The 288,358-nt window shown below is 46.0% G+C and overlaps 1 protein-coding gene across 1 annotated transcript; it reads right to left on the minus strand.

Moving 5' to 3' along the window:
* Positions 1 to 229: 229 nt before the first annotated feature.
* Positions 230 to 206,516, minus strand: LOC138246872 (protein-glutamine gamma-glutamyltransferase E-like). Its single transcript, XM_069201623.1, has 4 exons — positions 206,463 to 206,516; positions 205,688 to 205,765; positions 5,674 to 5,807; positions 230 to 2,629 (listed from the first exon to the last, which is right to left on the minus strand). Exons 1-4 carry the CDS (start codon positions 206,514 to 206,516, stop codon positions 2,476 to 2,478), a joined length of 420 nt encoding a protein of 139 aa, XP_069057724.1. The 3' UTR covers positions 230 to 2,475.
* Positions 206,517 to 288,358: the final 81,842 nt, after the last annotated feature.

The raw sequence follows: 288,358 nt of genomic DNA on the forward strand, positions 1-288,358 counted from the left end.
ACTTCTCAGGGAAGTCGTGGTTACTCAGGGCTCATCCGGTTCTCTCATTTACAATTCAGTCTCATATATAAATGACATACAGAGGCAGTATATGTTTCAATAATGGGTTTAATAAAACAACTGCATTTTAGATAGCAAAGCATGAGCTGCAATAACCAGGACGACACAACATGACAGTATTACCATTGTGACGAGAAGAGTGAAGCATAAAAACAATGCTATCATGGACTAATCCCTACCTAGGTTATGATCGAGCACAGCATGTTAAGCTCTAAATCTGCCCTTCAGGTTCCCCTGGGAAGACATCAACCCTCATACCTGATAAAAGGCCTGCGGTCTGCATTAGCATCTGTAGCGAAGCATTCAGCAATCAGCATACAGTTGTGGTTCCCTGGCTGGAATACCCCTCTAACGTGTGAGGGACAATGAAGTGTTTTTATAACAACACAGCTGATATTCTGAGAAAATGTCCCTACATAAGGATGTGTATTTTCTATGAATGTTGGAGACTAAACTTCTATCACGTTCACTGGCAATGTACCGTGCTGTAGCCTTGGAAGAAGCACAAAGTGATCAAGAATGTCTTGTTTGAGAACAGAGTGCTGGCCTAGGCAAAAACAGTTAGATAAACGGAAAATAAAACAAGACCATAAAAATGGTTATTGTAACAATAATAAAACAACACGGAATAAAATATAGCTAGGTTAAAGTGCACAGCGGACTAGGGTGTTAAAATAATGTGCATGGAGCTATAACTAAAATGATTACACCACAATATGGCCTGGCGGTGGTTTCTGGTGGATGCTGCTGCTGGCAGCAGCACCGGGTCCTGTCTCCTGCTGGATGACCCCCTGCAAGAAGGTAATTCGGGTTCTCCGACAGGAGAGGGGGGTGGGGGGTGTTGAATGCATGCGTGAATGTCTGATTGTGAGTGTACGTGTATGTTGTATGTTGTGAATGCGTGTGTGTGACAATGGGTGTTGGTGTGTGTTGCGGTGAGTGGGTATGTATGTGTGCATGCGTGGGTGGATGTGGGTATGCATGTGTGTATGATTGTGTATGTGTGCACGTGTGGGTGTGTAAATGCGCAGGGGCGGGAGAGGGAGGGGGAGGGTGGGGGATGGCTCTGGGGAGGGAGGAGGTGCAAGGGAGACCCCTATAAGTGTCAGGGAAGGAATTCCCTGGCACTGATAGTGCCTACCGCCATGGTTTTCGTGGCAGTACGCTTTCCACAAAAAACATGGCGGTAGGCAGGGTCATAATCCCAAGGGTGGGATTGTGACGGCCGCCTGGCTGGAGACCGAAGTCTCCAGCCGAGCGGCCGTTACCACCCTGGCGGACGGAGTGGTACATTGGCAGTTTGGCTTGAGGCAAACCACCAATGTCATAATTTGGGAAAAGGTACCGCCAGCCTGTTGGCAGTACCTTTCCCCAAATTACCGCCGTCTGCCAGGGTTGTAATGAAGGCCTATGTTTCCTGTTTTTGTTGAATTACATTTTTGACTGAAAGGTCACAGATGAAGATCTACAGCTACAGAAGAGTAAGCTTTATCTAAGCTATTTGTTTGGTAAGGAAATGGTTTGGATATGGCATATTTTATTATATTATATATTTGTATCTGATGTGATTGGTAGTTGTTATATTATATTTTATGCATTGGGTTTATTTTTTTCAATTCGATTTTATTTGTAATTTTGAGCTCTGTGGTTAGTGACGTCTTTTTTTTATAACCAATTAATGTACATATCAACTGTATTCCTCATTCTTATTTGCTATTTTAGTTGTACATCGTTTTAGGTAATGTATAAAAATACTTTTTTAAATAGTTTGCTAAAATAGGTATGCTGGTTTGGATTTTGCCTTATGTGTATTGATTACTGTGTAAATAGTTTTTTTAAATAATGGGGTTTTGGTAGGTGATTCTAAATATCATATTATTTTGTTGTTATTAGAGAGTTTTCCATTGTATCATGTTATACATTCTATTGGTTTGCTTGATACGTTTAGATTTTATATGGGTGACTGATTGCTCCATTCATAGATGTTAGAGGCCTTGTCCTTTTTGGATGGCTTCTATGAATTTGCAAAGTGTAGGTTGGGTGCTGCCTAGTATAGATTTGAGGCATTTTGCATTACAAACGTTTTTTTAAGGATGCACGTGGCCCAGGTCCCAGTCTAAACACCCGCCTCTACAGTTCTTCTTTGGTTACATTTTATAAAGGAAATACAAATAATCTGAGCATATAACATTCTTAAAAAGTACATAAAAAGTTAAAACAAGCCACAAATATTCTGATATTGCACGTTATCCATGCTGCCCTGAACAAACTGCAACCTACCTTTGCTTAAACTATGCATCATAGAGAGAGTAAACTGAAGATGACCTGGTGATACCATGTTCACCATTGGTTGAGAAGGGCAGGTAAATACGTTTACATTTTTTCAAATTAAACCGATTCCATTTGCTGCAGTTCTTAGGAAGCCACAAAAACATCGATGGTCTGGATTCCTTTGACATCTTTAAACTTGTCACAAGTCAGGTTGGCTGACAATTCGTGTTTCCCGCTCTTGTAGGGAGTGATTACAAAATGGATTATCGCTTTCTGCTCAGGTTGCATGGATGGAACTCTGCAAGAGAGGAAGCGTTGCATGATGAAGATAATAAAGCATTCTCTGTATGTGTTTATTACGTCTTTTGTTAATTATTCTTTTGATGCTTAAAGAGAGCAAGGCACCAGTCATGGCTAGCGGTGATTCAAAGGGACGGGGTGGGGCGGCACATGGCAGCATGTGGCGGGGATAGTATAAAAATAAAAAAATTAAATAGTAACAAAACGTACCTGCCACGCCGCGCTGTGCCGCTCCTCCATGCCCTCAGCACCGTTCAGATCAGCTGCAGAACCCTGACTGGGCGCTCCGAGGCAGAGTGTAATTCACTGCCTGCTCTCTCCAACCCGGCAAAACCTTGTTGGGTTGGAGAGAGCCCTGTGCGCACGTTTGTTTGGCCGGCCCGAGTCTGCCAGCCAACCATACATGCGCACTGAGGGGGAGTGTCCCCATCATCTCCCACGGCCCTGCCCCTTTTACAACAATACCATAATAAACTTGGTTTATTATGGTATTATTGTAAAAGGTTTGCAGCTTCTGCTGCTGACTGGGGGTGACGCTCCTCTGCCATAGCGGAGGAGCTGCCGCTGAAGAACAGGACTAGATGGATTGGACGCTGACCAATCAAAGGTGTCTTTGAAAGCTAAGTTGCTCCATTTCAAAGTATATATATATTTGCTGCATTTGTTTTATGACAGTCAACACTGCATTAGGCAGCAAACATTTTGGCCTAACTAACAAAACACAAACATAGATTTTTGATGCCCCAACACATTCTGAGGTCCGCAAAACAAATACACCAAAATAGCACACCCTTAAGATATGTTATAAGAGTGTACGTTTGTCAAAATTAGCACTGCTCTGTCAGTTATATAAGCAAGTCCAAGGTGACTAGCTAACAGCCTTTATCTCGTCCTCTTTGTAAACCTTTAGCACTTAGCAGTACATTAATTTCAAGTGAAATTATTCATTGATTTATTACATGCATTGATATACAAATACAAGTGCAAAATAGTGTATTCATCAAGTTCCTTTTCATACTGAGGGCCTCATTTACAAGGCCCTTGGCGCAGGGCGGCTCAGCAAGTGCCTTTCAGCACTGCCCAGCGCCACTGGTAAATGCACTGTAACTACAAGATACAGTGTATTTCTGTACTCTCCCCCTGCGTTGGCACAGAAATTGCCACCAAGCGCTAATGCAAGCACTCTTGTACCATGGTAAAATGGTGCCTACGTTGTGGGGATGTTTGTTTTTGTGTGGGAACAACTTCCTACACAAAAACAAGTACAAGAGGTGTTTTCCTCTTTCTATGTGTGCTGGAGAATGCAGCACATAAATAGAAAGAGGAAACAACGGGGAGAAACAGAGACATTTTTCTCCATATTTACAAAGCCATGAAAAGCCACACAAGGCAGTTTTTCGTTACCTTGTAAGAATGGGCCCGCACACTGCACCACTGGAGTGTAAAAAACAAAATGCCTTGGTGGTGCATTGTGCCACTAGGACCTCGAAAATTGGGCCCTGAGGTCCCATTGGAAATTGCACAAGGCCATCTGCATGATATACTTTGAGACACTGGGCTGGGGAGTCACTTAGAAGACCATAGCAAGGCCCTGCATTATTCCCTCTTCATACATCTGTCCCAGAGTTCCTTGGGGCTCCACACTGTCACCCCATATTTTCAATCTCTTTGTGGAGACACTTGTCTGACTTATCAGTCCCACCATAGTGCAAGGGCGTCTGTGTTGAGGGAATTGATTGGTTATAAGGCACCCCTTCCTGCACATAAACAATCTACAATGGCACATAGGCATAATGCAGCACACAGAGAAATCGCAAATCCTCATTTTTGATTGAGTGTTTATGTGCAGGAAGGGTCAGCTTCCTGCACATAAACATTAGTTCATGACCTTTTGATCTTTCTATGTGTGCTGCAGATTGCAGCACAAATTGAAAAGCAAAAATGAGGGGCAATGAAAGTCTTCCTTCTCGTTGTGCCATGCTAATGCCACCCCTAGGGTGGCGTTTGTTTTTTATGCTGCCACAGATTTATGCCTTCTTGTAAATCTGGGGCAGAGTCAAAAGCAATGGTTGTTGTGGTGGAACACTCTGATGCAGAAAACTGAGTCGGAGAGGTGCATATTTACAAGGTGGGAGTAAGCCACAAAAAGTGGCTTAGCGCTGCCTTGTAAATGTGGCGCACCCCACAGCTCCATTGGAGCATAACAAAAAGTGATGATCCAGTGGTACTAGGGACTTGTAAATCTGGGCCTATATTTCTAAGAAGATCACTCAATGGCATTCACCCTGGTACTTAGATGAAATGCCTTCAAAACCTATTGAGTCACCTAGCGTAACCAGCCTTTTCATAGCAATATTAAGGCACTTGGGGGCAGAAATATGCCATATCTATGGCATACAGTGTATTCCTGTCCTTTCCCCCTGCACTGGTGCCATTTCGGCAGCCTAGCACCAATGCAGGCCCCCCTGAACCTGCAGGATTGATGTTGTGCTGGAAGGGACAACTCCCTGCACAAAAGCAATCCTGGGAGGCATTTTCCTCATTCTATGTGTGCTGCAGAATTTAGCACACATAAAATGAGGAAGAAATGAGGAAAAATAAAGATAGTTCTCCTTGTTGCGCCTCCCCTGGGTAGGTGTAAGGCTTTGACACATTCCCAGGATTACATGGTCTTGTAAACCTGGGAATGCGTCAAAATTCATGGGTGTTGCGTGGGAACACCCAATGTAATGCCCAAGGAAAGCCTCCCTAATGCAGGGTAAGGCACCGCAGTGATTTGCTCTGCCTTCCCTTACTTCATATCTATGACGCTATTCAAAGCCTTGAAAAGTGGTTTTGCGTGGCTTTAATAATAAGGTTTAAAGGTTTGTGCTTGTGTTGCATCAGAATAAGTGAGGTAATGGCGGTGCAAGGGGTTCCTACATTTGCTACTCGGTCTACAGCTCACATTGTTGTGGGACTGAAGAACTGGGTGATCATTATCTGTGTTAATTTGCAGCAGAAGTGTGTAGGTATGGTGAGAAGTGAGGTCTTTCCACTTACCTTTTCACAATTGGTTTCTTTGACAGTCCACTACCTTCCACAGTCACTACACAGTCCTTTATGAGCTCACTGAGGGGATTGAAAAATAAAACTTCAACAGGAAACTTCTTCCCTACAATGGCGTGTTCAGCAACCTGAAAGAGCACAGCAACAGAAAAATAAACACATATAAAAGTATATAAAGAAATCAAAAGCACAATATAAATAGGAAGATATAAGTGGCGTAAGGACCCTTGTATTTCTACAAGACTGCTGGACTAGGGGCAACAGCACTTCTGATTGCAGGTGACTGAGTCACTCCAACAACAGTTGGAAGCTGTCAGCCCAACCCTTCCGGCTTTCTTGCAGCACATCATCAAAACACAAACAGTAAAGGTGATTTCTGGCAGTCTAGCATATGGACTCTAAGATCATCTCAGGAAAATCAGTGTGAAACAAGTCTTACCCTCTTTTCTCATTAGAAATGAGTCCCTTACACACAGACTCTCAAGAAATAAGATGCAGGATGATTTTCAATATATTTCTTGAAAAGATTGAAATCTATGGTTAACTATATGTGCTGCAATGATTAGGATAATGGCAAGCAGTAAAAGCAGGGCTGTGCAAATGAATTATGCAAATAGGAACTATCCTAACATTTTGTAAACAATATGAATATCCAAATACCTCTCTAAAGTGTACTTCTACCCTAAAGAGAGAGCAATGCTTGCTAAATCTAATCTGAACAAGTCATGTTGATGAGAGGCACCCCAACCCCCGTTACCTTGGAACAAGGTCAGCCTCCAATAACCTGATCAGGCGATGTAGAGACACAATGGCTGAGGTCTGCTGCAAAACGACGTACAGTATGGATGGTGTTTCCAGGGTGGAACCCCCTCTAATGACCTTGGTCTTACAGGGTGTTTTTATAAAGCCCTTGTTATTGTTTGTGCAGACATTCTCGAGTCGGTATGTACCTAGGCATCACATTGTGTGTGTAAACTTGGATTGGCAGTATCATAACACTGCCCAACATGTACCCATTCTGATCCCATTTAGCGTGAAGCAGGGGGACATGATGACAATCCAGTACGCACAATACTGATAATGACACTTTCACAGATTGGCAACTGATTAAGAAATAAAAATGTTTCTCCTAAAATGCAAAACTGCAAATAAAGCTAAAATGAAAAAAATCTAATAATAAAAGCAGAGCATGGTTATCTAGGTAACAGGGCACATACCTGCAAGCCAAAGTTAAGCTAAACTCCTGTACATGAAAACTAAAATGGATCTACAGCACAAGAACATAGCTGCCAAGTTGTCAGATTGGCCATGTGTGACATTTCCATGGGTTCTGTGTCCATAAGGGACATTTTCTTGCCAAATGTGTGACACTTTGAGTGGCACATTAACATGAGTATATCAAGCTATAAAGTATCTGTAAACAAGTAAAATCACAAATCACCTCATTTTGGCCAATGTGAAGTTCTAGAAAAGACCTTGAACTGTGGCAACACTGATGAAAAGGAAGGTTGTTAACCTAATTCCCCTTTCTAGCATGGTTTTTCCTATAAATAATTATGGAACCATGATATGAAACATCTTGGCAGTAATGGTCTTGCCGTCACTTTTCCATCTGAAAACTCATTTGCTGCCGTGATGGTTCACCCACCCTGTTTAGATGTTAACAGGCGCATATCCTTGTGGCCAGCTCCTCAGGATAAAATGGCTGGCGGTGGGATGCCAGCCCCATTTACCACTGTGCCAATCACGATGTGCATTCCTGCCAATACATCTGTGGTGGGTAAACCGCCACACCAGAGTTGGTAGATTAAGAAGGATGAAAGGGTGAAAATCACATTTTTTACACTTTCCACATTTCCTGCCGTCATGAACTCTGTGATACCAGTCCTGCGGTTGCACCTGGGCCAGGTCCAAGATGGATATCAACCCAGTCATCATCGGAGCAGAAGTGAAGTCACAATCATTCCTGTTATTATCGGAACTGTTGTGAGAAAGTAGCCTCTTTCTAGTATGGTTATCCCCATTTTTGGCCTGTTTGTGAGTTTTTCTCAGTATGTTTTTACTGTCTCACTGGGATCCTGCTAGCCAGGACCCCAGTGCTCATAGTGTAAAACCTATTTGTCGGTGTGTTTTGTATGTCTCACTGGGATCCTGCTACCCAGGACCCCAGTGCTCATAGTTAATGGCCTATGTGTGTGTTGTCAGTAGTGCTTAACTGTGTCACTGAAGTTCTGCTAACCAGAACTCCAGTGCTTATGCTCTCTACTTACCAAATTTGTCACTATAGTTTAGTGACTCCATATTCCAGTTCTGATTTGCAAACTGGACCCCCCTTATAAGTCCCTAGTATATGGTACTTATCCAGGGCATTGGGGTTCCAGGAGATCCTTATGGGCTGCAGCATTTCTTTTGCCACCCATAAAGAGCTCATAAAAACCTTTTGTTAGGACTGCCACTGCAGCCTGAGTGAAATAGTGCATACACTATTTCACAGCCATTTTTCACTGCACTAAGTAACTTATAAATCACATATGTGTCTAACCTTCATTTACTGAAGGCTAGGTACAAAGGTACTGTGTGTGAGGGCACCCTTGCACTAGCAAAGGTGCCGCCACGTTGTCCAGGGTCAATTCCCCGGACTACGTGAGTGCGGGGACACCATTATGAGCGTGCACTACATATATGTCAATACACATGGTCATGTGAGGTGTCTAAGATCATGGAATTGACCCCCCAATCCACATTTGGTATTGGGGGACAATCCCATGCACTCTGGAGGCTCCACCATTGACCCCCAGTTCTGCCAAACCAGCTCTCTGAGGTTTCCACTGCAGCCCCAGCTGCTGCCACCTCACAGACAGGTTTCTGCCCTCCTGATGATTGAGCAGCTCAATCCCAGGAAGGCAGAACAATGCATTTCTTTTAGGAGAGGGGTGTTTCACCCTCTCCCATTGGAAATAGGTGTTACAGGCTTGGGAGGGGTATCCTCCCAGAGCCCCTGGAAATGCTTTGAAGGGCACAAACGGTGCCCTCCTTGCATAATCCAGTCTACACTGGTTCAGGGACCCCAAGTCCCTTTGCTCTGGCACGAAACTGGACAAAGGAAAGGGGAGTGACCACTCCCCTGTCCATCTCCACCCCAGGTTTGGTGCCCAGAGCTCCTCCAGAGTATCCCTGGTGTTAGCCATCTTGGATTCCAAGGTGTTGGGACCCTCTGGAGACCTCTGAGTGGCCTGTGCCAGCAGGTGACGTCAGAGGCCCCTCCTGATAGATTCACACCTGGGTAGGTAGCCAATCACCCTCTCAGGGCTATTTAGGGTCTCTCCTCTGGGTGTTTCCTGAGGTTCGGTTTGGAAGATTCCTCCAGGACTCCTCGCATCCTCTGCTTCAGCTTCTGACCATGGGATCAACCGCACACTGCTCCAGGAACCGATGTAACCACAGCAAAGTTTCCAGGCCGATTCCTGTGACTCAACTTCAGCACCAGCCAGCATTTGCAACAGTATCCAAGGTGTGCGTGCTCTGAGGACTCCCTGTCTTCACCCTGCACCAGAAGAACCAACGGAATCTCCTGTGGAGTGAATGAGTCACTTCCCTGCTTCAGCATGCACCTCTCTGCAATGACAACCGGTACTATAGGACTCCTCTCCTGACGACGAGCATGATCCCTGGAACACAGGTGTTGGACCAAAGTGACCCAGACTGTCCAAAGGTCCAGCTGTATAAATTTGGTGGCGGTAAGAGCTTGCCTCCCCATACTGCGACAGTACCCCTGTGCACCACGTCTTCTGCAGCTCCTTGGGCTTCTGTGCACTTTTTCCAAGAGTTCATTGCGCACAGCGTAGCCCAGGTCCCCAGCACTCCATCCTGCGATGCACAGCTCTCTGAGTTGTTCTCCTGCGGTGTGGGATCCTCCAGAGTAGTGCTGCAATGACTGCATTTTGCATCTCCTCTGTCCCGTGTTCTGGGACTCCGGTGGTTGCTGCCTGGTCTTCTGAGGGATCTCTGAAGTGCTGAGAGCCCCTCTGTCTCCTCAGTCAGAGTTGAGACCCCCAGGTCCCTCCTGGGTCCGGGCAGCTCCTCTTTGAAGTAAACAGTGTACTTGCTTGAACAAAGGCTTGCTGGCGGAATCCAACAACACAAACAGCGTGGATCCAAGAACTCAACATGGGACATCTCTTGCACCAAGCAGGAAACCACAGCTATCTTTTTTGGTGCATTTCTGTACTTTTCTTCTAACCGGAGAATCCACTTTTGCACCTTCTTCTAGGTTTGCAGGGGCTCCTGTCCTTCCTGGACTCTTCTTCGACTTCTGGACTTGGTCTCCTCTCTCCACAAGTCTTCAGGTTCAGGAATCCATCATTTGTTGCTTGCAGTCTTGCTTGGTTCTTGAATAATCCTTCACCACGACTTGTAGTGTGTCCTGAGGAAACCTGCTGTACTTTACTCCTGCTTTCTTGGGCTCTGGGGTGGGGTACTTTACTTACCTTTGGTGTTCTTTTACACTCCCAGAGCCCCTCTACACACTACACTTGTTTAAGGGGGAATTCAACATTCGCATTCCACTATTTTAATACATGGTTTGTGTTGCCCCTAGGTCCATTGCAATCTATTGTATTTTCTACTATTTGCACTATTCTATGACTGTTTACTCACCTGATTTTGGATACTAGTGTATATATTGTTTATTATACTTACCTCCAGAAGGAGTATTGCCTCTAATGCATTTTTGGCCTTGTGTCACAAAAATAAAGTACCTTTATGTTTGGTAACACTGAGAATTGTCTTTTATTGTGGATAAGTACTGTGTAACTATAGTGGTATTGCAGGACCTTTGCATGTCTCCTAGTTCAGCCTTGGCTGCTCTGCTACAGCTACCCCTAGATGGCCTAAGCTGCTAGAACACTGCCTACATTTCACTAATAAGGGATAACTGGACCTGTTATAAGGTGTAAGTACCTAGGGGACCCACTACAAACGAGGCCAGCCTCCTACAATTGTTGCTTCACAATAGCAGTGGACTAGTGCATATGTAAGTATTTTTGGCAAACAACACCATAAAGATGTGCAATGCTTATGTATGTAATGTTGTACTTAGAAAATATATCAGGAGAGACCTTGAGAAGAAGCACCCCCCCAATCTGGTACTAAGTGCCTTCATGGCAATGGATACATACACAAAAGTTAAAGCAATCATAAAGACAAATGTATCCACACAGGGGTGTGCAATGATTCCTCAAAAAAGTTTAAAGCATTAACTGAAACAGTATACCCAATAGAAACAAAACAATCCCATGATAATGTAGCAGTTCCTCTAAACATGCTGTAAGTGGGTGGACACAGAATGTACTACCAATATCTTGAGTTAGAGCTATTGGCATTGTAAATTCATAACTGAACTTTTTTCCCCACATGTATTGGTCAACCCTGCCTCATAATTTAATCTTTCTCTGCCATATAATTGCAGTGGCCCAGCATTTAATTGAAGCACTCCCATTTACCTTCTTCATCTATCTTAAAACATATACAATTATCATATACACCTTTATCAGAAATAAACGTTTGGCATTCGAGTGTAATGCTGAAAACACGATAACAAAAATATAATTTGGGATGGATTGGTGGGTGAAAGGAAAGAGGGAGTCGAGAGTAAAAATGGAGAGGACAAGTGGCATAGTAAAGGTGTCAAGGGCCCTGGAGTAAGAGAGGAACATGGTAAACTGGAATTTTGGTAGGAAAACAGAGCAGGAATTAGAGTCAAGTGAGGTCCGTAGGTCTCTGGGTCCCGGTGCCTGTTGCTCTATTGATAACTAGGCCTCAGGAAAGAAAGTAGATGGAGCATAAAAATTTAAGCAAAAGGCATACAACAGACAAAAGAAGAAAGAGAAGGGGTTGCAAAGAAATAAAAGAAAGAAGGGAAAGAAAGAACAAAAAAATGAAAGCACAACTAAGAGAAGAAAAAGCTCAAATGTGTGTGACAAAAGAAAAAAGGGGAGCAAGCTAGTGAACGAATGAGAAAGAGAAAAGAATAATGAAAGAAGTGTGAAAAGAAAGAGAAAAATGAACTTTAGAGAAAAAAGAGAGATGGTGAGAGAAACAAGCAGCAAAAGAACCAAGGCATGTATGTACTGACACAATTCCCACAGACACAGAACAGGAAAACCACTTTGACACTTTCGGTCCCGACAAGTAACTTGTGGCTTTCACATACAGAAGGGAAAAAGGGGGATTTATAGTAAAACATGAATTGACAGATAGAGGTGAGAAAAACACCAGAGAGGGTGTAGTGCTTTCCTCTTAGCTAGTTTTTTAAAGCACTAACATAACACACCAGAAATGCACTTCTGAGTTCAAAGAAGACTTTTATTGTTGTTAATTCTTCCCCAACCACAATTTTTATGTTGACGAATTAGTAACTTTCAAGCCCGCGTTAATCAAACAAAATATATCAGTTTGCAATATACACAGCAGGTTATATTTATAAGATATTGAATGCAAAGCAAAACAAATACTTCACCGTGTGGGAAACTATTTACAGCTTCATCTTTCTAAGGTCTGCAAGCTGATGACCCCTGTCAGCCGCGAGAAAGAGATTCATCTACCCACACGGGATTGCTGGCAGCTGGCGGCAAGCTCCAGCACGAGGTCCGGCAGATTTGAATCTGACTCTCTGCAGCCTGTTACATTTGTTACAACGGTGTGCCCCCTCCTCTCAGACCTGGAAACTGAGCAAGCCTTTTGGAGACTGGCCAGGTCTCCAAGACTACTCCTGTTTCCAAGCTCAAGCGAAGAAAAACAACACCCATGTACCCTCTCTTATCAGGTCTAGTCTACTGTGAGAAAAACATCTTGGTTCTCTTGTGCAAAAACACAGCTTGGAAAAATACAGCTTGGATTCTCAACTGCAATGTCTAACTCCACGTTAAAGGCAATAGGCAGCTAACCTAAATATCAAATGCAATGTCATGTTAAAGGCAATAGGCAGCTAACCTAAATATCAAATGCAATGTCTAGTGTCATGTCAAAGCCAATAGGCAGCTGAGCTCAATACAAAATGCAATGTATAATATCATGTCAAAGCCCATAGGCAGCTAAGCTGAATATAAAATGCAATGTATAATATCATGTGAAAGCCAATAGGCAGCTGAGCTGAATATAAAATGTAATATATGATATCATGTCAAAGCCAATAGGCAGCGGAACTGAATACAAAATGTAATATATGATATCATGTCAAAGCCAATAGGCAGCGGAGCTGAATACAAAATGTTATATAAGATATCATGTCAAAGCCAATAGGCAGAATATCTAATAGCATGTCAAAGTCAATAGGGAGCTAAACTGAATACATCATGTCAAAGTCAATAGGCATGCAATGTCAAAGCCAATAGGCGGCTAGACTGGATACAGCATGTCAAAGCCAATAGGCAGAATACAGAATGTAATGACTAATGCAATGTCAAAGCCCATAGGCGGCTAAACTGAATACAGAAAGTAATGGCTAATGCAATGTCAAAGCCCATAGGCGGCTAAACTGAACAAAACATACAATGTGAACATTGAGCAACTAATATGCGCAGAGGTGAAACACAAAGTCATTGGTCAAAACAAACTTTATCAAATGGCAGTACATTCCGCCCTTTGACCAATGAATTTTTGTTTCACATATCTCTTGTTTCAAACAAAAACAAAAAACAAAAAACATCAGCACAAAAAAAACATTATCAGCAAGTCAGATTTGAATGATCAAAGCAATCCCTGTAAAGCAATAGAAGTGGATGAACACATTGATCTCATAACTTTTCACATCAGATACGTCTCACAGAAAAGACTGGGCAATTTGTACTCTGAATGAGTCTCTAATTCAACAGTGTTAGCAATTTGATGTAGCATGAGTTCTACTCATGTAAAGGTGCACGGTCCACCTGAAAGGTATGCTGGAAGATAAGCAAAAGTCAGAGTTCCATACGAGAAGGGAAAAAAAAAAAAAACCCAGCTTAGTTCCAGTGGAAGAATGCCATCAAACAAGTTGAACTTGAACTGAAGGCGCAGTTTGCGCAAAATGGATCCATGGTGCTGGCACTTTACTCAGCCAGGTTCAGGTTGGGGGTTCGGTCCCTTCCCGACCCCACACGCACACACTGGAAAGGGGACCATACAGCACACTCAGGGACAGTGGCGAAACGTGGTAGGATCTGCAAAAGAAACAAGTATGACTTTTCTTGCAAATAACATTTTTCATTTAAACTGCACCCTTCCTCTTTCTTTCCCTGTTTAATAATCAGCAGGACGTTTTTGAGGCCCTCTGTTATATCTTCTGCAGGTTCTGGAGGATCACTTGGGGCTTCAGCCCACACATCAGCACAGATGTTTTTATCTGCTGCACCACAGCTTCCCTTTTCTTGCACTGTCAGAAGGGCTGGGGCAGACTCCTTCTTTACCAAACCTCCATTCACTGCATTTTTGCCAATTTGGGCCATTCTGTCTCCAATTTGTATGAATGAATCAGATTTTTTTCTAGGTATCAGCATAATTTCGATTTCTCCTTGGTAATTTGCAGCAATCACTCTCCCTAAAACCTGATCAATTTGCCATTTCTGTCCTGGTAACTTTCCTCTCCCCAACTGCTCTGTGACTGCTTGCATGACAGATTGCTTTGTGCGTGCTGCACAGTTTTTATCAAATCTAGGGGAATGTGCATCTCTCTCATCTCTGCCCACCGGTAAGTGGCTTTTTCTCTCTGCTGTTCACATTTCTGGGGCACCCACTTAGCCATCCCCACTAAGGCAGAATTCTGGGTGAACACTTCTCTCTCTGAATTTTTCTCATTAACATCTGCAAGGTAATTGAACCAGTTAGGTACAAGCCATGTGACGTAAAAATGACACATCTCACGTAGCTCTTGCTTAGCAATGAACCAAAAATCAGCATAAAAATGACACATCTCACGTAGCTCTTGCTTTAAAATCTGACACACATTATACAACGCTGTTCCTTCTACTGTGCCAGAAAACAACATTTCAGTCAATGAATCATTAGTAAAACAAACATGCTTTTTATCTTCAGTGGACACGAATTCAAATGGTGCACACAATTTGACCGGTAATTCTTTTATCTGTGGTACTCTAGCCCTGTCTTGCAAGTACCAGATCCAGTGTATGATTCTAGCTAGGGGCACTATTTTCTTTCCTTGTTCTTGAGTTACATGTACATAAGTATTTCCTTCTTGCACTGCGCAGAAACCTAAAGTCTGCATTATTTCATTTGCCAAATCACAAGCGCGCAACTGCATATAATTTTTCACAGTGACCATATACAAAAGTGTTAGGATTTCTCTCAAATGAGGGCTATTCTTTTTCCAAAAATCAAACAAGCTAATGAAACTCGGGGTGTCTTGCTCTAAAATCCTTCGTTTTACTTGTGCATTTTGCAACGGTAACTCGTAAATCACATTCTGGTCTCTCTCGTCCATCTTATCAGTTAAGGAATGCGCTTTCACTGCCAAAAACCCTGGCTCACACGAAAGCTCAGTGCAGCTCGGAGCTGTCTTAACCCCCTCATTACTGGAATGGGACAAGAAAGATTCTTCTACAACAGCATTTTTATAACTTTCAGTCTGGCTAATTTGCTCACGTAAATTCCTATTTTCATGTTCCAACTGCCTACATTTCTCCTGCATTTCTCTGTAAGCAGATAAAGGTATCCAGACCTTTCTGTCATCATTACTTCCAAAAGACACGTTTTCTACATATATACAACAGAAATTATTTCTCAAAGCAGTATCAGGCAGTTTAGCTACACATGCATTTTCAAACATGGTCTGCCGTGCTTCTGTAATTCTCCAAACAGAAAACAATTCACAGTTTTTCTTAGCACCATCGGGCAGTTTAACAACACATGCATTCTCAGACATGGTCTGCCGTGCTTCTGTGATTCTCCAAACAGAAAACAACTCACAGTTTTTCTTAGCACCATCGGGCAGTTTAACAACACATGCATTCCCTGACATGGTCTGCCGTGCTACTGTGATTCTCCAAACAAAAAAAAAAATTCTGTAATTCTCCAAACAACAGAAACAATTACACTTTTAAAGTGTGCACTTAGAAATCTACTAATTCGTCAATACCCCTTAATCAACTCTTAATGATCGACCCCTTAATCGACCCCACTCCTGGTACCAATTGTAGTGCTTTCCTCTTAGCTAGTTTTAAAGCACTAACATAACACACCAGAAATGCACTTCTGAGTTCAAAGAAGACTTTTATTGTTGTTAATTCTTCCCCAACCACAATTTTTATGTTGACGAATTAGTAGCTTTCAAGCCCGCGTTAATCAAACAAAATATATCAGTTTGCAATATACACAGCAGGTTATATTTATAAGATATTGAATGCAAAGCAAAACAAATACTTCACCGTGTGGAAAACTATTTACAGCTTCATCTTTCTAAGGTCTGCAAGCTGATGACCCCTGTCAGCCGCGAGAAAGAGATTCATCTACCCACACGGGATTGCTGGCAGCTGGCGGCAAGCTCCAGCACGAGGTCCGGCAGATTTGAATCTGACTCTCTGCAGCCTGTTACATTTGTTACAACGGTGTGCCCCCTCCTCTCAGACCTGGAAACTGAGCAAGCCTTTTGGAGACTGGCCAGGTCTCCAAGACTACTCCTGTTCCCAAGCTCAAGCGAAGAAAAACAACACCCATGTACCCTCTCTTATCAGGTCTAGTCTACTGTGAGAAAAACATCTTGGTTCTCTTGTGCAAAAACACAGGTTGGAAAAATACAGCTTGGATTCTCAACTGCAATGTCTAACTCCACGTTAAAGGCAATAGGCAGCTAACCTAAATATCAAATGCAATGTCATGTTAAAGGCAATAGGCAGCTAACCTAAATATCAAATGCAATGTCTAGGTCATGTCAAAGCCAATAGGCAGCTGAGCTGAATACAAAATGCAATGTATAATATCATGTCAAAGCCCATAGGCAGCTGAGCTGAATATAAAATGCAATGTATAATATCATGTCAAAGCCAATAGGCAGCTGAGCTGAATATAAAATGTAATATATGATATCATGTCAAAGCCAATAGGCAGCGGAACTGAATACAAAATGTAATATATAATATCATGTCAAAGCCAATAGGCAGCGGAGCTGAATACAAAATGTAATATATGATATCATGTCAAAGCCAATAGGCAGAATATCTAATAGCATGTCAAAGTCAATAGGCAGCTAAACTGAATACATCATGTCAAAGTCAATAGGCATGCAATGTCAAAGCCAATAGGCGGCTAGACTGGATACAGCATGTCAAAGCCAATAGGCAGAATACAGAATGTAATGACTAATGCAATGTCAAAGCCCATAGGCGGCTAAACTGAATACAGAAAGTAATGGCTAATGCAATGTCAAAGCCCATAGGCGGCTAAACTGAACAAAACATACAATGTGAACATTGAGCAACTAATATGCGCAGTGGTGAAACACAAAGTCATTGGTCAAAACAAACTTTATCAAATGGCAGTACAGAGGGGAAGTAAGAAAGATCTAAAAAAAAGTGAAAGGATGCATACCGAGTCAAAGGAAAGAGAAAATAAAAAAGACAAGGAAAGAACGAAGGGGAGACAAAAAATTGTGAAAGAATGAACACCAGATGAAGAAAAAAGAGAAGAACGAAACAAGGAAAGAAATAATCAAGTTTTTGCAAGTTTGAAAGAGGAGGTAGCAAGAGAAAGAGGGAAATTAAAAAAGGGAGAGGAGTAGAAATAAACAGTTGAAAAAAAGATCAAAACTGTTAACGTGTAGATTTTAAGAGTTGGAAAGAAAAAAGTGGGAGAGAAGGAAAACATTAAGAGTCAACAGAGTAAAGGAAAGCACGGAGTGAGATAGGTGAAACAGACCTCTCAAATAAAGATGGCAGCTAATAATAGATTTAATTGGCTTCCCCACGTCCTCAAACAGAAGTAAGAGTTTGGGACAGGAGGGGGCAGCGCAGAACAGCAGGTGGTGCATTGGCAGATTTGTATGTGAACCTCAATACAGCAATATTGGGCCACTTCAGATCAGGATTGGGGGAACAAGAATGATGGTACACAGTGTAATCTGAATGTAGCGCAGAACTGTAGAATAGTGGCCCACATGTTTGTGTTGACAGAAGCCTGTCAAATTTCAGAAACTGACTTTTCAAACTTTGTCATTTTTGACATTGTCATTGTAATAGGATTTATCTAGCACTTACTATCCCTGATGAGGCACTGAAGCACATTATGGTGAGTATCTCGCTTCTCTGGAACCCAATCATAGTGGTTAATTTGGTGGTATTGTTGATTATTGTGATTAGTCACTTGCTCTCAAGAAAAGATTGCGTGCATTTACTCCAGGTAATTTGTTATATTAGTACCAGTTAGATGTGATCATTATTGGGGCTATTTGGTTTCAGGTGAATGGTTGGCGATATAGATAGGCTTGGGAGATTAGGTAAATGTTAGATTATAGTGATACAGTTTTAAAGAGAGGTTCTAATCTATGAAATGTAGTATCAGCCAATTGCGCAATTACAACAAGAAGTATTGAGACAGGCATGAGACTAAGAGCAGGGTATATTAAGAAAAAGAAGGTATGCAGAAGATGGAAGGTAAGAAGAGGACCACTCAGAAGAAAGAAAGTGTGCCAATGTTAATTTTTCGTGCAGGGTTTTAGGAGTATAGTGGGAGAAGGCTTGCTGAGATAGTGCACAATCAGAGAATAGAATGTAAACTACAGAAAGAAACATTAAAAATAGTGCTCCATATCCGGGCAGACAGTGTAAACTTGTGATTCCAAGTGTACACATCATTTAAACATTAGGAGCCCTAGCCTGTTGTCTGCCAAGCCTAGGACTGCTCTTATAAGAATAGTGTAGTGCAGTGGTTCCCAACATGTGGTCCGGGGACACCAGAGGTTTGCAAAGCCTCTTCAGGGGGTCGACTGCTTAGACAATTAAATAATATTAACAGATTCATAAAGTGTATATAAATAAAGTGGCTAAATGTATAACTGAAAATTTTAAGACATACTGTAAATGTCAAGGAATATGAAATTGGGGGCTAAAAATTAAATTAGTATCTTCAGTTTGGTTTGTGGGAGCAGTCAGGGTGCATCAAACAGAATATGGTATGAAAGGTGTGTGGTGTCAGAATAATTTAGAAAAGCTTCAACCTTCCCATAAAAATTATTTTTTAATTTATATTTGTTTGCAAATTAAATATAAAGTGTTATTTGTGTATATTTGATGAATGCTTGTTTCTGTATTTTTTGTGTATTGTTTTGCGTTTCAAATCATTGATAATGTTTAGGCCGGGGTCCTTGGCTTCCAGTAATGATTCAGTGGTGGGACCCTGGATTCCGATAATGAGTTAGTGGGGGTCCCAGGTTCCAGTAATGATAAAGTGGGGGTGCACAGAAGTCAAAAGGTTGGGAACCACTGGTCTAGTGTATCCCAACCTTGGTACAGGGTATGTATGCTGCACACAAGGGGAGTTGGTACAGAAAAAGAAAAGATCTCATTTAAAGACCTTCCCTCACTAGTATTTAAATTAAAGGCTTTTCCACTCGCTCACTAAAAATGAGTTATTTGTTGCTGGCTGACAGTCTCTCTGACGGCAGTCAGATTTATACCCTGTCACCTAATCCCATCCAAGTATATGTTTTGCATGTTTGTGTATATGGCTATTTGTAGTATATGCATTGTATGTATGAGCGAAGCAGAGTGGTGGAGGCCAGCGGGTTCCATTATGAACGTCCCAGGCCTGTTCCTGTGCCAATTTGAGGGGGCAGGCTATTTTCCCAGACAGTGAAAGTGTGTCAGGATGCAGAAGGGAGGAGACCTAGAAACTGATGTGAGAACAAAAGAGAAAAGGTTCCTCTAAGAAACCTTCCTGTGGCACTGCCAGTTGGTGAATGACGGGGTGAAGGACTGTGCAGTATGTTCTTTCGAGCAGAGTGAGGAGGGTCTTTTGGGTAAAAACCAACCTTTTGTCATCTTCCTGCTTGCTATCTTTGTGGCTGTCTACAGTCAGGTGCAGATAGTTTGCACCTCTTTGTGCGGCTCTTGTAAGTCCTCCAGGATGGAAAATACCCTGCTGCGAGAAGCATCACACCACACAAAGATTGTATCTATAAAACTGCAAACAAGAGGTACCTGAAAAGGAAGCCAAACCAGTTCTCCTGCCTGCAGAATTTTGGAAATAAATTGCTTTCCTGAGTGACCCTACATGTAGCATTCTGAAGTTCTAAAGGGCAAAAACGTCCTTGTTACATTTTTAAAAAATCGCCTTTATAAACACTTTCTCATGCTGTTGATTTAGGATCGTGTTGAAGGACATCCTTGTGTGTGTGCCACCAGTGAGTAACCAATTTCGATACAACCCCTGAAAAAAAAAGACTTGAAAGCATGGAAATACGCCAAACAGTTGGAGGACAGGATAATGTATTTATCTAACTCCAGTACTTAAATATTTGGACAAAGAGTGTTTTCGTCAGTCTTCAATAGAGGTGGTTACGCTATCTACCGTTTACTTTTTAACTTCCCTAGACACCGGCCTCTAGACCATAAGGCAAGTGCAAAGCACAATTATAGAATGCATGTGTGCTGCAAAGAATACCAGGAGTAATGTCTCGGATCATTTTTGGCACAAAACCGTACTCATCACAGGATGCACACCAGCACAAATCACTGGATTTGATTTGTACTTGTGTAAGTGAAACATAAACAAAAAACAGGAATCGGTTGTCTTCACAGTTTTTGATGGTCGCTTATTTAACTTTAGAAGAGTGGAGTCATGTAGCATTTACCATTGTAGATCGTCTTTTTTGTAATGGAATCATTAATGAAGCCTGCTGAAAAATCTTTTAATGTTTCTAAGCTGATCTCTGCTAAACGTTTGTGCAAGGGTCACACTTTTAGGGACAGATGTATCAAAGGGTTTTACCCATTCTATGTCTATGGGAAAATGTGTTGGTACATATGTCCCTTAATCTTTGCCAAGCTCAAGAACGAAATAGGTAGCCCTTCAATAGTGCTGCAGCAGAAAGAAGAAACTACCACATCATGAAAACAAAGTGAACAAGGAAGATCAACACTGGCTCAGGAGAGGTGTGTAAAATTGCGTACCATAGCAGTGGTGATGCTATGGAACAAATAAGGGTTTCCGGCACCAATGTCAGGTGATGCTCTTCTCCAGAACAACAGTGACTGCACAACCCAGCCTGAGTGTGCCGTACAAAGCCACTGTATTCTGCAAAGAAATAGTTGTAAGTTACAGACAAAAATAATGAAGGAGCTACAATGTGCATGTGAAATGGGGTGACAGCTGAAGCAGGGCAAACACAATGCTGTAGAATTAATTTGTCTCCTTGCTGTATCCGTACGTCCTTCTTGAATACAGCCTGAACACTTTTTGGACACAAACTGGTGCAAAGACAGATATTTGTTTGGAGGACCAAAGCAACCCAGTTTCTACCTTGCCATCTAAATAAATGCTTTATTAACCTTACACAAATCTAAGGTTTTTAACATCATCCAGTTACTACTTGCTTGCGCCTCTAGGCCTTACACAAACATAATCGAAGCTCGTGCCGGAAAAAGTGTCTTGCTGCTTTTGTTTTTGTTAGGCTCCTAATCCTACTACCCCAGACCTGTAAACAAGGCATCTGAGTCACACTCCTGCAGTGCTGTAGGCTGCAAGTCACATTTGGCATGGTCGCAAGTTAAAAAAAACAATGCGGATACCTACAATTATTTGATCAGACTCCTCTAACATTAACCTAAAGTGCCAAATTGTTTTAAAAAGGTCCAAAAGCTCCATCCGGACTTTAAGTTTAGGAGTACAAGAATCATAATTAAGATGCGTGTTAAGAAAAGAGAAAAGTGTTATTATTTATATAAGTAAATGTGTTCATGTGTCTACACAACCTAAACGCACAAATGTGCATGAATATCTGTAGGAAGCTGGTCTGGCTTATAGTGGGTACCTGATGGTACGTACACCTTGTACCAGGTTCAGTTATCGCTTATTTATAGATTAGTATTGTTCTAGCAGTTTAGGATGATAGAGGTAGCTATAGCAGAGCAGCTTAGGCTGAACTAGGAGACATGCAAAGCTCCTACTATACCACTTATATCACGTAGCACTATATCACAAGAATCACAATACTCTGAGTTACTAAAAAATAAAGGTACAAAAATATCTCAGAGGATATAGTCCATTAGGAGTTAAGTAAAATACACAAAATATACACACAAACCAGAATCAGATAAGTAAACAGTTAGAAAAGTAGTGCAAACACTGTAGAATATAATAGGATGCAATAGGCCTAGGGGCAACACAAACCATATACTAAGAAAGTGGAATGTGAACCACTTAGGGACCCGTGGCCTAGTGTAGTGTGTAGGGGGTCGCTGGGACTGTTAGAAAACACTAAGGGTATCGAGGATACCCCACCCCAAGACCCTGAAAAGTAGGAGTAAAGTTACCCTACTTCCCCAGAAACACACTAAAGTCGTGATAGGAGATTATGCAAAGACCACAACAGACTACAAATTACTGAAGATGGGTACATGGACCTGAGGACCTTCAAAGGAAGGGGACCAAGTCCAAGAGTCACGAAAGTGTCCAGGGGGCGCAGGAGGCCACTAAATCCCAGATGAAGGTGCAAAATGGCTGCCTCTGGGTGGAAGAAGCGGAAGATTCTGCAACAAGGGAAGGTGCCAGGAAGTTTTCGTTGCACAGAAGATGTCCCACGGTGTGCTGGAGGATGCAGAGTTGTTTTCACGCAGAAAGACCACAAAAAAGCCTTGCTAGTCGCAAAGGTCACGGTTGAAGAAAATGGGTGCTGCCCGGGCCCAGGAAGGACCAGGAGGTCGCCCCTTGGAGGAGGAGACAGAGGGGACACCCAGCAGCAGAGCGAGCACATGCAGAAGCAGGCAGCAGCCATGGAAGCACTTGAACAGGCATTCAGGAAATCTGAGCACAGCACTCATCTCAACACTACAAAGGAGGGTCCCACAAAGTCGGTGGTCAACTCAGCAAGTTGAGCAATGCAGGACGGAGTGCTGGGGACCTGGGCTATGCTGTGCACAAAAGATTCCTTGCAAAAGTGCACAGAAGCCCTAGCAGCTGCAGTTCATGCAGTGCACAGGATTACTGTCTGGCGTGGGGAGTCAAGGACTTACCTCCACCAAATTTGGACAGAAGGACCACTGGACTGTTAGGGTCACTAGGATCCAGCTCCTGTGTTCCAGGGACCACACTCGTTGTGATGAGAGGGGACCCAGAGGACCAGTAATGCAGAAGTTTGGTACCTGTGTTAGCAGGAGTAAGGTTCCGTCGATCCACAGGAGATTTCTTCATGGCTTCCAGTGCAGGGTGAAGGCAGACAGCCCTCAGAGCATGTACCACCAGGAAACAGTCGAGAAAGCTGGCAGGATTAGGTGCTACAATGTTGCTGGTAGTAGTCTTGGTACTTTGTTGCGGTTTTGCAGGCATCCTGGAGCAGTCAGTGGTCGATCCTTGACAGAAGTCAAAGAGAGAGATGCAGAGGAACTCTGATGAGCTCTTTGCATTCGTTATCTGAAGAGAAACCCACAGGAGAGACCCTAAATAGCCCTCAGAGGAGGATTTGCCACCTAACCAGGTAAGCACATGTCTGGAGGGGTCTCTGACGTCACCTGTTGGCACTGGCCACTCAGATGCCTCCATTGTGCCCTCACACCTCTGAATTCAAGATGGCAGAGGTCTGGGACACACTGGAGGAGCTCTGGGCACCACCCCTGGGGTGGTGATGGGCAGAGGGGTGGTCATTCCCCTTTCCTTTGTCCAGTTGTGCACCAGAGCAGGGGCTGGAGAATCCATGAACCAGTGTAGACAGGTCTATGCAAGGAGGGCACCATCTGTGCCCTTCAAAGCATTCCCAGAGGCAAGGAGAGGCTACTCCTCTCAGGGCCTTAACAGCCATTTCCAAAGGGAGAGGGTGTAACACCATCTCTCAGAGGAAACCCTTTGTTCTGCCTTCCTGGGACTGGGCTAACGAGACCCCAGAAGGGCAGAAGCCTATCTGTGGATTGGCAGCAGCGGTAGCAGCAGTGAAAACCCCAGAGAGCTAGTTTGGCAGTACCCGAGGTCCATGCTGGAGCCCTGGGCATGCATGGGATTGGCACCCCAATACCAGATTTGGCATGGGGGGACAATTCCATGATCTTAGACATGTTACATGGGCATGTTTGGAGTTACCATTGTAAAGCTACATATAGGTATTGACCTATATGTAGTTCACGCATGTAATGGTGTCCCTGCACTCACAAAGTCCGTGGAAATTGCCCTGGACAATGTGGGGGTACCTTGGCTAGTGCCAGTGTGCCCTCATACTTAGTAACTTTGCACCTAGCCTTCACTGAGTGAGGGTTAGGCATATAGGTGGCTTATAAGTTACATAAGTGCAGTGTAAAATGGCTGTGAAATAACGTGGACGTATTTCACTCAGGCTGCAGTTGCAGTCCTGTGCAATATTGGTCTGAACTCCCTATGGGTGGCAAAAGAAATGCTGCAGCCCATAGGAATCTCCTGGAACCCAAATACCCTGGGTACCTAGGTACCATGTACTAGGGAATCATAAGGGTGTTCCAGTGTGCCAATCAGAATTGATAAAAATGGTCACTAGCCTGCAGTGCCAATTTTAAAAGCAGAGAGAACATAAGCACTGAGGTTCTGGTTAGCAGAGCCTCAGTGATACAGTTAGGCACCACACAGGGAACACATTTAGGCCACAAACTATGAGCACTGGGGTCCTGGCTAGCAGGATCCCAGTGAGACAGGCAAAAACAAACCGACACACAAGTAAAAATGGGGGTAACATGCCGGGCAAGACGGTACTTTCCTACATTATCTAAAAAGAAAGAAGTGACAGTTCCGTGCACATTTAAGCATATCAAAATGTGTTGCATATTTAGATTTAATGTAAATTGGCGGGGCTGAAAATATCCCATGCGGGCACTCCCTCACCTTTAATCCCCAAGACAGGTCTCAGAATTTTTCCTCTTTTAAATCGTAGAGAAAGCTCGGCATATTGCACGTATTACTTCAACAGACGCTCTGAGAAAACCCCGATCTTAAAGTAACATGCCAACAGTGACACACAAAAGTGCCATGGCACCGCTCAAAGAGCCTTGGGACCACCGGGACCTCCCCAGCCCCCCTTAACCTTCTCCCAGTCTTCAGGGTCATGTGAAACATGTTAAGAACAGCCACAAGATATAGTAGCAAAAAGATGATGAATTTTGCGTGTTGACAACGTTGGCACGAAGACCACCTCGGTAAAGATGCAAGAAACAAGAGCACTTAAAAATAATAATTCTGTATACATTTGGAGGCTTGTCCATTTTTAAAACGAGCAAGTTGGATGCAGAGGTCGACCTCAAACAGTTCCCCTACTTTTCAACACTGTTTTGTTTTCTTCATAGAAAAGACACTAAACAGACAAGCATTTACAATGCAACGGGTCTTGCATTTGCTTGAGTTAGACCTATTAGCATTGTAAACTCCTAACCGGACTTTTCTTGCCACACAAATTACAAGAAAAAAAACACAGCGCGATCGCGCTATGTAAAATGCAGCGAGATCGCGCTGAAATTGAAAATGGAAAAAACTAGCGCAATTGCGCTATGTAAACCCCAGCACGATCATGCTGCGTGGAAAATAAAAAGATAAAGTAGTCCAGAAACCATGCTGAAAACATCAAGCCTTGAATGGTTTCAGTAGTTTACGGGTGCTGTGTAGGTGGGCTAAACACTGGAAAAGGCATGACCTATGCATGCCTTTCACAAATGAAAGCAAGCCCATTTTAAAAGGCAAGCCCACGAACCAATGAAAGTGACTGACATGACATGGGCGTGGTTCGAAGCTTAAAGAGAGATTACAGCATGGGATGGAGCGCTTTGCGCTCACACATACAAAATTGACTACAGTCCACAAACTGTGCTGGTAACTGTCACAAATGAGACTAAGTGCATGGCGCACACATTAGCAAAAGTTACATTATCAGCAAACAATTAGTAACATTCATGAAATAAGGTCAGGACAAAAGTATTATCAAAATAAAAATGTATTATCAACATGAGATCATTCTCTCATAAATAATGCATTCAAATGTACATGAGAAAAACAAGGCACTAGGCCTGTATTCCACAGTGTGGGTGCATGCCCATAACTTGCCATCTATTGTCACTGCTAAAATAACCTCATCTGAAAGGGGCACTTCTGGGGTAAAGAGCAGACACCAAAAGTATGTCACTATGAGCGGGGCTCTTGTATTTGGGAGGGGTAGTTTGGGGTTTGGGAGGGGTGGTTTGAGTTTGGTACAAGTGGGTTGGGATTTGGAAAGGGTGCTTTGGGATGTGGAAGGGGTGGTTAGGGAGGTGGAAGGGCTGGAAAGATGTTTGTCAGGGGTAGTTTTAGATTTGGGAGGGGTCAGAACCAGGGCAAATAGTAGGTCCTCCTTTGAAAAATGGGTAGGGTGGTCTTTGGGGAGTTCAGGTTTGGGGGGTAGAAGGAGTAGCAGTGTCTGTTGTGCATATGGTTGTTGAAGATGGGGGTCTCGTGTATGTTCTTTATGTTTTTATTTGTGTTTTTTACTGATTACTTGGTGGTTCAGTGTGAGCATTTGTGTTCAGTATGTGTGTGTGTGGATGTGTCTGTTGTGGAGGGGTGTGTGCTGTTGTGGTGTCTGTGTTGCTGGTGTGTGGGTGTAGAAGTGTCTGCTGACTGTGGGTGTGTTAGTGGTGTGTGTGGGTGCTGATGTAGTGGTGGGTGTGCTGACTATGAGTGTGCTGATGGTGAGTGAGATGTCTGTGTAGTGGTGGGTGTAGTGTCTACAGGAATGGGTGTTTATGTCATGGTGGGTGTGCTGACTGTGGGTATTCTTGTGGTGGTTGTGGTGGTAGTATGTGTGGTATCTGCATGTGTGTGCCTGTGTTTTGTGCCATGTCGATGTGAGGATGTGCTGCTTGTGGTCGTTGTATTGGGTGCATGCACATGTTTGAGTGTGCTGTGCATAGGGCTGGGTGGAGGGATTTGGTATTAGGAAGGTGTGAGAGTCTCGGAACGAGGCTGGCATAGGTGGGAGGTCGTGCTCAAAGAGGAGGCCAGGCCCTGGAATGAATGCTGTAGGCCAGACAGGGCACCATTAATGCTATTCAGGTAAGCCAGCATCTGGGAATTCTGGCCAGCCAGCTCATGGATGGCATTCAGAAGTGTGGTCTGGCATACAGCAATCATCTTTAAAAGTTCAACAGCTGCCCCGCTGATGTGGCCACTGTCACCTTTGCCTTGCCTAGATTATTCTGAAAAGACACATACAACAGTTTGAAGGTATTTGCAAATGCCATCGGATATGAAATATGATCAAACAACATTTGCTAAAAATCCAGAAACTCTCCATGCTAGATGTCATGTATGCCTTAGTTTCTTATCCACTTGTAGTCCCCTCCATGTTAAAGGACTTTGACAGCATGAGACATTCCTAGCCCAACGCAGCTCAAATATATTCACATATCCAAAAGAGCCATGTGTTGGACTTGAAATTGTCTTCTCACAATGGGATCCACAACATCTATGTGATGTAACCTTCCATTTGCCAATGCCTCTTTGTTAGAAATGGGGCCTTTGGTTGGCAGTCAGGTTACCCCTGTCCAAGCAAGGACCCTCACTTTAGTCAGGGTAAGTCACACACAATCCACAGTAACCTGTGCCCACCATCTGGTAGCTTGGCACTGGGCAGTCAGGCTTAACTTAGAAGGCAATGTGTAAAGTATGTGTGCAATAAGTCATACAATAACACCATATAGCACCACAAAAATACACCACACAGTGTTTAGAAAAATATAAATTATTTATCTGGATAAATGCGGTCAAAACGATTAAAGATGCAATAAGTAAATGTTGAGATATCACTGAAAAGTGATATGAAGTGTCTTAAGTCTTTCAAAAGCGAACAAAGTCTCTTTCAAGCACAAAGTAACTGGTTCGCGTGAAAAATCTCTGCAAAGAACCGCAGAGGAGATGCGTGGAAACAAAGGGGTGTGCGTTGATTTCTCAGGCCGCACACAGTGATGTGTCGTTTAGTTTTCACACAGAGAGGGATATGCTTCGATTTCCGGCACTCGCTCGTGGATCCTCTTCGGATTGCAGGGTTTTCAGACGCCCAGGGGACAATGCATGGATTTCCTACGCTGGCAGGATGAAGTCACAGGAGCTGCGTCCATTCGGTGGGTGTTGTGTCGAACTTTCTACCGCACGGCAGGCGCTGCAGCGATTCCTCTCTGGAAGTCGGGCTGCGTCGTTCCGGTTCGACTGTGCGTCATTCCAGTGGGCCGTGCATCAAATTTCTGGTCGCTACGCTGGTGCTACGTCGATCTTCTCAATGCAAAGTTGGGCTGTGTCATTTGGGATCGGTGTGTGGTGAAATTTTCGCTGTGGTGCAGTTTGTGCATCTTTTCAGGCAGGCTGTGTGTCGCATTTCCCCGCACAAGGTGTTCTTCTTGTAGAGATGAAGTTTTTTTGCTCCTGAGACTTCGGGGAACAGGAGGCATGCTCTATCCAAGCCCTTTGAGAGCACTTCGTCACCATAGCCAGAGAGCAGCCAGGCAGCAGGGCAACAGCAAGGCAGCAGTCCTTCACAGAAAGCAGACAGGTGAGTCCTTTATGCAGCCAGGCAGTTCTTCTTGTCAGGATGCAGGTTCTGGTTCAAGTTTTTTTTCCAGGAAGTGTCTGAGTTGGTAAGGGCAAAGGCCCTGTTTATATACCCAAATTTGCCTTTGAAGTGGGGGAGACTTCAAAGAGTGGCTTAGAAGTGCACAAAGTCCCCTTTCAGTTCAATCCTGTCTGCCAGGGTCCTAGTAGGGGTGTGGTAGTCCTTTGTGTGAGGATAGGCTACTGTCCTTTGACATGCAAGTGTCAGGCCCTCCACCATCCCAGCCCAGGAAGGCCCATTCAAAATGCAGATGTATGCAAGTGAGACGGAGTATTCTGTGTTTGGGGTGCGTCTGACTAAATGCACAAGGAGCTGTCAATTAAACCCAGCCAGATGTGGATTATAAGGCACAGAAAAATTTAAGTGCAGAGAAGTGCTTGCTTTCTAAAAGTGGCATTTCTAAAATAGCAATATTAAATCCAACTTCACCAGTCAGCAGGATTTTGTATCTCCATTCTGGCCATACTAAATATGATCTTCTTACTCCTTTCAGATCAGCCGCTACCACTCAAACAATGTATAAGGGCAGCTCCAATGCTAGCCTATGGAGGGAGCAGGCCTCACAACAGTGTAAAAACGGATTTAGGAGTTTTACACTACCAGGACATGTAAACTACACAGGTACGTGTCCTGCCTTTTGCCTACACAGCACCCTGCCCTATGGGTTAGTTAAGGCATACCTTAGGGGTGTCTTATATGTAGAAAAAGGGGAGTTTTAGGCTTGGCAAGTACTTTTAAATGGCAAGTCGATTTTGCAGTGAAACTGCACACACAGGCATTGCAATGGCAGGCCTGAGACAAGGTTAAGTGGCTACTTAAGTGGGTGGCACAATCAGTACTGCAGGCCTAGTAGTAGCATTTAATCTACAGGCCCTGGGCACATATAGTGCACTTTACTAGGGACTTACAAAGAAAATTAAATAGTCCAATTGGGTATGATCCAATGTTACCATGTTTAAAGGGAGAGAGCATATGCACTTTAGCACTGGTTAGCAGTCCTAAAACCAGCAAAAACTGTTTCTAAAAAGTGGAGGGAGGCACGCAAAAAGTTAGGGGTGACCACCCGAAGGCTGTCAGGTCTAACACTCTTCAAGTATCACATTTTTCACAATCATTGATTTCTAACGTGAACAGAACTAAGGATGCCAAAATGTTGTTTGGGGGACATGTAACTCTCTCACCAATGTGGTCACATTCCTGTCTGTTGCAATCAATACAGTTTGGTATTCCATTTCACTTTGTTTCACACACACTGCCTTACATGCATATTTGTGAAAGACTAAGGCATCATGCCAACCTGTACTGTCCACTTTAGATGAATATAAATTGCCTGTACAAAGAGGTTGTAAAACATGTTCCAGAATAGGAATGAAGTTCCTATACACATTTCCAGTCCTTTTGGAGCAGATGCTCATTATCATTGTGTATAGCACTAACTTACCATTGCCAATTCTGATACATCAACTGCATCATAGGTGTGCAGCTTGCCATGCCCCTTGTAACAGGGACTACATGACCTACTCAATTTGGTGATGGAGCATCCCACCTGACCCAATCATTAAATGGTGCATGTTTGGTCAAACTGTCCCTCATGACATTGATAAAATGCAGGCACCCCGAATACAGCCATGTTTCTGCTCAAAACAGTACTTGGCCTGTGATGAGAAATCTAGTGGCAACTTTCAGCAAAAAGCAATACACCAGCCACAGCATCAGACACTGCCTGATTAACTTACACCTCCAGAAATCCTCATGTGCTTTGGATGTGTGTCAACCATAATGTTGATGCCATACAGCATTGCTGAAAATTAAAAAGGTTAAACAATAAAAAAATCAACACACTGACTTACCCCCTTAATGCTACTGCTGAGCCCTCAACTGGCCAGCAAAGTCTGGGTAGGCCACTACTAGGATGCGGGTCATTAGTCAGGGCCCACTTGGCTCGTTGGGAGGACTGCCGAGCTGGCCTTTTGCAGACTTTCTTTTCAAATGTTGAAGGTCCTCTCACATCTTCCAACAATGCAGGCTGCACCACTTATAGACCCCAGGATCCATACATTCTTGGCAATGGCCTACCATATTTCTAAGCCTGAGTGGCAAAAACACTCCACTGCGCTATGCAGAGTTCCGTTGATGGGTGGAGTTCCTTGTTGCACTTATTTGCATTGCGTTTTACATCAAATGCAATGCGAAGTATGCACCTGTGTTCAAACTTGTATGCGAATGCCACCACAGGCTTTGCATGGGCACAGCCATCTTGTTTTTTACTCTGATTATGGTGTTGGGCAAGTTGTTTTCATCCCATGATAATCTTTTCAATCCTCCCAGCCTAATTAATCTACCTCTCATTTTTGTTTATTGCATTAGTGTTTCTTTTTGTGTTTGTGTATTTTTAATTTTTTTTCATTTTCTTGAGCTTTTTGTTACTTTTTGTATTTTTGCTTATTTTTCCCTTTATGTATTTAGTTATTTCTTCCTTCCTCCACTTCCTGTTTCCTTTCTTCACTCCACCAACCAGCACCATGGCAGAGCAGTGCGGCGCTGACGAACAGGAGCAGCTACCAGACAGCCAGCAGCAGCAGCCTACTTTGTGGGCACATCCCCGGCCCATCTTTGGTAAGGTAGAGGTGGCAGGACTGATTTTTTATGTGCAGCCCCACCTCCCCTCCATGCTGGCAGCATGTGGCAGACCTGGCAATGGGTAACCCCTGTGGGACAATTGGAGGCTTTGGGGGAGGATGTGCAGGTATGTGCAACACACCACACAGGTCTATTGCCCCATCCAGCAGCTGACACACCACTGGGTGGCTATCCCAAACAGGAGCAGGACCTGCTGGACCTGCTAGGCATTGAGATTCCAGGGTTCGGAGAGAATAGGTTAGCTATATTATTTGCTGTGTTTGTTAGTTTACATTGAGAATATTATTATGTTATCCAGTTTGAGCTAGACAGGTGTAGGGTGCTACCTCATCGTACCATCATACTCGTCAGAGCTCGCTTTGGCTAATTATTTAAGAAGCCATTGCAATGCAGATTCTTCTGTTCTCGTGTCACCATAGTGAATTATTGACGTCAATGAGTTAGCATGGTTAGCATGGTTAATCTCTACACATTTTGAGACAAGAGAAAGGTCCTTCTCACTGTAACAACTACACCAGCTGCACTGAACACATATTCAGCAGACATGCTGGCTGGAGGACAAGCCAGAAACTCTTTTGTCAGCCTGCTGAGCTCTGGCTATTTGCGGATGTTCCAGAACCAATACACCAATACGTTTTGATCCACATACACCTCTTTAGGGTCATCCAGATACTCCTGGAACATCCTCTGAAGTGCCATTGTTGCTCCCACTTGCTCAACCTCTTTTGCTTTTACCTCAGCACTGGACTTAAGGCCTGCCACTTGAAACCAAGCTAATGCAGATGTCGGGTTTGATTCTTCTGGTGATGTTGTTGCCAGTATTCTTCTTGTTGACTGCTGTGAGACAAGACTACCCATTCTGGAAGTTGAAAGCAGCACCCCAGAGCTACAGAGTGGGACTCTAAGTTCCAGCCATTCTTTTTCCAGTTCTCTGGCTTGCTCAACAATCTAGCGCTTGTATTTTGAAACATCCCCTTCAGAAAAAGGAATGAAAGAGTAAAGATTTTTTTTAGGGTGGAACAGACATACTCTTTGGATGAGATAATGTAATTTTGCAGCTGTACATTACAAGTCAAGATATAGCTTAGGCTTTCAACCAAGGCATGCGCTTCTGGGTTTTCATTCATACCTATGAGTGCGAACCTTTCAGACACCTTCTTTAGCTGGTTCTGTAGCAGATGCAACAACAGGATAGCTTGTCCCATTGTACTGTCCTTCTTGCTAACTTCCCATGTGAAAACCTCAAAAGGGAGCAGTATCTGCGGCAGGCATTTGACTGGGCTCCATTTGTCAGCATCCCGTGGTCATAGCTTTCCCAATTACATCCCCTCCTCTAGGAATGACATAGTCATTGGTCTGACTGTACTCCTCAAACAGACGTTGCAACATGTTATAGGTTGAGTTCCAACATGTTGGCACCTCCTGTATCAGGGCATTATCTGGTACTCTGCTACCACACTGAATAATCCACAACTGTTTCAGAGCTTTAATAGAATGGCTGAAAAGAGTGCAGATTTGTCTGTAAGTGATCACTATGTTGTTGACTATGTCTTCTTTTTTTAAAAAGACTAACACAACTTGGTTGATGCAGTACAACAAACACAGGACTCTGAAATAGCCAACGCCTGCCATGGCCTTGACTATGTTACTTCCATTGTCTGTGCCAACACATCCAATTCAGAGAATTCTAGGTTGCAGCCATTCAGAGACCTTGCGTTTAAATTCATCCAAGATGTTTGCAGCTGTGCGTGATTTCTCAAGGGCAAACATGGCTACTGTTCCATGCTGCTGAATGCTGTTAAAACTTTCTTCAGGGACTAAATAGCTTTGCTTATCCCGACAAAAGAGATCCAGTGTGCAGTGATGCGCATGTAATCAGTCCCCTGACAACTGGTCCACATGTCTGTCATCAGGTGGATAGTGTGGACAACACTTTGCTGCAAAGCTTGTCCAACCAATCAGCATACCATGGTACAGAACTGGAACAGCAACTCTGGCAACATAGGTCCGACTTGGAACCTTCCATTTTGGGTACATGGTTGTCACATACTCTAAAAATCACACTCCTTCCACAAAAGAAAAAGGGAGGAGGTCCAGCACTAAAATTGTTGCCAGTTTCCCATTTTACAAAGGTGCCATTGGGTGGTTTCAGTCGTAGGGCCCTAGAGCTAGTTTGGCACTACTGGGGGTCCATGGCAGAGCCCCCAAGGATGCATGGAGTTGGCCCCCAATACCAGATTTGGAAAGGGTGGAAAATTCCATGATCTTAGACATCTCACATGGCCATATTCAGAGTTACCATTGTGAAGCTATATATATGTATTGACATATATGTAGTGCACGCATGTAATGGTATCCCCACACTCACAAAGTCCGGGGAATTGGCCCTGGACAACATGGGGGCACCTTTGCTAGAGCAAGGGTGCTTTCACACTTAGTAACTTTGCAACTAGCCTTCAGTAAATGAAGGTTAGACATATAGGTGACTTATACGTTACTTAAGTGCAGTGAAAATGGCTGTGAGATTGTGTGAAAACCCTAATGGCTGGGTACCTAGGTACCATATACTAGGGTCTTATAGGGGGGGTCCAGTGGGCCAGTTGGAATTTGAATATGAAGTCACTAAACTATAGTGACTAATTAGGTAAGTGGAGAGAGCACAAGCACTGGAGTTCTGGTTAGCAGAACTTCAGTGACACAGTTAAGCATACCGACAACACACACATTAGGCCTCAAACTATGGGCACTGGGGTCCTGGCTAGCAGGATCCCAGTGAGACAGGCAAAACATACGAACAAACAGGCAGAAATTGGGGTAACATGCCAAGAAAAATGGTACTTTCCTACACAACCCCCCCACCCCCAACGAGGGACAATAAGACTAACCTTGCCCAGATGAGTCTTCATTGTCTAAGTGAAATATCTGGAGAGTCCAACTGCATTGGAGTGGTTACTCCCAGGACTATGTTCAACTGTAAAGTCCACCCCCTGTAGGAAAAGGGACCACCTTAACAAATTAGGGTTTTATCCTTTCATCTGTTTTAACTATAAGATAGGTTTTTTGTCTGTCTGAATAATGAAGTGAGTCCCAAATAAGTATGGTCTCAACTTTTTCAGGGCCCACACCACAACAAAGGCATCCCTCTCTGTGGCTGATCAACACTTTTCTCTAGGGGCCAACCTCCTACTGATAAAAACAACAGGTGGATCCTGGCCGTCTGAGTTCAGTTGTAATAGCACTGCCCCAACCCCCAGGGCAGATGCATCTGTCTGGACAACTAATTCTTTGGAGTAATTTGGCTTTTTAGGACAGGTGCAGTACACATAGCCTGCTTAAGCTCCTCAAAAGCTCTTTGACAGCTGGCTGTCCACAATAGCTTTTTAGGCATCTTTTTAGAAGTGTGATCATTAAGAGGGGCAACAATGGAGCCATAGTTCTTTATGAACCTCCTGTAATACCCAGTGAGACAAAAAAAGGCTCTGATCTGGGTCTGAGTAGTAGGGGGATCTCAGTAGAAAATTGTCTGGATCTTTCCCTGTAGTGGTTTAATCCATTCTCCACCTACCAGGTGGCACAGATAAACCACTTTCCCCTGCCCTATCTGGCATTTTGAATCCTTGATAGTTAGGCCTGCCTTTTGCAGGGCCTCCAAAACCTTCCACAAGTGGCCCAGGTAATCATCCCAGGTGGAGCTAAATACAGCAATGTCATATACGTTTGCTGCATTAAAAGCTGCCAGACTTTGGAGGACTGTGTTCACCAACCACTGGAAAGAGGCAGGTGCATTTTGTAAACCAAATGGCATAACTGTAAATTGATAATGCCCTCCGATGGTTGATAATGCAGTCTTTGGTTTAGCATCCTCTGATAACTTGATCAGCCAATACCCTGCAGTCAAATCAAAGGTGCTTAGATACTTGTCAGATGCCAGTGTATCTATGAATTTGTGTGCCCTGGGTATAGGGTGAGCATCTGTTTTAGTTACAGTATTGAGTCCTCTATGGTCCACACAAAACCGCATTTCTCTCTTTCCTTCCTTGCTATGAGGTTTGGGGACAAGCACCACTGGGATAGCCCAGGGGCTATCAGACGGCTCCATAATACCTAGGTCCAAAATTTTCTGCACCTCAGACTTAATACAGTCTCTTACATGGTCAGGCCACCTATAAATCCTACTTTTGACAGGTAAACTGTCTCCAGTATCAATGGTATGCTCACACCAAGTAGTGGTACCAGTGAAAAGAGGTCAGAAAAGTGGCCTAGTAAGTTTTTGCAGTCCTTCCTCTGCTCTGCTGTGAGCCAGTCTGTAAGTACCACTCCTTCCACTAAGCCATCAGCTTCAGTGTTGGAGAAGAGGTCAGGAAGAGGATCACTCTCTTCCTCCTGCCCCTCATCCGTGGCCATGAGTAGGGTTAAATCTGCCCTGTCATAGTAAGGTTTAAGGCATTTGACATGAAGTACCCTGAGGGGACTTCTGGCAGTGCCAAGGTCTACCCAATAGGCGACCTCAGATTTTTTCTCCACAATGAGATGGGGTCCACTCCACTTGTTCTGGAGTGCTGTTGGGGCCACAGGCTCCAAAACCCGAACATTCTGTAAAGGGAGGAACATAGTTAGGATGACATCTGGTCATGCCACTGCTTTTGAAGCTCTTGGCTGGCCTGAAGGATTTTAGTGGCCTTTTTTCATATACTCAGCCATCCTTGATCTTAGGCCAAGTACATAGTCTTCAATGTCTTGCTTAGGGGGCTTCAATGGTTGCTCCCACCCCTCTTTCACAAGAGCATTGGGAGAACTAACAGGTTGACCAAAGGGGCGTTCAAAGGGGCTGTAGGCCACTTCTTTCTGGGGTACCTCCCTGTAGGCAAAAAGGAGGCATGGCAGGAGGACATCCCATCTCCTTCTGAGTTTTTCAGAGAGTCCCATAATCATGCTTTTGAGAGTTTTGTTAAATCTCTCAACCAGTCCATTAGTTTGTGGATGATAGGGTGTGGTGAATTTGTAGGTTACACCACACTCCTTCCACATAGCTTTTACGTATTCTGACATGAAGTTACTATGTCTGGCTGATACTACTTCCTTAGGAAAGCCCACCCTAGAAAATATTCCGAAGAGGGCCTTTGCCACTGCAGGTGCTGTAGTGTTCCTTAAGGGGATAGCTTCTGGGAATCTTGTGGCATGGTCCACCACCACAAGGATGAACCTATTACCTGAAGCAGTTGGAGGGTGAAGGGGGCCAACATGTCAACCCCTACCCTCTCAAAGGGCCCCCAAGCACTGGCAGTGGGATTAAGGGGGCCTTTGGGGTGCCACCAGTCTCCAGCGACAACACTCTTTGGTGTCCTCTGACATATGAGGCCAGTGAAAGTGAGGGACAAGTTTGTTCCAGGTCTTGCATCGCCCCAAATGTCCAGCCAAGGGAATATTATGTGCCGGAGTTAGGAGGAATTCCCTATGCTGCAAGGGAATGACCAGTCTCCTGGTAGCACCAGGTTAAGGGTCCCTTGCCTCAGTATAAAGGAGATAGTTCTCCCAGTAAACTCTGTGTGATTCACTGAAATCCCCATTTTCCTGTTTGACAGCTTGCTGTCTTAGACCCTCTAGTGTGGGACAGGTCTGTTGTGCCACACTCAGTTCCTCCCTGGCAGGCCCTCTTGCACCCAAGAGCTCAGCTGTGTCAGCTTGAAGCTCCTCTAGTGTAGGTTCTGCACAGGGAGTTGACTCCTCCTCATCAAAAGGGGAATCTTCTGGAGAGGGAGGAATAGCGGACAATGGTTTGCCCTTTCTACCCCTGGCTTTTGGGAGCACTTGCTCCATTGTTCCAGGATCCAAGAATCCCTGTCCTCTTTGCTTCTTAGCCTGAGCCCTGGTAAGAGCAAAGATATGCCCAGGAATGCCCAGCATGGCTGCATGGGACTCCAACTCTACTTCAGCCCAAGCTGAAGTTTCCAAATCATTGCCCAAGAGACTCTCTACAGGTACGTCAGTGGATACCACAACCTTTTTAGGACCAGTAGCCCCCCCAGTTGAGATTGACAACAGCCATGGGGTGGATAACATTGTTGTTATGGGCGTCAGTAACTTGGTACTGATGACCAGTAGGTATTGCTTAGGGGCAACACGTTTCTCCATTACCATAGTGACACTGGCACCTGTGTCCCTGTAGGCCTCAACCTGAACACCATTTATTAGGGGCAGATGCTTGTACTTATCCATATTAAGGGGACAAGCAACTAAGGTGGCAAGGTCAATGCCACCATCAGAGAATAAAAAAGCTTCAGCTGTCTCCCTAACTAGACCAACCACCAATACATTACCAAAAGTGAGCTTAGCTACACCCTTTGTTTGGCTATTAGTAGAGTTCTTCCCACCACCACTGCTATTATTGGCGGCACTAGTGGAAGCAGTGGGGGTTGTGGTGGTGGGAGGCTTGGTGTTTCTCTTGGGACAAGTGCGGTCACTTGTCCAATGGCCTTTGTTCTTACACAAATAACACCAAAGCTTTTTCTGATTACTTGAAGAGGATTTTGACCCACCAACCCCAGAGGATTTTTGTGGGCCTGATAAAGACACTGATGATTTTTTATCTCTGTCCTCACCCTTGTCATAAGACTTACTAGCCTTCTTCTTGCTCTCCTTGTCACCCCCTGTATGAGCTTTTCTGCTCACGCTTGTTCTGACCCATTTGTCTACCTTCTTTACCAATTCTTGGGGAGAGGTCAGATCTGAGTCCACAAGATATTTGTGTAACAAATCAGACACACAATTATTAAGAATATGCTCTCTCAGAATCAGATTGTATAAGCTTTCAAAGTCAGTCACTATACTGCCATTTAACCAACCTTCTAAGTCCTTCACTGAGCAGTCTACAAAGTCTACCCAAGCCTGTGAAGAACTGTTTCTGGTTTGTCTAAACCTGATTTGGTATTGTTCAGTGGTGAAGCCTAATCCATCCAAGAGTGCAGTTTTCAGAACATGGTAGTTGTCTGAGTCATCTTCTCTGACAATAAGGAGCCTGTCTCTCCCCTTGCCAGTGAAAGACAACCACAGGACAGCAGCCCACTGTGCTTGAGGGACCCTCTGAACTTTACAGGCCCTCTCAAGTGCAGCAAACCACATGTAAATGTCATCCCCATCCTTGTAAGAAGGGACAACCTTGTGCAGGTTTCTGGAATCAAATGTATGTTCTCTAACACAGGTGGTCGTGAAACTACTGCTGTTGCCACCATCAGGAATTAACCCCAACCCCTGTTTTTTTTCCTTTCCACAGCTAGGGATTCCCTGTCTAAGGCCAACTGCTGTAGCCTCAGTCGGCCTCCTCCAACCTCAGCTTTCTGAGCTCCCTATCTATGGCCTGATCCTCAGGGTTGGATGTGTGTGACACCTCTAGGACAGAAGTGACCTGGGAATTAGCAGAAAAAGACCTTTCCCTAACTTGAGTAACTCTAGTGACCTTGCCTCTTAGTGTGAAGTGTGCCCTACCTGTGTGGGATCCCTTCCCACTACCAGCTACACTAGGAGGTTTGTTCATGGAAGGATCTGTGGAAGGATCCTCCCCTGAATCTTCAGAATGGTCTTCTGAATCTACATGTGTGGAATCTCCCTCTACCTGACCAGTAGGATGTTCCTGGTCATCTTGCAGGCGGAGATTCAAGAGAAATTCCTTGTTGGGGTTCTTCCCAATCCCTAAACTTCTTTCTAAGTAGAGACCCCTCAAACTTTTGAAATTCAAGATTTCATAAGTGGTCTTTACAACCCTGGGGGTAGCCTCTACAACAGACATAGTGAAAGAAAGAGGTTAGGGGGCAGAGTAGAAAGTTAGCACACTATTTGGCCTAACTTTTTAGAGAAAAGAAAAATGTTTCAAAACGTTTGAAAACATTTAGAAAGTTTGAAAGAACTTTTTAGACATTGAAAAATGACTGCTAGGTACATTTGAATATAGCTCTAAGTAATGGAGTACACTTTTCATGTGAAAAGCACTAGTGACAAAGTGGTAAAGCAATTACAGGTACTAATCCCACCGCTGCACAACTAATGTACCAGGCTGGCCTAATTTGAAGTGGGTACCTAAGGTACTTACACCTTATACCAGGTCCAGTTGTCCCTTATTAGTGAAATATAGGCAGTGTTCTAGCAGCTTAGGCTGTCTAGAGGTAGCTGTAGCAGAGCAGCTTAGTCTGAACTAGGAGACATGCAAAGCTCCTGCAATACCACTAAAGTTACACAGAACTTAAACAGAATAAAAAACAATACTCAGTGTTACCAAAAATATAAAGTTACTTTATTTTAGTGACAATAATATTAGAGGCAATACTCATTCTGGAAGTAAGTATTATATACAATATATACACTATTAACAAAAATCAGGTAAGTACACAGTCAGAAAATAATGCAAACAATAGAAAATACAATAGATTGCAATGGGCCTAGGGGCAATACAAACCATATACTAAAATAGTGGAATGCGTATAACGAATTCGCCCCTAGGCAAGTGTAATGTATAGAGGGGTGATGGGAGTGTAAGAAAACACCAAAGGTAAGTAAAATACCCCACCCCAGAGCCCAGGAAAACAGGAGTAACGTACAGCAAGTTTCCTCAGGACACACTACAAGTCGTAAAAAAGAATTTTTCAAGGACCAAGCAAGACTGCAAGAAACCAACGAAGGATTGCTGGACCTGAAGACTTGTGAAGAGAGGACACCAAGCCCAGAATTTGCAGAAGAGTTCAGGAAGAACAGGAGCCCCTGCCAACTTGGAAGAAGGCGCAAAAGAGGTTTTGCCGGCTGGAAGAAGAGTGCAAAATTGCACCAAAGAACATAGCTGCGGGTTCCTGCATGGTGCAAGATATGTCCCACGTCGAGTCGTTGGATGCAGGCAGTTTTCAGTGCTGGATTCCTCCAACAAGCCTCGGTTCAAACAAGTTCATGGTTTGCAACAAAATGGTGCTGCCTGGGCCCAGGAGGGACCTGGGGGTCTCAACTCAGACTGAGGAGACAGAGAGGGCTCTGAGCACCTCAGAGAGCCCCCAGAAGACCGGGCAGCACCCACAGGAGTCCCAGGACATGGGGACAAAGACGATGCAAAGTGCAGTTGTCGCAGCACTACAATGGAAGGTCCCAAGCCGCTGAAGAACAACTCAGCGAGTTGTGTGTCACAGGATGGAGTGCTGGGGACCTGGGCTACACTGTGAACAAAGGATTCTTGGAAGAAGAGCACAGAAGCCCAAGGAGCTGGAGAAGAAGCCATGCACAGGGGTACTGCCGCAGCATGGGGAGGCAAGCTCTTACCTCCACCAAATTTGGACAGCTGGACCTTAGGACAGTTTGGGTCACATCTGTTCACCCCCTGTGCTCCAGGGAGCATGCTCATTGTCGGGAGAGGATTCCCAGAGTACCGGTCGTAGTCGCAGAAGGGTGCCTGCAGAAGGAGGGAAGTGACTCTGTCAGTCCATGGGAGATTCCTTTGGTTCTCCTGGTAAAGGATGAAGACAGGCAGTTCTCAGAGCATGCAAACTTTGGAAACTGTTGCAAATGCTGGCTGGGGCTGAAGTTGCAATTTACAATAGCCTTCCTGGATACTTTGTTGCAGTCACAGCGGTTCCTGGAGCAGTCTGCGGTTGATCCGACGGTTAGAAGCTGAAGCAGAGGATGCAGAGGATTCCTGGAGGAGTCTTGCAAGCTGAATCTGAGGAAACACCCAGAGGAGAGACCCTAAATAACCCTGAGAGGGGCATAGGCTCCCTACCCAGGAATACACCTATGAGGAGGGGTCTCTGAAGTCACCTGCTGGCACTTGTCACTCAAGGCCTCCAGAGTGTCCCCACACCTTCAAATTCAAGATGGCTACCGCCAGGGACACACTGGAGGAGCTCTGGGCACCACCCCTGGGGTGGTGATGGACAGGGGAGTGGTCACTCCCCTTTCCTTTGTCCAGTTTCACGCCAGAGCAGGGACTGGGGGACCCTGAACCGGTGTCGACTGGATTATGCAAGGAGGCCACAGTTTGTGCCCTTCAAAGCATTTCGAGAGGCTCTCCCAAGCCTGTAACACATATTTCCAGAGGGAGAGGGTGTAACACCCTCCTCCCAAAGCATTGTTCTGCCTTCCTGGGACTGAGCTGCTCAGTCCCCAGGAGAGCAGAAACCCGTCTGTGAGGTGGCAGCATCTGGGGCTGCAGTGGAAACCCCAGAGAGCTGGTTTGGCAGTACTGGGGGTCCATTGTGGAACCCCCAGGATGTATGGGAGTGCCCCCTTCAATACCAGATATGGAATGGGGGGATAATTCCATGATGTTAGACACCTCACATAGCCATATTTGGCATTACCGTTGTGAAGCTACATATATGTATTGACATATATGTAGTGCAAGTGTGTGATAGTATCCCCGCACTCACGAAGTCCGGGGAATTGACCCTGGACAACGTGGGGTACATTTGTTAGTGCAAGGGTGCCCGCACAGTTAGTAACTTTGCACCTAGCCTTCAGTAAACGAAGGTTAGACATATAGGTGACTTATAAGTTACTTACATGCAGTGAAAATGGTTGTGAAATATTGTGGGCACTATTTCACTCAAGCTGCAGTGGCAGTCCTGAAGAAAGGTATATCTGAGCTCCTTATGGGTGGCAAAAGAAATGCTGCAGCCCCCTTGGATCTCCTGGAACCCTAATGCCCTGGGTTTCTAGGCACCATATGTTAGGGACTTATAATGGGTGGTCCAGTGTGCCAATTGGAATTGGAATATGAAGTCACTAGACTATAGTGACTAATGTGATAAGTAGAGAGAGCATATGAACTGGAGGTCTGGTTAGCAGAGCTTCAGTGACACCGTTAAGCATACTGACAACACACACATTAGGCAACAAACTATGAGCACTGGGGTCCTGGCTAGCAGGATCCCAGTGAGACAGGCAAAGCATACTGACATACAGGTCAGTCCCTAGTGTATGGTACCTAGGTACCCAGGGTATTGGGTTCCAGGAGATCCTTATGGGCTGCAGCATTTCTTCTGCCACCCATAAGGAGCTCAGACAAACCCTTCCACAGGCCTGCCATTGCAGCCTGCGTGAAATAGTGCACACACTATTTCACAGCCATTTTCATTGCACTTAAGTAACTTATAAGTCACCTATATGTCTAACCTTCATTTACTAAAGGTTAGGTGAAAAATTGCTAAGTGTGAGGGCACTCTTGCACTAGCAAAGGTGCCCCCACATAGTTCAGGGACAATTACCGGAACTTTCTGAGTGGGGGGAACGCCATTTCACGTGTGCACTACATATTGGTCAACACCTATATGTAGCTTCACAATGGTAACTCTGAATATGGCCATGTAAGGTGTCTAAGATCATGGAATTCTCCCCCATTCTAAATCTGGTATTGGGGAGCCAACTCCATACATCCTGGGCACTTCATCATGAACCCCCAGTACTGCCAAACTAGCTCTCTGAGGCTTGCAATGCAGCTATAGCTGCTGCCACCTCACAGACATGGTTCTGGCCTCCTGGGGTCTGAGCAGCTCAGTCCCAGGAAGGTGGAACAAAACATTTAGGTGGTCATTACAACCCTGGGGGACGGTGTTAAAGCGGCAGTAAGGCTACCAACAGGCCGGTGGTAAAAAAATTGCAATTACGACCGTGGCGGAAACTGCCAACAAAGATAGTCACTTTAACACTCAGACCGCCACAGCGGTACAAACAAACAGCGCGGCGGTCACTGCCAACAGACAGGCGGCAGACAATGTACCGCCCACACTATTATGACAGGCCAATCCGCCACCTTTTCCGGGGCGGATTCACCGTGGATAAAAACAGGCAGAAACAGGAATTTTGATGGGAAAACCCTCACCTCTACACACTCCACGAGGAACGAGGACACCATGGAACCGGAACTCCAAATCCTACCTGCAATAGTCTTCCTGCTCCTCTACCAGGAGCACGTACGCCGGCGGCGAAGACCACAGTGAATACTGCACCTACGACATTGGGGAGGGGGGAGGGAAAAAACAGGCACACACACACGCAACACCCCCACCCTCACCCACTAAAAAACACACACTAATGCATATCAATACATCACAGTTACACCCCCATCCCCCCCAGAAGAATCCAAAGACCAAAGAAAATGAGTGTACCCTTCAGAATATATCACAAACAAGTAGGCAGAAACAGATATATATACACCATGTACAAAATAAATACCAGGCATAGTAGTCCAGGTACTGCACAAAGAAAGTCCGTGGAACACTGGGACCACACGGTATGGGCGAGGCCCACACAAGATCCCCGACCATGATGGAGAGAACACTGCAGGGGCATCAGATATCAAGAAAACAGGCACCTCAGGGGGAGGGAAAGGGGGTGCACCTCAGCCGCTTGAGTGCACGACGCCAAATCCACGAGGGGGCCACATGCCCACTGTTCCATCCTGGGGAGTGCAAAGACACAGTCTCTCAAGTCTCTACAGTGGGTTGGTTGCCCACTGTGCAATCCTGGGGAGTGCAAAGCCACAGTCTCTCAAGTCTCTACAGTGGGTGGCTTGCCCACTGTTCAATCCTGGGGAGTGCAAAGCCACAGTCTCTCAAGTCTCTACAGTGGGTGGTTTGCCCACTGTTCAATCCTGGGGAGTGCAAAGCCACAGTCTCTCAAGTCTCTACAGTGGGTGGTTTGCCCACTGTTCAATCCTGGGGAGTGCAAAGCCACAGTCTCTCAAGTGGATAACAGTCTCCTCTGGTTCTGGAGGGGGCATGGTGCCCAGAGTGCTTCATCCTGTGAAGGACAGAGGTAGTGGATGGATGTCTCCACTGGTTCTGGAGGGGGCATGGTGCCCAGAGTGCTTCATCCTGTGAAGGACAGAGGTAGTGGATGGATCTCTACACTGGTTCTGGAGGGGGACTGGTGCCCAGAGTGCTTTATCCTGTGAAGAACAGAGGTAGTGGATGGATCTCTCCACTGATTCTAGAGGGGGACTGGTGCTCTGAGTGCTTCATCCTGTGAAGGACAGAGGTAGTGGATGGATGTCTCCACTGGTTCTGGAGGGGGCATGGTGCCCAGAGTGCTTCATCCTGTGAAGGACAGAGGTAGTGGATGGATGTCTCCACTGGTCCTGGAGTGGGACTGGAGCCCAGAGTGCTTCATCCTGTGAAGGACAGAGGTAGTGGATGGATCTCTCTACTGGTTCTGGAGGGGGACTGGTGCCCAGAGTGCATCACTCACCCCGTGACGGACCCAGTTGCGTCAGTGCCCCTGCCGCTCATGGGCTAGCGGTGCTTGAGTTGGCGTTGCCCTGTTCAGCGGTGCTTGAGTTGGCTGTGCCCTATTCAGCGGGGCTTGAGTTGGCGGTGCCCTGTTCAGCGGGGCTTGAGTTGGCGGTGCCCTGTTCAGCGGTGCTTGAGTTGGCGGTGCCCTGTTCAGCAGTGCTTGAGTTGGTGGTCCTTCATGGCCCAGCGGGGCTTTTGCTGGCGGTCCTTCATGGCCCAGCAGGGCTTTTGCTGGCAGTCCTTCATGGCCCAGCAGGGCTTTTGCTGGTGGTCCTTCATGGCCCAGCGGGCTTTTGCTGGCGGTCCTTCGTGGCCCAGCGGGGCTGTTGCTGGCGGTGCCCTCCTGGGCAGCTGGGCTGGGGCTGGCGGTGGCCTCCTGGGCAGCTGGGCTGGGGCTGGCGGTGGCCTCCTGGGCAGCTCGGCTGGGGCTGTTGGTGGCCTCCTGGCCAGCGGGGATGATGGCGGTCTTCTCCGCCGTGCAGCTCTTCCCAGACTTGCCGTTTTTCTTGTGGCCCTTCCCCACCTTGGAAGGTGTCACAGCTGATGCTTCACAGGTGGGGGACTGTCTGTGCTGTGGCTCCCTGCCACACTGGCTGTCCTGGTGGCCGGTGCACTCCACATACCGGTGACTACAGGCACCACTGGTGCAGGAGATGTTCTGGTTGAGGTGCTACTTCGGGACCTATGAGTTGGACAGGGTGGGGGAGGTGTGGGAAAAAGGTCAAGGGTGGACAGGAAAAGTTTTTTGGACACACTGGGATGGGTAGCTGGAGGGGGTTTGGGAGTGGAGGAAGAGGTGGTGGTAGTAGGAGGTGTTCGTTTGGTGACTTTGGATGAAGGTGCATGCGCTGGAGGCTGTCGTGAGGTGGATGGCTGTTGGGTGGGTGTGTGCCTGCGTTTGTGTATCTTGGGATGGGGCGTCACAGACACACTGGGAGAGGACACAGGGGACGTGTGAATGGCAGTGGCGGTGGTGACTCCACATGAGCGGGGTGTGCTGGTGGGTGTGCTGGTGAGGGACGTAGTGGCTGTAGAGGTACTGCATGCAGGTGTGAGTGTAGACGAGACTGGGAGGGAGGAGGGAGACGAGGAGGAGGGGGACACAGTGGAGGTAGTGGATGTTGGTGTGTCTGCATGAGTGTGTTGCTTGCGTGAGTGCCTGTGGGATGTGTGGTGCTTATGTTTGCCTGAGCTTCCCTTTTGTGTTGAGGTGTGTGCAGGCTGGTCTGATGGTGTGCTTGGGATTGGCAGAGGTACAAGGGATTGGGTCTGGGTGGAGGAAGTTGGAGGGGGGAGGCCAGAGATGGGGACAATGGCTGCCATCAGTGCTGAGGCCAGAGTTTGAAAAGCTCGGTGAAGGGCTGCCTGACCAGAATGAATGCCCTCTAGGAATGCATTAGTTTGTTGCAACTGCCTTTCTACACCCTGGATGGCATTCAAAATGGTAGACTGCCCAACAGCGAGGGACCTGAGGAGGTCAATGGCCTCCTCACTGAGGGCAGCAGGGGTGACTGGGGCAGGGACTGAGGTGCCTGGGGCGAAGGTGATGCCCACCCTCCTGGGTGAGCGGGCACGGGGCGAAGGCTGAGGGGCTTCTGGGAGGGCGGTGCTGGTAGGGGGGTGGCAGCTGTGCCTGTAGATGCAGGGGGCATAGATGTTGCCGCCACCACAAGGGAGCTCCCATCAGAGGACGAGTCCATGTCGCTGGTGTCACCTCCTGTCCCCACTGTGGAGCTCCCCTCGCCCTCCGCCCCACTAGTGAATTCAGACTCCCTAGTCTCGCCCTCCAGGGCCATGTGGGTTGCAGCTCCCTCGTGCTCCGGTGCCACTGCTTCTCCGCCTGATGATGCTAATGCACACAAGAACAGGGAGACCACAAAAAGGGGGGGGACGACAGAAGAAAGACATGTTGAGTGTATGGATTACCGCTACCGTTGGCGGACACGACAGACACAGAAGCCCCCTGCACTACGCCGTGCTCTTGGGCTCCACTGTTCAATTCCTGGGAAATGGCCTACAAGGCTATGGATGACATATGCACACATAGATGACACAGGGGCATGACTAGGTGTACTTGGCACTCTACAGATGTGGGCTGGGGTGCCACATGGCCTGCCTTACGGAGGGGCCTTGCCTACGGAACTCGCCCTGGCCTAGGGAAACCCACAGCCCTCCTCCCCCACCCGGACAACTCCACTGCGCGCAAAGTCAGCAGAATGAGAGTGTACTCACCCCCTTGTGTCTGCTGTGATGCCCTCCAGCGCCCATCTAACTCCAGGTAGGCCACCGCCAGGATCCTGAACATCAGGGGGGTCATGGTGCGATGGACACCCCTCCCACGTTGGGAAGCCATCACCAGCTGAGCCTCCGCCATCTTCTTGCTCCAGCGGCGAATGTCCTCCCATCTTTTACGGCAGTGGTAGACCCCCAGGGTCTGGACATCCTTGGCGATGGCACGCCAAATATATTTCTTCTGGTGGGCGCTGACCTATATGAAATGTACAGGGGAAGAAGAGAAGTCATTACCAACTGCACCGTCAAAGTAATTGGGCCCCATCCCTACCCTTGCCATGTGGCACATGCATTCACTGTCTTTCATGCACACAGCACTCTGCCCCCTTCCTTCTTACATCCAGCCCTCTCCACACAGGCATAGCCCAATCAACATGCTCCCTGTGTACTTACCTGTTTGTCTGGAGGACAGTAGAGTAATGTGTACTGGGGGAGGACCCCATCCATGAGCTTCTCCAACTCCTCCGATGTGAAGGCAGGGGCCCTTTCCCCAGATGCACAAGCCGTTGTCTCTTCCAGACTGAGGTCACAGCAGCACTTGCAGTGTTGGTCCTCTCCTGTCGAAGATCAGGTATCGAGTGATTGAACAGATAGAAAATGGCGGTGACGTCCGCGGCGGTGCGTACCGTCACTGCCGGCGTACATCGTCATTGGCTCCTGGGACCCATTGGGTCCAATGTTAACCAATGCAGCATTCCGCCGCGGTCTTTGACCGCCTACCACGATGGTGTACAACGCCAGCGCAGTTACCCTCACATCCCATTGTCCCACTTTAGAGGTCAGGCAGCCGCCATTTCAGGGGCCCACATGGCTTCTTTTTCAACTGCATCACACATACCTTGGCCTAGACTCAACACACATACAGGCCACCTTTTGTGTATGATTAGTGTTCTGGGTAAACTGTGGGTACATACCTCTGAGTTGTTTGACTCTGTGCTCGCTGTTGTCCTTCATAGGCACCGTCCGCTGGGACATGTGAGGAGATGGCGGCATCCTCCGGTGTAACGACCGTTGGTGGACCTGTCGACAATGGAGGAAAGACATTTGATAATCACCTACAGGCTTGACCATGCTACAATCCAGGAACTGTGTACCCAGTTGGAGCCAGACCTGATGTCAGCAATCCGCCATCCCACAGGAATCCCCCCTCAAGTACAGGTGCTTGCAGTGCTCCATTTCCTTGCAAGTGGGTCATTTCAAGCAACTGTGGCCATGGCATCAGGGATGTCCCAGCCTATGTTTTCCAACGTATTGTCCAGAGTGTTGTCTGCCCTTCTGAAACACATGCAGAGCTACATTGTTTTCCCTCAGGTGGAGGATTTGCCTACAGTGAAAGGTGATTTCTATGCCCTGGGACTTATCCCCAACATCATAGGTGCCATTGATGGGACCCATGTGGCTTTGGTCCCCCCCCCATAGGAGTGAACAGGTGTACAGAAACCGGAAGAGTTATCATTCTATGAATGTACAGATGGTATGTTTGGCAGACCAGTACATCTCCCAGGTGAATGCCATGTTCCCTGGCTCAGTGCATGACGCCTACATCCTGCGGAATAGCAGCATCCCTTATGTGATGGGTCAACTCCAGAGGCACCGTGTGTGGCTATTAGGTGAGCACCTGGAAGCTAGTCAGTGGGAATGGTTGCCCGGGTCTGGGGTTATCCCTCCAGGTTAGTGCGTGTCTAACAGTTGCCCCTCGCCATTTGCAGGTGACTCTGGTTACCCCAACCTGTCATGGCTACTGACCCCAGTGAGGAATCCCAGGACAAGGGCAGTGGAACGTTACAATAAGGCCCATGGGCGAACTAGGAGGGTGATCGAGCGGACCTTCGGCCTCCTGAAGGCCAGGTTCAGATGCCTCCATATGACAGGTGGATCCCTGTTCTACTCACCAAAGAAGGTGTGCCAGATCATCGTGGCCTGCTGTATGCTTCACAACTTGGCTTTGCGACGCCAGATGCCTTTTCTGCAGGAGGATGGTCCAGGTGGCGGTGTTGTTGCAACTGTGGAGCCTGTGGACAGTGATGAGGAGGAAACAGAGGAAGAAGGCATGCAGAACAGGGACTCAGTGATCCTGCAATATTTCCAGTGAGACACAGGTAGGAATACAAACCTGCCTACTACATGTACTTTGACACTACCTCTCTCCTGTCTGTCGTTTTCACCCAGTGTATGGTCACTGAGTTGTCACTTTCCCTTACGATTTCACAGATGTGGGTCCCACTGTGTGACATCTGCTTAGATTCCTCATGGACTAGAGCTGTGTGACATAGGTATGTTGACAGTACTATTTAAAAAACATTTTGTCACTGTAATTGCTAATTCACTACTTTGAAATCACAGACAGACTCCAGATCATTTTGTGCTTTAGGTGTGTTTTTTTAAATGCTCAATATTGGTGGGTGCTGTTAAATGGTGAGGGGTGATGGTGGAGGAATGTCCATGGCAGAGTCCAGTCTATTAGTCTCACAGGTGCATTGCCCATATGGGCATAGGAAGTGGAGCTGGGGCAGTTTAATTATGGACAGGGTGACAAAGTGGGACAGTAGGATGACAATCAGGGTGGTCTAATTTCTTGGAGGGGGTCTTGCCATTGTGCTCTGTCTTTGTCCTGGATCTCAGGGACCGTTTGCGGGGTGGTTCTCCCTCTGCAGGGGGTGGGGTGCTGGTGTGGTGGTCCTGTGGCGGGGCGTCCTGTCCACTAGCGCCGGCGGAGGTGGTGGGCAGATCAACGTCCATGCTAGTGTCAGGGGCCCCTTGTAGTGCCACAGTGTCCCTCCTGGTGTTGAGTACTTCCTTCAGCACCCCTACGATGGTGCCCAGGATGGAGCTGATGGTTCTGAGTTCCTCCCTGAAGCCCATATACTGTTCCTCCTGCATGCGCTGGGTCTCCTGAAACTTGGCCAGTACCGTTGCCATCGTCTCCTGGGAGTGGTGGTAGGCTCCCATGATGGAGGAGAGGGCCTCGTGGAGAGTGGGTTCCCTTGGCCTGTCTGCCACCTGTCGCACAGCAGCCCTCCCAGTTCCCCTGTGTTCCTGGGCCTCCGTCCCCTAGACCGTGTGCCCACTACCACTGCCCCCAGGTCCCTGTTGTTGTTGGGGTGGTGGGTTATCCTGGGTTCCCTGTAATGGTGGACACACAGCTGATTGACGTGTCCTGGGGACGGCAGGTATGGGCCCACTGGGTGGGTGCTGGGCTGGTGTCTCCAGAGGGGGGAAGGTCTGTGGTGGCCTGTGCCTGTGTGAGGGGAACCGACTGTCCAGAAGTCCCCGATGGTCCAGGCTGGTCATCTAGATCCAGTTGGACAGAGGTGCTGTCATCGCTGTGGGCCTCTTCTGTTGGTGGTGTGCACATGTGTGTACCCTCCTGTCCGGTGATGTTGGGTAGGGGTCCTGCAGGGGTATAAAAGGATGTTTATTAAGTCTGTGTGTGTAATGGTGTGCAATGGGTGGGTGACCGTGTACGCCAGTGCCAGCATTCCTGAGTGGGAGCTCGTGTGATGATGGTTTAGGGGGGTGTATGGGTATGTGCAGTGGGCATGCTTTGGTGATGGGTGTCCATGCTTTTTTGCGGCATGCAGGGCTTGGTGTTGGGATGTGTGGTTTGTGATGTTGGGACATATGTGAGGATTTGGGGTGCTGGGGGTGAGGGTGAGAGTGGGGGGTATGAGATAGCATGCAGGTAGGGTGGGTGATGTAATAATTGAGATTTGACTTACCAGAGTCCATTCCTCCACCTACTCCTGCGAGGCCCTCAAGATGCAGAATCGCCAAGACCTGCTCCTCCCATGTTGTTAGTTGTGGGGGAGGAGGTGGGGGTCCGCCGCCAGTCCGCTGAACCACCTGGTGGTGTCTTGAGACCACGGAACGCACCTTCCCCCATAGGTCGTTCCACCTCTTCCTGATGTCCTCCCAATTTCTTGGGTGTTGTCCCACTGCGTTGACCCTGTCCACTATTCTTCGCCATAGCTCCATCTTCCTTGCAATTGAGGTGTGCTGCACCTGTGATCCGAATAGCTGTGTTTCTACCCGGACGATTTCCTCCACCATGACCCTGAGCTCCTCCTCCGAGAACCTGGGGTGTCTTTGCCGTGCCATGGGGTGGTGTAAGTGATGTGTGGGGTGGAGTGTGTGGTGATAAGTGTGCTGATATGTAGTGGTGTGTTGTGTGAGGTGCGTGGAAGTTGTGTGGGTGATGGTGTTGTGTGCCTGTGGATGCTGTTGTTCTTGCTGGTGCTGTCTCTCTCTGGCCTTCTTTCTGAATTTTTGGTCGTAGGGGTTTGTGGGTGCTGTGGATATGTGTTTTATAGTGTATTGGGTGTGTGGGAGTGGTGTGTGTATGGGTATCAGGTGTGTGTATTTTGAATTGTCCAATGTGGCTGTGTTTTGTAAAAGTGTGTGTATTTTGAGTGCGACGGTGTGTACCGCCAATGGAATACCGCAGTTGAAAGACCGTCGCGTGGATTCGTGTGTTGAGATAGTGTGGGCATATTTCTATTGCATGACGGTGTTGGTTTTGTTTTCGCCAGTTTATCACTGACCTTTGGTGTGGCGGACTTGTGTGGGTGTCTGACTTTTGGCGGATTCCGAGATGTGGGTCATAATAGCTGTGGCGGAATTACGCAGCCGTGGCGGGGTGTTGGCGGTCTTCTGTGCGGCGTTAAGCGCCTTTTACCGCCAATGTTGTACTGACCGTCTTAATCTGGGAGGAGGGTGTTACACCCTCTCCCTTTGGAAATAGGTGTTACAGGCTGGGGAGGGGTAGCATCCACCAGCATCTGGAAATGCTTGCTGTAATGACCGCCTTAATCTGGGAGGAGGGTGTTACACCCTCTCCCTTTGGAAATAGGTGTTACAGGCTGGGGAGGGGTAGCATCCACCAGCATCTGGAAATGCTTTGATGGGCACAGATGGTGCCCTCCTTGCAGAAGCCAGTCTACACCGGTTCAGGGACCCCCAGTCCCTGCTCTGGCGTGAAACTGGACAAAGGAAAGGGGAGTGGCCCCTCCCCTGTCCATAACCACCCCAGGGGTGGTGCCCAGAGCTCCTCCAGTGTGTCCCAAAGTTCAGCCATCTTATTTTCCAAGGTGTGGGGACATTCTGGAGGCCTCTGAGTGGCAAGTGCCAGCAGGTGACGTCAGAGACCCCATACCTGATAAGGTAGCCATTCCCCCATGGCTATTAGGGTCTTCCCTGAGGATGACAGTACCCCTCTACACTGCGTCTTCTTCACCTCCTGAGGCCTCTGTCCACTATTTGCAAAATTCCTTTGTGCACAGCCTGGCCCAGGTCCCCAGCTCTCTATCCTGCGATGCTCAACTCACTGAGTTGACCTCCGGCGGCATGGGACCTTACTTTGCAGTGCTGCACCAACCGCTTTTTGCACCTCCTTCCTCCCTGTGTCCTGGGACTCCCGTGGGTGCTGTCTGGTGTTATGAGGGCTCTCTAAAGTGCTGAGAGCCCCCTCTTCCTCCTCACACAGAGTTCAGGCCCCCAGGTCCCTCCTGGGTCCATCCAGAACCATTTTGACACAGTACACACTTTTGTCGTAACTAAGGCTTGTTGGTGACTTCCAACACAAAATCACATCTGAAACGATCATGCATCATGCAGGAACCCACTGGCATCTTCCTAGGTTGCATTTCTGCAGTCTTCAACTAACAGTGGACTCTTCTTTTGCACCCTCTTCTGGGTTGGCAGGGGCTCCTGTCCATCATGGAACTTCTTTCAACTTCTGGACTTGGTCCCCTTCCTTTGAAGGTCTTCAGGTCCAGGTATCCAGCAGTTGTTCTTTTCAGATTTTCTTGGCTGCAGCAAAATCCCAATCACGAGGTGTAGTGTGTCCTAAGGAAATTTACAGTACTTTAGTCCTGCTTTTCTGGAATCTGGTGTGGGGTAATTTACTTACCTTTAATGTATTCTTACTCTTCCAGCGATTCTGCACACACTACACTTGTCTAGGGGGGAATTCGTGATTCGCATTCCACTTTCTTAGTATATGGTTTGTGTTGCCCCTAGTCCCATTTTCTCCTATTGCTTTCTATAGCATTTCCTATTGTTTGCATTGTTCTATGGCTATTTACTTGTCTAATTTTGGTGTCTAGTGTGTATATTGTGCATGATACTTACCTCCAGAAGGAGTATTGTCTCTAAGGAAAATTTGGTCCTGTGCCACCCAGATAAATACCTTTATTTTTGGTGACACTGAGTATTGTATTTACTTGTGTATAGGTACTGTGTAACTATAAGTGGCATTGCAGGAGCTTTGCATGTCTCCTAGTTCAGCCTAAGCTGCTCTGCTATAGCTACCTCTATCAGCCTAAGCTGCTAGAACACTACTACATTTCACTAATAAGGGCTAACTGGACCTGGTATAAGGTGTAAGTACCCAAGGTACACACTACAAACCAGGCCAGCCTCCTACAGGTATGCCAAAAGTGAGAGGGTTACAGCCCCTTTAAAGTCCTTTTTGGTCACCCTGTTAGGGGTCCATTATCTCTTGTGAAAGAGGGGTGGGAGCAACCCTTGAAGCCCCCTAAACGAGATAGAGTGGATTATGTACTCGGCCTAAGATCTAGAATGGCTGAGTACATGAAAAAGGCCACTAAAAAACTTCAGGCAAGCCAGGAGTTACAGAAACGTTGGCATGACCAATAGGCTGTTGTGAGAAAGTAGCCTCTTTCAAGCATGGTTACCCACATTTTTGCCTGTTTGTCAGTGTGTTTTTACTGTGTCACTGGGATCCTGCTGGTTATGACCCCAGTGCTAATAGTTTTGTGGCCTACATGTCAGTATGTTTTCCTGTTTTGTCAGTATGCTTGACTGTGTCACTGGAGTTCTGCTAATCAGAACTCCAGTGCTTCTGTTCTTTCTGTTTCTAAGTTTGTCACTATAGTCTAGGGACTCCATATTTCACTCCAAATTGGCAAACTGTAACCCCCTTATAAGTTCCCAGTATTTGGTACCCACGTACCCAGGGCATTGGGGTCCAGGAGATCCTTATGGGCTGCAGCATTTCTTTTGCCACCCATGAGGAGCTCATACAAACACTTCTTCAGGACCACCACAGCCTGAATGAAATTGTGTAAGCACTATTTCACAGCCATTTTCACTGCAGCAGGTCACTTATGTCACCTATATCTCTCACCTTCAAACTCTGAAGGCTAGGTGCATAGTACCTGTGTATGAGGTCACCCCTGCAATAGCAGAGGCGCCCCCATGTCATCCAGGTCCATTTTTCTGGACTCCGTGAGTGTGGGGAAGCCATTATAAGTGTGCACTACATATAGGTCTATACATAAATGTAGTTTCACAATGGTAACCCCCAATATGGCCATGTGAGGTGTCTAACAACTGGGAAGTGTATACCAATACTGATTCCAGTACTGGTAACACAATCCCATGCACTACGAGGGCTCCACCATGCCCCCCAGTACTGCCATACCAGCTTTCTGAGGTTTTCACTGCAGCCCCACGTGCTGCCACCTCAAAGACAGGCTTCTGCCCTCCTGGGGCTTGAGCAGCTTAATCCCAGGAAGGCAGAACAACGCATTTCCTTTAGGAGAGGGGTGTTACACTCTCTCCCGTTGGATATAGGTGTTACAGGCATGGGAGGGGCAGCCTCTCAGAGCCTTTGAAAAAGCTTTGAAGTGCCCTCCTTGCATAATCCAGTCTACCCCGGGTCAGGGACCCCCAGTCCCTGCTTGGTGTGGAATTGGACAAAGAAAAAGGGAGTGACTACTCCCCTGTCTATCACCAACCCAGGGGTGGTGCCCAGAGCTCCTCCAGAGTGTCCCTGACGTTAGCCATCTTAGATTCCAAGGTGTGGGGACCCTCTGGGAACACCTGAGTGGCCATTGCCAGCAGGTGACATCAGAGACCCCTCCTGTTAGGTGTTTAGGTAGCCATTCCCCCTTTCAGGGCTATTTAGGGTCTCTGCTTTGGGTGTTTCCTCAGATTCGGTTTGCAAGACTCCACCAGGACTCCTCTGCATCCTCTGCTTCAGCTTATGACCGTCGGATCAACCGCAGACTGCTCCAGGAACACTGTAACTGAACAAAGTATCGAAGAAGGCTACTGCAACTCTGTAACTTCACCTCCTGCCAGCAACTGCAACAGTTTCCAGGTTGTGCATGCTCTGATGACTGTCTGCCTTTATTCTGCATCAGAAGGACCAAAGGAATCTCTTGTGGAGAGATGGAGTCACTACCCTGCTTTAGCAGGCACCCTTCTCCAGCGACAAATGGTACTCTGGGTCTCCTCTCATCTTGAAGAGCATGATCCATGGAACACAGGTGATAAACTGAAGTAACCCTGACCGTCCAAAGGTCCTGCTATCCAAATTTGGTGGATGTAAGAAAGTACCGTCTTGCCTGGCACGTTACCCCCATTTTTACTTGTATGACAGTTTGTTTTTGCCTGTCTCACTGGGATCCTGCTAGCCAGGACCCAAGTGCTCATAGTTTGTGGCCTGAATGTGCTTCTGCAGGTGCTGTCAGCTTCTGCGTGGGCTCTCTGTATTGCTGAGTGCCCCCTCTGTCTCCTCCTCCAATGGGCAACCTCCTGGTCCTTCCTGGGCCCAGACAGCACCCATTTTTATCAATCATGACCTTTGCAGCTAGCAAAGCTTGTTTTCGGTCTTTCTGCATGGAAAGAACTCTGCATCCTCCAGGACGCTGGGGGACATCTTCTGTGTAAAGGAGAAGTTCCTGGCATCTTCCGTTGTTGCGGAATCTTCAGCCTCTTTCACCCGGAAACTGCCATTTTGCACCTTCATCCAGGGTTTAGTGGGCTCCTACCCCCCCGGACACTTTTGTGACTCTTGGACTTGGTGTCCTTCTTTTGCAGGTCCTCAGGTCCAGGAATCCATCTTCAGTGCTTTGCAGCCAGTTGTGGTCTTTGCAGAATCTCCTATCATGACATTAGTGTGTTTCTGGGGAAGTAGGTTAACTTTACTCCTACTTTTCAGGGTCTTGGGGTAGGGTATCATGGACACCCTTAGTGTTTTCTTACACTCCCAGCGACCATCTACACACTACACTAGGCCTGGGGTCCCTAAGTGGTTCGCATTCCACTTTCTTAGTATATGGTTTGCGTTGCCCCTAGGTCTATTGCATCCTATTGTATTCTGCAGTGTTTGCACTACATTTCTAAGTGTTTACTTACCTGATTTTGGTTTGTGTCTATATTTTGTGTATTTTACTTACCTCCTAAGGGAGTATATCCTCTAAGATATTTCTGACACATTGTCACTAAAATAAAGTACCTTTATTTTTAGTAACTCTGAGTATTGTGATTCTTGTTATATAGTGCTACATGATATAAGTGGTATTGCATGAGCTTTGCATGTCTCCTAGTTCAGCCTAAGCTGCTCTGCTATAGCTACCTCTATCAGCCTAAGCTGCTAGAACACTACTATTCTTCTAATAAGGGATAACTGGACCTGGCACAAGGTGTAAGTACAATCAGGTGCCCACTATAAGCCAGGCCAGCCTCCTACAGTTACTTGCCTGATTTGTGTCTGGTGAATAGTGTATATATTGTGTATAATACTTACCTCCAAAGGGAGTATAGCCTCTAAGATATTTTTGGCCTTGTGTCACTAAAATAAAGTACCATAATTTTTGGTAACACTGAATATTGCCTTTCTTGTGTATGAGTACTATGTGCCTGTAATGCTGTTGCAAGAGCTTTGCATGTCTCCTATTTCAGCTTGGCTGCTCTGCCTACAGCTACCTGTAGACAGCCTGGCTTCGAGACACTGACTAAATTTCACTAATAAGGGATAACTGAACCTGGTATAAGGTGCAAGTACCTCTGGTACCCACTACAAACCAGGCCAGCTTCTCACATTGGTGGTGCAGCCGTGGGATAAGTATTTGCAATTGCCATATCACTTTGTCACTGGTGCTTTCCAAATGAAAGTGTGCTCTAATATTTAGAGCTGTATACAGTTGTACCTAGTCTCACTTTCACTCTAAAGAAATGTTTTCTTAAAAAATAAATTCTCTCTCTAAAAAGTTAGGTGGAATAGTTTTGCTTACTTCTTTCTCTTATACCTAACTTTTCTATCACTATGGCCCTCATTCTGACCCTGGCGGTCTTTGACCGCCAGGGCGGAGGACCGCGGGAGCACCGCCGACAAGCCGGCGGTGCTTCAATGGGGATTCCGACCGCGGCGGTAAAGCCGCGGTCGGACCGGCACCACTGGCGGGGTCCCGCCAGTGTACCGCGGCCCCATTGAATCCTCCGCGGCGGCGCAGCTTGCTGCACCGCCGCGGGGATTCTGACCCCCCCTACCGCCATCCAGATCCCGGCGGTCGGACCGCCGAGATCCGGATGGCGGTAGGGGGGGTCGCGGGGCCCCTGGGGGCCCCTGCAGTGCCCATGCCACTGGCATGGGCATTGCAGGGGCCCCCGTAAGAGGGCCCCTAAATGTATTTCACTGTCTGCTGCGCAGACAGTGAAATACGCGACGGGTGCAACTGCACCCGTCGCACAGCTTCCACTCCGCCGGCTCGATTCCGAGCCGGCTTCATCGTGGAAGCCTCTTTCCCGCTGGGCTGGCTGGCGGTCTGAAGGAGACCGCCCGCCAGCCCAGCGGGAAAGTCAGAATTACCGCCGCGGTCTTTCGACCGCGGAACGGTAACCTGACGGCGGGACTTTGGCGGGCGGCCTCCGCCGCCCGCCAAGGTCAGAATGAGGGCCTATGTCTTCTATTGAGGCTAACCCTAGGGTTATCAAGAAAACTTATAAGAACCTTAACCTTAAAAGTTTGAGGGGGCTCTGCCTAGAAAGGAGCTTAGGGATTGGGAAGAACCCCTATAAGGAATTCCTGTTAAAGTTCCTCTTAGAGGATGATCAAGAGCAATGTGATATTCATGTACAACCTGAGGGGGAGATAGAGGGGGGATCTGACCAGGTAGATTCAGGAGAGGTTCCTGAAGATGCAGGGCAGGGTCCTTCCACAGATCTTTCTCTTAACAAACCTCCTAGTAGAGCTGGTAGTGCGAAGAGGTCACACACAGGTAGGGTACCCTTCACACCTAGATACCAGGTCACTAGAGTTACACAAGTTAGGGAAAGATCAACCTCTGCAAACTCCCATGTCACTTCTGTGTCAGAAGTGTCCCACACATCCAACCCTGAGGACCAGTCCATAGATAGGGAACTCAGAAAGCTGAGGTAGGATGAGAGCAGACTGAGGCTACAGCAGCAACAGTTGGCCTTAGATAGGGAATTCCTATCTGTGGAAAGGGAAAGACAGGGGTTGGGGTTAGTTCCCCATGGTGGCAGCAGCGACAGCAGTTTTAGAAGTTATGATATCAAAGAAAACACATTTGATTCTAGAATCCTGCATAAAAGTGTTCCCCCTTACAAGGAGGGGGATGACATCTACAAGTGGTTTGCTGCACTTGAGAGGTCCTTTAAGATTCAAAGGGTCCATCAGATGCAGTGGGCTGCCATTCTGTGGTTGTCCTTCTCTGACAAGGGGAGAGATAGACTCCTTACTGTTAGAGAAGATGATGCAGAGAAGTACAATCTTTTGAAGAAAGCACTCTTTGATGGATTTGGCTTAACCACTGAGCAATATAGAATCAAGTTCAAAGAAATTAGAAAAGAGTCTTCACAAGATTGGACAGACTTTGTGGACTGTTCAGTGAAGGCCTTAGAAGGTTGGTTAAATAGCAGCAAGGTGACTGATTATGAACGTTTATACAATCTGATCTTAAGAGACCATGGGCAATATGTACCAACAAATGTTCCCATAGACACAGAATGGGTAAAACCCTTTGCTACATCTGGCCCCATATTCTTAACAGTTGTGTGTCTGACGTGTTACACCAGCATCTAGTAGACTCAGATCTGACCTCTCCCCAAGAATTGAGAAAGAAGGCAGACAAATGGGTCAGAACAGGAGTGAGCAGAAATCCTCATACAGGTCGTGACAAGGACATCAAGAAGAAAGATAGTAAGTCACATGACAAGGGTGGGGACAAAGATAGAAAGTCGGAGTCTTCATCACGCCCACAAAAATCCTCTGGGGGTGGTGGGTCCAAATCCTCTTCACACAATCAGAAAAAGCCATGGTGTTATCGCTGTAAAGTCAAAGGTCAGTGGGAATGTGACCCTACTTGTCCAAAAAGAAACACCAAACCTCCCACAACCAAAACCCCCACTGCTTCCCCTAGTGCCCCTAGTAATAGCAGTGGTGGTGGTTAAAACACTACAAATAGCCAGCCAAAGGGTGTAGCTGGGCTCACTTTTGGCAATGTAGTGGGGTTTGGTGTAGTTAGGGAGACCACTGAGGCTGTTTTAGTCTCTGATGGTGGCATTGACCTTGCCACCATAGTTGCTTGTCCTCTTAATTTGGGTACGGACAAGCAACTACCCCTAATAAAGGGTATTTAAGTTGAGGCCAACAGGGACACAGGTGCCAGTGTCACAATTGTGATGGAGGACCTGGTTGCCCCTGAACAACACCTACTTTGGTCATCAGTACAAAGTTACTGATGCCCATAACAATACTGTTCACCACCCCATGGCTGTTGTGAATCTCAACTGTGGGGGGTGGTGTAAAGATCCTAAAAACTTTGTGGTATCCACTGACATACCTGTAGAGTGTCTATTGGACAATGATTTGGAAACTTCAGCTTGGGCTGAAGTTGAGTTGGAGTCCCATGCAGCATGCTGGGCATCCCAGGGCATATCTTTTCTCTTACCAGGGCTCAGGCCAAGACGCAAAGAGGACAGGGAAACTTGGATCCTGGAAAAATGGCGCAAGTGCTTCCTAAAGCCAGGGGTAGAAAGGGCAAACCCTTGTCCACTATCCATAGCTCTCCAGAAGATTCCCCTTTGGGTGAGGAGGAGTCAACTCACTGTGCAGAACCTACACTAGAGGAGCTTCAAGCTGACACAGCTGAGCTCTTGGGTGCGGGGGGCCTGCCAGGGAGGAACTGAGTGTTGCACAGAAGACCAGTCCCACACTAGAGGGTCTAAGACAGCAAGCTGTCAAACAGCAAAATGGGGATATCCGTCAATCACACAGAGTTTACTGGGAGAACAATCTCCTTTATACTGAGGCAAGGGACCGTAAACCTGGTGCTACCAGGAGACTGGTCATTCCCTTGCAGCATAGGGAATTCCTCCTAACTCCGGCACATAATATTCCCTTGGGTGAACATTTGGGGCAAAGCAAGACCTGGGACAAACATGTCCCTCACTTTCACTGGCCTCATATGTCAGAGGACACCAAAGAGTTTTGTCACTCTTGTGTGACCTGCCAAGCCAGTGACAAGACTGGTGGCACCCAAAGGCCCCCTTATTCCCACTGCCAGTGGTTGGGGTGCCCTTTGAGAGGGTAGGGGTTGGCCCCCTTCACCCTCCAACTACTTCTGGTAGTAGGTACATCTTTGTGGTAATGGACCATGCCACAAGATACCCAGAAGCTATCCCCTTAAGGACCACTACAACATCTGCAGTGGCAAAGGACCCCCTAGGAATATTTTCCAGGGCAGGCTTCCCTAAGGAAGTAGTATCAGCCAGAGATAGTAACTTCATGTCTGCAAACTTAAAAGCTATGTGGAAGGAATGTGGTGTAACCTATACATTCACCACACCCTATCATCCAGAAACAAATGGACTGGCTGAGAGATTTAACAAAACTCTCAAAGGCATGATCATAGGACTCTCTGAAAAACTCAGAAGGAGATGGGATGTCCTCCTGCCATGCCTCCTTTTTGCCCACAGGGAAGTACCCCAGAAGGGAGTGGTCTACAGCCCTTTTGCAGCCCTTTAGAGCTCCTTTTTAGTCATCCTTTTAGGGGCCTACTTGCCCTTGTCAAAGAGGGGTGGGAGCAACTCTTGAAGCCCCCTAAACAAGACATCGTAGGTTATGTGCTTGGCCTAAGATCAAAAATGGCTGAGTACATGAAAAGGCCACTAAAAACCTTTAGGCCAGCCAAGAGGTCCAAAAGCAACGGCATGATCAGAAGGCCAGGGCAGAAGGTGTGGGGTTTGGAGCCTGTGGCACCAAGAGCACTCCAGGACAAATGGAGTGGACCACATCTTATTGTGGAACTGAAGGGTGATGTCACCTATCTGGTAGACCTTGGCACACCAAGAACTCCCCTCAGGGTACTTCATGTCAACAGCCTTAAACCCTACTATAACAGGGAAGATTTGATCCTACTCATGTCCATTGATGAGGGGCCGGAAGAATAGAGTGACCCTCTCCCTGACCTCTTCTCCAATAATTCAGCTGATTGCTCAGTGTAGGGGGTTGTCCTTGCATTCTGCCTTACAGCAGAGGAAAAGGAGGACTGCAAGAACCTCCTAGGCCAATTCTCTGAACGCTTTTCACTTACACCTGATCAGACTACTTGGTTTGAGCATGTTATTGATACTGGAGACAGTTTGCCTGTTAAAATGAAGATTTATAGGCAACCTGACCATGTCAGAGACTGTTAAATCTGAGGTTCGGAAGATGTTGGACCTAGGAGTAAGTGAGCACTCAGACAGCCCTGGGCCAGCCCAGTGGTGCTTGTTCCCAAACCTCATTGTCAAAATGAAAAAGGAGAAAAGAGGTTTTGCGTAGACTACAAAGGGCTTAATACAGTTACAAAAACAGATGCTCACCCTATACTCAGGGCAGAAGAGCTGATAGATAAACTGCCATCTGCCAAGTATCTGAACACTTTTTATTTGACTGCAGGGTATTGGCAGGACAAATTATCAGAAGATGCTAAACCAAAAACTGCATTTTCAACCATTGAAGGGCATTACTGATCTACAGTTATGCGCTTTGGTCTGAAAAATGCACCTGCCACTTTCCATAGGTTGGTGAATACAGTCCTTCAAGGTCTGGAAGCATTCAGAGCAGCATATCTAGATGATATTGTTGTATTTAGCTCCACCTGGGATGACCACCCAGTCCACCAATGGAAAGTTCTGGAGGTCCTGCAAAAGGCAGGCCTCACTATCAAGGCTTCAAAATGCCAGATAGGGCAGGAGAAAGTGGTTAATCTGGGACACCTAGTTAGTGGGGAACAGATTGAACCACTACAGGGGAAGAGCCAGACTATTTTAGACTGGGATCCCCCTACCACTCAGACCCAGGTCAGAGCCTTTCTTGGCCTCACTGGGTATCACAGGAGGTTCATTAAGAACTATGGCTCAATTGTTGCCCCTTTTAATGACCTCACCTCTAAGAAAATGCCCAAGAAAGTATTATGGAAAGCCAGCTGTCAAAAAGCTTTTGAGGAGCTTAAGCAGGCTATGTGTACTGCACCTGTCCTGAAGAGCCCAAATTACTCTAAAAAGTTCATTGTTCAGACAGATGCTTCTGAACTGGGGTTGGGGCAGTGCTTTCACAACTAAACCCAGAGGGCCAGGATCAACCTATTGCTTTTATCAGTAGGAGGTTGACCCCTAGATAAAAGCGTTGGTCAGCCATAGAGAGGGAGGCCTTTGCTGTGGTCTTGGCCCTGAAAAAGCTGAGACCCTACTTATTTGGGACTCACTTCATCGTTCAGACAGACCACAAACCTCTATTAAGGTTAAGACAGACGAAAGGAGAAAATCCTAAATTGTTGAGGTGGTCCATTTCCCTACAGGGGATGGACTTTACAATGGAACATAGACCTGGGAGTAACCACTCCAATGCAGATGACTCTCCAGATATTTCCACTTAGACAATGAAGACTCATCTGGGCATGGTTAGCCTTATCGTCCCTCATTTGGGGGGGATTGTGTAGGAAAGTATCATCTTTTATGGCATGTTACCCCCAATTTCTGCCTCTCTGTCATTGTGTTTTTACTGTCTTACTGGGATCCTGCTAGTCAGGACCCCAGTGCTCATAGTTTGTGACTGATATGTCAGTGTGTTTTACTGCTCTGTCAGTATGCTTGACTGTGTCGATGGAGTCCTGCTAATCAGAACTCCAGTGCTTATGCTCTCTCTGTTTCTAAATTTCTCACTATAGTGTAGTGACCCTATATTTCACTCCAAATTGGCATACTGGACCCCCTTGTAAGTCCCTAGTCTATGGTACCTAGGTACCCAGGGCATTGGGGTTCCACAAGATCTTTATCGGCTGCAGCATTTCTTTTGCCACCCATAAAGAGCTCATACAAACACTTCTTCAGGACTGCCATGGCAGCCTGAGTGAAATAGTGTAAACACTATTTCACAGCATTTCCACTGCAGCAGGTAACTTACAAGTCACCTATATGTCTAAATATCAGACCCTGAAGGCTAGGTGCAAAGTTACTGTGCGTGAGGTCACCCCTGCACTAGCAGTGGTGTCTCCACATTGTCCAGGACCAATTTCCCAGACTTCATGAGTGCGGGATGCCCTTATAAGTGTGCACTACATATAGGTCAATATATATATGTAGCTTCACAATGGTAACCCCAAATATGTCCATGTAAGGTGTCTAGGATTGTGTAATTGTACTCCCAATCTTATTCTGGTATTGGGGGGCAATTCCATGCACCCTGGGGGCTCCACCTTGGACCCCCAGTACTGCCAAACCAGCTCTCTGAGGTTTCATCTCTAGCCCCAGCTGCTGCCACCTCACAGACATGCTTCTGCCCTTCTGGGGGTTGAGCAGCTCAATCACAGGAAGGCAGAACGATCAATTTCCTTTAGGAGAGGGGTGTTACACCCTCTCCCTTTGGAAAATTGGTGTTACAGGCATGCGAGGGGTATCCGCCCAGAGCCTCTGGAAATGCTTTGAAGGGCACAGATGGTTCCCTCCTTGCATAATCCAGTCTACACCGGTACAGGAACCCCTAGTCCCAGCTCTGGCGTGAAACTAGACAAAGGAAAGGGAATTGACCACTCCCCTGTCCACCAAAACCCCAGGAGTGGTGACCAGAGCTCCTCCAGGGTGTCTCATGGTGCTGCCATCTTGTTTTCAGGATGGTCATGGAACTCTGGGATAATCTGGGTGGCCAGGTCCAGCAGGTGACATCAGAGACCCCTCCTGATAGGTGCTTACCTGGTTAGGTGCCCAACACCCCTCTCATGGCTATTTAGGGTTTCTCCTCTAGGTGTTTCCTCAGATTCTGTTTCAAAGACTCCAGCAGGACCCCTCTGCAACCTTTGCTTCACCTTCTTCTGTCTGATCAACTGCAGAACTGCTCCAGGAACTCTACAGCTTCAACAAATGATCCAAGAAGGCTCCTGCAACTCTGTAACTTCAGCTCCTGCCAGCAACTGCAACAGTTTCCAGGTTGTACATGCTCAGAGGACTGCCTGTCTTCATCCTGCACCAGAGGGACCGAAGGAGTCTCCCGTGGAGTAACGGAGTCACTTCCCTGCTTTAGCAGGCACCTCTCTGCAATGACGACCGGTACTCTGGGCCCCTCTCCTAACAACAAGCGTGGATCCAGGAACACAGGTGGTGGACCGGAGTGACCCTGACTGTCCAAAGGTCCAATTGTCCAAAATTGGCGGAGGTAAGAGCTTGCCTCCCTGAGCCAGACAGTACAACTGTGCACCATGTTTTTTGCAGCTCCTAGGGCTTCTGTGCACTTCTCCAAGGAATCTTTTGTGCACAGATTAGTCTATGTCCCCAGCACTCTATCCTGTTGTGAACAGCTCCCTGCGTGATTCTCTGGCAGCATGGGATCCCTTTGGGTAGTACTGCAATGACCGCGATTTGCAACTCTTTTGTCCTTGTGTCCTAGGACTCCTGTGGGTGCTGCCTCGTCTTCTGAGAGCTCTCTGAAGTGCTGAGAGCCCCCTCTGTCTCCTCAGTCCGAGTTGAGCCCTCCATGTCCCTCCTGTGCCCGGGTAGCGCCTTTTCCCGTCAAACACGTCTCTTGCATGAGCCAAGGTTTATACGCATAATCCAGCGACGAAAACCATCCTGCAATCGTCTCTTTGACGTGGGACATCTCTTGCACCAAGCAGAAACCCACGTCTGTCTTCTTTGGTGCACCTCTGACTTTTTCTTCCAACCAGAGGTTCCACTGTTGCACCTTCATCCGGGGTTAGCAGGGGCTCCTGTTACTCCTGGACTCTTCAGTTGTTCTTTTACTTGCTCTCCTCTCTCCGCAGGTCTTCAGGTACTGGAGACCATCATTGGTGTCTTGCAGTCTTGTTTGTTTTTTGCATAATTCTTTATAACGACTTCTAGTGTGCTCTGAGGAAACATTGCTGTACTTTACCCCTGCTTTCCTGTGCTCTGGGTTGGGGTTCTTTACTTACCTTTGGCGTTTTCTTACACTCCCAGCACCCCTCTACACACTACTCTTCCCTAGGTGGGAAACCGACATTCGTATTCCACTATTTTAGTATATGGTTTGTGTTCCCCCTGGCCATTGTAACCTATGGTGATTTTCACTATTTGCACTATTTTATGACTGTTTACTTACCTGATTTTGGTTACTAGTGTATATTTTGTGTATAATACTTACCTTCTAAGGGAGTATAGCCTCTAAGATATTTTTGGCATTGTGTCACTAAAATAAAGTACCTTTATTTTTGGTAACACTGAATATTGTCTTTCTTGTGTGTAAGTACTGTGTGATTACAGTGGTATTGCAAGAGCTTTGCATGTCTCATAGGTTAGCCTTGGCAGCTCTGCCTACAGATACCTCTAGGAAGGCTGGCTTCTAGACACTGCGTACATTTCACTAATATGGTATGACTGGACCTGGTATAAGGTGTAAGTACCTAAGGTACCCACTACAAACCAGGCCAATCTCTACATATACTACAAAACGTAACAACACCTGACATGCAATATACACAATCACACTGCCATACAAGTAAACATAAGTCATAACACGCTAACACAGCACACTACGCGTCTGACAGATCCATCATCACATGCACGAACACACACACAACAACCACACAAGGACACACAACATCACCATCACACATCCAAACACAAACAATACACAAATTATCAACACACATGCATGTATCAAACTCAACCATATCGTACACACAATAGAGTGCCATCACAGTGGGACAAAAGCCAGGGCCACACACACATGCAGGCCACACTCTACATCTAGCATAACCCCCACACACACATGTCATAAACAAACAGAGCAAAGGTGCCAAAAAAAAACAAAAAAACAAGGTAAGTATGTTGTCATTAAAGCAACAGGTTGGGCCAGATGTATTAAAATCCATAATTGTGTTCTCGTAAAAATAAATAACTATATACATATACAGCCCATTGGGCAGTATGAATTAGAAAGATTCAAAGGCACAAATGGCACCTCTGTGTGCCCCTACTTGACTCCTGACTGCCAAATGACCTCCACAGGGTAGGGGCATCATGGGGGCAGGCAGGCACTTCAGGGGTTAGGGTGGGGGAGAGGGTGGGTTTTGGGTTGGGTTTGGGAGGGGGTCACTGTACTTGAGCTTGGGCTTGGGAGTGGGGTCCTTAGGCTTGGGCTTCGACATGGGAGGGGTCGACTTCTTGGCAGGGGGAGGGGCATGGGTAGCAGGGGCGACAGGGGAGCACTTAGATGTGGAAGGTGTAGGAAAGTACCATCTTTCTTGGCATGTTACCCCCATTTGGACCTGCATGTCAATATGTTGTTGCATGTCTCACTGGGATCCTGCTGGTCAGGCCCCCAGTGCTCATACTTTATGGCCTGATGTGTGTGGTGTGTACAGTGTTTGTGTCACTGAGGCTCTGCTAATCAGAACCTCAGTTCTTATGCTCTGTCTGCTTTTAAATTTGTCACTATAGGCTAGTGACTTCAATGACCAATTTCAATTGGCACACTGGACCCCCCTTATAAGTCCCTAGTATATGGTACCTAGGTACCCAGTGAATTGGGGTTCCAGGAGATCCTTATGGACTGCAGCATTTATTTTGCCACCTATTAGGAGCTCAGACAAAACCTTCCACAGGCCTGCCATTGCAGCCTGCGTGAAATAGTGCACACACTATTTCACAGCCATTTTCACTGCACTTAAGTAACTTATAAGTCACCTATATATCTAACCTTCACGAGCTGAAGGTTAGGTGCAAAGTTACTAAGTGTGACGGCACCCTTGCACTAGCAAAGGTGCCCCCACATAGTTCAGGGCCTTTCCCAGGACTTTGTGAGTGCGGGGATGCCATTACATGCGTGCACTACATATAGGTCAATACCTATATGTAGCTTCACAATGGTAACTCCAAATATGTCCGTGTAAGGTGTCCCCCCATTCCAAATCTGGTATTTGGGAGCCAATTCCATGCATCCTAGGGACTCCACTATGGATCTCCAGTACTGCCAAACCAGCTCTCTGAGGCTTGCTCTGCAGCTACACCTGCTGCCACCTCACAGACAGGGTTCTGCCCTCCTGGGGTCTGAGCAGCTCAGTTCCAGTAAGGCAGAGAAAAGCATTTCCTTTGGAAGGAGGGTGTTACACCCTCTTCCTTTGGAAATAGGTGTAACAGGCTGGGGATGGGTAGCCTCCCCGAGCCTCTGGAAAAGCTTTGAAGGGCACAGATGGTGCCCTTCTTGCATAAGCCAGTCTACACTGTTTCAGGGACCCCTTGTCCCTGCTCTGGCACGAAACTGGACAAGGGAAAGGGGGTGTGACAACTCCCCTGTCCACTACCACCCTAAGGTGGTGCCCAGAGCTCCTCCAGTGTGTCCCAGACTTCAGCGATCTTGCTTTGCAAGGTGTGGGGGCACTCTGGAGGGCTCTGAGTGGCGAGTGCCAGCAGGTGACATCATAGACCACTCCTGATATGTCCTTATCTGATAAGGTAGCCAATCCCCCCTCAGGGCTATTTAGGGTCTTTCCTGTGGGTTCTCTTCAGATTCTACTTGCAAGTTTCCAGCAGGAATCCTCTAGAACTACTACTTCATCCTCTGACCTCAGATCAACCGCAGCCTGCTCCAGGAACCGCTGTAACAGCAACAAAGTATCCAGAAGAGATGCTTTTCCTCTGCAACTTCAGCTCCAGCCAGCAACTTCAACAGTTTCCATGGTGTGCACGCTCTGGGGACTCCCCGTCTTCACCCTGCACCAGAAGGACCGAAGAAATCTCCTGTGGAGTGACAGAGTCACTTCCCTGCTAAAGCAGGCACCTTCGAAGTCGACAACTGGTTCTCTTGTACTCCTCTCACAGTGATGAGCGTGCTCCTAGAAACATAGAGGGTGAACCCCATAGACATAGACTGTCCTGATGTCCTGCTGACTCAATTTGGAGGAGATAAGACCTTCTGCCTTCCCTGAGAGCGACAGTACCCCTGTGCACCCCCTCTTTTTCACCTCCTGAGGCCTCCGTGCACTACTTGAAAAATTCATTCGTGCACATCCTGGCCCAAGTCCCCAGCACTCTATCCTGCGACACTTAACTCGCTGAGTTGTACTCCGGCACTGTGGGACCCTTTTTTGTAGTGCTGCACCAACCGCATTTTGCACCTCCTTTGTCCCCGTGTCCTAGGACTCCCGTGGGTGCTCCCTGGCACCCTCAGGGTTCTCTAAAGTGTTGAGAGCCCCCTCTACCTCCTCACATAGAGTTGAGGCCCCCAGGTCCCTCCTGGGTCCAGCCAGTGCCATTTTGATGCAAAACGCAACTTTGTCGTAACCAAGGCTTATTGGTGACTTCCAACACTAAATCACATCTGCATACATCTTCACACCGTGGGACATCCTTTACATCATGCAGGAACCCACTGGCATCTTCCTAGGGTGCATTCCTGCCGCTGTCATCCAACTGGGGACTCTTCTTTTGCACCCTCTCCTGGGTTGGCAGGGGCTTCTGTCCTTCCTTGAACTTCTTTCGACTTTTGGACTTGGTCCCCTTTTTTTGCAAGTCTTCAGGACCAGGAATCCACTGTTTGTTCTTTGCAGACTTGGTTGGTTCTTGCAATAATTCCAATTACGAGGTATAGTGTGGCCTAAGCAAACTTGCAGTACTTTACTCCTGATTTTCTAGGCTCTGGGTGGGGCAATTTACTTACCTTTACTATATTCTAACTCTCCCAGTAATTCTGCACACACTACACTTGTCCAGGGGGGAATTCGTGATTCGCATTCTACTTTCTTAGTATATGGTTTGTGTTGCCCATAGACCTATTTTCTCCCATTGCATTCTATAGCATTTCCTATTGTTTGCACTATCCTATGTCTAATTACTTACCTTATTTTGGTGTGTAGTGTATATATTGTTTATAATACTTACCTCCAGAAGGATTATTGCCTCCAAGATATTTGTGGTACTGTGTCATCCAAATAAACTACCTTTATTTTTGGTAACACTCAGTATTGTCTTTACTTGTGTATAAGTACTGTGTAACTAATAAGTGGTATTGCAAGATCTTTGCATGTCTCCTAGTTCAGCCTAAGCTGCTCTGCTATAGCTACCTCTATCAGCCTAAGCTGCTAGAACACTACTACATTTCACTAATAAGGGATAACTGGACCTGGTTTAAGGTGGACCTGAGGACCTGCAAAGGAAGGGGACCAAGTCCAAGAGTCACGCAAGTGTCCAGTGGGGGCAGGAGCCCACTAAACCCCGGATGAAGGTGCAAAAGGGCTGCCTCTGGGTGGAAGAAGCCAAAGATTCTGCAACAACGGAAGGTGCCAGGAACTTCTCCTTTGGTTAGAAGATGTCCTACGGCGTGCTTGAGGATGCAGAGTTGTTTTTCATGCAGAAAGACAGCAAACAAGCCTTGCTAGCTGCAAGAGTCGCGGTTAAAGATTATGGGTGCTGCCAGGGCCCAGGAAGGACCAGGTCGTCGCTCCTTGGAGGAGGAGACAGAGGGCGGGCTCAACAACACAGAGAGCCCATGCACAAGCAGGCAGCACCCACAGAAGCACCTAAACAGGTGTTCAGGAAATCTGAGCATGGTGGTCATCTCAGCACAACAAAATTGGGTCCCACGAAGTCGGAGGACAACTCAGCAAGTTGGGCAATGCAGGACAGAGTGCTGGGAACCTGGGCAGTGCTGTGCACAAAGGAAGTGATGCAAAAGAGCACAGAAGCCCTAGCAGGATTACTGTCTGGCGTGGGGCGGCAAGGACTTACCTCCACCAAATTTGGACAGAAAGACCACTGGACTGTCGGGTCACTTGAATCCATCTCCTGTGTTCCAGGGACCATGCTTGTCAATGTGAGAGGAGACCCAGAGGACTAGTGATGCAGACGTTTGGTGTCTGCGTATGCAGGGGGAAGCTTCCGTCGACCCACGTGAGATTTCTTCTTGGCTACCAGTGCAGGGTGAAGGCAGACAGCCCTCAGGGCATGCACCACCAGGAAACAGCCGAGAAAGCCAGCAGGATTAGGCACTTCAATGTAGCTGGTAGTCTTCTTTGCACTTTGTTGCGGTTTTGCAGGCGTCCTGGAGCAGTCAGCGGTCGATCCTTGGCAGAAGTTGAAAAGAAAAGTGCAGAGGAACTCTGGTGAGCTCTTGCATTTGTTATCTGATGAGAAACCCACATGAGAGACCCTAAATAGCCCTCAGAGGAGGATTGGCTACCTAACCAGGTAACAGCCTATCAGGAGGGGGCTCTGACATCACCTGCTGGCACTGGCCACTCGGAGGTCTCCATTGTGCTCTCACACCTCTGCATCCAAGATGGCAGAGGTCTGGAACACACTGGAGGAGCTCTGGGCACCACCCCTGGGGTGGTGATGGACAGGGGAGTTGTCACTCCCCTTTCCTATTTCCAGTTTTGCGCCAGAGCAGGGGCTGGAGGATCCCTGAACCGGTGTAGACTGATTTATGCAAGGAGGGCACCATCTCTGCCATTCAAAGCATTTCCAGAGGCCAGGAGAGGCTACTCCTCTCAGGCCCTTAACACCTATTTCCAAATGGAGAGGGTGTAACCCCTCTCTCAGAGGAAATCCTTTGTTCTGCCTTCCTGAAACTGAGCTGCCCTTACCGCAGGGGGGCAGAAACCTGTCTGAGGGTTGGCAGCAGCGGTAGCTACAGAGAAAACCCTAGATAGCTAGTTTGGCAGTACCCGTGGGCCATGCTGGAGCCCTGAGGATGCATGGGATTGGCACCCCAATATCAGATTTGGCTTGGGGAAACAATTCCATGATCTTAGACATGTTACATGGCCAAGTTCGGAGTTACCTTTGTGAAGCTACACATAGGTATTGACCTATATGTAGTTCACATGTGTAATGGTGTCCCCGCACTCACAAAGTCCAGGGAATTTGCTGTGAACAGTGTGGGGGCACCTTGGCTAGTGCCAGGGTGCCCTCACACTTAGTAACTTTGCACCTAACCTTCACTAAGTGAGGGTTCGACATATAGGTGACTTATAAGTTACTTAAGTGCACGTGGACATTATTTCACTAAGGCTGCAGTGGCGGTCCTGTGTAAGAATTGTCTGAGCTCCCTATGGGTGGCAAAAGAAATGCTGCAGCCCATAGGGATCTCCTGGAACCCTAATACCCTGGGTACCTAAGTACCATGTACTAGGGAATTATAAGGGTGTTCCAGTGTGCCAATCTGAAATGGTAAAACTAGTCACTTGTCTGCAGTGACAATTTTAAAAGCAGAGAGAGCATAAACACTGAGGTTCTGGTTTGCAGAGCCTCAGGGATACAGTTAGGCACCACACAGTGAACACATACAGGGCACAACTTATGAGCACTGGGGTCCTGGCTAGTAGGATCCCAGTGACACAGGCAAAAACAAACATACATATAAGTAAAAAATGGGGGTAACATGCCAGATGGTACTTTACTACACAACCCCCCCCAAATGAGGGACAATAAGGCTAACCTTGCCCAGTCGAGTCTTCATTGTCTAAGTGGAAATATCTGGAGAGTCCATCTGCATTTGAGTGGGTACTCCTAGGTCTATGTTCCACTGTATAGTCCATTCCCTTTAGGGAGATGGACCACCTCAACAATTTAGGGTTTTCACCTTTCATTTGTTTTAGCCAAAGTAGAGGTTTGTGGTCTGTCTGAACAATTAAGTGAGTACCAAACAGGTATGGTCTCAACTTTTTCAGTGCCCAGACCACAACAAAGGCCTCCCTCTCTATGGCAGACCAACGCTTTTCTCTAGGGGTCAACCTCCTGCTGATAAAAGCAACAGGTTGATCCAGGCCCTCAGTATTAAGCTGTGATAGCACTGCCCCAACCCCCAATTCAGAAGCATCAGTCTGGACTATGAACTTTTTGGAGTAGCAAGGGCTTTTTAGGACAGGTGCAGAGCACATGGCCTATTTGAGCTCATCAAAAGATATTTGACAGCTAGCTGTCCACAATACCTTTTTAGGCATTTTCTTACTAGTGAGGTCATTAGAGGATCTGCAATGGAGCCATAATTCTAGATAAACATCCTATAGTACCCTGTGAGGCCTAAAAAGGCTCTCACTTGGGTTTGAGTTGGTGGGGGGAGCCCATTCCATAATGGTCTGGATCTTCCCCTGCAGTGGTGCAATCTGTTCCCCACCTACCAGGTGGCCCAGATAAACCGCTTTCCCCTGTCCTATCTGGCACTTTGAAGCCTTGATAGTGAGGCCTGCCTTTTGCAGGGCCTCCAAAACTTTCCACAGGTGGACCAGGTGATCATCCCAGGTGGAGCTAAAGACAGCTATATCATCCAGATGTGCTGCACTAAAAGCTTCCAACCCTTGCAGGACTGTGTTCACCAACCTTTGAAAAGTGGCAGGTAAATTTTTCAGACCAAAGGGCATCACAGTGAATTGATAGTGCCCTCCAATGGTTGAAAATGCAGTTTTGGGTTTAGCATCTTCTGATAATTTAATTTGCCAATACCCTGCAGTTAAATCAAAAGTGCTTAGATACTTGGCAGAAGCCAGTGTATCTATGAGCTCATTTGCCCTGGGTATAGGATGAGCATCTGTCTTGGTTACTTGGTTGAGCCCTCTATAGTCAACATAAAACCTCATCTCTGTTTTTCCATACTTACTGTGAGGTTTTGGGACTAGCACCACTGCGCTAGATCCATGGGCTTTCTGAAGGCTCAATCACTCCTAAGTCTAACATTTTCTGAACATCTTGTTTAATGCAGTCCCTAACATGGTCAGGCTGCCTATAAGTCTTACTTTTGACAGGTAAACTGGTAAACTGTCTCCAGTATGGATTGTGTGCTCACACCAAGTAGTGGTACCTGGTATCAGTGAAAGATTTACACAGTTATCTTTTCTGCTCAGCAATAAGACAATCTGCCCGTACTATTCCCTCCACTAAGCCATCAGCTTCAGTGGTGGAGAGGAGATCAGGGTCACTCTCTTCTTCCTGTCCCTCATCAGTTGCCATGAGCAGGGTGAGATCAGCCCTGTCATAGTAGGGTTTTCGCGGTTGACATGGAGCACCTAAGGGGACTCCTGGCAGTGCCCAGGTCTACCACGGAGGTAACCTCACCTTTTTTCTCAACAATTAGATGGGGTCTACTCCATTTGTCCTGGAGTGCTCTTGGGGCCACAGGCTCCAATACCCACACCTTGTGTCCTGGGTGGTACTGGGTCAGGACAGCCTTCTGGTCATGCCATTGCTTTTGCAGCTGCTGGCTGGCCTGAAGGTTTTTACTGGCCTTTTTCATGTACTCAGCCATTCTTGATCTTAGGCCAAGTACATAATCCACAATGTCCTGTTTAGGAGCTTTTAAAGGTTGTTACCAACCCTCCTTAACAAGTGCAAGAGGACCTCTCACAGGGTGCCCAAAGAGGAGTTCAAAGGGGCTAAAACCCACTCCTCTTTGGGGTACCTCCCTGTAAGCAAAAAGGAGGCAAGGTAACAAGACATCCCATCTCCTTCTGAGTTTTTCAGGGAGTCCTATTATCATATCTTTGAGAGTTTTATTAAACCTCTCAACCAGACCATTTGTTTGTGGATGATAAGGAGTAGTGAACTTGTATGTTACACCACACTCCTTCCACATTACCTTGAGGTATGGCGACATGAAGTTACTACCTCTGTCTGAAACCACTTCCTTAGGCAAACCCACCCTGGAAAAGATTCCCAGGAGGGCCTTTGCCACTGCAGGAGCTACAGTGGTCCTTAAGGGGATGGCTTCAGGATACCTAGTGGCATGGTCCACTACCACAGGGATAAACCTATTGCCTGAAGCTGTTGGAGGGTCAAGGGGGGCAACTATGTCAACCCCTACCCTTTCAAAGGGCACCCTAACCACCGGAAGTAGAATTATGGGGGTCTTTGGAGTCACACAAGAGCGACAGAACTATTTGGTGTCCTCTGACATATGAGGCCAGTGAAACAGAGGAACAAGTCTGTCCCAAGTTTTCCTTTGGCCCAAATGTCAAGCCAAAGGAATGTCATGTTCCAAGGTAAGAGGGAACTCCCTGTACTGTAAAGGGATGACCAATCTCCTGGCAGCTCCAGGTTTAGGGTCCCTTGATTTAGTATAGAGGAGTTTGTCTTCCCAATACACCTTATGGCTATCACTGACATCCCCATTCTGCTGTTTGACAACTTGCTGTCTCAAACCCTCTAGTGTGGGACAGGTCTGCTGTGCCACACTCAGCTCTTCCCTAGGAGGTCCCCCTGCACCCAAAAGCTCAACAGTCTCTGCTGCCAGCTCATCTGGTGTAGGTTCTGCACAGGCAAGAGGATTCCTCTTCCTCAAAAGGGGAATCTTCTGGTGAGGGAGGGATAGTGGGCAAGGATTTACCCTTCCTACCCCTAGTTTTTGGAAACACTTGGTCCATTGTTCCAGGATCCAAGTTTCCCTGTCCTTCTTGCTTTTTGGCCTGAGCCCTTGTCAAAGCAAAAATATGCCCAGGAATGCCTAGCATTGCTGCATGATCCTCCAACTCCACTTCAGCCCAAGCTGATGTCTCTAAATCATTGCCTAGTATGCAATCTACAGGTAATTCAGTGGCTACCACAACTTTCTTTGGACCAGTAACCACACCCCAGTAGAGATTCACAACAGCCATGGGGTGGCTAAGTGTGTTATTGTGACCATCAGTCACTTGGTACTGCTGACCAAGTAGGTGTTGATCAGGGTGAACCAGTTTCTCTATAACCATAGTTACACTGGCTCCCGTTTCCCTGTAGGCCTCAAGCTCAACACCATTAATTAGGGGTAGTTGATTGTACTTACCCATATTAAGGGGACAAGCAACCAAGATGGCAAAGTCAATGCCACCATCAGAGACTAAAACAGCCTCAGCGGTATCCCTAACAAGACCAACCCCAACTACACTGCCAATAGTGAGCCCAGCTACACCCTTAGATTGGCTATTTATAGTAGACTTCCCACCACCACTGCTATTACTAGGGGCACTAGAGGTTGCAGTTAGGGTTGTGGTAGTGGGAGCCTTGGTGTTTTTCTTTGGACATGTGGCATCACTTGCCCAATGGCCTTTTACTCTACATAAATAACACCATGGCTTTTTCTGATTGTGAGAAGAGGATTTGGACCTACCACACCCAGAGGATTTTTGTGGGCCTGATGAAGACTCAGAATGTGTTTTAACGTTGTCCCCACCCTTGCCAGAAGACTTACCATCCTTCTTCTTACCATCCTTGTCGCCCCCTGTATGAACTTTTCTGTTCACTCTTGTTCTGACCCGTTTGTCTGCCTTCTTTCCCAATTCTTGGGGAGAGGTCAGATCTGAGTCTACCAAGTACTGGTGCAAAAAATCAGACACACAATTGTTCAAAATATGCTCTCTCAGGATTAGATTATACAGGCTTTCATAGTCAGTCACCTTACTGCCATGTAACCAACCCTCCAAGGCCTTCACTGAACAGTCTACAAAGTCTGTCCAGTCTTGAGAGGAGTCTTTTCTGGTGTCTCTGAACTTAATCCTGTATTGTTCAGTTGTTAAGGCAAATCCATCCAAGAGTGCATCTTTCAAAACTTTGTAATTGTAAGCATCACTTTCTCTGACAGTAAGGAGCCTATCCCTACCCTTTCCAGTGAAAGATAGCCACAAGATAGCAGCCCAGTGCTTTTTAAGGACCAACTGTACCATACAGTCCCTCTCAAGGGCAGCAAACCACTTGTTAATGTCATCCCCCTACTTTTAAGGTGGGACTATCTTATGCAGGTTTCTGGAATCTTGCTCTCTAATAGGATTACTATCAAAAACACTGCTGCTGCCACCATGGGGAACTAATCCCAACCTCTGCCTTTCCCTTTCCACATCCAGAGATTTCATGTCTGAGGGCAGCTGCTGCTGTTTAAGCTTCAGCCTGGCCTCTTCCAACCTCAGCTTTCTGAGTTCCCTTTCCATTACGTTATCCTCAAGGTGGGAGGCTTGGGAATTGTGAGACACAGAAGAAATGTGGGGATTGGCAGAGTTGGACCTGCCCCTAACTGGCTGGACCCTAGCAACCTGGCCTTTAGGAGTGAAAGTGCCCTACTAGTGTGTGACCCCCTCCCAATACCATTGTCACTAGGTGGCCTGTTAGCTGGCAGGTCCTTGGAAGAACCCTCCCCAGCATCCTGAGGGGACTCCTCTGAGTCTGGCTGGGTACCCACGTCCTCTGGCTCCTGATCCTCGGACGTGCCAGACTGGTTCTGGTCACTTTCTAGGAGAAGGCTAAGGAGAAGATCTTTGGTAGGATTCTTACCAATTGCTAAACCTCTTTCAATGCAGAGACCCCTCAAACTTTTAAAGTTTAGATTCCCATATGTTGCCTGGACAACTGTGGGAGTAAGCTCTACTGCAGACATGATAGAAACGTTTTAGGACAGAGAGAGAGAAAAACATTTTTGGAAGTTTTAAAGAACAGAAAAAAAAACTTTTTCAAACTTTTGAAAACTTTTAAAAGTTTTCAGAAACTTTTCAGAAACTTTTTAGAAAGCTTTAGAGAAGGAAAGTTAAACTGTTTAGGTTACTGAGTATATTCGGAAGTATTTGGTATATGTTTCTCTTATGAAAAGCACCAACGACAAAGTGATAAAGCAGTTACAAGTACTTATCCCACTGCTGCACCACCAAAGTAGGAGTCAACTCCTTGTGCAAAACCTACAGCAGAAGAGCTTCAGGCTGACACAGCTGAGCTGTTGGGTACGGGGGGCTGCCAGGGAGGAAGTGAGTGTGGCACAGCAGACCTGTCCCACACTAGAGAGTATAATACAGCAAACTGTTAAACAGCAAAATGGGGATATCAGTGACTCACATACAGTTTATTGGGAGAACAATCTCCTTTATACTGAGGCTAGGGAACCAAAACCTGGTGCTACCAGGAGACTGGTCATTCCCTTGCAGTATAGAGAATTCCTTCTAACTCCGGCACATGATATTCCCCTGGCTGGACATCCTGGGCAAAGTAAGACCTGGGACAGACTTGTCACTCACTTTCACTGTGTAGGATGCTGGTCTGGCTTATAGTGGGTATCTTGTGGTACTTACACCTTTTGCCAGGTCCAGTTATCCCTTTTTAGTAGATTAGTAGTGTTCTAGCAGTTTAGGATGATAGAGATAGCTATAGCAGGCAGCTTAGGCTGAACTAGGAGACATGCAAAGCTCCGACTATACCACTTATACCATATAGCACTATATCATAAGAAACACAATACTCAGAGTTACCAAAAATAAAGGTGCTTTCTTTTAGTAACAATATGCCAAAAGTATGTCAGAGGATATTCTCCCTTAGGAGGAAAGTAAAATACACAAAATATACACACACAAACCAAAAGCAGGTAAGTAAAACACTTAGAAAATTAGTGCAAACACTGTACCACACAATAGAATGCAATAAGAGACAAAAGGCCTAGGGGAAACACAAACCATATACTCCAAAATTGGAATGCGAACCACAAATGTACCCTCATGCCTAGTGTAGTGTGTAGAGGGTCGCTGGGAGTATAAGAAAACACTAAGGGTGTCCAAGATACCCCACCCCAAGTCCCTGAAAAGTAGGAGTAACTTTACCCTACAACCCTAGAAAGACAGAAAGTCGAGACAGGGGATTCTGCAAAGACAACAACTGACTGCAAAGCACTGAAGACGGATTTCTGGACCTGAGGACCTGCAAAGGAAGAGGACCAAGTGCAAGAGTCATGCAAGTGTCCAGGGGGGCAGAAGCCCACTAAACCCCAGATGAAGGTGCAAAAGGGCTGCCTCTGTGTGGAAGAAGCCAATGATTCTGTAACAACGGAAGGTGCCAGGAACTTCTCCTTTGGTCAGAAGATGTCCCACAGCAAGCTGGATGATGCAGAGTTGTTTTCACACAGAAAGACTGCAAACAAGCCTTGCTAGCTGCAAGAGTCATGGTTAAAGATTATGGGTGCTGCCAGGGCCCAGGAAGAACCAGGAGGTCGCCCCTTGGTTGAGGAGACACAGGGGGTGCACAGCAACACAGAAAGCCCACACAGAAGCAGGCAGCACCCGCAGAAGCACATGAACAGGCATTCAGGAAATCTGAGCACGGCGGTCGTCGCAGCACAACAAAAGAGGGTTCCACGAAGTCGGAGGTCAACTCAGCAAGTTGGGCAATGCAAGACGGAGTGCTGGGGACCTGGGCTGTGCTGTGCACGAAGGAAGTCTTGCAAAACTGCACAGAAGCCCTAGCAGCTGCAGATCATGCAGTACACAGGATTACTGTCTGGCGTGGGGAGGCAAGGACTTACCTCCACCAAATTTGGACAGAAGGACCACTGGACTGTCGGGGTCACTTGGATCCAGCTCCTGTGTCCCCGGGACCACACTCGTAGAGGTGAGAGGGGACCCAGAGGATCGGTGATGCAGAAGTTTAGTGCCCTCGTTAGCAGGGGGAAGATTCCGTTGACCCACGGGAGATTTCTTCTTGACTTCCGGTGCAGGGTGAAGACAGACAGTGCTCAGAGCATGCACCACCAGTCTAGAAAGCCGGCAGGATTAGGAGCTACAATGTTGCTGGTAGTCTTCTTGCTACTTTGTTGCAGTTTTACAGGCGTCCTGGAGCATTCAGCGGTCGATCCTTGGGAGAAGTCGAAGAGAGAAGTGCAGAGGAACTCTGGTGAGCGCTTGCATTTGTTATCTGACGAGAAACCCACAGGAGCGACCCTAAATAGCCCTCAGAGGTGGATTGGCTACCTACAGGTAAGAGCCTATCAGGATGGGTCTCTGACATCACCTGCTGGCACTGGCCACTCAGAGGTCTCCATTGTGCCCTCACACCTCTGCATCCAAGATGGCAGAGGTCTGGGACACACTGGAGGAGCTCTGGGCACCACCCCTCGGATAGTGATGGACAGGGGAGTGGTCACTCCCCTTTCCTTTGTCCAGTTTCACGCCAGAGCAGGGGCTGGGTGATCCCTGAACTGGTGTAGACTGGTGTAGACTGGTTTATGCAAGGAGGGTGCCATCTGTGCCCTTCAAAGCATTTCCAGAGGCCAGGAGATGCTACTCCTCTCAGGCCCTTAACACCTATTTGCAAAGGGACAAGGTGGAACACCCTCTCTCAGAGGAAATCCTTTGTTCTGCCTTCCCGTCCTGGAACCCCAATACCCTGGGTACCTAGGTACCCAGTACTAGGGAATTATAAGGGTGTTCCAGTGTGCCAATCAGAATTGGTGAGAATGGTCACTAGCCTGCAGTGACAATTTTAAAAGCAGAGAGAGCAGAAGCACTGAGGTTCTGGTTAGCAGAGCCTCAGTGACACATTTAGGCACCACACAGGGAACACATTCAGGCCACAAACTATAAGCACTGGGGTCCTGGCTAGCAGGATCCCAGACCTATATGTCTAACCCTCACTTAGTGAAGGTTAGGTGCAAAGTTACTAAGTGTGAGGGCACCCTGGTACTGCTTTTAAAGTTGTCTCTGTACGCCAGTGACTTCATTTACCAATTTCAATTGGCACACTGGACCCCCCTTATAAGTCCCTACTATATGGTACCTAGGTACCGAAGGCATTCGGGTTCCAGGAGATCCATATGGGCTGCAGTATTTCTTTTGCCACCCATAAGGAGCTCACACAAACCCTTTCACAGGACTGCTGCTGCAGCCTGCGTGAAATAAGGCACATAAGTAACTTATAAGTCACCTATATGTCTAACCTTCACTTGCTGAAGGTTAGGTGCAAAGTTAGGTTGCACTAGCAAAGATGCCCCCACATAGTTCAGGGCCATTTCTCTGGACTTTGTGAGTGCGAGGATGCCATTACACTTGTGCACTCCATATAGGTTCACACCTATATGTAGCTTCACAATGGTAAATCAGAATGTAGCAATGTAAGGTGTCTAACATCATACCAAATATGGTATTGGGGAATCAATTCCATGCATCCTTGGGGCTCCACCATGGACCCCCTGTACTACCAAACCAGCTCTCTGAGGCTTGCACTGCAGCTACAGCTGCTGCCACCTCACATAAAGGGTTCTGCTCTCCTGGGGTCTGAGCTGCTCAATCCCAGGAAGGCAGAACAAAGCATTTCCTTTGGGAGCAGGGTGGTACACCCTCTCCCTTTGGAAAAAGGTGTCACAGGCTGGGTAGGGGTAGCCAACCCAACCTCAGTGACCACACCCCTGTCCATCACCACCCTAGGGGTGGTGCCCAGAGCTCCTCCAGTGTGTCCCAGCCTTCATCCATCTTATTTTGCAAGGTGTGTTGGGCACTCTGGAGGGCTGTGAGTGGAAAGTGCCAGCAGGTGACGTCAGAGACCCCTCCTGATAGGTCCTTACCTGATGAGGTAGCCAATCTACCTCTCATGGCTATTTAGAGCCTCTCCTGTGGGTTTACTTCAGATTCTACTTGCAAGTTTCCAGCAGGAATCCTCTGCAACTACTACTTCATCCTCTGACCTCGGATCAACCGCGGCCTGCTCCAAGAACCGCTGTAACAGCAACAAAGTATCCAGAAGGGATACTTTTCCTCTGCAACTTCAGCTCCAGACAGCAACTGCAACAGTTTCCATGGTGTGCACTCTCTGAGGACTCCCTGTCTTCACCCTGCACCACAAGGACCAAAGAAATCTCCAGTGGGTGATGGAGTCACTCCACTGCTCACGCAGGCACCATCTACGTCGATGACCAGTTCTCTTGGACTCCTCTCCAGGCGAGGAGCGTGCTCCTAGGAACACAGAGGGTGGAGCCCATCAACACAGACTGTCCTGAGGTGCTGCTCAGTGGCGGCTGGCAGCTTTAGGAGGGAGGGGGAGCGGGCGGGACACACACACACGCACACACACACTAATTCTTTCACACACAGACACGCACGCACATCCATTAACAACACTCATGCCATTCAAACATGCATGCACGTACCAAACATTCATTTTAAAACATCACACACTCATTCTTTCACACACACACGCACATCCATTACCAACACTCATAACACTCAAACATGCACGCGCGCACCAAACATTCAATTTAAAACATCACACACATACAAACACACACTTACCTTCGGCCTCCAGGTCCCAGGAGGGTTGGGACTGCTGCCTTCCCTCATTGGCTGACCTTAGATCAGCCAATGAGGTAAAGCAGCAGTCCCAGCCTCGTCACAGAGTGGGATGGGGTCAGTGAGACTGCTGACCCCACCCCACTCTGTGACAAAGTGTCACTGATTGGCACTCGCCCTGGGCACTTCAGGGCTTAAACCTGAAACGTCCAGGGAGAGTGTCAATTGGTGACGCTTTCCTTGTCACCCAGGGGAGGGCCTCGAGGCACCTTTGATGGGCCAAGGAGGTCACGCCCATAGGAGCTGTGATCTCCTCAGCCCAGCAAAGTTCAGCTCAGGCAGCCAGGAGTGTGTGCAAATCGCGCATGTCTGTTCCTGGCTGTCTGAGCTGAACATGAAGAGTGTCTGTCAGCCTGACCTTTGTTCAGCCTGACAGACACTCTTCATGGGGGGCAAAAGGTGGGGGGGCGTGGCCCCTCCACCCTACAGGATGGGCTGCCACTGGTGCTGCTGTCCCAATTTGGAGGAGGTAAGTCCTTGCTTTCCCTGAGAGCGACAGTACTCCTGTGCGCTACGTCGTTTTCACCTCCTGAGGCCTCTGTGCACTATTTGCACAATTCCTTCATGTACAGCCTGGCCCACATCCCCAGCACTATATCCTGCGAAGCTCAACTCGCTGAGATGTTCTTCGGTGGTGTGGGACCTTTCTTTGCAGTGCTGCACCACTGCATTTTGCACCTCCTTTGTCCCTGTGTCCTGGGACTCCCGTATTTGCTATCTGGTGTCCTGAGGGCTCTCCCGGAGTGCCAAGAGCCCCCTTTTACTCCTCACACAGAGTTGACGCCCCAGGTCCCACCTGGGTCCAGATAGCGCCTAGTTGGCACAAAATGTAACTTTGACGGAACCAAGGCTTGTTGGAGGAATCCAGCACCAAAAATCACCTGCATCCAAATTAACGACATGGGACATCCATTGTATCATGCGGGAACCCGCTGACATCTTCCTGGGGTGCATTTCTGCAGTCTTCGTCCAAATGGGGACTCTTCTTTTGCACCCTCTTCTAGGTTGGCAGGGGCTCCTGTCCTTCCTGGAACTTCTTTCGACTTCTGGACTTGGTCTTCTTCCTTTACAGGTCTTCAAGTCCAGGAATCCACCATTTGATGTTTGCAGACTTGGTTGGTTCTTGCAATAAGTCTAATCACGAGGTTTAGTGTGCCCTAAGGAAACTTGCAGTACTTTACTTCTGCTTTCCTGGGCTCGGGGTGAGGTAATTTACTTACCTTTACTGTATTCTTACTCTCCCAGCGATTCTGCACACACTACACTGGTCTAGGGGGCATTCGTGATTCGCATTCTACTTTCTTAGTATATGGTTTGTGTTGCCCCTAGACCTATTTTCTCCCATTGCATTCTAGAGCATTTACTATTGTTTGCACTATCCCATGGCTAATTACTTACCTTATTTATGTGTCTAGTGTATATATTGTGTATAATATGATACTCCAGAAGGACTATTGCCTCTAAGGTATTTTTGGCCTTGTGTCCCCAAATAAATATCTTTATTTTTGGTATCACTGAGTATTGTCTTTACTTGTGTATAAGTACTGTGTAACTATAAGTGATATTGCATGAGCTTTGCATGTCTCCTAGTCTGCTATAGCTACCTCTATCAGCCTAAGCTGCTAGAACAATACTACAGTTCACTAATAAGGGATGACTGGACCTGGTGTAAGGTGTAAGTACCCAAGGTACCCTCTACAAACCAGGCCAGCCTCCTACAGAAGGGCTTGACTTGGGGAGGCACACATAACATTTGGGGTATCACGGGGTGGAAAGCAGTAGGGAACAGGGAAAACTCATGAAAAATACCTTCTTAGACACATGGGGGTGGTCATGGCAAAAGGATTTTGGGAATGGAGGTAGAGGGAGTGGTTGTAGAAGGTGTTGGTGTGGATGTTTGAGTGCAAGTGCATGCAATGAATGCTTGTGGGTGGTGGGTGTCTGTTGAATGGGCGAATGTGGGCGTTTATGTGTTTTGGGAGGAGGGGACGAGGAGGTGATGGGAGATGCCATGCTGGATGGGTGACTATCTGTTGGGGTGGCGACTGCAAGTGTGGAATGTGTGTTGCAAGTGAGTGTGTAGGTAGTTGTAGTGGCTGCGGATGTGGTGACTGGTGTGGATGTCTGTGGTTCTGCTATTGTGCTCACTGTGGGTTAGATTTGAGTTGTGGCTGGATCTGTCAAAGTTGTGGTGGGTGCAGGTGTGTCTGGTGTAGTGTCTGTGAAGGAGGAGGTGGAGTCAGTGCAGGTTGTGGATGTTGGTGTGTCTGCAGGTGGGTGTTGTTTGTGTGCATGCCAGTGGTGGATCATGTGATGCTTGTGTTTGTCAGTGGTACTTTTGGCTGTTGAGATGGATGCATTCTTCTGTGTCTGTGTGCTTTTGCTGGATTTGGAAGTGGGGTTTGGGTTTGGGTAGAGGTAGGTGGAATGGGGACGGTAGACAAAGGGTGAGTGGCTGCCATCAGTGTGGAGGCAAGAGCCTGAAAGGATCTCTGTAGGCCAGCCAGTGCACCATGAATGCCTTCCAGGAATGCATTGCTCTGCCAAACTTGAGCTGCCAGTCCCTGGATGGCATTCATAATGGTCAACTGACCCACAGAGATCGACCTCAGGAGGTCAATAGTCTCCTCACCAAGGGCAGCATGGCTGACTGGGGCAGGGGCAGAGGTGCCTGCAGTAAAGGAGACACTCAACCTCCTGGGTAAGTGGGCACGGGCAACTGGGTGGAGAGCTACAGGGAAGGCAGTGGTTGTAAGGGAGTGGCAGACAAGGATGGTGCTGGGGTGTTCCCAGAAGGGTCTGCCACTGCCAGGGAGTGTCCACTGGAAGAGGATTCCGAAGAAGATGTTGATGATCCAGTCTCCCACATGGCACTCCCCTTGCCCTATGTGCCTCTGGGTCCCTCACTGTCGCTGGTAGCAGCACTTCGGGTCCCATGGCCTGCAGCATCCCCACTCGCCTGTGCCCCTTCTCCTTTGCCTGCCAATGCTGATGCACACAAATAGAGAGAGGGAAGGAGGGAGGGAGAGAGATAGGGAGAGGGAGGGTTAACACAAACCTCACATACACACTTGTAAGGAAGCACATCTGTCACTATGCACATCCTGCCTAGGCAATCTCATGTGCCAACACACATGTCCTACATCATGTCACAACATGCCACTAAGACCCACCCCTGTGTGCCAACCCTCACACCCACATAAACATCCAAGTAAGTGTGCACCCTTGGAATCATCAACATGATCACCACCATAGCCATGTCTGCATGCACATCATGCCCTGGGTGAAGAACAAATGGATACCTGAATTCACATATCACCTCTCCATATTTGTATCACCAATTGGAATTTCAGCTGAATGAACCTTACACATCAGGCCTGTACAGTTACAAAAGCTGATCAGTCCATATCCTTTGTGAGCTCTACATGACAGTGAATATCACTACACTCACACACCACACAGCATCTGCCAATCACATCACATTACTGACTTAACACCCTGCACAATATTTGTAATCTGTCACAGATGACTGATAGAGCCACTAAAAGTTGAACATCCATACAGGTGAAATGATGTGTACAGTACCACTAATGGGTGCAGGCATGTGATAGTCTAAACCAATCACAGATGAATATCTCCAAACACAAATGATATATCTATCACTACTAACCATACAGCTAAGTGCATCTACAATGGCCCATATTGTACATTTAACACATCTAAACCCATTCATTGAGTGCAGTGTCACAACTTATGAATATCAGGGACACACATATTACATCATGGTACAGAAACAAAACCACAACACATGCATTTTCACCAGTAGGACTTCGCTACATCAGTACACCATCCTCAATCACACCATTCCTGATTAGTGAATACCTGTACCTAAGTCCTGAAAACACACATCACTGACACCCAATACAAGGTTGCAAAATGCATAAATGGCCCAACAGCCCTGCCTTGGCACTGACAACACATCACACTACGACAAAGGGCTGCTTCAGCTGTGGAAATGCAACATAAATCTCACATCAACATATCATTAGCAATACAATATCCAATCATATCCAAATCACCCACTTCAGCTACGCCAAGGCTAGTTGGCATGTTCACACTTCATCATATGTGTCCCATGTAACAATTAGGATATGATGTAGATGATAATAAGCTATGCGGCGCTGTAACAGCTAGGTCATTGGCAAGCATGGAATAAACATTCACATTTTGAATGAAGGGGTCTGTCTAGGCCCTTACCACCTCTAGTACTATCCCATTGTGTTTAAGGTTTCTTCCTCACAAGTCTAGAAATGCATGATGTTGGCAATCAGACCTTTTCAAATCTACATTACAAATAAGCGTCCTTAACAAATCTTCACATATCAAATAAATAGCAGACTACCAATGTATGCTGATACAACTATCAAGCCATTAGTCCAGTCGTAGACAAGCCATACATGTTGTGGAAATGTAATTGCTGACTCACATGGAGTCTACACCATTAACTGCACCTGATTACTGTTGTCCCTATGGTAATAGCAGAGTCACACTGTTGCACATATAGCTGTGCCACACAGATGGGAGTGAACTGACACCTTAGAGCCACAAATGCCCAAACGTCAAGGGATGGAGGAGGCAATACTCAATGGCTAGGGTGGTACACAAGCTAACATCTATAGCATAGGCAGGATGATATCACACATGCCAATCTAATCAGACCATCTCTGTAGGAAAATACCATAATTCTTGGCATGTTACCCCCAATTTCTCCCTGTTTTCAGTGTGTTTTTAGTGTCTCACTGGGATCCTGCTAGCTAGGACCCCAGTGATTATAGTTTGTGGCCGATATGTGTTGTCAGTCTACTTGACTGTGTCGCTGGAGTTCTGCTAACCAGACCTCCAGTGCTTATGCTCTCTCTGTTTACCAAATTTGTCACTATAGTTTAGTCATTCCATATTCCAATTCTGATTGGCACACTAGCCCACCCTTTTACGTCCCTATTACTTGGTACCTAGGTACACAGGGCATTGATGTTCCAGGAGATACTTACAGGCTGCAGCATTTCTTTGCCACCCATAAGGAGCTCATACAAACTTTTCTTCAGGACTGCCACTGCAGCCTGAATAAAATAGTGCACACACTATTTTGCTGCCATATTTCACTTTTCCAGGTAACTTATAAGTCTCCTATATGTCTAACCTTCATTTACTGAAGGCTAGGTACAAAGTTACTGTGTGTGTGGGCACCCTTGCACTAGCAAAAGTGTCCCCACGTTGTCCATGGCCAATTCCCCAGACTCCTTGAGTGTGGGGACACCATTATAAGTGTTCACTACATAAATGTGAATACATATATGTAGCTTCACAATGGTAACTCTGAATATGGTCATGTGAGGTGTCTAAGATTGTGAAATTTAACCCCCAATCCAAATGTGATATTGGGGGGCCAATCTCATGCACCCTGGAGGCTCCCCCTTTGACCCCCAGTACTGCCAAACCAGCTCACTGAGGTTTCCACTGCAGCCCCAGCTGCTGCACATGACAGACAGATTTCTGCCCTCCTGGGGATTGAGCAGCTCAATCCCAGGAAGGTAGAACAATGCATTTCCTTTAGGAGAGTGGTGTTACACCCTCTCCCATTGGAAACAGGAGTTATAGGCATGGGAGGTGTTTCCTCCCAGACCCACTAGAAATGCGTTGAAGGGCACCAATGGTGCTCTCCTTGCATAATTTAGTCTAAACCGGTTCAGTGACTCCCCTATTCCTGTTCTGGTGTGAAACTGGTCAAAGGAAAGGAGAGTGACCAATCCCTGTCCATCACCACCCAAGAGGTGGTGCCCAGAGCTCCTCCAGAGTGTCCCTGGCATTAGCCATCTTGGATTCCAAGGTGTGGAGACCATCTGGGAGCATCTGAGTGGCCAGTGCCAGCAGGTGGCATCAGAGACCCCTCCTGAAAGGTGCATACCTGGGTAGGTAGCCAATCCCCCCTCAGGGATATTTAGGGTCTCTCCTCTGGGTGTTTCCTCAGATTCGGTTTACAAGACTCCACCAGGACCCTCTGCATCCTCTGTCAGATCAACCGCAGACTGCTCCAGGAACTGTTGTAACTGCAACAATGTATCCAGGAAAGTTACTGTGACCTGCAACTTCAGCTCCAGCCAGCAACTGCTACAGTTTCCAAGGTGTGCATGCTCTGAGGACTGCCTGTCTTCATCCTGCACCAGAAGAATCGAAGGAATCTCCTGTGGATTGACGGAGTGACTTCCCTGCTTCAGCAGGCACCTCTCTCTGACAACGACTGTTACTCTGGGACTCCTCTCCTGTCGACGAGCATGATCCCTGGAAAACAGGTGGTGGACCAAAGTGATCCTGAGTACAAAGGTCCAGCTGTCCAAATTTGGTGGAGGTATGGGCTTGCCTCCCTGTGCCAGACAGTACCCCTGTGCATTGCATCCTCTGCAGCTCCTTGGGCTTCTGTGCACTTCTTCATGCACTGCGTAGCCCAGCTCCCCAGCACTCCATCCTGCGATGCACAGCTCTCTGAGTTGCTCCCCGGCGGCTTGGGATCCTCCTGTGTAGTGCTGCAATGCCTGCATTTTGCAACTCCTTTGTTCCCATGTCCTGGGACTCCCGTGGATGCTGCTTGGTCTTCTAAGGGCTCTCTGAAGTGCTGAGAGCCCCCTCTGTCTCCTCAGTCTGGGTTGAGACCCCCAGGTCCCTCCTGGGTCTGGGCAGCTCCTCTTTGATGCAAAACGTGTACCTGCTTGAACCAAGGCTTGTTTGTGGCATCCAGAGATGCAAACAGCCTGCATCCAACAACTTGACGTGAGACATCTCTTGCACCAAGCTGGAACCCACAGCTATCTTCTTTGGTGCATTTCTGTACTTTTCTCTTAACCGAAGAATCTACCTTTGCACCTTCTTCCAGGTGGGCAGGGCCTTCTGTTCTTCCTGGACTCTTCTTCAACTTCTGGACTTGGTCTCCTTTCTCCTCAGTTCTTCAGACCCAGGAATACATTGTTGGTTGCTTGCAGTCTTGCTTGGTTCTTGCATAATTCTTCATCACAACTTTGTTGTGAGGATACTTGCTGTACTTTACTCCTGCTTTCCTGGGCACTGGTGTGGGGTACTTTACTTACCTTTGGTGTTTTCTTATACTCCCAGTGCCCCTCTACACACTACACTTGCCAAAGGGGGAATACGACCTTCGCATTCCACTATTTTTGTATATGGTTTGTGTTGCCCCTAGGCTCATTGCAAACTATTGTGTTTTTCTCTGTTTGCTCTATTTTATGACTGTTTACTTACCTGATTTTGGCTACTAGTGTATATATTGTGCATAATACTTACCACAAGAAGGAGTATTGCCTCTAAGATATGTTTGGCCTTGTGTTACTACCTTTATTTTGGGAACACTAAGGGGGTCATTCTGACCCTGGCGGTCGGTGATAAAGCGGCGGCCAACCCGCCAACAGGCCGGCGGTCAAAAAAAATGCAATTCTGACCCTGGCGGGAACCGCCAACACAACCCGCCGCATTAACACTCCGACCGCCACGGCGGAACAAACAAACAGCGCGGCGGTCACCGCCAACAGCCAGGCGGCAGACAATGTACCGCCCACCCTATCACGACCCACCAATCCGCCACCTTTTCCGGGGCGGGAGCCCCGCCGATAAAAACACGGCGGAAACAGACATTTTCAATGGAAAACGCTCACCTCGAGACACTCCACGCGGAATCCGGACAGCATGGAACCCGAATTGAACATCATACCTGCTCTCGTCTACCTGCTCATCTACCACGAGTACGAACTCCGGCGCAGACGTCAACGGTGAGTACTGCACCTACGACACACGGGAGGGGGGAGGAAGAAAGGTTACGGGCATACACATATGCGACCCCCCCACCCCCCCCAATATGTACACACCAATGCAGAGCAGGAAGTCACAGTGACACCACACAAAGACCCTTTAAAAATACAATGACACAACCAAATTTGGAATAAATTTTCATGTACAAAAAAAGCACCTGGAAATAATTGAGCAACCGTGAAAAATATTTACAAAAACCAAAAAGATATACACATCAGTGTATCACTGAAGTAACAAGTCCTGCACATCCTACGAATCTAACATGTCCGTGGGCCAAGGTTCTGCGAAACAAGGGCAAAGCCCACACACGAGACCTGAGTCCTTTGGAGAGAACACTGCAGGGGCATCTGATGTCAAAACTACAGGCACCTCAGGGGGAAGGGAAGGGGGGGCCACCAAAGCCACATGAGTCCACGACGCCAGATCCACGAGGAGCCACCATGCCCACTGTACCATCCTGGGGAGTGCAAAGCCACAGTCTCTCAAGTCTCTGCAGTGGGTGGGTTGCCCACTGTACCATCCTGGGGAGTGCAAAGCCACAGTCTCTCAAGTCTCTACAGTGGGTGGATTGCCCACTGTGCCATCCTGGGGAGTGCAAAGCCACAGTCTCTCAGGTGGATTACAGAGTCCACTGGTCAAGGAGGAGGCATGGTGGGCACAGTGAACCATAAACAGTGCCTGAGACGGCGGGACCCAGCGCAGCGGTGCATGACATGGCGATGTCCAGCGGAGCGGTGCTTGAGAGGAAGGGCCCAGCGGAGCGGTGCTTGAGAGGAAGGGCCCAGCGGAGCGGTGCTTGACAGGAAGGGCCCAGCGGAGCGGTGCTTGACAGGAAGGGCCCAGCGGAGCGGTGCTTGAGACGGCGGGGCCCTGTTCAGCGGTACCTGTCTTCACGGCGGGGCCCTGTTCAGCGGTGCTCTTCTGCACGGCGGGGCCCTGTTCAGCGGTACCTGTCTTCACGGTGGGGCCCTGTTCAGCGGTGCTCTTCTGCACGGCGGGGCCCTGTTCAGCGGTACCTGTCTTCACGGCGGGGCCCTGTTCAGCGGTACCTGTCTTCACGGCGGGGCCCTGTTCAGCGGTGCTCTTCTGCACGGCGGGGCCCTGTTCAGCGGTACCTGTCTTCACGGCGGGGCCCTGTTCAGCGGTACCTGTCTTCACGGCGGGGCCCTGTTCAGCGGTGCTCTTCTGCATGGCGGGGCCCTGTTCAGCGGTACCTGTCTTCACGGCGGGGCCCTGTTCAGCGGTGCTCTTCTGCACGGCTGGGCCCTGTTCAGTGGTACCTGTTTTCACGGCGGGGCCCTGTTCAGCGGTGCTCTTCTGCACGGCGGGGCCCTGTTCAGCGGTACCTGTCTTCACGGCGGGGCCCTGTTCAGCGGTACCTGTCTTCACGGCGGGGCCCTGTTCAGCGGTGCTCTTCTGCACGGCGGGGCCCTGTTCAGCGGTACCTGTCTTCACGGCGGGGCCCTGTTCAGCGGTGCTCTTCTGCACGGCGGGGCCCTGTTCAGCGGTACCTGTCTTCACGGCGGGGCCCTGTTCAGCGGTGCTCTTGCAGTATGTCAAGGGAGTCATACCTGGCCTGGACACCCTGCTCACTCGCCCTCCGACCGTGCTGTGTCAGGCCCCTTCGGGGAGTGAGTCCTGGGCCCTTTGGTGTCGTCCCTTGCAGCCGGGATGGGGCTTGTGGGGCCCTCCTGCTCCGCGCTCCTGGTGGTTGTCCTCTCCGCCCTGCTGTCCTTCCGCTCCTTAGATGGGGCTCTCGGGCCCTTGCCTCCCCTGGCTGCTGTGGCCGGTGAAGTGGCCGGAGTCACCTCCTTGGGGGCAGCCGTCTCTGTCCGCTCACGGCGGCCCTTCAATTTCCGGGTCCTCTTGCCTGGGGGGGGGGGCTGGCTGTCCCCTTGCTGCTCACCGAAGTGTTACTGCCGCCAAAGGGTGGACTCCACATGCCATGCACCACTTGCACTGTAGAAGTTGGGCTGGTGGTGGCTGAGGTGCCCTTGGGACTTTTCCCAGTTGGAGGGGGTGGGTCGGGGGAGGGAAAGAGGTCAAAACTGGAGAGGTAATTTTTCTTGGGACCAAGGTAAGGGGTAGGAGTAGTGGTGAGAGAAGTGGAGGAAGAGGATGTGGTTGTATGAGAGCCAGGTGTGCTGTCCTTGGGTGCAGGTGACTGGGACGTAGGCTGTGGTGAGGTGGTTGGCTGTTGTTTGGGTGTCTGCCTGCGTTTATGTGTCTTGGAAGAGGGGGTGACAAACACAGTGGGAGAGGACACAGGGGACGTGTAAATGCCAGTGGGGGTGGTGACTGCAGGTGTGCGGACTGTAGTGGAGGGTTTGCTGGTGGTGGAAGAACTGGCTGATGTTGGGGTGCATGCAGGTGTGAGTGTAGACATCACAGGGAGGGTTGGAGGGAGACGAGGAGGACGGGGACACAGAGGTGGTAGTGACTGTTGATATGTCTGCATCTGTGTGTTGCTTGGGTGAATGCTTGTGTTTTCTGTGGTGCTTATGTTTGGATGAGCTGGCCTTGGGTGTTGAGGTGTGTGCAGGCTGGTCTGATGGTGTGGATGGGATAGGTTGAGGTACAGGAGACAGAGAAAGGGTGGAGGCAGATAGAAGAGGGAGACTGGAGACAGGGACAATGGCTGCCGTCAGTGCTGAGGCCAGAGCAGTGAACGCTCGTTGATGGGCAGCCTGACCCGAATGAATGCCCTCCAGGTAGGCATTGCTCCGATGCACCTCCCTTTCCACCCCCTGGATGGCATTCAGAAGGGTAGTCTGCCCAACAATGACCGTCCTCACCAGGTCAATGAGCTCCGCACTGAGGGCAGCAGGGGTAACAGAGGCAGGGGCTGAGGTGCCTGGGGCGAAGGAGACGCGCACCTTCCTGGCCGAGCGGCCACGGAGCGAAGACTGAGGGGCTGCTGGGAGGGCGGTGCTGGTGCGCTGGGTGGCGGCTGTACCTGTTGTTGCGGGGGGCACAGATGGTGCCGCCACCGCTAGGGACCTCCCAAACGAGGACGTGTCCGTGTCGCTGGTGTCTCCACCGGCCCCCGTTGTGGTGCTCCCCTCGCCCTCCGGATCACTGGTGCCCTCGGTGTCTGTGTCAGTGCCCACCGGGGCCTGGTGACCTGCAGCTCCCTCCTGCTCCGACGCCAAATCTCCTCCGCCTGATGATGCTAAAACACAAGAAGACAAAGATTTAGGGTGGGGGGAGAAATTAAACAAAGTTGAGTGCATGCCTTAGCAATACCCTTTGCGGAGAGGACAGACACAGGTGCCTCGTGCACTAAGTCGCGAACTTGGGGTACACTACTCAGTACTTCTGACTAGGCAAACAGGTCTAGGGACAACACACGCGCACATGTGTGATGCTGGAGCATGGGTAGCTGCACTTGGCACCCTACAGAGGTGGGGGGCGGGGGCACAGGGCCATGCCTAAGGGAGCGGACTACACTACAGAGAGCGCCCTGGCCTAATGTCACCCACAGCCCTCCTCCCCCACCCAGACGCCTCCAATGCGCATACAGATAGGAGAATGTGCGGATACTCACCCCCTTGTGTCTGCTGTGCTGTCCTCAAGCGCCCATCCAAATTAGGGTAGGCCACCGCCAGGATCCGGGACATCAGGGGGGTCATGGTGCGACTGGCACCCCTCCTAGGTTGGGAGGCCATCCCCAGCAGTGTTTCTGCGGTCTTCCTCGTTCCGCGGCGGATGTCCTCCCACCTCTTGCGGCAGTGGGTGCCCCGTCTGTTGTAGACCCCCAAGTTCCGGACTTCCTTGGCGATGGCACGCCAAATATCGATTTTCTGGTGGGCGCTCACCTGTTTGACATGTACAGGGTGGGAAAGAGAAACCGTCACATATCTGCATGTTTGGAGTACATGCCCCCCCCTCCCCAACCTTGTCATGGTTCCCATTCTCTCATCTGTTGTGCGTTGCACTCCTCATTCCCTCCACACCCCACCAACTTCCATCCCCCCCCTCCACACAGGCATAACCCATTCAATGTGCACTGAGTGTACTCACCTGTTGGTCTGGAGGACCGTAGAGTAGCGCATACTGGGGGAGGACCCCGTCCACGAGCTTCTCCAACTCTTCTGAACTGAAGGCGGGGGCCCTTTCACCAGTAGCAGCAGCCATTGTCACTTCCAGACCGAGTTCACAGCAGCACTTGCAGTATAGGTCCTCTCCTGTGGATGATCAGGTCTCGAATGATTGAGCAGATAGACAATGGCGGTCACGCCCGCGGCGGTGCGTACCGCGACGGTGCGTCCCGCGACCGCCGGCGCACATCGTCATTGGCTCCTGAAACCCATAGGCTTCAATGTTAACCAATGCATCTTCGCACAGCGGTCTTCGACTGCCTACCGCCACGGTGTGCCCCGCCAGCGCAGTGACCTCACATCCCATTGTCCCACTTCACAGGTCAGGCATCGGCCATTCCAAGGGCCCACATGGCTTAATTTCTAATGCGTCACACAGGCCTAGGCCTTGCAATGGCACACATACAAACATATCAAACCATACATTTACCTGTACTGTGCAAGCTGTGTTGTACGTACCTGTGAGTGGATTGACTCTGTACTCCATATTCTCCTTCCTAGGCACCGTCCGCTGGGACTAGCGATGAGAAGGAGGAATCCTTGCGTGTACCAGTCGCTGGTGGACCTGTCCACAATGGAAGAACGCAACATAATACTACGATACCGACTTGACCGAGCCTCCATCCATGAACTGTGTGCCCAGCTGGAGCCAGCCCTGATGTCCCCCATCCGCCAACCCACAGGAATTCCCCCTCTAGTGCAGGTTCTGTCTGTCCTCCATTTCTTTGCAACTGGCTCATTCCAGACAACAGTGGCCATGTCATCTGGGATGTCTCAGCCTATGTTTTCCAAGATCTTATCCAGAGTGTTGTCTGCCCTGATGAAACTCATGCGGAGCTACATCATTTTCCCAGAGGAGGGTGATTTGCCTACAGTGAAAGCTGATTTCTATGCCCTTGGACACATCCCCAACATCATTGGTGCAATTGATGGGACCCATGTGGCTTTAGTCCCCCCAAATGACGATGAACAGGTGTACAGGAACAGGAAGAATTACCATTCAATGAATATCCAGGTGGTCTGTTTGGCTGACCAGTACATCTCCCATGTAAATGCCAAGTTCCCCGGGTCAGTGCATGACGCGTATGTTATGCGAAATAGCAGCATCCCCTATGTGATGGACCAGCTACAGAGACAGCGTGTGTGGCTAATAGGTGACTCTGGTTACCCCAACCTGCCGTGGCTATTGACCCCAGTGAGGAATCCCAGGACCAGGGCAGAGGAACGGTACAATGAGGCCCATGGGCGTACTAGGAGGGTGATTGAGCGAACCTTTGGGCTCCTGAAGGCCAGGTTTAGGTGCCTGCATATGACAGGTGGATCTCTAATGTACTCACCAAAGAAGGTGTGCCATATCATCGTGCCGTGCTGTATGCTCCACAACCTGGCTTTGCGACGCCAGGTGCCTTTCCTGCAGGAGGATGGTCCAGATGGTGGTGTTGTAGAAGCCGTGGAGCCTGTGGAGAGTGAAGAGGAGGAAGACTCTGAGGACGACACAGACAATAGGGACAGAGTGATACAACAGTATTTCCAGTAACACACAGGTAAGAATCACCCACGCCATTTCACAATTGCTTATAGCCTCCTGCATCTGTACTTTCTGTAGTTCCCCACAGATGTTTTTCATTAATTTTTGCCTTTCCCTTCCCTTCTCAGTGCTGTCTGACTCAGTACCTGACTTCTGCTTGGTTCGCCCATGAAATACAGCGTATTGACATTGGTATGTTGTCATGACTAATTGACAGAACAGAAATTGAACAGTAATATGTAATACATTTGTTAATAATACAGCATGACTCAAAACAGATTTGTGTGCAAAATGTGATTTATTTACAGTGCTAGATATCGGTACATGTGATTCTAAGGGTGATGGGTGGGGGTGGAGGAATATCCATGGTAGAGTCCAGTTCTCAGTCTCACAGGTGCATTGTCCTTTTGCCTGTGGAAGGATGGAGCATAGGCAGTTCATGGTTGGACAGGGTGGCAATGTGGGACAGTGGGAAGACTTGAGGGGGTATGTCCTGCTGGCGGGGGTCTTGACATCCTACTCTGTCTTTTTTTTTGGTCTCAGGCTCCTCTTACGGGGTGGTTGTTCTTCAGCAGGAGGTGGGGTTCTGGGGGGCTGTCGAGGTGTTGGGACCTCCTGCCCACTAGTGCCGGCGGAGGTGGTAGGCTGTTCCTGGTCCGGGCTAGTGACACGGGCCCTGTGTGGTGCACCATGGTCCCGCAACGCGTCCTCTAACCTGTTGAGGGCCAGGACGATGGTCCCCATTGTGGTCCCGATGATTCTCAGCTCCTCCCTGAACCCCATGTAGCGTTCCTCCTGCTGTGCCTGGATCTCAGTGAACCTGGCCAGTACCGTCGCCATCGTTTCTTGGGAGTGGTGGTATGCCCCCATGAGGGTGGTGAGGGCCTCTTGGAGAGTGGGTTCCCTGTGCCTCTCCTCCCCCCCCTGTCGCACAGCAGCCCTCCGAGCTGCCCGGTTTCCCCCGGCCTCTGTCCCCTGGACGGTGTGCCCGCTACCACTGCCCCCAGGTCCCTGTTGTTGTTGGGGTGTTGGGTTAGCCTGGGTGCCCTGTAGTGGCAGACACACCGCTGATTGAGCTGTCCTAGAGACAGAGGCATGGGCCCGCTGGGTGGGAGCTGTGCTGGTGTTGGCAGAGGGGGTCGGGTCTGGTGTGGCCTGTGGCTGCCTGAGGGGAACCGACTGCCCAGAGGTCCACGATGGTCCGGGCTGGTCATCAGGTTCACTGTCGACAGAGCTGCTATCCTCAGTGTGGGCCTGTTCCGGTGGTGGGATGGACACTTCTGGACCCTCCTGGCTGGTGTGTTGTCGTTCGGGTCCTGCATGGGGTAAGAGAGTTTGGTTATTGTTTCTGTGTGTGCAATAGCGTGCGTGTTATGGGTGCCCTTGTCCCCCAGTGCAGGCATTCCCTTGAGAGAGGTGTTGTGAGGGTAGTTAGTGGGGGGGGGGGTTAGTGCAGTGGTCATGCTTAGGTGATGGGTGCCGATGATTTGTGTTGGCATGCAGGAGTTGGTGTTGGGATGGGTGGGTTGTGCTGGTGAGACATTGTCAGGGAGGATGTGTGCTGGGGGGTTGGGGGTGAGGGTGGGGGTGTGGGTTGGCATGCTGGTGGGGTGGGGGGGATATAGTAGTTGAGATTGGACTTACCAGAGTCCATTCCTCCCGCTACTCCTGCGAGGCCCTGAGGATGCAGGATGTTCAAGACCTCTTGCTCCCACGATGTGAATTCGGGAGGGGTGGGTGGGGGTCCGCCGCCAGTCTTCTGGACCGCGATGTTGTGCCTGGAGACCATCGATCGGACCTTCCCCCGTAGGTCGTTCCATCTTTTGCGGATGTCCTCCCTATTCCTGGGATGCTGTCCCACCGCGTTGACCCTGTCCACGATCCGCTGCCATAGCTCCGCCTTCCTGGCTATACTGGTGTGCTGCACCTGCGAGCCGAAGAGCTGGGGTTCCACTCTTAGGATTTCCTCCACCATGACCCGGAGTTCTTGGTCCGAAAAGCGTGGGTGCCTTTGGGGTGCCATGGGGTGGTGTGGGTGAGGTGTGGGGTGGTGTATGTGATGATAAGTATGTTGGTGAGTGGTGCTTTGTGCTACTATGTGGTGTGTGTGATGGTGTAGTGTGCCTCAGTGTGTCTTGCTATGGATTGTCTGCTGTGTCTCTCTCTCCTTCTCTCAGTAATTATGGTCGCAGGGGTTTGTGGGTGATGTGGGTGTGTGTTTTATAGTTGGTTGATTGTGTGGGAGTGGTGTGTGTATGTGTATCAGGTGTGTGTATTTCAAATTGTCCAATGTGGCTGTGTTTTGGTGCTGTGTGTGTATTCTGACCGCGGCGGTGTGTAGCGCCAATGGAGTACCGCGTTTGAATGACCGCCGTGTGGATTCGTGGGTCGTAATGGCATGGGCGTATTTCTGTTGGCGTGACGGTGGAGGTTTGGTCATCTCCAGTTTCTCGCTGCCCGCTGATGTGGCGGGCTGCAGTGGAGGACGGATTTTTGGAGGTTTGGCCGTTGTGGGTCAGAATGACCGTGGCGGTTAACCGCGGCCACGGCGGTGTTATGGCGGTCTTCTGACCGGCGGTAAGGGCCTTTTACCGCCGAGGTCAGAATGACCCCCTAAGTATTAACTTTTATTGTGTAGAAGTACTGTGTGACTATAGTGGTATTGCAAGAGCTTTGCATGACTTCTAGTTCAGCCTTGGCTGCTCTGCTACAGCTACCCCTAGACAGCCTAAGCCACTAGACACTGACTACATTTCACTAATAAGGGATAACTGGACCTGGTATAAAGTGTAAGTACCTTAGGTACCCACTACAAACTAGAGCAGCCTCCTACAATCTCCACAGTGCAGACATGGAGAACACTTGAAATGTGAGAAGTACATCTATTGACAGTAAACCTTCAAGACACATCTACAACTAATGCTCAGGTCGGGTGGTTACCACCTGTTAGCCCTAAGTCAATATATATATGGCATTTACAATAGGTTTACTATAGCTACAGTGAGATAACTAATCCCATAAACTCTATGAAAGGCTCAGGTTACAGTCAGTACTTACCCACTTGTGGCTGCTGTGCTGCCTTCTAACACCCATCTAGCTTAGGGTAGGCCACGGCCAATATGTGGGCCATTGGGGAGGTCAGAGTCCGACCAGCAACTGTCCCTCATTGGGAGGACATCCCCAGCTGAGCCTCTGCAGTCTCAGGTCCTTTTAACGCTTATGAAAATGAGTGCTCTGCCAGCTATGGACCCCCAGGGTCCGCACTTCCTTGGCGATGGCACAACAGATCCCTTTCTTCTGATGGGCGTTCACCTGCATGAATGAAACAAACAAAAGGAGAAAGTCATGTACACTGGTACCATACCAACAGGAGAGACCTATACACTTCAGACTCACCAAGTGCGCACACATACCCATCCTCACTGACCACCTTCACTTCATGCCCTCTGCAGGCATCTATACTCCCTCACTGCTTCACTTACCACATTCACCATCACATGCACTCCTATCACATATGACTATGGGTCTGGGCTCACCTGTTCCTCTGGTGCCCCATAATGCAGTCCATACAGGGGTAGGAGCCAATCCACAGGCTTCTCCCGCTCTTCTGGTGTGAAGTTTGGGGCTCTATTACCTGCAGGATGTGGCATGATGGTTCCCAGAGACAGTACACAGCAGCTCAGGTCATTGAGGTCTTGCTGGCAACAGTGTCAGAAGTCAAGTGAGAAAGGCTGCAGAAAATGGCGGTCACGGCCGCCATATACAGGACTGTCACCGCCGGCAGTCATCGTCATTGGGCCCAATCCCCCATAGGCAGCAATGTTAACCAATGACAAGTTGCACAGAGGTAGGACCTCCTACCGCCATGGCAACATACGCCAGCAGACTTAGGTCACTTCCATCTATCCAGTGCTGCAGGACAGGCGAGTGCCATTTTGTGCACATCTCATCCATTGATGTGCCAAATAATGTGTGCTATATACATATAAGGAAAGGTTGGGGAGTAGGCCCATGTTGTGCCATCGTGGAATGGCTATCACATGTGACATGTGTCCTAAAGGACTTACACGTTCAGCATTGTACCTCAAGGCTGGTGTCCAAAGCGAGTGAACATGGCCTTTTTTAATACGTCTGCAGTGGTACGAATGTGCAAAAGTGTTCGGTGTGTGCAATTTTGAAATTTTTTGCTCACTATTGTAAAACCCTACTTTTCTATGTACATTCTCTCCTCTCTACCTAGATTTGATGCCATGAGGAGAATGAGACAACCACGTCTGCAGTGGTACGCATGTCCAAAAGTGTTCGGTGTGTGCAATTTGGAATTTTTTTGCTCACAATTGTAAAACCCTACTTTTCTATGTACATTCTCTCCTCTCTACCTAGATTTGATGCCATGAGGAGAATGAGACAACCACCAGTGTACCGTCCACTAGTTGACTTTGCAACCATGGATGACAGGCATTTCATACTAGCCTATCATCTGAATTGTCAGACTATCATGGATTTATGTACACAGTTTTAGCCTGATCTGTTACCAACCATAAGCAATTCCTATTCCACCCAACCCACAGTACAAATCCTGACAGTTCTGCACTTTCTTGCCACATGCTCCTTTCAAAATACTGTGGGTTTGGCAGCAGGGATGTGACCACCAATTTTCAGTCTAGTGCTGAAGGATGTACTGTGTGCATTGTTGAAACACCTGGGCAGGTACATCAGGTTACCCAACATGCGGATTTGGCCTATGTGAAGGCAGACTTTTATGATGTGGGACATATACCTCATTTAATAGGGGCCATTGATGACACCCATGAAGCTCTGGTTCCTCCCAGTGCCAATGAACAGGTGTATTGGAACAGGAAGAACTACCACTCCCTTAATGTTCAACTGGTGTGTCTGGCAGACCAGTACATCTCAGAGGTCACAGACAAGTTTCCTGGATCTGTACATGACTCCTTCATTTTGAGGAATAACAATGTCCCACACATGATGGTATGACTACACACACATAGGGCCTGGATCCTTGGTATGTATTTATTACAATGTGGTTCACTGTAGTTGCATCTGTCATCATATTCTTCCCTGTCGCTGTACCTGACATGTCATTGGTTCTACATTTTATCACACAGGTGACTCTGGCTATCCTAACCTTCCCTGACTGCTGACACCAGTGAGGTACCCTACCACTGATAGGGAAGCCCGTTTCAGTGAGGCCCATGGGAGGACGAGCAGTGTAATAGAAAGGACATTTGTGCTCCTGAAAGAAAGATTCAGGTGTCAGGCCTGTCTGGAGGTGCCCTCCTCTACTCACCCCAAAAGGTTTAACAGATAGTAGTGGCTAGCTGGATGCTCCACAATCTAGCCCTGAGACCCAAGATACCATTGCTAGCTGGTGATGCAGCTGGACCAGTGGCAGTTAATGCTGACATGGCAAGTGATGAGGAGGGCACAGGAGGAAGGATCAGCTGACCCTGGGACTGATCTTATCAATTAGTACTTTCAGTGACGTACAAGTATGGTGATTTTGGTTTGGCAAGTATTGTATATACACATGAAATATAGATAATAGTCCTCCAGAGTGTACTCATCAGTGGTGGCGTAATGTGGTCCTATCCCTATGTGTGTGTTGGGGGAGAAGACAGTTTGTGAGTCAGGTGCACACTAACTATTTCTCATATCTAACAAGCTTACCCACTGAAGTGTCCTTGATTTTAATCTACTATGTACTGACCAGTAATGAACAAATTATGCAGCATTCTCCTGTAGTCATATAATTCCACCTACTGAATGTGTTATAAATACATGTGCCTCTGCTACCTATGGCTTGGGCTTTTATAGTCACTAGCCATTGCTGAATGATTACAGGATTGAGAATTGTACATGACAGATAACAAGTTACAGTTCTGCATGATGGATGTTCTGTGACTGGTGTTGTATAGGTTATCTGGTGGACCCTGGTTAGTTGCTATTCTACACTGGTGAGGACCTCTATAGGCTGCATATAGGTTTTGTGTGGCTCCATGCCTTCCATCCGGATGGTACTGTCTGTAATTGCAGGTTTGCATGCTGACTATGATCTTCTGTGGTTCAAGATTGTAACTGTCTGACATGTGTCCTGGATCATATCTTATGTAATGTGTCTTCTTATGAGCATGCCTCTCTCTCCTGCCCATTTCTCAGCCTTTTGGATGTGGGTGTGCATAGCCATCTAACATATGACACTCTTGACTTTTGTTAATGTTGTAAATAAGACACTGATTCAGTAGCTGTGTTCCATTGGGTCTATTGTGCAATTATAGAAATGGTAGAATACATATATGGTGCAAACATTGTCCAAAAGTTAATGAGTGGGGTCATGGTAGATGAAATCATCGGAGTAGGTGTTACAGCTGTTGGTTGCACAGGTCCAGTGTCCAATTGCCAATGGGAAGATGGAGTGATGTCATTAAACACTCAACAGGGTGTTGCAGTGGCACACATGGGAGGCAAACCAGGTGAGGGTCCCTTCCTGGCAGTCGGTGTGGTCTTGGCATCTGCTCCAGCTGAATGTCTGCATGGACGTCCACTTTTGTGTGGGTTGATCAGCTACAGAGGTAGGGGTGTCTGAGGCCTGTGGTTCCCTTGGGAGGGCCTCCATTCTGGTAGCTATCGCTGATGTTGCTGGGTCTGATGTTATGTTGCTAGTGGAAGGGTGTGCCTGTGAGTAGAGCAATCACTCAGGGTGGTGTTGGTATCCCTCAGCACCTCTGCAATGGGGGTCATGGCGGCATTCTGTGTCTGCCACTGCTGTATGAGCTGGCCCATCCTGTCCTGGGATTGTTGGTATGCTCCCAGGACTTGGGAGATGGTAGCCTGGTCAGTAGAGTCCTTAGGGGGGCCCATCCTCTGGCCCACAGCTTCCCTCCCACACCCCCTGCCCCCCTGTGCCTGTGCCCCTGGCACGGTATGCTCACTCCCAGTGTTCACAGGACCTTCATTGTCTGGGGTGTGAGAGGTCAACTCAGGTCTTTGTACTGTTGGGCACAAAATAGTTTGATCTATCCTTGGGAAACAAGTTTGGCAATGAAGTGTAGTCTGTGATGTTGACTCCTCAGGGTTGGGGGGATTGTTGTGGACCGGGTGGGGCAGGGAGTGGTAGACTGACCAGGTGTTCCAGATGGGCCAGGTAGGTCGTCAGTGTCCAGATATCCAGGCGTGTTGAACTCACTGGGCCTTCATCCTGTGGTGGGCTGACAGTCTCTGGTATCCTCTCCATGGTGGCACTGGAAGGGGGACCTGTGGATGGACTGAGAGAGGAAGTTACATATTGAAGTTGAGTTTGTTTTACTCTTTATCATTTGCATACAGTGGCTTGACATGATTCCCAGCAATGATAATGACAGATGCTGTATTACATCCACCATGCCCCCCAGCTTTTCGTCTGTGAACCGTGGGTCATTTTGTGGGGACATGGTAGCGGTTGTGTTGGGGGGTGTTGTGTGTGTAAGGGTGCAGTGTAGGGTGATTGATGGGGTGGTGCATTGTGGGTGATGGAGGCTTGTGGTGCATGTGTGGTTGTTATGTGTTCTTTGTGTTGGTAGTGCAGTTGTGTTGTGTGTGCTGGGTGGGGTGTGTCAAGCCTGTGGTGTAATGATCCTATATGTTTATATTTGCCTGCTCTCTGTGTATGTGTAAATCAATTTTATTTTATAGCAATGGATTGTGTGTTGTCTGGTGGTGTATTCTATAGTGCAGTGAGTAGGTGTATCAGGTGTATGTATGTGTGTCAGGTGTGGGATATTCCATCTATCCAATGTGGTGTTGTGTCCTGACAGTGGAGGATTCTGAGTACAGCGGTTAGCACCGTCAATGGTTTTCTACTGGGTTAAAAACGCTGTGCTGATTTGTGGCTCGTAATATGGTGGGTGGAATTGTGTCAGCGTGGCAGTGCCGGTGATGGAACCACCTCTTTCCCACCCTCCAATGTCCTGGCAGCATTGGATTATTGGCTGTTTTTTGGTGCTCTTCACAGTGTGAGTCATAATGCGGCAGTCAGATTACCACCAACATGGTGGTAATTTGGTGGCCACAACCACTGCGGTCTTCTGAAAAGACCGCCAACTTGTAATGAGGCCCTATGTCTCTTCTAACCACTCTTGCCAAGAGGGGATACAAAGTGGGCAAAAAGTGGAGAAGGGAAAAAATCAGTACTGCCAAGAAGTTCAATAGTTAGGGCAATTACTGTCACCCTCTGGTAGGCGAGTAACACCTTAAAGGGCAGCCTCCATTTGGCAAGGTCTCTGTACCTACATGCAACAGCGAGTATCTGATTATAACACTTTAATAGCCCCATTGTTGGCAGCTATCAGCAGGCAAGAGAAAGAGCGAACAAGACAACTTGGACGCTTGAGATGAAGGAGACGTTTCAGAAACTGAAGAATGAGATAACAAATGCTTCAGTTCTGGGAACTCCAGATTACACCAATGAGTTCTACCTATTCTGCCAATGCAATGATCAGGTGATGACAGCTGTCTTCACACAGAAATATCTGCTAGGGCACAAACCAATTGTGTACTTCAGTGGGCTCTTGGGCTGAGTCATAAAAGGACACCATGCCTGTGAACAATCGCTGGCCACTGCGGTACAGAAGAGCACCCCCATAGTTATGGGGGCACCATTGACAATCTCAGCAGAGTATGCTGTGTTTGCTACCATCCAGAAGGCCAAGACCACTCTGACTACTCAGAGAGTGTCAGGTTATGAGATGATACTATCACAACCGTCCTTGATGGTTGTAAAGTGCCATACAGTCAATCCTATGTCATTCTTTGCCCACCCAATATTAAACTCCAAGAAGGATGAGCACGACTGTGCAACACATAGGGGGTTATTACAACTTTGGAGGAGGTGTTAATCCGTCCCAAAAGTGACGGTAAAGTGACGGATATACCACCAGCCGTATTACGAGTTCCATAGGATATAATGGACTCGTAATACGGCTGGTGGTATATCCGTCACTTTACTGTCACTTTTAGGACAGATTAACATCTCCTCCAAAGTTGTAATAACCCCCATAGTGTCAACGAATTGAGTCCAGCCACAGACGACTCTATACCAAATAGCATTGTCTATTTTGTTGACGGTTCCTCCATGGTTTACCAAGAGATAGGAATCAGACACATGGGGAAGGGGAACAATTGGCATTGCCTGCACAATATTCGGCACAGGCAGCGGAGCTGACAGCATTAATAGCAGCCCTCAAGTCAGGAGAGATAATTACAATATACTCAGATTCAGCATGTGTAACAACCACTGTAAATTTCAATACGAGAGATGGAGTAGGTGAGGTTTCCATAACTCAGATGGGAGTCTTGTGATGCATATAAAGCACTTAGAGACTCTATTAGAGGCACTTGCACTACCACAGGCAGGATTTAGTGTCCTGAGGAAATGCTCTGGCAGATCAAGCAGCTAAGGATGCGGACAGACTTACACCTCCAAAAGTACCATCAGACCAACAACCTGCCCCTGTCCCACCAACAGAGCCCGAAGAAAAAATTACCATAGACAAGGACATACTTTATTATACTGAGTCAGCAAGGTTAACCTGAGGGAACTACAGAAAGCTACCTTGTTCCACAAAATACAGTTATAGGAAAATAGAGTGTGCATCCAGTCAGGGGATGACCTAGTGTATAAGCAGCTATCTACATGAAGCCAGTAATGCCACAAGCTTTGCTTGCAGTCGCCATGGAACAGATTCATTTACTAGCTCACACTTCCAGGGATCATTTGGCAACACAAATACAACAAGACTGGTTTGTTCCCAATTCGCATGACACAATAACCAAGTATCTACATAGCTGCATCATTTGTCAGCAGTATTCCCTTAATCCCACTTTAAAAGTGATAAGCTCCACTATTTAATGACCACAAGGTCCCTTTAAAGCCCTTCATTCGGACTTTGTGAATATGATTGGCAGGTGCAACAACAACAGGTACCTCATAGTGGTGGTCTGCCCATTCTCTAGATGTATTGAGGCAGGACCGTGCATCCATTATGATGCCAAGCCAGCAGCAACATTCCTAGTTCGGAAAGTGATTCTCCAATGGGGAATCCCATAAGTCATAAGATCCGACAATGGCACTTAGTTTTCCAGTACAATATTTGAAAACCTAACAGCACTGTTAGGGATGAAGCACAAAATGTCCTACGTGTACCACCCTCAAATTAATGGAGAAGTAGAGCACCTGAATTGTCTCCTGAAGAGCAAGATCAGCAAGTTGTGAGCCACCCTGAATAAAAAGTGGCTACACTGCTTGCCAATAGCACTATTTTCCCTGAGGAATTCCCCAAGCTTATACCATCACTTGACTCCTCACCAAATAGTGACAGGGAGATCCATCAATGTCCAAGCCCCTGCCACTAAAAGTAAAATTCAGAGAAATAGTTTGTCTCAAGCACTGAATGATGAAATACATATGTAGTTGTGTGACTCAACCAAATGTGCAAGGTTCATCTCCAAACAGGTAACCAAAGAAAACGATAAGCATGCCGAGGTCGACCTTCCAGAAGTGAAAGTAGGAGATCAAGTAATCATACACAATTTTATATGCACATGGAAAGAGAAACTTTTTGAGGGCCCCTGCACAGTCACCATGGTTACACAAACGGCTCTCAAAGTGGACAGCAGGAAACCCTGGATTCATCACAGTCATGTGCGCCCTGACCCAGCTGCTCGCCAAAAATAATGGACAGTTCAAATGGAACAAGAGGGGGATGAAGATTGCCACATTAAAAGGTCCTCTCTCCGACTATATTTTTGGACTATTTTTTTAAAGGACATAACAAAAGATATGCATTTTTGTGTTTTTATTTCTCTTTTGTCCCTTAATTCTATCCTTTATTCCCTTTGCTACCAAAGTATGCCTCATTTCTCATATCCTTTATGCCTGGAGAGAGCTCTCTAGTAACAATGTTACCCACAATACCCATGTTAAATGGTCAGACAGCATGTGGTATCAGCACATGTCAGAAAAAGGTGCAGAGTCCACGAAAGAAAACACAATAAAATCTCTTTGTTGCTTTGCTATATTGATGGATGTATAATTAGCGAATATAAAAAAATTCTTCATTTTCCCAGAAACAAATTATACGCTGTTTGAAGATTTATTAATTTATGGAATTTGATTGATGATAATTACAACATTAATAGTATTTAATATTGCTGAAATATTTGTATGCAAATGATTCCTCCATGAACAGTGTGTGCTTTACAGTTTAGATTACACGGTTCTGTGGGGAATATTGGGTTATCCTGTTTATTTGAAACAATATGAGTGCAGGTGTCTACCTGCAAGGGTTCTGTTTAAAGTAACTGTTAGAATTTTTTCTTTATTTGTTGATGTCTATGTTTAACATAACATTTATGTTTTGACATTTTTTTCACTCACGTATTTATTTGCTTGATGTGTTTGATTTTTCAGATGTGATTGTGCCCTATTGTTTTTCATGTATATTTACTTGCGATTATTGTAACATGAATGTCTGAACAGGAAACACTCACCTATAGTGATGAGTATGTAGCTCAATTTGCCAGTGGTCCTTCTCTGCTGGGTCTACACAAAATATCCTCTGTATGTATACCACAGGATTCCACTAAAGCTAGTCTTGAGAGACTGCATAAAAAGTTAATAAGGACAGAGTTACATGTTTGACTGATTGTTTAAAATCCAGTATTATTCCAGTGGGGTTGCAGGTACGAAATATCCCAATGATTTGTATTGAGGATGATGTATAAAAGACCAGTTACAGTTTTATATTCAATAAATGCTCCCACAGTTGGATGGTTTTAAGTATTGAAACTGCATTGAAGCATATTGAGTTCATTAAAAAAGAGATTGCTTTATTGGGGAAAAAATTATTGGAGGATCAACGATTTCCGATGCTAAAGATTTTTTGAAAAATCTCGAAGCCTCCCCTGTGGAATTCCTTAGCATAACTATATTAAAAAAAGACAGACAAGCTTCAGAAACACATTAGAAAGTACAATAAAGAACGTACTTATCCTTATTTGAGAAAAGACTTCTATCAACAAGGACCAAATTCTGGGGGCTTCCAACACAAAAGGCTCACATTTTCTGAAAGTAGTTTGTCAGGATCTGAAAGTGATAATACTTCAGAGAGTGCTACAAGGCGTGGATTTGGCTCTGGCCCATCCACATCTGATAAATCTTTCTACCCCTGGGCCAGAGACCCCAAAGGGGCAGAGTAAGGAAAACAAGACGAGGATGGTACAGGAATCAGTACACTCCAAGCTTCCGCCAAACACGGATCAAGTTTTACCAATGGTAGATGCCCAGTCATCTACTAAGGATTCTGAAATGTGAGAGGCTCAGTTTCCTATTAAGGATTCTGAAACAGTCCCCATTTTCAGTTTATCATCACATGATGTTAGTTGTACTGAAATTGAAGTTTTTAGCTTGGGCTTATCCTTTGTGCCTACCAGACAGAATGATCCTTTTACAACACAAATTGAATTGTATAAATTCTTCAGAGCTTTGAGATTGAAATATTCATCAAGATATTATGGCCCGTATTTATACTTTTTGACGCTAATCTGCGCTAACGCAGTTTAGCGTCAAAAAAATTTACGCCGGCTAACGCCATTCTGAAGCACCATGCGGGCGCCGTATTTATAGAATGGCATTAGCCGGCGTTAGCTGACCGGCGCTGCCTGGTGTGCGTGAAAAAAAACCACGTACACCAGGCAGCGCCGGCGTAGGGGAAAATGGCGTATGGGCGTCTAAAAATGGGGCAAGTCAGGTCGAGGCAAAAAAATCGTCTAAACCTGATTTGCGCCATTTTTTTACGACGCCCATCCCCCATCAACATGACTCCTGTCTTAGCAAAGACAGGAGTCATGCCCCCTTGCCCAATGGCCAAGCCCAGGGGACTTATGTCCCCTGGGCATGGTCATTGGGCATAGTGGCATGTAGGGGGGCACAAATCAGGCCCCCCTATGCCCCAAATTCTTTTTTTTTTAAATACTTACCCCAACTTACCTTTGCTTCCCTGGGATGGGTCCCTCTATCCTTGGGTGTCCTCCTGGGGTGGGCAAGGGTGGCAGGGGGTGTCCCTGGGGGCAGGGGAGGGCACCTCTGGGCTCCTTCAGAGCCCACAGGTCCCTTAACGCCTGCCCTGACCCAGGCGTTAAAAAGAGGCGCAAATGCGGGCTTTTTTGCCCTGCCCACTCCCGGGCGTCATTTTTGCCCGGGAGTATAAATACCACGCACATGCCTCAGAGTCATTTTTTAGGACGGGAACGCCTCCCTTGCATATCATTAACGCAAGGGAGGAGTTCACGCCAAAAAATGACGCTAACTCCATGAACTTTGGCGCTAGACGCGTCTAACGCCAAAGTATAAATATGGAGTTAGTTTTGCGTCGAATTTGCGTCGAAAAAAACGCAAATTCGGCGCAAACGGAGTATAAATATGCCCCTATAGGTTTTCATTGACCTTTGACTTTTTATTCCACTAACAAACCTCATGCCTAAAGAACTAATAACCTTTGAAAATGTAGTCTTGGCTTGAGTGGAACAGGTTTTGAAACAAAATAGATATATGAAAAACTATTTCTCCAAAATACAGCAAGCTGCTTGGACTCTCTGGCTTGTCGAAAATATATTGTAATAAAGCCAGCAGAATTAGGGGGTAGCATTACTGTGCAAGATAAAAAGGATTAGGATTCAGACATAATGAGACAATTAATTAACCCTAGTCATTATCAGAGATTATCTGGGAATCCTACTCCATCTATCGGAAAAATAAATATTGAAACGACCTTGACAGGGTTACATGGACAGTGGTTGAGTCAGAAAGAATTTGACTACTTGAATAGAGATGATTATACCATACCAGCTTTTTATACACTCTCTAAGATTAATAAAAATGAGAAACAAACTCTGGAAGACCTATTGTGGCAGGTTGCCAATTTGTTCTACAACCCCTACCTGAATATGTTGATTTTTTCATTAAACCATTTATCACTTCTACAAGATCTTATACACAAGATAGTTTGCCAGTGATTATGAAAATAGAGGAACTGGAGTTTGACCCTTTTTACAATATTTTGGTTACTATGGACATTGAAAGTCTTTACACCAACATTCAACAAACAGAGGCCTTAGCAGTCATTGCCACAACATTAGATATGAGACCATTTCCCCATAATGTGCCTACTGACTTTATCAAAAATTGTGCGAGGATCGCCTTAGAGCATATCTTTTTTCTGTTTAATGGGGAATTGTTGGCCAGATTAAGGTTGTGGTTGTGTGAGCTATTTCTGCCCCAGATATTGTAAACCTGTATGTAGCCGAATTTGAAGAAAAAGTTATATACAGAAGAACCAATCCTCATTTGAACAACATAAAACATTGGCTAAAATACACAGATGATGTTTTATTATTATGGTATGGCTTTATGACCCATCTTTTGGAATTCCATAAGTGGCTTAATGTACAGAACACTAATCTTCATTTTACAATAGAATACAATCAATGTTCTATTAATTTTCTTGACTTGAAAATCTTTCATGAAGGTGGTCTTTTGTTTGTGAGTTTATATACAAAACCAACTTCGAGGAATACTCTTCTCAAATACACTAGCCATTGCCCTCGTAATTTGAGAGATAATCTCCCATTTGGGCAGTTTTTACATATTAGACGTAACTGTACCAAAAAGATGATTATTTCAATGAAGCAAAAGTAATGTGTTGTAAATTGGTCAATAGAGGGTATCCCTACCGATTGGTTAAAAGATCACTGAAAAGAGCATGGTATTATGACCATGAGGCCCTATTACAAGTGAAGGAGAAACAAGTTCAGTTTATCCTCACATGTGCAACGACCTTTGGTATAGAGTCTAATATGATCAAACAAATTATCCTCAAAAATTGGCACTTGTTGAGTACAGGTCCGATTTACCAGGACAGACCCTTATTTCCTTTTAAAAGAGGTAACAATTTAAGGGATAGACTGGACCAAGCCTACAATGATCCTGAACCAGTTTCACTGCACCAATTATGGGGTTTGGAACCTGTTATTGGGCATTACCCACGTAGTAATTGCAATGCATGTGGCACAACTGAAATAGTGAAAATATACAAGATTAATGATGTTAATTGTGGTTCTAAAAATTTGTTGTATTGTATTGAATGCCCATGTAACTTATTTTACATTGGAAAACCTACCCAGGAGGTAATGAAACGTATTACACAACATCAGTCACGCATTCGATGCAAAGTACAGAATGCTCCCCTTGTTGAACACTATTTGAAAATATCAGATGCTCCAAATGCAATGAAATGGTTTGTGTTAGAAGTTGTTAAGTGCCCTAAGAGCAGACATGATGTGGATCGCCTACTTACAATGCATGAAAACCGATGGATTTGGATGGCCAATACTGTGAAGGAAGGATTAAATCAACAGGTGGAATGGCATGTGTTGGCAACTTTATAGTGTTTGACTGGTGTATGATTGTAGGGATGTGCTGCAATTCTTCTTCTTCTTTGGTTGGATCCCTTTTGGCGGTAGGGTTATGAGGGTTGCATAGGTTGTGGTGACTATGGCTTTACTTACTGGTAGTTCACTTACTATTAGTTTGCTTTCTTGAGTGAAATTCAGTATTTATGTGCTTCAGGCATGTGATCCTTTATGGGGCCCCATACAAAGGTCTCAGTATTAGGACTTGGACTGTTTGACCACTGAGGTAGGTGTGACTGCATAGATATTTGTAATAGGATCCACATTTACTAAAAGTTTGAGAGGCCTTTTGCTTTTTGAAATGTGACAATCCAGTTATTCCCATTATGTATCTGTTACCGAAGCTACACAAAAACAAAAATAAAAAGTCTCCCCCGTTAGACCTATTGTTTCTGCTATGGGATCATTGTTAGAAAATACCTCAAGGTATATAGACTATTTCTTAAGAACATTTGTGGAAAGCTTCCCGTCATATGTGAAAGACACAACACATTTTCTGAAATTGATAGATGGTATTCAATGGGAAGATGACTATATACTCCTGACCTTAGATGTGACTAGTCTTTACACAAGTATCCAATACAATGTGAGTATAAGAGATGTCAGGCACTATATGAGGGCTAGATCAATATCATATTTGTTACATACTGAAATGATCTGTGATATGATTAACTATTGCCTCAAAAACAACTTTTTCCTGTTTGACAATCAACTGTACCGCCAACTCCAAGGAACAGCAATGGGTACATGTTTTGCACCAAGTTATGCACATTTGATGATGGGTTGGCGGGAGGAACAGGCATCTATGAGCATAGCAGATTTTGAAGATAAAGTAATATTATCGTGCCGTTTTATTGATGACATCTTTGTAATTTGGAAGGGTGAAGAGGAGTCCGCACAGAGTTTTGTGGCGGCTTTAAATACAAACCAATGTAACCTACAGCGAAACGTTGAATAAGAAACAAATCCAATTTTTAGACGGGGATGTGATAGTGCAAGATCACCAGTTGACTACAAGGATACATCGAAAAGCAACAGCTGGGAACGGCTTGTTAAGTGCTAAGAGTGCACATCCATTGAAGCTGATACAGAGCATCCCATATGGAGAACTTTTGAGAGCTCGCAGAGTATGTAGTACATGGGATAAATATCAAAAAGAAAGTCAGCGTATGTGTATCAGATTCAGAGAAAGAGGATACAGTATTAAAATCATACAACAAGCGAAAAACAAGGTAGATACCATGAAGAGAGAAGAGCTACTATATAGCAGAGAGGAGGAGCGAGAGTCAAAGGAGTGCTTGAGATTTATTACCACTTTTTCAAGTCAGGCATGAGCAGTCAGACAGATCCTATCAAAAGGCTGGCATATTTTGCAAACAGAGGGGGTGATTCTAACCCTGGCGGTCGGTGATAAAGCGGCGGCCAACCCGCCAACAGGCTGGCGGTCCAAAAAATGGAATTCTGACCCTGGCGGGAACCGCCAACAGAGACCGCCACTTTAACACTCCGACCCCCACGGCGGTAGAGACAAACAGCGCGGCAGTCACCGCCAACAGGCAGGCGGCAGACAATGTACCGCCCACAGTATCATAACTCACCAATGCGACACCTTTTCCGGGGCGGGAGCCCCGCCGATAAAAACACGGCGGAAACAGACTACGAACGGGAAAACGCTCACCTCTACGCACTCCACGAGGAAGGAGGACAGCATGCCTGCTCTCGTCTACCTGCTCATCTACCACGAGTACGAACGCCGGCGCAGACGACAACGGGCTCTCGGGCCCTTGACTCCCCTAGATGTTGTGGCTGGTGAAGTGGGCGAACCTTGCTCCTTGGGGGCAGCCGTGTCAGTCCTCTCACGGCGGCCCTTTAGTTTCCTGGTCCTCTTGCCTGGGGGGGGGCTGGCTGTCCCCTTGCTGCTGATTGAAGTGTCACTGCTGCCAAAGGGTGGACTCCAGAACCCATGCACCACAGTGACACTCAAAGCTGGGCTGGTGGTGGCTGAGGTGCTCTTGGGACTCTTTGCAGATGGAGGGGGTGGGTCAGGGGAGGGAAAGAGGTTAAGATTAGCGAGGAAAACTTTTTTAGGACCAAGGTAAAGGGTAGGAGTAGTGGTGATGGGAGTGGAGGAAGAGGATGTGGTTGTAGGAGAGTCAGGTGTGGTGTCTTTGGGTGCAGGTGCTTGTTCTGGAGGCTGTTGTGAGGTGGATGGCTGTTGGGTGGGTGGCTGCCTGCGTTTGTGTGTCTTGGAAGAGGGGGTGACAGACACAGTGGGAGAGGACACAGGGGACGTGTAAATGGTAGTGGGGGTGGTGACTGCACGTGTGCGGACTGTACTGGAGGGTGTGGTGGTGATGGAAGCACTGGCTGATGGTGGTGTGCATGCAGGTGTGAGTGTAGACGTCACAGGGAGGGAGGAGGGAGACGAGGAGGAGGGGGACACAGAGGTGGTAGTGACTGTTGGAATGTCTGCATCTGGGTGTTGCTTGGGTGAATGCTTGTGGGTTCTGTGGTGCTTGTGTCTGGATGAGCTGCCCTTGGGTGTTGAGGTGTGTGCAGGCTGGTCTGATGGTGTGAATGGGATAGGCTGAGGAACAGGAGACAGAGACAGGCTGGAGGCAGTAAGAAGAGGGATGCTGGAAACAGGGACAATGGCTGCCGTCAGTGCTGAGGCCAGAGCATTGAACGATCGTTGATGGGCAGCCTGACCCGAATGAATGCCCTCCAGGTAGGCATTGCTCCGATGCACCTCCCTTTCCACCCCCTGGATGGCATTCAAAAGGGTAGTCTGCCCAACAATGATGGTCTGAAGGAGGTCAATGATCTCCGCACTGAGGGCAGCAGGGGTGACAGGGGCAGGGGCTGAGGTGCCTGGGGCGAAGGAGATGCAAGCCTTCCTGAGCGAGCGGGCACGGAGCGAAGGCTGAGGGGCTGCTGGGAGGGCGGTGCTGGTGCGCTGGGTGGCGGCTGTACCTGTAGAGGCGGGGGGCACGGATGTTGCCGCCACCGCTAGGGATGTCCCATCCGAGGACATCTCGGTGTCGCTGGTGTCACCACCGGTCCCCGTTGTGGTGCTCCCCTCGCCCTCCGGATCACTGGTGCCCTCGGTGTCTGTTCCTGGGCCCACCGGGGCCTTGTGACTTGCAGCTCCCTCGTGCTCCAATGCCAATTCTCCTCCGCCTGATGATGCTAATGCACACATGCACAAGAAGATGAAGAAAAACGGTGGGGGGAGAAAAACAAAGAACAGGTTGAGTGCATGCAATGTCAACAACGTTGGCGGAGAGGACAGACACAGGAGCCTCATGCACTAAGCCGCGCAATCGGGGTACACTACTCAGTACTTCTGACTAGGACAACAGGTCTAGAGACAACAAACTCGCACATGTGTGATGCTGGACCATCGATAGCTGTATTTGGCACCCTACAGAGGTGGGGGGCGGGAGCACAGGGCCATGCCTAAAGGAGAGGACTACACCTAATGTCACCCACAGCCCTCCTCCCCCACCCAGACGCCTCCACTGAGCGTAAAGATATCAGAATGTGCTGATACTCACCCCCTTGTGTCTGCTGTGATGTCCTCAAGCGCCCATCCAAATCAGGGTAGGCCACCGCCAGGATCCGGGACATCAGGGGGGTCAGGGTACGACTGGCACCCCTCCTAGGTTGGGAGGCCATCCCTAGCAGTGACTCGGCGGTCTTCCTGGTTCCGCGGCGGATGTCCTCCCACCTCTTGCGGCAGTGGGTACCCCGTCTGATGTGGCCCCCAGGGCCCGGACTTCCTTGGCGATGGCACGCCAAATGTCCACTTTCTGATGGGCGCTGACCTATTTGACACGTACAGGGTGGGAAGGAAAATTTCATCAATTTTCTGCATGTTAGATGTGATTGGCCCCCCCTCCCCAACCTTGCCATATGGCACATGCTCTCATCTGTCGTGCCTTGCACTCCTCATTCGCTCCCCACCCCCCCTTACATCCACCCCACTCCACACAGGCATAGCCCATTCAATGTGCACCCAGTGTACTTACCTGTTGGTCTGGAGGACCGTAGAGTAACGCATACTGGTGGAGGACCCCATCCACAAGTTTCTCCAACTCTTCAGACGTGAAGGCAGGGGCCCTTTCCCCAGTCGCAGCAGCCATTGTCTCTTCCAGACCGAGGTCACAGCAGCACTTGCAGTATAGGTCCTCTCCTGTGGATGATCAGGTCTCGAGTGATTAATCAGATAGAAAATGGCGGTCACGCCCGCGGCGGTGCGTACCGCCGCGGTGCGTACCGCGACCGCCGGCGCACCTTGTCATTGGCTCCTGAAACCCATAGGCTTCAATGTTAACCAATGCGGCTTCGTACAGCGCTCTTCGACCGCCTACCGCCACGGTGCGCCACGCCAGCGCATTGGCCTCACATCCCATTGTCCCACTTCACAGGTCAGGCAGCCGCCATTTCAAGGGCCCACATGGCATAATTTCAACTGCGTCACACAGGCCTAGGCCTTGCATTGCCACTCATACAAGCCTTTCACTGCATTTCGATTCAATTACTGTGCAAGCTGTGTGAACGTACCTGTTGGTTGCTTGACTCTGTGCTCCATGTTGTCCTTCCTAGGCACCGTCCGCTGTGACTTGCGAGGAGAAGGATGAATCCTCGCGTGTACCGACCGCTGGTGGACCTGTCGACAATGGAAGAACGCCATATTATACTACGATACAGACTTGACCGTGCCACTATACATGAACTGTGTGCCCAGCTGGAGCCAGCCCTGATGTCCCCCATCCGCCAACCCACAGGAATTCCCCCTCTAGTGCAGGTTCTGTCAGTCCTCCATTTTTTGGCAAGTGGCTCATTCCAGACAACAGTGGCCATGTCATCTGGAATGTCTCAGCTTATGTTTTCAAGGATTTTGTCCAGAGTGTTGTCTGCCCTGATGAAATACATGCAGAGCTACATTGTTTTCCCTGAGGAGGCTGATTTGCCCACTTTGAAGGGTGATTTCTATGCCCTTGGACATATCCCCAACATCATTGGTGCCATTGATGGGACCCATGTGGCTTTAGTACCCCCAAAAGACGATGAGCAGGTGTACAGAAACAGGAAAAATTACCATTCTATGAATGTGCAAGTGGTCTGTTTGGCTGACCAGTACATCTCCCATGGAAATGCCAAGTTCCCAGGGTCAGTGCATGACGCGTATGTTATGCGTAATAGCAGCATCCCCTATGTGATGGAACAGCTACAGAGACAACGTGTGTGGCTAATAGGTGACTCTGGTTACCCCAACCTGCCTTGGCTATTGACCCCAGTGAGGAATCCCCGGACCAGGGCTGAGGAACGGTACAATGAGGCCCATGGGCGAACGAGGAGGATAATAGAAAGGACCTTCGGGGTCCTGAAGGCCAGGTTTAGGTGCCTGCATATGACAAGGGGATCCCTGATGTACTCACCAAAGAAGGTGTGCCAGATCATCGTGGCCTGCTGCATGCTTCACAACCTGGCTTTGCGACGCCAGGTGCCTTTCCTGCAGGAGGATGGTCCAGATGGTGGTGTTGTAGCAGCTGTGGAGCCTGTGGAGAGTGAAGAGGAGGAAGACGACGGGGACGACACAGACAACAGGGACACAGTGATACAACAGTATTTTCAGTAGAACACAGGTAAGTTTCACCCACGCCATTTAACATTTACTTAAAGCCTCCTGCATCTCTACTTTCTGTATTTCCCCCAAGTTCTTTTTAACTTATTTTTGCTTTTCCCTTCCCTTTTCAGTGCTGTTTGACCCACTGCGTGACTTCTGATTGTTTAGCCCATGGACAAAAGCGTATTGACATCGGTATGTTGTCATCACAAATTGTCTGACCATCATTGAACAGTATTGTGTATAACATTTGTAAATAATACAGGCTGACTCCTGAATATTTTAAGTGCAATGAGTGTTTTATTTTTAGTGCTAGATTTTGGTGCATGATATAAGAACAGTGATGGGTAATGGTGGAGTAATGTCCATGGCAGAGTCCAGTTCTCAGTTTCACAGGTGAATTGTCCATATGCCTGTGGAAGGATGGAGCAGGGGCAGTTCAAGATTGGACAGGGTCACAATGTGGGACAGTGGGATGACATCAGGGGGTATGTTGTGCTGGCGGGGGTCTTGGCATCCTACTCTGTCTTCCTGTGAGATCTCAGGTTCCGCTTGCGGGGTGGTTGTTCTTCAGCAGGAGGTGGGGTTCTGGTGGCCTGATGTTGTGGTGGGGCCTCCTGTCCACTAGCGCCGGCGGAGGTGGTAGGCTGTTCCTGGTCCTGGCTAGTGACAGGGGCCCTTTGGGGTGCCACATGATCCCGCAATGTGGTTTCTATCCGGTTGAGGGCCTGGACTATGGTCCCCATGGCGGTAGCGATGTCCCTGAGTTCATTGCTGAACCCCATGTAGCGTTCCTCCTGCTGTGCCTGGATCTCGGTGAACCTGGCCAGTACTGTCGCCATCGTCTCCTGGGAGTGGTGGTATGCTCCCATGATGGTGGTGAGGGCCTCTTGGAGAGTGGGTTCCCTGGCCCTCTCCTCCCCCCCCTGTCGCACAGCAGCCCTCCCAGTTGCCCTGTTTCCCCGGGCCTCTGTCCCCTGGACGGTGTGCCCACTACCACTGCCCCCAGGTCCCTGTTGTTGTTGGGGTGTTGGGTCAGCCTGGGTGCCCTGTAGTGGCGTACACACCGCTGATTGACGTGTCCTGGAGACAGAGGCATGGGCCCGCTGGGTGGGAGCTGTGCTGGTGTTCCCAGAGGGGGTTGGGTCTGGTGTGGCCTGTGTCTGTGTGTGGGGAACCGACTGTCCAGAGGTCCCCGATGGTCTGGGCTGGTCATCAGTTTCTAGGTCGACAGAGCTGCTGTCCTCACTGGGGGACTGTTCTGGGGGTGGGATGCACAAATCTGGACCCTCCGTGGCGGTGTGTTGGCGTTCGGGCCCTGCAGGGGTAAAATAGTGTGGTTATTGTTTTTGTGTCTGCCATGGCGTGCATTTTGTGGGTGCCCTTGTCCCCCAGTGCTGGCATTTCCTTGTGGGAGGTGTTGTGAGGGTGGTTGGGGGGGGAGGTGGATGGGTCTGTGCAGTGGTCATGCATTGGTGATGGTTGTCTATGGTTTGTGTTGGCATTCAGGGGTTGGTGTTGTTTAGGGTGGGTTGTGCTGGTGGGACAATGGCAGGGAGGATGTGTGCTGGGGGTTTGAGATTGGGGGTGAGGGTGGTGTTGTGGGTTGGCATGCTGGTGATTGGGGGGGGTGAAGTAGTTGAGATTCGACTTACCAGAGTCCATTCCTCCGTGTACTCCAGCGAGGCCGTCAGGATGCAGGATGTTTACTACCTCTTGCTCCCATTCTGTAAATTGGGGTGGAGTGGGTGGGGGTCCGCCACCAGTCTTCTGCACAGCGATGTTGTGTCGCGACACCATGGAGCGCACCTTCCCCCGTAGGTCGTTCCATCGCTTTCGGATGTCGTCCCGATTTCTGGGATGCTGTCCCACAGCGTTGACCCTGTCTACGATTCTTTGCCATAGCTCAGCCTTCCTTGCTATAGTGGTGTGCTGCACCTGTGTGCCGAAGAGCTGGGGCTCTACCCTGATTATTTCCTCCACCATGACCCTGAGTTCTTAGTCCGAGAACCTGGGGTGTCTTTGGGGTGCCATGGGGTGGTGTGGATGAGGTGTGGGGTGGTGTTTGTGGTGATGTGCGTGGTGATGTGTGCGTAGTTGTGGTGTGGGTGATGATGTTGTGTTCCTGTGTGTGTTGTGCTTTGTGTTCCCTGTGCTCTCTCTCAGTGTCTTGCGCCTTCTCTCAGATAATTTTGGTAGTAGGTGTTTGTGGGTGATGTGGGTGTGTGTTTTATATTGTATTGGGTGTGTGGGAGTGGTGTGTGTATGTGTATCAGGTGTGTGTATTTTGAATTGTCCAATGTGGCTGTGTTTTGTAAGGGTATGTGTACTTTGACCACGGCGGTGTGTACCACCAATGGAATACCACGGTTGAATGACCGCCGCGTGGATTCGTGGGTCAGAATGGCATGGGCGTGTTTGTGTTGGCGTGGCGGTGGAGGTTTGGTTATCTCCAGTTTATCACCGCCCGCTGATGAGGGGGGCTTCCGTGGATGTCGGGTTTTTGGCGGTTTGTCAGTTGGTGGTCAGAATGACCGTGGCGGTTTACCGCGGCCGCGGCGGTAGAATGGCGGACTTCTGACCGGCGGTAAGGGCCTTTTACCGCCGAGGTCAGAATCACCCCCAGAGTCTGTTTTAAATAAATATATTCTAGAGAAACCATTAGTGACTTTTCGTAGGGGTAGGCCTATAAGAGATTATTTGAGCAGAAATATAGTTACAAGTAATCAGATAGAAAGAGGGTTTTCTGGCAATCTGTCCGGTTTTTACTGCTGTATAAGATGTAAAGCGTGTAAATTCAGCAGTAATTGTGAGAAAGTGGAGTGTGACAGTGGTAAGTGGATTTATCAAATCAAGGGACATTTTAGCTGTAATACAGATTTTTGCGTATATGGCCTACAATGCCCGTGCAGGAAATGGTATGTTGGTAGCACCATACATAAGGCCAAAAAAAGAGTATTACAGCACATAAGAGCCATTCGCAATCATGATCGCAATTACCCTGTGGCAAGACATTTTCATACGTCACACAAAGGGGATGAGAAGATGCTCAGGCCCATATTTATACTTTTTGACGCAAAACACAAAAATATTACCGCCGGCTAGCTCCATTTTGGTGCGCGGTGCGGGCGTCATATTTATACTTTGACGCACGGCGGCGCAACCCACAGGTGGGAGTCATTATTTTTTACGCACACCGCGGCATCAAGTCGTAAAGCAAAACGATGTTAACGCGGCGGAAATGACTGTGGGTCGATTTACGACCCCGCAAACCGGATATACGCCATTTTTTGACACAATAGCGTCAAAAAAACCCGCGAACACCACCATTACACCAGAGGAGAGCCAAAATGGATCCCAGATGCCACTACAGACCCCAGGAAGATGACAGCAGACCACAAACCAGCCAGGAGGACCCACACAAGAACCAGGACACTTTTAAGAAGAAATGAAAGTGGTGCTTTAGTGCAGAGGGGCAGGAAATTCTGGTTAAAGAGGTGACGGAACACTAGCACCAACTGTTTGTCACCTCAAAGTTGCCAATCAGTAGGAGGGAGGCAATATGGCAACAAATTGTCGACAAGATTAACTGTGTGGCTGAAGTACGCAGAACTGTCATCGAGTGCAAGAAACACTGGCATGACTGTAAGCGCAGGATCAAGGAAAAGATGGCCAGGAACAGGAAGGCAGCACTGCAGACTGGAGTGTGGAGTCCAGCACACCAGGAGGCCCTTGACCACATGAAGGAGATGGTCGCAGCCATCATCCCTGAGGAGATCGTCACAGGGATTCAAGGACAGGACAGCGCAGACTACCAGGAGACAACACACATGCAGGGTAAGTTGCATGGGGATTTATAATGCAATAATGTCAACTGTGAGCAGGGGGGGATACCGACCACAAAATGCATGGAAGTCATCTAATACATGGAGTGGCATGGGTAAAGGGGCACGGCATGGGGGCATGGCCCGTTCTGAGAAGACCTGGGGCACACCATTACACAACACCAACAACAGTCCCATTAGGGCATGCTGTCATGCCAACGATGGAGCAAAGGGAAAGCCACGCCAGGAGGGAAGGCCACAACGTCAAACTGACACCCGGCACACGTCAGCCACCATACCACCTACATTAACTAGGGCCCTCTTAACAACCTCTAGCCATACCGACAACCGGAATGTAACTGCGACAACAGTTGCCACTACCACCTCTGCTCTGTGTGCAGCTCAAGTAGCCAATGGCAGTAACCTCCCCATGGATCACACACACCTAAAGTAGGGGGTGAGGATGACAACTACAACAATCCCCAGAAACCAGACAAAGGCCCCAGTACTCTCAAATGTCAATGCCCATAGTTGTCGCAAACATCAGCCAATGTAATCAACAATAGGAGCTACACAGCACTAAGGACACACCCATGCTGCATATGTCTGGGTCCATCCTGTGCCTGGGTAACAATGCAACATCCCAAATGTCATACTGCTCAGACAACAGCATTGAGGGGGGGACACATGTCACTGGTCACTGAAATACACCTGCACAGTCAGAGGAGGAAATAGGAAACTGATACGATTATCAGGGCAATCCAATGTAACACACATTCCCCAACATCAGCAGTACACATTACCAATGCCAACATCCATATCGTGTCATAATATTGCTATGCATAGGATATGCCACTTGTCAAATACATTTAAGTGGATGTGAAAGATCAGAGATTGGGGCAGGTCCAGATTGTTAAGTGTGCTGCCAGGGCCATCAGAACACCCACAGCCAGTGAAAGGTCTCACCATGAGAATGGATGTAGACGGAGGCTTGAGTAGGACAAGAAGGTGGCAATTCTGTATTTGGCCTAAACCAACACCTAGAGGCGATGATGCCGACAAGTCTAATAACTCAATAATATACATGTGACATGCAGGTGGGCCATAGGCCTGGAAGAATGCCCATCTGAAGGACTGGAGCAATGAACACAAAACAAGATCACAAAGTGAATTCATCACAAGGTTGGCATGTCACATCAAAATTGCCACAACACAGACACACTAATTGTACCCTGTTTCATTGCAGAGGAAGATGGATCTCTTGCGGATATGACTGTCCCAGATTACCCTGATGACATAGATGAGGAGCCGATAAACATTCCCCAGGAGACTATCCAAAAGGTCCTTGAAACCCTCCAGACCCTACCTTCCGTCACAAGGAGGAGCACAGAACAAGCAGCCATCACAGAGGATCAACCCACCACCCCAATTGTAAGACCTGCCAGCTCCAAAACAGCTGAGGACTCAGACGACACTGGCACCAGCTTTGAGAGAACTGTAGTTGGAGTACAGCGGGAGCTGGCCAAGGAGGTGCGGGTGGGGATGCAAACTATGGCAGCCAGCCTTGAGGGGGTGCATTCGTGCATGATGTCATCTGCAGATCAGGCAGAAGCTATGCAAGCCCTAACATCCATCCTGCAAGGACTACAAGAAACTGTCAAGGAATTCACCACTGCAGTAAGGGAGTTGCCACAACACCTCGCACCCCAAACCTTCCACTGCATGCACGAATGCAATCATGACCCCCTCAGGGCCGACCTAGCTGCCTACCATCGTGATGTGGCTGCTATTCTCAAGAACCAGCAGACCCTCATTGCTGCAGTACTGCCCTTAAGACCCTCACAAGGAGCAGCGACTGGGATGTCTGACTCCACGTCTTTTAACACTGAGGTGTGTGTTGCCCCTTCACAACCAACAACAACAAGGACAGAGGAGGCAACACACACATCAGAAGAAGAAGACATGGAACAGATCACATTCACAAGGAAAATGACCCGGAAGCACTAGTCCCTACCATATGGCCCACATTAACCAAGGTCCTGCGCTTTGTAACTTGCCAGTCTTGCAACAACTTTACTCAAGCACTGTTCTGCAAACCACTGTTTATCTTGTCACCCAGCCCAGTGATTGTCTCTCTCCTACTCATTGGCAAATCCTGTCCCTCTGCACTGTCTGAAACATCAACCCCAGCATGTCAAAAGCATTTCCGTAACCCCTTGTTTAGGATCACAATGTAAGATGTCACTCTAATGGACTCACAATCATGGACAATGTACAGATAGCACTACAGCACTTTTCAATAAATAGCACTTACACAACAAATATGTCTCTGGGTAATGTGACATATCAACTGTGCAGTAGATAACTGAAATGTGCCTACTGTCAAATTATGTAGCTTGTCAATACAACTGTCCTGATAATATGTAGTCAGAGAAATCTGCACAGTGCCCATGATTGTATCATACTCTGCCCATCCTGAGGGACAAATCTGATGAAGTGAGAAACCATACACCATCATGCTGTGTTGGACAGAAGAATGCTTCCTCAGGGGATAACTAAGTCATCAAATAGTGGCAGCAAAATGTTGTTAACATGCAAAAATAACACAAATAACATGGCACACTAATCTAAGTAAACACTACAAAAAATGCATAAATGAAGGTGTCTGAGTTAACATACAAATAGGTAATCATGCTGAACTGTGTCACAAATGATGTATGAGGGTCATGAAGACAAGTATACAAGATTGCCAATGAGAACTCATCTTATAAGGGTGACCATGATCATCACACTGCAGTCAGACCTAAAACTGTTTCCCCAATACCAAGTCTGGAAGCACTGTTTGTGACTTTGAAAACACACTTATCAACAGAGACACATTGTCATCCATATTAACTGTGATTGGAGGTTGCAACAAAGGATCGACACTCTGCAAGGTAGCTCTGGGCTAGCTACCAATCGTACAGCTCAGTTGGGATTTGTTTGTAGCATTGGACACAGATGTTATAGTACAAAATTGATGTACACTGAATCCAAACCCACGATCAAGTACCATTCAACACATACTATTAAGGGTTAACCAAATATTTATTAAATACTAATCACAGATGAGGAAACTGAGGGAAAAATCTTACCTACCCTAATCTACCCTGATTACTCATTACCCACAACTGTCCCTAACTAACCTAAGCTACACGTACTTATCACATGTAACGAAACATTCTAAACATCTAACCCCCACCCCCTTATGAGACGGGACACATGGAGGACAACACATACTAACCTAAACATATACTATGCTACCCTATACAAATATATATTTTTGGTTTTTTTTTGTATTTTTGTTTTTGTTTTTTGTATTTTTTTTTTTAAAACACACAAGAACCCCAACATAGCCTACACACACTTAAGAAGTAAATATATCAAGACTGGGGACCCCCCACCCACTAACACTAACTAAACTAACAGCCTATACTAACCTAACACTAAGCCCCCTAAGCCAACTAACATTAGGAACAAGGAAAGAGGAGGGAGGGGAGGGAATCATGTCTAACTATAAATGTCTAGAGGTTGGCCCTCCGGAGGGTCCTCTTAATAGACTTAACACGCCGGTTAATGTGGCGCACATTCCGGCTCAGGTGGCTCAACAAGCGCAGCACTTTGTCCATCTTACGTTCCATTTGGTTGAAGGCTGCAGGGTCAACAGATGGAGCTGTGGCAGTCTAGGTACCGGTGGAGGAGGTCTGTGTGGGTGTGGTGCCAGGCCTAGTGGGCTGTCCTGCACCGGTGGCAATGCTGGGGCCTGGAAGTCCAGCAGATGTCGAACCAACAGTGCCAGCTGTGGATGGGGCCACCTGGCTCGGATTGGAGGTTGTGCTGGTGGTGGCTGTGGTGGGCAAAGTAGGCCCACCCCGTGGGAAGGCTCTCCATGCCCCGGAGGCCCGTTCATGGAGATATCGCCGGGCCATCCTCCGGAACCCCGACTCCACCAGCAGGATGTGCTGGTATCGCATGGCCTGGCGCTGAAATTCACGGACCTGGTCTGGAGTCATGTTGGCAGCTGTGAAGACAAATGCAGATATTCTACATTAGTAACTGCATTGTGTGAAATGGCACAAGAAGTTAATCAGACAATACATCTACTGTACTTGTAACAGCTCATATCACAATACAGATCATTGAATGTCCCTGATGAAGTACATTGCAGGCCAGACTACAAAGGTCACATCACACATAGCACACCCATAACCTACAAGATGGGTAACAACTGGCTTTGACTTGCAATCTGAGTTCTGCCAGTTATCAGCTAAGAATCATGCTGCATATCCTCCGCCAAGACCTGGGCTACAAATGTCAGTGTATGGAAAGCAAAACTAAAGCCACATGGTCTTCAAGTTGTAACCTGACTTGCCAGTATAGTACCAAGTGCCAAACCTGAGTGTGTATACTAGTTTGCAACCAAACCATCACTTATTCACATGTATGTGTAACATACTGGTAGCATCAGTACTAGGTACCCCATTCACAAACCCATGCCCGTGTTTGAGGGTTGGGGGGGTGGATAAACAACTATAATTTGCCAACAACATGTACACCGAGGAGTGTATAGAAAACTCCACACATGTTTGTCTCTACAGACACACCACAGGTACGGTCTATCAACAATTATGAGTCAGCAAACCCTAGAGCACTCATAGGGCCACACATGTCAGGAAATGCAGAACTTGGTACACAACATATACCTCCAGTGAGGCCTGACTTACATCACACACATAGTTGCTAGAACACCCATGATCATTAATTGCATGCACATCTAGGCCATTGCACTCAAGCTCCACATACTTGTAGCATTACATGTGCAAGTACATGCTGCTAGGAGATTCTACCTACTGTTTCATGATGACGTAGGTAAATAGGGAAGCAGATGTCTATTGGAAAGCAATTTGCTCTACCAATCTTGGAGGAAGTGGGTATTACAGGCTGACTACATCGGAGCTGACTTCCAGTGCGACTCTTGGTGATACAAGTGTCATCCACATGACTAACCCCTGTATTCACAGTTGGGCTTACAGGAATGGCCTACAATCCCTACATGATACCATTGGATACGCATTGGCCAACTCAAAACATGTGTGAAACTGAATTCCCACTCATGGAACAAGAGAAAAGCTTGCCCAACGCACCACCCCTTGCTATGCGTCCAACTCACACGAGTCCATAACCAGCAAACACAGCACATAACAGACATATCAACACTTACTGGAGTGGTCGGGGTCCTCAAATGTCGCCACCTCTTGCACAGTGTAGGGTGCGGGTCCACCTGTAAGGTATGGAAGGAAGAAATGTGCTCAAAATCTGTGTACAGCGCAACAATTTCATAAACATATACAATGTGTAGGCTGAATAAGGAAATGGCAGCCATTCAGACATGATGGTACTGCATCTGATATATCACGGCCAACTTGTACATAGCATGGGTCTCCTGTGACAGTTGCACACATATCTGCACACATACATTGGCCCTAACTATCATGTGGTTGCAAACATGCCCCGTAATTGGTGACCAGGAAAAAATTATGGAGTGTAATTGTCTCATCATGTGCATCCAAGGGAGACATCCATAGCCTGGTTACTTGAGGGCTGCATTACCAGTCAAACATGCCTTGTGGCCATGACACATTAATGACACATAGGTACAATGTACAGAGGGAGGGGCAGGGACTTTTGTAAGCCATCCTGTTGTTGCAGTTTATTCAATTGATGTGTCCCACCTATGGTGATTTGCACCAACCATGGAGATGTGAAGCCATGTGCATACACTTGGACTGCCATCCATATTTGGAATGTGGCACAACTAACTCCAACAAACATTCTAAGATGTTAGCTGAGGGCACCTTACACCTTTTCACAATGTTTTCAAATCCAGATCTGACATGTATCCAAAAAGATCAAGGAACACAATAATCCCACACATTCATAGTACTTCCATCAACGCTTTCCTTCCATACTCACCAGACTCATATGAGACATATGTCTAAGCCACTTTGCTATTATCAATTGACATGAAGGCAGCACTCATTTCCTGCATCATGTAGTGATTCTAAAGTCAGTCTAGCAATTGCGTCAACAAGTTTGGCCTAAATGTTGGTACATCTGTACTTCTCTGTCAATAGTACCCTATATAGACATGATTGGCTCCTATTTTGTTTTCTTTTCTGACAAAAAGGCCGCACCAATTTCCTTCATGGAAAAGTAACCTGTAAGTTTTCTGAGTACGTGCTACCTGACAGCTAGCAATTGTGATCCTTGCCATAGTGCATCAATTATCCCTTTATGTTTCCCCAGCATTACACACAGTCAGCAAGTTAGCTGGCAGACATTGTACTAATCCCCTTATGTCACTACAGAGCATTTAATTGTGCACATTAACATGATTCGTACTCACCAACAGTGCAACCAATCATGATTCTCAGGTGGTCCAAGAGATCCTTCTCCCTGGTGATGAGGTCAGCCCACCGGTGCTTCAGCTGGTGGTCACTCCTCTGGCTGGCATACACACGCTGCAGGTGATGCAGCACCTTTCCCCACCGGATTCTGCGCGCCTCTGTTGGATACCCCTGTATCACCCTGTCCCCTGCCTGGATCATGAGCGGCAAGAAATGGCACACAAGCCAGATGAACCCCCCAAACTCCTCTTCCCCCATCCTGCAAAGACGTGGCCTACCAGACATACTTGTGAAGTGAAAGGGAATAGGGGTAAAAGAAATAGAAAGGGGAAAAGGGGGAAAGTAGGGGTACAAATACAGATGAAAAGTAAACTTAACCACTTAAAGAGCCCAACTATCCCCAAACTAACACTACCCACAACAGACTCCCACAAATAACAAAAACACAAGATAAATGGACAAATGTAGACAAAACACAGTAGTACAGTATACAGCAACAATATTTATTACACAAATGGACTTTACAGCTAGCACACAGGACAAAAAAGCACAAAATCTCAGGACATCACTCTCTACACAGCCACACAGTCTAGAAGGATCATAGACTGCAAAGTGAAAGTGAAAGTACACCCACTGTACATGATCTGTAAACAGGATATCCTATTACATCACTTCCTGTATGAAAAGTCCTGCCTTTTTCGGGTTATACGTCATTTTGTTTACCAAAACTGTATTTGCCTCATTTTTTGTGACGCACAGAAGTGAAAATTAGCCCGCATCCACATAATAGTACATGGCCTGTATAAATATCTGGATGTGGGCTAAATGTCACTCCTGTGCGTCAAAAAAAATGACGCAAATACAGTTTTGGTAGACAAAAAATGACGCATAGTGCTAGAAATGTCAAAATTACAGTGCATTAACTGGTTTTGGGTAATTTTTCTTGTTTTTTGGTTATGTTACATTTGGGACACATCAGAGATAGGCTGATTGAAGACACTATGGTGTTGATGGTGTATGTTCACATGTGTGACATCATACTGCAGCGGACCAGGATCCGCTACTCTCTTCACAGTATTTTTACGGTTGGCCTGACGCAATAGTTGGTCAGAAGTGTGGCCTACATATATGTGTTGCAGAAATTGTGCATGTTTGGCATAAGGAGAGGATAGCAATGTGACGCACATATGTACAATACCTAAATGCCTTGGGCTCAAAGTGTGTGCTTTGGCAACTAATGTATTTGTTGACCAAGTGTGTGTGTATCACATGAAGCATTTCTGTACATATGCTTGTATGAATGTGACGTCCATGTGTCCAATCCTTAGATGCAAGTCAGTGTGGAAATGAGAGAGGGCATGTGTTAGTCACACATGTAACAACACCCGTAAAGTGGACTTCCAAGATTTAGGGTCACCTAGACCCCACATGTGACATAGCATGCACCAGATGGATGGCAGACGCTTGTTCATGTCAATGGTCCACATTTTCTACATCCTATGTCCTAGAGTATTGGTAAGAGCTTCCTAGACACTAGTTGGTGAATCCCACAGTGAGTCATACACATGCATTGAGGAAGTGGGTACCATGTTGTTTGCCCAGACAGACAAGGGTGGATCTCAAATGTATGATGACACCACAGTTGAGGCCATAGAAGGGAGCCCAACTATCAAGTGGCTGTGGTGGACCAGCATACGAGGCAGCACGTGTCCACATATTTCAAGTGATCAATTGCACATAGGTGTCTTGTTCATGTGTGTGGTCCAATGATGATCCTGTATATTGTTTGGGGTGTAATTTGTCACAGTTCGGTCCAGGACTCATCATGAGTCATTGGCAGCTATTCCTGTATCTACTGAGTATCCTTGGTTGATCAATGTGAGTAAAGTGGATGTGGACATGTGAACCAACATGTGGATGGCCCCACCCTGTCACTAAAGACGGGTAAAGAGACAGTCAACAGGGCAACCTTGGTGTGTTGAGTGAGATAATGTCTCAGGTGTCATGTTCCAGGCAGGTGTCATTACAACATTTGTACACAGGTTAGCCTCTGCAATTCCCACTGCATCTGGGAACATCTTAGCCTCTGTGCTGATTATTCTCGCAGCTATTAACCACACACGGCCCATCACTATGTTGTGAGCACTGTGATTCTGTGTGTGAACTGTCATGGTCCTGACATTTGTGTATTATTCATGGACATTATCAGAGGTTGCTGGTTGTGCTGAAAGCCCCGTACCCAATCCCTGCCTACGGCCCTGGGACACTGTCACACTTTGTCATTCATGCATAAATGCAACCCGGACAAAGGATGGGACATGAATTTTGCTTTTCTAAGAGGATGTAACTCAAATGGTACAGTTAAAAGGCAGATGATGCTATACAATGTATTTGTGTATGCATTGAAGAAGCCCATGCCCAATACCCCCTGATCAATGAGAGGTTTGCTAACGCAAGTGTGGTACATATGTAGACACAGTGATACTTTAGTGTGACGCACAGACAGTTGCCAGTCAGGTTGACAGAATGCAAGGTGTTTCAGGATCCAGCAATTTCACAAGTTACATAATCAGTGGTCTGACTAAGATTGTTTGGAGGAACAAACTAGAGAGCTGACATGTCAAACTCTGTATGTCCTGTGTTTTTGAAGGTGACAAATGAACCCAGTGGCTGTATTACACGGCTTAAGTAGTATCAATGCTTAACGGTGTATTTGACATAATGGCAACTCCTATGCTGTTCCAGGCATCAGCAGGGGCAGTGCTTTTTGAAATGGGTGGTGTGCATGGAGGTGATCACAGGTGTGGGCTGCATCTGTTTCTCACCAGTCCTGTAGGTGAAACTTGCATTGTAAGGGCCAACAGACATTTTCACATGGGAACAATCTACATGTGCTAACAGGTACTTTGAAACTAGAAGACAGTGTATAAATTAACCTGACGTCCATGCAGTCAGATGTTCTATGACAATGGCATACCATAGGAAAGGGTGTAGCACACTGGTTTGCTAATGTTGGTCTGTGTGTGTAGAGGAGGGAATATCAGGGTACACATCTTAGTATTCCAGGGACCTCTTCAGACAGGTGGGTTGTGACCAGGTGCATGGGTGTGTCAGGAGTTATCAAATCGGCTGACATGTACATGGAATGTCATGTGTGCAATGCTGCTCATATATGTGGCACTTGTGCTTTCTATGTTCTGCTTCTATGGGACTCTGGTCACAGATAGTCCTTGCAAATATTGGATGCAGTAGGACTAACTGCTGTCAAGGGTCTGGTCAGGCATTCCTGTTACTGATGCCAGAGTGATGGTGTCTTAGTTGTGCCATATGCTGGTTTTGGACCTTGATTTCAACATGTATGTGTGAAATAGTTGTGGTCCTCCGCTATTGGCCTTTAAAGGAGAAATGTACTTGATATATGTAATTAAAAGTGTGTGTATGTGACCATTGTATGTTAGGCATCACATTAACTCTGGGATGTTCAGTGTCCTACTCAGTATATCAGCAATGCTCCATGAGGCAACACTCTTATTCTGATAAGCAGAGATGAAGGTGTGCAAAAATGAATAGCCAGACCATTATATGGTGATTATAATAGGTGTTTATTTAAATTCGTTAACTAAAGTTAAGGCGATCATATTCAAAAGAAATTGTTGACTATCTGTTGCCACCTGCGCATACCAGCGGCCGTGTTCTGTAGTTTCCCCTCATGTTGCAGGCCAGCATCCTCCTCTTCAGGCATGTGTGGCTCTGGTTCCAGGAGGGGAATGTTCCTTTTGATGCAAATGTTGTGCAATATTGCACATGTTAGGATGATTCTACAGACCATCTCCGGGGAATATAGGAGGCTACCACCAGTGATGTCGAGGCACCGGAACCTTGACTTGAGGATGCCAAATGTCCTCTCGACAATGCTGCGTGTCTTCCTATGTGCGTCATTGTAGGCCCGCTCTGCAGCAGTACTTGGGTTGCCAAATGGTGTCATAATCCATGGCTGGATGCCATACCCCTGATCAGCTGCAAGAGAAAATGATTGGGATCATGTTGATGTAGATGGCACTATTGAAATGACCTTTCAAGGCAGTAGTTGTCTTGTGTTGTCTGTGACTCTTTTGTGTAATAATGTAGCATCCTAGGCTTGTAGGATGTACCATCTGCATTGTGTTGTTTCCTTGGCTGAATGAGTGTTTGTCGGCTAACCGTTTGTCAGCAGTATGTTTTGGGATTTGCAGTACAGTGTGCCCTCCCTAGCATTGTGACTTGTGATACAGGTGTCAGTGTGTCTTCACTGGGGATGAGATGATAGTTCCATGCACAGTTAAAATTGACAGTGTTGTTAACACGTTCATATCAATGTACCCTGGACATCCCATACCTTTAGACTTATGCAATGGATTAATGTAAAGGTCATTGGGACACTTACATTTTGCAAGGTGACATTTGGGCAACCCACTCCACACGTTGTGATCTTTGACGTCTTAATATTAGACTGTACACTAATTTCTGATGTGTGACAGATTCAATGGTGACCTAAGAAACATGGTTAGCGATGTCACGACCTCAGTATGTTCCTGTTCACATGTTGCTGTTGTGGTGTATGTGTTGTCTGTCCTAGAGGGTTGCTGTGCAGTGTGTATATAAGTAGGTTTTTGTACTTAACAACAAGTAGTCCATTGCCATACAGTCCATCCTGGAAGTGTTCATTGATGGTGCAGTGAATGAAGATGTATGAGTCATGGACACTCCCAGGATATTTAGCCACGATGTTGGTGATCAATCCCTGGTGATCGACTATGGCCTGCACGTTGATGGAATGTGTGTGCTTCCTGTTGCGGTAGAGGTGTTCAGTTGCAGCAGGTGGCACAAGGCAGACATGCGTGCAGTCGATTGCACCAAGAACGTGTGGGAAGCCACTGATGAGGTAGAACCCCTGTTTTGTTTCCTGCTGCTTCTGCAGTGTGTTAGGGAAGCAGATGTGGCGGGGTGTCAGTCGAATGATGGCATCCAGTACTTTGGGCAAAAAGGCGGAGAATGCTGGTTGTGATATTCCGCCAACCAGGGCACCAGTTGTTTGGAAAGAGCCACTTGCCAGCATACGAAGTGCGGCAAGCAGCTTGGTTTCTGTTGGGATGGTGCGGGGTGTCACCAAAGTGGGTGCCAACTGCTGTTCAATGTTGCACAGCAGCTGCTGAATGGCCTGCCAGTTCAACCGGTACCTCTGGATGATGTTGTGTGCCCTGAGGCCCTGTAAGGTGGTTCTGGGGCGGAATATCCTCTCCTGCCTTCTGTGCTGCCATTGGGGTCCCTGCTGGTGTTGTTGTAGCTGCTGTTGTTGCTGCTGGGCTCTGCGTGCACAGCGGATTAGAATCACCTCCATGTCTCCCTGTTGCTGCTCTGCTGCTCTGCTGTTTGTTCTGTGTGTTCTGATTAAATACAGGTGTGTTTGCCCTGACCCAGGCGTTAATTTTTGACACAAATTGGGCTGTGCGTCATTTTCTGGCTCCGCCTCCTGGCCGTGCGTCATTTTTGCCCGAAAGCATAAATACGACGCACGGTTGTTTAAGCCATTTTTGGGACGGGAATGCCTACCTTGCATATGATTAACGCAAGGCGGGTTGCTGCATCAAAAAAATGACGCACACAGCAGACTTTTTTCATCCGCGGCCTCGGGCGTAGAAGTTTAAATACGGGGCAACGTTTGCGCTGAATGTGCGTCAAAATTTTTGACGCACAATCGGCGCAGACGGAGTATAAATATGCCCCTCAGTTTTGTGGTCCTAGATCAGGTTAAACAAAATATACGTGGTGGCAATAGAGAGAAACAACTGCAGATTTTGGAATCCAAATAAATTATCAAACGTAATACTTTGAATCCGGTTGGGTTAAACTCCAGTGAAGAATTAAATGTACATTTGGGTTGAAGATTGCTCAAAGGTAAAGGAAATTCATTTTGTAACCTCTAGTATGCATTTATAACAGATAACTTTTTTAATATTGAGGGTGATTTGAACTTTGTGGGTATGGTTTGTTTTGATTGGATGTAAGTAAGGGTTGGGTCACTTTAGGGTACTATATGCATATTATGTTGGGGAGTGGATAGATAAATATTATTAACTGATGATAAATTACATTCTTCACGGCAATGGTATTACTCGCATATATGTAGATCTGCACTTGCATTTAACATATGAATGATTTGAATAATGGTATAAATTGGATATAATGTTTTATAACCTTGATATTTTGGGTTATATGTGAGGGTAATCTGATATTGATAAAATGTGATATTTATTCTGTTAGAAATACCAAGCAGTGGTTAAGATTGAAATGCCTTAAAAACTCCCACACTCCAAAATGGCGCTCCAGCGTGACAGAGATCACAAATGGGTTATGCGGTGTGTTGAGATGGTAGTCCTTTATTTGTTTTTATGACTGTGTTTATATATGAAGGTAGATTGAACAAGCCATTTCACACGTGAACAAGGCTACGGCTGAAACGCATTCTGTAGTGGTATTCGCTTTGTAGAAATAGATATATAAATCATTGATCACACATTGTTGTCCGAGGCCTGGTTTATATATGTGGTATGCTGGAAACATACTCGGACCGCCCCGATAGCGAGCCTCGGGATTCCGGCATTTTTTTGGTGCTATATATATATATATATATATATATCTCCACAAACAAAGAATAATCGAAGCCCAAATCAAGTCTTCCCGGGCATTTTATTCAAGATACAGCATGCACTGATACACTCCTAACGCGTTTCGGCGAAATGCCTTGTTCACAGGAAATTGTTTGAAGTCATTGCGTTCAGGTGCTTTTAAGTTCAAATGTCACGTGGCCTACATACATTTCCTGCATGTTCCATAATGCACCGCACTGGTTCTTAATCATTCATATAAACACTGTAGTAACTTCTCATATTGAAAGTGACTCTGACAACTCCTTTTGTATTGCTGAAATAGCGTTTCATGTGTCAGACACTCTCTGATCATTTATAATACTACTTGCAGTGTCTATTAATAAAAGTTCGAAAGAAGGTGCAAAAACAGCAAATACAAATGGCCTTGTGCAAATGATGATCCCACTCTCATGACGCTGTTCAAAATTAATCATTGCTGCCATCAATTCCAGAATGCCTTGGAAACTCGATAAGCAGAAGGAGAAAGATATCTCCTTCATCCCTTTCTTGTCGTCGTAACATTAAATAACTGGTCAAATACCGTGTTCATTAGACAAGCGGGTCGTCCCCCCATCTCAATAAATCATCAACAGTCTCTCCATCGTCGGGGCTCAACCCTGCAGGGCGGCTTCAGCGGCAGGGACGGAGCATCCTGCCAATAAATCTCCACAAACAAAGAATAATCGAAGCCCAAATCAAGTCTTCCCGGGCATTTTATTCAAGATACAGCATGCACTGATACACTCCTAACGCGTTTCGGCGAAATGCCTTGTTCACAGGAAATTGTTTGAAGTCATTGCGTTCAGGTGCTTTTAAGTTCAAATGTCACGTGGCCTACATACATTTCCTGCATGTTCCATAATGCACCGCACTGGATCTTAATCATTCATATAAACACTGTAGTAACTTCTCATATTGAAAGTGACTCTGACAACTCCTTTTGTATTGCTGAAATAGCGTTTCATGAGTCAGACACTCTCTGATCATTTATAATACTACTTGCAGTGTCTATTAATAAAAGTTCAAAAGAAGGTGCAAAAACAGCAAATACAAATGGCCTTGTGCAAATGATGATCCCACTCTCATGACGCTGTTCAAAATTAATCATTGCTGCCATCAAATCCAGAATGCCTTGGAAACTCGATAAGCAGAAGGAGAAAGATATCTCCTTCATCCCTTTCTTGTCGTCGTAACATTAAATAACCGGTCAAATACCGTGTTCATTAGACAAGCGGGTCGTCCCCCCATCTCAATAAATCATCAACAGTCTCTCCATCGTCGGGGCTCAACCCTGCAGGGCGGCTTCAGCGGCAGGGACGGAGCATCCTGCCAATAAATCTCCACAAACAAAGAATAATCGAAGCCCAAATCAAGTCTTCCCGGGCATTTTATTCAAGATACAGCATGCACTGATACACTCCTAACGCATTTCGGCGAAATGCCTTGTTCACAGGAAATTGTTTGAAGTCATTGCGTTCAGGTGCTTTTAAGTTCAAATGTCACGTGGCCTACATACATTTCCTGCATGTTCCATAATGCACCGCACTGGTTCTTAATCATTCATATAAACACTGTAGTAACTTCTCATATTGAAAGTGACTCTGACAACTCCTTTTGTATTGCTGAAATAGCGTTTCATGTGTCAGACACTCTCTGATCATTTATAATACTACTTGCAGTGTCTATTAATAAAAGTTCGAAAGAAGGTGCAAAAACAGCAAATACAAATGGCCTTGTGCAAATGATGATCCCACTCTCATGACGCTGTTCAAAATTAATCATTGCTGCCATCAATTCCAGAATGCCTGGGAAACTCGATAAGCAGAAGGAGAAAGATATCTCCTTCATCCCTTTCTTGTCGTCGTAACATTAAATAACCGGTCAAATACCGTGTTCATTAGACAAGCGGGTCGTCCCCCCATCTCAATAAATTATCAACAGTCTCTCCATCGTCGGGGCTCAACCCTGCAGGGCGGCTTCAGCGGCAGGGACGGAGCATCCTGCCAATAAATCTCCACAAACAAAGAATAATCGAAGCCCAAATCAAGTCTTCCCTGGCATTTTATTCAAGATACAGCATGCACTGATACACTCCTAATGCGTTTCGGCGAAATGCCTTGTTCACAGGAAATTGTTTGAAGTCATTGCGTTCAGGTGCTTTTAAGTTCAAATGTCACGTGGCCTACATACATTTCCTGCATGTTCCATAATGCACCGCACTGGTTCTTAATCATTCATATAAACATTGTAGTAACTTCTCATATTGAAAGTGACTCTGACAACTCCTTTTGTATTGCTGAAATAGCGTTTCATGTGTCAGACACTCTCTGATCATTTATAATACTACTTGCAGTGTCTATTAATAAAAGTTCGAAAGAAGGTGCAAAAACAGCAAATAAAAATGGCCTTGTGCAAATGATGATCCCACTCTCATGACGCTGTTCAAAATTAATCATTGCTGCCATCAATTCCAGAATGCCTTGGAAACTCGATAAGCAGAAGGAGAAAGATATCTCCTTCATCCCTTTCTTGTCGTTGTAACATTAAATAACCGGTCAAATACCGTGTTCATTAGACAAGCGGGTCGTCCCCCCATCTCAATAAATCATCAACAGTCTCTCCATCGTCGGGGCTCAACCCTGCAGGGCGGCTTCAGCGGCAGGGACGGAGCATCCTGCCAATAAATCTCCACAAACAAAGAATAATCGAAGCCCAAATCAAGTCTTCCCGGGCATTTTATTCAAGATACAGCATGCACTGATACACTTCTAACGCGTTTCGGCGAAATGCCTTGTTCACAGGAAATTGTTTGAAGTCATTGCGTTCAGGTGCTTTTAAGTTCAAATGTCACGTGGCCTACATACATTTCCTGCATGTTCACATAATGCACCGCACTGGTTCTTAATCATTCATATAAACACTGTAGTAACTTCTCATATTGAAAGTGACTCTGACAACTCCTTTTGTATTGCTGAAATAGCGTTTCATGTGTCAGACACTCTCTGATCATTTATAATACTACTTGCAGTGTCTATTAATAAAAGTTCGAAAGAAGGTGCAAAACAGCAAATACAAATGGCCTTGTGCAAATGATGATCCCACTCTCATGACGCTGTTCAAAATTAATCATTGCTGCCATCAATTCCAGAATGCCTTGGAAACTCGATAAGCAGAAGGAGAAAGATATCTCCTTCATCCCTTTCTTGTCGTCGTAACATTAAATAACCGGTCAAATACCGTGTTCATTAGACAAGCGGGTCGTCCCCCCATCTCAATAAATCATCAACAGTCTCTCCATCGTCGGGGCTCAACCCTGCAGGGCGGCTTCAGCGGTAGGGACGGAGCATCCTGCCAATAAATCTCCACAAACAAAGAATAATCGAAGCCCAAATCAAGTCTTCCCGGGCATTTTATTCAAGATACAGCATGCACTGATACACTCCTAACGCGTTTCGGCGAAATGCCTTGTTCACAGGAAATTGTTTGAAGTCATTGCGTTCAGGTGCTTTTAAGTTCAAATGTCACGTGGCCTACATACATTTCCTGCATGTTCCATAATGCACCGCACTGGTTCTTAATCATTCATATAAACACTGTAGTAACTTCTCATATTGAAAGTGACTCTGACAACTCCTTTTGTATTGCTGAAATAGCGTTTCATGTGTCAGACACTCTCTGATCATTTATAATACTACTTGCAGTGTCTATTAATAAAAGTTCGAAAGAAGGTGCAAAAACAGCAAATACAAATGGCCTTGTGCAAATGATGATCCCACTCTCATGACGCTGTTCAAAATTAATCATTGCTGCCATCAATTCCAGAATGCCTTGGAAACTCGATAAGCAGAAGGAGAAAGATATCTCCTTCATCCCTTTCTTGTCGTCGTAACATTAAATAACCGGTCAAATACCGTGTTCATTAGACAAGCGGGTCGTCCCCCATCTCAATAAATCATCAACAGTCTCTCCATCGTCGGGGCTCAACCCTGCAGGGCGGCTTCAGCGGCAGGGACGGAGCATCCTGCCAATAAATCTCCACAAACAAAGAATAATCGAAGCCCAAATCAAGTCTTCCCGGGCATTTTATTCAAGATACAGCATGCACTGATACACTCCTAACGCGTTTCGGCGAAATGCCTTGTTCACAGGAAATTGTTTGAAGTCATTGCGTTCAGGTGCTTTGAAGTTCAAATGTCACGTGGCCTACATACATTTCCTGCATGTTCCATAATGCACCGCACTGGTTCTTAATCATTCATATAAACACTGTAGTAACTTCTCATATTGAAAGTGACTCTGACAACTCCTTTTGTATTGCTGAAATAGCGTTTCATGTGTCAGACACTCTCTGATCATTTATAATACTACTTGCAGTGTCTATTAATAAAAGTTCGAAAGAAGGTGCAAAAACAGCAAATACAAATGGCCTTGTGCAAATGATGATCCCACTCTCATGACGCTGTTCAAAATTAATCATTGCTGCCATCAATTCCAGAATGCCTTGGAAACTCGATAAGCAGAAGGAGAAAGATATCTCCTTCATCCCTTTCTTGTCGTCGTAACATTAAATAACCGGTCAAATACCGTGTTCATTAGACAAGCGGGTCGTCCCCCATCTCAATAAATCATCAACAGTCTCTCCATCGTCGGGGCTCAACCCTGCAGGGCGGCTTCAGCGGCAGGGACGGAGCATCCTGCCAATAAATCTCCACAAACAAAGAATAATCGAAGCCCAAATCAAGTCTTCCCGGGCATTTTATTCAAGATACAGCATGCACTGATACACTCCTAACGCGTTTCGGCGAAATGCCTTGTTCACAGGAAATTGTTTGAAGTCATTGCGTTCAGGTGCTTTGAAGTTCAAATGTCACGTGGCCTACATACATTTCCTGCATGTTCCATAATGCACCGCACTGGTTCTTAATCATTCATATAAACACTGTAGTAACTTCTCATATTGAAAGTGACTCTGACAACTCCTTTTGTATTGCTGAAATAGCGTTTCATGTGTCAGACACTCTCTGATCATTTATAATACTACTTGCAGTGTCTATTAATAAAAGTTCGAAAGAAGGTGCAAAAACAGCAAATACAAATGGCCTTGTGCAAATGATGATCCCACTCTCATGACGCTGTTCAAAATTAATCATTGCTGCCATCAATTCCAGAATGCCTTGGAAACTCGATAAGCAGAAGGAGAAAGATATCTCCTTCATCCCTTTCTTGTCGTCGTAACATTAAATAACCGGTCAAATACCGTGTTCATTAGACAAGCGGGTCGTCCCCCCATCTCAATAAATCATCAACAGTCTCTCCATCGTCGGGGCTCAACCCTGCAGGGCGGCTTCAGCGGCAGGGACGGAGCATCCTGCCAATAAATCTCCACAAACAAAGAATAATCGAAGCCCAAATCAAGTCTTCCCGGGCATTTTATTCAAGATACAGCATGCACTGATACACTCCTAACGCGTTTCGGCGACATGCCTTGTTCACAGGAAATTGTTTGAAGTCATTGCGTTCAGGTGCTTTTAAGTTCAAATGTCACGTGGCCTACATACATTTCCTGCATGTTCCATAATGCACCGCACTGGTTCTTAATCATTCATATAAACACTGTAGTAACTTCTCATATTGAAAGTGACTCTGACAACTCCTTTTGTATTGCTGAAATAGCGTTTCATGTGTCAGACACTCTCTGATCATTTATAATACTACTTGCAGTGTCTATTAATAAAAGTTCGAAAGAAGGTGCAAAAACAGCAAATACAAATGGCCTTGTGCAAATGATGATCCCACTCTCATGACGCTGTTCAAAATTAATCATTGCTGCCATCAATTCCAGAATGCCTTGGAAACTCGATAAGCAGAAGGAGAAAGATATCTCCTTCATCCCTTTCTTGTCGTCGTAACATTAAATAACCGGTCAAATACCGTGTTCATTAGACAAGCGGGTCGTCCCCCCATCTCAATAAATCATCAACAGTCTCTCCATCGTCGGGGCTCAACCCTGCAGGGCGGCTTCAGCGGCAGGGACGGAGCATCCTGCCAATAAATCTCCACAAACAAAGAATAATCGAAGCCCAAATCAAGTCTTCCCGGGCATTTTATTCAAGATACAGCATGCACTGATACACTCCTAACGCGTTTCGGCGAAATGCCTTGTTCACAGGAAATTGTTTGAAGTCATTGCGTTCAGGTGCTTTTAAGTTCAAATGACACGTGGCCTACATACATTTCCTGCATGTTCCATAATGCACCGCACTGGTTCTTAATCATTCATATAAACACTGTAGTAACTTCTCATATTGAAAGTGACTCTGACAACTCCTTTTGTATTGCTGAAATAGCGTTTCATGTGTCAGACACTCTCTGATCATTTATAATACTACTTGCAGTGTCTATTAATAAAAGTTCGAAAGAAGGTGCAAAAACAGCAAATACAAATGGCCTTGTGCAAATGATGATCCCACTCTCATGACGCTGTTCAAAATTAATCATTGCTGCCATCAATTCCAATGATTAATTTTGAACATTCTGTTTTTGCACCTTCTTTCGAACTTTTATTAATAGACACTGCAAGTAGTATTATAAATGATCAGAGAGTGTCTGACACATGAAACGCTATTTCAGCAATACAAAAGGAGTTGTCAGAGTCACTTTCAATATGAGAAGTTACTACAGTGTTTATATGAATGATTAAGAACCAGTGCGGTGCATTATGGAACATGCAGGAAATGTATGTAGGCCACGTGACATTTGAACTTAAAAGCACCTGAACGCAATGACTTCAAACAATTTCCTGTGAACAAGGCATTTCGCCGAAACGCGTTAGGAGTGTATCAGTGCATGCTGTATCTTGAATAAAATGCCCGGGAAGACTTGATTTGGGCTTCGATTATTCTTTGTTTGTGGAGATTTATTGGCAGGATGCTCCGTCCCTGCCGCTGAAGCCGCCCTGCAGGGTTGAGCCCCGACGATGGAGAGACTGTTGATGATATATATATATATATATATATATATTTATATTTATATACATGCAAACATACATACACACATACATATACACATACATGAAATAAAATAAAATCACCCACCAATGCTCCTCAAACACCTGCCAAAAGTTAAAGGACGTAAATCCATTAGACACAAATATTACTTACTTCACCACAGATAGGTCAACTCCAAACGGGCTCGAATCAATCATAAGGCTCAGGCACGCAATCAAACAGTCCCTTTCAACCAAATGCCACACCAAATTTATGTACATGTATATTCATATAAATTTGGTGTTGCATGGTATGACATTGTGAAAAATGCACGTTTTACACAGAGGTTTATGTAGGCTGTTTTTTGGTTGTGTCTTATAAGTCGGAAATTCGCTTGCATGTACAGCGTGGATTTGTATTGTGCTGTAGAGCAACAATTATTGTGATTTAATCCACTTTGACACACTGTCCTGAGGATGGCCTCATGGACGGTTTGAGCCTTGGTAGACCAAAACGTCGACCTTATACTCTCCATGACGCAATTCTTTGCATGAGCTGCTAGAGTTCCTTAGGATTGATTTCTGATTGTTTGAAAGACTGCATGTATGGCTCAAACCTTTTGAGGTTGGAGAGTCAGGAGGGTTGGTGTTCTTCTTCTGACCCTTTGATGTAAAGGGATTGTGGATTAGAGGGGTCACCCCTGCATTTGTATAAAAACACAAAATAAATCTTTTTGTTGCTTTGCTATATTGATGGATATATTATTAGTGAATATATAAAAATTCTTCATTTTCCAGAAACAGATTACACACTGTTTGAAGATCTATTTGTTTATGGAATTTGATCTATGGTTAATTACAACATTAATAGTATTTAATATTGCTAAAATATTTGTATGCAAATGATTTCTCCATGAACATTGTGTGTTTTACAGTTGAGAACAGGATTGAGTCATGGGTTGTGTGCTCCTTAGTTCCCATTCTACTGGTTCAGATAGAACACATTCCGCGAAGGAAGTACCACCAGACATAACTTAATGCTTATTACAGTTGTACTTGTGTACGATAAAGACCAAAATGCAGTTGACACATGTCAAAGTAGTATGCTTCCTAGTCAATGCTACAAGATACAACACCTTACCAGAAGTATTATACATCCTCACAGATAGACAAAATAGTAGACATGAAATAACACACATGAAAAAGACAGGACGCCCACCACTATAGATTGGACCCCGATGGTCCTGGATCTAGGTTTCCTAGGAGTTACAAACCCACCAACCGAATATAACAGCTACTTTGCAAATCCCTTACCCCCAGATTGGGTCTGTAGGCCAGAGTTCAGAGTAAAAGAGTCAGTCTTTGCTCATAATCAGTGGCGTCCAAACATTGATTTTTCCTGTAGGATTATGGTGGTTATTATGAGTTTGGCCGTCACCTGATCGCCATGGCAGAGATGGTGGTCAGTCTGCCGCCAGGTCGGCGGTGAAGACCGCCATTTTATGGCTTCGGCGGTTTAGCTGAAGCTAAACCGCTGGAACGGCACCCGTAACACCAGGGGGGTCAGACCACTGGGCCAAAAGTGAGCACCTCCGGCCTGGCAGTAGCTGCAATACCACCATCGGTATTACGACTCTGTTGACTGTCAGCAGAACAACATGAAAATGCTGGTAGTCATGCACCCGGAGACAGGAATCTCTATTCCTGTTGCTGGCAGACACACCCACACACGAACACAGACCTACATACATGTACCCCCACTTACCCACGCATTTACTTACATACACCCCCACACACTCACACCCAAACACTCACTCAGATACACTCATTCACTCTCATGAATGCACTCAGACATACACATTCACTCGCATGCATGCACTCAGACAGGCACCCCTTTCCCCCTGCATGCACACAAACATACACACACTCACACACACACACACAGACACCCCCTTCTCCCCGGCATACATGCACTTACACACACACAAAGATACCCCCTTCTCCCCGCATACATGCCTTTACACACACACACACAGACATCCCCTTCCCCCAGATACACACAAACATACACCCACTGACACACACACATACCACACCTCCCTCACCCAATGGACATACATGCACTTACACACACACACACACACAGTCACCCCTTCCCCTCCGCATACACACAAACATACATGCACTCGCACACGCACACACACACACACACAACAACCCCCAGGCATACATGCGCTTAGTCACAAAGACACCCCTCTTGCATTCATACACACACCCAGACACGGCTAACATTCACACAACTTCCCCCCTCTTCCACCTCCCCCTTTCAGACGATCAACTTACATGCTTCATCAAGATGGCCGTCCGGAAGGGGATGGGTCCCTGCGCTTTCCACCCCCGCTGTGCAGGAAACCACTGTGCCGTATTATGGATCGTAATATGGCAGGCGGAGTCCTGTGGACGTGGAGGTGCCGACGTTGGAAACCGCCTCTATTACGATGTCTGCCAGGCCGACAATGTCAGATTTCTGCCTGAAATTGGGTGGAAATAAGCACTGGCGGTCTTTTGGCACTCCCAGCTTCAGCGGTCTTACGAAAAGACCGCCAAAGCCGTAATGACCACCTATGACTTTATGGAATGGCACTGATGTTAGCCAGGATGCAATAAGGAAATATACACCCATGTGGGACAAAAATATTCCACACTATATCTGGGTACAAAGCTTTGTAAGTCCTCAGACTGTCATGACACTAACTTCTGTCTCCTTATGTTTCAGGGGAAATGGGACAGTTGACGTAGGTCAGAATATTTGTTGCAAGGCGCAGTCTTCCATGCTGACATGTAAGGGGTCACCTCCAGCCTTATGGATTTCCTCTGACAGTGTGGAGAATCACTGTGTGCCCAGTTACCACATGACTGTGGAGAAATGTGTTCCATAGTAACTTTGCATGCTCCAGTTTTGGTAATACCTGGAATAAACATATCCCCTTTGCATAAGCACCCCATAAGCCATCCAACGACCTTGCTATATCACAGCTGAAGGAAGAGAACTGCAGAATGCTATGGCACAAGCACTTGGAATGAAATCCTTCAAGAGTACTGCTTGTTCAATGACGCTGACCTTTTCTTTGGGAGCATCATTCCATTTGTACAAGCCATTGCAACATCTTGTTGGCTCCAGATCATAAGGTGGGACCTCCTCACGGTCATTAACACCACAAACCATGGCTTTAATGTCATAAAGGAAGAACTGCATGCCCTAAGGATAATGGTGCTATTTATCGATAAGAGAATCTACGTACCCAACAGACAACTCTGTTCTTCCCAGCTCGCCCTTGCAGCTGTTCCAAGATCCAAAAAAGCACAGCAGGAGGAAGATCCTTGTCCTTCCTTGCAGCCCGGACATGGAAAACACTACCTCTCAAACTTGGGTAGACTGCATCCCTGAAGCAGTTCAAGAAGGACCTTAAGAACTGCCTCTTTGACTGAGCAGCACTCCCAAAAACTGCGTCTTGAGACCCTACGGTTGACTAGCCGCACTTTAGAAATCACTGATTGTTTGATTGATTGATTGGGACACAATACTGTGATGTACTGGACCTTATGATGGCCATGCAAGGGGATGTTTGGAAGAAAATAGTAACCGTGTGCTGCATGTTTATTCCAGCACATGACGCAGAGAATGGAACATTGTCAGAAGCAATACAGACACTGCATACTTTGCAAATTAAAATGATAGATGAGTGGAGGTGCACAACATAGTTGGTTTAGTGGTTGGTTTTCATTACTGCCATCCTGGATGTCAGGACTGTTGGGGGCTCTGTTACCAATGACTGTGATCTTTCTACTAGTACACTGTCTAATGAAGGCAATACTAGCATGTGTTAGGAGAACAGGCACTAAGGTGGGAGTAGTGTTTTTAAATCGGACACCTACACAACTTGTGGATTGCCATGGCAACATTCATTACCTGGTACCAGAGGCAGACCAAGATCTAGATAAGGTAGATGAAGGATCAACTAGAAGGGGGAATGTTGTGGGAAATGTAAAAAATTAAGTAAACTACCATAAATGTGAAATGTGAAAATGACACGCAACGTCAAGCACAAGTAGAAACTACACCGCATCAGGACTCAAGTACGGGGCACACGGTCTGCGTCTATAAACAGATTGCAGACTGATTAGACAATGAGTACACAACTGAATTAGCCCAAAGCACACAGGTGCACGTGCAGTGAAGAAACCAAATTCTGAATACTCAGAAGTCCCACACACACAATGCTGTCAGCACAAAGTTCAAATAAATTACAATTACAAAAGAGCATATACTTATTTATAGGTCAAAGATTGCTGGGTCAAAAACCTTTGTCGAACGTAAAGAACAAGTAATGACTTAGCTTAAGAACTCAGGGTTATGGGGTTCCATGTTTTTGTGTATTTTTCAGTTTTAATCTGTAAACTTCCAAGTTTTCTAATTTTGATCATGTGTAATAAAGTGTTGTACTGATGTATCTGAAAAAAAGCCTGCCTGTAATGTGGTTCTAAAAATTCTGGACCCATGTAATTTACTTTGCCACAGCAGTACGATTTTAGTATCAAAAGACCGATAATGACTAGTACACTAAGCATGAGCATTTTAGCTCAATTCCAGCAGCGTTTTCACCTCGAAATCGCCATTTTCGTCCTGCACTCGTGGCTCCCATTTTATACACGACAGCCATTTTAAAAGTTGCCCTCACATAGGCTTATAATACAGTCGGATTTGATTCCAAGGACACGTACACCTTGATTGACTTTTCTCTGACCTGGGCAAGCTGGAACCATTGCTTCAGGCCAAACCTGTTTGGTCAGTCCCTCTCCCAGTGGCCGAATCAGATAGCATCAAGGCACACCAGGCCATAAAACCCTTATTATCGCTCACACACCCTGCCTAACTTGCTCACACCTGCACCTGCTCTTTTCTTCTTCTTACTTTACGAGGGGGAGGTGCCCGTTTTTATTGGGGGTCCACACTTATCTGATGTGAAATTCTAGGCCTTGCCGGGTAATTTATTATGGGCTGGATGACATGAAATATGAGGTTTCATCATGACACTGGTTTTTCCTTTGTAGTGAAAACATGTGAATGACCAACCAAAATGTCAAGAATGTTTGCCTGAAGCTTAAAAAACTGTATATAAGGAAACCTGATTTTGCATTGACACACAGTCTCCTGAGAACATACAAATCGTGCTGTTGTACTTCTAGGACACTTGTCAATTGGTTGCAGCCAATAAATTCGATCTTTGACTTCACCTAGAAGACTCTGAGTTTCTGTAGTCTGAATCAGGAAAGTACCCGAGGTCTTTGGGTGTACCCTGGCACCGCTGGGTTACCGGATCAGTACCGGTTCTGAAAAACCCAGTACCTCAGTTGGCGCCCAAACGTGGGGCGATACCAGCGGTACCGGTCCAAGCCTGAGGTCCGTGGGGAGCTTCGTGTGAAAATTCTGGAGGAAGGCCGCCACTTCATCGACCCCTGCATGTCGACGTGGTCCGAAAGTCTTTGTTGCGAGGTTCCCCGCTTCCCGACGGCTATGAAGGACTGCTGCCCTGGCTATCGCCCTGATTTGGACTCTTGATTTTTGGTAGAGCGAAACGATAAGACGAGTCTTCTGGTGACGTCATTGATATTTTCAGTTAAGTATAAGTGGAGCGACTCCCAGTCCTTAGTTGGACACTTGGGGGGTGATTCTGACCTTGGCGGTCTTTTCGCAAGACCGCCGAGTTACCGCCGCGGTAAAGACCGCCGACCGCGGCGGTATGCCGCGGCGCGTATTCCGACCGCTGGGAGCGTTCCGCCGGAAAACCGCCAGCAGCCACACTGGCGGTCGGCGGGAAAGTGGAGACTGGTCAACCTCCACCGCCACGCCAGCAGAACACCGCCCACAGAATTACGACCCACATTTCTGTGTGGCGGTCTTCTGTTGGCGGTCTTCTGTTGGCGGTCACGTCCCTATGGCTCCCGTCGCCTTCCCGGAGGACCAACGCAAGGTAAGTTGATCGTCCGTGAGGGGAGGGGGGGGGGTGTTGTGTGATGTGTGCGTGCATGGGGGTGTGTAGAGGGGGTGTGTGAATGCGTGCATGCGGGCGGGGGGTGCTGCTGTGCCTATGGGCAATGTGTGTAGTTCGGCGGGTGCGCATGTTGGCATGTATGTGTGCGGGTATGTGCCCCCGTTGTGTATGTGTGTGTGTAGGGGGGTGTGCATATGTGCATGTTGGGGGTGCGTGCATGTCGGGGTGCGTGTATGTGCATGTCGGGGTGGGGGGGGCAGGGGGTTTGTAACATCTCTGGGGGGTGGCAGGGGGTGGAGGGTGTGGGGGGGGACTCGTGGGGGGTAGTGGGGGGTGGGGAAGACCCCTATCAGTGCCAGGGATGGAATTCCCTGGCCCCGATAGTGCCTACCGCCATGGTTCGCATGGCGGTTCCCGACCGCCAAAAACCGCGGCGGTAAGCAGGGTCATGATGCGGTTGGCGGTCTTGGGTCGACCGCCGGGCCGGAGTGCGCAAACTCCAGCCCGTCGGTCATGACCGCCGTGGCGGTCGGAGTGGGAAAGTAGCGGTCGATCGCGGCGGTGACCGCCGCGGTCAGAATGCCATTTTTTGGACCGCCGGTCTGTTCGCGGTCTGACCGCCGCCTCTCCGCCGACCGCCGGGGTTAGAATCACCCCCTTGGTTTGGTCCTTAGTTGGACACTTGGTTTGGTCCTTAGTTGGACACTTGGTTTGGTCCTTAGTTGGACACTTGGTTTGGTATCCCTTTGGGATCACTTTGATTTGGAACTTGCAAGTACCAAAGCCGAAGGACTCGTGTATTCACGAGACTATCGTAAACGATAATCCTTTGAAGTTTGAAGCTAGACTAGTGAGCGAAGATGCCTGGTCTTAGCAGACTTGGAAATTTGTTTTGTCTTGGTTGTAAAAGGGACTCCCGGTTGGAGGACTCATGTCCGGTTCCTCCGATTGGAACTCCAACCTATGAACTATATGTGAAGCACGGAGTGGGCCCCATCACGTTTAATAAAGTATGGGTCCGCTATTCTTGGAAATAATTGAGAAAAGTTTTTTTTTTTTTTCTTGTAAATATGACTTACAACTAGGATCTGCAAACGGTTCTGTAAGTAAATTGCGACGGCGCTATTTATGAAAAATGGCTAAAGCGCGCTGTATTATGTGTACTGAGTGTTTTCTGTTTATATCTGAAATGAGCTCAATGTGTGTTTGTGGGTCTTCTTGATGTTTACAGTTTGTTAAGTAAAATGTTGGTTAATTAATATTAAGTAGAAACTTAGAAAAAATCCAGAAATGAACCATGTGATGTGCTAACATAGCTATATGTTGCTCTTTAATTTATAGAATGAGCAATTGTGCACATATACAAAACTGCCGTTAAATGCTTAATAAATTAGAAAACACATTCAATAGATATAAATAGGGCCCCCCCCCAAAAAAAAAACGAAATTATCTATTTTCAATTCAGCCAGCACTTTCCCAGTTAAACATGGGTGGAATTTTGCATAACCTTCCTTTTAAATGAAAGTGGCGCAAAAATGTGACGCATTTCAAGTTAGGCTTATGCGCTTAGGCTTGTGAGTTAATGTATCCCAAATAATAGGCAAGGGATGCAGCTTGCTTTTATATGTGGAATTATCACAAAAAAAAGAATAATTGGGTTTTTATTTTTTTTTAAAGAAAATTATTAATTATGGAAAAATTATTTTAAAAAATAAGTGCCTTTCAAAATCTTTTTTTTATATTTATAAAGCTTAATACCTATACTATGACCTCCTAACATTAAAATTTAATTCAAGTTATGTTGCACCACTAAAATGACATTTGTATGTGCAATTTTCCCTTGGCGCAGGAGCAAACAAGCTCATTTCTATAAAGTATAAGTTAATATTTTCAATGGCTGACTCATGGATTGTGTAATAGACATTCTGGTAATGCATATTTTGCAAGAAAATTGTAGGATATTGATTTTTTAATGCCTAAAATATCAAAGTCGATTTTGGGCAAAAGCACTGTTTAAACTGCATTTTCTTTCATTCAGAGTACTTTTTAAAGTGTCTCAGGCTTCAGTAAATGCATACATTTAGGTTTGATATATATTTGCAGGTTGTGCCTTCTTATGATTCAATGAGTCAATGTGCCAGTACAAAGGCTTGTTTTAATATCAAGGTTGAAGGTTCTAACTTCAGCTGGGCCTACTGAGACGTTCATTCATTCGAGGTTGATGAAATATGTACCATTGCATGGGATTGCAACAAGCATTTATTCTAACAACTGGTATGTGTGTTATTAAGGTGTGTGAATTATTCACAGTAAATGTAGTTTAATAATCTGGAAATAGAGAGGATTTTTTTTTACAGTGGAAATTGTAGGTGCCAAATTAATATGGAGTGTCAGTGTAACAATTTTTACTTTTAGAAAGGTAAAACTAAGGTGGCTTGATGTTGCGAAGTAACTGACAAGAGGGTAACAGTTAAGTAATGGAAATTTATTTTCATGTATTTGGTCCTATCATGAATTGTTGTTGCTGGTCCTGTATGTTAGAAGAGAAACAGTAAAGTTATATTTGACAGCAGATTTCCATTGCCTGGTGATCTACTGTCAAAAGGAGGGTAAGGATTTTAAACCTGACAAATTAAACAGGCCCAAATATTGGGTTTTGGGCTGCAGGTTTACAGTGCATAAAGTACATGACATGGTGTTGTGTGCCACCGCTTATTCACACATGCTATTGTTTTGTCTATGCTTTTTGTGCTTGATACACAGCAAGTATATCTGATGGCTTGACGTTTTGTGCGTTTTTATTATTTTTTATTTGTTTTTTGCATGTTTGTTGCTGCTTTTGATACTATTACAAGCTCCCCTGTGTTGTGAGGGGATGGTCATGACGATGCCCATCGCTACGCAACAGTTGGTTGAACTTGTTCTGGTTACTAAATTCCACAGATAATGATATTTCATGCTGTGAACATAAAAGACAACACTTCACCAGTGAATGTCTATTTGGCTATAATGGTATTGAAGGAAAATAAAAAGAGATATACAGGATCAAAGTGTGTCACCTGCAGTTAGTCACGTTACTGCCCCTTCCCTTAAAGGAACAGGCAGCCCTACATTTATGTATCCTTGATTGGACCTAAGGATGAAATTATAGATCTGTGACTCAAGGTGGCCTAATTTCTATATTACATTAGTTAATGATGTTGTGTTTCCTAAGTAGCATATGGCTTTCGTTCCTTAAAAGAAAACCAGTTTTTCATTTTTTCCTGAAGAAGGAACTGAAACATTAGCTAGGAGTACCGTATATGTTGTAGTCGCCAACGGTACAGTTAAAATTTGTGTAACTTTGGCCTTTGTGTACCACCCGTACTCTCGATGTTGTGTCACATGCCTGACTATCACCCAAATAATTTTTTTTTGTTCTTCCTATAGATTTTTTTTCTTTTGTTACTTCCCCTGACCAATGTCGCATCATGCTTAGTTATTGAGATTTTAGCTATGTCCTAGTCCCATTTCTCTTTTTCGAATTCCTTTCACCAGTCAGCCCTTTTATTATTATTGATGTATTGTTCAGGTTCACATTTCCAGACTGCAGTGATGTACCAGGGACCCCCATGTTATGTATAATTCCCTTTGGTATGACCAGACTGGTTTTCAAGAATTTGCCTGCTTCAATGTTTTCCAGCCTGACTGTCAGGGTAGCGATAGACTGGTTAACTGACTCAATATTATAGTAAGACAAGGTTTCCATCTCAATAGGAGATATCTTATGTTTACCTTTTTGAACATGACGAATTTTCAATGTCTATTTTAATTTGGTTTTCGGTTCCCTTCTGTTCCTGCTACTTTAATTTTTGGTGGGATCAGATGTGTCCTAATCATGCAAATATCAGGACCCTCTAGTTCTTGTCTTTTTGTTTGCACATTTGACTATTAGCCTGTGTATTGCATAGTGCACCTGATGCACAGTTTTTAAAGGAAGGTTTCTACATGTCCCTGATAATCGGTATCATGTGATTTCTCTATTGAGATGTTCTAAGGTAAGGAGGAACACCTAGACTTAATCATTGAGGCAAATATGTGTTTACCCCATTAGACAATGCCACTGTGTGAGGAAATCCATTCAGATAGAATTCTCATGTAGCTATAGATGGCAGAGAATAATGGAGAGAACCCAATTAAAGATGCTAGAGACCATGTTTTGCCCTTCTGCCTTTGTCTTTGTATTTTAGGCCCATGGTGTATGGCTACTCCTTTGAAGATTGCAGACCACCTGCTTGCAGTCCCCTTGTTAAAAACCATGAACTGTTTTTTTTTTACTAAATTGAAGGAAACTAACAACTGTGGCACATTTCCTACGTCACTAGATTCTGCAGGTATCAAGTCATAATAACCTGCAGGACATTGATTTAAGCCTAATTCCCATCAGTGACAGCTACAGATGAAAGACGGACGTCTTGGCCCTACAGTCTCAGCACCCAGAAAGTAGCAAAGCTGGACAGCGATCGCCAGCGCATGGTATCGTACTTGCTCCATCAGACGGCGTTTGACATCACAAAACCAAAGTTTCAGCGTAAAAGAGCTAAAGAGAAGGATTCCTGTTGTTGATGGCAGAGCTGTTTTGAGGTTTCATTTCTCTACCTGTCATGTGCTGGTAACCTCTGACAGTGTGCAATCCCTTGAGCCCCTTGGCCTGAGTTTTGGCCACACACACCCTTTTCTTTGCTCCAACGGAAGAAGGGCAGTGCACCGGAGATTTCAAGTTTGGAAAAAGGCACTATATTGTGGTGCCCATGAAAGAGCAGTTTGAGCGTCCTCTGACACTAAATAATGAGTGTTGGAGTCTGAAAGTGCTGCTGAGCTTGAGCTATTTCCCAATTAATGGTGCTTGCCTCTGCACGAGATGATTTGTGCCCTTGATCAATGAAGAGCACATAGTTTGTAGTGTCTGCCACAGAGGAGAGACACTGGTGCATTGCTTTAAGACATTGAGACTTTCGAGTGAGCTGTGGGTGTTTGCCAGGAGGGCACTCCAACTAAGCAGTATTTTCTCACGAAGAGGCCTGAATTGAGAGGCCCATGCGAAAGAAAACAACAAAAGAAAATTTGATGGACAATAGAAGCCTGCCAGAGAGGCTTTTTGAATGGACTCTGGGCATAGTTGGTTTCACAAGAGGTTTCCGTGTGATTGTATAGACTAGGTGTTAGGAGACTGATTGTTTTGCTGGCATTGTTTTAAAGTACTATTCTGTTTAGTAAAAGCAGAATAAAGTCCATTTTCTGTGGAAAGAGTACCCCCTTTTCACCTTAGAGCATTGATGAGAGTCACCACTGTTCCACCTGAACATACAAAAATTACTGAAATGCAGAGGAGCCCTAAAAATGTTACTAGATAATTTTAGGATTTGCTTTTTGGTTAGGGTTGTGAAAAATTATTATTTCATAGTGGTCACTACTTTCTCCCGTTGTCTATATGTTCTTAATAACGTGTTTTCTAGTGTCTTTTAAACATGACGTTGTCATTTATGGGTAGGATTGTTTTTCTCTACTCAATTGACTTCTGCACCCACTTCCCAACCTATGTCTTTTCCTACTATTGTTTCTTTGCACTCTTTTCACCCTTTTCCTGAACATGAGCAGGTTAGAAGATCAGAATTCGTAAGCAATTCTTTTGTACAGCTTCTGCATCAACACTAGTTAGTAGTGAACATCACTAATTGTTGGGTGTGTGATCTTATGCCACCTACTGCAGATAGAGGTATTCCTTATTTTGTCCTGCCATATGTGGCCTTTTTATGCTACTTCATGTTCAAGGAAACCTGCACCAAGAGACGAGCTAAATACTAGGATGATGTTACAGCAACATCTCAACGACTTTAGAAACATAGACCTGGACTCAGATTAGCATGAGAATAGGTTTATTGCCTATGTAAGGGCAAAAGGAGGGTTTGTGGTTCTAAAAATTCTGGACCCATGTAATTTACTTTGCCACAGAGGTACGATTTTAGTATCAAAAGACCGATAATGACTAGTACACTAAGCATGAGCATTTTAGCTCAATTCCAGCAGCGTTTTCACCTCGAAATCGCCATTTTCGTCCTGCACTCGTGGCTCCCATTTTATACACGACAGCCATTTTAAAAGTTGCCCTCACATAGGCTTATAATACAGTCGGATTTGATTCCAAGGACACGTACACCTTGATTGACTTTTCTCTGACCTGGGCAAGCTGAAACCATTGCCTCAGGCCAAACCTGTTTGGTCAGTCCCTCTCCCAGTGGCCGAATCAGATAGCATCAAGGCACACCAGGCCATAAAACCCTTATTATCGCTCACACACCCTGCCTAACTTGCTCACACCTGCACCTGCTCTTTTCTTCTTCTTACTTTACGAGGGGGAGGTGCCCGTTTTTATTGGGGGTCCACACTTATCTGATGTGAAATTCTAGGCCTTGCCGGGTAATTTATTATGGGCTGGATGACATGAAATATGAGGTTTCATCATGACACTGGTTTTTCCTTTGTAGTGAAAACATGTGAATGACCAACCAAAATGTCAAGAATGTTTGCCTGAAGCTTAAAAAACTGTATATAAGGAAACCTGATTTTGCATTGACACACAGTCTCCTGAGAACATACAAATCGTGCTGTTGTACTTCTAGGACACTTGTCAATTGGTTGCAGCCAATAAATTCGATCTTTGACTTCACCTAGAAGACTCTGAGTTTCTGTAGTCTGAATCAGGAAAGTACCCGAGGTCTTTGGGTGTACCCTGGCACCGCTGGGTTACCGGATCAGTACCGGTTCTGAAAAACCCAGTACCTCAGTAAACAGGCATTCAAGAAAAACCATAGAGGCAGGACGTGCAGGGCTGAGGTGCAGTCCTCAGTGTTTTTCTCCTTGTCACAACAGTTAGTAAATACTGTCTTTGTATTACCAAGAAGAGTCTGAGTGGACATTTTTGAGTCTCAAGAGTGTTTTTGTTCACCCCATAATAGTTGCTCCTTCCACCAGAATCTAAAACACATATAGTGTGCATATGAATAGTATCCTCTGGAAGTATGAGTCTTTTGTGAATGCTGTAAGCAGAGATAAATAAAGGATCATAGGGCTGTAATGACCAGCCAGGATGCAGATCACAGGATCCTCCTTAGCACCTCGGCTAAACGAGTATGAAATGTTTATGACTTCCTGCAGCCATTGCTGTGCACCAAGAAAGCAAGCTGCTATCTCTAAATCCCAGCCAACACCAAATATGTCATGACAAGATTTGAGTTTATCAATGAAAGCTCTGTGCAGTAAATGTGCATTTCATTCCCACTGTATATGCATGACATGATTCTATTCTGCTCCAATGGCGACTGGCCAAGGCCTGAACTACATCCCCCTGAAGACTGTGCTGCCAGACGGTGAGGAGACCATTGTGCACCAAAGGTGCCCTTGACTCCTACGGTGTGGGAAGCAATTCTATTCCCCTTCAATGGGGGAAAGCAGGGACTTGAACTACATCCCTCAGGAGACTGTGCAGCCAGGAGGTTGGGAGACCATAATGAACTAAAGGCGTCCTTGATTCCCATGGTACAGGATGAAATTATATTCTGCCCCAATGGGTGCCAGCTGGGGGACAGAGCTATATCTTCCAGGAGGCACTGCTGCTTGGAGGTGGCGGGACCATCATGCACTGAAGGCACCCTATATTTCCCACAGCACAGGATGCAATTCTATTCTGTTCCAATGGGGGCCAGCAGGGGCCTGAACTATATTCCCCAGGAAACTATGCTGCCAGGAGGTGGGGAGACCATTGTGCACTAAAGGGGGCATTGCTTTCCATGGCATAACATGACTGAGCATGTGCCTGGGCGAAGACTGGGCCAGGTTCAGGCCGGTCTGCACCCATCAGCGGCTGGACAAGGCTGGGCTGGGCCACCCCTCTTTGGCATATGACTTTCTGCAGATTGGTCACTTCCACATTGCTACATATCCACACTGTAAAGCAGCGGTTCCCAACTTTTTGACATCTGTGGACCCCCACTTTATCATTACTGGGAGCAGGGGAACCCCACTGAATCATTTACCCGATAAATACTGGAGTGGGGACAGGCTGGGCCTCTGCCTTTTTTTTTTTCTTTTTCTCTTTCTCTAACTGGCAATAGGTCTGCTCAGATCTATAGTGGCAGCTTAATCCATGGGAAAACGCAAGGCATCAGAACCCCCAAGGGGAAAGATGAATTCTGTAAAAAAACTTAGGAATGCGGGTGAGAACTGCACGATAGCTGAAATAGACGATCTTATTGAGGAGGTAGAGTCACTACTATGCAGTAGGACCACTATTCGGGAGGGCCCCGACAAAAAGATTACCTCCTATTACGCGAAGAAAATCAAACCAGTGGAAGATAAAGCGATAGAGATCGTTTCCCAGCAAGAGGGGGAGGCACCATCTGATGTCAGGACTGTTAGCCCTAGGGTTGCTGCAACTAGACCCTTGCACCTGTGCACCATTGATAATGGTAGGAAGAAGAGCCATATTCAGGAGTGCGAAGTTAGGTGCTCCAATAAATATACAGTCTTGGCAGAACTTGATAGTAGTAACATACAGAATGCACAAGAGGGGGAACCCTTGGATGAATTACACCCATATATCCCAACTGTACAGCTAGATAGTGAAAGGATCACTCCTTTCAATTCAGAACCAGGGAACCCTCTAAAAAATAAAACAAGATCTATAGCAGATCTTTATGATCTAATCACCGGATTAATCCAGGAAGTTAGGGATTTGAAACTTGAAGTCAGAACCTTAACAGATATTGTGGAAAAGGAGGGGGGTAGGGGCACCAATAGAGGCCAATGCGAAAGGGAGTCCCCCCCCATATCACCCCATCTACAAGGTAGACCCACATATCCTCAAAATTCGATTACTAACCCTAACCTTACCCCAGCTACAGCCAAAATTGTACAACAACCACAGGGATGCACGATAGGGGTCAATGTGGAACATATTGGTTCACACAATTCCCAGAGAAGAAATTATAGTAACTTATGCCAAGGAACAGGGAAACCACAAAGAGATCCCCGCTTGGTAAAAGGACCCCAAAAAGGAATTTTGGAACTTACTTTGAACTCCTATCCCCAAGCATCTAATGATTATAACAAAAACACCATATGGAACCCATACTCTGAGGAGGATAGGTCTCCTACTAGGTTCAATGTTGTTCATCTGTTAAATGTTCCAAAATTACCCTTAAATAGCAGAGAAGATGAGGACTCCTTAAAAAATAAGCTTATACATTGGATCAGGGCTAAAAGACACTGTTTATCCATAATTCGATCAGATATTAGGGGGGCAGAAAGAATCCCTGGAGAGAGGGGGAAACCTGACGTTATTGCATTAACACTCAAGGATGGAAGATTAATCAGAGGTTTGATTGACATGGAACAGAGAACCCCCGCCCCTAATTCCAATGCCATGAGGTTTAGCTTGGATCCATTAACTACCAAACTTCGAGCACAAAGGCATAAACTTAATCACAATGAGGGACTGCAAAAGAGAAACTATGATTCAAACCTTGGGAGAGTAGATTGACTAATCCAGATAGATCAGGCACAAGTGGAACCCAATGGGGACCAAATAGTAGGGGAGCCCCATGAAGGGAATTCTCCATGCTATAGGGGCAGGGTGCGCAGTGGAGCCTTTGTATGATAGGAGAAATTTAACAACTCACCCGAGCCATACTCTCAATGCCACAAGCCTAAACGGAAGGGGTCCTATCACCATGATTTCATGGAATGTAGCTGGCTTAAAAAACAAGCTTATAGACCCCGAATGGCAGGACTATATTGATCGACACCATGTCTGTCTCTTCCAGGAGACGTGGCTTAAAGATCCACCGTATAAAGTAGGATATAAAACCTACTTTATCAGTGCAACCTCAGCTGCCAGAGGGAGACCGTCTGGGGGGTTGGTTGTATGGGCGAAGATCTCATTAAATGTTGAGATACGCATGCAAGCCACTGAGTCGGAGGACATTCTATGGTTGACAATGGGAAAAAAAAATAAGATAATAACCCACTTGTTTAATGTATATATAAGACCTAGAAAGTCAAACGTGGAGTCTCCTGAAATAACTCTACTAGACGAGCAGCTCAAAAAAATTCCAATAGGTGAGACAATTATGATAGGGGGTGACCTTAATTGTAACTATGAACCTATAATTGGATTCGAACATTTAGCAGAAGAGGAAGACCGAATGAGAACAATTCCTTACCTAACAATAGGAAAAACTGTCCCAGGCACAGTGGCCGCACTGCAAATCATGAGCCTTACATTAAACCATGGACTGAGGGCATGCAATGGCAGAGTGGGTGAAGTCGGCCTTAATCTGGTTACTTTCCAGAGAGGCAACTCAACTTCAAAAATAGATTACATTCTGCATAGTATAAGCACATGGGAAAGACTAGCGACCTTTAAAATTGATAAAAGAAGGGATAGCGATCACTTCCCGCTAATAATTGAATTCAAGGCACACTTCTTAGATTTGGACTCGAAATATATAGAACATGATAAAGTGAAGTTACAACCCACCCTCAGTAACAACAGAAGGGTTGTAAAATGGCCAGTAATACTTGGCAATCAGGTCACTTTGATAAACATTTACAACATATTTTCTGATCTCTTGGAGCCTTATGCAGAAAATAAACCTAGTGACATTCCTATTACGGCCATCCACCAGTCATTGAGTACTATGTTAAGACCTGTCCTGACTAAACAGTTACAGAATAAGCACATAAAGGAGAAGGCCCAAACCACCCCTAACAGTCCATGGTATACTATCAAATGTAGAGAGAGGAAAAGAGTACTGGTAGAGGCACTAAAGCAAAAAAATCAATTAGCCATACAGCAGGCAAGGGCCAGTTATAAGAAAACGCTGGCTATTGCCCAACGCAACTGGGAGGACCAAAAATGGCAAGACCTGCTGGTAGCAGCGAAAAGCAATGATGCAAGAACCTTTTGGAAAATAGTTACCCATGGTAGCAAAGAGGGGATATTTACTACAGACCATCACATAGACCCCGAAACATGGGTTAACTATTTTACATATCTTTACTCTGACCCTCCCACCTTCGATCTCTATCCCTCAAGACACAAAACCCCAGTGGCTTGGGGTATTTTACCCGAGTTACAGTTTAGTCTGGAGGAGACGGTGATTGCCATTGAAGCAATCAAGCCAGGAAAAGCCCCCGGTTTGGATAAGATCCCGGGGGATCTATTCAAACATAGCATAGAAATCTGGGCACCTTACCTAAACCTTTTAAGTAATCCTATAGCAAGGGGAGGCCCAATGCCCGAGACATGGACAGAGGCAGAAATAATCCCAATCCACAAAAAAGGATCCAGGGAAGACCCAGGGAACTATAGACCAATTAGCCTCATAGACGTCACACAAAAAATTTATGCTAGACAGATCCTGAATAGAATCAATATCTGGTTAGAAGAGAACAGCATAATGTCTATATACCAAGCAGGCTTTAGACAACAGACCAGTACAGTTGACCAGGCCTTTAGGCTATTGACAATAATGTGGAAATACACTAGACTAAAGAAAGGCCACCTGTATATCGCGTTTGTGGACCTGCGCGCAGCCTTTGATCTGGTGCCGAGAGACTCCTTATGGGCAGCATTAGGAAAACAGGGCATGCCGGGGAACCTCCTGGGCCAGCTGGAGAGGCTACATGAAAATACATTTGCAAAGGTACGGTGGGGGCCAAAAGGAGAGTTGACAGACCCAATACCTATCAAGAGGGGGGTGAGACAGGGCTGTGTGCTCGCCCCAACTCTTTTCTCTTTATACATCAATGATCTGGTTCATCATCTGAAACAAAGTAACCACGACTCACCAAGATTGAATGATGATCCAGTCCCCGCCCTCCTTTTTGCAGATGACACCATCCTATTGTCTCAAACTCCAATGGGCCTGCAAACTCTACTAGATAAATTCAGTGAGTATTGCAGCTTGAAGGGGTTAGAAATAAATGCAAACAAGACTAAATACTTAACTGTTAACCCTCACAAAGCACTCAAGAGAAACATTTGTATTAGAGGGCAGGCACTGGAACGAGTTAAAAATTTCAACTACCTAGGGATACTGCTTGATGCCAAATTGTCATGGGCGCCGCACATCAACAAAGCTGCTATCTCCTTAACTCATAGCTCTATGGCAATCAGTAAAAATTACAAATGTTCAAGGTCGAGTACTGTGTCACCAGTATTCGAGATCTATAGGTGCAAAGCACAGGCCGCTGCTCTGTATGGCGCAGAACTCTGGGGATTCACAAAACTAACTCCATTGGCCACTCAGGAAAATAATTTTATGAGGGGGATATTGGACCTCCCTCCATCGACTCCGCTGATTCCCTTAGCCCATGACACTAATATGAAACAAATAGGCAAATTGGCAGCCCTGAGGCCCCTGCTCTACTGGTGTAGACTTTGGACAACCCCTGAACTGATCCAATACAGGCAAGCCTTAATTGAGATCATGGGCTTGGACAAGACTACTTCCCTCCCGTGGCTTTATTATATCAGGCAAAGCTTTTACAATTTAGGGCTGAAAATCTACTGGGATGAACCGCATATACTCACAACCCAATCAAAGATACGACTAAAGCAAGTATTTTGGGACTTCATCTTTAATAGCCCTCTTCATAGCAAGGATTCAGGTAGACTAACCTTAAGTTTTCTGGATTTTAAACCACTACCGAGCGCTGAGGAATGGATTGATACCATTCAACCTAGACGAGCAAAAGCTTTATTTATGAAGTATCGATATGGGATTCTCCAGGTCAAGGCTTTTACCTTCAAATGGGGTCTCCTGAATGGGAGTAATCATGAGGCGACCTGCGAGCTATGTAATATGGAGACTCCAGAAACGACGGATCATGTCCTTTTAAATTGCATTGCCTACGATAAACTAAGGAAGAAATGGATCCGACCCATCTGCAGGAACGTTGGAATCAGGAACTACAATGAAGCTGCCAGATTTTTGAGATCCAGCTCGATACCATATGTTGTTTTTGGTCTAAGCCGGTTCTTAATAGCAATTTCATTCATCAGAGACAAGGCGGGCCTGAGGTTGTAGGCGCTTTAATTCAGGCAAAATTCCCAAAGTCAACCTATGGGTCCTGAAATCGATAACTGGGAGTCACCCTCTGCAATTCAATGGCCTTGGGACCTATAATCGGCCAAGGATATATCTAGCTCAGGGGACACTGTCTATGCCCGGGAGGACCGTAGCTACTGGGAGGTTGATTAAGTTACCTAGAATGGTCATTGTCACCTATGAAACTTGTTCCTGGATTCTGATATTTATTTATTTTTTATCCCCAAAAATCTCCTCCTAGTTAGGCAAACAAGTGCCTGATGGCACGGGAGGTATATTTTATGGGTTTTACAAATGAAATACTGTAATCGATTTTTACCTACTGTTTTTAAGACCAATATCAGATAACTTGTTTCTAGTAGATAAGTGAATATTTGCTGCTGCTAGAACAATGTGCCTTTTTGCATCATTCGATCGTATATGACCTCTAAGCAATATAGACACGTAAGAAAGAAAGGAATCGTTGGGCCCTAGGGATTGTTAATCACTTTCTAAAAATTAGTCAAATAACCCCTCACGTGATGATGGTATCTATATTGCTAAGATTGTAGAGGCAACTTGAACCTACTGGAGGCAAATAATCATTCAAAAGCATATATCCTACTTTCATAATGGTTACTTTTTGAGCTAGTCTATAGCTAATGATACTACTAGCAAGATAGCAATTTTAACTGTTTTTGTATTAAGGCTTATACTTTAGGGGTATTTTATAAAATTTTATAATATTTATATGGCGATCTGCATGATGATGTGTACTGTATATTTTATAGTGTTTTAGTGATTAATTGTTGATTTTTTAATAACATTTATACCCATAACTCACCTATTTGTATTGTATGGCCCTGAGGGAGCTTTGGTCTCGATCAGTTTTTAGTGTTTCTTTGTCTTTTTTCTTTTAAAAAAGTGTCTTTGTTTCTTCTAGAAATGTAAGAATCTTGTCAGTATGCTTTTATGGTATTGTTTTACCGAAATAAAGCGGTAAAAAAAAAATTAAAAAAAAGAATGTCCTGAATGCCGGAGGAGGGGATGTTTGTGGGTGCGTGTCTTTGTGAGTGAGTGATCGTGGATGGGGTGGGGATGTGTGATTGTTTGTGAATGTGGTGGGGGTGCGAATATTTGTGGATGGGGTGAGTGCATGAGTGCGGGTGTGAGTGATTGAGTGCATGAGTGCGATTGAGTGGATGGAAGGGATGAGTGCGTGAATGCGTGTGCATGTGTGTTAAAGTGCATGGGGAGAGGGCTCATGTTTGTGTAAGTGAACGGGGAGAGCGGGTGCATGTGTGTCAGTGGACAGGTAAAGCGGGTGAGTGTGTATATGTGGTCCAGGGGGGATGAGGTGTGAATGAATGTATGTGCTGGAAGGGGGAGTGAGGAGAGGGGTATGAATGTATGTATGCGTTGGAGGGGGGAGGGGGAATGAATGCATGTGTGAGTGCAGTGTTTGTGTATGTATGTTAGTGTGAATGGGGGTGTATGGCGCGAGTGTGTGGGTGAGTGAGGGTGTGTTTCCTTGTGTCTAGGAGTATGTGGGTGCATGTGTGCGGGTATGTGGGCATGTGTGCGAGTGTGCGAGTGTATCCTGGTGACAGGAATGCTTATTCCTGTTGCCAGGATGCAAGACCACCAGCTTTTTCTGGCGGTGCGACCACCAGAAAATACTGGCGGTCTCCCGCATCGTAATTCCGCTAGCGTTAATGTGGCATCCACCCTGCTGGAGGTGCTCAGCTCCCTCCCGGCAGACTACGGAAAGGAGGCGGGACGGCAGAGTATTGGCGGTTTTGCTTTAGCCAAACCGCCAGACTCGTAATTTGGTGGTCAGACCTCCAATTTGTGCCTGTTGTATCAGGGACCTTTGATCCTGTGCCATAAGTATGACGTCATCCAGGTAAATGATGAGGTAGAGTCCCCACATTCTAAGCCAAGCCACTACGGGTTTCAGAAGCTTCACAAAACAACATTGGGTGGAGGAAAGGCCAAAGGGAAGTGCTTTGAATTCCCACACTTGACCCCGCCAGAGAAACTGTAGGAACCGGCTATGAAGCGGAAAGATTGGTATAGCTAGATAGGTGTCCTTGAGGTCTAGACTGATCATCCAATCCACCTGTCTCAGTAAGTCTTTCAAAAGATGGATTACCTCCATCTTGAAATGGCGGTACAGCAACCAACCATTGAATTCTTTTAGGTTTATGATCAGTCTCACTCCTTTGACCTTCTTCCTTATGACAAAGATATTGCTCAAGAAACCTCTCAGATGGAGAAAGGATCTTTCTATGGCTCCCTTGTTTGCCAGACAGCAGATCTCCTGAACTAAAATGGTGCATATATCCTTTGAAAAAACAAGAGGGGTCGGTTGTGTCCTTTGAGCGGACGGACCTCAAAACTCAATGTGGAAGCCCTGCACCATTTGTGGAACTCATGCATCTGATGATGTTAGTTCCTATTTGCTCAGACAATCTGCTGTCCTGCCCCTCAGTTTTAGAAGGGAATAAGATTGAAACCTTACCTGGATTAGGTGGGTTTCCTCTGAAGGATTTGTTGCAGTGACCTCTTTGGAATCTATTCTTTGAGGGGAAGACCGGGGCGATTCCTCTCTGTTCTGTCCAGTCTGACCTCTTGAGACTCTGGAATCCTTTAGATCCCTATGACAGAAGACAGCCGGATGTCGGTCCTTCCTCATCCGGCACTGGCAAAAACATGAGAGTTGATTTTTTTTTTTGAAGATGCTTGGGCCTTATCCAAGGCCTTGAAGGCCTCCACGAATCTCGCTAAGTCCTTTATGAAGGCGTCAAATTTCCCTTGCCATCTGGCCCCGTCTCCGTAGAAGCTAACTCCCACAACCTGGGGTCCAGTTGTAACAAAAGGGAACGTCTCCGTTCCGCTCAGATTTCACAATTGCATTTCCAAGGAGGCAAATGGCCCGCTGGGACCATTTGAATAAGATCTACGGGACTATTGCGGCACCAGTCTTTTTGGCATCCTGAGCCATTTCCATGATCTTTGTCAGGGGCCCTGTAATGTCCAATAACTTATCCTGGCTGGATCGCCAGGACTGATCAATGCCTCTCTTGGAATCCTTAATTAACCGGCCCATGAAAGGCACCAGGGTGGTGTCTAGTTCCGGAGTTGGCGCCACCTTACGCTCAATGGAGGGTCTCGGGCACTCAGCCCTTGTTTATTGTGTACCTCACTGTCCAGTGGCTGGCAAAGTTGCTGCTTCATATAGAATGCCACCTTCTCTGAAGGTTCCCACACTGAAGAGTGTTGGTGTCTGATATCGTTAGGATTGAATAATTCCTTATCGTAATCCCGGTCACTCCCCCCTAGAGAGGAGTCAGTTTTCATCTTCTTCTTGGCCCCACCAGAGAGGGGCCAGTCTCTAGACCATTTAGACTTCCTATCTAAGTGATCTGAGTAGTGGGAATCTGAGTCCTCCTGGTCCTGGTTAGACACTTGGTTAGAAGGCGGGATGCTCATAAGTTGTGTAATGCCACTAGGGCTTGCGACCCCCTGAAGAAGGCCTGATTGGACAGATTGGGATAGCTGGTGCAAAAGTTAAAAGTGTCTGCCATATTTCTGGGCTTGTTCTCGCCCCCTCCCCACAGGGGGTTCCACTTCTGTCTGGAGGATGCGTCTGTGACGAGGTTCCAGAAGAGCCCATAGAGATCTTGGCTGTGGAACTCTGCCACTTTTGCAGTGCCAGTGACACTGCAGTCCCCACTGATTACAAACCTGCCAATTGAATCATTGCAGTCTGCTCTGGGTCCATATTAAAGCCCTCCTGCATCTCCTGTCACAAGTAAGTATGATCCTTCTCCATGACAGGAAATATGACTGTGGCAGCAACAGAAGAAAAACTTAATTTGACAGGATTTGAAGAACGCGCTCTCCGTGACTGTAAAATGACTGGTGCATCTCCTCAGACCTTGGCGATCGAACTCCGAATGGTGATGATCAAAAGCTGTCACCCTGCATTAGCGATTGTAACCACACGGGTTGAAAGCCTTTCCCCTCAGGGTACCACGCAATACATCTTTTTGTAGGAAAATACCATGTTTCTTGCCATGTTACCCCCAATTTCTGCCAGTTTGTCAGTGTGTTTTTACTGTTTCAAAGGGATCCTGCTAGCCAGGACCCCAGTGCTCATAGTTTGTGGCCTATATGTGTTGTCAGTATGCTTGACTCTGTCACTGGACTTCTGCTAACCAGAACTCCAGTGCTCATGCTCTCTCTGTGTATCAAATTTGTCTCTATAGTTTAGTGGCTCTAAATACCAATTCTAATTGGCACACTCCCCTCCCCACCCTTATAAGTCCCTAGTATATGGTACCTAGGTACCCAAGGCATCAGGGTTCCAAGAGATACTTATGGGCTGCAGCATCTCTTTTGCCACCCATAAGGAACTTATACAGGACTTCTTCAGGACTGCCACTGCAGCCTGAGTGAAATAGTGCACACACTATTTCACAGCCATTTTTCACTGCAGCAGGTAACTTATAAGTCACCTATATGTCTAACCTTTATTTACTGAAGGCTAGGAGCAAAGTTACTGTGTGTACTAGTAAAGGTGCCCCCACGTTGTCCAGGGCCAATCCCCCCGACTTCGTGAGTGCGGGGATGCCATTATAAGCTTGCATTACATATATGTCAATACATATATGTAGCTTCACAATGGTAACTCCGAATATGGTCATGGGAGGTGTCTAAGATTGAGGAATTGAATCCCCAATCCAAATCTGGTATTGGGGGGCCAATTCCATGTACCCTGGGGGTACCCCTAGTGCTGCCAAACCAGCTCTCTGAGGTTTCCACTGCAGCCCCAGCTGCTGCCACTTCACAGACAGGTTTCTGCCCTCCTGGGGATTGAGCAGCTCAATCCAAGGAAGGCAGAATAAAGCATTTCCTTTAGGAGAGGGGTGTTACACCCTCTCACATTGCAAATAGGTGTTACAGGCCTGGTAGGGGTATCCTCCCAGAGCCTCTGGAAATGCTTTGAAGGGCACAAACGGAGCCCTCCTTGCATAATCCAGTCTACACCGGTTTAGGGACCCACAGTCACTGCTTTGGTGGGAAACTGGACAAAGTAAAGGGGAGCGACCGCTCCCCTGTCCATCCTCACCCCAGGGGTGGTGCCCAGAGCTCCTCCAGAGTGTCCCTGGCATTAGCCATCTTGGATTCCAAAGTGTAGGGACCCTCTGGAGACCCCTCCTGATAGGTGCATACCTGGGTAGGTAGCCAATCCCCCTCTCAGGGCTATTTAGGGACTCTTCTCTGGGTGTTTCTTTGGATTCGGTTTGCAAGATTCCTCCAGGACTCATCTGCATCCTCTTCTTCAGCTTCAGCTTTCGACCATCTGATCATCCGCAGACTGCTCTAGGAACCACTGTAACTGCAACAAAGTATCCAGGAAGACTCCTGTGACCTGCAACTTCAGCTCCAGCCAGCAATTACCACATTTTCCAAGGTGTGCATGCTCTGAGGACTGCCTGCCTTCACCCTGCACCAGAAGAACGGAAGGAATCTCCTGGGGAGTGACGGAGTCACTTCCCTGCTTCAGCAGGCACCAATCTGCGATGACAACTGGTACTCTGGGACTCCTCTCCTGCCAACAAACATGATCCCTGGAACCTAGGTAGTAGACTGAAGTGACCCAGACTGTCCAAAGGTCCAGCTGTCCAAATTTGGTGGAGGTAAGAGCTTGCCTCCCCGTGCTGCACCAGTACCCCTGTGCATTGTGCCTTCTGCAGCTCCTTGGGCGTCTGTACACTTCTTCCAAAAGTTCTTCATGCACAGCATAGCCGAGGTCCCCAGCACTCCATCCTGCGACACACAGCTCTCTGAGTTGTTCTCTGACGGCGTGGGATCCTCCAGTGTAGTGCTGCATTGACTGCACTTTGCATCTCCTTTGTCCCTGTGTTCTGGGACTCTTGTGGGCACTGTGTGGTCTTCTGAGGGCTCTCTGAAGTGCTGAGAGGCCCCTCTGTCTCCTCAGTCTGAGCTGAGACCCCCAGGTCCCTCCTGGGTCCAGGCAGCTCCTCTTTGACGCAAACTGCGTACCAAGGCTTGTTCGCAGAGTCCAGTGATGCAAACAGCCTGCATCCAACAACTCGACATGGGACATCTCTTGCACCAAGCAGGAACCCGCAGCTATCTTCTTTGGTGCATTTCTGTACTTTTCTTCCAACCGGAGAATCCACTTTTGCACCTTCTTCCAGGTGGGCAGAGGCTCCTGTTCGTCCTGAACTCTTCTTTGACTTCTGGACTTGGGGCCAGATGTAGCAAGCAGTTTTGCCTATTCTGTGTCAATGGGAAAATGTGTTCGTACATATGGCCCTTGGTCTCCTTTCTCCACAGGTCTTCAGGTCCAGGAATCCATCATTGGTTGCTTGCTATCTTGCTTGGTTCTTGCATAATTCTTCATCACTGGTTGTAGTGTGTTCTGGGGAAACTTGCTGTACTTTACTACTGCTTTCCTAAGTTCTGGGGTGGTGTCCTTTACTTACCTTTGTTGTTTTCCTACACTCGGAGTGCCCCTCTACACACTACACTTGCTTAGGGGGGGATTTGACATTTGCATTCTACTACTTTAGCATATGTCTTTTGTTGCCCCTAGGCCCATTGCAATCTATTGTATTTTCTACTGTTTGCACTATTCTATGACTGGTTAATTACCTAATTGTGGTTACTGGTGTATATACTGTGTATAATTCTTACCTCCAGAAGGAGTTTTGCCTCTAAGATATTTTTGGCCTTGTGTCACTAAAATAAACTACCTTTATTTTTGGTAACACTGAGTATTGTCTTTTATTGTGTGTAAGTACTGTGTAACTATAGTGGTTTTGCAGGAGCTTTGCATGTCTCCTAGATCAGCCTTGGCTGCTCTGCTACAGCTACCCCTAGACAGCCTAAGCTGCTAGACACTGCCCACATTTCACTAATAAGTGATAACTGGACCTGGTATAAGGTGTACGTACCTTAGGTACCCACTACAAACCAGGCCAGCCTCCTACAGTTATCCGTACTCCCGGGCGACGCCACCTGGTGGGCCGACACTAGTGCGCACCAAAGTCGGGCATGCACCACAAGCCATGCGCCCTCAAGTGCACGAGTCGCCAAGCGACATATGCAAAGAAACACCCTGAAAGGCAACTTTGATTAGAAGAAACAGGGCAATCAAGTATGTACTGTCACATTTCGTTTGAAAATAGCATACAAATTGCAAAAGGAAAGGAGCACTTAACTGAAGCTGCTATGAGCAGCAAAGAATGAGGACAAGAAGGGAAAGTCGTTTGGTGGTATACTGTTGGGGACACTGTGATTGGACTGTATGGATCAGATGTTCTACGAACTTTCGAGGGTTTCTCATGGGATTTGTCGTTTTTGCGTTTTTGCTGCTGTGAGTTTGAGTAAAGAAAGAAAAGTATAATCGAGCCGCCGGTCCTGCCATAAAACTTTGGTATCTTTTACCCATTTTGTGGTCCTTCGCCTTATCATCTCAGGACTTCTCCTGACTCGTGGCTTGGTATTTTCTCTTCCAATGTGGCTGCCCCCTCTGCTTATACCTACCATTTCTTTGCAAACTACTTTCAATGTTTGGTGAACATGCCGGTATTTAGCACAGTTGAATTCTCTGCATCCCGACCTTACCTTGGAAGCGGACGATACTTCATCAACGTGGTTCATGCAAGATTCTTCTCTCACTTAGGCTTGTATTACTTTTTATATACACACCGTGTTGGTTTGTCTTTATGTTTTCACAGATTATAGTTTCTCAGGGTTTATGTTAATTTTGTCGACCATTACATTTGGCAGCTAATACATCACTTTATTTTTTCCAAAAGGGTGTTGCGATTATTTTCGCATATGGACACTTTCACTATTCTCGAGATTTCTTAATGTTAAGCACTATCTGGAGTATTTTGCAATCAAAGTATCACTTCTGTGTTGCAGAGAGATCTGTTTTGAAGTTCTAATGAGGGATCTGTGTTCTTTATTCTATTTGACACAATCTTGCAGTATCACGTGTGTACTGCACAGCTCACTTCGGGCCAGATGTACAAAACTTTTGCGAGTCACAAATGGGTTGCAGCGCTATTTGCGACCTCACAAAAAGCGAAATGGTATGTACCAATGCCATTTCAGAGTTCCAAATAGCGATGCGACCCATTACCGACTCGCAAAAATTGCGACATAGTTTTGAGACTCGCAATTACGAAGTCGCAAATTGCGATTTGCAAACCGAATGCACAAGGCAGTTGCAAATTGTGACTAGTCGCAAAAAGCCCGTTTTGCACACACAGATTAGCACTGATTCCGAACAGGGGGTAACCAGAACCAAAGTATAAAAGGAGACCCAGAAGGCATCTGGCTTTCTCAAAATGGCTGCACTCTACGTGATTGCATGGAGGAGGAGAGTCCAGGCTGCCCAGCAGAGGAGGAGGAGGCAGAGAAGGGAGAGGATATACCAAACCAGACAGACACTATTTCAACAAACTGAGGATGAGATTTATGATAAACACAGACTGAGCAGAGCATTTATCCTAGAGATCATTGAACTGCTGAAACCTCAGCTTGAATGACAGACAATGCGCGGCTGCTCCATCCCCACACATGTGCAAGTGCTCTGCTCACTGCACCTCTTGGCCTCGGGTAGCTATTAGGCGGTGTTTGCAGTGGCAGGTGGTGTATCCCAAAGTGCCCTCTCAAGATTCTTCAGACATTTCCTAGATGCCATACTTGCACACATGTCCAGATATATATACCTTCCCAGGAATGAGGCGGAAATGAACAGCACCAAGTTGGACTTCTACAGAATTGCCAACTTCCCCCATGTAATAGGGTGTGTGGACGGGACACATATACCAATGTGCCCACCAGCAAATCTGGAATACGTTTTCCGCAATAGGAAATGTGCCCACTCACTAAACATCCAGGTGGTATGTGATGCCCATAATGTCATTACTGACATTGTGGCTAAATATCCAGGGAGTACACATGATGCATACATATTCAGGCACAGTGGGATACACCAACACCTAGAACGTGGGGAGTTTGGCGAAGGATATTTATTAGGTACTGTCGAGTACACCCTGATGCCTTAAATACATGTCACTGCGTAACCCTGTGATACCCTGCTACTTTTGCCTCTTTTGTCACACAGGTGACAGTGCATATGCCCTGAGACCATGGATACTCACCCCATACCTAACACCTGGCAATCAGAATGAGAGGCGATACAACATAGGACATCGGCGGACCAGAGCTGTCATTGAGAGGACGTTTGGCTTGTTGAAGTCACGTTTACGATGCCTGTACAAAAGTGAAGGGGCACTCCAGTATGCCCCGGAAACTGCATGCAAGATCGTTGCAACTTGTGCCATCCTCCACAACATTGCCACCAGACGAGGGCTATATCTCACCCCTGATGACACAGATTCGGAGGATGAGGAGCAAGAGCTACCACACCGACAGCCCGGGGATGGAAGCATCGCAATGGAGGGCAGACAGAGACGGAACCACATTGCAACCCACTACTTTGGCAGGTACATGGCAACCATGACAACACTCACTAATGTAAGACACACATAGCCCAGTTGTGTAGTACAACAAATTATCCCTTTAATTTCAGGAAGATAATGCTGAAAATATTGTTAACTCAACTGCACGGAGAAAGCAAAAAGCAATGTCTGACACATTAAGTTCATGTGCCTCAGTCAAAACACAGATTGGTAGCTCACAGCCTCCTGCGACTACGGCCACCATGGCCCAATCCAGGTTGGTCCCCTGATCCTTGCCGGGCACTGCTACTCCGCAGGATCCATGCATCAGAGGCAGACACACTGCTGACACTGGAGATCTCCTCACTATCCTGAGGGGTATGCCCCTTGCTTCCTGGCTGGTCTCTATCAGGTCCACTGCATGGCTGATGAGCCCTAGTCCTCTTGCCACATCACCAGCAATATGGCCAAGTTCCACCTGCAGCTTCACTGTGCACCTTGACAGGCAGGTTTATGTGGTTTCAAGTCACCCAATTGATACACTCAGTCTGTCCAAACGGGCAGCAGTGTTGCGTTCCCTGCACCTTGCATGTGCCCTACCTGCCACCATTTCCCTGACCAAGTCGTTTATGGAGCTTATAAGGTTTGTAGGGTATACCCCACCTGCCACTGCAATCACCCCCTGATAGCTACCCGAGGCCAAGAGGTGCAGTGAGCAGAGCACTTGCACATGTGTGGGGATGGAGCAGCCGCGCATTGTCTGGCATTCAAGCTGAGTTTTCAGCAGTTCAATGAACTCTAGGATAACTGCGCTGCTCAGTCTGTAGTTATCATAAATCTCATCCTCAGTTTGTTGAAATAGTGTCTGCCTGGTTCAGTATATCCTCTCCTGTCTCTGCCTCCTTTGGTTCTGGTTACCACCTGTTCGGAATCTGAGCTAATCTGGGTGTGCAAAATGGGCTTTTTGTGACTAGTCGCAATTTGCGACTGCCTTGTGCATTCGGTTTGCGACTCGCAATTTGCGACTTCGTAATTGCGACTAGCAAAATCAGGTGGAAATTTTTTGCTAGTCTCTAATGGGTCGCATCGCTATTTGGAACTCCGAAATGGCATTGGTACATACCATTTTGCTTTTTGCGAGGTCGCAAATAGCACTGTGACCCATTTACGACTCACAAAAGCTTCGTACATCTGGCCCTAGATGTTTTATTTTTTGCACAGGCACCGTTTTACAATATTTGTAGGCATTCTTTCATTTGTAATTTTATATTTTTAGTTCCAAGATATTCTAGTTCAGTTAACGGGATTTCTCTAGCTGATGCTAACTTTTGACTTTACGCTTGGTTTACCATAACTTATTCTATTTTTGTCACACACACTCTTTAGTTTGCCTAACATTAGATTTATCGGATTTCCAGACTTTACTTTGGGATAACCTTTGTTTGCGCCATTTCCCGTGTGCTTGCTCATAATGAGGGCTCCTCAGATGGACCCACTCAGGTTTGTCTTTTTCTGAATGTTTCTTAATTACTAGCTATCATGGATCATTATTTACTAGTATTGTTCTCATGTTTTTTCTTTAGCTTAACCACATTCTCTTATTTGGAATTTTTGTTATTAATAGATCTGCTATTGGGACATTCTTTCTTTTTTTTAGGCAAGTCATATTTCCCTCTTACCTATTTTGATATACCAGGGTTTGTTTACTTGGCTAGTCACGATTTGTGTACATTTTGGGACAACTACGGATCATTTTCACTCATTTGGGTGACTTTCACTGGTTATTTCTGACATCCTGCTACCTATTCTTCATATTTATTTGGTTATATGGTACCCATTTTCTTATCTCCATTTCAATCTTTTTCATTTCATTTTTATACTTCTTTTTTTAATGTGATACCATACAATTTGTATGATGTAGTCACATAATGTGTATGAACTTTTAAATGTTCTTATTCCTGTCCTGCCACTTATATTCATTTATGTATTTACAGTCTTGAAAAAGTCACAATCTGTGATGAAACACGTGTTGCCTGGCTGCTAGCAATGATGTGACATACTCAGAAGAATATAAGGACTACATTGGCAAGCAATAAACCTTGACATTTTGGAACCATTGCCTATGGAACTTTTTTGAGATAAACTGTCATATGCACTTTTTTGGACTAACTGTTAAGTGTGCTGTGGTTTTTAATTTGAATTGTGTATTTATTTAAAGGTGTATGTGTAGGAACAAAATCATGTGTAAGGGCAAAATGCAGTCACTCAAAGTGAAAGTATCCAAATGCTGAAGCGGACTGATCTGTTGATCTATATATTTTGGGGTGGTGGGAGGAAGTATAATATGAGTGACATGTAAACAGATGAATGGCGTAAGAGTGCTGATTGTGAGCCCCTATATTTGCAGGGATTTTCTGTATTTTTTAAAACATCCTAAAAACAGGGCCTGAGGTCACTCCTTTTCGTACATCTTCCCCAAAGCATGGAACGACCTCCCAAAGCACATCAAAGCGCCCTCATCACATCTTGATTTCCACAAGAACCTGAAGACCTGGCTTTTCAAATAATCTCACCTTAGTAAACCACCGCCTACCCACCTACAACTTGCCTGCGTGCCCTCACGGGTGATTAGCACGCTGTACAAATAGGCATAACATAGCTGGCCAATGTTTATCCCAGGTGTTCCTGATCATGACGCAGACATCTTTACAAAACTCTCAATCATTTATCATTCATCCATTTTGTTCCTTATGTCCCAACATAGACATAACACTTTCTTCTCCTCTATTAATTCTATTAACAAAATTTTGTGTTCCGTTAGACAATGTATTACACTCCAACTGGTACAATGTTCTCTCTCTCTATCCCACATTTTGTCATAGGCTTGATTCTGTCAACTGCAAACTAGGAAACATGTATCATGAGTTTGTTTATGTTTTAGCTGCCACTGTCTTGCCACTGTGTGGCTCTGGTCCCCAGGTTTGATGGCCCTAAGGTGTCCTAACACTCTCTCTTTGCAGGGAAAGTTGTGCTTCCTGTGTATTGCAAGTCACATGGGCATTTCAGGATATACATGCAGAAGTCCGAGTTACAGTAAAGATACTGCGGGCAGTTTACCATTCTTTCATACAAGACAATGTAGCAAGTCAACTCGCTGCGGTGTGTTCGAAAGGGAGAAGGCAGGTATGTGGCGCATCTATCAAGATATGGTGCATTCCTGCTGCTGCCTGTGCTGGTTGAAAATCTGTTGCCGAGCGCCATTGCATGCACCCTTGCACCAGGTTGCAAGGGTGACTGCATTGCTGGCAGGATTGCTTTGAGCAGGAATGGACAGCTTCCTGCAAAAAAGCAATCCTCAAAGGCTTTTTCTTTTTTCTAAGAGTGCTGTAGAATGCACTTAGGCACATTCCCAGGTTTACTAGTATAGGTAAATCTTAGAATGTGCCAAAAACCATGGGTAGGTGAACACGCACACTCCACCCATAGAACTCCTTCCCATATAAAGGTTATTTAGCAACACACAGCCATGCAAGGAGTCCTTGCATTGCTTGATAAATTTAACTCAGATATTGCATTGCCCTTGTGGCACAATGCATGATGCAAGGGTAATAGAATGCCTTGCTAAATCTGCCCCTGGGGAATTTTAACTTCCCTCCCAGTCTGTAACTCATAAGTCTTCTAATTGCTACGTTACACTTCCTGCAACAGAAGAAACACCTCTTTCCCCCAAGCCATCCTGTGTTTGTTCATTGTGTAAACTGATTTTGGATTGGCATGTCTCGTTTTCTATAGGTGATAACTGGATGTGGGATTGTCAGGCACTAATTATCCCTAAAATATCAATCTGTTCTTTCCCTTTCTTTTTGTTTTTAGGAGATTCTGCCCTCACTTTGTTAGCAACTTGCCCAAAATCTGTTTATGATCTCTCCTTCTCTCCTTCTCTCGTTCTTCTTTTAACTTGAGGGATCTAGGGCAAAATGCAACTCAGTAACTTATTACCAAATCACATTTTGCTTTTATGATTTGGTATTAGGAAGGGGCATGCTTAGGGCGTTGCCTCCTAATACTGAATTGTTCTGCTGTGTGTGAATGTTTTGAGACCAATATTCACATTTTAGTGACTCTTTGAAGGCAACACATTCGCAAATGGGAAGGGTTGCCCCAAGGGACCCTCTTCCCCCTTATGAATGTGGGTGCAAATATTTTTTGAGAGCAGGCAGTCCCACAGACCACTGCCTGCTCCTAAAAATGAAAAGAAAACTTTTTGTTATTTTAAGGCATCCCATTTTCCTTTGAACAAAGCGGGCTGCATTTTAAAAAAAAATGCTTTATTTAAAAAGCAGTCACAGACATGGTGGTCTGCTGACCCCAACAGGCCACCCTCTCTGTGATTTTGGCCATTCACAGTGGGTGGCAAATTGGAACCTGCCTCATGAATATTGATAAGGCAGGTCCATTTGGGACCCACTGGAAACAGCTAACAGAATTAAACACACTATTGTTCATCACAGTTTGCAATTTCCTAATAGCGAGTCGTTAACATTTACTATTGGGAAAATCCAAACTCGTGATTTCGGACATCTGGCCCCTAGTGCTCTAACTCAATTTTTCCTGGAGGTGTTCGCCATGTGAGATGGACAATTTTAGTTTACCTGGGCACAGACTGCTTGCTTGCAATACACTGTTACCTGAGGTCGGCTTATGATACAATGTAGTCTATAAAGTAGTATCTTTCACTTGTATTCTAACAACTAGAAAATCAATTTTGCCCTGACTCATTCTGTGTGTGAATTGCAAGTTCAAAGTGTGGTTCCAATGTGTCTAACGCATGAGCTTCTTCCATTGTCCCAAGCCCTGTGACAAAGAAGTCCTGCAGCCAAATTTCTGTTTAAAAATTGGGTTGCTGGAATCCCACAGGAGCAGTGAGTTCCCACTGGTTCCCACAGGAGCCCCGCAGGCACATAGGTGCAACGCAGAGATTGCGCAGGGACCATGCTGACTCCCAAGAGAATCCCCTGGGATTGGAAAAGTAAATAAAAAAGGGTGAGTGTCTGTGGTGAGTTGGCTCATTATGGGTGGTAGGTCCTGTGACTAACCCATGTCACACACACAGCCTAAGGCTGTCCATGGTGGGTCGTTCCGCACTCACAGTGTGTTAGGTGCAGGAACTGGGCACAGGCCAGGTGCTGTTCTCAATCCCATGCTGTGCACTGCCAAAGGCCATGAAGTGTGGGGGTCTTTCGGGCATCTCCAGGCAGTAGGGTGCAGTTCCTGGCTGGACACCAGGCTCTGCGTTCAACCCCACACCACGCAGGCCAGGCCCTACACTCAACTCTGTGCTGCAAATAGCAATGGACATCTTAATTTCCATTAAAAAAAATACTAGAAATTCTCTCAAAAAAACAAAGGTGAAAGTGACGTTAAAGGTAATAATTGTAAGAATAACTTACTTTACATTAAATAAACCTTACAAATTCACTGAAAAAATGAAATGTTAAAGGGACATTATATTTTAACTGACATTTCTCCTAACTTTTAAGTTTTAACCTAACAAAACTAATCAAATTCCCCTTGTGTAGTTATCTCAAGTTACTTTAACTCGCGCCCTAAAGTAACATGCCATGCACTGCTCATACCCTCACATATCACATCACTCATGACATGTTAAGTGACGGCATTGATAACATCCGAAGCAATGTGTGAAATTACATCCTTGATGACAACACTGTACATAGTGGAGGCATGAAATCCACAGCATTCGGACAGCCATTTGGTGGCAAAATCCCTACTTGACAGTATGCACAACTCTTCGATGACAGCACACTCTCTGCAAACACCCAACACTTTTAAGTGGCCAAGCCAAAACTACACACAACTTTCAAACTGTTTACAACTCTTGATGCGGAGTGGACTCATTTCAGACACAAAAACCCTATTAGATTGGCAAGCAATTACTACACACAGCGTTCGTACTGTGGACAACTCTTTCTGAAGAGTCTACGCCTTTTAGACATGGAAGTTCTATTAAAAGTGCACACATGTTAAAAAGGCTGTGGTTAGTCGGGGTTAGGGCCCCTAATGCGGTTTGGACATCAGGAGGTAGTGGACTCTCTGTGAAACTTTGTGCATATTGCGAAGGGGGGCATGATGTGAGCTTGGCTACCTAAGAAGGCTTGTGTGTCTAAAGACAGTGGCCTACAGAGTACATCTTTTTCCATAAGTACATATGTATGTGTAATATATGCTTTATATGATTCGTTACCATTTAATACTTATTTAGATATTTCAAGGGTTTTACTGGTTTGTAGAGCAAATTGAACCACAGAATTATGATGTCATAAGTGATGTCATCAATGATATCATTTGAGATGTCATCAGTGATGCCATTAATGATGTTATTGAACATGTCATGACTGGTGTGATATGTAAGGCCATATGTAGTGCATCACAGGGGTGCAAGTTATTGTTAGCTTGGTAAACTATAACTGGTGGAATTCAGGGTTCATTTTAGTTTAAAATTGTAATTTTTCACTTGCGTATAACATGAATTTAAACTTTGTTCCTCTCAATAAATTTCTAGGGTTTTGTAACGCAAAGTATGATTTTACGTCCATACCTAAATATAATGGCACTGGACCGAGGTGCACAGGCCCAGCTCCCAACCCCACTAGGGGCAGTCAGCCTGTCTTCCTTCCTTTGCAGGCCAGCCCATGAGAACGCTCAACACAACAGAAAGGGGTATCATTTTTAATAAGGCCTGTCTACTGGCTTTGTCAAGAGATCACCCCAATAATATATAGAAGGAAGACCTATTGGCTTTAAGGTGTGACCACATCAATATACAAGCCAAACCTTTTGGGTTCATCAAGGTGTCTCCACATCATTATATGAAGGCAAACCTATTGGCTTTGTCAAGGGGTAGCCACAGCAATACAAAACGCCACCCTATTAACTTTGTCAATGAGTCCCCTCTTCAATATATGAAGGCAAGCCTCTCAGCTTTGCCAAGGAGTCACCACCTTATTAAAAACTTCAATTACATTTTGATCAAACATTAAAGCAAATAGAATCTTACACCACATTAATTGGCAACATGCATTGCAATTTCTGTCAAACCTTTAAATAAAGCATGTGTATTCATTAAGGGCCCCCTGAAATCCTCACCTGAAAAGCAAATGCTCCAGCTCTAGGAATGCTTAGAAATGTCATAAATGTTTCCTGGGGTTGACTTGTATATACCCAAGAAAAATAGGCTTATTGTTATTAAATAATTTCTGGGGTCTGCTGAACTCCCTGCAGCCCACCACAACATTTTGTAATATCAAATGTCCTCTCATCTATCTAAAAAGAAAAAATCAAGGAAGCCCTGGGGGATTGGTGTCCAGGACTGTAATATGGCTCTTGCCTAGGGCTGCACACACACCTTCCCCTAAAAAAAAAAAAAAAAGATTATGTAGGCCCTGGGAAATGGAGTCCTCTGGGCCGGGTTAAATGGATGGGTGGGTTGCACCCACTCCCTTTTTCTTTAGATGCACTTCCTCCACCCCCCCCCGCCATGATCCACCACAGGGGGCTTCTGATTGACAAAGGAGGGAGCCTGTTTTTTTTTTTTTTGTAAATGATACATTGGATCCATGGTACTACCGCCGTTATATAGTAATGTTTAGAAAAAATCTGTTTTTGGCTGGTCGGTGGTCCTTCTGGGCCCACCAGCTGACCTAGTGGGTCAGAGTATCCCTACCATATCCCCAATATGTTTTTTTCATTTTTTTAGAACACAGGACTGAGTCCCTAATTTCTAGAATAGCTACTACAACATCTTTGTTGATTTTGATTGCAACCTATCAGATCTCATCTTTTGATCTGTTGGGTCTGTGGATGCCCCCCAACCTGAAATATCCATGCATTTTTATCTTTAATTTCTCAAAAACTACTCAACACATTTATACATAATCACAAAAGCAAGCTTTATGGGTAAAGAACTAGCGTGCTGCTAACCCTAGTGTAGTTCCATTCAGCTGTTTTTTTGTATCTCTGTTCACTGTTTCTATGTAAAGTTGCATGGGGAAAACCAATCCACTTTCTTTTGGATCCCACTTGAGAGATCACCCTGAAACTTTCGAGGCAGGAGCTGAGGTGGATGAGACTTTTTGGAGAGCTTAATGAGGATTCCCCAAACAACACCAATGTTATTACATTCCCTTTAACCCCATTTTCTTTGGAATGTGGTCCTAACTATAACTACCGAATTGCAACCATCATTCCTTGTTCCATATGACATCAAGGCAAGCCAAGGGCTACTTGGTCCCAAGCATGGTGGTTGAAGTTGTTTGCCCTGATGGGTTTATCCTACTACTGCTCTGAAAACTGGGTCAAGTACAGCCCTTTCCAAGTCGCAGAGTAGTGAAGGGAACCAGTCAGATGTTTTTCACTGCGTTAGTGTTGGGCTCAAGAAATTTGCACATGACAAACAATGGACATAGTAATTTGATGTTCAGCCCAGTGTTTATCTTTATCAAAACAGAAAGCATTTTCAATTGTATAATAGAACCAAATATATGGGTCCTTATTTTGAGTTGGCCAATACCGGATGCAATAATTGTTGCAACCGCTATAAACCAAGATGTTTTCTGGTTATTAATTGCTATATCTATCAAGTTTTTTGGTAAGAGCATGCAGATTTTGAAACCCCAAATCCACATGTTCATGTAAATACTGGTATTTCTCCCACCAATATAGTTTGTTAGGTTTGACCAGCAAATATTTATCACAAAACTCATAATTCAAATATGCAGTGTCCGCACACATTGGAATTTATCATCACACTTTATGGGATCTATGCAATGTAATTAGTACATTACACAGCTTTGGCGTAACCATACCAGGCAAGGACATAAAATAGAAGGTGGTGAAACAGATCTCGCTGGGATCATGTGGCAGTGACAAATCAAGTGTATTATTGAGAAAGGAACTGTTCTAGATGGACAAATTGAAGTCAATAACGAAGGGCCTCAACAGGGTAGTGAAGGATTGGAAAAAAAGCAGCATTTATTGGAACACTTCAATCTTCGGACACTACACCAGTAACATGGGGAGTCCACAGGCTCAAAATTACGTCTGACTGAGCCTAGTCTGTGGAAGAAGTGACAATCCTCATGCGATTAATTTTGTCTCCCACTATGATTTTTTGCGCAAATGTTGTGAAAAATATATATATTATGATTACATGGTATGAAGTGTATGTTCGTTGCTCTTACAAATTGCACCTTGGTATAATTGTTCAGAATTATTTGAGAAATTGGGTAATTTAGTGATTGTTTTTTAATTTGCTCATTCCCTTACTTTTGTTGACATATGCTGTTCATTCGTACTGTATGTGACTTTTTCTAATTTTCTAAAGACACAGGCCCTCATTATGACATTGTTGGTGAGTGATAAATTGGCGGTAATGCCGCCAACAGGCTGGCGGTATTTACTGCCAAATTATGACCATGGCGATGATAACTCTCATAGTCAGCCAATGTACCACACCGACCGCTAGGGCGTTAACACCACTGACCACAGCGGTAGGGTCAACAGCCAAGCATAAGACAAAGTATCGCTCACCATATCATGACAGAGGAAACCGACACGATTTCCGGGGCGGTGCCTATGGCATCAAAAGCCTGGCGGAAACACATCACAGAAGACCAAAGATTCACCATTGGAGACACAGAGAAGGACAAAGCCGCCATGGAACCAGCACTGCAAGTCTTCCCCATGCTCATCTATGCTATGCTACACATGGAACACCAATGCCGACGAAGGCCAGGACAACGACGGTGAGTACAGCCACCTAGCACACAAGGGAGGGTGGGAGGAAAATGAGAGTGACACACACACGGACGACACACACCCGACACACACACACACCATACACACAACCAGCTGCAGACAAAAAAACAGTGGCACAAAACACACGGCATAATAATGCAAGGACAACAAGAATGCAGTAATGAGAATGTGTTGATTGTGAACAGCTACCAAATGAACCAATTGTACGAAAAACAGATATGTACAAATGTACAAAAAGGGTCAATGCCCAGTCCAAAGTACTAAGGGCCCACACAGCCACAGGGCACAGTCCAAGGCCTGACTCGAATCCTGACTTCATCCGGATAGAACTCTGCAGGGGCATCAGTTTTCAAGTGGGCAGGCACCTCAGGGGGGTGGGGGTAGGGGGCCCCTCAGCCGAATACGGGAACAAGCTCACTGGTTCTGGAGGGGACTCCATGACCATTTCTCTGTGCTGGGGAGTGCAAGGCCACAGTCCCTGGAGTGGGTGACTTTCCCACTGGTTCCTGGAGGGGGCACCATGCCCATTTCTTTGTGCTGGGGAGTGCAAGGACACAGTCTCTCAGGTGGGTGACTTTCCCACTGGTTCTAGAGTGGGATCCATGCCCATTTCTCTGTGCTGGGGAGTGCAAGGTCACAGTCTGTGAGGTGGGTGACATTCCTACTGGTTCTGGAGGGGGCCCCTTGTACAGCAGTCCCTGGAGGGTGGCCTACATGCCCTCCGCTGGTGGTCAGGGCTGCACTGTGTCATCTGGAGGTGAGGGCTGCACTGTGTTAGCAGGTGAAGGTGCCTCCTGGGCATCCTCTGCTGGAGGTGAGGGCTGCACTGTCTCAGCAGGTGAAGGTGCCTCCTGGGTAGCCTCTGCAGGAGGAGTGGGTTGCACTTTCTTAGCTGGCAGTGAGGGCTCTGTGACCACTGGTGGTGGTGGTGTTACCCTGACAGCCTCTGCTGGAGTCTAGGGCTTCTTCCCCTTAATGGCAGGAGGTGTTGGATCCATACCCTTCCTGGCAGGGGTTGAATGCTTCTTGGATCCATACCCTTCATGGCAGGATGTGCAGGCTCCTTAGTCTTCCAGGCAGGAGTCAAGCGGCTTCTTCCCCTTCATGGCAGGAGGTGTGGGCTCCTTTCCCTTCATGGTAGGAGGTGTGAGATCCTTAACATTCCTGGCTGATGGAGTGAGATCCTTCACTGACTTGCCACCACGACTAGGTGGTGCCTCCACTGTCCGAGTGGACTGTTTGGCTGAGGTGCTGGACTGGGTCATTGGGACTCTGCTCTTACAGGCAGGACGGGGGGAGGAGGGAGGTCAAGTTGGGCAAGGAAATGCTTCTTAGGGACGGAGGGGCGGAACGAGGGAGTAGGGATGGGAGTTGAGGTAAGGGGAGGGGTTGTTGGAGGTGTATATCTGTTGGACTTGGGTGCAGGTACATGGGCAGTGTGCAGATGTGAGGTAGATGGCTTTTGGATGCCTGAGTGTTTGCGTTTGTGTCCTTTGGGGGGAACAGACAGGGTGGGAGAAGACTACACGTGGATGGATGTAGTGGAGGTGTCTGCCAGTGAGGTGTGTGTGCTGCTTGGTGTGGTGATGCTGGTGGTGGCTGTTGAAGCAAAGCATGCAGGTGTGAGTGTGGACGTGACTGTGAGGGTGATGGAGGAGGGGGGAGACAGTGGAGGCAGTGGATGTGGTTGTGTCTGCAACTGTCTGGTGTTTGTGTGAGTGCTTGTGGGATGAAGTTTGGTGCCTGTGTTTGACTGTGCCACTCTTGTGTGTTGTCTTGTGTGCATGCTTGTCTGTATGTGTGCATGGGACGGGTTGGGGTTGAGGAGACTGGGACTGGGAAGTGGTAGTTGGAGGGGGGGCGGTAGGAACAGGGACAATGGCTGCCATCAGAGAGGAGGCCAGAGCCTGAATCGATCTCTGTTGGGCCGTCAATCCACAGTGGATGCCCTCCAGGAATGCATTGCATTGTTCCATCTAGGATGCCAGCCCCTTGATGGCATTCACAATGGTTGTCTGCCCTACAGAGATGGATCTCAGGAGGTCAAAAGCCCCCTCACTCAGGGCAGCAACACTTACTTGGGAAGGGCATGAGGTGCCTGGGCGAAGGAGATGCACACCCTCCTGGGTGAGTGGGCACAGGCAACTCACTCAGAAGCTACTGGGAGGGCGGTGCTGGTACGGGGGTGGCGGCTGTACCTGCAGCTGGGGTGTTCCCACCACCAAGGATCTTCCATCAGAGGAGATATCTGAGTCTGAGTTGTCGCCTTGTGTCTCCACTGTGGTGCTTCCCTCGCCCTCCGTCCCACTCCCTCGGCGTCAGTGGACCCTGCCTCCAGGGTTCTGTGGGATGCAGCTCCCTCTGGCGCTGGTGCCCCTGCTTCTCCGCCAGTTGATGCTAATGCACACATGGACAGGATGACAGAAGAAAAAAGGGGGAGTGAGCAAGAGAAAGGAAACACTGGGTAAATTACTACACAAACACCACAGTTGGCATACACAGCACCATCACACACAGGGATCAGGTTTGAGCACTACGCACTGCACTGCCAGTTATTTGGCTAGATGCCACGGCAAGATGAGGGCCACACACCGCCAACTGCACACCTCCTGGTACTCACAAAGCCCTGACTGACATCGAATGCTAACAAGCTAGGTTCCCTGCATTTGACATACACCCATTACCCTTGAGCTATGTCTGACCTGGCATTAAGGGGCACCCACTAACTCACACCCACCACTTTGATCCCATGCCACCAACCAATTATTGTAGTAATGCCCACTGTACTCACTCTCTTGTGGCTGCTGTGATTCCCTCAAATGCCCATCCAGATCTGGGTAGGCCACTACCAGTATGCAGGCCATCAGGGGGGTCAGGTTCCGACAGGTACATCTTCCTCGTTGGGAGGCCATCCCCAACTGGGCCACAGCGGTCTTCTGTGTCCAGCTACTCAGGTACTCCCACCATTTCCGATAGTGGGTACTCCATCTGCCATAGACCCCCAGAGTCTGCACATTCTTGGCAATGGCACACCATGATCCCTTCTTTTTATGGGCACTGACCTGCAGAGGTAATATAGACAGGAGGAAACCATTACACATACAATCTAGCCTGTCACACATAAGGACCACTAGTCCTGTTTCCATCACTATATGCACACACATCGCCTGGCCACACCATGTACACCACCACAAGACATCCCCCCCAATGACAGGATGCTTGCACACACATCTCCATGTCTCCTTCACACATGCATTGTGTTTAAGGTGTACTCACCTGTTGGTCTGGAGGCCCATACGGCAGTCCCTACTGGGGTAGGACCCGATCCACCAATCGCTCCAACTCCTCCGCAGTGAAGGCCGTGGCCCTTTCCCTGGTCACATGGGCCATGGTAGGTTCCAGACACAGGTCACAGCAGCACACGCAGTGTAGGTGTTCTCCTTTTGAAGAACAGGAAACAAGTGAGGAATCTGATGGAAAATGGCCGTCACGTCCGTGGCAGTGTACACCGTCACCACCGGTGCTGATCCCCATTGGCCACTGTACTCCATAGAACCCCATATTATCCAATGAGGAATTGCACTGCGGTGCAAGACCGCCTTTCGCCACAACGCCCAACGACGGCGGAGTTACCTCACTTCCACCTGTCCCTACATACAGGACAGGTGGAAGAGAGGTAGGTGAGGTACAGGACAGGTGGACAGGACATTTCATGGTGGTGGACAAAGATCATATCAACCTTAACTGCATCACACCCTAGAATAACACATACCTCGCCATTCCCACTATCACATAAATGCACTATGTACACTGAGGTTGTGGTTCCATTGTTCAAACTGTGACAGCGTACTCACTCTTGTGTCCCTTAGATACCTACCGCTGTGGATGAATAGAAGGAGGAGACAAACCCACATGTACAGACCCCCCTTGTGGACTGGGCTACACTGGGTGACAGGCACATTATCTCACCTATAGACTGGAAAGGTCCACACTCACAGAGCTGTGTGCCCAATTGGAGCCTGACCTGATATCTGCTACCTGTCATCCGACTGGGATCCCCCCTCTTGTGCAAGTGCTATCAATGCTCCATTTCCAGTCAACCGATTCTTTCCATGTGACAGTGGGCTGGCAGCAGGAATGTCACAGCCAATGTTTTCAATTGTGCAGCCGAGAGTTTTGTCTGCCCTGGTGAAACACATGTGAAGCTACATAGCTTTTCCCCAGGTTGAAGATCAGGCCACTGTAAAGGCTAGATTCTATGCAATGGGATATATCCCCAGTATTGTTGGGGCGACTGATGGGACACGTATTGCGTTAGTCCCCCCTGCCAGAATGAGCAGGTGTTCAGGAATCAGAAGAGTTTTGACTCAATGAATGTGCAAATGGTGTGCCTGGCAGACCAGTACATCTCCCACGTTACTGCTAATTATCCTGGGTCAATGCATGACGCCTTTGTCCTGAGGAATAGCAGTATCCCAAATGTGATGGCCCAACTACAGGGGCACAGTGTGGCTAATAGGTGAGTTATGGTCACCACCCACTGTACATTAGTGTATGCCTTCAGGTGTCATCCCCATGGCATTGTGTGTGGCTAAATGTTGTCCCTCAATACTTGCAGGTGACTCTGGCTACACAAACCTATTGTGGCTGCTGACCCCTGTAAGGAATGCCAGGACAGGGGCTGAGGAACGTTATATTGAGGCACATGGGTGAACCAGAAGGATCATTGAGAGGACCTTCAGGCCCCTGAAGGCCAGGTTCAGGTGCCTCCATCTGACAGGTGGATCTCTGTGCTACTCACAAGGAAAGGTCTGCCAGATAGTAGTGGCATGCTGCATGTTGCACAACCTGGCCTTCAGATGGCATGTACCTTTTCTGCAATAGGAGGAGACTGGAGATGCCCCTGTGGCAGCAGTAGACCCTGAGGACAGTGAGGATGAGGAGGTAGAGGATGAGGATGAGGACAACAAACATCAGTTACATGTCAATGCTTCCAATGACACACAGGTGAGACAGTCCAGCTGACCATTCCTCTGACTATTGATGTTTTCTGTGTGGCTATAGCATGATGGCATTAACTTCCATTGCATCTCAACTTACTGTCACCTATGGCTTGTCATTTTACATATGTTGGTGAGATGACAACTGTGTACTGATGTGATGATTACAGACAGCTACAGGTCATTATTTATATGCTCTCACAGTGTTCAGATCATTTGCATTAGATGTGACTGTTTCCATAAATGCACATTTTTAACACATAAAATACTAGTAGTCAAGTTGTGTTCAAGGGTGTGTATTGTAGTGCTATGAAATTGAGGGAAAAGTGCAATGGAATGTAGTGATGATGGAAGAAAGTCCAGGGTATTGTTCCAGTCCATTTTTAGCACAGGTCCAGTGTCCAAGAGGCCATAGGAAGGGGAGCAAAGGCAGTTCAAAGTGGACAAGGTGAAAGTGTGGGACACAAGGGGGACAATCAGGGGAGTCTAATTTCCTGTTGGTGGTCTTGGCAAGTGTCTCTGGTTTCTGTCTGGGTCGCAGGGAACGTTTGGGGGCTGGTTCACCTACTGCAGGGGTAGAGCTGCTGGTGGCCTGTGGGTCCTGTGGTGGGGCCTCCTGCCCACTAGCTGCAGCGGAATTGGAGGGCTGGTCAATGAACTGGCTAGTGGTAGGGGCCTCTGGTGTGCAGTTGTTTCCGTCATGGTATTGACCATGTCTGTCAGCACCCCTGCTAGGGAGATCAAGGTGGTGTTGATGGCCTGCAAGTATTCCCTGAAGCCCTGGTACTGTTCCTCCTGCAGCCTCCTGTTCTCCTGCACGTTGTCAAGGATCTGGCCCATCGTGTCTTGGGAATGTTGGTAGGCTCCCAGGATCTCGGTGAGTGCCTCCTGGAGAGTCGGTTCCCTAGGCCTGTCCTCCCCCTGGCGCACAGCAGTCCTTCCAGTGTCCCTCTTGCCCTGTGCATCTGTCCCCTGATAGGTGTCCCCACTGCTACTGACTGCAGGTCCCTAATTGTCTTGGGGTGAGGTGTGGACTGGGGTCCCTGTACAGGTGGGCACACTGCTGATTGACGTGTCCTGGGGACAGACATGTGGGTACGCTGGGTGGGTGCTGTGGTGCTAGATACTGATGGCGGATGCTCTGTGGTGGACTGTGAGTGGGCTGGGGTGAATGACTGTCCAGTGGTTCCTGATAGGCCAGGTTGTTGGTCCATATCCTAAATTCCAGAGTTACTGTCATCACTGGGGGCATCTTCTGTAGGTGGACTGGATAGTCGTGTCAGCTCCTCTATGCTGGGATTGGCTGGGGCACCTGTGGGGATTTAAGTGATGTATTATACTTCGTTACTGTGACATATTGTACATCCCTGGATTCCACTCGATTGTTGCAGTTGCCCTGCCACCTTTGTTTGTGTGTGTGATGATGTATTGTGGGATTGTTAGTTTCCCTATGCTGAGCATGCTTTAGTGATTGGTGTCCATGCAGGGCTGGGAGGGCTGTCCATGCATTGGTATAGCATGCAGGATTTGGCACTGTGGTTAGTCATATGTGTATGTGCAGTGTGTGGGATGGAGTAGAGTGATGGGGGTGAGGGTGAGGGGGTGTTATAGCATGCAGGGATGGGGGGGTAATAAGTGTAGGAGGCTGGCCTGGTTTGTAGTGGGTACCTTGGGTACTTACACCTTATACCAGGTCCAGCTATCCCTTATTAGTGAAGTAGTAGTGTTCTAGTAGCTTAGGCTGATACTACTCAGTGTTAACAAAAATAAAGGTAGTTTATTTGGGTGACACAGTACCAAAAGAGATAAGTATCATACACAATATATACACTAGACACCAAAATAAGGCAAGTAATTAGACATAGGATAGTGCAAACAATAGGAAATGCTATAGAATGCAATGGGAGAAAATAGGTCTAGGGGCAACACAAACCATATATTAAGAAAGTGGAAAGCTTATCACGAATTTCCCACTAGATAGTGTGTGCAGAATCGCTGGGAGAGTAAGAATACAGTAAAGGTAAGTAAATTACCCCACCCCAGAGCCCAGAAAAGCAGGAGTAAATTACTGCAAGTTTCCTTAGGACACACTACACCTCGTGATTGGAATTATTGCAAGATCCAACCAAGTCTGCAAACAACAAACAGTGGATCCCTGGACCTGAAGACCTGCAAAAGAAGAAGACCAAGTCCAGAAGTCGAAAGAAGTTCCAGGAAGGACAGGAGCCCATGCCAACCCAGAAGAGGGGGCAAAAGAAGAGTCCCCGGTTGGCCGAAGACTGCAGAAATGCACCCTAGGAAGATGCCAGCAGGTTCCTGCATGATGCAAAGGATGTCCGACACTGTGAAGTTAGAAGCAGGTGAGTTTTGGCACTGGGTTCCTCCAACAAGCCTTGGTTCCGGCAAAGTCACTTTTTGCGTCAACTAGGTGCTATCTGGACCCAGGAGGTTCCTGGGGGCCTCAACTTTATGTGAGGAGGAAGAAGGACCTCTCAGCACATCAGAGAGCCCTCAGAGCACCAGATAGCACCCACGGGAGTCCCAGGACACTGGGACAAAAGAGGTGCAAAATGTGGTTGGTGCAGCACTACAAAGGAAGGACCCACGCCGCCAGAGAACAACTTAGCGAGTTGAGCATCGCAGGATGGAATGCTGGGGACCTGAGCCAGGCTGTGCATGAAGGAATTTTTCAAATATTTCAGAGGCCTAGGGGGTGAAGAAGATGTGGTGCACAGGGGTACTGTCGTTCTGGGGGAAGGCAAGGTCCTACCTCCTCCAAATTACGACAGCAAGACCTCAGAACAGTCTGTGTTGATGGGGTCCACCCTCTGTGTTCCAAGGAGCACCCTTGTCACCAGGAGAGGAGTCCAAGAGAACCGGTTGTCGACTTAGAAGGTGCATGCATGATCACGGGAGTGACTCCGTCACCCCATGGGAGATTTCTTCGGTCCTTCTGGTGCAGGATGAGGACAGGGAGTCCCCAGAGCATGCATATCATGGAAACTGTTGCAGTTGCTGACTTGGAGCTGAAGTTTCAGAAGAAAAGTGTCTCTTGTAGACACTTAGTTGCAGTTACAGCGTTTCTTGGGGCAGGCTGGGGTTGATCCGGGGTCAGAAGAGCCTGAAATTGTTGCAGAGGATTCATGAAGGAAACTTGAAAGCGGAATCTGAAGAGAACCCACAGGAGGGACCCTAAATAGCCCTGAGAAGGGGATTGGCTACCTTATCAGGTATGGACCTATCAGGAGGGGTCTCTGATATCACCTGCTGGCACTGGCCACTCAGATGCTCCCAGAGTGCCCCCACACCTTGCAAAGCAAGATGGCTGATGTCTGGGACATACTGTAGGAGCTCGAGGCACCACCCCTGGGGTGGTGATGGACCGGGGAGTGGTCACTGCCCTTTCCTTTGCCCAGTTTCACACCAGAGCAGGGGAGAAGGGGTCCCTGAACCGGTGTAGACTGGTTTATGCAAGGAGGGTACCATCTGTGCCCTTCAAAGCATTTCCAGAGGCTGGAGGAGGCTACCCCCTCCCCAGTCTGTAACACCCATTTCCAAAGGGAGAGGGTGTAACACCCTGCTCTCAGAGGAAATGCTTTGTTCTGCCTTCCTGGGACTGGGCTGGCCAGATACCAGGAGGGCAGAACCCTGTATGTGAGGTGGCAGCAACTGTAGCTGCAGTGCAAGCCTCAGAGAGCTGGTTTAGCAGTACTGGGTGGAGCCGCCAGGATTCATAGAATTGGCTCCCCAATATCAGGTTTGGAATGGGGGGACAATTCCATGAACTTAGACATGTTACATGGCCATGTTTGGAGTTACCATTGTGAAGCTACATATAGGTATTGACCTATATGTAGTGCACACATGTAATGACGTCCCCACACTCACAAAGTCAGGGGTAATTGCCCTGAACTATGTGGGGGCACCTTTGCAAGGTTGCCCTCACACTTAGTAACTTTGCACCTAACCTTCAGCAAGTGAAGGTTAGGCATATAGGTGACTTATAAGTTACTTAAGTGCAGTGAAAATGGCTGTGAAATAGTGTGTGCACTATTTCACAGAGGCTGCAATGGCAGGGCTGTGAAAGGTTTGTCTGAGCTCCTTATGGGTGGCAAAAGAAATGCTGCAGCCCATAAGGATCTCCTGAAACCCAAATGCCCTGGGTGCCTAGTTACCATATACTAAGGTATTTTTAAGGGGGTAATTAAGTTACTAGCCTTTAGTGACAAATTTAAAATCAGAGAGAGCATAAGCACTGAGGTTCTGGTTAGCAGAGCCTCAGTGACACAGTCAAGCACTACTGACAACACACACATTAGGCTACAAACTATGAGCACTGGGGTCCCGACCAGCAGGATCCCAGTGAGACAGGCAAAACACACTGACATATAGGGTTTCCACTATAAGCACTGGGGTTCTGGCTGTCAGGACTCCGGCGACATAGTAAAAACACACAGACATACACTCACAACCAGGCTAAAAGTGGGGGTAACCATGCTAGAAAGAGGCTACTTTCTTACAATAAGTAGTAAATATTGACTCACCAGTGTCCAGTGTCCAGTCTTCCGGCTACTCCAGTGAGTCCCTCAGGATGCAATAATGCCAAGACTTTCTCCTCCCATGCTGTGAGCTGTGGGAGAGGAGGTGTCCTCTGTATGGCAAGCCGGTGCCCTGCTGCCATGGAACGTACCTTCCCCTGTAGGTCATTCCACCTCTTCCTGATGTCATCCTTTGTTCTTGGATGCTGCCCCACGGCGTTCACCCTGTCCACGATTCTTCGCCATCTTCCTGGCAATGGATATTTGCTGTACCTGTGCTCCAAACAGCTGTGGCTCTACCCTGACTATTTCCTCCATAATGACCCTTAACTCCTCATCAGTGAAACGGGGGTGCCTTAGTGGGGACATCGGTGTTGTGTGGTGTGTGTTGGTGAGAATGTGGTGGGGTGTGTGATGTGGCGTGCGTGTGGGATGTATGGATGTATGTGGTGTGTGTCTAGTTGTCTCTGTGCTGTTCATGTCAATTTCCTGGCAGTAATTGTTGTTCGTAAAGGGTTGTGGGTAATGTGGATATGTGTTTTATGGTGCTGTGGGTGGGTGGGTGATTGTGTTGCGTGTATGAGTGTCAGGTGTGAGTTTTTTAGTATTGGCCAATGTAGTGTTGTTTTGTATGTGGGTGTCCATTCTGGGCGAGGGGGTACGTACCGCCAAAGGTTTACCGCCATTGAATGTTCGCTGTGGTTATTCGTGGGTCATGATGTGGTGGGCGTTGTTTTGTTGGCGTAAGGGTATGGGTGTTGGCACCCCCACTTTAGCACTGACCTTTGGGCTGGCGGATGTGTGTATGTGGCTGTATTCTGTTGGATTGGTGTGTGTGTGTGTCATAATATGGGGAACGGATATTCGCCATCTCAGCAGTATTTTGGCGGTATCACCATGGCGGTAAGCGGGATTTACTGCCAATGTCATAATGAGGGCCTGATTTAAGAAAAGTGGTGCTGCATCCAATTCAGCGGCACTTTTCTTGCGCCCCTTAGCACTCCTCTACCACTACCATGTGTGCGCCATATTTAATATATACAGCATACCGTGGCGCAGGGTCGGGGCAATAGCGTCAACATTTGTGACACTATTGATGTACTGTGTAGGTTTAGCGCCAACATTTTGATGCTAATCCTGTACATTACATAAGGGCCCATTGAAAGCAATAGTGTGCCCGCTTTTAACACCTGCTCTGTGCAGGTGTTAACAGGAGCCGTAAAAAATGACGCAGTGGAATCTCAGAGATTCCACTGTGCCATTTGGGCGATCCTTCCTAACTCCTCCCTTGCATACATTATGCCTGGCGGAGGCATAAGTTGGAGAAAGGGGTTACAAAGTGCCACAATGCATACATTGTGCATAAACAGTGACACTAATGTGGCACAAGGAGGCGCTAGGCCCTCTTAAATCTAGGCCATAATCAGGTCTGAGGTGTGGAATTTTCCAGTAAAGGATAAGGGGTTGATCAATGGTGTTGAACCTGTTCGAATCCCAGTGAAACCAAGTGCTGAATACCTGAGAACATCTCAATACAATTTGATACCTGAAACGATTGCTGGGATAACTCTAGTGATCAAAACTAGATTTAACAGGGAACCTTGAAGGAAATTATGGGAAGTCCCTGCAATTCACCCATTATGGGATTATAGAAGCCAAATGGGAAGTATCGCATAGTACTGGACCTGTGAAAGACAAACAACATTGTTGTTCCTTTTTTGTCTCATGGCACCAAATCCATTGTGATTATATTTCAGATTCCATGTCAGGCCGAGTAGTTCACAGTCAGTGATTCGTAGCAGGTTTTCTTTTTGATACCATTGCATGAAGTCAGTCAGTTCCTCTTTGCATTTCACTTCAGAAATTGTGACTTGGCATGATGCCAAGACCCATAAGGGTATACTGAGAGCCCCTCCATCTTTAACCAGATCATCAAGAAGAACCTGCAGTCCCTGGTCATGCATTGTAACTCAGTTCTAATTCAATACATCGATGAACTATTGGTGGCATCAAACACTCAAAAAGCCTGTAAACAAGGTACCATTGCATTGTCTAACCACCTAGCTAAGAACGGACATAAAGTGTCCCCAAGCAAGTTACTGTATTGTCAGAAAGAGGTTCAATATCTCACTCATCACATTGAAAAAGGAGCAAAGAAAGTGTCTCAAGAAAGGATTTCAGCAATTGTGAAAATGGATCCCCAACTACAAGAGAGAAGTAAGGATGTTTTTGGGAACTGTGGGCTACTGTCACCAATGGATACCCAGCTTTTCCCTAGTGGCCAAGCATTTGCAGAGGTGGAAACACAAGGATGTGTCTGATCTAGTGCCCTGGGATAACGAATGCTTGATTGGCTTCCTAGAGCTAAGAAAAGGTCTCTGTTGTGGCCTAGCACTGGGAATGCCTGATTACAATAAGTCATTTGCACTTATCTAGTAAGAGGGAGGGCTACAGTCTCCCAGTTCTTACACAATAACATGGAAACACTAGGAGGTCTATGGCCTATTTTTCTGCTACTCTTAATCCCATTGCCTCTGCGCTGCCAGGTTGCCTTAAAGCAGTGACTGCTGAAAGTATCAGCATCGAGAGGTTGGAAAACATGGTCATGGGTTATCCATTAACTGTTTATATTCCCCATTCGGTAGAGTTACTGTTAACAAGGACTGGAACTCAACATTTGACAATTAGCCGCCTTACTAAGTATGGACAGATTATTTTTGCGGCATAAAATGTCAAATGCTATACTCTTCTGAATCCTGCTACCCTGTTGCCTATACCTGATAATGAAAATGACGATTGTGAAGTGGAGTGTAGGAGGCTGGCCTGGTTTGTAGTGAGTACCATAGGTACTTACACCTTACACCAGGTCCAGTTATCTCTTAATAGTGTATGTAGTCAGTGTCTAGAAGCCAGGGTCTCTAGTGGTAGTGTGGATGAGCAGCCAAGGCCTAACAAGGAGACATGCAAAGCTCATGCAATATCACTATAGTCAGTCAGTACTTACATACATGAAAGAAAATACTCAGTGGTACAAAATAAAGGTACTTTATTTTGGTGACACACTTGCCAAAAATACCATAGAGACTGTACTCCCTTAGGAGGCCAGTAAAATTTACAATATATACACTAGTATCCAAAAACAGTAAGTAAACAGTAAGAAAACAGTGACTATAGTGAAAATCAAAATAGTCAGAAATGAGCCTGGTGGGGACACAAACCATATACTAAATAGTGGAATGCAAATGTTGGTTTCCCACCTAGGCAAGTGAAGTGTGTAGAGGAGCACTGGGAGTATTAGAAAACACCAAAGGTAAGTAATGGAACCCAGCCAGAGACCAGGAAAGTAGGAGTAAATCACAGAACCTTTCCTGGAACACACAAGAAAATGAAAAAGAAGATAATGCAAAAACCAGAAGAGATTGCAAGACACCAACAATGGATTCCTGGACCTGAAGACCCGTGGAAGAAGGGGATCAAGTCCAAGAAGCACCGAAGAGTCCATGGAGAATAGGAGCCACCTGCTATCCCAGATGAAGGTGCAAAAGAAGAACCACTGTTTAAGAACAACAGTCAGTACAGCACCCAAGAAGACGGATGCAGGTTCCTGGTTGGTGTAGATAATGTTGCATGCCGGATGGATGACTGCAGTCTAGTTTGCATCACTGGATTCTGCCAACAAGCCTTGGCACACGCAAAGCTAGTGGTTAGTGGAAAATGGAGCTCCCCGTGACAAGGAGGGACCAGGAATCCTCTACCCAGGAGAGGGAGTCAGAGGGGGGCACTAGCAATCTAAAAAACCTACAGAAGACCACGCAGCATGCACAGGAGTCCCACAGCATGGGGACAAAGAAGGTACAAATGGAGGCCCATGCAGAACTACACAAAGGGATCCTCCTGCCAGAAAACCACTCAGGAAGCTGTGCATCACAGAAAGGAGTACTGGAGGCTGGAGCTGTGCTGTGCACAAAGAACTTCGTAGAAGGCCGCACACAAGCCTTGACAACTGCAAATCATGTGGTGCATGGGCGTACTGTCTTGCATGGGGAGGCTAGCTCTTACCTCCACCAAAGTTGGACAGCTAAATATCTGGACTGTCGGGAGCACTTCAGTCTACCACCCGTGTTGGTGCATCCGTGCACTTCTTCACGACAAGGGACCCAAGCCACCTGTCGTCTCTGCAGAGGGGTGCCTGCTGAAGCAGGGAAGTGACACCTTCACTTTAAGGAAGATTCCTTTGTTCTTCTGGTGCAGGCTGAAGACAGGCAGTCCTCTGAGAATGTACGACCTGGAAACAGTTGTGGTTCCTGGCAGTAGCTGAAGATGCCATTTTGCAGAAGTTGTCTTTGCTTCTTTGTTGCAGTTTGTAGAGTTCCTGGAGGGTCCCAATGTAGTTTGGTCATTAAGAAGGTGAAGTAGAGGATGCAGAGGAGTCCTGCTATAGTCTTGCAATCCGAATCTGAGGAAACCCCGTGAGGAGAGACCCTGTCAACATCAGGGCAGTGTGCGCCCTATGGGCGACTGGAATGCAAAAACCCAGCACTTATGAGATAACATAATTCATGCATTATGCTGATATGCTGTTGTTTAACCTTTTGCATGGCAGAGTTTAATCCTGAAGACTTATATTTAAGGTGCTTATAAATACTGTTCATTTGCAATGTATTGCTGCAGGCTTTCAGAGTGTGTCAGGGTGTGGTCCCTTTCCAGGACTTTCTAGAAGCTTTCTCTGCAGCATGACTGAGTGTGGTTTGTGGGCTGGGCCAGACTCTATATAAGGGAGCCAGCCCAGCTCCACGTGCTCACTATTCAGAGGTCCCGGTGCAGAGCAGCAGCAACTTCCTGAGCTCCTGTTCCGGAGGCCTACTTTGATCTTCCAGGCCTTTGCCCTTCATTACATTGGTGATCCTTGATCAGGGCGGTAAGACGGAGGTCGGGCTGGGCCCCCGGTCCCGTTTTCGAAGGCATTCGAGTTCTTGGGTCTAATTTTCATGTTGAGAGATTTTACCTTGTGCGTGTGAATGTGCTCTTGGTTTTTCTGGCATTTACATGTTGATATTCGAATCGGCAAAGCGCTATTCATTCCACGTGTTTAACTCTTGATATTCATTGTGCGCTACCATTTCTTGGCAGTTACATGGTGGCATTCGAATCGGCAAGATGCGCAATTCATTCCTCGTGTTTAACTCTTGATATTCATTGTGCGCTATAATTTCTTGGCAGTTACATGGTGGCATTTGAATCGGCAAGAGCGCGATTCATTCCTCGTGTTTAACTCTTGATATTTAGTGTGCACTACCATTTCCTGGCAGTTACATGGTGGCATTCGAATCGGCAAGACGCGCAATTCATTCCTTGTGTTTAACCCTTGATACTCATTGTGCGCAACCATTTCTTGCCATTTACATGGTGGCGTTCGAATCGACAAGACGCGCAATTCATTTTCCTTGCATTTAACTCTTGATACGCATTGTGCACAAGCATTTCTTGGCAATTACATGGTGACATTTGAATCAGCAAGACGCACGATTCATTCCTTAGGTTTAAGTCTTGATACGCATTGTGCGCAAGCATTTCTTGGCATTTACATGTTGACATTTGAATCGGCAAGAGGCGTCATTCATTCCTTGTGTTTAACTCTTGATACTCATTGTGCGCAACCATTTCTTGGCATTTACAAGGAGACATTCGAATCGGCAAGACGTACAATATACTCCTGCAATTAAAACTTGATGCTTCAGATCGCTTGCAGTGTGCGTGATCATTTCATGGCATTTGCATATTCTTGTTGAAATCAGCAATGTGCGCGATTCATGTTTCTGCATTTAAAAATAAGTGTTAAAATTCTAGATGTTACATTATATGTGCATAATAAGTCCCTTAATACAACTCCTATTGTGTTCCAGAAAAAAATCAGATTATTTTCTTGTCCTCATGCAAAAAGACCATGTTTGATTTTAAAAACATCATTCTAGAGGGTTCTTATATTTCTAGTCAATGTGTAACATTTCATTAATAGGTTCATTGAGAAGTTGTATTAAACATTCTTGATTCGTTCCCAGGTAACCAGACGTCTTGAGGCCTAGTTATTTAGTCCATGCTTAAGTTATCCATGGTTACAGTATGACAATCATTAGAATCATAGTCTAGTAAAGATTAATATGATATAATCTTGCTATTGTGTGTTTTAACCTTTTGCTTCCTACAAGTCTCCTTCCCAGCTGTTCCCTACCTAATCCCCTTTTCCCCACTTGGACTCTCTTAGACTCTGTGACATTCTAATCAGAGTATTGGAGCTGTCTTGTGGTGGACATGTTGGGAACGTGCGCAGACCCCGAGGATCTGGTGACTCTGACAGACCCTAAATAGCCCTGAAAGGGGGATTGGTCAGCTACACAGGTAAGCACCTATCAGGGGAGGGCTCTAACATTGCCTGCTGGCACTGGCCACTAAGTTGCTCCCAGAGTGCCCTGCCAACTTGGAATCCAAGATGGCAAAATCCAGGGACACGCTGGAGGAGCTCTGAGCGCCACTCCTGGGGTGGTGATGGACAGGGGAGTGGTCACTCCCCTTTCCTTTGTCCAGTTTCACACCAGAGCAGGGACTGGGGGTCCTTGAACCTTTTTAGACTGGATTATGCAAGGGTTATACAAAGCATTTCCAGAGGCTCTGAAAGCCTACCCTTCCCATGCCTGTAACACCGATTTCCAAAGGTGAGAGGGTGTAACACCCCTCTCCCAAAGGAAATTCTTTGTACTGCCTTCCTGGGCTCGAGCTGGTTGAGCAATAGGAGGACAGAAACCTGTCTGTGAGGTGGCACTACCTGGGGCTGTGTGGAAAACCTCGAGAGGCTGGTATGGTAGTACTGGGGGTCCTCTGTGGAGCCCCCAGAATGCATAAAATCACACAACCAATGCTAGAATTAGCACTGAGGTATAATTCCAAGATGTTAGACACCTTTTATGACCATATTCAGAGTTACCATTGTGAGGCTGGACATAGGTATTGACCTATGTCCAGTAAACGCTTAAAATGGCATCCCCGCACTCACAAGGTCCAGGAAAATAGTCCTGGATGACGAGGGGGCACGTCTGCTAGTGCAGAGGTTCCCTCACACTGAGGTACTCTGCATTTAGCCTTTAGGGCTGGACGGCCTGACATATAGGTTACTTATAAGTGACCTGGTGCAGAGTAAACAGCAGTGAAAGGGTGCATTGTTTTCACACAGGCTGCAATGGCAGTCCTGTAGAAGCCTTTGTATGGGCTCCCTATGGCTGGCAAAATAAATGCTGCAGCCCATAGGGATCCACTGGAACCCCAAAGCCCTGGGTACCTATATACCATATAATAGGGACTAATAAGGGGGCATCAGTATGCCAATTATGAGTGGGATACTGTGTTAACAGTATCTAACAACCAAATTTAGTGGGGAGAGAGCATGAGCACCGGTGACCTGGTTAGCAGGATCCCAGTGACACAGTCCAACACACTGACAAACGGCCAAAAAATGAGGGTAACCATGCTAGAAAGAGGCTACTTTCTCACATGGAGCATGACTGTCTCAATTTAATTGAACTATGCACCAAGCCGAGCCCAGATATACGAGATGAGCCACCACCTGAAACTGATGTTGTGCTATGTGTTAATGGCTCGTGTTTACGGGACAACGTAGGAAGCCTGAGAGCTGTCTCTGCAGTCTGCATAAATTTCAGGAGTTGTTGACACTTCCTGGCTTCAAGGAATATTTTCTGCACAAGTAGCTGAAATAATTGCTTGTTTACTAGACCATGTTGTGTTTCAGACCAGCTGAAACTGACAGGTTTTACTAATAGTACGGCTTTGGAGTGTTTCATGACTTCATACAGTTATGGTCCCAAAAGGGGTTCCTGACGTCTTCCAGATCTCCGGTCTATAATAGTAAGCAAGTGAGGAACCTCCTTGAAACATTACAGTTTCCTGAACAGGTTTCAGTCGTCAATTGCCCTGCACACCATCGTGGAAATGATCATGTAAGTTTGGGTAACAATTATGCTGATGAGGTCTCAAAGTATTTTAGTCACAATGTCTGTACCTTTAAGGGGGAATATACAAAATTAGAGAATGGATGAGATCAACTATTTGTTAACAACTGCAGACACATGGGAAGAAGTAAAGAGACTTCAGGAAGAAGTATCAGAGGAAGAACTACAGAGTTGGGTAAGCCCAGGCTGTGTCAAGAGAGGTGATAACATTTGGGTTCCAACGGATAGAATACCAGTGTTGCCGAATAGCTTACCTGACCAGAAGGTCTTATCCACTGCTTTGGCTTTCTGACTTCTCTAGAATCAGATAGCGGGCTCATTTTAATAATGAGGTCCTGAGATTGTTGTGTGCAGCATTACAAGTGTAACAGAGACTACCTTACAGTTAGAGTCCTGAGGCTTCGGGTCTTGTTGAATGGGCGAATGGGATATTGAAATCCAGATTGGCCAAAGTGTGTGCTTCGATAACTTTGAAATGGCCTGTTGCTTTTTACATCTTGTGTCAATGAGTCTTCACAGTGCTCCTGATCAGAAAACGTGATTGTCTCCCCATAAGATCATCATGGGCAGAGCTATGAGATTGCCAGCTATTATTGCATATGCACTTGTGAACGTTGCAGATGATATTGGTCCTTGATTATTTCAAAGGGCTAGCTGACTTGTTGCCTTCTGTGTCTCATTAGGCTGGAACAGCCACAGCCCCTCCACATCAGGAACAGTGCCATGACTTCAGTCCAGGAAAATGGGTCTTGGTAAAGAAACACATAAGCAAAAGATGTTTGGAGACTCATTGGCATGGGTCATATCAAATCATCTTGGTAACCACAACAGCAATTAAATGTGGAGGTCTACCTAACTTGATCCATCCTTCCCATACTTGCCAAGCTGAGTGTCCCATTGATGTGGCAGCACTTGTTCCAGAAGTGTTGGTGGTGACAGAGAGATAATAGGAGCAGGTTAGTCAAGCTGTTGGGGAGTAAACAGAGCCTGAAACAGCACATGTTCAGTCTGAGGGGGTTCTGGAGAGATTAACGGTCGAAGCTAGGACAGGATAGCCTTGTCCTGTAGTGGTGAATGAGTCAACATCGAATTCAGACCTTGACGAAGGACCTAGTACTTTGAGGAAGCAAGTGGAAAATGGAGACTAGTGGCCCAGAAGACAAGAAAGGGAAAAGCTGAGCCTGCCTAAAGAGTGTGTGCATCAGACGAATCCTGTTAATAGTGAGGACTCTGATCTTAGTGAAAGTGAGAAGGAAGGACTAACGCTCAGGAGGTCAAAGAGAATAAGAATTCCCTGTTGGAAAAACTCTTTACCTGAATAGACCTATTTAGCTGCAGATGATGAAGATAGAACATTTTGGAGTTTTGGGAACTGAACCTCCTTGAACTGAGCATTGTGCTTGAATTTTATTTTGAGATAGCTGTGCTGCAAGAGTGATTATTAGTGAATAGGAATTGCGCATATTTTAGAGACTTCACATTAATTTTGTTTGGGAATCAAGAAGAGTACGAGGCCGGAGGCATAGGTGAAGGAGCGTAAGGTTGTCATTTAGAAGAACACAGAGTAGGGCTATAGAAAACTCACAGAGACCTTGCAAATAAATTTGTTGTTTATCATTTGGACTTTGTTTTGGCGCTTTGCACAGGTAGAACTTGACAGAGGAAACTCTGCTGCATTTCACTCTAAAGATCTGATTTTAGAGCAATCATGGCAGCTAATCAAATCTGTAGATGCAGGTGTACATTAGGTGCAATTTTGCTTGTTTCCCTTGTAGTACTAATCATTTCATTGATAGTAGCATTTTCCCCACCCCTTCTGCAATAAATGAGTAATCGTCTAGTGTTCCCCCACAAACACTAAGGACCTCATTATGAGAATGGCAGTCCTGGGACCGCCAGACTCGCAGTGGCTGGCGGACTGCCACGGTTGTGGCGGTCTGCCTGCCATATTATAAACATGGCAGAGCCGCCATGTTCGAAATACTGCCACCGCCAGGCTGTCGCCAGCCAGCAGCCTGAGGATCTTGGCATTTGTAATCCTCCAGGGTAGGACTGCATGCAGCGCCACCCTTGGGATTATGAGTCCCCTTCTGCTAGTCTTTTCTTGCTGGTATACACTGCTAGTAAAAAGCTTGCGGAATGGGTGACTCGGGCCCCCTTGGGGTCCCTGCACTGCCCATGCACTTTGCATGGGCAGTGCAGGGGCCCCCATGCACAGCCCCATCATGCATTTCACTTTGCGAATTACGGGCAGTTAAATGCGCAATGGGTGCTGCTGCACCCACCACACCGCTACATTGGCACTGGCTCCATTAGGAGTCAGCGTCAATTTAAAGGCCCTGTTTCCAGCTTGGCCGGAGGCGCAAACACTGGTTCCGCTCACCGGCCCTGCGAGAAAATGATAATAGAGCCGGCGGGGACTTCCCCGCACTGGCGGTCAAGTAGCGGCAATGAGTTCTGCGGGTGGCGGTGCCGCCAGCCGAACTCATAATGACCCACTAAATTCTGAAGATCGTGGTTTATTTAGACTAGATTATATGGCTTTGCACATTGATGATTCTAGAGGAGATTACTCTGCACATGTATATTTCAGATGCTTTATGAGTACATCTAAACTAAGGGCACAAGGGATTGCTATGTTTGTACGAAAGTACCTGCTACTGTTTCAGAAGTCATCTTTTATCATCACATTCCTTTGACATATGGTGTTCTTGTAAGCTTTTGTTGAGTATATTCTATGGACAGGGTAGATTTCAATATTATTGTTCCAAATTCTAATTTGGTTCTTTAAGAAGTTCCTGTGTTAATACATCTGAATAAGAATCAATTTTTAAAGGTGCAGAATTAGCAGGAAAATATTTTGAATCTCTTAAGCCACTAGACACTACATATGCAAACAGACATAATTTAATTTGTTCAGTGACAGATGAAAAGAAGACATTTTTTAATCTAGTGGAGGACAGACAGAGGGATCTAGAGTCCAAATCTGAAGCAGATAAAGATTTTAGGAAACACCATAGGGGGAATAGAGAGGGAATGGAACACCAAGTAAAAGTAAACCCACCAGCATTACCTCTAGGTTTGCAAATAAGGGAAAACTGTGCATTTACATTGATCAGAGTTACGGGGATGCATTATTTATAGGGAAGACTGAATGTTAACATACCTTTAATGTTAGAGGAAATAATGAATTATTTCTAGATGGCAAGGGTCATGTGATTCCTGGAGTAGATTACATTTGTGGACAGTATGCGTATTTCAGGCTGCCCAAAGGATGGCATGGTATATGTTATTTTGGTATAGTTTTTCTGAAGATTTACCATGTGGTGCATTGTAATGATCCTGTATGGGATACAAAACCCAAAGCTAGGGGAGGTGTTAGTGCTGGAGAGGTAGTAGGATATATTTTTGCTGTATTTATCTCTCCTGCAGGAGTGATTCTGAATGTTTTGAAGATTAGAAAGCTGTCCACCATTGTGGATAAATTGGCGACTAGTACAGCATATTCTTTGTTACTTGTAAATACAGTAATCATAGTGGGAAGACCTATGGTTTTGCAGAACAGACTTTCTTTAGACCTTCTTCTCACAAAAGAGGTTGGAGTCTGCTGGAAGCTAAAAGTTTATCAATACTGTACTTACATCCCAGACAAAAGTAAGGATTTGGAGAAGTATGTCCAGAACATTTCTGGGTTGACTAAGGATTTAAAGGAGTTGGAAACAACAGGTGCTAATGGAGATGAATTTGGTGCTGTAGGCAGCTGGTTTGGAAATGTAGGAAGTGGAGTAGTGGGTTTTGTTTTTAAGCCATTGTTGGTTATTGCCATATGTGCAATAGTTCTAATTGTGGGTTTCAAAATCAAACAGAAAATGAAGGTTAAGCAGGCCAAGAAGAGAAAGAGGGTGGATGTTGAGCTGGAGGAGGATCAGTTTAAATATTATGATGAAATTAAGCCTCTAGAAGTGTCTAGACAGAAACTGGTGAAAACAACAAAGGGTTAGACAGGATTTTAGCATGATTGTGATGTCTTAATTCAGTGGTTCCCAAACTCTTTGACTTCTGTGGTCCCCCACTTTGTTGTCAGTACTGGAACGAACCCAGGGACCCCCACTGAATCATTATTGGAATTCCCCCCCCCCTCCAATGAGTCATTACTGAAAACTTGGGACCTAATCTGTTAATATTATTACATTTTCTAAGCAGTCACAGTCCCCCTGAGGAGGCTTCATGGACCCCAAGAACCACTGACCTAATTAATCATTAGAGGGGGATTGAGAACACATAACTTTGGCTGTGTCCTTTTGCATTGCAGGAGTTACATAAAAATGTAATCAACAACAAAAATATTCTTTGCCTTAACATTACTAATTCTAAGTGGAGCATCTAAACATATTACTGCAGGTGCACTCACAGTAGATTATTATATGTGTGTTCTAATGGTGATTTTATTATCTTGAATTGTTATACGTGTGCACATTTATATGTACTGTTTATCAAATATTATGGTGAACTTGCATGTTATCATGTTTATTCATAATTATGTTACAATTATAATTGAAGATGCATGTATAATCATGTATTTTGAATGTGCTTTGAAATGCCGTATCATGTTACCTTAACACAAAGGCTAGGAAAGTTGATTTGTGTGCCTAAGCTTCAACGTGAGTTTGCTCGCTTTGCAAAATTATTTATTTGCAGGTGCGCCAGTCTAAGACTAAAGTTAAGGAAAGGCATTTTGTGTATCTGAGATAGTAGGATACAGGAGGATCTCAGGGTTGTCCGGATGTTTGATTCGTGCGATGAAAGGAAGATGTACATTTACTGGTGTTGGAGACGTGGATTTGTTGAAGGTTTGGTAAGGTTTAATTGATGTTCATTTAGTTACACAAGAGCAGATTCCCTTTACCCTTCAGCGAGAGCAGATTCCCCTGAGACCTGGAGGGGTATAGACTGCTCTAATTTATCTTGTTGAGGGGGCTTTGTGCTACACCTTTCTAGTAGAACTTCTACTGAGGTGTCTGTTATGCTGACATTTTCCTTTTATTTCCCTCATTTCTTATATGTCCTGAGAGAGAATTAAGATTTTGCTACAGCTTAGATAGAATATTTAGATTAAATTGTTTTTTCAAATGATTAGGCAAGCGGACTGTGGCTTGTATACCGATCACCATATTCTTTCTCTTATCTTTTATATTGCTGCAACCAAGATACTTGTTTGTCTTATGCTTGTACGATTTAACTTAATTCAACACTTAACTTCACCTTCGGTGATTCTGTAATTATATAGCACGTTTTTGAGACTCATCTACTTAAGTTTGGCCTTAAACCTCTAATAAATAAAGTAACTAAAGGATTTATTTTATGACCAAACAAGTTACACTGTTAAATGATTTGAATTGCTGATTTTAACTTCCTTAACCCCTTGGGAGTCCTAAAAAGGTCTGTCAAAAGTAGAGAAACACGAAAATGGGACAGGAGTGTCATCACACCCATGTCGGAGATTGGGAATAGCAGTAAATGTCACAATATAAATTTAAGGCTCAAAACCTAATCACTCCAAAGATTGCTCTATTTAATTAATCATATGGAATGAATCAATTCACCTGAATAAGTCAGGTTTTCATGCTACAATTACAATTACATTTTGAGTGAATGAAAACACAGATTGGCCTGATGCGCTACAAAAAAGTCATCAAAATACCTGTGGGGACTTTTATATATCACAACCTGAACATACTTTTATGTTTGTTTTTTCATTCACATAATTTCTTTCTTTATTTTCCACTGCAGGATAAACATTTTCCCCATGTAGACAGACCTACCACAGCTCACTACAAAACCTGTGGGAGATCTATTGCCCTTTCCATTTAGGAAGAGACATTACCCCATCTCTTTTCAGGAGTAAATCTCTTCCCGTTTCCAGAATGTGAAGGGCTCTGATTGCAGTTTGTGAATCTCCACAAACTTGCATGTTTGTGGGTGTTTTTAAACATCCAGGAAAACTATCAGGGAGCCAAAAGCAGCCAATGAAAAAAAAATTCAAAGCAGCGTTGCTCCCTTTTTCCTTGGTCAGGGCTGGTTTCAGCGCTAGTGGCCCCTGGTACCAGAATCTTTTTTTGGTGCCCTCTCCCCCCCCCCCCAATGATCTCCTTCTTCACAGATTCCATGACTACCACCCCTCAAAGTGACCCTCATCTCTCCATAGCCCCATCTCACAAGCTTTTCATTTGTTTTATAGCACTACTCATACCATTGTAAGATGTTGAAGCACTTTACATCACACACACACATACACACACACACACACACTATACAGAGACACAAAATCATGCATGTGTAAATCACTGTATAGAAAATGTTACCTAAGACTAGGAGCGTTATAGGTGAAGACTCACATTTCATCCATAATGTATTTTCAACTGTAACCTGTGTCAATCAGGCTCATACTTTTGAAGAGATAGAAGATCCAGTGTGCAATTCCTAAGTTCAGTGCCAATCTAAACATTCCACTTCAAACTGGGACCTCAAGGAGTAAATGCAATTGTGTGGCATAATATAAATCGCTTGATGATAAGAAATAAAATATACCCCTGTTGGTTCATTGCTTAGCTGCTTTTCTCCCAAAGATCGTAAGAGAGTTGAGAATAAAATAATTGGAAAGGGTGCTAAGCAAATCTGAAGTAATAAACAATGATACAGAGAGTTTCAATCAGTAAATTTAATTTTAAGAAAAAATTAAAGCAGGTATTGTCTTTCTAGGGCCATATTATCAAAAGTGTTCATGGGGCACAATGAGCATGTGCACCTGCTTTTTGCACCCTTGTGGCTCTTTAGTATTACAGAAAGGGGCCACAGACTATTGTGTGGCCCCCAACTGTAATACAGATGGCATATGTAATATTATGAAATACATTACATTTTTAGTACTTTTTTCATTCTCAAAAGAAGTGTGTTTTTTTTTTATTAAACATCTCAAACTGAATATAGTATAATAAAGCTTTTCAGACCTAAGAAATAGCCACTATCAAAACAGGTCAATGGAGTTTTCTCTGAGGGTCGTCCTCCACGTGCAGCATGTCAAATCATGTCCTGGTATCACAAGAAAGATTTCCCATCTCTTGGAAAGATTTCCCATCTCTTGTCCTTCCACCATCCCCTCAGTAGCTGCTAAATCTCTCTCGAGCATTACCCACAAATATTTGTATTTTTCTTGTTTGCCTACTTAGGTGTTTTATATGCTGCAGTTTGGGAAGGTGAACTCCTTAGCAAATTGCTCTCTTTGCCTAATAAGGTCCAAAGACGTTTGTTTGCAGTAAATGTGCAAGGTGGAAATTATATACAATATTTTTTCATTATTTAATGTCTCAAAGTGCAAATTAATTTGGTGGACTGCTGTAATGAGTGCATTTAAAATCTACTCATCGTATAAATGCCAAACCGCATTCACAGCCAGCATTTTGCAACGCTTTCACAATATTGCTCCACACCCATAACTTTAGTAGGTCACTTGCTTCGCCTAAGGGTATTAAGATCTTGTGCAAGATCTCTTTGAATTAGAGCCGAAACAGATTGTGAAATAGAAAGCAGCAAGTTTCAGCAGCAGCACTTTCGTAATGTCTTCACTTTATGCCATATATAAGCCAGTAGTGCAGCTAGTGTTTAAAGGCCCCCGTGCAAGTAAGGAACTGTCCCTAGCTGCCATTTAAATTGTAATTTCCCGCATTACTCGGGGTTAAATGGGCCACTCAAGCCACTGCACCTGCTGCTCCAATGAAAGCTCAGCCCATGAGAAAAACACTAAAACAAATAAACAAATATGTAAATAAATAAGTAATTAATTGAATAATTTCCAGGGGCTATGTTTTCCCTTTCCAGTCTCATATACTCTTTTGGGGGTCCTCTTTCCTTTAATTATCGCACCTCTGACACTGCTCCTGTGGAATACCAGTTGTCATTTCTGAAGTTATCAAGAGAACAGTCTCAGTTGAATGAACGTCCTGTCAGAGCCCTGTGAAGGAAAGTGAAGGTTCTATGACAGAAGATGCCAGAGTGGTCTTATCCTAAACATGTGCTCTCAAGCAGGGAATAGCTATGTGCCTGTTTTTAAACAACTACACTGTCTAAAAAGCATGCATTGAACACTGGATTTGTCTAAATGACTGCATGAGCTGCACAGACCTTAGCTCGGAATCAGAGGTAGACAACCAGGGCTGGACAGAGGGAACCATAAGGAGCCCTGGCAACAATGCTCAAACCCACCCCGCTCCCTTCATCTCATTGTGCTATACCTATCTTTTCATCCAATCTCTCTCTCCCCTATTCTCCTCTCTTTCCTTCTCTGATGACTTTCTCTCTACTTTCACCTTCTCTCGCTTCTTCCCTCCCTCTCTCTTGTCGCCTCCCTGTGCCTGCTGAAATGAACCCTGGGTAGCTGGGTAATGTGTGAGAGGCACCATAGGCGACCATGGGCTTTCAAAACAAGCCACCTGGGCCTCTCTCCAGCCCACTGAGGAAATGCCCGGTGGTAAAAAAGAAAGGCCTGTGCAGCCCTAGTAGCAACCACTTCTCGCTGATTCCGTGCTATGTAGTTTGCTGCTCATGCACTATCCCGGAGACATTCAAAGTTAAATTCAACTACTTTTGACAGTGCCCATCTGAACGCTGTTTTTGCTTCAGTTCAGATCGTATTCAGCAAACGAAAAAGAGGAGGAAGCCATTATTGCTTCAAAGTTTTAATTTTGCAAGTATTATTTAATATAGAAGCATTGTATCGGGGCAGCTTACATTCTCTGGTAGAGAGAAAGGTATTTTGGGTTGAATGAATTCCTTTGAAAGAAGAAACATTTCCCTCTGCAGATTAGAGAAAGAATGACTCAAGGCGAAAATAAGAGGTTTCCAATGAAGAATGTGGGATAAACAAACTTCCAAGAAGGAAAAATTACTCCCCAAAAATGGAAGCACTAACAGCAGAGAACAATGATACTCAGTACAAAAAATGTAATTAAACTGAAAGCCAGTACTGTGACGCAAAAAAGTGTCTCAGTTAAAAAAAAGTATGCCTACGTGAACAGCGAAGCCATTTAGCATCTTTCAATGGGAAAAACAGCATCTGGGCGTAGGGTATCTCTAACCAGATGGGGCGATAAGGTGATGGAGCCTCCCAGGTCAGATGGGGTGCCTATTAGGGTAGAAAAGAACTACTTTGCGAATGAAAGAGGTCTTTGAGGACACGGGTGAAAGTCATAAGTAAGAAGGATGCTGCAGATATCACCAGGTGCTCCTTGGTTTTCCTTGCACAAACACGGTAGGCCTATGCTACTGGTCATGAAGATAGACACAGGAACAGGAAGTAAAGGGGGCTCTTATGGACCTGTTTGTTTCTCTAGTTTCCAGATATTTCTCCTTACATGCATCTGCAGTAAGGAGACAAGAGTTGGACACGTTTTGAAAACCCTGGGATGTCTTGGTAGTCAAAGAGTTTTCTTTTCTTTTTTTTATATCAAGGGGATGTTACCCAAAGGGCATTACCGTGCATTACACGAGCAGCAGATTAAAATACACTCTGATCTTAGGCAAGGGCCCATTAAGTCATTCACTTAGAATCACAAGACGTTGAGCCAAGAACAGATCTCGAACCTGGTTCCCCAGTTCACAGTCAGCAGGTTCTGGGCGTTAGGTCACACCCACAAAAAAAACAATGCATGGTGTCACTTTTGCTACCCTTGGCTTGTGGTGAATTGATATCTTTAGGTCTTGAACGGACAGAGAAGTGACAACAACTAAACTAAAATGAAACATATAACAGCCATCACTGTCAAATGGGACTACCCCTCAGCCACCCTCAGCTACCCATTGGTTTGTAATCAGTGTTCTGTTTTTTTTCAAGGGTCCTGCTCTACTAAGATCCATGTGCTGGCCTTAGCAATCTGTGGGTCCTACAGCTGGTAAGCAGCCCAGCCTAGAAAGGCTAATTTGGTAACTCATAAAGTAAATCTGTGATACAATCCGACTCACCTCCCATGTCTCCCTTCTGCCTCGCGCTGGCGCTTGTCTGCTTAGGGAGTAGAAGTGAGATTCTGCACTGCACTTGAGCTCATTGATTTAAATAACCCGAAGCTGAGACCTCTCGTTGCAATCAGAAGATTTATGGTGTTGATGAGCTGGGCGTGTCACTGAACGGGTGCCCGTTAACTGGCACACACTACAGCGAACAAAAATTTGCTTAGCGTTTGACTTGCTTTTCTCTTGCAGGCTACTGAATACCACTTGCTGAAGTCTATGAAAGGACGGTGGTTCTAGGCTCAAACCATGGCACTCAGTTTATTCAGTAGCAGAGAAGACATAAAAGGTAACTCTGAGGTTTCAAGAGGTGCTAAACCAACCCCAACTCACAATGATTTGGGGCAGTTTTTGCGGGGTCCTAGTTTACAATTTACTTTATGATCTCTGCACCTCAGAATAAGAGCATTAGCAAAGCAAATAAGTCATGCTTATTGTTAGAAAAACTGATTTGGAAAGAGTGCTGTCATGGTGACAAGTTGTTCTAAAATACAAATCCCATAGTGAAGTAAAATTTTGCACTACAAAAATTGATATAGAGCAAAAGGAGCACATAGGCTGCGATGAGTTGAGTTATAGAGGGGAAAGTCATGTACGGGGGACAGTAAGTGAGGGAGTCCAGGGTATCTACTTTCTGACACAAAAGACATTTCGAGTTGGGAAGGTGCCCTTTTCAGTGTAAACATCAACTTGTGCTGCTTTGCTCCAAATGGAATGAAGAGCGAGTTACTTGGATGGTATTTGGGCAGATTAACACAGGCACTTGATTCACACAGGCAACCATAGTTTTTTGATGCAAAGCCAATCTATTAAAATAGACAGGCCAGACTTTTCATAACAAAAATATAGGGCCAGATTTACAAGGCCCTTGTGCCTCCTTGTGACACATTAGCGTCATTTGTTTTATGCTAATGTGGTGTTAGGTAGGCATTTCTAATGCACCATATTTACAAAGTGGTGCAATGCTAGCATTGTGTCACTTTGTAATCCCTTGCCCCACATTATTTTTGTGTGAGGTGTGATGTATGCAAGGGGGCGTTCCCCCCAGGGAAGCCACAAAAAATGGCGCAGTGAAATCTACAAGATTTCACTGAGTCATTTTTTCCGTCACCTTTAATGCCTGCACATTGCAGGAGTTAAAGTCACTGGCCCTCCTAGTGCTTTGCTGGACTAGCACCATAATTAATGGCACTAATCCAGCAAAGTATTACTGTGGCATCATAGATTCTGAAGCTATTGTGATAACATACGCCATGGTGCTCTGTATTGTAAATACAGCACTACCATGTTGACGTTGGGTGTAAAGGGCGGCACAAGAGCAGTGGCGCAACAGGACTGATGCGCTACTTTCTTGTAGTTCTGGCCCATAATGTCTCCTTGGAGAGGTGCTAACACAGAGATATGTTTCAATTTCACCAAACATTCCACACTTTTAATGTGTCTTGCACTGTACAGGACACATAGAATGAATAGTATGTTCAAAAATGTGTCTTGCGCAGCATTTGTACTAGAAGGGCATACTTCCTGTTCATATTCTATGCTAGTCAGCATGCACACACCTCTGCAGCATGGAACAAAGGTTGTGCATGGGGCAAGGCTGTCTGTTTGTGCACCAGCACAGGTTTAGCCTGCAGCAGCAGGCCATTTGTAATAAATATGGCTAAGTCCATCTTTCTCCCCCTTGCACAATACAGCACAGAGCAGAAACTTTGTTTGATGCACCAGTTTCCTAAAAATTATTAAAAGTACCTGCTAGTGTATCCTGGAGTACATCAATTGCCTGCCGAGCCTTGTTCCTCACACTCAGTTGACAGCAATTACATTAAAAAAAATGTTTTTTAACTAGCCCCATGGGCAGGGTGCAGTGTACGTTAAGGGTGGGACATGTACTGATGGGTTTTACATTTTGTAATAGTAAAATACTGGCAAGTTTGTTTTTCACTGTTGTAAGGACTATCTTTCTCATAGGTTAACATGGGGACTGTCTTTAAATGCCCATAAAGTGTAGTTTCCCTTTGAGAGCAGATGGAGATTTGGAGTTTGGTGTCTCTGAACTCACAATTTAAAAATACATCTTTTAGAGAAGGTGGTTTTTAAATTGTTATTTTGAAAATGCAACTTTTAGAAAGTAGGCATTTCTTACTTAATCCATTCTGTGACTCTGCCTGCTTGTGTATTGCCTGTTTCAGTCAGACTGACAGTTGGGCTGTTTGTGAGTCACCACTAGACAGTGACACAAAGGGAGCTGGGTGTAGCCTGAATTTCCTGATGAACCATCTGAGTTAGAGTGAAAGAAGGAGTGGTCATGTACACCTGAATGGGCTATGCCTGCCCCCACACAATGCAGTCTCCAACCTCCTGGTGTGTGTCTGGGGCCAGGCCTGGTCAAGGCAGGATCTTGTGAACAACAGAGACTTTATTTTGAAGTTTGCCTACTTCAGAGGCAGAAAGGAGTACAAGTAGTGGATCCAAAACCCAAGATTTTCAGATTATTTCTGGACCAAGAGGAACCTCTGCTAAGGAGAAGAGCTGAAGAGCTGGAGGGAGGAGGAGTACTGCCCCTTTGTCTGTGACTGTGCTTTGCTATGTTGGCAGGCAGTTGCTGCTTCTGCTTTATGGAGGATAAAGACGAGACTTTGTAGTATATTCCTGCTTGTGAAGAATCTCCAAGGGCTTGGATTGAGCCTTCCTCCTGTTTTGAAGTATCAGGGCCATCAAAGGCTTCCTCTGCCAGCACCTGGACTCTCTGCTGAAACTCCTGCCCTGCCAAGTTGTGCCCTATCCAGTCCATCGGCCCTTGAGTGATGAAATTGGCAGAAGAAGGACTGAAATCCTCGCATAGAACATTGTGCGGGGAAAATTTTGATGCACCGCCTGCAACGTGGCTGACAAAATGACGTGCCACTTGCTTTGCAACTAAAATCAATGCTCCATCTGCATTGCGGCTGGAAGATTGATGCATCGGGCAGTAGAAACGATGCAACACACGCTTGTGGCTGCTGATAATGACGCAAACCCCACACAGTGGAGTTTTCCAACACAGTGTGGCTACATTTCTCACGCATTATCGCTGGGCATCAAAAATCAACGCAAGCCTGTGCGGATCCGAGGTGCCTGTCGGGAAATCGATGCATCACTCTCTTGTGGGAGAGAAAAACAACACCTCGCCTACCCAACTGGAGAAGAAACAAGCCACTGCCTCACTTTCGAGTACGGAATCAAGGTATCGCTGATATTTTCGACGCACGATTGCCCATGCGGCTTATTTTTTACACAAACCAGGTACTTTGTGTAACAACAGCATCTCTATTGTTTTCTATGGAGTGAGACTCTTATTCTTTTGAAAATTCATATCTTGACTTGTGTATGTTGGATTTTTGTCATTCTGGTCTTGTGTGATTTAGATAAATATGACCTATTTTGTATTCTTTTCACTGCATTTCTGTGTGTGTTGGTACAAATACTTTACACATTGCGTTTTAGATAAACCTGACTGCTTGTGCCAAGCTAACAAGGGGGTGAGCAGGGATTGTCTTATGAATGTAACTCCCTTACCCTGACTAGTGTGAGGGTCCCTGCTTGGACAGAGTGCAAGCTCACTGCCAAACAGAGACCCCATTTCTTACATTGGTGACAACCAGTGAGGATTGAACTTGTCCTTGTACTTGACATGCAGTGATTAAGTATACAAAACTATTTTCAATGCAGACCATTACGTGACCTCATACTACGTGTTTAGCATTTTTTTTTTTGGGGACATTTTCTGCTTCCATATTTTTTGTGATTTTTTTTAAACTTCTTTTGGGAATTCTTTGTTCTTTTTGGAACTTTGCATCTTTGAGTGAACCTCACCAACATGTCTCAATCCGGGGATGCACCAGCTGTGTGTACAAAGGCTGTTTTTGAGTTGGAGAAACTGGAGGAGTACACAGTGGCTCAACTGAAGCAGTTTTATAAGGATCGTGCCTGCCCTATCAGGAGCCCCACCAGGAAGGAAGAGCTGCAGAAGGCATTGAGGGCCTGGGTGGCAGCCAAGGAGGTGCGGAGGGGCTCACAAAGGGGAAGGATGAGGCTGAGGAAGTGCAGAGTGTTCATGATGTGATGTGATAGTAGATGTACCTGTTCTGCCTGTGGAGGGGTGTCCTGAGGATTTGCAGGACAGTCATGCATAGAGGGTTTACCATTTGGAGTTAGAGAAGCTTAAAATGTAGATGAAATAAAGAAGGTTGGTCATAGAGTAGAAAAAGATGCTCTTGGCTCATGAGCTCAGTTTAAGGGAGCTGGATCAAAGGAGCCAGTCTAGCAGAGATGGTGGCAGCAGTCCCTCAGTGCAGACTGAGGGGAGGGTACACATTCCAAAGGACTTAGTAAATGATTACAAGAGAGATGATGACATCTATCTGTGGTTGAAGGAGTATGATTCAGCTCTCCACGTGAACATGGTCCCTAAAGCACATTGGGGGGTGGTTCTGTGGACGCACTTTGAGGTAGAGGGGAGGGACACTCTGACATCCGTTGGGGATCCACAGGGACTCACCTACTCTATTATGAAGGACGCCACACTCACAGGATATGGTCTCACCCCTGAGCAGTACAAGGAAAAGTTTAGGTCCTATAAGAAGATGAATTCCCAAACTTGGTAGGAGTATGTAGACTCTTTTTGCAAGTCACTGGATGGACCGGTGAAAGGCTGTAAGGTAACAACTTATGAAGGGCTCTACAACTTAATTACTTGGGTGCACTTGTACAGTCTTTGTTTTCCAGAGCTGCACCAGCACCTAATTGACAGCAAGCTGACTGACCCCAGAAAGCTTGTTCAGGAAGAGGACCAGTGGGAGAGCACCAGGGTCCATAAGAGGGATGGGGGAGACCATGCCAAGGGTGGGCAGGGTCCTCATCCGAAGAAGTGGGGGGTGAGGGTAAACAGGGGGAATTCTCTAAAGGGCCCCACATTGTTCCCAGGGTGAGGATTCCTAGCACCCAGTTGAAAAGAAACCATGGGTCTCTACAGGGAAACCTACATAAAGGGGTCCCCACAAGTGCTTTGTATGTGATCAGGTGGGTCACATGAGGGGGACACAGGCACCCGCTGGTGCTCAGTCACAGCAGCTGATGTAGCTCTTGGGGAGGAGTTGGTTCCAGGTGGATGGGAGACAGCTGAGATGACCCTTGTCTCACTAGGGGACAGTGAGATGGTCCAGAGGACCCTTGTGCCTGAGAATACTAAAAATTGCAGGCAATTAGTGACCATAAATGGACAGATGGTGGAGGCTCTGAGAGACACATGAGCCAGTGTGACTACTGTGAGAAGTCACCTGGTGTCTGAAGACCAGGTAGTTCCCCCATGCACTTCACCAAGTAGTTGCGGTAGACAACTCTGAGTGCCTGTGCAAAGTGGCTCAGGTTCCCTTTGAGTGTGGAGGGGGGGGGTCTCAGGTTCCTAGAGGGTAGCTGTGAGTTCAACCATGCATGTAGATTGTCTGCTTGGCAATGACCTGGAGGATTCCCCTTGGAAGAAGATTGAACAAAGATCTCACTTGGAGATGTTGGGTATGCCTAGGTGTGTGTGTGTGTCTACCCGGTCAATGGCAGCCCGTCGGGGTGTCAGGAGACCCTGGAGCCTTAAAGAGTGGCCCAGGTGTCTGCCAGAAGCAGGAAGGGCAACGGCCCTGGGAAACCGGCCCCAGAAGTTCCCACGGTCTGGGAGGAGGCTGAACCTGAGGAGGATGCCCCAGAGCCTACAGGGGAACAGGTGGCTGAGCTGGGCGAGGCCCCTGAGCTGACGCAGTGGCAGCAGGAAGGGGGACTCACCAGAAGACATGCCTTACTCTGGAGGGTTTGCGGCAGCAGGTTGCAGACCAGGCATCTGGCAAGAAGTCTGGTTCACATCTGTTTTTTGGGAGGATGGCCTCTTATATAACAAGTCTAAGGGTGCTGTGCTTGGGACAGCCCATGTGCTGGTGGTACCCCAGTGCTGAAGAGCGTTCCTACTGAGTTTGGCTCATGAAGTGCCTTTAGCTGGTCATTTGGGGCAGGACAAGACCTTTGAGAGGCTTGTCACCCACTTGTACTGGCCCTAAATGTGCAGGCACTCGGATGCACACTGTAGGTCTTGCCAACCTTGTCAGGCAAGTGGCAAGGGGGGGAATGTAAAGCTCCCCTCCAACATTTTCCTGTTGTCAGCACCCCCTTCGAAAGGGTTGGTGTTGACATTGTGGGGCCTCTGGATCCCAAGACAGCCATGGGCAACAGGTTTACCCTGGTCTAGGTGGAGCATGCTACCAGGTACCAAGAAGCCATGCCTTTAAGATAAATCACAGCCCCTGTGGTGGGACGTGCATTGATGGGGAGTTTTATCCGCATGGGGTTCCCCAAGGAAGTGGTCTCCGATAGGGGTACCAACTTCACATCTACATATATGAAGTCTCTGTGTGAGGAGTGTAGGTTAACCTCCAAATGTACCACTCCTTACCACCCCCAAGGAAATGGTCTGGTTGAGAGATTCAACCTCAACTTGAAGGGCATGCTAATGGGCCTGTCAGAGACCTTGAGGCGCTAAGTGAGATGTCTTCTTGCCATGCCTTCTGTCCGCTTACAGGGAGGTGCCACAAAAGGGTCTTTGATTTAGCCCTTTTGAGTTGTTGTATGGCCACCCTGTCAGGGGACCTTTGACTCTAGTTAGGGAAGGCTTGGAGAAAACCTCCAGTAAGCCTCCCAGGATGTATTCAGCTACATGCTGGATTTTAGAAACCAGACAGCCCGCTTTAGGAAGCTCGCTCAAGAGAACCTGGAAGTAAGCCAGGAAGACATGAAACACTGGTATGACTAGAATGCCACTCTGGTTGAGTTTCAGCCTGGCCAGAAAGTGTGGGTGTTGGCTCCAGTAGAGCCTCGGGCTCTCCAGGATAAGTGGACTGGGCCTTTTGAGGTGATAGAGTGCAAGAGTGATGTCACTTATTGGTGAACTTGTGGACTCCTAGGAACCCTTTGAGGGTCCTACATGTGAACCACCTCAAGCCACACTTTGAAAGGACAGAGGTGACAATGCCCCTACGAACAGATGATGGGGTGGAGGAAAAGAGTGAGCCTCTTCCTGATCTCCTGTTTTCTAAGGAGGAAGATGGGTCTGTGGAGGGTGTGAACCTCTCCCTCTCACTGACCTCAGAGCAACAGAGGGACTGTCGTCAGGTGTCAGGACAGTTTGCCTCATTGTTTTCCTTGAGCCTCGGGGTCACTCATTTGTGTACACATCATGTGGACACTGGGGATAGTCCATCTGTGAAACGTAAAGTTTACAGGGTGACTAACAAGATTAGGGCCAACATTAAGGATGAGGTATCCAAAATGTTAACTCTTGGGGTTATTGAGTTCTCCAGTAGCCCTTGGGCCATTTCTGTGGTCTTGATCCGAAATGCTGCTTCTCCTGGTACCACTCCAGAACTCCGGTTCTGTGTGGATTACTGGGGACTCAATGCAGTCACTAAGACTGACATGCACCCCATCCCCTGAGCTGATCAGCTCATCGAACAGTTAGGGGTGGGCGAATATCTCAGCACGGTTGACTTAATGTCTGGATAGTGGCAGATTGCTCTGACTGAGTGGGCCAAGGAGAGGTCTGCATTTTCTACCCCAGATGGAAACTACCACTTTAGGGTGATGCCCTCTGGGACGAAAAATGCCCCTGCCACCTTTCAGTGGCTGGTTAACCAGGTGTTGGCTGGAGTGGATGATTTCAGTGCAGCCTACCTGGATGACATTGCTGTGTTCAGCTCTCCTTGGGAGGAACACTTGCAGCACCTCTGCAAAGAGTTAGAGGCCCTGCATAATGCAGGCCTCACTATTAATGCAAGCAAGTGCCAAATAGGGAAGGGTTTGGTGGAGTACTTGGGACACAAGGTAGGGATTGCCAGGTGGCACCCCTACACCCAAAGCTTGACACCATTCTGCCTTGGGGGCCTCCCAAGACCCAGACTGAGGTGAGAGCCTTTTTAGGTCTCACAGGTTACTATAAGGGGTATGGCACCATTGTTGCTCCCTCAACAGAGTTAACCTCCAAGAAACAACCAAAGAACGTAATTTGCACCAAGGCTTGCCAGACAGCTTTTGATGCCCTGAAGGCAGCCATGGGCACAGCACCTGACTTCTCTAAAGAATTTGTCGCTCAGACTGATGCTTCAGAGCATGTTTTAGGAACAGTGTTGTCATAGCTAAATGAAGAGGGCCTGGACTAGCCTGTAGCCTTCATTAGTAGGAGGTTACTTCCCCGGTGGAGGAAGGTGACCTCTTTCTAGTATTGTTACCCCAACTTTTGGCCTGTTTGTAAGTATATGTCAGAGTGTTTTTACTGTCTCACTGGGATCCTGCTATACAGGACCCCCGTGCTCATAGTGAAAACCCTATTTGTCAGTGTGTTTTATATGTCTCAATGGGACCCTGCTAGCCAGGACCCCAGTGCTCATAGTTTGTGGCCTGAATGTGTATACCTGTGTAATGCTTAACTGTGTCACTGAAGCTCTGCTAACCAAAACCTCAGTGTTTATGCTCTCTCTGCCTTTAAAATTGTCACTATAGGCTAGTGACCATTTTTACTAATTCTAATTGGCACACTGGAACACCCTTCTAATTCCCTAGTATATGGTACCTAGGTACCCAGGGTATTGAGGTTCAAGGAGATCCCGATGGGCTGCAGCATTTCTTTTCCCACCCATAGGGAGCTCAGACAAATCTCACACAGGACTGCCACTGCAGCCTGAGTGAAATAACGCACACATTATTTCACAACCATTTTTCACTGCACTTAAGTAACTTATAAGTCACCTATCTGTCTAGCCTTCACTTGCTGGAGGTTCGGTACAAATTTACTAAGTGTGGGCACCCTTGCACTAGCAAAGGTGCCCCCACATAGTTCAGGGCCATTTCCCCAGACTTTGTTTTGCAGAGACGCCATTGCAGGCATGCTCTACATAGAGGTCAATACCTATATGTAGCTTCACAATGGTAACTCCGAATATGGCCATGTAACATGTCTAAGATTATGGAATTGTCCCGCCATGCCAAATCTGGTATTGAGGTGCCAATCCCATGTATCCCCAGAGATCCACTATGGACCCCTTGTACTGCCAAACCAGCTCTCTGGGGTTTTCTCCGCAGCTACCGCTGCTGCAACCCTACAGACAGGGTTCTGACCTCCTGGGGTCTGGGCAGCCCAGTCCCAGGAAGGCAGAACAAAGAATTTCCTCTGAAAGAGGGTGTTACACCCTCTCCCCTTGGAAATAGGTGCTAAGGGCTGGGGAGGGGTAGCATCTCCCATCCTTTGGAAAGGCTTTGAAGGGCACAGATGGTGCCCTCATGGCATAAGCCAGTCTACACCAGATGAGGGAACCCCCAGTCCCTGCTTTGGCCCAAAACTGGACAAAAAAAAAGGGAGTGCCCACTCCCTTGTCCATCACCACCCCAGGGGTGGTGCCCAGAGCTCCTCCAGTGTGTCCCAGACCTCTGCCATCTTGAATTCAGAGGTGTGAGGGCATTCTGGAGGCCTCGGAGCGGACATTGCCAGCAGGTGACATCACAGACCCCTCCCGATAGGTGCTTACCTGACTAGGTGGCCAATCCTCCTCTGAGGGCTATTTAGGGTCTCTCCTGTGGGTTCCTCTTCAAATAATGAATTCAAGAGCTCACCAGAGTTCCTCTGCACTTCTCTCTTTGACTTCTGCCAAGGATCGTCTGCTGACTGCTCCAGGACGCCTGCAAAACCGCAACAAAGTAGCAAGAAGACTACCAGCAACATTGTAGCGCCTAATTCTGCCGGCTTTCTCGACTGTTTCCTGGAGGTGCATGCTCTGAGGGCTGTCTGCCTTCATCCTGCACTGGAAGCCAATAAGAAATCTCCCGTGGGTCGACAGACTCTTCCTCCTCCTACCGCAGCCACCAAACCTCTGCATCACCGGTCCTCTGGGTCCCCTCTCATCTTGACGAGCGTGGTCCCTGGAATACAGGAGCTGGATCCAAGTGACCCCGACTGTCCAGTGGTTCTTCCAAATTTGGTGGAGGTAAGTCCTTGCCTCCCCATACCAGACAGTAATCCTGTGTACTGCGTGAACTGCAGCTGCTAGGGCTTCTGTGCACTTTTGTAAGACTTCCTTCGTGCACAGCACAGCCCAGGTCCCCAGCACTCCGTCCTGCATTGCACAACTCGCTGAGTTGACCTCCGACTTTGTGCGACCCTCTTTTTTTGTGCTGAGATGATCGCTGTGCTCAGATTTCTTGAACGCCTGTTCAGGTACTTCTGCGGGTGCTGTCTGTTTCTGCATGGGCTCTCTCTGTTGCTGAGCACCCCCTCTGTCTCCTCCTCCAAAGGGCGACCTTCTGGTCCTTCCTGGTCCCTGGCAGCACCCAAAATCTTCAACCGCAACTCTTGCAGCTAGCAAGGCTTGTTTGTAGCATTTCTGCATTGAAGCAACTCTTCGTCCTCCAGCACACCATGGGACATCTTCTGACCAAAAGAGAAGTTCCTGGCACCTTCCGTTGTTGCAGAATCTTTGGCTTCTTCCACCCGGAGACAGCCCTTTTGCACCTTCATTCGGGGTTTAGTGGGCTCCTGCCCCCCTGGACACTTGCGTGACTCTTGGACTTGGTCCCCTTCCTTTGCAGGTCCTCAGGTCCAGGAATCCATCTTCAGTGCTTTGCAGTCAGTTGTTGTCTTTGCAGAATCCCCTAGCTTGACTTTACTGTCTTTCTGGGGTAGTAGGGTAACTTTACTCCTACTTTTCGGGGTCTTTGGGTGGGGTATCTTGGACACCCTTAGTGTTTTCTTACACTGCCAGCGACCCTCTACACACTACACTAAGCATGGGGTGCATTTGTGTTCGTATTCCACTTTTGGAGTATATGGTTTGTGTTGCCCCTAGGCCTATTTTCTCCTATTGTATTCTATTGTGTTCTACAGTGTTTGCACTACTTTTCTAAGCGTTTTACTTACCTGACTTTGGCTTGTGTGTATATTTTGTGTATATTACCTACCTCCTAAGCGAGTATATCCTCTGAGATACTGTTGGCATATTGTCACTGTTGGACCTGGCCCTTTTACAGGGTCATTCCCCAGCCCTTTTGCTTTTGCCTCCTTATTTTTCAGAACTTTGTTGGCTGACGTTTTGACTCTGAGCACTTTTTCACTGCTAACCAGTGCTAAAGTGCATGTGCTCTCTCTTACAAATTTGGTATGATTGGATTATACCTGATTGGCATATTTAATTTACCTATAAGTCCCTTGTAAAGTGGTATCCCTATACCCAGGGCCTGTAAATGAAATGCTACTAGTGGGCCTGCAGCGCGGCTTGCACCACCCACTGAAGTAGCCTGTCAGACCTATCTAAGGCCTGCTAGCACAGAGCCTGTGTGCGCAGTTTCCTGCCACAGGGACCTGGCATCTAAATTTTCTTGCCAGGCCCAGAACTCCCCTTTTACTACATGTAAGTCACCCCTAAGGTACGCCCTAGCTAGCCCTTTGGGCAGGGTGCCATGTATGTAGAAGGCAGGACATGTGCCATGTTGCGTGGCCTGTCCTGGTAGTGACAAACAGCCTAACTTGGTGTCTCACTGCTGTGAGTGCTGCCCTCTCATAGGATTGCATTGGAAATGCCCTGCCTTATGTGTAAGGGGTATTGTCTGATTTATGAGGGATAGCGTAGGCATGTTTGGTATGGTTGTGACAGTGGTAAGAAATGCTGCTTACTGGTGTAGGTGTATTTTTATTACTATCACAGAAATGCCACTTCTAGAAAGTGCGCATTTATCTGTGCTTATAACTTTGGTGTTTTGCAGCTTGTCTCCAATCAACGTCTGGGCAGACTGACAGTTGGGGCTTTGTGCATACTTCTCAGACAGCCTGAACACAGGGAGGGTGGAGGTGACACAGAGGTGCATCTACATATTGAAAAGCCTTCCTGGGCTGAGAGAAGGGAGAGGCGGGGCACACCTGCATTTGTAAAGACTGTGCCCTGGCCTCACACAATAGGGTCGTTAACCCCCCACTGATGTTTGGAGCCTGTACTGAAAGGAGAGAGGGGGCACTCCCAGAACCAGTTGTAACTGGCTGGAATCTCCTCTCCCTGCCATTGAAAAACACTGTAAGAACTGACGATAAGTACAGGGGAATTTTCCCCACAATTTGATTATCCTTGGAACTTGAAACTACACAGAACGCTGATGAATGGACTCACCAGGAAACCACCTTGGACAGCTGCTGTTGTGCTGACCTGTGACCTGCCTGGTCACTAGGAGGAACTGCCACCATCTGCACCCCTTGTGCTGGCCTGTAGTTGGGCCCACCAGCCCTGTGCACCTTCTTGTTTTGGATTTGCTCCCAGGGGCAGGGTGCTGTGGCCCCTCACCCCTGCAAATCCTCTCTACAACTTTGCCCACTGAGTTTTCTCAAAAGTTGCTCCTTTTTATTTCTAAAGAAAATCCACCACCGCAGCCCAGGCTGCTGAATCAAGCTAACGATGTGTGAAGCACTTTATTTGGAGCCCCTAGCGTTCCCCCCGGCGCCTCTGCCTGTGAAAATCACCGCTGCAGCCCGGGCGCCGCATTCGGGACGGAGGCGCGAGGATCACGCTGCCTCCAGTGCCCCCGGGGCACCTCCTGAATCAAAAGAAAGGACCTGGGCCGCTCCTATTGTGCCCCCAGGTGACGGGCGCATTATGGAGCGCCCCTGGGGCACACAACAGCCCCAACCCTCAGAGCTGCCTCCCTCGAGGATGAGGGACGGCAGCAGTTCGGCTCGCGCACCAGATCGCGTGCGGCCGCAGAAAGAAGCAGACCGGGAGCCTCTAAGGAGGCCCCTGCTCCCTCTACCCCCTTTGGGCAGCCGCACCACAGACAAGGGCGGCTGCCGCCCTAAACCAGCAGGACGTGGGTGGAGAAAGGGAGTTCCCTTTCCCCCTGGTCACTGCGCTAGGGGCACGATCGCCCGACTACCCTGAAACTTTGGCTGTTGGAACCCCCTCCCCTCGGAGAGGGACTCCAAAGATCCCGGGTCACCAGAGGGGCCCGTCCTTACACACAAGAGAGAGGGTGCTGTTCGCCCCTCTCCCCCAAAGACACCGTGTGGCCCCCCTGTTGCGCACAGGAGTGCTGGGGGCCCCTGTGGTCATCTCCAGGCACTGGAAGTGCCTTTTCCCACCAGCCAACAGGTACTCTCTAGAGACTCTAGGCTCTAGGAGCCTAATATAGATGTACAGATGTTTGCTATTGCATACCTGTTTACTCGTGATACATATATGTGCTAATGTTCCTTTTCTAGGCATGTCTAGCTGATATGTATGTATATGACTTGTGGTATATTCTCTAATGTTCCTTTCATGGGTATTTATGAATTGTTCATGACAAGTGCATATACCTTTTTACTATACTTCCTGACTACTGCTTATGTTGCAGAATCCTGAGTACTTACGTGTTCTAATGTGACAACTGCATAATCGTGCAGAGTATTAGTAACTTGTGTAACCCTCTGACAAATGCTAAGGTAGCAGGGTATTACTTACGTGTAATGTTGGTCTAATTATGTTTTCTGCAATACAGATTATTTTTACACAGCTCAGTGTTGTGTTTACTTTGTGGTGTGTATTTTGCGTCACATGTGTGGTGTGTTGTGCAAACGCTTTACACATTGCCTCCAGATTAAGCCTAACTGCACGTGCCAAGATACCAAGGGGGTGAGCAGGGGTTATCTTGGACGTGTAACTCCCAAGCCCTGACTAGAGTGGGTAGGTTCTGCCTGGCTGAGGTGCATACCCTAGCCAACCAGAAACCCCATTTCTAACAGTCACTAAAATAAAGTACCTCTATTTTTAGTTACTCTGAGTATTGTGTTTTCTTATGAGATAGTGCAATATGATATAAGTGGTATAGTAGGAGCTTTGCATGTCTCCTAGTTCAGCCTAAGCTGCTCTGCTATAGCTACCTCTAACAGCCTAAGCTGCTAGAACACTACTAATCTACTAATTAGGGATAACTGGACCTGGCACAAGGTGTAAGTACCATCAATTACCCACTATAAGCCAAGCCAGCCTCCTACACCGTGGAACACAGGTTGTGGACCAAAGTGACCCAGACTGTCCGGTGGTCCAACTGTCCAAATTTGGAGGAGGTAAGTCCTTGCCTCCCCTCTCCAGACAGTAATCCTGTGTACCTCGTGAACTGCAGCTGCTAGGTCTCTTGTGTACATTTCCACAGAATCCTTCGTGGACAGTCAAGCCCAAGCCCCCAGCACTCTGTCCTGCATTGCTGAACTCCCTGAGTTAGCCTCCATCTTCGTGGGACCCTCTTTTGCAGTGTTGAGACAACTGCCATGTTCAGACTTCTTGAACCCATGTTCAAGAACCTCTGCGGGTGATACCTTCTTGTGTGTGGGCTCTCTATGTTGCTGAGGCCCCCCTCTGTCTCCTCTCCAAAGTGGTGACACCTTGGTTCTTTCTGGGCCCAGGCAGCACCCTTTTTCTTTAACGGCGAATCTTGCAGCTAGCAAGGCTTGTTTGTGGTTGTTTGTCAAAGAAACAACTCTGCATCCTCCAGCACTCTGTGGGACATCTTCTGCACAAAGGTTACTAGCACCATTCGTTGTTGCAGAATCTTCATCTTCTTCCATCCGGAGGCAGCCATTTTGCACCTTCATACAGGGTTTAGTGGGCTCCTGCCCCCCGGACACTTTCACGACTCTTGGACTTGGTCCTCTTCCTTTGCAGGTCCTCAGGTCCAGGAATCCTTCTTCAGTGCTTTGCGGTCTGTTGTGGTCTTTGCAAAATCCTCTATCACGAGTGCACTTTTAGAAAGTGGGCATTTTCTTGCTTAAACCATTTTGTGATTCTGCCTGCTTGTGTATTCCCTGTCTGGGTCAGACTGACATTTGGGTTGTTTGTGAATTCCATCTAGACAGTTATACAAAGGGAGCTGGGGTGTAGACTGCATATCCTGATGAGCCATCTGAGCTAGAGTGGAGGGAGGAATGGTCACTTATACTTGATTGGGCTGTGCCTGCCCTCACACAATGGAGTCTCCAACCTCCTGATGTGTGTCTGGGGCCAGGCCTGGGCAAGGCAGGATCTTGTGAACAATAGAGACTTTCCTTTGAAGTTTGCCTACTTCAAAGGCAGAAAGGGGTATATGTAGTGGACCCAAAACCCCAGATTTTCAGATAACTTCTGGAACCAAGAGGAACCTCTGCCAAGGAGAAGAGCTGAAGAGCTGGTGGAGGAGTACTGCCCCCTTTGACTGTGACTGTGCTTTGCTGGGTTGGCCTGCAGTTGCTGCTTCTGCTTGAAAGAAGACAAAGACTGGACTTTGTGGTATATTTTTGCTTGTAAAGAATCTCAAAGGGCCTGGAGTAAGCCTGCCTTCTGTTTTGAAGTCTGGGGGCCATCAAAGACTTCCTCTGCCAGCACCTGGACTATCTGCTGAGACTCCTGTCCTGCCAAGTGGTGCCCTACCTAGTCCCTGGACCCTTGAGATGTGAAGTTGGCAGAACAAGGCCTGAAATCCATGCACAGAACATCGTGGGGGAGGGGGGAATTTCAGCACACCACCTGCAATGCAGCTGAAAAATGATGCGCCACCCACTCCATGGCTAAATTTGTCGCTCCATCTGCATCCCGTCTGGGAGATCAACTCATCACGGCTGGAGAAACGGTGCAAACCTGCTTGCGGATGCTGATAACAACGTAAACCCCACGCAGTGTGGTTTTTCAACACCGTGCAGTCGGATTTCTCAAGCATCATCGCTGGGCGTCAAAAATCAACCTAAGCCTATGCGGATCTGAGGTGCCCGTTTTAAATCGATGCATCCCTCTCTTGTGGGAGCGAAAAACAACGCCTTGCCTACCCTACCGGAGAACAAACAGCACACGGCCTCACTTGCTAGTAAGGAATCTACACATCGCTGACTTTTTCTATGCACGCTCGCCCTTGCGGCTTATTTTTGATACAAGCCAGATACTTTGTGTAACAACAACGTTTCCATTGTTTTCTGTGGAGTAAGACTCTTAGGGGCATATTTATACTCTTTTTGTGCCGAATTTGCGTCGTTTTTTTTTTACGCAAATCCGACGCAAAACTAACTCCATATTTATACTTCGACGTTAGACGCATGGAGCGCCAAAGATCTTGGAGTTTGCGTCATTTTTTAGCGTGGACACCTTCCTTGCGTTAATGATATGCAAGGGAGGCGTTCCCTACTAAAAAATGACTCAGAGGCATGTGCGTGGTATTTATACTCCCGGGCAAAAATGACGCCCGGGAGTGGGCGGGTCAAAAAAAATGACGACTACCCTCGTTAGCGTCGTTTTTTAACGCCTGGGTCAGGGCAGGCGTTAAGGGACTTGTGGGCTCTGAAGGAGCCCAGAGGTGCCCTCCCATGCCCCCAGGGACACCCCCTGTCACCCTTGCCCACCCCAGGAGGACACCCAAGGCTGGAGGGACCCATCCCAGGGACATTAAGGTAAGTTCAGGTAAGTAATTTTTTTTTTTTTTTGTGGCATAGGGGGGCCTGATTTGTGCCCCCCTACATGCCACTATGCCCAATGACCATGCCCAGGGGACATAAGTCCCCTGGGCATGGCCATTGGGCAAGGGGGCATGACTCCTGTCTTTGCTAAGACAGGAGTCATTTCAATGGGGGTTGGGAGTGAAAAAAAATGACGCAAATCGGGTTGAGGCGAAAAATTGCCTCAGCCTGACTTGCCCCATTTTTTCACGCCCAAACTCCATTTTCCCCTACGCCGGCACCGCCTGGTGTACGTAGTTTTTTTTCCACGCACACCAGGCAGCGCCGGAGGCTAACGCCGGCTAACGTCATTGATTAAATACGGCGCCCGCATGGCGCTTCAGAATGGCGTTAGCCGGCGCTAATTTTTTTGACGCAAAACTGCGTTAGCGCAGTTTTGCCTCAAAAAGTATAAATATGGGCCTTAGTCTTTTGAAAATTCATATCTTGACTTGTGTATGTTGGATTTAGATGAATATTACCTATTTTTCTAAACTGGTGTGGTGTCTATTTTGTAGTGTTTTCATTGTATTACTGTGTGTGTTGATGCAAATACTTTACACATGGGCTTTGAGATAAGCCTGACTGCTTGTACCAAGCTACCAAGGGGGTGAGCAGGGTTTTTCTTAGGAGTGTAATTCCCTTAACCTGACTAGAGTGAGGGTCTGTGCTTTGACAGAGTGCAAACTGACTGCTAACCAGAGACCCCATTTCTAACCCTCTCCCTTAACTCCTGTCTTTTGATTCTCTCTCTCTATTTTGCTCCCCCTCCTTTGTCTATTGCACCTGTTTCTCAATGAATCCAAAAAACCTCACTCAACTTCATCTCTGTCTACCTCTCTTGCATGACCTTGCCCCTATTCCTGTCACCGTCTGCTCCTACATCTAGTTATATATCACCCAAGCCTCTCTCTACCTCAACTCTTTCTCTGTAACTAGTCCATCTCTCTGTACCTAAACTGATTGTTCCATCTATTCTCCCTGTAACTCTCTTCCCTCTATTTCACTTCTTCCCTACATTGTTTCTATCTTCACCCCACATTTATCTGTCTCTCTAAGTCTCTACTATGTTGCCTCTCTCTGTTGCTCTTTCAACCCTTTTTCTACCTCACCATTTCCCTCTACTTCCTGATCTTATTCCTCTCTCTAACTCGTGTCTCCCTCACTGCCTCATATCACTGTACTACACCAATCCTCTGCTCTCCACCTCTCTGTCTTCACTACATAACCTCTCTGATTGCCTCAACCTTAGTTTACCACCTCACTAATCCACCTTCCCCTTCCCTTCTCTTTTTCTATTTATGTCCCATTTCCTTCACTTCTCCAAATACCTTACACATTTCTGGCTACCTCTTTGTTTCTATCTCTACCCCATTTCTGTTTCATCACCTCTGCTCTCTTGCTCTGTCTCTCTTTCTTTGTAGAACTCTCTACCTCTTTGTCTATTGTTTGTTTTCTTGTTTACCATTATCAACCTTAGGGTAAAACACACCTCTGCTTTTTTATTTCACATCTCTGAATTTCCTTTTTCACTCTGTACCACAATTCTCTTTTGCCCTTCATCACGCTTTCTACCTCTTTCTTTTCTCCACTACTCTCTTTATCTGACCTGTTTCCTTTATCTCTTCTCAGTTTTCTTTCTCTCTAACTTTCATTTCTCTGTTTTTCCTTAGGTCTCTCTGTTGACCTCCATCTCTCACTGCATTTTTCACTTTCTAATTCAGCTCCTCTTCTACATTACCTCTCTCTTTACATCACCATTGGAGTGGTGTTTACCTCTGCTTCTCTGTACATTTCCTTCCTAATATCCTAATCTCTTTTTATTTATCTGTCACACTCTAAAACATTACAGGCCATATTTATGAATGGGTTGAGTTGCTTTTGCACCACTCAACGGGGTGTAAAGGGGACACAATCCTTGAGTATGATTTATCAAGCCCTGTGCAAAAGCATAACTTGCCTCTGCCATTATGCATTTCAGAAATAAAAACTAAAATGGAATGATGACAATACATAGCGCGTGTTCAAATTACTCAAGTAAGCGTGGTGCACTGAAAAGTCCTATAATCAAGGTGCACTCATAAGTAGAAACATAGAAATGTCCCATGCATGCTCTGTAATAACATTTATTGATAGAAAATATACACATATATGCAATGTTATTCAAATGTATAGGTATTATGGTATCCCAGAAATGATATATTTTCATAATTATTTTTCATTTACTGTGCTTATGAGAAATGCACTTAATATCATATATTCAAATGAGCATTGAATTCTATATTAAGTTCCCTGGCGTTAAGACCTCAAATGTATTTCTGTGTTTACCCTTCAATGTGGAGTTTTGATCTCGCTGAAAAGTTCTTTACTTGCAGGTGCATCTGCACAAGTCTCCAGTGTAGGAAGCTGGTCTGGTTTGGAGTGGGTACCTAAGGTACTTACAGCTTATACCAAGTCCAGTTATCCCTTATTAGTGAAATGCAGGTAGTGTCTAGAAGCCAGGCTGTCTAGACGTAGCTATAGGCAGAACAGCCGAGGCTGAACTAGGAGACATGCAAAGCTATTGCAACTCCACCTTAGTCACACAGTACGTACACACAAGAAAGGCAATACTCAGTGTTACCAAAACTAAAGGTACTTTATTTTAGTGACACAAGGCCAAAAATATCTTAAAGGCTATACTCCCTTAGGAGGTAAGTAAAATACATAGAATATACACTATTAACCAAAATCAGGTAAGTACACAGTCACAAAATAGTGCAAACAGTGAAAATTACCATAGGCTAGAATGGGCCTAGGGGCAAGACAAACCATATGCTAAAATACTGGAATGCTAAAGTCGGTTCCCCACCTAGGCAAGAGTAGTGTGTAGAGGGGCACGGGGAGTGTAAGAAAACCACCAAATTTAGATAAAGCACCCCAACCCAGAGCCCAGGAAAACAGGAGTAAAGCACAGCAAGTTTCCACAGAACACACTAGGAGTTGTGGTAAAGCATTATGCAAAAACCAAGCAAGACTGCAAAACACCTATAATGGATTCCTGGACCTGAAAACCTGTGGAGAGAGGAGACCAAGTCCAAGAACAGATGAAGAGACCAGGAAGAACAGGAGCCCCTGCTAACCCGGATGAAGGTGCAAAAGTGGATTCTCCAGTCAGAAGAAAAAGTCAGAAATACAGCAAAGAAGACAACTTTGGGTTCCTCCTTGGTGCAAGAGATGTCCCACGTTGAGTCGTTGGATGCAGGCTGGTTTTCGTCGTTGTTATCGCAAGCAAGCCTTGGATCATGCAAATGTCGTGGTTGGTGGGAAAAGGCGCTACCTGGGCCCAGGAGGGTCCTGGGCTCTCAACTCAGGCTGAGGGGACAGACGGGGCTCTCAGCACTTTATAGAGCCCTCAGAAGACCAGGCAGCACCCACAGGAGTCCCAGGACACAGGGACAAAGGAGTTGCAGAATGCAAGAGTTGCAGCACTACACAAAGGGATCCCACTCAGCCGGAGGACAACTCAGGGAGTAGAGCGTCACAGGATGGAGTGCTGAGGACCTGGGCTGTGCTGTGCATGAAGGATTTCTGGAAGAAGCACACAGAAGCCCTAGGAGCTGCAAAACACAGGGGTACTGTCTGGCTCGGGGAAGCAAGCCCTTGCCTCCACCAAATTTGGACAGCTGGACCTTTGGACAGTCAGGATCACTTTGGTCCACCACCTGTTTTCCTGGGATCATACTTGTCGTAAGAAGAGTCCGAGAGTACCAGTTGTTGCTGCATAGAGGTGCCTGCTGAAGCAGGGAAGTGACTTTTTCACTCCGCCGGAGATTCCTTCGGTCCTTCTAGTGCAGGATGAAGACAGGCAGTCCTCAGAGCGTGCACAACCTGGAAACTGTTGCAGTTCTGGCAGGAGCTGGAGTTACCAAGTTGCAGTATACTTCTTGGATACTTTGTTGCAGTTGTAGAATTCCTGGAGCCGTTCTGAAGTTGATCTGACAGTAGAAGGTGAAGCAGAGGTTGCAGAGAAGTCCTGCTGGAATCTTGCAAAACCAAATCTGAGGAAACACCCACTGGAGAGACCTTAAATAGCCCTCAGAGGGGGATTGGTCACCTAACCAGATATGGACCTATCAGGAGGGGTCTCTGACGTCACCTGCTGGCACTGGCCACTCAGATCATCCCAGAGTTCCCTGACCATCCTGAAAACAAGATGGCAGAACCGAGGGACACTCTGGAGGAGCTCTGGGCACCACCCCTGGGGTGATGAACGACAGGAGAGTGGTCACTCCCCTTTCCTTTGTCCAGGTTCGTTCCAGAGAAGGGACCAGGGGTCCCTGAACTGGTGTAGACTGGATTATGCAAGGAGGGCACCATCTGTGCCCTTCAAAGCACTTCCAGAGGCTCTGGGAGAAAACCCCTCCCATGCCTGTAACACCTAATTCCAAAGGGAGAGGGTGTAACACCCCACTCCTAAAGGAAATGATTTGTTCTGGCTTCCTGGGTTTGAGCTGCTCAAACCCTAGGAGGGCAGAAACCTGTCTTTGAGGTGGCAACTGCTGTGGCTGCATTGAAAATCTCAGAAGACTGGTAAGGCAGTACTGGGGCTCCATGGTGGAGCCCCAGGGTGCATGAATTGGCCCCCAATACCAAAATCAGGTCGGGGTTAAATTTCTCAATATTAGACACTGCACATGGCCATTTTCGGATTTACCATTGTGAAGCTACAAATATGTTTTGACCTACATGTTGTGCACACTTCTAATGGTGCGTCCCCCACTCACGAAGTGTGGGAAAATTGGCCTGGATGACGTGGAGGCACCTCTGGTAGTGCAGGGGTGTCCTCACACACAGGCACTATGCACTTGGCCTTCAGGGTCTGAAGGTCAGATATATAGGTGAATTATAAGTGGCCTTTTGCAGTGAAAATGGTTTTGAAATAGTTCTTACACTAGTGTTTGTATGTGCTCTTTATGGATAGCAACGGAAATGCTGCAGCCCATAATGATCTCCTGGAACTCCAATGCCCTGGATACCTAGGTACCATACACCAGGGACTTATGAGGGGGGGGCAGTATGCCACTTTGGAGTGGAAACTTGGGTTACCAGTATGTAAGTACAAATTTGGAATCAGAGAGAGCATAATCACTGGAGTTCTGTTTAGCAGGACTCCAGTGACACAGTCAAGCAGTGAAACAGTAAACATACTGACATGTAGGCCTCAAACTGTGAGCATTGGGGTCCTGACTAGCAGGATTACAGTGAGACAGTAAGAACACACTGACAAACACTGACAAAGAGGCCAAAAATGGGGGTAACCATACTAGAAAAAGGCTACTTTCTCACATCCAGTTAATGAAGAGCTTGTTGTTAGTTGTAGATAAAGGGGCATGGCAAGATAGGTTTCCAAAGACAACGAGCTTTAACAAGGAGCCTTGCAGAAGAACTCCCCTCTGGATGCCTGGATTCCTGGGCACAGGAGTGATCCAAGGTCACCCTGATGCTTCGTCCAAGAGATGAAAGGCTAATGAGTTTCAATTGACAACTGTCCACGGACCATGGAATGCCACTGGCAGTGACATCACCTACCAAGAAGGTTGTGCAGGGATTAAAGTGGGGTTTAGTTAGTTAGAGACACATAGATTCATTTGACCCTATGTCTAGAGCAGACCCTTAGAGAGGTACATCAGGCATTGCTTTTATAGTGCAGCTACTCACCCGTACGGGTCTCAAGGTGCATGGGGAGGAGACGTTGCGTAGCTACCATCAGTGATGTGGTTCTCCAAAAAGCCATCTCTGGATGTTCTGTAGTCTGAGGGTGAGCTTCTTGTTGATACCGCCATAGAGAGCGTTGCCGTAGTCCAGTCTGCTGGTGATAAGGGTGTGTGTGACGGTCATCTGTGTTCCAGGGGGATCCATTTGAAGGTCTTGTGTAGGAGGTGGAGGGTGTGGAAGCAGGTGGATGTGACTGAGCTGATTTGATGCTCCATGTTGAGTTTGGCTTCCAGGATGCCTTTTTTCCTTTACTTGGCTGATGTGGCTTCATTCTACGCACATCTCTCTTCTTCAGAACTTATACTGAGGTTTCTGTGATGCTGACACTTTAGATTCATTATTTATTTCCATAAATTGAAGAATCCTAGGTGCCCCTAAGTTTTATTAGAATGGTTAGATTTCTTTAGATTTAATGGTTAGGCAGTAGAATAAAAGCTTGGATTTATAACAACCAATTGTAGTCATTAATCGTTTGTATCAATTAACCAATCCGTCTTTTTTAAAAGTCAACATTGTCAACCCTAGGAGTATCTGGCCACTGAAGTTGTTCCATCTGCATCGAAAAGCAATGTCTTGAGTTACTTTCTGAAGTCTGCTAAGGAGGGTGCCATTTGGAGATGGAGGGGGATGTCATTCCAGGCTTTGGGAGCAAATTAAGAGAAAGGACGGCCCCCAATGCAAGTGCAAAGAATGCGGGGAACATGTGAAAGTGAGTAAGGTGGAGCACAGGTGTCACAAGGGAAGATGGAAGTTCAGCAGGTGGTTGATGTAGGCCGGTCCTTGTTTGTGGAGGGCTTTGTGGGCATGTGGGAGCGTCTTGAACAGGCAACTTTTCTGGTCAGGGAGCCAGTGGAGTTTGCTGAGGTGGGGAGTGATCTGGATACACATGGGAATTTCCAGGATGAGCCTGAATGCTGCATTCTTTAATGTCTGGAGTCTTCTGAACGATTGGTAGTTCTTGAGAATGATGGGGTCAGCTGAGGGCTTCTTCAGGAGGGGTCTGATGTCTGTATGCTTCCATCCATATGGGAAGGTAGCTGTGGAGATGGATGTGTTTAGGTGGTTGGTGAGTTCAGGGCTGATTATGTTGGATCTGAGGGTGAAAAGATGGTGGGGGCAGGGGGCAGTGGGTACCCCTGAGTGGATGGAGGCCATGATGGTCATGGTGGTCTGGGCGTTGAGTGGTTATTGCTGGGCTGGGGTTTGCCGGTTGAAAGAGGTTGTTGAGGCTGAGTGAGGTGAGTTGAGGGTTAAAGTTGTTGTTGGCAATCTTGCTGTGGAAATAGTCAGATAGTGAGTCACAGAGTTGTTGGGAGGGGTGTACTGTGTTTTCTGAGGCAGTCAGGTTTGAGAATTTCTTGATGATTTTGAAGAGTTCCTTGGTGTGGTTGGCTGAGGCATTGATACAGTTTGTGATGTTTTCTCTTTTGGTCTCCTTGATGTGCCAGCGGTAGTCGCTGAGTGCTGTTTTGTGTGCAGCTCTGTTGGATGGGTCCTTGGGGATGCATCATCGCTTCTTTAGTAGAAGACAGTTGCGCTTAGTGGTTCTGAGCTCAGGGATGTACCAGATGGCTTGTCTTGATGTTCTGTTGGCTTTTGCAGAGGGGCGACTTTGTCAGTGCATTTGCTGATCCAGGTGGGGAAGTTATGGACGGCCTGCCCTACGTTGGCTGAGGTGTGGGGTGGTGTGCATCCTTTGGCTCTCAGTTACTTTTCCCTATTTGTGGTGGGTGGCGCTTTGATGCTTGGTGATGGTGTGGTGGGTCTTAGAGCTAATAAAATCGACGATTGTATTACTGCTACGGAGATTTCGGTATGCCTTATGCTTGTACAATTTAATTTGATTCAACAATTTGACTCATCTTTGGTGATTCTGTACTTATATTGTATGTTTTTGAGTTTTATTTAAATACGTTTGGCTTTGAATTTGTAATGAATCTTTTGAACTTTAATCTTTCCTCCGAGATTCAGTGTGTGTCCAACTAGGTTACACTGTAAACTGATTGTATTGTATTAGAGTGTCTCTCCTACCCCTCAGAACTCCTAAGGAGATTCATCAGACCTAGAAATTTAGTGAGTGGGCCAGATGCTGGATCACACGCAAGGCCACCTTGCGTGGCCCTGAGTGTCTTGATAAATCCAGAGTAGCACAATGCAGCTAAAACTGTTGCATTGTGTTACGCTTCCCCAGGTGGGCTCTCCATTGGTGGTGCATGGATTTTCTCCCCCAACACTCATGGGCTTTGAAGCATTCCCAGATTTACCATAAGTGGTAGACCTGAGAATGTGCCAAAACCGCTACGCCTCCCCAGGTGAGGGTGTAACAAGGAAAAATGTTTATTACTCCACGTTTTTTCCATAGGAAAATGCCTCAAGGGGTTGTTTTTTCAGGAATGTGCCCCTTCCTGCACCACTGCTGGAAAAAGGCAGGATTGCTCTGTATTATTTTAAATACAGGGTGTTCCTGCCCTTCCCCTATCACACAGCGCAGCAGGGTGGCTTGCTGCACTGAGCTGCATCACAAAATTATTAATCTGCCCCTATCTATTTCTCTACCTTTATTTACCAATGTCTTACTCTTTTCACCTATCTTTATCTTTCCTTCTACCTTACTTTTCTCTATTTTTCATCTCTTCCTACATCACGTATCTCTTTCTACATAATCTCCATCTCTATGCCGTTGCCTATCTACTTTACATCTTCCGCTATAATGTCCTCTTATTGTATATTTCCATCTCTTGTACAATACTTGTCCAATTTCTATTACTCAGCAGGGTCACAAGTAACTCTCCGGTTACAGAAGCATACACATATAAAAGGTGGAGATGGACTAGCCAGGGAAAATAAATTATGAGGATGTTATTTATTTTTCCCCAATGTAATAGTAAAAACTCTCTTAGCAGTACTTTAATTTTCAAAAGAACCCCAGCAGCGAAGGGGGATACGATTTAATACAAATATTTTGCAACCAAATCAGCAATTCAAGTGTTGTGTGCATGTATCCTATTTAAAGTGTATAGATTTGTTTACTAAATATCTAATAGGTCGCCCCTAGCATGTCCTTCCTACAATGGGAATAACAAGTTTGTTAGACACTGAATTCCACATGAACAAATCTTGAACCATACCCAGAAAGAAATAATTTTAACAATTTCTGTTTAAATGCTCATGAAATACTATTTACTGGCAGACACCAGGTAGCTTGAGACTTTAATTTTGTTTATGTGCCCTGATTTCTAAAGGATTAATGTATAATTCTATATTAATTGCATCTTAAGAGTTTAGATGAATGACAAAGGTGTGAAAATTCAAAGTTGCTGCAAACAGTGGGGCCCTAAATTATATTTACCCTCTGCTCCACAAATCCTTAAAATGCCACGGACCAGAAATTAAGAAGAGAGCTATGAGTGGAAAGATTCAAGTTGATGTGTGCCATGGGAAAGGCTAAATTGTATGTGAGATAAATTTGGGCGAGCTGTGTAGACAAGATGAGTTAGAATTGAGCTTGAACTTGTTGAAATAGGGTATTATTGAGGTTAGTTTGAGGAGGTGTTGAAGGTGGTGAGGGTGTGGTCAAGGTTCAGATGAATTTGAATATAGTTTCATACTGAGATGAAATAAAAGTTTAAAACAAGGATGAGGATGAGGACAAAGCTGAAGATTTGTTGTTAGGTTAAGGTGAAGTTATAATGAGGACTGTTCTATGACAAAATGAGGCTGAAGTGAGGTGAGGTTGAGATAAGCATTAAATTAGTTGAGTGAGGTCTATTACCTTACTCAGCGAAGTAAGCTGCTATATTATTTAGGGGCGTATTCACATCCCCCTTGCGCCGCCAGGGCATCACTTTTTACATGGGGAAAAACGTCACACCAGCGGCTGAAGAGCCTTGTAAATAAGCCCCTTAGTGTAGCAGTTCACAGTGCTAGAAGGAATGCTGCCCAGAGCCAAGGATCTTTCCAACACCTATTCCCAGGACTAACTTCCCTGCTGGACTGTGAGAGTGTCCGACATCACATGGTTCTTATATGGGACCCTCTGGAATGTGCACACAGGGGTTCAACACTTCCTGACATCAATGTAACCATACATCTCTGAAAGGGAACAATGTGAAGGGCATCCATTTGTGTGATGTCAGGACTAAATAGCTTCTCTGTCCCATGTTTAAGTCTTTGCAATCTGATACTTGAACATTTACATTTGCAGTTAGAAATGCAGGTATTTAAGTCACATAAGGCAGCAACTGAAGACAGTATTGGAAGAACGCCTCACATCTGGCATGATGAAACATGAAAGAGGCAGTAGAATCTGGCCATCAGGCATATGTTATTCTATTTTGTTTTCTGCTTCATAAATGTGATGTCCTATATGAAAGTGCACAATAATAACAAGATGGAGTGGATATCCAATCAGTAAATGGGGTGTTTTTAGAAACTTCTGGCACTGCAATCAAAATAGATATGTAAAGTTAAGTGCACATGCTCTACCTGAAAAGGCATGCTTGCCTGTGCTCCAGTCCTGCTTGTGACATGGTGTGTATTAAAGAGAAATCCCCTTCAACCACCATTTATTCCAAGTTGAGCTCAGATACCACCTGCACAGCATAATTCCTAAAAAAAACTGTGAAAGGTGTGAGTATGGAATGTCGAGGACAAAATATCAAACTGCCACAATATCATGACCAGACTTTTGAGGGACAAAATATCAAAATGTAAGATCCTTATATAAGTTATGTTTATTTATTGAAAGTACATAGATGTGTAGTTAAGAACAGTGGATCCATATGTACCTCTATGCAATTAGCTCATCAATATTGTGACCCTCGATCTTCTGGGCATGATATTGTGACCACTCAATAGTCACTACCTCAGATTTGGAGGAAGTGTAACCAAGGTCCTGTAAGGACGTTTTAGTCCAAAGATAATGATTTTGCAAATTCCAAGCAGTGAGCTAGCTAATGAGAACAACTGCCAGCCGTTGAGACACTTACGACTGCTCCTTGGCACTCAGTTGAGATTATACATGAGTCATGCTGTGTGTTTATTGTTGCTTTTTCTAGTGTGACCCAAGGACTTCGGTGCGGATATCTCTCATTATAATAAGAGCATGTCTTTCTTTGTTCTATACTCTTTACATTTTATTGCTCATAGCATATTTACAAAAGTGTTTCATTTACATTGTAACAGCGCAGAGTTAATACATTTTTGCTTAAGTTCCTTTTTTGTACTTTCTTACCTTTAGGCAGAGTGTCAAATATAGCACTATTACAAATTTCAGAAATCTATGCTAGGCTGCTATGAGCCATTGATTGCAGTACAATACACAACTTAACTATATTGCATCATTTTTTCATTACAGGTAGCTAGTGACATCACAGCTAGACAGCTAGATTGTAGTAAGAAACTTAGAGACAGATTCTTCTACAGGGATTTCAGGCTCGTTGTACTATTCTGTCAAAATCTAAAAAGGCCTAGGAACAGATTCAGGTTTAATGATGGTGTGAGATTGGCAGCCCTCATAGAACTCAAAACTGTGGGAGGCCTGGCCCCTGAAAGGCTGTGTGGCTAATCCCTAGCAAGTAAAGCCCAGTTTGAGAAAGACAGTGGCTCCTCTTCTTAAATAGAGTATTTGGGCCTTATTACGAGTCTGTTGGTAGGACAAACCAACCACCAGGCTCACGGTGAGGAGATTGCAGTGGAGCTGGCAGTCTCCCCACCAGCCCTATTACAAGGTTGCCACTGGGCTGACTGGCAGAAACCAAGGTTTCCGCCATTCAGCCCAGTAGAAACTAAGCGGCGGCATTGGTCTCTGCTCCACATGGAGCCGAGGACATAGTGGTAGCTCAAAGGGTCCCCCCTAGCCCCATCAGAATGCGCAGTGTCCGCAAAGCAGACAGTGAGTATTCTTTCCATGCTGGGCAGGAGAGGCCCTGCACGGCCCATGCCATGCCTTGTGGTCCCCAGCACTGGCTTACCACCAGCCTTTCCATGGCTGTTAGACCACCATGCAAAGGCTGGCAGTAAGTAGAGTCGATAATCAGCCAGGCTGCACTGAACTGAGCACCGCCCTGGCTGAGTAGAAACTCAGACCACCTTCAGACTGTTGGGAACCATGTTCCTGGTGACAACATTAGTCCCCTGGCGGTCCGACTGCCAGGGTCATAATATGGCAGTCACACTGCCACAGTTGCAGCGGTCCGACCGTCACCGCGAGGCTGGCTTGATTTGTGAGTTGATTTGAGAGTTGATTTGTACACTTACTTCAATTTGTCACACAACAATTTTTGAATTGCATTTTGAAGGGTAAATGATGAATGCATTGACTGTTTACTATCACATTTGTTCTACCTCCCTCTACTATTAGCATCAGAAAACCCTTCAAGCGGTAACAGGGCACTCTTTAAGAATTGTTTTATTCATTCACTAATTTCATGTTGGAACAAAACAATAGTTATGACTTCATTGAGGAACTTTGATTGGTCACATTTATTAATGTTAGTGGTATGGTTAATGCCTTTCTGAATTGTAAATACTACAAATTACAGTGTTACAAATAACTCTGATAATATCATTAATATCACACACCTCAATAGTATTGTTTTCTTTATATTAGAACAAGAAAGACTTAGGACCATATTTATACTTTTTGACGCAGTCAAAAATATTACTGACGGCTAACGCCATTTCTTTGGACCATGTGGGCTTCAAATTTATACTTTGAACACAGCGGTGCAAACCACAGGTGTGAGTCATTTTTTTTTACTCAATGCGTCACGTCGCAAAGGAAAATGACGTTAATGCAGCAAAACTGACTGTGAGCAGGTTTACGACGTCGCAAACCAGATACGGTGCGTTTTTTGACACAATTGCGTCAAAAAGCGGCACAAACACTGCAAAATGTGCATAGGAGAGCCAAAATGGATCCCAGATGCTTGCACAGACCCCAGGAAGATGACAACAGACCAGGAACCAGCCAGGAGGACCCACAGAAGACGGACAGGGAGAAGGAGAAAAGAAAGTGTTGCTTCAGTGCAGAGCAGGAAATTCTGGTTAAAGAGGTGAAGGAACACCAGCACCAACTGTTTGTCACCTCAAAGTTGCCAATCAGTAGGAGAGAGGCAATATGGCAGCAAATTGTTGACAAGATCAACAATGTGGCAGAAGTACGGAGCACAGTCATCGAGTGCAAGAAACGCTGGCATGACTGCAAGCGCAGGACGAAGGAAAAGATGGCCAGGAACAGGAATACAGCACTGCAGACTGGAGGTGGGTGTCCAGTACCGCAGGAGGCCCTGGACCACATGGAGGAGATGGTGGCAGCCATCATCCCTGAGGAGATAGTCACAGGGATTCAAGGACAGGACAGCGCAGACTTCCAGGAGACAACCCACATGCAGGGTAAGTCGCATGGGGAATTAAAATGCACAAATGTTAACTGTAAGCGGGGGTGGACATACCTACTACACAATGCATGTAAGTCATAATATTCAGGGAGTGGAATGGTTAAAGGGGCACGGCACGGGGGCATGTCCCATTCAGAGGAAACCTGGGGCACACTACTACACAACACCAACAACCTTTGCATGGGGGTATGCTGCCATGCCAAGGATGTTGCAAAGGTAAAGCCAGCCCAGGAGGGCAGGGTACAATGTAAAACTGGCAGCCCGTCACACATCAGCCAGTATTCTCCCTACAGTAACTAGGACCCAATTAACAACCTCAGACCATACCTGCAAGTGGAATGTAACATTGACAACAGTTGCCACTACCACCTCTGCTGTGTGTGCAGGTCAAGAAGCTGCTGGCAGTAACGTCGCTATGGATCAAACACACCCAAATAAGAGGGTTCAGGATGACAACGTTATCAATCCCCTGAAATCAATACAAATGTTCCAGTCCTGTCAAATGTGATTGTCCAAAGTTGCTACAAACATCAGCCATTGTCATGAACATTAGGAGGTACACAGCACTAATGCCATACCCATGCTGCATATGTCAGGGTCCACCCTGTGCCTGGGTCACAATAGCTCCAATGCCACAATGCAACATCCCAAATGTCATACTGCTCAGACAAGCATTGAGGGAGAGGACACATGTAACTGGTTACAGAATGACACCTGCACAGTCAGAGGATGAAATGGAACACTGCTAAGACAATCAGTGCAATCCAATGTACCACACATTCCTCAACATCAGCAGTACACATTACCAATGCTGACATCCATATTGTGCCATAACAAAGCCATACATAGTATATGCTAGATCTCAACAACATATAGGTGGATGTGAAAGATCAGAGACTGGGGCAGGTCCAGATTGTTCAGTGTGGTGCTAGTGCCATCAGAGCACCCACAACCAGTGAAAGGCCTCACCATGAGAATGGAAGTAGACGGAGGGTTGAGTAGGACAAGAAGGTGGCAATTCACAATTTGGCCTGAACCAACACCTAGAGGATGTGATGCTGACAAGTCCACAAACTGACCACAATACATGTGACATGCAGGTGGGGCATAGCCATGGGAGAATGCTTATATTATAGACATGAACAATGAACAGGAACCAAGATCACAATGTGAAAATAATCGGAAGGCAGGCATGTCACATTACAAAGCCCACAACATAGACACATTAATTGTACCATATCTCATTGCAGAGGACGATGGCTCTCCTGCGGATATGCCTGTCCAGGACTGCCCTGATGACATGGATGACGAGCTTACAAACAACAGCCAGCAGACCCTCCAAGATGTCCTTGGAACCCTCCAGACCCCACCTTCAGTCACAAGGAGGAGCACAGAACTAGCAGCCATCACAGATGACCCACCCACCCCCCCAATTGAACGACCTGCCAGCTCCAACATAGCTGAGGACTCTGACGACCCTGGCACCAGCTTTGAGAGAACTGTGGCCAAGGAGGTGCGGGTGGGGATTCAAACTATGGCAGCCAGCCTAGAGGGGGTGCGTCCGTGCATGAAGTCAACTGAAGAACAGGCAGCAGCTATGCAAGGGCGAACAACAATCTTGCAGGAACTTGAAAAAAGGTTGAAGGAAATCAGCACAGCTGTAATAGAGTTGACCCAACACCTACAACAACAATCATGGCCGAACTGGCTGCCTACCACGGTGATGTGGCTGCTATTCTGATGAACCAGCAGCTCCTCCATTCTGCAGTACTGCCCTTAAGAGCCTTACAGTTGGCAGCTACCGGGATGTCTTACTCCACGTCTTGGCATCATTGTTCAGCCACTTGTCCGGTAAAAATCATGCTGCAAATCCTCCACCACTGACAGGCCAACAAATTACTACATTCTTGATGACAATCTAGGGCCACAAGATCTGCGTGTTGTAAATGGAATGGCAGTATAGAATGCAGGTGCTAATCATGAGTGGGTATCCTAGGTTTGGACAAGTGATTTACAAATTTACATGTCTGTGTACTAAACTTGGATCATCAGTCCTAGATACACTATTAACAACCATACGTCTGTGCCTGAGGAGGGTAGACAAGCAACTAATAATTTCTAACAACAAGGACACCCAGGAAGCTTTGGAAAGCTGTACATGGGTTTGGCCAGCACACCACAGGTAAGGAGGAAGTCCAAATATGATACACCCAAACCTTGGACAATCCCATCAACACTTATCTTTGGAAATGCAGACCATGGTCAACATCATTTCCTACCAGTAACCCATTACTTACAACAAACAGATAGAGGCAAGCACACCTCTGGCCATGAGCTGCATGCCCACCTAGGCCATTGTACTCAAGTACCTCATACTCGTAGCACAACATGTGGAGCTACATGCTGCTAGGAAGTTAAACACACAGTCAAACATGTTCATTAGTGAATAGGGAAGCTGAAGTCTGTGGGTAACACTTTGGCATCCCTATTCTGGGAGAATCAGGGTCTGAGTGGCTGACTAAGGGCCAGATGTAGCAAATGATTGCGAGTCACAAACGGCTCGCAGCACTACTTGAGACCCTGCAAACTGAGAAATGGGAAGTTCAAATCCCACTTCGGAGTACCAAATAGCGATGTGACCCATTACCGACTCGCAAAAATTGCAACCTGATTTTGCGACCCGCAATTAGGAAGTTGCAAATTGCGAGTCGCAAACTGTATGCAAAAGCCAGTCGCAAATTGCGACTAGCTGCAAAAAGCCCATTTTGCACAACCAGATTACCATTGTTTCAGAGCAGGTGGTAACCAGAACCAAAGTATAAAAGGAGACCCAGAAGGCATCTGGGCTACTCAAAATGGCTGCACTATACGTGATAGCATGGAGGAGGAGAGTCCAGGCTGCCCAGCAGAGGAGGAGGAGGAGGCAGAGACAGGAGAGGATACATCAAACCAGGCAGACACTATTTCAACAAACTGAGGAGATAATTGAACTGCTGAAACCTCAGCTTGAATGACAGACAATGCGCAGCAGCGCTATCCCCACACATGTGCAAGTGCTATGCTCACTGCACCTCTTGGCCTTGGGTAGCTATCAGGGGGTAATTGCTGTGGCAGGAGGGGTATCCCAAAGTGCACTCTCACGATTCTTCAGATGTTTCCTAGATGCAATACTCGCACACATGTCCAGATATATATACCTTTCCAGAAATGAGGCAGAAATGAACAGCACCAAGTTGGATTTCTACTGAATTGCCAACTTTCCCCATGTAATAGGGTGTGTGGATGGAACACATATCCCAATTTGCCCACCTGCAAATCTGGAATATGTGTTCCGCAATAGGAAATGTACCCACTCACTAAACATCCAGGTGGTATGTGATGCTCATAATATCATTACTGACATTGTGGCTAAATACCCAGGGAGTACACATGATGCATACATATTCAGGCACAGTGGGATACACCAACGCCTAGAACGTGGGGAGTTTGGAGAAGGACATTTATTAGGTATTGGCGAGTACACTCTGAAGCCTTACATACAGGTCACTGTGTAACCCTTTGATGCCCTGCTAAATTTGCCTCTGTTGTCAAACAGGTGACAGTGCATATGCACTAAGACCATGGATACTCACCCCATACCTAACACCTAGCAATCAGAATGAGTGGCGATACAACATTGCACACCGGCGGACCAGAACTGTAGTCGAGAGGATGTTTGGCTTGTTGAAGTCAAGATTCCGATGCCTCCACAAAAGTGGAGGAGCACTTCAGTATGCCTCAGAAACAGCACGCCAGATAGTTGCCACCTGTGCCATCCTACACAACATTGCCACCAGACGTGGGCTATATCTCACCCATGAAGACACAGATACAAGGATGAGGAGCAAGAGCTACCACACCAACAGCCTGGGGATAGAAGCATCGCAATGGAGGGCAGACAGAGACGGAACCACATTGCAACCCACTACTTTGGCAGGTACGTGGCAACCGTGACAACACTCACTAATGTAAGACACACATAGCCCAGTTGTGTAGTCAAACAAACTAACCCTTTTATTGCAGGACCATAATGTTGAAATCATTGTGAACTATGTTACAGGATGGAAAAATAAAACAGTCAAATCGGACACATTTGTCCATGTGCCTCTGTAACAGTACGTGTCAGTAGCTCACAGCCTCCTACAACTCCGGCCACCATGGCTCACTCCAGCTTGGGCCCCTGAGCCTTGCCGTGCACTGCTACTCCGCAACACAGGTGCATCAGTGGCAGACACACTACTCACAGTTGAGCCCTCCTCACTGTCCTGCGGGTATCCCCAATGCCCTTTGTAGCCTGTCTGGTCTCCAGCACATCCACCACATGGCTGATACGGCCAAGTCCACCTGCCACATCTCCTGCAAAATGGCCCAGTTCTACTTGCAGGCTGACGGTGCGCCTTGACAGACAAGTTGTGTTGGTTGCCAGGCGCCCTATGGACGCACCTAGCCTGTCTAAACGGGCAGCAGTGTTAGGCTCCCTGCGCTGTGCCTGTGCCCTGTCAGCCACCAATTCCCTGACCAAATTGTCAATGGAGGTAGTCAGGTTACCCAATTGTGTGTTCATTGTTGTGAACTGGTTGTCCACATTTGCCAGCCCATATGTGATAGTGGTCTGCAGTCTTGAGAGGTTATGGTTCATTAACCTCAATTGTCTATTTTGCAGGCGCTGACTCTGCAATAAGGATGCCACAAGTCCCACAAAATCTACATCTGACACATCCTTACTGCACACAGACTGCATTGTGCGTCGTCTACGCACTGCGCTTGATTATCCATGTGTTTCCCTTTCCATAGGCATTGGCCCTGGTGTTCCAATGGCTGCCTCCATACCCAGCGCAGGATTGTCCATGGTCTCCTGTGCCAATTCCACGGGTGGTGTTGTCTTGCACTCCCCTACGGTGTCTGTGGCAGCCTCCTCCTGTGTGTCTGTGCCATGTTCCTCTCCCTGCACAGTGGCACTGATGGGGGGCCTTGTGGGAGACCTGTAGGACATAGGGGATACACTGTAAGTCTTGCACATATGTTTGATGCCTCAAAATAAACATTTGCCTATATTTTGACTACTGTACTACATTGCCCATAATGCACTATTCTATAGGTTGCTAAACTGTGAATGGAGCTAGTCTGGAGGTGCCTGCTGATGTGTACTGGATTGTGTGCATAGTGCATATGCAGGTGTGAATGCATATATTTTGGTACTTACTTTTTGATGTTCCTGGTGCAGAACTTTCTACGTCTCTAATGCGCAGTCCAGCCTCCGGCTTCAGAGTTGTCTCCACCTTGCTTTCGATTGCTGCAGGGGGAGGAACAGTAGATGGCCCTCCTCCAGTGCCACTCATCTCCCTCATGCGCTCCACCATCCTCTCCTTTGTCCTGGAGCGAAGGTAATACCACTTTTTGCGTATTTTATCCAGGGTGCGGTGGCTTACACCAATGGCATTTATCTTGTTCTGGATGTCAGGGACACTCCTTGCTGCCCTGCCAAATAATTCTTCATGGTGCAGGCAGCACTCATTGGTCAGCACCTCCAACTCCTTGTCAGAAAACTTGATTTTGCGTTTTCTGCCTCCACTGGGCGTCTCCTTCTCCTGTGTAGCCATTGTTGCTGCAGCTCCTCTGACCTGGGTGTGGCTCTGCAGTTTGGGCTGGGTGGGCTCCTCCCTGTTCCATGTGGTTACTTCCTGGTTCTGATGTCATCACCCAGAACCAGGAAGTAGGTATTTCAAAAGTTTAATTCCACCTGCAGGCAATTTGAGAGTCAGTCACAATTTGAGACAATGGACCACACCCTTGGTGCAATTTACGACCTTGCTTTTTGCGAGGTCGCAAAATGTGATGCGACTCCGCTGCGACTCACTATTTGGAATAGCGAATTTTACAGGAATATCGTTTTGCGAGTCGGAAATAGCAATTCTCATGGAGTCGCTATTTCTGACTCGCAAATTCTTTCGTTCCCACATCTGGCCCTAAATCACTAATATGGTCCACTGCTCCATTTTCTGATTTCACGTTTTATCCACATAACTCATCCCTATTCACATTGCCGTGCCTACAGGATTGACCTACAATCCCAAGTTATGACAATACCATAAGGATTGGCCAACTCAAAGATGGGGAAAAAATTATACTCTACTCAGGTAACAAAACCGATCATTGACCAGCGCATCACACCTTGCTATATGTCCAAGACACAGGAGTCAATCACACATCATCAGCAAACCCAACATAGAACAGAAATATCAACACTTACTGGAGATGTCTGGGTCCACAAATCAAGCCACCTCTCCGATAGTGTAGGGTGCAGGTCCACCTGTAAGGCATGGAGGGTGAAATGTGCTCAATGTCTGTGCACTGTACAACACTTCCGAATACAAATACTATGTGTAATATAAACTCAGAAAGTCAAGCCTCTCAGACATGATGATACTGCATCCTACATACCACTGCAAACATGTACAGACCCGGGGACTCCAGTGAGTGATACACACATATTTGCACACATGCAGTTGCCCTAACTATCATGTGGTGACAAACATGCTTCTTCATTAGTGAGCAGACAAATTCATGGAGTGTATTCCTCTCATCATGTGTATCCATGAGAGACATTCAAAGCCACTTTCCATGAGGACTGCAATACCAGTCACCCAGACATTGTGACTAAGACCAGTTTTAGACACACATGTTCAATGTACAGAGGGCCAGGGACAGTTGTTAGCCCTCAATTTGTATCATTTTCTTCATTTGATGTGCCAGAGCTATGGTAAGTTGCACCAACCATAGAGATATGAACCCGTGTGCATACCTTTTGCCAGCCATCCCTAATTTAAATGTGGCACTACAAACTCAAAACATCAATCTAAGATGTTATCTGAGGTAAGCTATAACATTTTACGTATGTGTCAGAATCCTGTTCAGACAAGTATCCGAAAACAATTGAGGGACACATTATTTCTTGAAAAAATCTGGATTTCCAAGATATGTTTCCTGATACCCTCACAGACCACACATGAAACATGTTAGAGCCACATTGCCATCAACAATTGATATGAAGGTAGCACTAATTTACAGGCTCCTGTTGTGTTTTTAAAGTTAGTCTAGCTGTTGCGTCAACAAATGACGGTAATGTGTAGGAAATATTGTATACCTCACAGGCAACTGTAGCCCATACTGATACAAATTTTGCACCGCATTTGTGTTGCTGTTTGACACAAAGGCGGCGCAAACTTACAAAATACAATTGTATTTTGTAAGTTTGCGCTGCTCTTGCTTCAAAACAGGTCGCAATTGCAGTGCTAACAAAGTAGAAATATGGCCCTGTATGTTTCACTAGCATTCCACATGTTCAAAAACATTGCCGGCAGCATATGAAAAAAATCAGCTACTGTCACTACAGAGCATTTAAACATGCACATTACTCTGATTTGTACTCACCAACAGGGCCACCAATCACAATCCCCAGGTGGTCCAGCAGGTCTTGCTCCTTGGCAACAAGGTCAGCACAGCGGTGCTTCAGCTGGTGGTCATTGTGCGGTGTGTTGTATATTCTCTGCAGATGGTACAACAACTTTGCCTACCGAAGCCTCCTTGCCTCTGTGTGATAGACTTGGATCACACAACCACCTGCCTCTATCAATAAGGGTAGGAAGTGGCACACCAGCCAAATAAATCTGGCCAGCTCCTCCTCTCCCATCCTGCCAAGACAAGGCCTACCCAACATTATTGCACCAGAAAAAGAGGGGATAAAGGAGAACAAAAGAGAATAGAGGGAAAGTAGGACAGGGAAATGCAAAATAACCAAGAACACAGCCCAACTATACCCAAACTACCACTACCTACAACAGACTCTGAACACAACAAAGACAAATGTTGCACCACAAATGACCAAAAAAACACTCAGACAGGATACCACAGACAGTTATGAAACACAAAAAGACAATTTGAAGATCACACTGGAGACAAAATCACAAAATGCACAGAGAGGAAAGTCTAAACACAGCCACATAGTCAGGAAATATCACAGACTGCAAAGTGAAAGTGAAAGTACACCCACTGTACAAATTCTTTAAACAGGATATCCTGTTACATCACTTCCTGCCTCAAATGAGGTGTGTTTTTCTTGTTATGCATCAAAATATTATGAGGCTTGCAGTCTGTGTAATTTTTTTTTAACTCTCATGATTAGAAATAACCCTGCATCCATATTGTTAAATATGTTTCATACTTAACCAATTTCTGGGGGTACAGGGTGGGAATTAGCGCTCAGGGCCAATGGATGTTTCATGGAAATGTGTGTCATATTTGGATGCATAGGCGTCATTTGTTGACGTGTATGCATCAAATTTTCTGTCATTAACTGGGTATGGGTCATTTCTCATTTGTAATGGTACATGACAGTTGTGACAATACAGAGATAGGCTGATTGCACCCACATTGGGCATTACGGTATATGGGCACATGTGACAGATCATACTACTGCGGACCATGATCCTCTACTTGTTGTACCGGATTTGCACTCTTCACTGGCGCAATGGATGGCCAAACGTGTGGGATACAATTATATATTACCCAGCTTGGGCATGTTTTGCGTCAAGAGAGGATAGCAAGGCTACCCAACTCAACACAGTAACTCAATGCCTATGGGTCAATGTGTGTGATTTGGCTACTACTATTGTTGTTGTCCCACTGTGTCACCATCACAAGATGCATTTTTGCAAATCTGCTTGTATGCATGTGGAGTCAATGTGTCCAACCATCAGATGCAAGTCAGTGTGGAAATGAGAGAGTACATGTGTTAGTCATACACTTTGCAACATTTGCTGTGTGCACTGCCTATTTTTTTGGAACATAAATACCACCAATGACAAAGCATGCACAGGATAGATAGCAGACGGTCGTTCATGGCAACGTTCCAAACCTTAGCCATCACATGTCCTGGAATGTTGGAATGTTGGCACTTGTTTGTTTACCCACCATGAGTCAGGCATGGGATAACACTATGTGGGTACCGTGTTTGTGACACCAAGTCCCCAATATAATACACAATTGTAATGTTACGCCACAGTTGGAGTCATATAACTGAGCCATGTCTCTCCTGTGGCAGTGGAGGGCCAGCAGACCAAGCAGCACGTGTTCACATATTTCCAGTGGTAAAATGCACAGAGGTGACTGGTTCATGTGTGTGGGCCAATGTTTAGCCTGTATAATTATTGGGGAGTATGTTGTCACAGTTACCTGGAGGCCTAGTCATGAGTCTGTGGAGCCATTTCCTGTATCTACAAAGTATCCTTCACAGATCAATAGAAGGAAAGCCAATGAGGAATTGAGAACACACATGGGGATGGTCCAGCCCTGTCATTGCAGACGTGTTATGAGACTGTCAACAGGGCAACCTTGGTGTGCTGACAATGTTAATGTCTCAGGATTCTTATACCGGCAGGTGTCCTCACAACATTTGTACACAGGTTGGCCTCTAAAATTCCCACTGCATCTGGGAACATCAGTATCTCTGTGCTGATTATTCTCACAGCTATTCACCACATAAGCCCCATCAATATGTTGGGAGCAATGGGAATCAGCGTGTGTTCTGTCAGGGTCCTAACATGTGTAGACATTTCATGTACATTATCTGACGTTGTTTGTTGTGCTGGAGGCACCATACCCAATCCATGCATACAGGCATAGTACACTTTCACTATCTGTCACTCATGCATACATGAAACCCAGACAAGGGATAGGCCATGATTCGGCAATTTGGAGATAAGTTCCCCCCCATTGTACGATGAATAAACTGATTATGCTGTACAATGTATTTGAGTAAGCATTGTAGACCTACCTGACACAATACCCCAGGAGGAATATGAGGGTTGGGAAAGCAACTATGATACAAATGTAGGCACAAGGAACCTTCAGGGTAATGCAAATACAGGAGCCAGTCAGGCTAACAGGATGCAGGGTCAATCAGGATCCAAGCATTTCACAAGGGAAATACACAGTGGTCAGACTGAGACTGGTCAAAGGTGGAACAAGACTGCGGAAATGGAAAACTGTGTTTGTCCTGTGTCCCAAGGGCTGTGTTACACAGCTGATTTATACGGCAATGCATAACAGTGTTATAGATAAAATGGCAGCTTCTATGCTGTTCTAGGCAGCTGCAAGGGCAGTGCATGTTCAAATGGCTGGTCTCCATGGAGGTGCTCAGAGGTGTGTGCAGCATCAGTCTCTCACAAGTCCTGTAGGTGAGATTCTAGTTCAAAGGGCCAACAGTACCTTTCACATAGGAAGCAATGTACAGGTGATTACAGGTCCTACAGACCACGAGCCAGTGCATTTTTCACCTGACGTCCATGCAGATAGAAGTACAATGACTATGGCATACCATACTAAAGAGGGAAGCACACTGGATTAACATTGTGAGTCTGGGTGTGTGTAGAGGAGGGATTATCTGGGGACACATATTCCCATTCCAGCGACATCTGAAGAAGGGTGGGCTGAGACAGGGAACATGGGTGTGGCTGGACTTAGGACATGGGCTGCCATGTGCAGGGGATGTCATGTGAGCAATGCTTGTCATACCTGGGGTACTTGTGCTATAAATTTGCTGCTTATATGGAAATCTTGTCACACATAGTCCTTGCAAAGATAGGTGATGTAAGACTTACTGCTGTCAAGGGTCTGGTCATACATTCCTGTTACCAATGCAATAGCACATCCACTGCCTCATGCATGAGGCATTTTTTTCCCTTATTGACTGATGGTGTCTTAGTTGTGTGCCATATGCTGCGATGAACGATGTTGCCAACATGTATGTGTGAAATAGGTGTGGTCCTCTGCTATTGCCCTTCAAATTTGAAATGTACAGGATATATGTCATTTATAGTGTGACTGAATGTGGCTGTACATTCATACGCATCGAAATAGCTTTGGAATTTTCTGTGTCCTAATCTGTATTTCAGCAATGCTCCATGAGGCTACACTCTGATTCTGATAGTTAGAGATAACGTTATGCCAAAATGATTATCCAGACCATGCTATAGTGTATAGTATAGGTGTTTATTGACATATGGTAACACAGTGGTGATGGATGAGTAGAGTTAAAAGAAATTTTGGACAATATGTTGTCTCCGACGCAATCCTGCAGCTGTGTTTTGATGGTCCCCCTCATGTCGATGGACAGCATCCTCCTCTTCCTCTTCTTCAGGCATTTGTGTGTGGGGTTCATATAGGAGAATGTTCCTTCTTACACATATGTTGTGCAGGATGGCACATGTCAAAATTATTTTGCACACCATTTCAGGTGAGTATAGAGGCTGCCTCCGGTGATGTCAAGGCACCTGAATCTTGACTTCAGGATGCCAAAGGTCCTCTCGACTATGGTGCGTGTCTCCTATGTGCCTCATTATAGGCATGCTGTGCTGCAGTGCTTGGGTTTGCAAATGGGGTCATGATCCATGACTGGATCCCATACCCCTGATCAGCTGAAAGAGAAAATGAGTGAGAACATGTTGATGTACCTTGCACCATAAATATAACTTTGCATGGCAGTTGTTCTCTTGTGTTGTCTGTGACTCATTGGTGTTTGTGTTATTGTGTGGAATCCTAGGCTTCTAGGATGTACAATCATCACTGGGTTGTTTCCTTATCTGAACGGGTGTTTGGCTGTTGACCGGATGTCAGTAGTATTTTTGTGGAGTTGCAGTACAGTGTGTACTCCCTTGCAGTGTGTCATGTGAAATAGGTGTCCCTGTGTCTTAACTGGGCGTGACATCATACTTCCATACACAGAATCAATTCGACAGTGGTGGTAACACGGTTGCATCTATATACCCTGGACATCCCATCCAATTTCACATATGCAATAGAATTATTTAACCAACAGTGAGACCCTTAGATTTTGCAAGGTGACAACGTGCAACATATGTCTGTACGTTGTGAGCACTGACGTGTTAACAATTGACTATGCACTAATTTCACATGTGTGACAAGTTCACTGCAGACCTATTTCTCTGCCCTTGCCAAGTCAACTCAGGGTGTAGCGTGTACCTATTCTACTGAACATGTTCTAGTTCAGATGGCTAACTTGGTTGTGAGGTTGTCATTTAGAGTTTCAGAAGGTTCGTATGCCAGGACATCTGTTGTGTGTGTGTTAATTTGTCGCAATGCGCATGTGTAGGAATGTGCACTTTCAATATTGTCCCATCAAGATGTGTTCTGAGCACAGTCCACTTGCTTATTGGTAGTGGGCAATGTGAGAGCAGGAGTGATGTGAGATATTGGTACAGCCTCAATGATTGCATGTGACCTTCATTGGAGTCGTCATCATGCTATGTATGTCATGGTGTTTGACCTGCAGCAAAACACATTACACACCCCTTACACAGTACGTATTGGTTTGAAGGGTGTTGGATTGAGTGTTATTGATGTGATATTGAAAGATTAATCTTCCAAATTGTACTGCCAGTTGGGGCCATGTCTTTGTCATTGTGTTGTTTTAAATTGTCCCCTTGTGGCTCTGGAGTGGCATCTGTTGTTGTTTGGAACTGTCATTTGTCCCTAGGTGTGTATCCCATTGGGTGAAGATATCAAACATGCCTAGCGGTGTCACAACCTCAGTGTGTTCCTGTCTACATGTCGATGTCATGGTGTATGTGTGCACTACAGGGTTGCTGTGCAGTGTGTATATAATTGGGTTTCTGTACTTACCAACAAGTAGTCCATTTCCATATCGTCCATCCTGGAAGTGTTGATTAATGGTGCAGTGACGGAAGATGAATGAATAATGTACACTCCCAGGATACTTTGCCACGATGTTGGTGATCAAACCCCGGTGATCGACAATGGCCTGCACATTGATGGAGTGTGTGTGCTTCCTGTGCGGGATAGATGATCGGTTGCAGCAGGTGGCACAATGCGGACATGTGTCCAAGGACGTGTGGGAAGCCATTAATTGTGTAAAACCCCTGTTTTGTCTCCTGCGGCTTCGCCTTTGTGTTGGGGAAGCTGATGTGGCGGGGTGTGAGGGAGATGATGGCATCCAGTACCTTGGGTAGGAAGGCAGAGAATGATGGCTGTGAGATCCCAGCAACCAGGGCGCCAGTGGTTTGAAAGGAGCAACTTGCCAACATGTGGAGTACAGCTAGCAGCTTGGTTTCTGGTGGACTGGTGTGGGGTGTCTGCAAGCCGGGTGCCAACTGTGGCTCAATGTTGCGCCGCAGCTGCTGAATGGCTTGCCAGTTAAGTATGTACCTCTGAATGATGTCTTGTTGGTGGAGTCCCAGAAGGGCTGTCCTGGTGTGGAATGTCCTCTCCTGCCTTCTGCGTTGCCTTTGGGGTCCCTGCTGGTGTTGTGGAAGCTGCTGTTGTTGGTCCTGTGCTCTGCGTCTGCGTGCATGCTGGATGAAAAGCACCTCCATGTCTTCTTTTTGGAGCTCTGCTGTTGCTTCTGTGTGTTTTCATTAAGTACAGGTGTGTTTGCCCCATTTTAACGCCTGCCCTGACCCAGGCATTATTTTTTTACACAAATCGGGCTGTGCGTCATTTTCCTCCTCCGCCTCCCGGATGTGCATCATTTTTGCGCGGTAGCATAAATAAGGCGCATGGAAGTTTAAATCATTTTTTTGGATGGGAACGACTACTTGCATGTCATTAACGCAAGGCGGTTTCCCGCATCCAGAAAATGACACACACAGCGGAATTTTGGCGTTCGCGGGCGTCAAAGTTTAAATATGGTGCACGGTTTGCGCCGATTGTGCGTCAAAATGTTTGTCGCACATTCAGTGCAGAGTATAAATATGCCCCTTAGTTCCCAGACGAGCTATAGGTTTTGCATGGGCTCCCATCCCAATTAGCTATTTAACCAGCTTTTATATTTAAAAGGGTAGTTAAAATAAAATTAACAATAAAGCATCATGTGCTTTTTTCAGAGAAAGCTCTTGATGCATTGTCTTATACATAGGGTTGCAGTCCTGTCTAATACACAGACTAATAATATAATATCATACACTGTTCCAAGACTAACGAGAGGAAAAGGAAAGGAGAAGGAGTCCTGATAGTCAGGAGCAAAAGTCCTCACACACCACATTTGGTGTCATGCTTCATCATCGGACAGCTCCTCGTCAGGCCGGCGCTGCAATGCCTGACGGGCACCCCCCGAAGGGGGGCTCTTTGCCGGAGATCTTTTTGTTAACGATGATGCCGCGGAGCCAAGTATGGGTCCAAGAAAGAGGACGGAAAAACAAGAAGAAAAGATAAAATTGTCTCAAGACCCTCATTAAATAATTTATTATTTGCTGTTGGGAAATGGTCAAGATTAAAAAAGTAACAGCGGAGTGACACAAGAGATAATGCTCAGACACTCTGACTAGATGTCCACGATTGGTGCTTTGATGTTCTAGGCACAAGTTTTTACTAAAAACCTTTGAAAATCAGATCTCTGATTCTACTAATTGGATTTATGTCATTTTTGTGACAATGTAATGAAATGTATAATATTTTTCTAAACTAGTGATTGTTCCTGTGTTGTGTTTTCACTTTATTTCTGCATAAATACTTTACGCATTACTTTTAAGTTAGGCCTGACTGCTTTTGTGGCAAACTCTCCGATTAATTTAGTGAATTTTGGGGTTCAACCTAACAGGGATTGTGGCTGTCTCTTGACCAGGGGAAACAACCCCTCTTCAACCAAAAACCAATTTCCTTACAACAAATTATTGAAAACTTCTCCCAAATATCATGCCTGTTTTTGATCTGGAGGCAGGAATATTTGAAAGAAAGTATCAAGCAGTGAGAAGCAGGACATAAAAAGCATGTTCCTTCATAGGTATTTATGATACCTAGTCTGTTCATAGTGGGTGTACTGTAACTTACTCATTGATCTACTAAACGTTTGCCTCAAATTCCTTTTTAAAGATACTTTATGAATGCTCAATTTACTAAAATATGGCACACTTTTCCTCTTTCTACACACAGTGCACTCCCATACATACAATCCAACATTGCAGAACACTTCTGCCGCTAGAGGTGGCTGGTGTACCAGTCAGAAGTGTGTCTAGGGAAATTAGCAGTCCTCTCCTCCACATCGAAGTGGTCATGGGACCAGGTCCCTGCCAAATGGGCTGGTCTCAAGTGAGCTACATTGTCCCTTGGGATGAAATGGCTTTCCTTCCCCAGGAGTCCTCTTGACTTCAGTTATACTTAACTATGAACTGGCAGTCCACATCCTGGTCCGTGTCAAGATAATGAAGTTCCGGACCCCCCAACTACTCTTCCTAAGCTGAGATGAGCCATATACCTCAGTCCCAGATGTTTGTTCCAGAAAGCCTAAACCATTGTTCCTGCATTGTTAGCGATCCTGTATATTTATCAAACGTCCAACTTCACAATCAAATTGGATTTTGATAAAATACTAAAAACTGTGGCTGAGTAACTTTTGTAGCTTATCCCAAACCAAAGTTAGCAAGAAAGTTTTTAATTGCATTTTCGTTTTTTCCCAAAGGATCAGCTACAGCCCTATACAGTGAAAATAGCCTTTGGATGCTAGTCACTGTTGGAACATTCCAACATAAATACTTATGTGTTCTATATTTATGTTTAAAAGCCGCAGCAGTCAGGGAATAGATGTAGGCCTCAAGCCATGTTTTTCCTTTACAGCCTAGTGGATGCCGCAATATAGGCTATAGGCCCTCGGTGACATTTAACTTTTTATGCCATGGATGTATTTTCCTGCATAATGTACGATGACATTAATGGAAAGACAAACGGGTATCAGTGCACATACAGGAGAGCCTGGACAGTATTAACCCTGTGTGCTGAGTTCAAAAACCATAACACCGGTCAACAAAAAACAGGAGTGACCACATAAAAAGATGCATTTTAACAGGGTAAAATTTAATTATTAAATCTTGTGGAAGCTGTAAGGAAGGTAAACTCTCCAAACAATAATTTTGAACTCAAGCCATTCTTCACTCTAAGTGAGGACTCTTCAAAACTTTAGATGCTTTTGCAGGTAAGGAGCAACCTTTGCAAATGTTGCTTAAGAAAAGGTGTGCATTATGCATGGGATCACCAGTTTCAGTAATCCTTTGAGGATAAAAAAGAAGCCCTCTCCATTGCTCTGTCATCAGGAAATTTTTATATCAATAGTCAAATCATTTTGACCACAGATGCCAGTATTTAAGGCCTGGGAGCCACTTTAGCACATGCAGTAGAAAAGTAGGAACATTTTTAGGAGTGGGCGTGAACTCCGCTCTACTCGTGGAGTTTGCAGAGTTTTTGCCACTGCGTGCTCCACAAAGCGGAGTTCTTACTATGCTCACGCTTGCCAACATTGAGTTTGGGAGTGAGGAAAATCTTACTCCAGACCAACTCCCAGGATGAGTTCTCAACGCGAGTGGTCATGGATGCTTGCTACTGCTCGTGTCGAGAAACCTTCCCATCACATTGAGGAAGCTGCCACTCCAATAGGCAATCTACTTGAGCGGCAGAAAAGAATCAGCACCCTCTTGCACTGCAAGTGGTACCACTCACACTGATTTTACAGCACAGGACAAACACACAACACAAAAAATCTACGTAAACAGTGCAACCTAACACACTCCAACGCTTTGCGGAACACTGCTTAACAGAGTGGAGTTTTTGGGTCACTTTACGCAGAACTCCACAAACTTCACCCAGGCCTAAACATTTCATTGACATTGCCTCCCTCTTCATGTAAAAATCTGAACTTAATTATTTTGTTGGTTAAAAATGAGCCCTTCTTTTGAGTTGTTAAGAAATTCAAGTTTTTGCTTTGTGTATGCCAAAGAGGGCTGATCACAAACTTCTTATATTTGCTGTCACATCCATGGGGTCATATGTACCACTACCAAGAATAGCCAGTTGTCTTTTGAGGTTGGAGGGCAAGATTAAATACTTGCCGGGTAAATGTAATTTAGCAGCTGATTATCTTTTCAGAATGCCATTGAACAATGAGTCTGATGATGATGTAATGCTAGATGATCTACTGTTAACTGGGCTTATAGATAAAGAATAAGGTAGGGCAATGAAGCAAAGATGTGTTTTGAATGAAACTCAAGAATTAATACAAATTGCCTGGCCTCTAAATGTGCAGAAATTTCAGATGATTTTAAAAGTTTTTTGCAGTAAAAAATAATGAGCTTTGCATCGCCCAAAAATGTTCTTGCATTAACAAACTTCTTCCTACCACTTAGCTGATGGAGAGAGTTGTGAATTTGGCACGCGATGGGCATGTAGACAGAAGCTTGGCTAAGACTAAAAGAAGTATAAATGGGATTAGTGAAGGCCAGAAATATGTTCTTTAGTAGAATGTAAAGTTAAATGCTGTGGTAAAAGTGGCAAAATGGACAAAAATAAAGTACTGAAAAAGGCCCCACTAGCGCCTGTTGAGATCCCTTAAAAGCCATATGTCAAATTATCGTCGCATAGTGCAGGTCCCTTGAATCAAATGGGGCTCCTAGCAAGCTGTGTACGTATCCCATCAAATCTTTAACCATCTGGTCTGCTGGGAGATAGAGGCACTTCGGCATGTTCCTCAGCAATCAGTCTTGGTATCTGTCCCTCCTCACATCCATTTGACATTCTCCTTCAATCAATCTTTATAGAAAGGTCGAGGGGACCTTTTGTGCCAATAGGCAGATTTAAGGCAATCAATGCTCCGGTACACTAGCAACGAATGTTTCAGAAGCACATGGAAGGCAGGAAAATGTATTCACTTCTATTTCCTACCAAACCTGATTTGTACAAGGCACAATAGACTTACAGCTCTAATCACTGCACATTGCTCTGCAGCTCGCAGAGAGAGGAATATTTTCAGTTCTCTGTTTTATTAGCTCAACTAATGTCAACTTCCAGCTCTCGAAAATAATATCGGAAAATAGTATGATGATCTTACATTCAATTTTAGCATTTCCAATGAGAATATTTGTTTTCTAGGCTCTAGGCATGATTACAAAAAAGGGCTACAGAAGATAGTATGATTGCAAATATGGAAGTAAATTCCAGAAATGACAAAAGGAGGACTGGGCATAACCAAATAGTGATGGAGGGAAGTTGGGAAATCCAGTGTTTTATGAACCTTAGAAAATGGGAAAACCTGGAATATGAAAAGATTCGCAAAATGCTTCCTCTGCTGATTTCTCACCAGCTACCCTTCTAAGACTAAATATTTGTTCCACCAATCGTTATGCTTGCGTTCATGGCAGCAACCACAAATATCCCGCCGGGCAAAATGATAATGTGATGGGGTCATTTTTAATTCCGAAGGGAAGAGATTTGCTGTATGTTATTGCACATTTAACAATACAGTTTACAATATTTAATAGCCATATCATGTTTTTTCACCACCCTTGTCTGTCCTTTGTTTTACCCTTTCTTCTTCCCCTCGGTGTCTTCCTTCGCCTCTCTGTACCTTTTGTCTTATCCCTTTGAATTTTCTTTTCTCCCATCGGAACTGTGACAGTTGTTGCTGATGGTTGTCGATAAAGACAGAATACATTTACCTCTCAACTCCTGACTTGGAACGCTTCCATACATTATTCAGCAGAGAAAAAATAGCTTTCTATTCAGATGCATGATAGCATAGGCAAAAGTGGAAACCAGTAGAAAAATCCGGACGACTTTAGCTGTGGAAATAGGACCCTTTAGTTTCCCTGCTTGGATGCGATTCCCATTATTCATTCATAACACACACAGGTTCTCTCTTTCGACAACGGGGATCTGCCTGTGGAATGTTGCAGCTTTTTTTAATGCACGAGCTACCTCGAGGATGGTAGATTGTAATCCAGAGAAATTATACATCCTCTAACCTACCCACATAGCAAGCCCTTGGTCAAAATCATGTGTCTTCACACATATCTTGCCACCCATTTCAGTCCTATGCGCACGACTGAACGGCCACCGGGAAATGAGGACTAATGCTGGTTTAAAAGGGTATCATTCGAAACCAGTTATCCTGTTAGGTATGTTAAAACGATTTCCCCACTTGTCTAAGAAAAACCATTGCATTTTGGACAGAAAATTGTATAAAAATTATAAGAGAGGATGAGGAACCTTCCTATTCCGCATGAGTGAAAAACTGTTCCTGACAACAAAAGGCAATTCATGTACAGAATTGCCTTCAAACTAAAGGATGACACATTTATGACGACTGAAGTTGAAAACAACATGAGCAGACCGCCACATCCCAAAAATATTTTCTTGCAACACGGTAACAGTAAATTGCATGAAAGACAGTTTCTTTTTTCTGGGCCCCCACCAAAGACTTCTCTGTGGCTGAGGCGAGAGATACCAAAAATTCCAGCAAATTATACTTTCCTGCTCATCCATACTGCATGAGCTAATTTGACATATTTGGGTCGCTAAGACATGTCCTACTCACCGAAGGGCACAGCAATCTGTTTTAGACTGTTGCGAAACTGATAACCAGGGAACATCATTCTGTTTTTGACTGTTGCTAAACTGGTTACCCTTAAAGACTACCTCATCTGACTCTCGGGAAAAGGATTTCAATTTAAACTGATTAATTGCTATATCCAAGGGGAAATTATGAAACAATGTCTGCAAAAACAGTAAAAATATCCTACAAACTTTAATTACAAATCCTTAGGTCACAAAGTATTAACATCTGCAAATATGTCACCACCGGGACTCCCAGCCCCCAAAAGGATTTATGTAAACGAGTTAAAAATAATGATGTAGAGTTTAGGATCGGCCTTGATGCCTTCTTCTAAATCCAAGGGCTACCAGCATTAACTTGCCACCTCAAGTCGGCCAACCAATCGGACAAGGTACAGACTGCCCAGCGCAATACTATATAAATGTTATAAAACGCAGTGCTGAATATGTCTTGTGTAAGCTGTTAGCTAGAGATTTATATCCAGTCCATTGGCCTCAGAAATAAATTTGGAACCTAAACTGTCTCTCAAATCCACATATTAAGGAATTTCTAAGTCTTATGGTGGTCTTTGATCTTTGATTGGGAATTAAAAGTTAAAACAGCTACTCACATAGCAGGCCATTTGTCAGACAGTATATTTTCCCATCCTGAGGATCAGGTGATGTTGACAAATATGGCGCTTGATTGGACTGATCATTATCTTTTAACCTTCAGGTTTATGAAGGTTCATTGTCCTCAGCATATTAGTTCTAATTGAAAATCAGTCAGACACTGGAACCGTATGAAAAAGCACCAGCTAGGCCCGGCTCTAGTTGCATGTTGGGAAGCCACCGGAAGTATTTATTTGTCAGCTACGGACAGTTTTAATGATGGAATTAATATTGCAATCAATCAACTTGCCCCACTTAAGATCTCTGCCTCTTCCGAAAATAAAAAAAAACAGATGCCTCTGTTTACTAAGGACCTCAAGCAATTACAAAGAAAATATCGCCAACAAGAACGGTGATGGAAGTTAGATTCAAACTCGGCTGAGAAAGATAAACTAAGAGTCGTCCTTAGGGCTTACAAAGTTGCTAGTATTAAAGCTAAATCTGATTATTTCACTCAAAAGATTAAGGAGGCATCAAATGCCCCCAGAGAACTTTTTAAAGTGGTACGTTCCTTGACGGATCCCCCTACTCCCCCTGAGCTGGAAAACTCACAAGAATTTTGTAATAAGGTGGCAACTTTCTTTGAAAATAAAGCTTTGCAAATTCACTCGAGCTTTAGTCATTCTGAAGGGACATTCTGCCCTCTTGATATCTCTAATGGCACTTTAGATAAAGATCGTCCTTTGCTAGCCAATTTTCAGCCATTAATTCCTGAAAGTATTAGGGAGATTATGTTGAGAATTAAGTCAGGTTCCCCAAGCGATCCATGCCCCCACCCCCACATCTTACAGCAGGTTCCTGAACTAGTCTCTGCAGCCCTTGCTCCGGTCTTCCAGGAGGTTTTAACCACAGGAGTTTTTCCTCCATCTTGGAGGGAAGCGGCAGTGAATCCCCTGAAAAAGAAACCTGACCAAGCAGCACATGATTTATGTAATCTGCGGCCTATTTCTCTACTCCCTGTTCAGGCTAAGATTTTTGAGAAGCACATTAATAACGAGCTAGTCAACTTTCTTCATAACTCAGGAGGTTTTGATCCCTCTCAACATGGTTTTAGGAAGGCCCATAGTTCCGAATCTGCACCCATTACCACTTCAGACACTATTCATAGATTGGTGGATGAGGGGCAAGGAGCCAGACTAGTCCTATTGGACCTATCAGCTGCTTTTGACACCATCTTGCCTCAGATTATGGTATCTCGTCTCCATCAAGCAGGGAGTAGAGGTACGCCATTGAAGATTTTGGAACACTTTCTGGGAGATAGACCTATTACGGTGAGTTGTGGGGATTTCAGGGCACCAGCATATTATTTGCCATGTGGTGTCCCATAAGGGTCATCACTTAGCCCCACCTTAATCAATCTGTTGAATTGGTCCTTTAGCCAGACTGATCCATTAATTTGGTTTTATGCCCTCCTCCTACACTGATGATACTCAATTGATAATTCCAGTTTCTAAAAATTGGGAGTAAGTGGCAGATCATTTTCAGAATTGTATGCGAGAAGTCAACAGTTGGATGGGCCTGAATTGGCTAAACCTGAATGGTGACAAAACTGAGATTTTGTGTTTTGGCTCCAGCAAGGAGTTGTGGAATTCACGCTGCTGACCTTCGGAGTGTGGCGAGCTTCCTGCCCCTATTACCGCCACCAGAAACTTAGGTGATATTTTTGACAATTGTCTTTCTTTTAAGTCCCAAGTGAACTCCATCACTAAATCTGTTTTCTGGATTTTTAAAAGTTGAAAAAATGTTTTCCTTACTTACAAATGGAATGGAGAATCACAGTCATTTTGGCATTAGTAATTTCTAGATTAGATTACTGTAATGTCTTGTTGCTCAACCTGGACAATTATACACTTAAAAAGCTCCAGTTGATTCAAAACACTGCTGCCCGCTTCATATTAGATCTCCCTTGTTCGGCTTCAGCTAGCAGTAGCCTGAAACAATTGCATTGACTACCGGTCGCAAAGCACAATATGTTTAAAACTTTATGTCTAACCCATGGGTACTCACAAAGATTTTCCCAGGGCCAAAATGTTTTGTCTGTGATGTGACCGAGGGCCGCATTAATGCCAGCAGTGTGGCACTCAGGAAGAGAAAGTTCCACGGGGTGGTGCCAGCTGCTGAACTGCACAATGTAAAACCAGAACACCTGGAATTAATCCCAGTTGCCCCACTTTACCAAATTGTGTGATCCTAGCAATTGTTTTGTTCCACTTTCCCTTTTTTTCCCCCTTCATTCTCACATATAAAAGGATGTTGAAATACATTACTTCAAGATGTGCAAAACCTTCTGCTGTGTTTGATTTAACAAGCTATAATGGTGTTCAAGTATAAGAGGAACCCAGCCCAAAGAGTGCACTTAACAAGTGACTTGCATCTTAACTCACTATTGACACTGTTGTTAGGGTGGGGAAAAAATGAATGTAAATTCATGTTTGAAAACTATTGCTTAACAAAAATAGTTCTCAACGCACTGATAAAATGTGATGTATGAAGGTGAAACGGAACATATGTTATCGAAATACACTTTCTGAATTTTAAATAGATTTAATCACATTTTTACATTTTTGATGCAAGAGGTCTTTAAAAATAAAGGTGTTTCTGAACACAGTGCAGGATAACCTAGTTACTTATTTTCTTTAACCTTAGTTAAACTTTACATAAAGGCTTATTTCTTTATTTAACTTCTTGGTCAGTGTTAGTGCTGATTCAAGAAAATGGTACCCCGTGCTGCTTTTGACCAGGGGGCCACATGTAAAGAGCAGAGGGGCATCATGCGGCCCGGGCATACTTTGAGTATCAATGGTCTTACCTATAAGGCTGTGCCTGGATGTGGATCTGAATATTTATCCTCGAGGCTACTTTGGTATATGCTGAGTCGGCAACTCCAATCAACAGGATCCCACTTGATCCATGTTCTTCGAACTCATAGGGCTAGATGGGGAGATAAAGCCTTCACTGTTGCTACAACCAAATACTGGAATTTGCTCCCTCTGTCTATAAGGAAGAAACAAAACTTCTTGACCTTCAGGAGGTTAGTAAAAACTTGGCTCTTTCCTCTGTAACTTTCTTCTTTTCCTTAGATCTTTTTGGTTTTTCTGACACTTACTCTTCTTGTACTTAACACTTCAATGCCATGGCCAGAATGCGCTTTATAAATACTAAAATACAAATACAAATCATGGCTGTTCCTCGCTGAACCCTTTTGTCAGATTGACTTTGTCATCCTTGCACATCTTGTACCTCACCTTGATTCAAAAAGGTAAATTGAAAAGAAGGCTGTACAAATTTGCACAAGGGCAACATAAAACACCCTAATGCCTAGTCTACAGAAAAGTGCATATGTCTATAAAATGGTGATGCATCAGTGAATTAAAACGACCACCCATAACACCAGTGTCCTCATTCCCCTCTTCCCTGTGGCAAGTGGTTCTTCTGAGTTGATTATACCAGGACCCCAACTTCTTAGTCTGCTGTTACTCTAAATGATGAAGAACAAACTTAGGGCAAGGAAATAATGAAATGCTCCTCTCTGGAAAAACACTGCTCTTTTTAAGGTGCATGAAAGCGAGACTATATTTGGCTGCACATTTTAGTTACTGAAATTGACATTTTTTGTTGCTTTCACGGGCTCCAAAGCTGTTGTTCAATATAAATGGTGGGCTGTGCAAGAGTGCAGCGGCTATACTATGTAAGAATTGTATTTATCATGATTCTTCTGCTTTAACTACGCACTGAGAATGTTACCATTCCTATTTAGGTGATTATTATTATTTTCTTAGAAAAATGGAATTCTGAAATTTTGTCATTTACTCATCTAGCCTTGGAAAAATAAACTCATGCTGATCCTATTTATGTGGATGCAGTAGTAAAAGTCTTTATACATGAGGAGCATGAATTAGCAGTGTTAGAATTAAACTCACCACAGCTATCTCAGTCAAGCACAGGGAGAGTTCTGCAATTCTGCAAACATCCCCCAATTTCTGTTATGCCCCCACTCTTAGGGCATTCAAGCAGACGTGAAGACTTCCAAGGCCCTACATTCAGGGGTTTATTGCACAATATCAGGGGAAGAGTCCACCAAGATGCAGTCAATGTAAACAGTAGATCAACTGTCACACTTAGAACTTCCACACAGTACACTCCAAGTGGCACAATGCCATTTAACTCATGACAAAAAAAATGGACATCATGTGAAAAAGTATGGTAGAACTTTTTAAGATGATAGAGACCAATCTGGAATGCCATAAGATGAAAGCGCACTAGAAGAGATCCAGCAGTGGAGCCATTCTTCCAACAGATTATGAGTGAACAAGCTCATCTTCGACTCACCAAGTCTAATAACCGTTACTTTGCTGCCCTGAGTGAAGGCAAAGTCATCTCAGTGGGTGTGGAAAATGCCACACTCCTAGACTGTCAGTGCCTGAAAAGTGAAGTGATGCCTCTGATTGAGCATGAGAATGGCATCCATTGAAAAAAGCTGCTGCCCCTCCCATAGTTGGTGCAGAGTAAATAACCTGGGCAACTTCCATGCAGGAGTCAGTTTTAACAATTGGAGCTGTGAGGTAGAACAGGCTAAAAGGGGGTGTTCTGTGCCTCTAGTGGGTGGAATGATAGGATTGCTTGGTCAATAGTTATTCAACAATGTGCGGCCTAAGAAGACCCACTCCTGTCTGTAACCAAGCAGGGACATTAAATGGAAGGCTGATATTTCATAGAAAGAGTTCAGAATTCTGTCTTTGTTGTCCAGGTATGTCAAGTAATCCGGTACACAAAAGGGCAGGCTTCGTAGAATAAAGCTTTGTGTCACCTACCCAGATCTCATACCACTTCTGTTTGATAAGAATGGACCACCCCCATCCATAGCCTCTTATTAAAACTTCCTTGACATTCAAATATGCACTTATCAATAGTTTGTTGTCTGACTAAAAGAAGAAGCTAATCTTTTTTATAAATACCTCAGCTGGATAACCACTTAAGAATCCTCTAGGCATGTTCTCTTCACCTTCTTGCATGTGAGTCAATGGCCACACCGTGCAGTGACAAACCAATAATCTCCAAGTGCATGCAGCCTCCACCAAAAGGCATCAGGAGTATTTATCTTTAAAGAACATCCCAGAAAAATCTAATCGGGGGCAAGGTAAGACTACAAGTATGGACACCATGTTGAAAAACAATTGAGTAGTTAATGGAAATACTGAGCAGATAAAAGCTCCTCAAATCAACCTGAGACACTAGGGGGCACCAGAGAGCCTGAAAGTAAGATGGCCGCCATCCTGTGAGGCTCTGCCAGCCAAGGAAGCTTATCCTTCATTTATCCCCATAAACAGTGGGCATCGCGGCCGGCTGGGACAGTAAATAAATCCTGCACTGTCTGCTTGCTGGACACAGTGTTTTTTGCTCATGCTCAGAGTGCTGCAGCAGAGGCTGGAATCCATGGTAAGGTGTTAAGGACCACCAGGTGACTGAAGTAGGGAGATCACATTCAGGGAGGTATGGCTTGCCTGAGGTGCGCATAATCTCCCTTGCACTTGGTGTTTGCTTGCACTGAGGGCAGTGTGCAATTGATTGCCTCAGCGGTGACTGTGAATGGACCACAAGAGGTCCTGGGAACCCTACTGACTCTCTTTTCCTGGACTGCGGGTGACCCAGCTGCAATAAATGCATGTGCAGCTTGTGCTTCTTGGCTATTGGGATGAGACCCCCTGCGATGGGTCATTGCATGTGCTTAGGACCTCACAATCTTCTTTGGCCTGGGAGGTGACGACAAGTGGACGCTGAATGGACAAGGGGGACCTATTGATGCCAGTGAAGAGGTATTGAAACCGGATGATTAATGGCAGCATTTCCAGCACCCCGCAAATTTGTTCTCTGCTGAAGAAGGGATTAACCCAGAAACACATGTGTCCAGAGATGCACAGCAAAGGCTGTACCTACTTAGAGGTGAAATATTTAAAAGTAACGGAGTTCGTTTTTTGAGGAAACTACATTTATCATGATGCAATGGGGCAGATTAATTGCGGGGATGTTAGGCAGGTGCGCTCCTAACTGTTTGTGACTTTAAAAAGGCTCCCTTGAGCTACTGGGCTGACGAGCTCTGGAGCAGGCACCGGCATGCCAGTGAAGAGGTATTGAAACCGGATGATTAATGGCAGCATTTCCAGCACCCTGCAAATTTGTTCTCTGCTGAAGAAGGGATTAACCCAGAAACACTGTGTCCAGAGATGCACAGCAAAGGCCGTACCTACTTAGAGGTGAAATATTTAAAAGTAACGGAGTTCGTTTTTTGAGGAAACTACATTTATCATGATGCAATGGGGCAGATTAATTGCTGGGATGTTAGGCAGGTGCGCTCCTAACTGTTTGTGACTTTAAAAAGGCTCCCTTGAGCTACTGGGCTGACGAGCTCTGGAGCAGGCACCGGCATGCCAGTGAAGAGGTATTGAAACCGGATGATTAATGGCAGCATTTCCAGCACCCCGCAAATTTGTTCTCTGCTGAAGAAGGGATTAACCCAGAAACACATGTGTCCAGAGATGCACAGCAAAGGCTGTACCTACTTAGAGGTGAAATATTTAAAAGTAACGGAGTTCGTTTTTTGAGGAAACTACATTTATCATGATGCAATGGGGCAGATTAATTGCTGGGATGTTAGGCAGGTGTGCTCCTAACTGTTAGTGACTTTAAAAAGGCTCCCTTGAGCTACTGGGCTGACGAGCTCTGGAGCAGGCACCGGCATGCCAGTGAAGAGGTATTGAAACCGGATGATTAATGGCAGCATTTCCAGCACCCCGCAAATTTGTTCTCTGCTGAAGAAGGGATTAACCCAGAAACACATGTGTCCAGAGATGCACAGCAAAGGCTGTACCTACTTAGAGGTGAAATATTTAAAAGTAACGGAGTTCGTTCTTTGAGGAAACTACATTTATCATGATGCAATGGGGCAGATTAATTGCTGGGATGTTAGGCAGGTGCGCTCCTAACTGTTTGTGACTTTAAAAAGGCTCCCTTGAGCTACTGGGCTGACGAGCTCTGGAGCAGGCACCGGCATGCCAGTGAAGAGGTATTGAAACCGGATGATTAATGGCAGCATTTCCAGCACCCCGCAAATTTGTTCTCTGCTGAAGAAGGGATTAACCCAGAAACACGTGTCCAGAGATGCACAGCAAAGGCTGTACCTACTTAGAGGTGAAATATTTAAAAGTAACGGAGTTCGTTTTTTGAGGAAACTACATTTATCATGATGCAATGGGGCAGATTAATTGCTGGGATGTTAGGCAGGTGCGCTCCTAACTGTTTGTGACTTTAAAAAGGCTCCCTTGAGCTACTGGGCTGACGAGCTGTGGAGCAGGCACCGGCATGCCAGTGAAGAGGTATTGAAACCGGATGATTAATGGCAGCATTTCCAGCACCCCGCAAATTTGTTCTCTGCTGAAGAAGGGATTAACCCAGAAACACATGTGTCCAGAGATGCACAGCAAAGGCTGTACCTACTTAGAGGTGAAATATTTAAAAGTAACGGAGTTCGTTTTTTGAGGAAACTACATTTATCATGATGCAATGGGGCAGATTAATTGCTGGGATGTTAGGCAGGTGCGCTCCTAACTGTTTGTGACTTTAAAAAGGCTCCCTTGAGCTACTGGGCTGACGAGCTCTGGAGCAGGCACCGGCATGCCAGTGAAGAGGTATTGAAACCGGATGATTAATGGCAGCATTTCCAGCACCCCGCAAATTTGTTCTCTGCTGAAGAAGGGATTAACCCAGAAACACATGTGTCCAGAGATGCACAGCAAAGGCTGTACCTACTTAGAGGTGAAATATTTAAAAGTAACGGAGTTCGTTTTTTGAGGAAACTACATTTATCATGATGCAATGGGGCAGATTAATTGCTGGGATGTTAGGCAGGTGCGCTCCTAACTGTTTGTGACTTTAAAAAGGCTCCCTTGAGCTACTGGGCTGACGAGCTGTGGAGCAGGCACCGGCATGCCAGTGAAGAGGTATTGAAACCGGATGATTAATGGCAGCATTTCCAGCACCCCGCAAATTTGTTCTCTGCTGAAGAAGGGATTAACCCAGAAACACATGTGTCCAGAGATGCACAGCAAAGGCTGTACCTACTTAGAGGTGAAATATTTAAAAGTAACGGAGTTCGTTTTTTGAGGAAACTACATTTATCATGATGCAATGGGGCAGATTAATTGCTGGGATGTTAGGCAGGTGTGCTCCTAACTGTTAGTGACTTTAAAAAGGCTCCCTTGAGCTACTGGGCTGACGAGCTCTGGAGCAGGCACCGGCATGCCAGTGAAGAGGTATTGAAACCGGATGATTAATGGCAGCATTTCCAGCACCCCGCAAATGTGTTCTCTGCTGAAGAAGGGATTAACCCAGAAACACATGTGTCCAGAGATGCACAGCAAAGGCTGTACCTACTTAGAGGTGAAATATTTAAAAGTAACGGAGTTCGTTCTTTGAGGAAACTACATTTATCATGATGCAATGGGGCAGATTAATTGCTGGGATGTTAGGCAGGTGCGCTCCTAACTGTTTGTGACTTTAAAAAGGCTCCCTTGAGCTACTGGGCTGACGAGCTCTGGAGCAGGCACCGGCATGCCAGTGAAGAGGTATTGAAACCGGATGATTAATGGCAGCATTTCCAGCACCCCGCAAATTTGTTCTCTGCTGAAGAAGGGATTAACACAGAAACACGTGTCCAGAGATGCACAGCAAAGGCTGTACCTACTTAGAGGTGAAATATTTAAAAGTAACGGAGTTCGTTTTTTGAGGAAACTACATTTATCATGATGCAATGGGGCAGATTAATTGCTGGGATGTTAGGCAGGTGCGCTCCTAACTGTTTGTGACTTTAAAAAGGCTCCCTTGAGCTACTGGGCTGACGAGCTGTGGAGCAGGCACCGGCATGCCAGTGAAGAGGTATTGAAACCGGATGATTAATGGCAGCATTTCCAGCACCCCGCAAATTTGTTCTCTGCTGAAGAAGGGATTAACCCAGAAACACATGTGTCCAGAGATGCACAGCAAAGGCTGTACCTACTTAGAGGTGAAATATTTAAAAGTAACGGAGTTCGTTTTTTGAGGAAACTACATTTATCATGATGCAATGGGGCAGATTAATTGCTGGGATGTTAGGCAGGTGCGCTCCTAACTGTTTGTGACTTTAAAAAGGCTCCCTTGAGCTACTGGGCTGACGAGCTCTGGAGCAGGCACCGGCATGCCAGTGAAGAGGTATTGAAACCGGATGATTAATGGCAGCATTTCCAGCACCCCGCAAATTTGTTCTCTGCTGAAGAAGGGATTAACCCAGAAACACATGTGTCCAGAGATGCACAGCAAAGGCTGTACCTACTTAGAGGTGAAATATTTAAAAGTAACGGAGTTCGTTTTTTGAGGAAACTACATTTATCATGATGCAATGGGGCAGATTAATTGCTGGGATGTTAGGCAGGTGCGCTCCTAACTGTTTGTGACTTTAAAAAGGCTCCCTTGAGCTACTGGGCTGACGAGCTCTGGAACAGGCACCGGCATGCCAGTGAAGAGGTATTGAAACCGGATGATTAATGGCAGCATTTCCAGCACCCCGCAAATTTGTTCTCTGCTGAAGAAGGGATTAACCCAGAAACACATGTGTCCAGAGATGCACAGCAAAGGCTGTACCTACTTAGAGGTGAAATATTTAAAAGTAACGGAGTTCGTTTTTTGAGGAAACTACATTTATCATGATGCAATGGGGCAGATTAATTGCTGGGATGTTAGGCAGGTGTGCTCCTAACTGTTAGTGACTTTAAAAAGGCTCCCTTGAGCTACTGGGCTGACGAGCTCTGGAGCAGGCACCGGCATGCCAGTGAAGAGGTATTGAAACCGGATGATTAATGGCAGCATTTCCAGCACCCCGCAAATTTGTTCTCTGCTGAAGAAGGGATTAACCCAGAAACACATGTGTCCAGAGATGCACAGCAAAGGCTGTACCTACTTAGAGGTGAAATATTTAAAAGTAACGGAGTTCGTTTTTTGAGGAAACTACATTTATCATGATGCAATGGGGCAGATTAATTGCTGGGATGTTAGGCAGGTGCGCTCCTAACTGTTTGTGACTTTAAAAAGGCTCCCTTGAGCTACTGGGCTGACGAGCTGTGGAGCAGGCACCGGCATGCCAGTGAAGAGGTATTGAAACCGGATGATTAATGGCAGCATTTCCAGCACCCCGCAAATTTGTTCTCTGCTGAAGAAGGGATTAACCCAGAAACACATGTGTCCAGAGATGCACAGCAAAGGCTGTACCTACTTAGAGGTGAAATATTTAAAAGTAACGGAGTTCGTTTTTTGAGGAAACTACATTTATCATGATGCAATGGGGCAGATTAATTGCTGGGATGTTAGGCAGGTGTGCTCCTAACTGTTAGTGACTTTAAAAAGGCTCCCTTGAGCTACTGGGCTGACGAGCTCTGGAGCAGGCACCGGCATGCCAGTGAAGAGGTATTGAAACCGGATGATTAATGGCAGCATTTCCAGCACCCCGCAAATGTGTTCTCTGCTGAAGAAGGGATTAACCCAGAAACACATGTGTCCAGAGATGCACAGCAAAGGCTGTACCTACTTAGAGGTGAAATATTTAAAAGTAACGGAGTTCGTTCTTTGAGGAAACTACATTTATCATGATGCAATGGGGCAGATTAATTGCTGGGATGTTAGGCAGGTGCGCTCCTAACTGTTTGTGACTTTAAAAAGGCTCCCTTGAGCTACTGGGCTGACGAGCTCTGGAGCAGGCACCGGCATGCCAGTGAAGAGGTATTGAAACCGGATGATTAATGGCAGCATTTCCAGCACCCCGCAAATTTGTTCTCTGCTGAAGAAGGGATTAACCCAGAAACACGTGTCCAGAGATGCACAGCAAAGGCTGTACCTACTTAGAGGTGAAATATTTAAAAGTAACGGAGTTCGTTTTTTGAGGAAACTACATTTATCATGATGCAATGGGGCAGATTAATTGCTGGGATGTTAGGCAGGTGCGCTCCTAACTGTTTGTGACTTTAAAAAGGCTCCCTTGAGCTACTGGGCTGACGAGCTGTGGAGCAGGCACCGGCATGCCAGTGAAGAGGTATTGAAACCGGATGATTAATGGCAGCATTTCCAGCACCCCGCAAATTTGTTCTCTGCTGAAGAAGGGATTAACCCAGAAACACATGTGTCCAGAGATGCACAGCAAAGGCTGTACCTACTTAGAGGTGAAATATTTAAAAGTAACGGAGTTCGTTTTTTGAGGAAACTACATTTATCATGATGCAATGGGGCAGATTAATTGCTGGGATGTTAGGCAGGTGCGCTCCTAACTGTTTGTGACTTTAAAAAGGCTCCCTTGAGCTACTGGGCTGACGAGCTCTGGAGCAGGCACCGGCATGCCAGTGAAGAGGTATTGAAACCGGATGATTAATGGCAGCATTTCCAGCACCCCGCAAATTTGTTCTCTGCTGAAGAAGGGATTAACCCAGAAACACATGTGTCCAGAGATGCACAGCAAAGGCTGTACCTACTTAGAGGTGAAATATTTAAAAGTAACGGAGTTCGTTTTTTGAGGAAACTACATTTATCATGATGCAATGGGGCAGATTAATTGCTGGGATGTTAGGCAGGTGCGCTCCTAACTGTTTGTGATTTGTTTGTTCAACCTTCTGGTGGTCCAGCCACGTGAAGACCTGAGGACCTGGTGGCGTGGATACCATAACTGCTGCCTGAAGGTGCGCCCTCATGCAGACAGTATGTGAGGCAAGAGGCCCTCTTCTATTTCTGAGGCCTCTTGGGAGATCAGAAGACCATGAGGCCTGGCTCCTCCATATCTCCCTAGTAGCTATTGACACAAAGTGGATATGTGCTGCCACTGCTGGCCCTGAGGGGAAATAACTTGCATGCACGAAAGGGCAGCCTTTGCCCCTTTCCACCTTTTTTGGATATTTCACCACTATAGGTGGCAGCTGCACATGAGATCTGAGGTTGCCCTCTGTGTCCTCTGTACACTGCAGACATTCTGCTATATACTCAATGCCAGCTGCAATTGGCCTCCTTGTGCACCCCATGAATGACCCGTGGGTGTGGCAGGGCCTTTGTTAAGGAGAGGGCTCTGGATATATGTGGCCCTTCGGCCTCCTCTACGTCACACTTGGCGGTGATTGTGAATGTGTTGTGGGGCACCACTAAGGTGCTTGTGGCCTGTGACTGCGGGTGAGGCTGGTCTGCTCTTGCCTTCCTGCCCAGGGTTTCGTCAGGGAGAAGGCGGGACCGACCCCAACAACCTTATTTCTCAGCTCCGCTACTGCAGGGCATTGCTCCTATGACATGAAGGGCTAACCACGATGAGGAAAGCAGGGGCCAAACAGCCTAAGCTCACTTTTGACAATCACAAAAGGGCTGGGGGCTTGGGAAGATCCCCTGACAATGTGAGCACTGAACCATCTGTTGATGAAAACCCTGTACAGTCATCCTCCATTTGTTCAATATTCCTAGACCTCAAACAAAACCTCACTTCTATTAATGCTAAAACTGACCAGTTGGCTCACTCTATGGATGTAGGAGGCTGGCCTGGTTTGTAGTATGTACCTTGGGTACTTACACCTTATACCACGTCCAGTCATCCCCTACTAGTGAAATGTAGTTGTGTTCTAGCAGCTTAGGCTGATAGAGGTAGCTATAGCACAGCAGCTTAGGTTGAACTAGGAGACACGCAAAGCTCATGCAATACCACTTATAGTTACACAGTCCTTATACACAAGTAAAGACAATACTTCATGTTACCAAAAGGAAAGGTATTTATTTGGGTGACACAGTACCAAAAATATCTTAGAGACAATAAGTATTATATACAATATATACACTAGACACCAGAATTAGACAAGTAAATAGTCATAGAAGAATGCAAACAATGGAAATGCTATAGAATGCAATGGGAGAAAATAGGTCTGGGGCAACACAAACCACATACTAGGAAATTGGAATGTGAATCACAAATTCCCCCCTAGACAAGTGTAGTGTGTGCAGAATCGCTGGGAGAGTAAGAATATAGTAAAGGTAAGTAAATTACCCCACCCCAGAGCCAGGAAAAGCAGGAGTAAAGTACTGCAAGTTTCCTTAGGACACACTACACCTCGTGATTGGGATTTTGCAGCAGCCAACCAAGTCTGCAAAGAATAACTGCTGGATTCCTGGACCTGAAGACCTGCAAAGGAAGGGGACCAAATCCTGAAGTTGAAAGAAGTTCCAGGAAGGACAGGAGCCCCTGCCAACCCAGAAGAGGGTGTAAAAGAAGAGTCCCCATTAGTCGAAGCTCGCAAGAATGCACCCTAGGAAGATGCCAGCGGGTTTCTGCATGATGCAAAAGATTTCCCACAGCATGAAGATCGTTGCAGAAGAGATTTCATGTTGGAAGTCACCGACAAGCCTTGGCTACCACAAAGGTGTGTTTTGTGTCAAAATGGCAGTGGATGGACCCAGGAGGGACCTGGGTGCCTCAACTCTATGTGAGGATGGAGAGGTGGCTCTCAGCACTCTAGAAAGCCCTCAGGATGCCAGCCAGCATCCCCAGGAGTCACAGAATCCAGGGACAAAGGAGGTGCAAAATGCAGTTGATGCAGCACAACAAAAGAAGTTCCCTCGCCGCCAGAGAACAACTCAGCGAGTTGAGCATCGCAGGATGGAGTGCTGGGGACCTGGACCAGGCTGTGCATGAAGGAATTTTGCAAAGAGTGCACAGAGGCCTCAGGAGATGAAGAGGACGCAGTACACAGGGGCTTCCATCACTCTCAGGAAAGGCAAGGTCTTACCTTCTCCAAATTGCGTCACCAGGACCTCAGGACAGTCTATGTTGATGATGTCCACCCTCTGTGTCCTTAGGAGCATGCTCGTTTCTGTGAGAGGAGTCCTCGGGTACCGGTCGTAGTTCTGGAAGGTGCCTGCTTATAGCAGGGGAGTGACTCTGTCACTCCACGGGAGATTTCTTCAGTCCTTGTGGTGCAGGATGAAGACAGGGAGTCCTCAGAGCATGCACACCGTGGAAGCTGTTGCAGTTGCTGAGTTGGAGTTGAGGTTGCTGAAGAAAAGAGTCTATGTAGAAACTTTGGTGCACTTACAACGCTTATTGGAGCAGGCTGCTGTTGATCCGAGGTCAGAAGAGTCTGAAGTTGTTTGCAGAGGATTCCTGAAGGAAACTTGCAAGCAGAATCTGAAGAGAACCCACAGGAGAGACCCAAGTAGCCCTGAAAGGGGGATTGGCTACCTTATCAGGTATAGACCTATCTGATGTCACTTGCTGGCAATGGTCATTCAGAGCCCTCCAGAGTGCCCCCACACCTTGCAAAGCAAGATGGCTGAAGTCTGGGACACACTGGAGGAGCTCTGGGCACCACCCCAGGGGTAGTGATGAACAGGGGAGTGATCACTCCCCTTTCCGTTGTCCAGCTTTGAGCCAGAGCAGGGGAGAAGGGGTCCCTGAACCGGTGTAGACTGGTTTATGCAAGGAGGGCACCATCTGTGCCCTTCAAAGCATTACTAGGGGCTGGTGGAGGCAAAATGCTTTGTTCTGCCTTCCTAGGACTGGGCTGCCCAGACCCCAGGAGGGCAGAATCCTGTCTGTGAGGTGGTAGCAGCTGTAGCTGCAGTGCAAGCCTCAGAGAGCTGGTTTGGCAGTACTGGGTGAAGCCCCCAGGATGCATGGAATTGGCTCCCCAATACCAGATTTGGAATGGGGGGCCAATTCTATGATCTTAGACATGTCACATGACCTTGTTCGAAGTTACCGTTGTGAAGTTACATATAGGTATTGGCCTATGTAGTGCACGCGTGTAACGGTGTCCCCGCACTCACAAAGTCCGGGGAAATGACCCTGAACTATGTGGGGGCCCCTTTGCTAGTGCAAGGGTGCCCTCACACTTAGTAACTTTGCACCTAACCTTCAGCAAGTGAAGGTTAGACATATAGGTGAATTATAAGTTACTTAAGTGCAGTGAAAATGGCTATGAAATAGTGTGTGCACTATTTCATGCAGGCTGCAGTGGCAGTCCTGTGTAAGGGTTTGTCTGAGCTCCCTCTGGGTGGCAAAAGAAATGCTGCAGCCCATATGTGTCTTCTGGAACCCCAATGCCCTGGCTACCTAAGTACCATATACTAGGGACTTAAAAGGGAGTTCAGTGTGCCAATTGAAATTGGTAAATGAAGTCACTGGCCTACAGTGACAAATTTAAAAGCAGAGAGAGCATACACACTGAGGTTCTGGTTAGCAGAGCCTCAGTGACACAGTTAAGCACTACACAGGCATACACATTTTGCCAAAAATTATGAGCACTGGGGTCCTGCCCAGCAGGATCCCAGTGAGACAGGCAAAAACATACTGACAAACATGTGAAAAATTGGGTAACTTGCCAAGGAAGATGGTAGTGTCCTTCAATGGATTGCCTCAAACAGAAGTTGGACGGCCATAACAGCTGGTTTGAACAGTTGGAGCAGGGCACTTCATCCTGGATGGCAAACGCCACTCTGCCGTTGAATATATGTTAGAGATGCAAAAGGTCTTGGAAGTAATGTGCAGTAAAAATGAAGATTTGAAGGCACGATTGAGGAGACGCCATCTGTGCATCCTCGGGGTCTGAAGTCCATCTCCAAGGGGCGCTTGGATGATTATGTGGAACACATGCTGAGGACACTGTTTAGAGAACCAATGTCTGTGCTGCTGGTGATTGAGAGGGCACATTGCTCCTTGAACCTGCGGCCTCCACCGGGTGCGCTAACTGTTATCACAAAGCTTTTAAATTACTGTTATCATGACATTGTGCTTCATCTTGCCTGGGAACAAAAACCCCTTACATATCAAAACAACACTCTCTTGACATACCCGGACTACAATCCGTTGGTCCAGGCCACCCAACAAAACTTCATGCTGTTCTCTGCCACAAAAGTATCCCTCATATACTCTGATATACTCGGCTACACTGGATTTGGCCTCGGGCATGATTCTACTACTTCACTGACCCTAAGTCAGAGCAAAATTTGTGAAAATGCTGCCAAAGACTGGAGGCACTGGTTCTCCTGTGGGGCATGCCGTGGTGAGCGACAATAACTGAGATGGACGCACACAATGTCCAACCCCCTGCACTACTTTGGCTTGCCCGACTGACCCTTTCGTACATTTGTGCTGTTCTCAGCTGGTCTACGGGCTGCTGACCTCTAGGTCCATGGCCACCGGACTCTGATACAGGTCACGTAGGTTCAGGCTTCTGGATCATCCCCCTGGGAAGATTCTGATGTTCATTTTTCTACTCCCCCTTGATGGGAGGTTATGTGGGATGTTCTTGGGGTGGGTATATGGTGGCTAGCCCGAATGGTGGGCCAGTGGGGGCAGGGGGGATATTTTAGGATTTGTTCACTGGTTATAGACCCTGTGGTCCTTGCTGCACTCCTTCTCCCTCCTCCTTTCTCCACTCAGACATCTCATTTCCACTTTTTGCTGTAATTCCACCACTGAAGCTTACGCTAATGCTACCATTTTGCTGTCCTTGGTTATGATTACACTTACCTGCTTAACTTGGAACATTAGAGGCCTCAATGACACTTGTAAGATATGACTTGTGGCTGCCTATAAATATGGCAGCACCAGAAGGTGGATATATGTATGCCCCAGGTGCTGCATCTCACTAAGGCCACCAAGGCGCGGTTGGGGGCTGGCTGGTTTGGGGAATGTCACTGAGCAATACTCTCATCATGCCTGGGGGGGGGTGGCAATTGTTATCTGTAAGTTCTCCCCGGTGCACAAGGATAACTCTGTGCCATCCCTCGGGGAGAAACATGCTTTTGGCTGGCATACTATACAACCCACCCGCCCTCTTCTTATTTCAGTTTATGTCTCCAACTCAGATGGCCATGAAGTCTTCAAAGAGGTTTGCCTCTTGGCTGGAATGTTAGGTCCTAGAGCACTTCTGTGAGGTAGTGATTTTAAAATTGTATTGGATCCCATGGCACACTGTAATAGCACAACTAGATCACCACATCCTAATACGTCCACACTGGTGCACTCACTCATGGCCGACAATAACTTAGTAGACCTTTGTCATTACAAACACAGATTGCCCAGGGAAGGTACATGCATACCTACCACACATAACACTTGGTTCTGCATAGATTTGTGGATTGCAACTAGGGATGTTGATTTCTGGACTCAACGAGTCAAACACTGCCCGCGCAAGCTTTTGGATCACGCTCCAGTAATTCTAGAATTGCACATCCCCAGTACGTGGGATGGGGGGGTCAAGAACACTTTCACTTGGTGCCTTCCCAGTTGTGCTCTTAAAGACCAATTCTTTAGAGAAAAAGTTAGAGAAGCAATAGTAGACTACTTTGATTGCAATAAGAACTCTATTCAATCCAGCTCTAGCCTGTGGGAGGCTTTTAAGGTGGCAAACAGGGGGTCTTCATTACTAAACAATCCGGAATCTTATGAACTTTGAGACATGAGCTCCCCACATTAGTGATGAAGCTGAGAGATCTTGAGCACCACTACAATGTGGTGGGGGATCAGAGCATTCCTGCACAGATTAGAACTAGAGTGGATAAATATGATGAGGCTGCTCAGCATGAGGTGTGCTATCTGCGACTCGAGGCACAGGCCCAAAGGCATGGAGAAGGCGACAGGGTGGGAAAGATGCTGATAAATCTCTTGTGCAAGCCTCGGTGGTGGAAACTATGTGGTGGAAATAGAGGACCACCAGGCAAACCTCCAGGTGGGTACAGATGCGGTTCAGCAGACAATGGCTGCCTTCTTTACTTCGCTTCATTCCTCCACACACAGTCACATTGGACACCTACACAGACTACTTCGAAACACTCCAGCTTCTGTGGATGGAAGATGGTCACATATTTTTTTTTTAGACGCCTCATTCACAGTTGAATATATTGTTTGAATCATTCAGAGGTTACTTGGGGACATGGTGCCTGCCCTTTTTGGCCTCACAGCTGCCTTTCACAAACAATACGCTGAGCTCTTTGTCCTTCATCTCCTAAACATGTATGCTGAATCTATTATAGCTGGAGCTCTCCCAACATTTTTGTGCTAGGTGCTGCTTGTAACTATTACAAAACCTGCCAAAGGTTTACGCAAATGTGACTCTTATCACCCACTTTCAATTATCGACTTTGATAACTAAATCCTGGCCAAACTGATTGCTTCCAGATTGATCCACCTTTTTCTGTTCTTTACCCACTCAGACCAGTCTAGGTTTGTACCAGATCGGTCTACGGTTCATAATCTACAGACTTACTTTGCGGTGGCACAATCGGTTGACCCATTCTGTAAGGCTATTGTGGTCTTTTTAGATGCTACCAAGGCGTTTGATTCCCTGGCTCGGCTCTATCTTTTTGCATTGCTGGCCATTCTCAGAATGATCACTAAGGGCCTCATTACGAGGCCCAGGCAGCACACTAAGCTACTTTAGTGAATTATTTTTAATGCTCTGGTAGTGCAGTCTGCCTGCCCATATTTACAAGGCCATGAAAAGCCACCTTGAGTGGATTTGCATGGCCTCATAAGTATGGACCACTTGTATGCAAAACACTGTGTGAAAGGGGAGTTCATGGGTGTTCCTTGGTGAGTTCCCATGCAACACTCATGAAACCCAAAGGAATTTCATGCATTCCCCTACCTACAAGACTGGGAATTTGTCAGATTCCTATGCCACCTCAGGGGTGGTGTAAGAGCAATTTAACAGGGAGAAATATCTTTATTTCTCCCCGTTTATTTCCTCTTTCTATGTGTGCTTCATTCTCCAGCACACATAGAAAGAGGAAAAATACCTCTTGTGATTGTTTTTTTGCAGAAGGTGTCCCTTCCTGCACAAAAACAATCATCCCCACAATGCAGGCACCCTTATTGTGATGGTGCAAGTGTGCCTACATTGGCACATGGCAGCAATCGTTGCACCAGCGCAGGGGGAGAGAACAGAAATGTCTACCATTATCACACAGCTTTTAGACGTGTTTGCATTCACACTTAATTACTCTCGTTTGGGTGGTGAGGTAGCCCAGGGTATCCTGCAAGTTGCTTACCCTTCCCTTTGAGCAGTGGGGACTTGCGGGCCAGGACATCTATTATAATTGTGCACAAGCTAAATTTTTGCACTTTTTGGTTCACCCCATACAATTTCAACCATACACAGCTCCAGAGCATGATCATGTTCATCCCTGCGCACTATCAAGGTGCTGTACTTGTCCCCTTGTGATCCCTGTGCATGACTGGACAAGGTTGCTTGTACGACAATGGCGTGGAGTGCTCTGCGGCGCAGAGCTAAAGTGGACCTTCTTTTTGACCCTTCTGTGCCTGTTCCGGGTCATCTAGTATTGAGTTTCACTGTGGAGGCAGGCACGAGAGCCAGACACTTTACCTAGAGGGTCAGTTTATTGAACCCGAGCAGGTCCCACAGGAAATCTTGAACATCTTTTTATGCAAACTTTCTTATTTCCAGCTGTGTGTCTCAGTTCGCTCCCAACATGGAACATACTCGTTCCCAATAGTCCCTGACACGTTCCAAGTATTGGAGCTACTGCTCACCTCTCCTTCCCTGTGCCGCTTGATCACAAAACTATATCTTGCGAAGCAGGCTACTGACCCTCTGATTGTCCCTCAATCGCAGGAAGCACGGGAATCAAACTTGGGTGAACCCCTACTGATTGGAAAATGGAAATATTGCTGCTCACACATTCACACTCTCTCCCCCAATTATAGATAATGCCTGATACAATTTAAGTTTCTGAACCGACTCTATTATACCCCTGCGCAGCTGCACTGAGTGAACTTTAGAGCTTTTCCACACTTAACTTGGTCTTGTCCACTGTGCAAAAGGTTTGGCAGGAAGCGTTTATGTTGTTGACATTGTAGTGGGCACTGTGGTCCCCTGTAGCCCACTGATTGTATTGCTCGGTTATATGAAGGATTTCCCTGATGGAGGGAGAAGACTGGTGGGCATGCTCTAAACGCTGGCAAAGTGTAGAACTGCAATGTGCTGGGGTCACCGCAGAGTACCCCGTAAAACTGAATGGCTTCATGATGCAGCATACTGCCTGGAACAATGACGTACTGGGAGCTGATGCCTACTGGTTTGCTCCCTCAAGACATTTGTAACCATATTTATACTTTTTTAGCGCCGCGTATTTTGGAAGTTTGCGCCGATTTTGCGTCAAAAAACGACGTAAATGCGAGGCTAAAAGAGTATAAATATGGTCCGCCCAAGTGGGTTACTTGGGTGTGTGCACTGCAGCTTCCCAGAGTCCTTGAGTTAAAACTGGACACAATATATTCGCTGGTGATGCATTGAAACAATTTATTTAAGTATGATATCAGTGGCTCTGTTGATGACTTGAGTGCCTCCTTCACTTTCTTCCCTTGCTGACCCATCCGCCTTCCTTTCCCCTCCTTTTTCCTCATTCCTCTGCCCTAATGCCCCGTCTCTGTTGCCGCCCATACATCTTGTTTTATGTGCAGAAGTGTCCTTTTCTGCAAAATGTAACTAATATGCTTGCCCTGCTGACTCCCTCTCCCAGATCATCTTCCCTCGTTTTTTCTTTGTATTCTTTCTGTTGACTCAATAAATGAAGGCCCGTATTTATACTTTTTTAGCGCCGCATCTGCGCCGCTTTTTTGACGCAAAAGCGGCGTAAATTTACAAAATACAATTGAATTTTGCAAGTTTGCGCTGCTTTTGCGTCAAAAAATGACGCAATTGCGGCACTAAAAAAGTATAAATACTGGCCAAAGTTTTTAAAAAACTCAACTTGAGGCATTCAGGCCTCATTCAGCTACCCAGTGTGTTAGGCCAGATTTACATTTAAGCCCAGATTTATTAAACCTGTGATCATATATATCATGAGAACAATTGGGGCAAAGTGATGCAATTTTTCACTCGTATTTAGATTGGAAAGACGACTATTTCTCAGTGAATCACCCCCACTCCACATCACCGCCTTTGCAGAGCTGTGCATCAAGGGTGTATTACTTGGAGAGATCAGCGCAATACCCACAGGTTTTGATGAAATACCCAATCTACGCTCATGGCCAGCCTGGTCCACCTTGAAGCAAATACTTACAAGGACAAACATAATAATTTCTCAAAAAACAACACATGCACTGACTGTGTGCTGAAATACACAGCACATATTCACCCTGCAGATCCTTTTGAGTTTGTCTAGGCACACACATTGGAAGTCAGAGAGTTTGCTTCCAGCACAAATCTTGTTTTGGAACTTGGCGCAAGGCTGTACTTCACACAAGCAGCCTATTTGTATATCAGCAAAAAGAATGTCAACAGCAGCAGACCACTGTTAGTACATCTGACTCTATACTGTCTTCCTGTTACAAAAGACAGCGCAGCATAGCAAATTTGGATGGTACACTGCTTTTCATGAAAACTTAGTAAACCTGTCTTCTAGTCCTGCATTTACTAAGACATTGCACCAGTGCAAAACAAATAAAAACTGATTAAAAATGAGCAAGGTCGTACGAGGTCATTTGCTATCCAATGCTGGAAAGGAGCATTTTCTCAGCACATTAACACATTTGTGTTGATTTGCCTTTTTTTGCATCAAGAGAAGCATATCTAGGGCAGCTCACCACAAATAGCTATAGGTTTTGATGCTATGCTCATTCTGCTAATATAGCCATAATGGGCTTTGATAAATAAAACACCTAGGATATTTGTACTGAATGGGCCATGCTAAACAGCACATACCCCTTTCGTGACCATGGTGGAAAGTACTGCAGTGGTAAAAGCAGAATGTTTGAGCACCGGTTCATGGGATGGAAGGAGCAGTAGGCCACTTGTAAGAGAAATGACTGTGCACTGTTTTCCCCTTCCATGACTCATCACATCACATTAGGCTGTTGCTCAGATAATTGGTAAACCTTGCCCTTACATTAAAACAAACAACAGCAATGTAGTGATCAGGAGTCATACTGTCAACAACACTCTGGCACAGCAACAGGCTTTTGGTCATGCATTTTGCACGATAGGGGCACTCATGTGTTCTGTGTGTGGCCAAAGATGCTCGCACAGACCCTTCTGTAATACAGATCAGGCCGCTGAACATGTAACAATGGATATTCTCAAGGAGACCTTCGTTTGAATGAGGGTGTGGCCCCATGCACCTCAAAACATTTTGCCTTTGTGGCCATGTCTTATTATAGACGCAGACACAGATGCAAATGGCCGCCTGAGAGGGGCCTCTGAGAGGGGGTCCGAAGGACTGCCCAGATAACCGCTTGCAGGGAAATGATGTCTCATACTGCAGCTGTGTGCAGAGGAATCTCTGCCCCCATTAAAACGCAGGCCAGATTGCCACCTGCACAGAAACCTGAAATGGCCACTTCAAACAACCAGTCTGCCTTTCACTATTGTGCTGCCACGAGGGCAGGTGAGAGTGTGTGGCTGCTCTGGCGGGCAGCACATTCATTGTGATACGGAACACTGACCTGATCTGTGCCTGGCACGCTCAGTTAGAGGTGAATAGTGGCGCAGGCCAGGGCAGTGAATCCTATGTAAAATATGGGCCCAGCTTGCTTGAGGTTTAAGGTTTATATGGAGATGGCCTAGAGCTGATAGAGTCCTTCGTGCTCCTTTGTGAACTCAAACAATACACTTATCTGAACCCTGTCAGCAAAGTACAAAACAGTTGATCTTCATAGTTCTACATAACACATATGAGCCATCGGGAAAGCTTCCCAAATAATACAATCTTTCTTTACATTTGCCTCATGAACATGTATGCATTTAGACTGCATGGAAAGTAGTAAAGATGAAGCTATATCTCCAAAGCATCAAACCTAGTATCAATTTGATTTGATACTAATATAGTTTATTTGAATCAAGCGGAGATGAAGATTTCCTCCAGTGCATCATCCATCTCCTTCACAGATCTTTTGAACATCATATTCCTCTTTGGCAAAAATAACCCAGTGGCCATGGACCCCCACCTGAATAACCACGTCACTAACCACTCCGCAGTCAAATTCACCTTCGAGATTCATGAAGAATATTGGTGTTCAGCCAATGTGTTTTTCACTTCCAGATATCTTTCTGACCAACACGTTCTGTTTTCCTTTATAAGGTTTCTTATTGTGATCAGTTCACTCTGATGAACTGTGTCTGCTGATTGGCTCCAGTTATTATTTTTAAATTCCCTGTTGTGCAGATGAGCATCAACTTATACCTATTCCTGCTTATCAATGATGTCCTTGTGGAGAGCATCAGTACAGCCTCACCTTGAACTCTTCTTGTGTTCTGTCTTCCTCCTGATCTCTTCTATCTTGTAGTTTTTTATTCTTTTTTCAACGGGTGACTTTGGAAAGGTTCTCATCCCTTGAGCATAGTGGCTGTTACACATTCAGTTGAAACTGCCTCCATAATGTTTGTCAAATATCCAGTAAAAAGCAATGAACTACATAAAATGGATGATTTGTCATACCATAGGTGCACATAAAGCCCACTTGGGTGTATTGTGACATCATTCACCACACAGCTACTTTAAACACATTGTCCAGCAGCACAGCTGGAAGAATGATGACGGTATAGCTGTATTTTTGCCTTGAGTGCCCCTTCAATCAACGCTTCTTTCAATGCAATATTACCACTATTTAACCTTTTATTAAATACGTTGGTGATTTTAACTTTTCAGAAAATATTCTTACATTCCTGTTTCACATAAGCCTCTTGGTGGAGGTGTAGCTTCACGGGAAGGGGTGTTTGGTGTGGAACACATCCACAACAAATGTATTTTCTGATAAGTAGTTGGGTACAGCTGCTTTCAGTCAGGTATGGTGAGGTGTCTGTCAGATTTCACCAGAAATGTTTACGTACACACAGACAAAAACAGACACACAATCTCTCCCTCTCTGTTTTGAAAGTCCTCAAAAATGTTTATTTTGCAAAATATCGGGCCCATTCACACAAGTAAACTTAGATGTTTGGTCTAAACTTAGCCCAAACGTTCAAGTTTATGACTGGGAATTCGCAAAGGTCAGCACACGGGGGTGATCCGCCTGAGTGCAGACCTCAAGATACTACTCGTAAATGCCCTTTGTGAATTCCCAGAGCCGTAAACTTAGACATTTAGTGCCTGATTATGACTTTGGTGGAGAGGATTACTACATCACAAACATGACGGATATCCGGCCTGCCATAATACAAGTTCCATTATATCCTACAGAACTTGTAATACAGCAAAAAGATACATCCCCTGGTCAAGGATGTAATCAGGCCCTTAGTCTCAATTCAGACCAAATGTCTAAGGTGACCTTTGTGAATCGGGCCCTAAGTGTTTTCTCCCCCTCAGTACCCCTACCAATATGCATTCCTCTCCATTTCCACTGCCCTTAGGCCAATCTCATGCACCTTGCTTGTCCTAAAAAGTATTTTAACATTATATGCCAGTGTGAATCAGTCGCAGCTCGCCAGGGTTACGGGGGAGGGACAGCGCACAGTGGGCAGATGCAGGGGATTAATTAAATTAAATTAAAATAGTTAAATAAAAAAAAAAAATTAGCTCCACTCTGTGTTGCTGTTCCTCTGCTCTCTGTTGGGCTGCACGCACAGGATCCCAGCCTGCCCTGCGGCCAATCCTGAAGCTGCTCACAGCAGCATTAGGATTGGCTGGGAGTGCCCAGTCAGGGTGCTCCCAGGTATACTGGGAGCATGGGCCTTCTCTCTTCAGCCTGGCAACACAGTGCTGGGCTGGTGAGAGCCTACTACACTTGTGTGTTTGGCTGGGCCAAGACGGCCAGCCAAACATACATGTGCACTGAGGGGAGTGCTCTGTGCACGCCCATGGCCCAGCCCCTTTCACAACGAAAGGATAATAAACATAGGTTATTATCCTTTTGTTGTGAAAGGTTTGCAGCTTCTGCTGCTGGCCGGGGGTGGGGGACACTCCTCTGCCAGAGCAGAGGAGCCACCACTGGCGTGAATGCTGGGAAATCTGAAGCTCACCCCCCCAATCTTACTGACCAAGCTATGACCATGCTCTTGGTCTATTTGGGGAATCTTGCACTTTTCTCGGAATGTAGTTGAAATAATAAATTTGACCTCCTAGTGTCTGCTACACACACTGCTGCAATAATAGCACAACTAAAGATGCAAAACAAGAATACCACAGGGTGGCATTATTCAACTGTACACAAAGGAACAACGTGGGGGTATAGTTGAACTGTGTCCGCCCCTTTTCCTGTTGTGAATTGGACTGGAAGCAGTCGGAGCCTGTCCACGCTGATTGGCAGACTATTCTCCAGGTAATTTATGCATGTAGCATTTATGTAAGAGTCATAAAAGTATCTTACACAAGTAGATGTGTAGTTGTCATTTTCATAGTAGAAACCTAGCACACATTTTTCTTTCCTTATATTACAATGGTGGGAAATGTGGAGTCAGTGACCTCGGCACTGTCCATGTAAATCTGGGCCGAACAATTGCACACACATTTTAACCTAAGTGGATAATAGTAACAAAAATGTCCAGTGAATATTTGACACTCATTTTCATACCTGCACAAAGTGAGCTTATAATGTGTTAATTTAAGTCACAGTCTTTGATAATATTTTGGGCAGACAGGTGCCTTAAATAGTCCAGGATCTGCAGCAGCTGTATCTCATTATCAATATAAGAGGATATACTGGATTCGCCAGAGTGACTTTCTAGGGTGAAAGGGCCACAGTCTCTGTGCTTTTGGTGAAAACAAGTTTCATAATATAAACAGCTGCTCTAAGTAGAGATGAGCCTTTTATGTTTTTACAAATTCTAGAGTGCATCCATTTAATATCGAATTACTCAAAGTTAGTGCACGATCCTAACCTACCACAGCTTGAAAACAGAAAAAGGTAACCTCCCTGTATCTACTTTGGACAGTGCAAACGCATCAATACAGGCATTCAGGTCTGTGGAGGTGAGCCAGCGCAGCTCTTCATGATGCACAGGCAGAACTTTTAACATCATATAATTATGAACATTTTCATTTCCTATTTGTGATGTGGCTTTGAAAACAAAGAATGATGCTTGTTTTTTTCCAGTTGAGGAGCTGTTACCTTTCTCATCGCATTCTTCAAAAAAGTACTCTTTCATTCAGTGTGTTGTGGACATGGACGCTACATATTTTACATTGAAGCTATCTGTCACCTAAATTGATAATAAAAATCTAAATTTCCCCTTTTTCCTTCTAAATCATCCAAGTATTGAGCTGCAAAAATACAAAAACTGTGCTCAGTGCTGCCCACGCTGTCTTTGTTTATATTGTGCTCCTTTGAATACATTCAGAGTATTTTTTCCAATTTTCTAAGAAGAAAGAGTCGTTGGCTGACTGTAACATGACTACACATATTTTATGTAAATATGGAACATGATAATGAAAGGCAGTGAATAGTTATTGTAGATTGCTCTGACGAGATCATGAATGCCACAAGTCCACTATAGGCAATTGTGTCCTTTGCACCTACAAAAATGTCAGTTTAGTTTTTCCTAGAGGCTTTATTTGATGGTATTTTGATGTGTATTTGTAGACTAATTATTTAAAAAAAAACAAGAAAACCAAAGTTGCATGTAAGCTGTTTAATAAAAGGTTCAATCTGAATGAATACAGTTCTCCTACTTGTATCTGTCGTTGGAGAATAATAAAAGGTGAAATTCTCTTTTTGATGTGCTCCATCCTCATAAACAAAGGCTCAAATGCATCCTCAAAAAGGTCACACTTTGGACCCAAAGGGCAACAGAAATCGATGAAAATTCCAAAGAGCAATCCGAGCACATGTATGTTCTTTTCTCCAGAAGATTAATAGAATCGTCCAGGTGGCTCCTATTAAGCTGTCCATACCCTTAACGGTAGACCATTAAGAGAATTTCTCCATGGAATGTAGAACATGTCAGTGAGAATCAAGACGGATCCCTGAGGGGAAGAGAATGTTCAGTCAGTATACACAGCATTGTTTCTGCTTTCTTTGCAAATGAATGACTAGGTCGGCAATTTCATCCTAGTAAATAATTACATCTTCATTGTTTTGCCACTCCCTAATGACACTGCAACTTTAACATTTCAAAAGAGTTCTAATGCTAGGTGATTTCTGGTGCTTTAACTTTTTTTAAAACGTATCTGTTAATTTCAACTTACCAAAATTACAAAACATGGTCATGTACTTCAAAATCGTGGGTATACATGCAGGTTGGGCTTTTAGAACTTTGTCCAAGTCTACGTTGTCCACATTGTTTACTGCACATGTACAGACCCAGTAGGAAGACTCCTACCACGTTCACTGGTGCATAGGCTCAAAAGATGAGCAATGTGTGCTAGAACTGAGAAAGCAACTATGTGAGAATGTTTGAGAGTGTGATATCATTTTGACCTGAAAACATGTGCCCCCTGTGCATTGTGGTGTTTTGATGTAGACATTATTATTAATTCTAGGTTACGAGGATTAAGTATATTAATTCTAATGGTCTCTTGTTGCACTAAATAGGTTCGTAGTAGGCAGGCTATTCGCCATCCAGTTACATCACAGATTTGTTTTGTGTTTTTTGACTAACATTATGGGAAATATGTATGGGTGTGAATCGTCATAATCATTGAGTGCACATGAATATTAGTCTACAAAGAACTTTGAAATGCGCACTTGTTCGATGATGTTAGGTTGTTACAGGTTTAAAGGATTTTTGTAGCACAGACACGACATGAGCCTTTGGGGCATTCAGCGTGATAATTTATAATCAAACAGGGTGCGGAAAAAATATATCTGAAAGGGGTGTGAATGTAACATTTATGAAACTTAAACTTTGAAGCAACTGCTCTTTATCTATCTCATATCAAATTACCCACAGCAGTTTTCTGTAATGTGAAGACACACTAACTCATTTGACAACTTTGAAACCCTAATTCATATTCTTATCCTACACTGATGTCGTTATGAAGACTGAGTGTTTCATTTGCAAAAATACAAAAGACAAAAAACACTGTATGCCAGACAGCAATGGGGTCCTTGCCAAGATATTCTATACGAAGTTAGAACCAGCAACCTAGAAGAAGTTGCACTACATATAGTTAAACCAGATCCCTGTAGGGAGCAGGTTTGATAACTATTCAGAGGACTGGTGATTATGCTTCAAGCTGCCGTAGCTGTCACATTGGTAGATTACCTGTCTGTGTACATATCTTTCCATGGATTAAAAAACACAGGTGTGAGTAGTCGAAGTGAAGGACACATTTGTCCATCTGCTTCTGAAACATTTCATAGTATTCCTGGTTGCACTTTATGTGACAGTCTCGGGAGCAAAACATATATCCTGCTTCAAAAAATATAATATGAAATGTTCATGTAATTAAATTTGCCATCGTGTAACCTGGGGGACTCAGGCCAGAATGGAAACCTAATTCCAGTCACAAGTTTTTCATTCCTTAATTATATTGAAATTTAGATAGTTGAGGAGAGCCTCATTGCTTTACATAAAATAATTAGGTTCCCTTCCAGAAATATTTTACTTCGTTGGATGCAATTTCTTGTGCCTTTTGGGAGCTCAGCCACCACTCTCCTCAAGACTGTGGCTTCTCTCTACAACAGAATAAGACTGATTTACTTTAATGTCCAAGAAGTACTCTGGCCAGCTAGCAGTAAAGAGTGACAAAAAATGTTCATCTTGGATGGCTTATGTGTGGAGTCTGATTAGATGGGTGGTGGGGCCCTACAATTACTGAATCTAGCAGCAGTTGTAGCACAAGCCGTCTCAAAATGATCATCCAACTCACCTATATCAGAATATTAAATATAACCATAGACTGCACAATCTTGCACGAACATAGCCCAGTGGCTAATTTCAGCTAGTGGTACAGGTGTGGCCCACTTGCGCTCATTTGTGGGGACAGGGACTTATTTTTCTTCATTAGGCTTTGTTTTAAATTATAGAAGGAAGAACAAACAATGGGAAAAGAAAGAGGAAGAGAAAGATGGGGAAACAGTGACAAAGACAGAAGGCAGGGATGAAAAACATCCTGCAAGTGTGCGATAAAGGGGAAGACAGTATCTGGAGGAGGATGAGAGGCTTTAGGTGCTAGCCAGACTATAAAGCCTTGGTATTTGGCTACCTGCCCTTAAATAATGCTAGACTTGGGCCTCCGACCATGCCTTGGGCCCCAGCGCCTATTATTAGACAATTTAAGCATTGCCAAAGATTGGTGGTGCATCTTCCACATAAATAGCTTCTTTTCATGGCTCTCCTTTTTATTCAGATGTACCCATTGACAAAAGGGTCTACAACAGTTTTCGCCAGCATTTCTCAGCATTAAAAATCCTACCATCCACATGTGACAAGGACTCGAATTTTGTTTAATGTTTGATATTCATCAAGCATTTAATGACAGAGATCATGTGTGGTGGGTGCCAATAAGAATTGTGCCCTTTGGAAATATAACTTAACGTGTACTTCTCAGTTATATATGATTAGGATTTTTACATTTCTGTGGGCAAGGGGCTGACCTTGGATGCTCAAGTGCGCTAATGCACAGTTTTCAATCTATAAAAGACAAGAAGAATGTTTGCTATCTTGAGATTCGTGCAAATGACACAAGCAGAGCTAACTCTTTGCCTTTCTTGGTTAGAATATGATAATTCAGCATACCTAAGGCTGCCCCAATAACAAAAACACTCTACACCTTCACCCATAACCAAGGGATCCTGAATACAGTTGTCACCCTAGTGAAGAATAGGAGGCTTCATCGTCCTGTGTAACAGACATAGGACCATATTTATGGTCAAGTCATGCTGCGCAGTGCAGCAATTTATCTTGCTATGTTGCAATTCATAACAGTAAAAGGGCAGTAATGCACCATATTTAAAAGAATACAGTGCATTTCTGCCTTTGTCCCTGCTCTGGCACCGTTTTGACTACCTAGTACCAATGATGGCCCCCTTGCACCATGATGCAAGGGGGCCTGCATTGTAACGAGGCCTGAGCTGTAAGGGGGATTGTTTTTGTGCATGAAGGGGCACCTTCCATGCAACAACAAATTCCTGAGACACTTTTCACTTTTAATGTGTGCTGCAGAATGTAGCAGGCATAGAAAGAGGAAAAAATGAGTATAAATAAATATATTTCTCCTTGTTACACATCACCTTGGAAGGCATAGCATTTTGGCACAATTCCAGGTCTACCTCTTTTGGTATATCTGAGAATGAGTCAAAGTCTATGGATGTTGAATGGGACCACCCACACAACACCCATGGAACACCTTCCAGGGGCAGAGTAACTCAATGCACCTATTTGCGGTTCGTTGCTTTACTTTAGATTTATGACGCCACTGAGGGCAATGGAAGGTGGCCTCACGTGGCTTCATAAATTGCATTTTGGGCTTCAGTCCACTTGCACCATGTTGCTTGGTGCAAACGCGATAGTTATCTGATTTAGCAGAGCCTGAAAAGTAAGGAAAGCAAAGTTGTGGCCTCCAACTGAGAAGTGACCAGATTTGTGGCATCTCAATTTCATGAGGAAATGATAAAGCTTCCTTGTTCCAAAGTAATTCAGTGTTTGGTAATATAAACTAGTTCAACCATCATTGTGTGGATGTATGCTGATTTCCTCTGCTCAAGATGACCTATGGAATATTCATTGACCAATATGCATCACTGTACCACAGAAAAACATAATTTGCTTTTGTCATGTTTTGATGTTTAGGAGGAAATGTGTAATGCGTGGAATATCCCCACTCATTTCTTTTGAACAGCACTGATCGAAGCATTCAGAGAATTATAAAGTACCATCCTTGAAAGTATGTAACACAGAATGAAATTAGAGTCCCCAAGCAAATAAAACCTAGTGAATTATCGTATGGGGTTGTACTATAGCAAATCATCCTAAGTGGGTACCCCCGAATGATCAAGCGTGCCAGAATGGACCGAACATTCAATATATGTTTACACACAATGTATAACATCTTCATGGAGGAATAGTCACAGAAAGTGAGGGGCAAAAGCGTTCTGATCTATTTAGGCAGATGGTCCCAGGTCGGACTTAATACAGACTTAGCTGGTTCATAAGGCAGTTTATGCCTCTCTTTTTCTAAAAAAATATTTTTGCTGAATGAGTAACTTGCTTCAGAGTGAATTCAGTGTCATTTGTTGTAGACAAATAACCAGGACAAATTAATTCCTTGGATGAAATTGGCCTTCATAGGAATTTCGGGGCTGATTCACAGCCTGTACTTTGTAGTACTTTATGTACTTCTAAAATAGCACTACAAACATAATTCATATTTCAAAATGCTACTCACAAACCATGTGCAGAGGCCTACTTCTCTGACAGTCCTATCCTTTTCTGTGCAAAAGTGCAAAGATCTTCCCCTCACTGCAGAGCCTCTGCACACCTAGGTATTATTTCAGTAGTAAATGTGGGAGGGGCAGCAGAGTCATTGGGAAATGAGGAATATTTACGATTAAAGGTGAGGGGTTTAGGCTGGAGTAAGGAAAGGTTAAGGGAGGGCTAGGAAGAGGTGAAGAGAGGGACTTGCACCCACCCACAAAAAGTAAACTCACTTCTATTCAAAAACTGCACTTCTATAGTTACTAGAGAACTGGAGTAATATCCATCACCACACAAAGCCACTCACAGGTACTGCAGCACTCTCATTAGAAAATAATGGAATTAGGGACTTAAAATAGACCCCCATAGGAATAATGTTAAGTTAAATATGAGTTCAAATAGTTAAGAATACAAATGTTAATATTATATGTACAAAATAACCAAACAAATCTCATTTGTATTTTATTTCACCAAAATGTAATAACCTTTTGTATAATTTAAAAAATAACATGACATTATTTTTTTTGCTTTTAAAAAAATGTAAACTCAGGAAACATGTTATTTCCACACAGTATATTACCATTAATTAAATGTTAAATTTAATGTAAAGTTATTAGTGCTGTAGCTATTTTTCTTTTGCTCTACATTTGTAATATGTATACACAATTAATTTACAATAGTGTTTAAATAAAAGATTTTACCCTTCTATTTCAAGTTTAATAACATTTTACTTTCCCTATACCAGACTTTAGAGTGACTCTGCAGTTTGGACAGAAAATTCCATACACTAAAGTATGGAGAAAAATTCCCCTTAATGTACCATATGGAACTTTTAGATTTTTTACATTAAATTATAAGTATTTATATTTTCAGCTATTTTGATTAATTCATTTTAAATGTATGAAATTTATGATAATTTTAATGAGGGTCTATTTTAGTCCTTACCTCCATTATTTTCTATAGTATGGTGTTACGTTATCAGTGGTGGTCATATGTGTTGCTGGACTTACTCCAGCTCTGAGTTAGAGTGATTTACTACTGTTCGGGTCACGTTTTGAATATAGTAACTTTAGAAGTGCAATTTGTGAACAGCAGTGGACTTACTCTTTTGTGGATCGGTACATCTCCATCCTTAAACTCCTCCCTAATCTTACCTAAACGGCTCTTTATTACTCCCTAACCTGTAGCTATTCTGTCTTGTCCTTCCCATATTTACTACGTAGTTGTGAACTTACATGAGTGAGGATAACACCATAAAAAAGGGAGAAATGGTGGGGGTGGAGCTTTAGCATTTAGAAGTACTCAATCTGTACTATTATAAAACTTCTAAACACATTATAAAATTCAGTTTGTTAATAGGGCCTTCAAAATACATTTTATTATTTATAGGACCATCCAGATAAAAAAACTTGTTTTTGCATCATTAAAACCAATATCCATGCACACAAGACCAATTGTGGATCTAAAGTAAAGTTTCATGCTGATT

Source organism: Pleurodeles waltl, chromosome 7 (assembly GCF_031143425.1).
Source record: "Pleurodeles waltl isolate 20211129_DDA chromosome 7, aPleWal1.hap1.20221129, whole genome shotgun sequence".
NCBI lineage: Eukaryota > Metazoa > Chordata > Amphibia > Caudata > Salamandridae > Pleurodeles > Pleurodeles waltl.

Bases quoted from the DNA above. Each gene is read 5' to 3' on its own strand.
- LOC138246872 (XM_069201623.1), bottom strand. From the start codon at position 206,516: ATGGTTGCCTGTGTGAATCAAGTGCCTGTGTTAATCTGCCCAAATACC. The intron at 205,766-206,462 runs GTAACTCGCTCT...TAAATCAATGAG, and splicing joins TCTGCCCAAATACCATCCAA to CTCAAGTGCAGTGCAGAATC. The intron at 2,630-5,673 runs GTAAGTGGAAAG...CCTCTCTTGCAG, and splicing joins AAGAAACCAATTGTGAAAAG to AGTTCCATCCATGCAACCTG.